The sequence below is a fragment of the Lepidochelys kempii genome, chromosome 4, assembly GCF_965140285.1.
Source record: "Lepidochelys kempii isolate rLepKem1 chromosome 4, rLepKem1.hap1, whole genome shotgun sequence".
Classification (NCBI taxonomy): Eukaryota; Metazoa; Chordata; order Testudines; family Cheloniidae; genus Lepidochelys; species Lepidochelys kempii.
This window is the reverse complement of record NC_136383.1, coordinates 10990237-11278594: the sequence shown is the minus strand read 5'-3', so window position 1 is coordinate 11278594 and position 288358 is coordinate 10990237. Positions and strand designations below refer to the sequence as shown.

The 288358-nt window shown below is 41.3% G+C and overlaps 4 protein-coding genes and 1 long non-coding RNA gene across 12 annotated transcripts in view; 3 read left to right on the top strand and 2 right to left on the bottom strand.

Annotated features, from left to right (window-relative positions):
• Window positions 1-36796: 36796 nt before the first annotated feature.
• Window positions 36797-57493, bottom strand: COX18 (cytochrome c oxidase assembly factor COX18). The gene is made up of 6 exons (XM_073340379.2): window positions 57074-57493; window positions 52615-52715; window positions 51627-51790; window positions 49785-49906; window positions 46473-46580; window positions 36797-44958 (listed from the first exon to the last, which is right to left on the bottom strand). The coding sequence occupies exons 1-6, from the start codon at window positions 57386-57388 to the stop codon at window positions 44785-44787; spliced, it is 984 nt and encodes a 327-aa protein (XP_073196480.2). The 5' UTR covers window positions 57389-57493; the 3' UTR covers window positions 36797-44784.
• An 8274-nt stretch (window positions 57494-65767) lies between these two features.
• ANKRD17 (ankyrin repeat domain 17) lies at window positions 65768-198755 on the bottom strand. Of its 8 annotated transcripts, none has more exons than XM_073340370.2 (34): window positions 198234-198755; window positions 134325-134478; window positions 132392-132548; window positions 127814-127961; window positions 127346-127493; window positions 123690-123923; window positions 120714-120808; window positions 115725-115962; window positions 114965-115156; window positions 114461-114570; window positions 112373-112460; window positions 110815-110942; window positions 110037-110180; window positions 108973-109075; window positions 106652-107407; window positions 98833-98981; window positions 96374-96485; window positions 96000-96145; window positions 95458-95600; window positions 92542-92755; window positions 90954-91129; window positions 90113-90275; window positions 87754-87849; window positions 85370-85486; window positions 84006-84177; window positions 82336-82783; window positions 81184-81339; window positions 80770-80919; window positions 78645-80296; window positions 74253-74450; window positions 72869-73117; window positions 69445-69620; window positions 68930-69094; window positions 65768-66836 (listed from the first exon to the last, which is right to left on the bottom strand). In XM_073340370.2, exons 1-34 carry the CDS (start codon window positions 198738-198740, stop codon window positions 66777-66779), a joined length of 7944 nt encoding a protein of 2647 aa, XP_073196471.2. In that variant the 5' UTR covers window positions 198741-198755; the 3' UTR covers window positions 65768-66776. The 8 variants fall into 8 exon arrangements, with proteins under 8 accessions (XP_073196471.2, XP_073196472.2, XP_073196476.1 ...); XM_073340371.2 differs by having other exon boundaries at window positions 98833-98978; XM_073340375.2 differs by lacking the exon at window positions 198234-198755 and adding an exon at window positions 160803-162228.
• On the top strand, window positions 87545-104231 carry LOC140910130 (uncharacterized). The gene is made up of 4 exons (XR_012158428.1): window positions 87545-88454; window positions 93181-93320; window positions 103831-103953; window positions 104095-104231. It is a non-coding gene; the product is annotated as an uncharacterized LOC140910130 (long non-coding RNA).
• A 54501-nt stretch (window positions 198756-253256) lies between the features above and the next one.
• LOC140909926 (albumin) lies at window positions 253257-272034 on the top strand. Its single transcript, XM_073340016.2, has 15 exons — window positions 253257-253341; window positions 254720-254780; window positions 255736-255868; window positions 256977-257191; window positions 257931-258063; window positions 259483-259580; window positions 261766-261895; window positions 262835-263049; window positions 263389-263521; window positions 265313-265410; window positions 265792-265930; window positions 266584-266807; window positions 268697-268829; window positions 270114-270177; window positions 271954-272034. The coding sequence occupies exons 1-14, from the start codon at window positions 253257-253259 to the stop codon at window positions 270165-270167; spliced, it is 1851 nt and encodes a 616-aa protein (XP_073196117.2). The 3' UTR covers window positions 270168-270177; window positions 271954-272034.
• Window positions 272035-288276: 16242 nt separating this feature from the next.
• The window catches only part of LOC140909925 (alpha-fetoprotein), a 23011-nt gene continuing 22929 nt past the window's right edge, over window positions 288277-288358 (top strand). Inside the window, exon 1 of the mRNA XM_073340015.1 lies at window positions 288277-288358. This exon is cut by the window's right edge and continues 8 nt beyond it. Within this exon, the coding sequence (XP_073196116.1) occupies window positions 288282-288358 (77 nt within the window). The 5' untranslated portion in view covers window positions 288277-288281.

Below are 288358 nucleotides of genomic sequence, written 5' to 3'. Positions count from 1 at the left end.
AGGTGAGCTATTACCAGCTATTACCATTGTTTCATGTTCTCTATGTATATAAATCTCCCCACTGTATTTTCCACTGAATGCATCTGATGAAGTGAGCTGTAGCTTACGAAAGCTTATGCTCAAATAAATTTGTCAATCTATTATAAGTGAAGTAAATCAGTGGTGTACTGGGGGGGGGAAGCATTCCACTGATGTGGATGTAAATGTGTACAAACACTGCTGCTTTGTAAGCATCTGCATGCACATTATTAGCTCTGGTGTACTCATGTACACCTGTCTGCCCTGGAATGCTGTTCTCACTGATGCACGTGTTATTGGAGATGAAGTATATGGGCACACAAGTTTCAGTAACAATAAAATAAACAGGAGTTATACTCATTAACCCAGAAGACATAAATATAATGAACAGAGTCCCCCCAGATTCATTCAGTTATACATACCTGAACAGCAATCCATTCGAGTCACAGCACATGCATCTGTGTGACACCCATAAACAAGTCCCATTACATCTGTCACTAGTCCATTTCACAGATAAGCTGAATCCTAGAAGCAATGACCCCCTTGCCCTGGCGCCAAATATCTTGTCTAGTCTCACATGTGCAGTGTGAAAGGTGCAAATTAATATAGTCTTAGAACACATGAATTTGCTCACTTAAGATGTTGCTTTCAGAGGATCATAAGTAGGGAGAAGGATAGCCTTCACCACACCCTCTTCCTGGAAGGCAACTGTAGCTTTTTCTACTAACACCCAAAAAGGGTAAAATTCTGATCCTATTGAATGTCTACACACAAAAGTCAGTTTAGCTAAGATCACTTTGACAAACCAAGGAATTAACATACTGGACCATTCCAGTGGTAGTCCATGTAGTCAACTGTCCTGTCTATGACAGTGGCCCATAACAAAATGCATCAGTAGAAGCTCAGAGAGACCCCAAAATGGATAGTAATCTGTCCACTGGAGAAATTTCCTTCTAACCCCAAGCATTCAGTGGCTGGCTTATGTTGTAAACCATGAGGGTTAATATGCCTATTTCTCATTCTAATACAACTATGGATGTTTTAAAACAGATAAGTGTCCATGGTTTTTCTGAACGCCACCAAGCTCTTTGCTTCAGTGACATCTTGTAGCAGTGAGTTCCACAGGCTAACTGTCTGTTGTAATAAACAGCATTTCCTTTTATCAGTTTTAGATTTGTAGCCTTTTGATTGTATTGCTAGTCTCTTTATTAGGTGAGCTGTGTAAAAGTATAAAAGTTATTAGCCACAGATCCTGAGACCCTCCAATCTGGCTCCTTATTAATTATTTGAAGGGAGACTAGCTGAATTCAAGGTCCCAGACCTGAACTAGGCTCTGCAGTTCTGCATCCAAAACCACAGGTGGACCCATTTCCAGATCTAATTTGAATCTTTAACAGCATAAAGCTGTTTTTTGCTTCGCTGCCTGGAGAGACTCCCATTTTAGCAATGAGAAAACTGAAATTCAGTGCTTAAATGATTTGCCCACAGTAACACAGGGAATTAAAGGTAGAGCTGAGAGCATGCTGAAGACAGAATGTCCACATGCACTTTTCTACAGCATTCAACGCCACAGTATCACAGTACTTTACAAGCATTAAGGAATTAATATTCAGAATTCCGGTGTTCAATACAAGTATTATCCACATTTTGCTGGTCCTGTGGTGACCCTGGCAGGTTATAGTCTTTCCAACCCTTCAGCAAGGTTGTGAGCCCCCTCTCAGTTCATGCTGGCCCTTTTATCCCAAAAGCCCTGTCTCCTTGGCTTCTGGACCTGTATGAACGAGTATATGCAAACCATCCCAGGAGGAGGTACTTCTCTGGAGCTATTCACAATCCCAGGGACTGCAGTAATCAACCTCCACTGATTTTAGTTCCTATAGGAGTTGCAATACCCCTCCTCCATGGAGTAGAATACGATCCCTAGTCCACAAGGATACATAAAATATTAGTAAGTTTAATAAAATAGGATCCCCAAAGATACCACATGACATTGCAATACAATAGAACTTCAGAGTTACGAATCTGACCAGTCAACCACACACCTCGTTTGGAACCAGAATTACACAATCAGGCAGCAGCAGAGACCAAAAAAAAAAAAAAAAAGGCAAATATAGTACAGTAATGTTAAACATCAACAATAAAGGGAAAGTAGCCATTTTCTTCTGCATAGTAAGGTTTCAAAGCTGTATTAAGTCAATGTTCAGTTGTAAACTTTTGAAAGAACCACCGTAACATTTTGTTCAGAGTTACGAACAACTTCCAACTTCTACTGAATCTGTCATATATGCATGTATGAGTATTTGTGCCATCCTCTTGAAAGCTTTTTGTGCATTTGGAAGTAACCCCTGGAGGAGGCAGAAACAATACCATGTAGCTCAGATGACCAAACACACAGTGTAACTAACCAATTGCGCACAGCGAATGCTTTAAGCAATGGCTACAGCAGAGAGTTCACAATAATCCATAGGCTGAAATGTATTATATAAAACACTCACCATTGTCAATAATCAGTACATTCATTAAATTTCATTAAAATGACAGCCTGTTCATGACCTGAAAAGCTGCTTAGTTTAACAGGCCAGGCCATATACAGTACTGCTGCAAGGGAGCAATCCACTCTGGAGAAACATATTGTAATACATATGGAGGGTACTTCTGTTGATCCTGCTGTCACAATTTTGTAAATGTACCGGCATTAGTGTGAAGGGTCACAACACAGTTACCACTCCTGCCTGAAAAGAATTTCATTTGATCACGTTTGTTTCTGGATGAATGTGGTCTCATTCCCTCTGCACATGAGAATTTCACAGGCAAGAGGCATCATATTCTTGTGGGGGAGGGAGGGGAAGAGGCAACAGGAATGTCAGTGCCCCCTATGGTAAGAGTAATAGTTGTGTGTTTGTCAGCGCTTTAGACTTTGTTACATGGGGAAGTTTTTCAGTATAATTTAAAGTGTGAATTCAAACTAATATAGGTATACAAGTATAACTCTCCCCACTAAACCCCAGTACAGACATATTTATTCTGGGATAAATCTGACTTTTCAGTTTAACTTATGTTCTTTGGGAAGGGGTTTATGCTAAACTGAAGAAAACCCTCACTCATACTGGAATAAGTGTTCACACAGGGGTTTGCTGATATAAATACATCCAGACAAATGGTAAAACTTTCCTGTATAGGCAAGGTCTTAGAATTAATATTCATTCTATAGAGAGTCAAAGTTTAAGGCCAGAAGGGACCATCTACTTTATTGACCTGGTTATCACTTGTGGTTTACCTTAGGTTTCAGCTCATGCAATTCAAGTTTGTAGCATGCATGAAATCTTAACCAGATCTTGTAACCTACTTAAAACGGAAGGCATAGCCAGGTTAACTTGGTTAACAAATTGTGATATAGATGGGACCTTAGTTGTGTGGTAGCAACCCTAACTGACATGTAAGTATAGCAATAAAGATAAGTTCCATATGTCATCCTTGATCCATTCACAGAACTCTCATTGACATCAATGGGAAGTTTCCGCACAAAAATCGATAATATAATGTGGTCAGACATAAGACACCCTAAAATAGACACACACTTTAGAGCTGAATAGACATAACACTGTGTTGTACAGCAGAGAGGAATCCTGCAGGAAACTGTAGAACACTACATAAACTAAAAAAATGGTCCACACTTATTTGCTTTTAAGAAGTTCCCTGAATAGAATTAAAACTCTCAGCAGAAAAAACTTGTAAAAGCAGTGTTAAGGCCAATGGCAGCCTAGACTGGACCCTATCCACATGTGTGATGTGTCTCCATAATTTTTACCAGACAGGACTTGCAGGTGTGGCCTGAGCACAGAGGCAGTTCAAGCAGGGAACACTGTGTACTGTGCATTTCTCTCTCTAGGCAGTCTGGTTATCATTACTTCCGTGCAGGAAGACCTACAGAGCAGAGAATTGCTTCCATGGAATAGTGCATTGCAGCTGAGATGCAAATCAGCACTCCCAAGTCTAATAGTATTGTTTATTAGTTCAAGAACTGTGTTCACTCTGCCATCAACATGTGCAGAGGAAGAGCCACCCCACCCCCGAAGCAATCATAGGATCATTAGCCTTGGTTGCTCGACTCAGTTGAGTTCCACTTGTACCCTCATGAACCCTGACATTGTTCTCCAGATACTATGTTACAGCAATCGTATTGAAGTGATAGCAATGGTTAAAGTAGATGTTCAAGACAGAGTACAGAACATGTCCTTCTCCTGACCTACATACTACAATATGGTTTGCATGATAAAGGAATACTTCATGATAGAGGCCAAAGGGGGGAAAGATTCCTGTAGCCAACTGCTGGCTATATTGAATGGGACTAGATCTACAGTGATGGTTTCTGTGTTTAATTAGCAGTCAACAGCTGCTTCTGCACAAAAAGCCCTCCAAGCTTAAATTAGTCGGACTCATGCAATGTGTAGCAACAAAAAAAGTTTCTGAGGAGAATAGGTGAGGCCAAACATTTGGGAGTATAGTCCCAGAATTTACTTTCTATACTGACTATCAAAACTTTTCCACTAAGAGGGTGGTGAAACACTGGAATGCGTTACCTAGGGAGGTGGTAGAATCTCCTTCCTTAGAGGTTTTTAAGGTCAGGCTTGACAAAGCCCTGGCTGGGATGATTTAACTGGGAATTGGTCCTGCTTCGAGCAGGGGGTTGGACTAGATGACCTTCAGGGATCCCTTCCAACCCTGATATTCTATGATTCTATGATTCTATCCAGTGCATGCCCCAGTTATAGCAATTCAGCATCTTTTAGATGGCAGAAACAATCAGCAAAAGGTACCCAGTGCTGCTACCAACACCATGACCCTCTGCATTTAGCTTGCAAATCACTGTAACAGGAATTATACAAATGCAGGATGATTGCTTCATTTTATAGAGAGATGTTTACAGTAATTAGCCCTGGTCTTTGAAACACTTGTTTTGTCAAGACTGATATATGTTTCTAAGTTGTATCCATTAGTTCCTACAACTCCCAGTGTATATCAATCCATGAATTTTAGAGTTCATGAAATGGCACAAAGTGGACAGCACAGTGGACTATACACAGCCTCTCTCCACTAGTTTTAATCCAATCCACAGCCCAGTGACTTGAAGTTGTTGAAAGCTAATGAGTGCTCACATGATCTCAGAAAGGTAAATAGGGGACAGGTCTCCACCTTAAATTGACCTCTTTGGCAGTTTCAGGTTTCTTAGCGCCTCTGCTGAAATACCAACCCCTTCATCCAAATTTCAGAACCTCAGCAAGAAGGTTTGGTTCAGTGCAGGCCTCACTATAGCCAAAGTTTCAGAGGGCTCAAATCAACCAGCTTGCCCGCTGCTACGAAGGAGCCCTTGCCACCTAGGCCCTGGGGTACATGTGCTGCAGTGGCCATTTCTGAAATGGGTGAATAGGCTCTCATTAAGTGATAGTGGAAATTCTGCTGGAAACAACTCATTGGCCTACATCTCCTATCATATCACCCAGCCTCCTAATGCCAAGATATGGGACACAACTGAAAAATGAGGGATGCACTGTGGGAACGTACATTTCTCTCCCCTAAGCCCTCTACTGTCACATCCTTCTCTCCACCGCCCCTCACACCTTTACCTGCCAGCCTCCTCAGAAACTTGAACAGAAGTGAGGGAAGAGGGTCAACTTGTTGTATCGAAAGTCTAAGCTTCATCATTGCAGCAGAAGAACACAGCAATTACTGTATCCCTGTCCTATGTTTATTGATCTATCCCTAGATATATTGAGCTTTCAGTTTTTTGCCAGATACACCCTGAAGGATCCCTTCCATCAACAGGCCAATCTCCCTGTCTTTATTGTGAGCTGTCTTTTCTCTTTTAGTTTTCTCATGATGGGCTTGCTGACCCACTTTCCCTTTGGGCTCACTACCTATGCCGGCTGCCTTGGAGGACAGGCCTATTCTCCTCACATTCAGCAGAGGCTTCCTTTTCTGTTCATTTCTCACTGCAATGTGAAATGAGTTACTGTGAAGCCTTCAAAATCTGCCTCAGGTCACAAAGAACATCCACAATTCCTATAAACCTTTTTTTTCTTTTTTTTAGGGAATATGAGGCTTACTTATACTGTAACTGAGGTTCTTCGAGTGTCCAGCGTATTCACACTCATGGAATGCTCCAAATGGTGCAGCTTGAACGGTAGAACTCTCTCTAGCAGTAATGTTTGGAACACTCACATACCTCTCCCATCCCTTCCCTCAGGGGATGCTGAACATTTCAGGGTGAAGGTATAAAAGGGGAGTGGTACTTTAGTTGCCTCATTTCCTTCCCCCACAACGCCAAGCCCTTTGATAAGTAGGACTCCAAGATAGTGGCATAGAGTGGGCAGGGAATGTGAATACGCAGAATCCATCTTGAAGAACCACAGTTATAGGTAAGTAACCTTTTCTTTCTTCTTTGAGAGTCTTTGGCCTATTCCCACTCATGGGACAGATTAAAAAGCAGTACTTTGATCCAGGATGGTGGAACTATGGAGTCCTAGTTGAAGGAGCACTGCAGAAATGCCTTGCCAAATCTTGCATCAGATCTAGATTCCAAATCTAATGAGTAATGTTGAGTGAAAACGTGACTTGAACTCCAGGTTGCTTCTGTGTTAGAGGAACACATCTAGAAAAAGCCATAAGGCAGCCTTCAGTCTAGTAGAATGTGTTTTTAATTCCCTGAAGGGACAAGCCCATCTATTTATAAGCTTCATTAATACATAATCTAGCCCATCTTGAGAGCATTTGCACAAAAATAGCTTTACCCTTACTCCTCTTTTCATATGCAATAAACAATTTTGGAGACTGTCTAAATTGTTTAGTCCTGTCTAAATAAAAGGCTAAAGCTTTCCTAACTTCCAGTGTATGTCATTTAGCTGCTCCAACCTGAGCATGAGGTTGGGGAAAGAACACCATTAAAATTATAGATTGGTTTGTATGAAAATCTGAGACCACCTTTGGTAAAAATCTTGGGTGTGCATAAAAAAATTGAAGAGAGAGAGTAAGTGGCAGATCAGCCATCAATCACCTGTAATTCACTTATATGCCTTACTGAACTGCTAGCTATCAAAAACATTAGCCTTTCTTAATAGACAGGTGAAACAAAGTACAGTTTACCAAAAGTTCCCAGGGAGGTTTCACCAATTAAGAGAGCATTATGTTCAAATCACCATGAATGGCACACAGTGTCTTATTAGAGGATACATATTAAGGAGAAAGCAGAAGGAGACTCCACTGGTTGGAAGGCATGAGATGCACTGTCCTGAGATTGGGGGTTCCACGACCACCACTCCCAAGAGAAGGAGGCGGGTGGTGGTGGTCGGGGACTCTCTCCTCCGGGGGACTGAGTCATCTATCTGCCGCCCTGACCGGGAAAACCGAGAAGTCTGCTGCTTGCCAGGGGCTAAGATTCGCGATGTGACGGAGAGACTGCTGGGATTCATCAAGCCCTCGGATCGCTACCCGTTCCTGCTTCTCCACGTGGGCACCAATGATACTGCTAAGAATGACCTTGAGCGGATCACTGCGGACTATGTGGCTCTGGGAAGAAGGATAAAGGAGTTGGAGGCGCAAGTGGTGTTCTCGTCCATCCTCCCTGTGGAAGGAAAAGGCCTGGGTAGGGACTGTCGAATAGTGGAAGTCAACGAATGGCTACGCAGGTGGTGTCGGAGAGAAAGCTTTGGATTCTTTGACCATGGGATGGTGTTCCATGAAGGAGGAGTGCTGGGCAGAGACAGGCTCCACTTTACGAAGAGAGGGAAGAGCATCTTTGCGAGCAGGCTGGCTAACCTAGTGAGGAGGGCTTTAAACTAGGTTCACTGGGGGAAGGAGACCAAAGCCCTGAGGTAAGTGGGAAAGCGGGATACCGGGAGGAAGCACAGGCAGGAATGTCTGTTAGGGGAGGGCTCCTGCCTCATACTGAGAATGAGGGGCGATCAGCAGGTTATCTCAAGTGCTTATATACGAATGCACAAAGCCTTGGAATCAAGCAGGGAGAACTGGAGATCCTGATGTCAAGGAATTATGACGTGATTGGAATAACAGAGACTTGGTGGGATCACTCACATGACTGGAGTACTGTCATGGATGGTTATAAACTGTTCAGGAAGGACAGGCAGGGCAGGAAAGTTGGGGGAGTAGCACTGTATGTAAGGGAGCAGTATGACTGCTCAGAGCTCTGGTACGAAACTGCAGAAAAACTTGAGTGTCTCTGGATTAAGTTTAGAAGTGTGAGCAACAAGAGTGATGTAGTGGTGGGAGTCTGCTATAGACCACCGGACCAGGGGGATGAGGTGGATGAGGCTTTCTTCCGGCAACTCGCAGAAGCTACTAGATCACACACCCTGGTTCTCATGGGTGACTTTAATTTTCCTGATATCTGCTGAGAGAGCAATACAGCGGTGCATAGACAATCCAGGAAGTTTTTGGAAAGTGTAGGGGACAATTTCCAGGCAGTGACCATGAGTTGGTTGAGTTCAGGATCCTGACACAGGGAAGAAAGGTAAGCAGCAGGATACGGACCCTGGACTTCAACTCCCTCAGGGAACGGATGGGTAGGATTCCCTGGGGGACTAACATGAGAGGGAAAGGAGTCCAGGAGAGCTGGCTGTATTTCAAGGAATCCCTGTTGAGGTTACAGGGACAAACCATCCCAATGAGTCGAAAGAATAGTAAATATGGCAGGCGACCAGCTTGGCTTAACGGTGAAATCCTAGCAGATCTTAAACATAAAAAAGAAGCTTACAAGAAATGGAAGGTTGGACATATGACCAGGGAAGAGTATAAAAATATTGCTCGGGCATGTAGGAATGAAATCAGGAGGGCCAAATCGCACCTGGAGCTGCAGCTAGCAAGAGATGTCAAGAGTAACAAGAAGGGTTTCTTCAGGTATGTGGGCAACAAGAAGAAAGCCAAGGAAAGTGTGGGCCCCTTACTGAATGAGGGAGGCAAGCTAGTGACAGAGGATATGGAAAAAGCTAATGTACTCAATGCTTATTTTGCCTCTGTCTTCACTAACAAGGTCAGCTCCCAGACTGCTGCACTGGGCAGCACAGCATGGGGAGTAGATGGCCAGCCCTCTGTGGAGAAAGAGGTGGTTAGGGACTATTTAGAAAAGCTGGATGTGCACAAGTCCATGGGGCCGGACGAGTTGCATCCAAGAATGCTAAAGGAATTGGCGGCTGTGATTGCAGAGCCATTGGCCTTTATCTTTGAAAACTCATGGCGAATGGGGGAAGTCCCAGATGACTGGAAAAAGGCTAATGTAGTGCCAATCTTTAAAAAAGGGAAGAAGGAGGATCCTGGGAACTACAGGTCAGTCAGCCTCACCTCAGTCCCTGGAAAAAATCATGGAGCAGGTCCTCAAAGAATCAATCCTGAAGCACTTACATGAGAGGAAAGTGATCAGGAACAGTCAGATTCACCAAGGGAAGGTCATGCCTGACTAATCTAATCTCCTTCTATGATGAGATTACTGGTTCTGTGGATGAAGGGAAAGCAGTGGATGTATTGTTTCTTGACTTTAGCAAAGCTTTTGATACAGTCTCCCACAGTATTCTTGTCAGCAAGTTAAAGAAGTATGGGCTGGATGAATGCACTATAAGGTGGGTAGAAAGTTGGCTAGATTGTCGGGCTCAACGGGTAGTGATCAATGGCTCCATTTCAAGTTGGCAGCCCATGTCAAGTGGAGTGCCCCAGGGGTCGGTTTTATTCAATATCTTCATAAATTATCTGGAGGATGGTGTGGATTGCACTCTCAGCAAATTTGCGGATGATACTAAACTAGGAGGAGTGGTAGATACGCTGGAGGGCAGGGATAGGATACAGAGGGACCTAGACAAATTGGAGGATTGGGCCAAAAAGAAATCTGATGAGGTTCAATAAGGATAAGTGCAGAGTCCTGCACTTAGGACGGAAGAACCCAATGCACCGCTACAGACTAGGGACTGAATGGCTAGGCAGCAGTTCTGCGGAAAAGGACCTAGGGGTGACAGTGGACGAGAAGCTGGATATGAGTCAGCAGTGTGCCCTTGTTGCCAAGAAGGCCAATGGCATTTTGGGATGTATAAGTAGGGGCATAGCGAGCAGATCGAGGGACGTGATCGTTCCCCTCTATTCGACATTGGTGAGGCCTCATCTGGAGTACTGTGTCCAGTTTTGGGCTCCACACTACAAGAAGGATGTGGATAAATTGGAGAGAGTCCAGCGAAGGGCAACAAAAATGATTAGGGGACTGGAACACATGACTTATGAGAAGAGGCTGAGGGAACTGGGATTGTTTAGTCTGCAGAAGAGAAGAATGAGGGGGGATTTGATAGCTGCTTTCAACTACCTGAGAGGTGGTTCCAGAGAGGATGGTTCTAGACTATTCTCAGTGGTAGAAGAGGACAGGACAAGGAGTAATGGTCTCAAGTTGCAGTGGGGGAGGTTTAGGTTGGATATTAGGAAAAACTTTTTCAGTAGGAGGGTGGTGAAACACTGGAATGCGTTACCTAGGGAGGTGGTAGAATCTCCTTCCTTAGAAGTGTTTAAGGTCAGGCTTGACAAAGCCCTGGCTGGGATGATTTAATCGGGGATTGGTCCTGCTTTGAGCAGCGGGTTGGACTAGATGACCTCCTGAGGTCCCTTCCAACCCTGATATTCTATGATTCTATGCTTCTAAGATCTTTTAGGAACCTTCTGACTGCCTCATGAGTAAAAAATTGTTTTATTATCCATAGGTACATGGTATGCTGATGTGACTGAGAAGTGAACCTTCACCAAAGGTAGTGAAAAACCTGCTCCTTAAAATAATTATATATTAGAATATTTATTGCAGTGGCACTGTACGTGGATCTGTATCATACATGGAAACCCACAGTAAAAAAAAAAAGAAAAAAAAGAGCACAAGTCCTATTGACTTTCAGCGAGACTTATGTTCCTAAATTTCTTAGGGGATTTTGCATATCTTCCCTTTAAAATGAGATCAGAATCAAGCCTCTTTTTTTTTTTTTGTTGCCTGGCAAACAATTATATATATTTTTAAAAGTAGTTATAACACCTGTTTACTGATCAATTATATTTTAGCTATTTAAATGAGTACTTTTATAGTGAGATTCGTGTATCTGAATGGTAACAGAGGGTTAAATGCTAATATTACAGGCAATCAAATTTCTGAAGAGTTCAAATAACTAAACATGTGTAGTCAATTTGAGGACTTATATCAGAAAACAATAACATGGAAAAATTACACTCAACTCATGAGAACTGGAGCATGCAGTTCCCACTTGGAACTCATTAGCATATTTGCTCTATTTGTGAACAGAAATATGAACTGCGTGTCAATTGCTCAAAAAAAGATTCCAAAAGGAAATGCTGACTGCAGACACTCAACTACTGTGTCATGGCACATGTACCACTTCTAACCATTCAATATATCACATTGCATTGTGATTTCGAAGGCAGGAATTCTTAACTTTATTTTAACTTTACTTTAACTCTCCTTTATTTTCTTATAAATATGGTTAAGACCAAGCAAAATAAAACAGTCCCACATGGGAGTGTGTAATGGGGGGCAGTCACCTCTTGAGCACCTGCTGCATGCTGTACTGCAATCCTTTCCCCCATCTTGGCACCCCCTGTAGGTTGTTGAACTTGGTTGATGGGTCTTCAGTGGCTTGGCCCTCCAGCCAGGTAACAGTCAAAAATGAACCGCCTCTGAGGTAGCAAATAGGGTTGTCAACTTTATAATGGCACAAAATTGAATACCCTTGCCCCACCCCCTGCCCTGCCCCTTTTCTGAGGCCCCACTCCCACTCAGTCCACCCCCACTCCATCACTTGCTCCCCCCCTCCCTCCCTTTCACTGGGCTGGAGCAAAGGGTTCGGGTGCGGGTGAGGGTGCAGGCTCTGGGGTAGGGCCAAAAATGAGGGGTTCAGGGTGCGGGAGGGGACTCAGAGCTGGGGCAGAGGGCTGGGGTGCAGGAGTGGGGGTGTGGTGCAGGCTCCAGGAGGGAGTTTGGCTCCGCACGGCTCCCGGAAGTGGCCAGCATGTTCAACTCCTAGGTGGAGGCGCCAGGGGGCTCTGTGTGCTGCCCATGCCTGTGGACACCACCCCCACACCTCCCACTGACTGCAGTTCCCAGCCAATGGGAGCTGTGGAGCCAGCATACAAGGCAGGGGCAGCGTGCAGAGCCTCCCTGGCCCCTGCACCTGGGAGCCGGACATTATGGCTGCTTTCAGGATTCGTACAGAGCCAGAGCCAGAGCAGGCAGGGAGCCTGCCTTAGCCCCACTGTACCTCTGACAAAACTTTTAACAGCCCAGTCAGTGGTACTGACTGGAGCCGCCAGGGTCCCTTTTCGAGTGGGAGTTCCGGTCGAAAACTGGACACCTGGCAACCGTGGTAGCAAAGAGTTCAACAAACCATCTCTCAGCCTTTACCAGGGTTTTTCAGCCCTGCCTCTGGGCTCTTTAAATTCAGCCCTTCACTCTGGCTTCTAAACAAACCTTGTTCCCTTCTCTGGACTTAGACCACTTCTGTGGAGGAACTCAGGCCCATCCAGGGACCCTCAGAAGCCACGTTCTGTTCACTTCCATTAATTCCCTGAGTGTCTTCCCACCTGGCATCTTTATCTTCACCCCCTTAACCTTAGGGTTCAAGTTCTCAGATCCTCTCTCTCCCAGCTTAGCAAATGCAGCCAGTTGCGCTCCTGTGGCCAGAGCAGCACACTCTTTCCCACTCCTCTGTTTCCAACCAGGAACTGACCTGCTAAGGCCCTGCAGCTCCTTTTATCTCAGCCTGATGGGCTCTGATTGGCTGCTTCCCTGCAGCCTCTCTAGGCAGGCTTGGAGGACCCACCTTCACTGCTCCTTTGCTGGGGCAGGGTGTGGTAGGACTGTGGGGCCTCCAGCAGTGGGCCACAAAGGGCTTTGTTATACCCAGTCACAGAATGGCAAAGCAAACATCCTTATTTTTTAGATATTTCATCATCATCTTTGTTGCTGAGCAGGTGCAGTAAGTGTTGTTGGGGCCGCTAGGCACCACAAAGATCAGGACACCATTGTGCTGGGCTCTGGGCTACATACACATAACAAGGCTGTGTCTACACTAAGAAAGAAAAAAGGTGTTAAAAAAATGTATTAATTTAATACATTAACCCATGTTACAATCTTAGCGTAGACAAGACAGTTGTAGCTTTAACATGTTAGCTGTTAAAGAAAAACGCTGGGTGAGAAGAGAGAGTCCTTACCCAGAACAGCTTACAGTTTAAATAGATACGACAAAGTGTGGGAGGGAAAACAGAAGCAAAGAGGTGAAGGTGCCTTACTAAAGGTCACATAGAGGATGGCAGGCCAGGAATAGAACCCAATTCCCAGACCGTCACTGTATCCATCAGGGAATGCATAGTTTCTGCTGGGTTTATGTGTATTGCTAAATATAGGCATTATCAATAGTTTGTGCATAACAATGTCAGTTTTAAATTACAAAAATTACATCCACTGTATACATTTTTACTACATCTGTCTCATGCCTTGAAAGCTGCCCTCATTTCCTGTCCATCATTTTAGAAAGGAGTGCAGATCTGTGCTTGGATACACTTTAAAAAATTGTGTGTGAAATGTAAATATGCAATTTCGTGTTCCTTCAGCCACACACTTCATCCTAACAAATCTGTAGTTTGTCCAGACAGAGCCCCTAGAAAGCTAACATTTCAATAGCATCACTGGAGTACATTCATTTGCTAACGGGGGATGTGTAGGCTGAGGGAGCTATGCACCAAATACAAATACACTTTTAGGCATAACTGCAGGAAGAAAAACTACTCTGATTTACAGTAACTCAATAGCTAGTAATTAATCCTAAGTAATAAATCCCATTAGAGACAAGGGGATTTCAGATACCACAGCGATGAGCACAGTATTAATAGATACAGAAGTGCTAGTTAGATTACTTATCCACTCATTGTTATTTAATGTCCAGTATCTTTAATATCCCTGGTGGATATTATTAGAAAATCTGTTAAAAAAAAAAAAAGCCAGGATCACGATCCTAGCAAAACAATGCAGAGCCATACCTTTCTTTCTTTCTTTCCTTCCTTCTTTCCAAGCCCAGCTCACTGGAGTCAGAAAGAGTTTAGCATACAATCCACTGCAAAATGGGCCATCTTGTTTAAACTTACAACTCAAGAGCTGTTTCAATCCATCTCTAGTGAGATAAAGAGACAGAACAGAGTCAGAGTCTGAAAGTTCCTTAGGTGTGTCCCCCAACCCAAAGAGGATGCATCTGTAACCAGAGTCACAGAGGGTACAGTTGGCCCAAAGGAGGGTCCTTCAAATAGCTGATCCCTCAAAACATTTTTTGTTTTCTTTTGCTGTTGTTTTTCAAATACCAGGGAAGGGATATTTGGCTACGCCCTATATACAGGTTACCTGGGCCTGGGACCACTCAACAGCTGCTCTGAAGAGCACTGTTCTTTGCTCACTCTCCAAGCCATACACATGGCCAAGCTTTTCAGAAATGAGTTGTTTTGGGTGCCTAATTTGACACACCTTAAAGCAACCAGATTTTCAGCAGCCCCATGTTTAGCTCTCTCTGAAAATCAGGCCCCTCCATGGAGTCTCAAGCTGGTTACCCCAAAAAACTGAGGCACCCAAAATCATTAACCCCTTCTGAAGATTTTGGCCAAATCCCTCCCCCTAGCGTTAGAGTAAGTTTTTGTGTACACGTACACTTATTTTTAATTGAAATTAGTCTTTCCACCGTTCTCAGGGTTACCTGAGTCAACCTAAATAGCCGTGCCGGCATTGAAGTATGGTACCACATCTATCCACCTTCAGCAACCCAGCCATCCCCTTTTCTCATAGCAGCAGTATAACAAGGGTGCGCACACGTGCATCTTCAAAATACAGAAAAGAGGGAGTAGAGTGAGAATAGACAAGCTGCTACTTCACTTTCCAGATGGAGCTAGGTGGTGACAACAGCACAAGAAAGCATTGGAAAGGCTAATTTCCATCCAGATTTACCTAGGAAGTGTCACACAGATGGAAGGGAGGTGATCAACGTGCAACTGCATTTCAAAATGTTACCCTGTTAGGCAGGATCAGGATTGGATCAGGCTCTGAACTGAAAGCTGATCTGTTGCATCTCTCTCCCCCGCCCCCAATCGTACTAATAGTCTGTCTCCTGGGTATGCGATCAGCTCCTTCCACTAGGGCAGCAAACTGTCCATTTAATTATCTCCCTTTTATCACACTGACATTTGTTTCCTTTTTCATTAGCCTATGATACAGCCATGGAACAAGCTCAGAAAATACAGAAGGCTTTTAAATGAGCCAAGAGAGCTACTCCTAACAATAATGATAATATTGCCAATAACAACATAAGTGAGCTTCAGCATGAGCTATAAGGTGCTGTGGATCTTTCTACTTTAAAAATTAAATAGCTGAATGCAGAACTCCCCTGCCCCCAACTCCTCCCAATAAATGACAGTTGGCAGGTTGCTTGGCTTACAAAAGGACAAGCATATTTCTGTCTTATCTGTCAAACTGCTTTTCTCTCTCGTGATCCTCTAAGGACAAAATCCTGCAGGGTACAAAATGTAGTGTTGGTTGTTTAAACCAGCCATTTGGGTGTCTTATGGGAGGAATATAAATGCTCTAGACTAGCAGGAAATAAAGTTCATTTAATTACCCACCTGTGCCCTACTGTGCCATATCTATGTGCATCAGATACTAAGCACCCTCAACTCCCATAGACACAGTGCAAATTCAGGACGTTTAGCTCCACGGAAGATCAGTCCCTAAATAGCCAAGGAGACAGGGCTTTGTTCTTTTACATCGGACAGGCTATCAGCTCCGTTTGAGTGCCAGCATGCTTCTTCCTAGATTCTTACAGGTACAGTCATTCCCAGGTCTTAGGAGATCATTGCTGCTGAAAGAAAGAGATATGGGAAATACTGAGTGTCAGCACAGGAACTCAGACACTTATGAGTGGCCACGCCTGAATAACACTAAGGGATATCCAATCATTTGCAGAGATAAATTAAGTAAGATGAGCTGCTTACTGAAGTTTTAAACTTCCAACCAATGTTATTTATTTCCAAGACCTGAGAGAGTGACTTTTGCATTTTTTCCCTCAAGTGTTTGCAGTGATATGCTTCACTTGCTGCACAGCGTTTAGGCCAGAATTTTTCAGAGGTGGATGCTTAAAGTTAGGCACCTAAAGCCATGCTCAGGCACCTAAATAAACAGCTACTGGTACTAACTACTATCAGATACAGGCTACTGGAGCAGATGAACCACTGGTCTTATCCAGTATGGCTACTTTCATGTTTTTGTGATTTTCAGAGGTGCCAAACACCTTCTCACTATAATAAAAATCAGTGGAAGTGGTGAGTATCAGCACCTCTGAAAATCAGGGCACTTCAATGAGACCCTCAACATGAATTTAAGTGCATAGCTTTTGGGCCCTCCATCTAAAAAAAAATCTGATAAATAACTGGCACAAGGATTATATCCCTGTTTCTTTAATTTCAAGTCGCCAGAAAATAATGGTTGAAGAATGTCATAATTTGTGCAGAGCTATTCATCTGAATTAACTTCTTTAATTATACATGCTAAGATAATGGCAATCAAAGCTTATGTTTTAGGTGAGAATTCACCTACACCCTACACTATTGGCAGAAAGTGTCATACATTACCTGCCATTTTCAGCTGTTGGCCTCTTCTGGAAACAGAGGAGAAGATTTATTGAACCAATGGTTGATCCAGCATGGCAAGTCCAATGTTATTGTATTAAAAGCCCAGTAGAGCAGATCCAAAAGAATAACAATTGACTTCCAGTTCCTACCATTGTGTTGGTGGAAAGAGAAAGAGATGGAGGGTGAAATCCTGACCAAATTGAAGTTAATGGCAAAGCTCCTATTGGCTTCAGTGGGGCCAGGATTTCACCCAGAGTCTTTTGGAAGGATGGAGCCAGCCACGGGACACACAAAGACCCATACACTTTGCACAATATGTAGTTGCTGGAACAATGGCTATGAAATTGGCTCAGTCAGGAAGCCTACCACCTTGTCTTCAGATCAGGAAGTGAGAACAGTAGGTAAGAAGCAAAGAGGTAAATAATCTGTTGAAGGGGATCAGAGGCAAAGCGTCCACTGTGATGTCTAGAATGTTCATCAAAGGGACAGATTCTGTGTGACTATCTAGGACTGAAAGACATCATAGAGAGGCTCCTCCAAATGACACTATAGGGTCTGATCTATAGGCAGTGATGTAGTCAGAATCCGTTACAAATCCATAGAGAATCTACAATTATACACAAAGCTAAGGACAATGTAGTGAAAATGCAGTTCTGTTTAACATCCCTTTGCTTGGGAATGCAACTGGGTTTGCAATGTCTTTATGTTTTGTATTATTTGCCACCCTAAGAATAATAATTCATCCCATGGAAACTGCGTGGGGACTATTAGGAAGGCAGAAGGGAATACCACCAGTTAGAATTTGGCCAGGTCACCAGAGTTAATCATCTCTACTTTTGTTAAAAGTACCAGAGAACTTTTAATGGCCGTGAATGATCAGGTCCTTGATGTTTTATCTGACTCAAGACAGCACCAGCCCCGATCGGTGTGTTGGGACTTTGGCTCACCACTGACTCAGGGGAGGTGATCACCTACTGAGTCAGCAACACAGCTTCCTGCAGAACCTGGCTTTGCCATGGAGGTCTCCCATCCAAGAACCGAGCTGTCCCATGTTTGGCATGAATAGCCTGTGACACAATGTGGTAGGTGCACACTCCAAAGCCACAAGAATAGTGTTCTACTTTCAATACCATTCCCTTCTTCCTAAAGACGGGGGGGCTGCTCTGGGAAAACAAATCCCAGAAAGCTCCATGCTATATAGTCTGTGCGCTATATTCTCTTATACTGTTCATGCTCATAAGTCATCTTCCTTTTTACCCTCCCATGGAGTAGCAGGCAAAATCAGGGGAAAGTGACATGCTCCCTGCACCCAGCTGATCCTGGCTGCTGGAACAGTGTCTGTTGACCATTAGCAGACTTTAACAGTGGGGACTGGGTTGGTGCCCAGCACTTAGGGGGAGTTTTAAGCCACCTGTGCCCCACTTTCCTCTAGGCTTCTGCTAAACACAGTTAAGCCACTCTGTGTGTCTGTAAGAGAAGAAATGTCACATTGTATCAATTTAGCAAATTTTCCTATGTAGTCATTTGAATGGTGCATTATCTAGGACATACTATGGAAATCTTATATTTCTGGATGTCTAATCAAATGAATCTAGCACCTGCCTCCAATAATAGGGTATGATGTGGGGAAATGCTAGCATAGAGAGGCTATCATTATCCTATCAGTTTGGGGTTGTTTATGTTATGGAATAAAAGGGACATAGTTACATTTATGCGGACAATCACTAATGCAGGCTAGATCTAAATAAAAACATGAACATCTCAGTGATTGGAGTATAAAAAACAACTCGTCTTTGAAAAAGGCACCACTTTGGGAAAATGGGAATGAGAAAGACTATTCTTAGCCTAGTATTGTAATTAGTGCCTGATTCTGATCTCTTGCTATTTTTACATTGGGGCTAACTTCATTGATTTGCTCCTAATTTACACTGGGTTGAGGATTACCTGCATCAGAACCATTAATTTATTTGTAATCCTGGACTGCAATTTATTTGTGCAATTCCTAGAAATGAGGAAGCCACAGAAGTATTCAAGTACTGGATTTAATAAATGATAAATCAAGCCTTCAGAACATGTATAAGGAGGTGAAAATACAGTTCCTGGCTGGGAGTTAGTGAGCATTTACGTTGGGTAGCAAGAGAAGGGCACAAAAAAACAAAGGGATTTAATGGGTAAAGAACGATGTAGAAAGATGGTTTGATTGCCAATGAAACCCATGGAAGCAAGAGGGAAAAAATGATCCGGATAAATTCATTTGGACTTTGACTCAAGGATGGTTCTTAAATTTGAAAAAGAGTGTGTGATATTTAGGCACTGAGGACCAATTTTTCAAAAGATGCCTCTAAGTTTTGGACTCCTCCATTTTAGGGTTCCCTGAAGTAGAGCCCTGAAAATATCTACTTTATATTCGCAGACCATGTTTGCGGATCATGGATCAGATGCGGATTCAAATTTTGTATCCCTGCAGGGCTCTACTCTAAAGCTGTGGTCTGTGCATGCAGACCGGTCAGCTAGATATCATACTGCTTGATTTGCAAACACAAATGATACTGGCATGCACAAACAAGAGGTCTCAAGCACCCGAAAATATAGGCCTCAATAGTTGGTCTCACAAATTAGAGGCCAGACTTAGTCCACTTCGAAAATTTAGCCTCTAAAAGTTTATTCCTTACCAGCTTCCAATATCAAACTAATTTTTAAGACATTTAGTCCCTGTAATGGCAATATTGTGCCATATCCAGTATTGCAAATAGATATTAAATGCATTTCCAGGAAGTTGGTTCTCAGCTGGAATAAGATATTTTCTTATAGCTTGGATACAAATATCAGAACCATCTATAGATAAGAGAGGGCTCATATCGGAAGCCATAAATATTGTTCAAGTTTCTCTTTCCCCCCACCCCCAGTCTAACAGTCAAAGAACTTACACAGAAGAGAATATTATCTGCCTGCAGTAGCTTGTTTAAATAAATTAGCTGATTGAGATTAGACCACATTGCATTTTTACAGCATAGACCTCTGACTCTCACTTCCTAATGAACGTATATTTCCTGGCTTACATAAATCTGTAATTATGCTCAGTATGATTTCCATCTGTCTAGGTCAATATATAAAACAATTGGCTGAGTCAAAGTGACTCAATTTTAATTTGAATTCTTTTGGGGAATATATATATATTCAAAACTGAATTCCTGCATCTCAGTTTTCTTCCAACCTGGATAATACTAGCTTGAGTCATTCTTTCTGGTTACTTGAATTTTCCATAGGTGCCAAGTATAAGGGCCTCAGTGGCTGGCAACACCCCCCACTTTTCCCTAAACAATAGGCTGAGACTCGCACTCTAAGCTTGCTGCCTCCATTCCTGGCAAGAGTGTAGTAAATGCATAGCATACTGTGAGTGACACAATCAATTCCCATCATAGATGGCTCAGAACACAGACAAGGCTTGGGTGCTTAAGTGACCAGCCATGAGACTCAAAGTAACTTGCTGCGTTTAATGAATAAAAATAGAAATTCTGTTTAGTTACAGATGGAAATTTCTTCAGGTGGTATAAAGTGTATCCCTCTCCCGTACAGTTAATCACAGTGAGTTATTCTGTAAAGTATGTATGGGCAAACCCCACTGTCACAGAATCATAGAGTCTGGCCTAAGTTAGTGGTACAACTCCCCTAGAAATCCACACATTGCCCGTCTAATTGAGGGTAGAGTTGCCCCATATGTGTTGGGGATGGAAAGGACCAACTAGGCCATTTGGTCCATTCCTGCTCGGTTTGTTACCTACAGTACATTTTAAAAGAAGATACTTAATTGAACACCTGCCTGCACTGTGATTTTATTGCTGTAGCCCTTCTCCTTCCTACTGTTTGTCACCTCCACTTATGCTCTGGCTACATTTAGATTATGAACTCTTTAGGGAAAGAGACTCATTTTTCTGCTGGTATTGTAAACTGCACAGCATGTGTTTCTCCACTGTAAAAACAATAAAGGTTACGAAAGGAAACTATCATAATGGGATTTCTATGTGGCTGACTATTCCGCAGGGAAACAGGTGTCACTGTTTGTCAGTGTTTCCTGACTATCGTTACTAGAGCTGGACTCAGGAAGCCATTTGCAGCATACAACAGCAACTTTACTGAACTTTTGAACTAATGAACAATGCTACATATAATTCATGCCAGTATATGACACTCTTCATATTAACCAGCTATCTACATAGACACATGTATACTAATATTTCTTTATATAGCACTTCCATAACACATTTCTTATGCTTAATTTCATTTCATGACTTAAGTCTATCAAATCTATATAGGTTATTATACTGCAGCCATTGGAGTAATATCTGAACACCTAGTTGTACCCTCCTGGAGCACCTAAACAATCCAACAGCTGCAGGAGAGTAAATAAATGACCTACAGCACATAGACATATCTTCTGTTTTTGTTTCAGGTGCTCTGGTCAGCTCTAAGACTGCGGGGGTTGGTGGGGTAGGAATCTAATCAAACCACACCTGCAGCAGCTTGACAGGCATTGTAGAGCAGTCCCCATGCTTCTTTCAGCTGAAGTATTTTCTGTCATAGCAAGCGCTGCAAGTACCAAACACCCTGGCTCCTTTTCTAAAGGCTGCTCTTGGAAGCTGCTTTTACAAACAGTACTAGCTGGAATAGTTTCCAGATTAATTACAAAGCTACAATAGCACAGTCTCCCCTCATACACACCTCCAACACACGTTTTTAACACCATATTTTTTTGTTTTAAGATTCCCCCTGGCAACATGACTAACCATCTGTGCAAAAAGGATTTTGCAAAGAATTTCTTTGAATATAAAAGTTTCAAATCTGGGTTTATAGAGATAGAAACATAAGAAAATCATCAGTGAGACTTAAAAAAATATTATCTAACGATAATACAGGTATTAATCCAAGTATAAATGGAGGAGAAATCCTGGTAGAAATTGGGGGAGGCCTTTTGGCTTGCAAAGCACTTGCTATGGCAATAAGCACAGCAAAAGGCCAAAGTTTTCAGAAACCATAGTTGTATACCGGGGCTAGGTAATTCCTAACCCTATTTAAAGAGCTCCTTGTGGGGCCAGCACTGGCTATAGCTATCCTGAAGTATGGCAGGATGGTTGGCGTGTTCATTTGCAATTTCCAGGGTGTACAGCTATTTCAGAATGGAGCTCACAACTGTTTCATACTGGGGCTATGAATGCAGGAGCTGGTGTGAAAGGTTTGGGCATGCTTGCATGTACAGAGTGTTCATTGGATGATGTTGAGGTTAAGGCATGGAAATAGGGGTCAGAAGACCTCTGCTTACTAACTATACACAAACACACAAATTCTATCTACATAGAGACTGCTGATCTGGCTGGTTTCTGGCAGCTAAAACAAATAATGCAGTAAAAATGGATACCATCTTATTCATATACACTACAAAACTGGAGCCTTAGTCTTTTAAATGGGACAATACATCCCTACTTCACAGGGGAGCTGTGAAGCTTGCTTAAAATCCTTTGATGGGAAATGCTATTAAAAGTGTGAACAGGGGTGTGTCATAAATATAAAGGGAAGGGTAACCACCTTTCTGTATACAGAACTATAAAATCCCTCCTGGTCAGAGGCAAAACCCTTTCACCTGTAAAGGGTTAAGAAGCTAAGATAACCTCGCTGGCACCTGACCAAAATGACCAATGAGGAGACAAGTTACTTTCAAAGCTGTGGGGGGAGGGAAGAGAACAAAGAGTCTGTCTGTCTATGTGATGCTTTTGCTGGGAACAGAACAGGAATGGAGTATTAGAACTTGTTAGTAAGTAATCTAGCTAGAAATGCATTAGATTTCCTTTTGTTTAAATGGCTGGTAAATAAGCTGTGCTGAATGGAATGTATATTCCTGTTTTTGTATCTTTTTGTAACTTAAGGTTTTGCCTAGAGGGATTCTCTATGTTTTGAATCTGATTACCCTGTAAGGTATTTACCATCCTGATTTTACAGAGGTGATTCTTTTACTTTTTCTTTAATTAAAATTCTTCTTTTAAGATCCTGGTTGCTTTTTCATTGTTCTTAAGATCCAAGGGTTTGGGTCTGTGTTCACCTATGCAAATTGGTGAGGATTTTTATCAAGCCTTCCCCAGGAAAGGGGGCATAGGGCTTGTGGGGAAGATGTCTCCAAGTGGGCTCTTTCCCTGTTCTTTGTTTAACACGCTTGGTAGTGGCAGCATAGGGTTCAAGGACAAGGCAAAGTTTGTACCTTGAAGAAGTTTTTAACCTAAGCTGGTAAGAATAAGCTTAGGGGGTCTTTCATGCAGGTTCTCACATCTGTACCCTAGAGTTCAGAGTGGGGAAGGAACCTTGACAAGGTGTGACAGAGAAAGGAACAATGCTCACTCTCTTGGCTTTAATCTCAGGCAAAAATAGTAAACTCTAGGCATTTAAAGCCTCCACCACTCCAACACCACAATGTAAATTCCCCTTCCCTCTTGGATTTGGCATGTTGATGAAAGGATAAGTTACATGCGGTCAGGCCCCCAGAAAGCATCTCTATATATGAGCACTTGGCGGCCACAGGAGACAATGGAGTACCAGCTGAGCTAATAACTGCCTGTAAAATCCCCCAAGCTTGACATCACAATGGCCTCTGGGGAGGTACTAAGGAATTATTTGAGAATGAGATTGGAACCCCAACCAAACCAGTTGCCTTGTCAGTTTATTAAATCAATCTTCATTAAATGCACTCCCATTAACCAGAAGGGACACAAGCCAAACAGCATCTTTGATACACAGACAGACTCTGGCATTAACAAAACCTGAGGTACTAGAAGTGGTGCTGTTCTGCCTGACATTATCTACAAATCGACTGTTTCTGGCTACATCCTTCCCTTTCAAACTAGTGGACGATAAGCTCCCAGCCATATCTTTAGCCCCACACTTGGATTGGTAAATATAGCAACTTCTCTCCTTACCCTACCCCCTTCTTCCAGTCTGTGAAGGGAAGACAGTTTATAGTTGACAGAATACTCTGGCAAGAAAAAGTGAGAGAGGTGGTGGCTGGCCAGCTTCAGGAAAAGAAAAAAAAAAGAGCAAAATGAAAAGCCATTAACTTGGAAAGCCAGGTGCTTCTCACCCCCATAGGTTGTAAATCAGCCAGCTCCTTATACAGCCACACCCTTGACCACAATTCATGCCCCCTTATTCTCTGAGGGACACATCCCTTTTCCCTAAATAAAGGGGCATAAATCGCTCATGTTGGAAGCAAGCCTCACTCACTGTTCTTTAGTGGCTTCATTCTCAGAGACCCCCTTAGAAAAAACAAAGTAAATCATCAAGAAATCACCCTTGTTTTAACCCAAACATTAGTTGCCCGAGGAAGGAACACAGTTTACCTTCTTTGGATCTGAATCCACACTCTCTCAAGTAGAGGGAGTATTTGTGTCTGAGGTTTTGGCTCAGTCCTCTCTCTAGTAAGATTATTGTAACGAATGGACACAAACCTGAGAATGGTAAATTACAAACTAATGATGATGTTATACCACATATTAAAACCTTTCAAAAACATTTTAAAATATGACTAACAGGTCTTTAACGCATAACCACAGACGTTCAGGTCATTGTAATCAAACACTCAGCCACCGCTGGGCAAAACTCTCCTCTCAACTCCAAAAGGCCGTGTAAGGTAGTGAATGGGTAAAATGAAATCAAAGCTCCTCATGGAACCTTCCATAGCTTAGCTCAGCAAGTGGTTCTCTAGAAAGGCTATCACAAGGTAAGATTTCCTCATTACACCCAGAACTTCAAGCACTACGTACTACTTGTATTACAGACCCTTGCTGAGATCAAGACCCCATTGTGCCAGGCACTGTACAGACACAAAAGAGAGTCTCTACTCCCAAGAGCTTAAGTAGACAACACAGACAAAGAGTGGGAGGGAAAACATAGGTGAAATGACTTGCCTAAGGCCACACCACAGATCAGTGGCAGAGCCAGGACTAGAATCCCAGTGTCCTGGATCCCACTCTATTGTCCCAGCCACTGGACCACACTGCCTCTCTAACTATATGACCCTCAGAAGAATCCTTTTTCCTACAAGGGGCACATTCTCAGCATAGATGGAGTAGAAGGACCCTGAATCATAGAATCATAGAATATCAGGGTTGGAAGGGACCTCAGGAGGTCATCTAGTCCAACCCCCTGCTCAAAGCAGGACCGATCCCCAACTAAATCATCCCAGCCAGGGCTTTGTCAAGCCTGATCCTTAAAAACTTCTAAGGAAGGAGATTCCACCACATCCCTAGGTAACGCATTCCAGTGTTTCACCACCCTCCAAGTGAAAAAGTGTCTCCTAATATCCAACCTAAATTTCCCCCACTGCAACTTGAGACCATTACTCCTTGTTCTGTCATCTGCTACCACTGAGAACAGTCTAGAGCCATCCTCTTTGGAACCCCCTTTCAGGTAGTTGAAAGCAGCTATCAAATCCCCCCTCATTCTTCTCTTCCGTAGACTAAACATCCCCAGGTCCCTCAGCCTCTCCTCATAACTCATATCTTCCAGTCCCCTAATCATTTTTGTTGCCCTCCGCTGGACTCTTTCCAATTTTTCCACATCCTTCTTGTAGTGTGGGGCCCAAAACTGGACACAGTACTCCAGATGAGGCCTCACCAGTGTCGAATAGAGGGGAACGATCATGTCCCTCAATCTGCTGGCAATGCCCCTACTTATACATCCCAAAATGCCATTGGCCTTCTTGGCAACAAGGGCACACTGTTGACTCATATCCATCTTCTTGTCCACTGTAACCCCTAGGTCCTTTTCTGCAGAACTGCTGCTGAGCCATTAGGTCCCTAGTCTGTAGCGGTGCATTGGATTCTTCCGTCCTAAGTGCAGGACTCTGCACTTGTCCTTGTTGAACCTCATCAGATTTCTTTTGGCCCAATCCTCCAATTTGTCTAGGTCCCTCTGTATCCTATCCCTACCCTCCAGCGTATCTACCTCTCCTCCCAGTTTAGTGTCATCTGCAAATTTGCTGACGGTGCAATCCACACCATCCTCCAGATTATTTATGAAGATATTGAACAAAACCGGCCCCAGGACCGACCCTTGGGGAATTCCACTTGATACCGGCTGCCAACTAGACATGGAGCCATCGATCACTACCCTTTGAGCCCGACAATCTAGCCAGCTTTCTACCCACCTTATAGTGCATTCATCTAGCCCATACTTCTTTAACTTGCTGGCAAGAATACTGAGGGAGACCGTGTCAAAAGCTTTGCTAAAGTCAAGGAACAACACGTCCACTGCTTTCCCTTCATCCACAGAACCAGTTATCTCGTCCTAGAAGGCAATTAGATTAGTCAGGCATGACTTGCCCTTGGTGAATCCATGCTGACTGTTCCTGATCACTTTCCTCTCATGTAAGTGCTTCAGAATTGATTCCTTGAGGACGTGCTCCATGATTTCTCCAGGGACTGAGGTGAGGCTGACTGGCCTGTAGTTCCCAGGATCCTCCTTCTTCCCTTTTTTAAAGATGGGCACTACATTAGCCTTTTTCCAGAATAACTGTCAGTGATTCCCCCTCAGCTGATTTGTACCGGCAGTGGTGGAATCTGAAGAAAGTCCTGACCAGCTCTCCTTAGCCTAATGAAGTTCTGTGATGTGAAGCCAGGAAGGGAGTGTGAATTAAAGGGAAAGAAGTGGAGCATCGTCTATAAGCAGTCCCAGAAAAGAAAAATCATCCTTTTTAATTCAGAAAGCATTTCTAAGAGGAAAGCAATATGCTGCCACTAACACTGCATACTCCTCACAAAAATAATTGTTTTTGGCTTACCTAATTCACCACCTTCAGGTTAAAAAAAAGTCTTCTCTCCATCACAGCTTTCTTTTGATAAAAAATTATTAATAAAAAGGATTACAGGGGAACAAAACCTACCCCTCCAATAAAATTTGAAAAACGTCCATCAGCTGTGTACACTAGTATAGAAGTGAATTTTGTGTTGAGCCTAAGGAAGTTAGGTGCTCAGCTCTCATTGGGAGTTGAGCCCTCTAGAAATCTCAGCCCAATTTTTATCTTGAATGTTGCCCCCATTCAAAAAAGCCAGGGTTGCTAATCCCTAGTGGACATATGCTCACATAAAAAACCCCACGAGTGCAAGTATCACAATTTTCATTTATGGTGTTAGTCTCAGCAGAGAGGCAGGGGACTGAATGGGCATGGAAACAAAGCTCTGTTCTCTCCCCTCCCCGAGAAGAGGGAGGCATACAGGCAGAGCTATATGTAGAAGTTCAGTCTGGCTGCCCATGCTGAGGGCACTTCAATCCCCAGAACTGTTATTCTAGCACCTTTCACCAATTCTAGAGAAGAATACCCAAGTAAACCTAAAAATCATTACAATGAATCCCAGACTCCTGGCTTTGATAGGCTGCTCTCTCTCAAAATGTCTGTCACCTGATACTGAAGTATAGATTTGTCTATTAATCTTCTTCCCATTAGGGTGTGTGTGGCACCCATCAACATTCTACATTACTTTTCAATCCATCTGGCATCTACATTTACTGCATGTGAGCTCTGGTCTCATAAAACCAAAAATCAAACACATGACACTGCAGCCACTGTAGGATCTCAGCCACGCCATCCAAAACCAAAAACAAAGCGGGTATAGTTTTACTGTTCACTGGTGGATGTAAGAGGTGTCACCTCTGTGAAATGAATGGGATTAGATCACCAGGGAATTGAATTGATTGTCTCTCTTCTGGGGATATTCAGTTTTTCTTACATTTACCTATAGAAAACCCCATGCAATCAGCAACTGGGAAAGGCTCTCCCTAACCAAAAAAAATCAGTTAGGTTAGATAAAGTCTCCCCTGCTGAGCCTCTGGGGAAAGCTGTCAGCTCTTGAGGAGGCAGCTGTTGCAGGCCTGCCAAGCCAACCAGAGAGAAAGGTGAAAAGATGTAAGGGCTGAATGGTGGCAGTTGAGTAACAATCCTCTTTTCACTGCAAATTATCAATATTGTGATGTGTTTCCTGTAACGCTGCCACAAGAATATGCTACTCTGTGCAGTATTCTGGCAGGAAAACGAAGACTCAAGTGGCTGGACCAGTAAACTCCGATACAGATGCTCTATCTCCAAGGCCAAGACCAGTGGATTCTGCTTTCTATCCTGACTTCAACTACTATTAGCACATTACTGTGCATTGACACTATTGGGAGCAGTCATTCTACTTCGCCATAAGCAGAGTTCTTTCAAGCAGGTTCTACTCCACCTCAGAAGGAGAAGTTACTGCTCCTTATTGCTAAAGTTCTTCAGAATAAAAGCGAGACCTCAAACCTTATGAAAAAGGTAATGGAAAATATTTGGTGAGGAAGGGAAGAAGCTTGTAGCACTGGGAGCAAGGTCAAATTTCTCTCAAGCTATGGAAGAGAGACCTATCTGAAATATTATTTGTTTGTATGGGGTTTTGTTTGTTTTTGAAAAAACATTTGGGTTTTTTCGCTCCACAATGTGCTTGATGCACTATAAGATAGAGCTAAAGACTGCTCCAAAGAGCTCACAATCTAACAGATTAAGAAGCAACTAATGTTGTAAAATACGCTGCACCTCCTCCCCTCCCTGCTCAGTGGTTTGAGCATTGGCCTGCTAAACCCAGGGTTGTGAGTTCAATCCTTGAGGGGGCCATTTAGGGAGCTGGGGCAAAAATTGGGGATTGGTCCTGCTTTGAGCATGGGGTTGGACTAGACGACCTCCTGAGGTCCCTTCCAACCTTGATATTCTATGATTCTATGGGGAAAAGCATTATCAAGATAGGAACCTGCCCCCCTCCCTCCTAACAAAGCCTGGATTTATTAACCTTCAGGGCATGCTGCAAGCAACATCATTTTTCCCAGTCACTTTGTAAGGGGGCAGGCTGAGAGATGGAAGGATTTTATTGTCATTGTGCCCGCCGTGTGGGGATTTTGTTCTATGTCTGCAGGGGCACATTTGTATTTGGATATTGGCTGTTGGCATGACATGAACATGCTAAGAGTGCTCAGAACATGGAATGAAGCTCTTGCTTATGTTTTATGGATCTAAGTAAATAAATAAAATAAGAATCTTGCCTGTACTGTACCTGTTCCAAGGAGAAAGAACACTAGACTCTGGGGCTCTCTACTCAGAAAGCTTCACATGTACTAAATGCACTAAGAAATAATAATAATTAAAAATAGAAGGACTATCCCAGCCAGTTTAATAAATGCAATCATGTATAAAGGACTGTCTCAAGAATTAAAATCCCTTCTAGGCATTGTTTGCAGAAAGACAAACTGAAAACAGCTGACTGCCCTGTCTTTCAGGCAAAATGAAGCAGGAAAGCTCCTCAGCTAATTCCTCCATCCTGAATAAGGCACAGGGGACTTCATACAGAATAACTCATCCCCATTGTCACCAGTCTGCTTTCAAATATCACAAAAATGCCTGTTTTTTCAAGAACTTTGCATTCAAAAGCAACAGAGTAAATGACAATTAGAAGGCATTTACTATGAGGATTACCTCTGTTCCTAATCTAAACAATTATATTGGTCCATTATTAGAGGGAAATAGTAGAACTGTCAGTAGTAATGCAGAAAAGATAGATGCATTCATTAAATACGTTATGTATTGCCAGATGATGTAATCATATCATATGATGAAACATTTTCCATTCCAACAACAACTCAGGAGGATGTTCAACAGCCGATACTAAAGGTAGACATTTTAAAATCAGCTGTTTTTTTTTTAACTTGCATCCAGGAATTTTACAAGAACCTGCTGAGGAGCTTTCCGGACTGTTAAGGTTGATTTTCAATAAGTTTTGGAACACTGGGAAATGTACTTAAACTTCTGTAAGGCATCTGTCATGGTACAGATGACATTTGCATTAAGAAACTAGAACAATATAAAAATCAACATGGCACACATTAAACAGATTCAAAACTGGCTAACTGACGAATCTCAAAAATGTCATTGTAAGTGGAGAATCATAATAAAGCAGATCTTTTTCTAGTGGGATCCCTGCAGAATCCATTCTTGCCTCTATACTATTTAACATTTTTACCAAGGACCTGGAAGAAAATAAAATCATTGCCAACAAAGTTTGCAGAGGACACAAAGATTGAGAGTGGTAAATAATGAAGAGGACAGGTCACTGATACAGAGCAATCTGGATCACTTGGGTAAGCTTGGAGCAAGCAAACTGTGTGTTTTAATATGGAAAAATATGAAGTTATACCTCTAGGAACAAAGAATGTAGGCCATACTTGCAGGATAGAGGACTCTATCCCCGCAAAGCAGTGACTCTGAAAAAGTCTTAGAGGTCAAGGTAGATAATCAGCTGGACATGAGATCCCAATACAACACTGTGGCCAAAAGAGCTAATGCAGGTGAATCTTGGGTAGAGATGTTATATTACCTCTGTATTTGGCATGGATACAATGGCTGCTGGAATTCTGTGTCTGGTTCTGGTATCCACAGTTCAGGAAGGATGTTGAAAGATTAGAGAGTATTCAGAGAAGAGCCAACTGAATGATAAAAAGACTGGAAAACATGCCTTAGAGAGATAGACTCAAGGAGCTTCAATCTATTTAGTTTACCAAAGAGAAGGTTACAGGTTAACTTGATCAATCTGTAAGTACCCACATAGGGAATAGAAATTTGGTAAGAGAAACCTGTTCAATCTAAGACAAAGGTATAAACAAGATCCAAAGCACGGAAATTGAAGCTAGACAAATTCAGGCTAAAAATAAGGTGCACATTTTTAACAGTGACTGTAACCATTGGGTTGTGCCAAGGGTTGTACCAAGGGTTGTGGTGGATTCTCTTATGTTTTTCTAAAAGATGTGTTCTTGTTCAAACAGGAATTAAGTCAGGGAATTCCAATGGTCTGTTTTATACCGGAGGTCAGACTAGATTGTCACAATGGTCTCTTCTGGCCTTATAAACTATGATATAAGATGATGCTTTAAGTGGGAGACTGGAGCCATTTGTTCAATTTTTCTTTTTGCCAGCATGAGGGCAGCATCCTGTAGCAGCACTTTACTCGTCAAGCCTTATATTACACCTTTGCAGAGAAAAGTAGCTGAAGACTAGGGTTCATGTTCTCAAATGCAAGGAAGATATTACCTAAGTTACTGGGGGTCTGTCAAGGATTCAATTCTAACAGAGCACCCTGCCTTGGGGCGTTGCAGGGGATGTGTACTCACTCAGGTCGGTCACTGCAGCGGGGCAGAGGGTGCTTTGTAGCATTTTGGCGGTGATGGGTTCTCAGCCTTCTGGCCAAGCCCTTCTGGATACTTCTCCCCATTTCAAAGTTCCGAGGAACAAACAAACAACTCAGTGGCAGCAAGCAAGTATGCAAAAGCAATCAACCATACAGGTAGTCCCAGTTGAGACTCTGGTCTTTCTCCCTTCAGAGGGGCCCTGGATGGGCTGCAGTCCAACTCACAGTCTGTTGGTGCTCCAGGTAAAATTATAGGATACAGCCCATTCTCTTCCCATCCCAACCAGGGCACCACATGGGGCTTGAGTCCCCACAATTCTGGGGAAGTGGGGCAAAAAGGTTGAGCTGGCTGGACCCCACAGCTGACCACCCCTCTGACCAGCAGTCTATCCTCCTTGGGGATAACAGCCTTCTGCTGCTAGCTAATGTAGTTAGTCCTATTACTCAAGCTCTGTGCTGCAATATTTTTACTTTTTCCTTTAAAATAAACCTAGAGAATTTTCATATGCTGTGTATTTATACCTCCCTACTGTATGTTCCACTCCAAGCATCAGATAAAGTGGGTTTTAGCCCACAAAAGCTTATGCCCAAATAAATTTGTTAGTCTCTAAGTATCAGGGGGTATCCGTGTTAGTCTGTATCCCCAAAAACAACAAGGAGTCCAGTAGCACCTTAAAGACTAACAGATTTATTAGGGCACAAGCTTTCATGAGTAAAAAAACACTTTTCTTAAATCTGTTAGTCTTTAAGGTGCCACCGGACTCCTTGTTGTTTTAGTCTCTAAGCTGCCACAAGGACTCCTCGTTGTTTTTCAAGCAATAGCAGTCTGTGCCGCAATATTTTTATTATTTGCCTTTAAAATAAACCTAGGGAATTATATTACATAAACTTTGTTAAAAGAACATTATTCACGTTGCAAAGTTGAGCACTCAGAATTTAGGAAATGACACATTTGCAGTTGTATGGGTAGCCTCAGTTCAGCCCCCTTGTGTTTATGCATTATGACACAATCTTTAACTACATGATCACATACTATTTTTCCCCACAAGCCCTGTCTCATTCAGTGCACAGGATGGAAACGCAATGGGGTAGAATTAAGGTTACACCTGACTATGGTGAGCAACCATAAATCTAGCATTTCCCAACTTTTGAGTGCTTGACTGCAACCTAAATTACACATTAAAAGAAAACTATGCTAAATGAAACTGATGTATTATATAACTCCATAGCTGTACTGTAGAATTACAGTAACTGTATTACTAAGCCTAACACATATTGAGATACATTAGAACTAAATGCAAAAAACAAGGCTAGGATTTTCAAAGTGGCCTAAGGGTATACTTGCCCAACTCCCATTCAAATGCGATGAGAGTTGGGAACCTAACTCCCTCAGGCTCTTTTTGTAAATCTCAGCCTAAAGTAAAATTCATATTCCTCCACTGTATGCATTCTCTGTGGTGTGACTGTCTTCAGATTTTATCTGATTAATTTGCCCCACTAAATGACATTGCACCCCTCTCCCACGTAATCATACCACAATCCTTACCATTATGTATGTGGGCTGTAATACTTTGTTTTAGCTTTGGTTGTTGGGTTTAGCATGTGGGTGCTGGATGGTGCTGGTGGCTCAAGATATACAGAAGTCAGACTAGATGATCTGGTGGGCCCTTCTGGCCACTCTAGAACTCTGTGTAAACCCCACATTGCAGCATTTCAAACCTGGGGTTGAAACATCCCACTTTGGAAGCTAGATTGAGAACAGTAATGCTTGCCCCAGAGCTAGCTTTGTTTTCTTTTAGAAACACACACTGCTAAACTGTCCCCAAAATGTACTCTTTCACCCTTCAGTAAGGAAAGGATTATAGACATTCTCTCAGATATTTTTTATATGGTGCAAATTCCCCACCGGTTTATTCCATCTCTCCTTTTAGAGAATACAGCCTTGTGATCCTTCAAGCTTTACAAATAAAGTAATAAATACAGCTCCGGTGGGAACTAGAAATATTGTATTTATTATTAGAATTAATAGAGATCAAATAAATAGTGAGTCCAACAGCTTCAATAAAAAAACAAACACCATAACAAACCTAGAGTTATCCTCCTCCCTGTTGCTGCAAAGACAGAGAGCTTTGCAAATACAATTAAACAATAAGAGGGACTGTCCAGACACCTGACAATTTCCATTTGGCATCTCTAGCCATGAGGGATGGATCAGCTAGTAAGTTTTCCCATTCTTGTAAAGATCAGCAGTGTTAAACTCGGGCGTTACTTCAAAGGGATACAGCCACGAGGTGGAAAAGCAGTTGAAACTGCAAAGGAGCAGGCTGATTCAGTTCTGAAACAGCACCAAGATGAAAGACAGAAAAGGAAAAAAGGTTTTTGGTCTTGGAGTCTGCCTGACTCACATCTTAGAGCCATGACAGTCGGGCATCTACTCCACATAACCGTAGCACGAGTGCCCTCTTGTGTACAAGGGCTACATACAAAAGTTTGAAGCAGCCTATTTTGCCTGAAATCACTGGCTTGAAATGCCAGGAAACCATCCCAGCAATGTACGGTATCTCAGCTTTGAATTAAAAATATAGGTTCCTCACCAAAGCTCCATGAAAAACAATCAGGAACTCAGTCTGGATGGATTGACAACACATTTCAAATTCAGTGGCTGCTGCCAGCTCTCCCCTCCTGTGCCTTGTAAATGGTGTTATATTATACTGATGTTTGCATCTTGGATGTGATGCTAATGATCTCATTTTCCATGTGATGGTTCAAGCCAATAAGCAGAAGAAAGTTGAAAATGAAAAGAGTTTCATTTAGAGTTTCCTGAACACAGGAACTTTTGTCTTCTCATCAACATGATACAAAACAACATTCTCTGTTGTAAGATACATTTTTGGTCATTTACATCTGACCATCATTTGAATAAAATCAGTGATATCCACACACCAGCAGAATAAGGAGAGAATAGTAAAAACAAAATGCAACTGATTATATTGCTAAGTGCACCTGAAACCTATCTTCCTCAAAGAAGGTAGAGCCAAGAATACCTTACACACTATTTCCTCACTTACAGACAGCCCCCCAACCTAAAGCAAACCCTCTCCAGCAACCACACACCACACAACAAAAACACTAACTCAGGAACCTATCCTTGCAACAAAGCCCGATGCCAACTCTGTCCACATATTTATTCAAGTGACACCATCAAAGGACCTAATCACATTAGCCACGCCATCAGGGGCTCGTTCACCTGCACATGTACCAATGTGATATATGCCATCATGTGCCAGCAATGCCCCTCTGCCATGTACATTGGCCAAACTGGACAGTCTCTATGCAAAAGAATAAATGGACACAAATCTGACATCAGGAATAACATTCAAAAAGTGGTAGAACACTTCAGCCTCTCTGGCCACTCAGTAGAAGATTTAAGGGTGGCAATTTTGCAACAGAAAAGCTTCAAAAGCAGACTCCAGCAAGAAACTGCTGATCTTGAATTAATATGCAAACTAGATACCATTAACTTGAGTTTGAATAGAGACTGGGAGTGGCTGGGTCATTACACATATTGAATCTATTTCCCTAAGTTAAGTATCCTCACACCTTCTTGTCAACTGTCTAAATGGGCCATCTTGATTATCACTACAAAAGTTTTTTTCTCCTGCTGATAATAGCTCATCTTAACTAATTACAGGTTTCAGAGTAACAGCCGTGTTAGTCTGTATTCGCAAAAAGAAAAGGAGTACTTGTGGCACATTAGAGACTAACCAATTTATTTGAGCATGAGCTTTCGATGAAGTGAGCTGTAGCTCACGAAAGCTCATGCTCAAATAAATTGGTTAGTCTCTAAGGTGCCACAAGTACTCCTTTTCTTAACTAATTCGCCTCTCAGTTTGTATGGCAACTTCCACCTTCTCTGTATGTAATATATATATCTTCTTACTATATGTTCCATTCTATGCATCCAATGAAGTGGGCTGTAGCTCACGAAAGCTTATGCTCTAATAAATTTTAGTCTCTAAGGTGCCACAAGTATTCCTGTTCTTTATACACACTATTGTTTGCTATGGCTTCAATATATGTGGCAAGAGTCTTTCTGACTTTATCACCTGAAATCAAATCCTGCTTTCCTTATTCACAGGAGACATTTTCCTCAAAGACATTAAATCAGCTTGCAAAATCAGCTCATAATGTAATATAATTATAGTCTAAGGGATAGGGCACTATCTTGGAAATCAGGAGACCTGGGCTTTATACCCAGTTCTGCCACTGATCCATCTGGCTGGCTTTCAGCAAGTCACTTCCCTCCCTGTGCCTCTGTTCCCCCTCCCGCTCTTTGTCTTGGTTTAGACTGAAAGAAATTACAATCTCTCTTGCTATGTCTATGTACAATGCCTAGCACAATGGATCCCAATAGGTACTACTGTAATACAATAAGTAATACTTTTTGTGTATGTCGTGTAGTTCCTTTTTAATGGAGATGAAGCCTACATGTTCAGCTACAAGTATACCCTGGCCAACGTATAGAGCAACAGAGCCATCTCAAGGAAATGATACTGTAACATACTGCCTGCATGAGTGAGAAATTATGAATTAGAGTGTAAGCCTCTTGGGGCTGGAACCATCTTTTTGTACAGCACCTAGCACAAAGGGGTTCTGGTCCAAGACTAGGACTCCTAGGTGCTACGGTAATACAAATAAAATAAATAAAACATCTCGTAAAATTGTTACTTTTGTTTTGAGAACGGATTACAGACATGAATCCCAGCCCTGCTCCTCATAAAGCAAATAGCAAAACTTCTGTTGGCTTCACTGGGAGTAGGGTCAGGCCTGTATAATAAAGACAGCATCATCTTAAGGAGTCATTTGTGGAATGGAAGGCTGGATGGATGATTTTTCAAAATGTGGGGGGGAGGCATGGGGGGAGTACCAGTTCTATGAATCAGAGAGAAAATATAATGGAATTAAATAGTAGCATACAACAGCTCCAGAAGATGGTGTAGGATATTTTCCTCTTTAAGTGCATGTGTGGGTCTGACACATTAAGTTGACTTGTCTATACATTCTGTTACACTTGTGAAGCGACGTATGTTGCCAGCTACATTACTATATATTTTGACCATCATTTTTAATAGCAAAAACATCCAACAGAGTACGATATTCCAAGCCCAGGACTGTCAGAGGAAAAAACCCTATTAACCTGAAAACTTCAGTTTTGAGCATCCACAACACCACATGTGTACAGCATGTGCATGGGGATAGGTATTCCTGATTGTACACATGTATGGGACATCAGGGGTGCACAAGTCAGGTATGGGTAAAATGGATCATGCACTTGTATGCATGCCTTCCAAATCTGGGCTTTTTGTATTAACTTGAAAATGTCAATTAAAAAAGGAAAAGAACTACTTCTGCTTATCCACCTCCCAACTCTAGCTATAGGACTGATTAGGTCCCATTTAGCTTTATGGAAAAAAAGAACCTGAAAATTTACCTGTGATCACCTATGAGGTAGCAAAAGTCTAGAGCAGTGGTTCTCAACCAGAGGTACACATACCCCTGATTCCCAAACCAGGGAAAGATAGGTATTCCTAAGTCACACGTAGGGCATGATCCGATAGGCATGCTCAAAGACTGCCAACCAGATGGTGTCCCATTTAAAACCCAGCCAGAGCAGTAAAAGAAGAAGATAATGGCACCCACCTTGTAGCTCAGTGGTTAGACCACTTGCCTAGGAGGTGGGAGACTGAGGTTCAATCCATCCTTTCCCGCAGTGGGGAAAAAGGATTTGAAGAGGGGACTCACACCTCTGGGGGATTCTGATACAGTGCTCCCTCCATCTCTCCTGTCAAAGCTGTTCCATTGTGGCTAAATAATGAAAGTCACTGGAGCGGGGGAATAGACCCTGGATCTCCCAGTGCATGTCCTAGCCACTCGAATATGTAGTCATTCTCTCTCTAGCCTGCAGCATGCCTAATTGCTCCAGTAAATCCAACAAAAAATGTTTTGGAGTATCCAAGAACAAAACAACACGCGTTTCAAGCAAAACAGCTTATTTTCACTTTCAAATAATTCCAAACCCAGGCAGAAGGGCAGTTATTGAAGATTATCATGTAAACTCACTGCTGGGCCTAAACCAACTGTTGGGAACAGTAAAGTTACTGAAAACATGAGAAAGTACTGTCTTGCCCTTACAGTATGGCAGCCTGTGCAAAAATACTGTATCTACTACTGAACTAATTAAATGCTGTTCAGGTTTAATGGCAGCTACCAAAAATTCTACTGCAATAAATGCGCCTGTATAACAGTTACAGTCCTTATTTACTGTACAAAGCACTGTTGCTGACTGGCTACAGAATTTCTTTCACAGGCTTGGATAAGTTCTTCAGGAACTCTCCACAGCTCTCAGGGATCATGGAAGTCCTGTTAAGGTGTAAAACAAGCCTCCATTTTCCTCAAGCTCCACCTGAGAGCACACTAACTCCCACAGTTATTCCTGAAAAAGAAGTCAGTTTAGAGCACTCAGGAACCAAAGCAGGAGACCAAATCTCCTGATCTCGGGCTTCTCGGCCTGATGGTAATACAAATAATAAAGAGCCTGATCCAACTCCTATTAAAGTCAATGGTAGTGCTGTCATTTACTGCAACAGAAACAATGTCGGGTCCCAAAAAAGCAAGTGCTGGAATTGTCAACTGCAACGTTGGGAGGCAGTGCTGAAACAAATAGTATTGACTTTCCTCTCTCCCATGGTGCAAAACCATTGTGATCAGAATCCAATGTCTGTTCAACAGAGTGAGGAGGGGAGAAGCTGTAACTTTGTGCCTCACCAATTAAGACTGTTTAGCAAAAGCCAAGATGGGCTGGATATGTGCTAGATAACTGAAGTTACAGAAACTCCTGACAAACATTAAGCAGTCATACTGCCCAGATACAGTAAATTTAAGGAGAAAATAGAATAAATGCTGAACAAGTGGGTCTGCTCCAAAAGCACCAGGTGAAAACAGAAATCTGCCACACAGAAGACTTTTTCATTCCTTAGGATTCCTTCACGTTTGAAAATGACACACAACTGTAGACAGTCCTCCTTAGTTACAGCTTGGGTCAACATTTCAGATAAGGACAAGATGAATCTTAATACACAATTTTATTACAATTTTACATATTTTATTGCAGATTACAATTTTCAGTGCATTTGTATTTGTTAAGTAATGAACAGTTGTACAAGCACTACTTAAAACTTTTAGTATGTACAAAACCTCTGCAATTTTACAAATATACAGCAACCCTTCTCCCCCCACATTGTGTATTTAGAGCTTTCTGAAATGTAGTCGAACATTGAGAATTTACTTTCTCTACGAGAGCAACTGTGAATTTCTGAGGGCCAGATCTGATCACTTTTAACATTGGCAACACTAAATGGACTGCTGACCTGCTACCAAATGTATGGTATCCGTTTCAGATTGGGGAAATTTATGGATCCACAGATAATCACAGCTGCTTATAAATCTTCTCCAGAACGGATTTCTGTTAAATATTATGTGTCTAGATCTCAACAGTGCAAAAACAAATAAAACACACACCACTCCTCTGCAAACTGCCCTTTATATTAATAGTACATATGCTCTACCCAGCTGTTCAGGAAACTAGACCTCTGTCTTTACATAACTGCCATGAAGATGGAGGATAATCTTTTCCCAGAATGATTCCATAAAAGTCACATAAACCTGGCATTGCTCCATATGTTTACCACAGCTGTTCCTGCTGACACTGCAGAACAGGTGAAGACAGTGGCCTGTTTCCCCCCATCTTTGAGGCTTTCACTTACCAGTTGAATATGTTGTATCTTCCTTTCCTCCTGTGGTTTTGAGGAAGGATAGTTTCAACCTTCATGAAAGGCTGCCTCATTTGCATGATGCAGACACAGAAGCAGGTGATGGATGCTAACTGCCACCAAATTTCGCTGCGATGGAAGTCCATTAACACTTTGGATTTGCATGCGGTCCTTAAAAGATCCCCTGATACAGTATTACTTGTTCAGCTGAATGGTAAAAAAAAGTGGGGCCTAACTTCATGGAATCTCTGTGCTGTGACTAAATGTCAAATGACATCTGGGGTTGACGCATGAAGTGGAATGCTATTGCCCCACAGGAGGCATAAAATGACTGATGGTATTATATATAACACACCAAGAGGCCAGCTGGGATAAACAAATGGAGCAACTTGAAGGAATTGCTGTGCGCTTGTATGTCAAAGATGCCCATGGTAAGCCACATCAGGGGAAGCTGAACACAAGAGGAAGACCCAGCGGACAATTAGGATCCTAAGAGCTGGAACTGCCTCTGAAAGTAGGGCTATGAAGGGTTGAATGAATCTGGCCTAACATCAAAAATTCTTATTTTAATTGTGCAAGAAGGGGAATAGGTTTTCAGTTTGAACCTGAACCAGTCAGATTTTGCCCGATGTCATTGCCTTAGTGGAATATTAATTTCAATTTAACATACAAAAATATAAATACTAGGGAAATCTTCTGAACTTATTTCCAATGGACAGAAGTAATATTACTGGACACAAAGGAATTTCCCACTCTTACATTCACCTGTGCAAATACAGCAAGTGCACACACTATTTGAAAGAGAACACAGATAAACAGTGGTGATTTCCATGGTAGTACCCCCAAAATGCAATTCGGGTTCTGAAGCACAGACTTTCCATAATACAGCCAGCAGCATGGTTAGTATTGCTGCTGACCCTGTAATAATATAAAACCATAAACCTATTTTTAGCTCATAGGTGCCACCTAGAGGTAGTACCATGTTTCCTTTTCTCTTGCTCTGAATGTGATAGAATGCATTTAATACTTAACATTCTCTTATGCTTAAATTGATTCCCAGCTTCCCTTGAAACTAATACAAGGGGTATAAGGCTTCTTCTGTGAAACTTTATGCATTTTAACAGAAGGTAGGAAGCAAGGAAAAAGTATATTACAGTTATACTTTGCAGATATATAATGCTCTTCAATTGTAGCTCTCTAAGCATTTTGCAAAGTTGAGTAAGCATTATTTTCATTTGCTTATTCTAAATATTCTTATCCATGTAAATGTCCAATCCCTCTTTGAATTTTGCAAAGTTCTTGGTCTCAATGACATCCTGTGACAATGAGCTCCAGTCTACTCACGGATTGTGAGAGAGCCTATAATCAGTTTTGGATTCTCTTCCTTTGTTTTATTCACACTTAATTATGAATCTCTAGTTTTGTTATCTGACCCTTCCCTAAAAACTCACTCATCTTAGGCCAAGAACTTAGCAGTACCATGAGATCAATTGTACTATGTATGTGAATAAGAGTAAGGGTAGGTCTTGCTCCAATTCTAGTCAATGAAAAATCTCCATTGACTTCAGAGGGAGGAGAAATAAACCCTGTAAGCATCGTTGGACAGACCATTCTATTTCTTCCTTTCTATTTTGTAGAGTGCCAAGACCAATATTTCATTTCTTTTCACTGCCTCGTTTTTCTACCCAACAAGACTTAAGCAAGTTACATTGTAAAGTGGGTTATTAAGATATTTAAAAGTACAATTAAAAAATGGATCAAATCTTAATCCTCAATCCTGCACTTACCTGTGTAATTACATGACTAGTTCTATAATGCTTATACTTAAATAGGTGCGTATTTGCAGGATAGGGATCTCTGACTAATCTAATAGAGGCAGGGAACATCTTTGGGTTTTTGAACTGCACACTGGCCCTAAAGTAGTAAATAAAATGAGAAATGAGTTCAGGATTTAGATTTATATATTAGAATATATAATCCTATGTGATTTTTATAACTGTACCTATATAAAATCCTTAGGATGAGTAAATAACTCAATGTTACATCTTATATTTTTAAAGCTGTGTCACTGAATAAACCATAAACTGGTACCAAAAGTTGCAATCTAGTGACAAAAAGAAAACAACTGGGAGTTCAGATAGTACCTGAGCCAGACTCAATCTGCCCACAGACAAGTCTTATTTTCTTTTTTGTAAGTGTAACTGAAAAATTAGACTAAACTGGACCTTGCTGAAAACTCTAGTGTTGCATTTGAGCATCCCAGGCAAACTGTAGGACTGCATTTTTTCCTTGATTACACTAGTTAGCAATGTTGTGTATGCAGTGCTCAAGTTGCTCTGCATTTCTTTGTTGGAAGGAGTAGTTTTACTAGCTGTGACTGGATCTCTGGAAAAGTAGTGTGTTTTCCACAGGTGTCAGGGAAGGGGAGAAGTACTTATCACATCTTATATTGCATGCCCAGCAAAGTGGGTGTAAGTGATGGACTGTATCCAGTGATTCAGTGCATCTCCATTCACACTGAGAATAGAAATACAGACATAAATGCTACAGCTAGGTTATGTTTCTGGATGTATTGGAAACAGACACACATCTGCTTTTGTGTCATCATTGCCTTGTTTGGCTATATAGTATATCTACCTAGTTCAAGATATTTGAAAAAAAACCAAGGATGTGTTTGAACAATGGGCCACTTCTGTGCTGAGTAGGGTGCTCGAGAGACCCTAAGTGCCTCCCACAAGGTCAGTCTTTCCCATTTGCCTCAAACATGTTTGCATGTTTATTAGCTTTCTTCAACTCAGTAGTAATGTACTACTAAACAGTTTTAGCTCCCTTTAAAAATGATTACAACTGGGGTCTAAACTAGACTATAAAGGCCACAGTGAGACAAATGTACTTACCTCCTTCTGTAAAGGACTTTGAGATCTACTGATAAGCACTAAAAGAGCTAGGCATTATTCCCATACATCTCACCCAGCACTCGTAAGCTTTGCTGCTGAGTGCAAATTTAGACTTACAATTTCAAAAGCATCCACTGATTTCATTGGGCGTCCAACAAGAGTCACTTTGTGGCTATTTTTTCCAAAGGTGCTGAACTCCCACAGTGGCAGCTGAATTCAGTGAGATGCAGTACTTATCACCTCCTGGGGGAAAAAAAAGCAAAAAAAGAACACCCATGCTACATAAGTGCCTCAAAGCTGGACACTTAGCATTAGAAGGCAGTTTAGAAAATTTAGTCTTAACCTTCATGTGCTTAACCTTACATGGATGTTGTGAGGGTTGACTGCTATTTGTACAGTCAGGTGAGAACCCCATTACAAAAATTAACACTGTAACTGGCAATATTCTCAGCAGAGGGCAGGGATTTAATAGACCTGGACACTGAGCGACCCTCATTCTGCCACTGGTGGTACCTCTTCTAAGTCATCAGTAAGAACACAGTAGGGAAACTGCCAATTTAGTGCCTGTCTTGTGAATGAAGGATTTCTGTCTGCAAGGCAGTCAATCTACCACTTTACATGGAAGCACTAAATCCACTTCAATTTAATGATAAAGTAAAACTAGTAAGATATTTCAATGTTTTTGGAGCAAGTACGGGGATATTTTATGCTCTCTACAGAGAATGTATTCTAAATGCACATGGAATGTTTATTTCAATTCTGGTGTGGGGGAGTGGAGATTAATAACTCCAAGATTAACAAATTAAACATTTACATTTTTAAACAAAATATTTGAAAAACCTTCCCCATTTACCTGCCAAATCCTGGATTAACACCATCCACAGCTGTATGTGGCAAGAGGCTTTTCAGCCAGTTGGCGAAGCAACAACTGCACTTCTGTGTTATCTGAGAAACAGCCAAAGCCACCAGAGCGCCCCATTCTCTTCAGTATTGGCTAAGGAGTATCAAACAGTCAGCTTGTTTCTCTTCTCTGTACCTGCCTGGAACCCTACTTACTCCTCTCTCCTCCACCAGGTCCCCCCACTCGTCTCTAACCATGGAGACAGCAGGCATTTCTTCCCTACAGAACTTAGTTTGAGATTCAGTTTGTTAAAGTTTAATGGGCCAAATACAACACTGATCGTAAGAATTCAGCAAATATGAATTTGTCCCAGTGCTATGACAAACACTGAAAACAGGATTACAAGCAATATGCTGCTTCTTGCTCTGGTTTCAGTAGTTGTGAATTTAGTGTCAAAACCAACATTGAATTCAATAAGCGCCATTTCACTGATTTTAATAAGAGATGAATCCAGCCTTTTGTCATTTATAAAACAAGTCCCTCCCTCTATGCTCTGCTCTTGGAGGGGGTAACCATGATCTACACTAAAAGACACAAACAAACTGGAAAGATTAGGGCAAACAAGGAGGTCTGATACAAACAGGGAGAAGGAATGGGAGGGAAAGGTAACAAGCATGGAATCCAAGAGTGGCTTTTTTAAAATGCATCTGGTTAGAAGAACAAAAATCTCATTTTTGGGAGAGGGCTGTGAAACTTCAATGGAAAGGGAGTTTAACTTGAAGGATCCATCAGAACAAAGGCACAACTGCCTGCTGATGTATGATGAAAGCAAATCAAGACAAGAACCCACAAAGGAGAAGGGTGTGAGTGCAGACAGCTGTCAGAAAGACTATGTTATGTATTCTTTCGATGTGTGCAGTGAGTAGCCCCAACATCTTCTACATTTGATACTGTGAATTTAATAAATTATCTGAACTGGCTTCCCATATCTGCATCTTTTTGCATTCAATTAAAATAATCATTTCATTTCAATTTTATGTTGTCATAATTAATTCCTCTCTTTATGGACACTGAACTTAAACATTCCACAGTGTGAACATGACATATAAAACAATGGTTTTTTGGTCTTGCAGAGCCCTGTGACATAGTTCTATACAAAGTGAGATCAGTATCTACGACTACTGCCAGAATAATATGCTTTTTCACATGATGCTTTTTTTTAAAAACACAAAGCAGGATAAGTATAATTATACCCATTTTATACATAGGGAAACTAAAATATGGAGAGATGAAGTGACTTACACAAGGTCATGAGAGCCAAGAACAGAACCCTTGTATCCTGAGTCAAAGTTCTGTACCTGTTCCCCTGGATAGTAGCAGTAAACCTTTCCTCATGCTGTGTAAATCCACAGATTCCTATCTTATTTCAGATTAGTTTGCTGACACTGCAAACGAGTGGGCAATTAATCCACCTTTGTAGTTTCACAAAAACACCATCTCAGTTGTCAGTAGAACTTTCCCATGGGCCAACAGATTGACAACATGTGGTCAACTACTGAATCTGAACCTGAACCAGAACAAGTGTCCGAGAGAAGAGATCTAGCACACCATTACTAAACCAGTGACCCATTCAGTCTTCAAGTAAAGCTACATGTTGCTGTTCACTAGCCTGCAGTTAAGATCAGACTCAGTGTAAATAGCAGAGCTACATCAGCCACAATTTTAACATCCAGCTTCATTCTGTATTACCAAAAAAGGAAAGAAGCTGCTATTAATTGGACACAACTTACAAAAATACCACATGAACTAAAAAAATCCCAACAATTTTGCACTGCACCAAGAAGTTAGTACAATTACCCTTCTTGATGTCAGAGACAACCATTGTTTTATTAGGAAAAATACAATCCCAACAACAGCCTTTCACATTCTAACTGTTTCAAGGAGACACCCAGGGCTTGTCTACACTACTGCTTAAGTTGATGCCACTTACGTCACTCAGGGATGTGAAAAAGCCACCCCCTGAGCGACATAAGTTACATCGACTTAAAGCAGTGTCCACTCTGTGCTATGTTGGCGGGAGACGCTCTCCCGTCAGCAAGGAGTTTCTTCACCAGGTGCGCTACAGCAGTACAGCTGCATCAGTGCCACTGTGCTGATGTAGTGTGGTAGCATACACTTGCCCCTATATTAAATAGGTACATTTCAAAACAATATGACTTCTGAATTACTCAAGTTGCCTGTATAGTGTAGTTCTTCCACCAGTGCAAAATGAATCACTTTTTTAAAAAGTACTTAGCATAAAAGGCAGAGACTATATCCCTATAAGGAGTGTCTGAGTCAGACTTGGTCCTCGGTATGTGGCAGAGTCGACGAAAAGTTGGAGAGCGCAGTAGCAGGTTGTGTGAGAGTCCCATGAAGCTGGAGGATAACCAGTACAAAGCCATGGACTGCAAGGAGAGAGGAACACAGCATTCAGCAACCCAAAAGGCAATAAAAGCACTGCAATTCCAGTAGCTTTTCACAAACTACAATAATTGATTATTTCTTATTAAGAAAGTCAACTCTCCTACATATGCACCCTTAAATAAATAACTGCGGTTAAGCAATGCTTCCATTACAAACCCTATTTTTCAGGGTTTCTGAACTCTACTGTAAAAATGTGATCTATGCTAAAATTTGACAAAACTACAGGACCCACTGTTTTAAATTCATATTTAAACTTTTCTCCTCTTTTAGTCTAAATAGGCTTGATAAGCCCATCTATGTACAAGAATCTCTTAACCCCTTCAAACACACAATTAAACATGCATTTCTTCACATACAAATCTACTCTAAAAACATTTTCAAGATTCTCTCACGGAAAATTCTGCAAATCTAAATTATAGGTTGTTCATATCTAACAGTAAATAAACCTTTTATGCAACGTCATCTGTCTCTAGTTACATGAACATGGTTTGCCTTTCAATTCACAAGGTCAACCCAAATATAGACCAACTCCAGATATTTTCTAAAACTCAACTTTTAAAAAATGATGTTAGCAACAATGAGTTTGTGGGCTCTTTCTTTTTAGTATTTGGCAAAAATACTAGAAAGCAGCTACTTTTAATTTAAAAAAACAACAATCCATATTGAACATGTACCATAGTATAAACACCATGTAAAAATCTCATTTATTCCAGTAAAAGTTTGCATAGTAGGATTTAGATCAACCTACTGTCAATAGGCTATTTAATAGAATAGTTTTTTTGGATTCTAACAGTGTAATCATAAAAATACACATTATATGCAAAATAATTAAAACAAAACCAAATTTTAAAAACCCCATTCCACTGACAGCTTGACCTTGTTTCTTATTTTCTCTATCAACCTCTTTTCTATAGTGATGCCAGTCTTAGTAACTACTTTGTGTCCTCTCTGCCATGCAATGAGCAACACTCAGTTCCAGTATTACTTCCAGGAGACCCAAAAAACACCACATCACATTTGTTTAACATTTGAAGTCAACTGCTTCCATGGGTCTCCCAGCCTATCTTTCTGCTAGGGGATTTCTCATGATGGCCATCTTGTCTTATCTATGTCTGTCTTATAGATTGCAAGCTCCTTGGAGCACGTTACTTGTTACTGTGTCTCATATATTATGAAACATGCAGCGCTTGTAACAACGCACATAACACTTTCGGAAGACCCTAGAGGCTGCATCTAATGTAATGTAAGTGCAAACAGCACCTTTCCCGTATGCAATATTGAACGGTGACCCTTATAGATTACAAATCCTCCACACACTACTACTTGAGTGAAGTCATTGCTATTAAAATGGTATGAAGTGTAATATCAAGTATGGTCCACCATATAGATCATGCACTTGGGCGGCACTTAGAGCACCATGAACCAAGTCTGGCCAACACAGGCACGGACTAATGCAAAGTCTCACATACTACATACGATTATGTTTTGTACTTACTGAAGGTACAGTTGCAGCAATAGGAATCATCAGTATTGACAGGCCTCGAATGAAGTTGGTAGCGTACTTCTGGAACCTGGACAGTTCAAGTTTTCGCAGAGCAAAGATCTGAAAAGGCAAAACCAAAAGAAAACAACATACACACACACCAGAGAAAGATTTTTATTTTTTAATACAAGGGAAGTTAAACATGCACAGTCAATGTTAGAACAGGTTTGTTCCACCCAAATATTCTTTTCACATTCTTTTCAATTATTAGGAGGCTCAAATCAAGTATATTTAAAACGTTCATAAATTCCTTCCTTTAATTTGTTTGGTGCCTTACAGTTAATACTCAATCCTTTCCTGGCAGATTTTATACCAAGACTAAGAGTCATTCACCTAAAACATTTTAAGAGAATAGCTTGTGCACATTGAATAAGCCTCCAGCACCTTTTCCTCAAGCACAGTCCTCTGAGAGATGGCTACTGAGAAGATATGGACCATTATCCCCAACCTGCTTAATGAGTAATTGAACGGAAGCAAAACATGTATAGGCAAACCATGACTTTCATTTTGCAAAACTGTCCTAATCCACATTACTTGGAAAAAATAAAACAGAACAAGAATGAAATCAAGACACATGAAGGCAATGAGGAGGACTGTGATAGATAACAGAGAGAGATTAAATAGTAACTATTTCTGCAGAGATTTGCAAAAGAGCAAGAACATGGGGTATCAAGATTCTTTTACATATTTTATTCTTAATATACATAAGCATTCTCATTCTTATTCCAAAAAATTCAGTATATCAACAAGAATTTATAATGAAGCCTGGTTTAATGTGTAAGCCACTTTTCTTTCCTTTCAATTGTTATTTTATTTTCTGTTTGATCCTGCCTCCTCCCACAATGAAGGAGCATCTTTGGACTCATCAAGAATGCCAAAAAGAGACCACAGACTTGTGTGTGTAGTGCCCCAATATCTATGAACTTCTGTTGTATGTGTAGGACATATTCCTGCTTATGATGTAACAAATTTATAAAAAAAGCTTGAGTTCAAAATTAGTGAAACATTCTTGATTTTACACTTCTTTTAACATATGTCTTCTCAAATACATGTACTATGCAATGTTTACTAGCTTTAATTATGAAAGAGACAAAAGGTTTATCTGTCAAAAATAACTGAAAACTCTTTACTTTCTATTTTTAAAGTGATGAATGGGTTTTTTTTTTTTTTTTACAATACAATGTGAGTTCTCAATGTTGGGACAGCATACTTCTCAGGAGTGGAAGTAAACTTTCTTCACTACTAGATGGGTTTTCAGTCATTAATCAAAGAACCACCAGAATGTATAAATATAGAAACTGCACGATACTTGTTCATTTGGAAAATGGGTTCAAATAGTTAAGTGCTGAGATGCACTGGCTAATCTTGATGACACAGATTCATAGATACTAAGGTCAGAAGGGACCATTATGATTATCTAGTCCGACCTCCTGCACAATGCAGGCCACAGAATCTCACCCACCCACTCCTGCAAAAAACCTCTCACCCATGTCTGAGCTATTGAAGTCCTCAAATCGTGGTTTAAATACTTCAAGGAGCAGAGAATCCTCCAGCAAGTGTCCCGTGCCCCATGCTACAGAGGAAGGCGAAAAACCTCCAGGGCCTCTTCCAATCTGCCCTGGAGGAAAATTCCTTCCCGACCCCAAATATGGCGATCAGCTAAACCCTGAGCATATGGGCAAGATTCACCAGCCAGATACGACAGAAAATTCTTTCCTGGGTAACTCAGATCCCATCCCATCCCAGGCCATTAGGTCTATTTACCATGAACATTTAAAGATCAATTAATTACCAAAATCATGTTATCCCATCATACCATCTCCTCCATAAACTTATCGAGTTTAATCTTAAAGCCAGATAGATCTTTTGCCCCCACTGCTTCCCTTGGAAGGCTATTCCAAAACTTCACTCCTCTGATGGTTAGAAACCTGTGTCTAATTTCAAGTCTAAACTTCCCAATGACCAGTTTATATCCATTTGTTCTTGTGTCCACATTGGTACTGAGTTTAAATAATCCCTCTCCGCTATTTATCCCTCTGATACATTTATAGAGAGCAATCATATCTCCCCTCAACCTTCTTCTGGTTAGGCTAAACAAGCCAAGCTCCTTGAGTCTCCTTTCATAAGACAAGTTTTCCATTCCTCGGATCATCCTAGTAGCCCTTCTCTGTACCTGTTCCAGTTTGAATTCATCCTTCTTAAACATGGGAGACCAGAACTGCAAACAGTATTCCAGGTGAGGTCTCACCAGTGCCTTGTATAACGGTACTAAAACCTCCTTATCTCTACTGGAAATACCTCTCCTGATGCATCCCAAGACCACATTAGCTTTTTTCACGGCCACATCACATTGGTGGCTCATAGTCATCCTATGATCAACCAACACTCCAAGGTCCTTCTCCTCCTCCGTTACTTCTAATTGATGCGTCCCCAGCGTATAACTAAAATTCTTGTTATTAATCCCTAAATGCATAACCTTACACTTCTCACTATTAAATTTCATCCTATTACTATTACTCCAGTTTACAAGGTCGTCCAGATCCTCCTGTATGATATCCCGGTCCTTCTCTAAATTGGCAATACCTCCCAGCTTTGTATCATTCGCAAACTTTATTAGCACACTCCCATTTTTTGTGCCGTGGTCAATATAATAATATCTATAAGAGGTTCCAGTTTCTCCATTCCTTTGCTTTCTTAAAATAACAATAAAGCACTTTTTCTCAATCACTATTTTAAACTTAATAGTTTTAAGTAGTTTGCTTTTATCAAGTTTTCAGCTCATTTAGAATCATACCTACTGTACCCACAATCATCACTTACAATACATGAGAAGTGGAACTACATCACTCTAACAAGGAAAAGAAAGCCACCAGTAATACAGCCCACAGGAATGTATTATTCACACACCAAAACCGTAACCTTTATAAGCTGCAGTGTTAATAAAATGCAGTACGCTAATTAAAGTATTCTCACAGGAATCACTCTGGAGTGAAGAGTAAACTTTTCTGAGGTTAACCTACTTAAAGTCCGTTTCTGAAATGCCACATTAGAATTTATCAGCAATTACAATGTGCAGGACCCATACGACCTCAACCTTGAAACAATTATACAGTTTTTCCCTTCTAGATCATGAATTAAGGTGCATATTTATAATCAGAAGCTGCCATGGTATTTTTACACTTTGTAAGGTAGTCGTGAACCGGTCCTAACTTTATAGAAAGAATTATAATTTTTACAATGGTCCAACATTCACCACCAACATACCTCCACTATCAGCAAATTGAGGAGCCCAAGTGAGACTGGCAAAATCCATGTAGTATCTGGTACAGTAAGGTCTGTAAACCACAGGGTTCCACCTGTTGACAGCTGTTCCTGAACTGCAAGGACTGTTTAAAATACATATATATATATTTAGTATGTCTTGCTCCTTAAAGTCAGTCAAAATTATGCATAATTTTGCTTTTAAATTGGACTTTCAAAGTAAACATTTTTGTTATTCTGTGGCAATCCATTTTTTTGTGTGCACACATGCGTGCCAACTGGCAATTTTATCATCCTTCCTTTCCTTCAGAACCAGGGCAAGGAACTGATGTAATGAAATATATAAATCCCAAGTAGGAAAGCTCCTTCCCCTGCCAGGTAGTAGCATAAACTCACATTCAAGTCTTACTCACAATCAAACATATATACATTTGAAAACTGTACTACTTATAGACTGTGAAATGACTACAAGACAAAATCCACTATATGATATAAAGGAGATATAGAAATCAAAGAATTCCAAACAGTGGATTTGAGAGAATGTTGTATTTATCACTGTCTTAAAAAACTGGTTCTTACAAAGCATCAGTTGGAAATTCACTTTGCAAACACAAATTATTAGTTTCTCTTTATGTATATAATGATTTATTTTAAAAAAACCTTTTAATCCAAAAGATTAAAAAGTGAAGGCAGTCTGCCATCTAACAAGAAAAGGAAATTATTAGTGAGAACTGCAGGCTGATAGGATTTGGGGCAAACAGATGATGAAAAATAACTTGTTCTGAATCTTCTGTCCCTAACCGCAAAAATTTTATAACAATAAAAAAATGTCCTAATAGTAGCTAAACTTTATTGGGCTAAATGACTAGTTATTTATTATAATTATCATATTTAGCAATTTAAACAATGTCATGTGCCAGAGGAACAGAAACATTACAATTATTTTTAAGATCTGCCCACTGAAGTTGAAAAGTCTCTCTCATATGGGGGATGCCATTAAAGATACAATATTCACCAATGCAGGAACTCGCAGTGACCAAAGTACTTTGTTAGACTTGGAATACAAGATATCATGGTATTTTAATCAAACGCAAAAGTGTCAAATGTTAGGTTAATGCTGCATATCATAATCTAGTTTTTAAATGGTCAAAACACCAATACTGCAGACAGCATAAAATAAAATATCATCTTGATGAACGCATTTTATTTTATTTAAAGTTAAGGCTTTATAATGAAAGAAAACCCCACAGTTTAATTTTAAGCATACTGTTGCGTTAGTATCTTTACATACTAAGTATGACTTCTATTACTTTGGCTTGCAAAGCACACAAAATAATTTAGTGCCCAAGGAGCAGACCAAACATGTTTTAGATTGTTCCTAGAGCTCAAATTCCAGCACTGCTGTTAACTGATCATCCCATGCATCCCACTTTGCTCTTTCAGCTCAGAGCTGCACTATAGTGCAGCATAGAAATATCCTTACAGGCACGGCTGGCAAATTAACAGAAAGGTTATTTTGTGGCTATGGATGCACTGAGTTCCTGATCTACCAGAACAATTCGGGGTGCAAAAAGTACAGGAATAGGCCAGTGGTAGGCTTCTGGATTACATGGACCAATGGCATAGCATCTATGACATGCCTATTCAAAAGTCTTACAAATACAGTATTATTTGTATTAGTCACTTAGCTGTGTTTGGGCTATTTTTTCAACAATCTTACATCTCAAACTCAACAACTCAAATTCTTACATTTAAAACCAAATTATGTTTGTAAACATTGTAACTGGAGAAGTGTATTTATCAAAACAGATGTATATTTTCAGTACAACTGTTCACAATGATCACCTTCTGAGTCTGCTGCACCTACGCTGCAGTTACGCAAAGCTATGGAAACAAACACCCACACTGGAATCTGTATCCACATCAACAGACTGGCCTTGAAGGGGTGGCAGTTGTCTCGAACATACAACTCTGAAACAATCCTTCCTAGATTCTTCCTGAAGTGGAACCTGATTGGAAAACAAAACAAAACTCCTTGTAATAGAACTTCTCAAATTCTAAAATAATAAACCATAGGTTGCATATCACACTTAGTTCATTTCAAATATTGCACTGGAATACCAGGTGAATGAAGTCAAACCAGGGAGTTCTTCCTTTATGGCCTAAGACAGCCTTCCAGCTGTTGTCTGCCAATCACCTCCAATCTCACCCTTCAAACCCTTTTCTTTTCTGTGGGCTTCTAATGTTAACCTCTTCACCATCACTGTTTCCTAGCAATACTGTTCGATGTCTTATTCTGTGTGCTGTATTTATCTGATTTAAGACTACAAGCTCCTCAGAGTACAGACCACAGGCCAGATTCTCAGACTGCACTCTGTCCCATTTACATCACTCTGACAGTGCAAAGGAGATGGAGCTACCATACCAGGTCAGCTGGGGATTCCTCTTGCATAAGGGAATCACTGGATGTACTAAAGCTGACACAGCCAGGTCCTGCCATCCCCTCCTAAGAAAGATTTAGAAACCATAGCTATGGGTCAAATCTTGGTCCCACTGAAGTCAACAACTAAACCCAGACTGACTTCAGTGGAAACAGGAATTGGCCTTATAAGTTTTAGACCATTACAGATTCAGTGCTTCAAATGAGCATATTCCCTAAATGTTTATGTAAATAACACAGAAAAGTTTTAAATAAAATAGGAAGTCAGAATCCATTATTTTAGTGTCAGATTTGTAGAGCCTTTTTATATATACATATTGCCATCATCTTTATATATGCCTCTTATGTTCAGCCCAAGTGGATTTGTAAGATACTGTACAATTATTATCTTACCTAGCAACCTTTTCAGACCAACCCAGTTGCTTCCCACGAATTGAAACTTCATAGCGAAGACGCTTAGCTAGGTTTTCTATTTCAGGCTGCAAATTTTCCAGCTAGCTAAAGAAAAGGAAGAAATGATTATACAGCAAAATAAAGGAGTTTCATCTGCAACCAGTCTCTCTACCCCATATCTTCTTGTATGTGTACTGTAAAGTGAAATGCATGCATCTGTGGGTGCTTGTTGCCTGCAAATATGTTGGACTTTTGAGGACCTTGAGTGAGAATGCCAAAGTATTTCTAACAAAAACAAATAATGAAACATAGAATCATAGAATATCAGGGTTGGAAGGGACCCCAGAAGGTCATCTAGTCCAACCCCCTGCTCAAAGCAGGACCAATTCCCAGTTAAATCATCCCAGCCAGGGCTTTGTCAAGCCTGACCTTAAAAACCTCTAAGGAAGGAGATTCTACCACCTCCCTAGGTAACGCATTCCAGTGTTTCACCACCCTCTTAGTGAAAAAGTTTTTCCTAATATCCAATCTAAACCTCCCCCACTGCAACTTGAGACCATTACTCCTCGTTCTGTCATCTGCTACCATTGAGAACAGTCTAGAGCCATCCTCTTTGGAACCCCCTTTCAGGTAGTTGAAAGCAGCTATCAAATCCCCCCTCATTCTTCTCTTCTGCAGGCTAAACAATCCCAGCTCCCTCAGCCTCTCCTCATAACTCATGTGTTCCAGTCCCCTAATCATTTTTGTTGCCCTTCGCTGGACTCTCTCCAATTTATCCACATCCTTCTTGAAGTGTGGGGCCCAAAACTGGACACAGTACTCCAGATGAGGCCTCACCAATGTCGAATAGAGGGGAACGATCACGTCCCTCGATCTGCTCGCTATGCCCCTACTTATACATCCCAAAATGCCATTGGCCTTCTTGGCAACAAGGGCACACTGCTGACTCATATCCAGCTTCTCGTCCACTGTCACCCCTAGGTCCTTTTCCGCAGAACTGCTGCCTAGCCATTCGGTCCCTAGTCTGTAGCTGTGCATTGGGTTCTTCCGTCCTAAGTGCATCAATCAATCTTTCCAGGTGAGATGCAATCAACACTTGTACTTACTTTTTTATTACAATTCATTATAGGTTTTTAGGTATATAAAAGGGTCTGTACACAATTGTTTTTACAAAAAACACTGTGGTGGAACCCCTCACCCATGTTTTGAACAGCCTTATAAGATATGATTATGCAGCCACTGAAGTCAATAGCAAAAATCTCATTTAATTCAATAGGATCAGGCCCGGGATGTGGCACTGAAAATGGAGTATTACATTTTTGCAGTCAATACGCAAAATACGCAGTCAAGATACAAGTATGAAGAAGTACTGGTAAGAGAATTTGTAATATTTGTGACTAAACATGAAATTAATATATTTGTTCTTAGAGAACTCCTGATTGTGAACAAGGCAAAATACACAAATGGTACAGAGAGCTGTATAGGATACAAGGACTATATCACAGTTGGCATGATTCATCTCTACTACTCAATAGCTTTTTAAAAAGTAGAAAAGATGGCCACAACATACCATACTTATTTTGATATAGAGAATCATGTGACAACTAGTTAGCAAGGTCAAAATAGATTGTATGGCTTACTACCATTCAGATGTATTACTACACATCATCTATTTATAAAACCACACTAGAGGATTACCTCCTCTGAATTTGTGGTTGGTATAAAATGAGTCTGCCATACCTGCATTATAACTGGTTCAGTATATACACAGACATGTAGTGCCAATAACTAACACCACCAGTTTAAAGTTACTTTAATTGTCCGAAAAAAAGAGTTATGCCTGAAGTCATTCTGTATGGTGAAATCAAAACTACTATTTTCTGTCCATTTTCTCAAGCCTCACCAGTAGCAAAATGCAAACAGGAAAAAGATTTCCTGGCCTGGATTTCCTGCCACACTTCTGCTCTTACTATTTTGGACTCTCCTGAGAAAGGCACATTAATAGCTGAGTTTTAGTAATACTCCACCCTTATTCAGTGCTTTGAAAATGTAAATTCCCAACTAAATAAGGAGTGTTGCAGCCACAAAGGATGTGCTATTGATATTCACTGCCGAGTTAATTAAAATAAAATAAAAACCTAACCAGAAATCAATGTACCACAAAGGACTGTTAGGCTGAGTCTGTTAAATCTGCAACATTACAAGCAGTATCTACAGAAAATTTTACTGCACTCTTTGCCAGTGATTATACTTATTTCAATTCCACATTAGCTGAACCACTACTGCAGGGGTGGCCAACCTGTGGCTCCGGAGCCACATGTGGCTCTTCAGAGGTTAATATAGGGCTCCTTGAATAGGCACCAACTCTTGGGCTGGAGCTACAGGGGCCAACTTTCCAATGTGCCGGGGGTGCTCATTGCTCAACCCCGGCTCTGCCACAGGCCCTGCCCTCACTCCATCCCTTCCCCTCCCTTGAGCCGGCCATGCCCTCGCTCCTCCCCCCTAAAAAGCCTCCTGCATACCATGAAATAGCTGATCGAGAGGTGCGGGGAGGGAGGGAGAGGTGCTGATCTGCTGGGGCTGCAGGTGGGTGGAGGGGGAGCTGACAGGGGCCTGCTGACATATTACTGTGGCACTTTGACAATGTACATTGGTAAATTCTGGCTCCTTCTCAGGCTCAAGTTGGCCATCCCTGCACTACTGGATGTAACCTTCCAGCAGCTCTGGTTTTGGCACTACTTTTTGCATTCTAAGTGCATTATTACAAAGCAATTGCCTCATATTAAATTGAAACTAATAAAATACTTGGCATTTTCACAATGCTTTTTTATCCTGATTTCCTGAAATACTTTACAAAGGAGGGGAAAGTATTCTCTCACATCTTGTAGACAGGAACACACAGAATAAAAGCAAACTTGATTAAATACAGCCTCTTTACTCAAATAAAACATGGCTGTTGTAATTCTAGGGTTGCAAAGGATTCTGCAACTCTTTAGCAGTGAAGTATTTGACTGCAACCACTACTGCTGACACACTGTCTACTCTCTTTAGTGCAATAAATACCAAAAGGTATATTATCTTGTGATTCAAAAGGCTTCACCTGCAACACTTTACTGTGATTTTGTTAGGTTTCAAACTATAAAATATTTTAACAAGCCAGCACTTGGTTGGTTTGCAGGCCTCTGGGGAACATCAGTGGTGTTGAAAGAGTTGTGTAAATGATTCATATCATCCTAATGGCTTACCAAAAACATATTCAACAGTGGAGACACTTAACTAGGTTTTCATTTTTACACACTAAGAAAATTAAACATAATGAGTTGTGATTCTTCATAGAGTAGTAATTATGTGTAGTACCTGGTTTAAGCCTTTTATAATTGTACATTTTAGTTTTACATGTACACAGCATATCATGCTATAACATATTACATATACATAATAAATGCTATAGAATAAAATGGATTAGACTGTATTGTGTGCAGAATATACATGAGGCAGCATATCTAGTATTTCGAAGCGCTGAACTCTTGTCTACAAAAGGGCATCCACCAAGGCAGCTGAGCTAGAGGTAGCACTGGTGGGAATATTTTGTTAAAATTAATGTGGACACAGCCAGAAAGCACCCATGTGTTAATACTGTCTAGGCTATGTCAGTCTTAACTCTGTTCCTGAGCAGTGGCACAGATCACATTAGATTACAGTGCGACATCACTACTTTAGTTACACTCTCCCAACACATCATGTGACATTGCAACATGGTGGGGTACATGACAGCTGGTCCGCAACAGAGCCACGCAGCTCTGTAGGCACAGGGTACCCGCAGGCATGAGGAAACTCTCAGCAAGTTTCCTTGGCTACACAGGTTGCCAAGCCCCTCACTAGCAAAGGAGGTTATCTTCTGTTTTCCAGCTCGGCACTACGGTAATACGCAGACCCAGGAGGAGGGAGAAGAATCATTCTCCTTAACCTCGGAGGAGAGCACAAGAAGCAATGGGGCTTAAATCGGTTTAGGCTGAAGATTAGGAAAAAGCCCCCGTCAGGGTGGCTAAGCCCTGGAACAAACTGCCGAGGGAGGCTGTGGAATCTCCGTCCCTGGGGCTTTTTCAGAGCCGGTTGGACAAGCACCTGCCAGGGGCGGGCTAGAACAGCAGCGGGACTAGCGGGGGGGGGGGGTAGACACAGAGGGGGGCGGGGGGGTAGACACAGAGGGGGGAGGGGGTGTCGTGAGGGGGCTGACTCGTGCTCAAGCCGCTGCCGCCCCAGGGGCTAGCACCCGTGGGGAGGGTGACAGGCCAGACGAGGGAGCGGCTCGTGTCAGCGGGGTGCGGGAGGGGGAGACTCGTGGGCAGGGCTCACCACCGCCTCCCCCCGCGCCCCCAGGTGCCCGCGCGGGAACAGCGGAAGGTGGGACCGGGGCACCCCACGTCCCGCTCGGCCCCCCGCGGCCCCCCGGACCCACCTTGGCCAGGATGTGGCCCTGGTGCGCGGCCAGCGGCAGGGTGAGGCCGGTGCGCAGGGCGGCGCCGGCGCACACGATGCTGAGCCACCAGGGCAGCCCGGTGCCCGCCTGCAGCGCCACCAGCCCGCTCTCCGCCCAGTGCACGGCGGCCGACTCCGCCAGCGCCTCGTACAAACCGCCCGGGCTCGCGCTGGGCAGGGAGGCGGCAGAGGCGGCAGAGGCGGCGGCGGCGCGCGACCCCCAGCCGGGCGGCAGCAGGAGCCGCTGGCGGAGCGGCCTCGGCAGCTCCCGCCCCACGCGCCGGCAGCACCACATCCCGGCAACGGCCGGGCGCGCGCCAAGAGTCCCCGCGGCCCGTAGGTTGGAGTGGGGCGGGGACCCAGCGCGTCCTCCTCCCGCGCGCGCCTCGAACTCTCCGGCTCTCACCCCGGAAGGCACGCGGCAGTTGTTTCCGGCCGGCCCCCGAGCGGGCGACTGAGGCCGCGGCCTAGAGCGCCCCCTCCCCGCCCGCGCGCGCGCGCGCAGCTGCGGGAGGGCGGGAGAGGCGCCATGTTGGATTAGGGCGGGTTTTGCGCGGAGTCAGACCCCGCTCCGCCTACGCTGGAGACCGTTGGAAGAAGGGGGAGCGGGGGAGGGGGGGGGGCATGGCTTGTGAGGACGTGGGGATGGGACTGGGCAGGGAACGGAGGAGGCCAGGCTTGTGGAGCGGGCCAGCATGGGGGGAAGGGGGCTTTGAAGGTATGTCGGGTCAGGCTGAGGCTGGAGCGCGGGCTGCAGTGTCAGGTGTGGGAACCAAGGTCGCTGAGGCCAGGGGGGAAGCTCTCAGTATTACTGGGATCTGCTCTCCTCGTGGAAAGGTGTCAAGCAGGCCCTGAGGCCGACCCTGTGCTAAGGCATCTGTCCTCCTGGAGCCGGGGTCTGCCTCCCTCCCTTCCCTTGTGAGGTATTTGGGCCTCTTTGCGTTTGTATGATTCACGCACAGGTCGGCTGGAGGGAGTCCCAACATCATCATCGTGCAAAACTGAGGGTGGGAGGGGTGTAGGAGGAGATAGAAAACCTCCTGCTGCAGGCACCACAAGGAATTGTACCCGTGCCTGCTGAGCCAGTCTGCCTTTGGGTTCAGGTGCCCGTTGATGTGGATCGCTCTGAGGGAAATGAGGAACTGTTCTGCTCACCTTGTTATTTCCACGTGTAGTGCCAGACACCTAGTTCCCCCGTGGTTGTTTAAATACCCCTCTATAGGCTTATTGTCTGATTGAACCAGGATGTAGGTCCCTCTTAGGGTCGAGCCTGGAACCCTGGCAGAGCTAACCTGACTGGTCTCAGCTCCCCAGAGGCCCTTGGTATGTGTTATAAGGACGAAAGGATTTGGAAGGCAGAGGAGCATGGCTTTGTGGATGCTGTCGTGGACTGACCACTGTTAAAGGAGTTGAACACCTGTGCTGGAACCCATGCTTGATTTTTCATGTGCTGTATGGAGTCCTATATCTTTCATATGAAAGTTTGAAGACTTCTGATGCATGCTTGTGCCCGTGGAGCGATCCCTATGCACAGCACTAGGAGTCCTTGCAGTTGGAGGCATAGTGCCTCCTGGGGCTCTGGAGCAAGAAAATAAATTCCTGGGTAAAACCAAATAACTTTTCTTGGCACTGATGATGAAGCCTTGCACATGGAGGAGATTCCACATCCAAGATGTAGCCTCGAGCACTGCTGACAGTGATGGAGCTCTGATCAGGATGTTGTCCAGGAAGGGATACAGGTGAGTTCCCTGTGACCTGAGTCTGACTCTTACCATGACCAACATCATTGTAAAAACCCTGGGGGCCAAGGACAGGCCAAATGGGAGTGTTAGGAACTGATACTGTCTCCTGCCGTATGCAAACCTCAGAAGTCTGTGGTGGCATGGTCTGATGGGGATATGGAGATAAGATTCCACTCGATCTACTGAAGTCAAGAAGGCCCCTGGGACAAGGATGACATTGTAGAGACCTTGGTCTCCATCTGTAACTTTGTTTTCTTCATCCACTTGTTGAGCTTTTTGAGGTCAAGAATGGCTCTGATACATCCCTCCATTCCCTCACTGTTGCATAATGAAGATGTAGAACCCACAGAACCTTTCTTCTGAGAGAAGGCATTCTATCACTCCTATAGCCAGAAGAGATATTTCCTCCTGGATTAGATTGGGTTTTATAGGGGTAACTCACTGCTCCCTGAGGCACTTGTGCATGGTCAATGAAAACCATTTCTTTAGGAAATGGGAGATCCTGACCCCTAGCTTTAGCTCTGGATGGAGGCCTATGTGATGTGTGTCAAAGTGGATGGGAAGAGGGCAGACAGGGAGGTTGAGATCCCTCCAGACTTTGTCCACTGTTTTCCCTGGGGAAATCTTTTGTGGTTTTGTTGGTACCTCTCAGGAAGAGGTGCAAAAAGAACACCTGTCCAAAGGCTAGTTTACATCCTTTTCTAGGGGAACTTAATAGGGAAAGGAGAGACTGGATTTTGCCACATTGTCAGCCACCACTTTGTCCATGTTTTCTTCAAAAAGGAGGGAGCCTGTAAACTTGGCTGAGCACAGGACCTGTATAGAGTAAGTATCCATGTTCCAGGGAGTGAACCATATGTGGTGCATGGCTACTGAGCTGGAAGCCATGGCTCAGGCTGAAGCTCTCATTGCATCTATTGAGGTGTCAGTTACAAACGCTGTTGCGAGAGACTCCTTAAAGTGGAGCCAAAGGTAGGGTGATCTCTATCCTTAAGGGCTTTGAGATCTTCCAGCCAGGAAATAGATGCTCTTGGAAAGCAGATAGCTGCCAGGAATGCTCAGAGGTTGGTGGAAGAGGTGTTGAAGCCCTTGTTGAGAGTGGCCTCCATCTTTCTATCCAAGGGTTCCTTAGGATAGAACTCTCCTTGTGGGGGATGCTAGATTGGCATTGACCTTCGGTGTCTCAGCAATAGAGCCCTTTGGGTTTTGAATGTTAAGAAAGGCAGAGGTCACTCTTGTTAATATCCCTGCCCTTACCAGGCTTCTTCCATTCATCCCTGATCACTTTCTCAAAGGAGGAGTGAAGGGGTCAGACAGCCTAAGTGGAGGAGCTTACACCCAGGGGTTCTCAAACTGCGGGTCAGGACCCCTCAGGGGGTCATGAGGTTATTACATGGGAGGTTGTGAGCTGTCAGCCTCCACCCTAAACCCCGCTTTGCCTCCAGCATTTATAATGGTATTAAATATATATATAAATATATATAGAAGTGTTTTTAATTTATAAGAGGGGTCGCACTCAAAGGCTTGCTGTGTGAAAGGGTTCACCACTACAAAGGTTTGAGAACTACTGTTTTAAAACCACACAGCTCACCTTCTTCAGTGGAGGAGGCAGAAAAGGACTCATCTCCTGGGGTGGGTATGCTTTTTCTTTCCCTGTTTAGATTGTTTTAGCATGCTTTGGGAGTGGAGAATCCCTGCTGTGACTTTGGGGAGGTTTTTTGCAGCTTGCCTTCCTTAAGGCCTGGAGCCCTTTCGAGAGGTCTTTCTCAGAATCCTCCCTCCTGGGTCCCATTTCCATAGTAAAGGGGGAAGACTTGTCAGAGCACTCCTGGGTAGGTTGGGAGCTGATTAGAAACCCTGCTTCTTTCCTTAGGGCACTCAGGACCCACTAAGATTTGGGGATGATGTGGCCTTGCAAACCTCCTCTCTTCAGTCTGTAGAGAGGTCCCTTGGGACTTACCTCTAGAGTTGAGTAGTCAGGGTGCTCCTCCCTTTTGGAGCCTCTCTCTTCTTTGCACTGGGATTCGTGGCCTATTTTTCCTCCCATTGGAGTCACAGCTGCATTGGTGGGCAGGGACTTGCCTGAGTTGCAGCCTTGGGTCCCAACGGATTTAGGGACGGAAGGCTGGGCACAACTTGACATCTGCTGAATCTGGAAACGCTGCCTCACATGTAGAGTACCACTTGGATTAACTCCGTGCTTTCTTGGCTGTTCTGCCATGCTGTAAACTAAGGACAGAGGAGCCAGCAGGGAGATGCTGCAGTGGAGGCTCAGGGACGGTTAACCAACCTAGGGAGGAAGAGGAATGCCAAAGAGGGAGAACAGCTCTCACTGACCCAAAAAACTGGGCAGAAAAGTTAAAACAGTGGGAATAAGGGCAGGAGGGAAAAAACATCACTGTCTGCTGCTGCAGAGATGGAGAATCTAGCAGCAAGCAGGATCAGTGGAGGCATGGCCAGACCATGCAGCACCAGAACACTGATCTAGCTACATGCTATAGAGAGGAGAGCAGCCCAGATGTCTAGAAAGGTGGGAAACGCTGGGCTGTATAAAATGGCAGGCAGAAGTAGTCTAGACAGAGGCCAGGCAATTTCCACCTTGCATAGAATATAATGATCAAAACTGTCCTGAGGGGATACCCAGCAATTACAAACACCCTGGCTCTGCGAGCTGCTGCAAGTAAATCTCTCACGCACCCATCCTAGGTATTTCCATACACAGCACTGCAGTATGCAAAAGTTATCAATATCACCTGACCTACTGCCCTGAAATTCAAAGTTAACATTTAAAGCAAATTAAAATCCTTAGCTTATCTGATGAGTGTGCCAAAAAGGTGTATACTGATGTGCCCACTCAATCACGGGGAACTGACCAACTCATTTCACATGCCTCAAATGTTGGACCTGATCCAGCTGTCTTTCAGATCAGTGGAAAGATTACCATTTACTTCAACAGGAGTGGATTGGGCCTATGCTAATGTATTTTAGTGATTACCAAATAGGTCCAGATTTAAACCATTGATTTAGGAATGAAAAGGCTCTGTTCCCCTTTACTAAGCTTTTTACCATTCAGTTGCCCTCTGATTGTGTATATCTTTAATTAGCTGTTGAAGAAAAGGGGAAACCATGTAAAGTAGCTTGCAAATCATGTCATAGATTCCTTAGTTAGGTCTCTATGAGTGCTTACATTGCCTCACCTTGTTCGTTTCCAGTAGTCTTTTTTCATTTGCTTCATTTAATCACCTGGATGTCACAAATGCAATGTAGGTGTCCTACTACAGCTTCGTCAGTCTGGCAAGTAACTGTAAAGATTAAATGTGTTCCTTTTATGTCATCTGTTGTGGGTAACTACGGACCAAGAAATTGCTAAAAATGTTGCAGTTATTACATTTTAATTTGGATGTTGACTCATATGATGCTTGATCCATATGTCAAGGTTTAACTTCACTGCAAAAGTGAGATCTTTCTCTTCATGAGTATTTTATTGGTGATTTAATTCGCTAACCCAGGGGTTCTCAAACTGGGGGCTGGGACCCCTCAGAGGGTTGTGAGGTTATGTGGGGGGTCACAAGCTGTCAGCCTCCACCCCAAACCTCACTTTGCCTCAAGCATTTATAATGGTGTTAAATATACAAAAAAGTGTTTTTAATTCATAAGGGGGGAGTCGCACTCGGAGGCTTGCTATGTGAGAGGGGTCACTAGTACAAAAGTTTGAGAATCACTGCTCTAACCTTACCTGATACGGAGCTGTGCCAAGGTTGATGCTAGATTTCTATAGCAGTATCTGCTGTAATTTTTTTTAATCCCAAAGAATTAGATAACCTCTATAAACTGTTTTTACACAGTGAAATCTTTAAGTCACTCACGAGTGACGACCAGCCACATTATTCAATGGAAAATATTTAAGTATTTCAACCCAAATCATATACTCTTTCTATGGTCTGGTATGGAATAATCCATATAGCGTATTTTTAAGGGAGAAATTTTACTTCCAATGATACTCGAAAAAACAAGTTCTGGTAGCTACTATTGATCCCCTCCCTGGCAATGTAGATCTGTAAGAACAGAAGACCATCATCAGGAACTTAAAACTGAAAATAGTGAATTTAAAAATTGGTATGGCTAATGCACACTGACATCCACTAGCTTTATGCATCACAGAATTCCTGCATCACAGTGAATATACAAGTGCTAGAAGTGTTTTGTTCTTGTATTTTAACTACGTAGAAACAGTCCTGGTTCAAGAACAAGCTATTTTTGTTTGTAGGTCAAAACAAATTACAGATGGTTTCAAGTATTTTGTGATGTGAGATTAAAAGAAAGCTCAGTGATTTTTGGATACACAAAAATAAGTCTAAACTTAACCCAGTGGACTGATTTTGATTTCTCTTTCCTGCCCCCAAATGAAATTTGACTATTACAAGATTTTAGTTTTAGCGAACCTCAGAGGTTTAGCATCTTGCTTCATACATTTATCTTTTAACTTAGTTTCCTTGGCCCTGGATTTATGGAGACAAAATGACTAAGGGTATGTCTACACTGCAGTTAGGCACCCTGGCTGGCCCATGCCAGGCTCTGGCTTGTGGTGCTCAGGCTAAGGGGCTGTTTAATTGCAATGTAAATGTTTGGCTCTGGGACCCCGCAAGGAGGGAGGGTCCCAGAGCTCAGGCTACAGCGCGAACCTGAACGTCTACACCGCAAATAAATAGCCCCTTAGCCCAATTCACCTAGCGCAGGCCAGCTGCTGTTTTTTAATTGCAGGGTAGACATACCCTCAGGGTCATACAACATCTCGCGTGAATTCGGTGTTTAAGGAGATGGCAAGTGTCAAAACCAGTGTAGAATACCATTTGTACACAGTAGGCAGAAATTTTGATATCCATCAAATCAGTTTTGAAATTTATCATTGTTCACGCTATAAAATTATTATCCTTTACAATGAAGGGAGAAGATAGTTTAAACTAAGAGCTAGAATTGCATTTTTATGAAATACCTATTCAGTGCAAAGGCATCTGACAGGTTTGCCTCCATCACAAGACGGTAACTATATTACAGTACTTTATCATTGAGTGACAAACAGATTACACAATATATTGGGATATTTATCATCCTGGGGTTTAAGGGGTGAACTAACTCATGGCTTATATTTCTTGAGTTATGCCATTCCTTAATTAACAGAAAAATGAATAAAGTATTCTGCATATACACACTCCAATAATCTATGCATATGTATTTAAAAAAAAAGATAGGGAAGACCTACCAGGTCTCAAAAGAGTATGTTCCTTTTTTTATTGGTCAAATAAAAGGCATTACATTTGAAATATAAAAAATGTATCTGAAAAATGTTCCTAGTACAGACTTCTAAAAACCCCAGTATTTTATTTAACAAGCCTGATCCCACAAACGAAACATGGGGCATTCCAGCCTATATTCCGGTGTCTACAGTTTTGTTTTCAAGTCAACAAAATACAGATAGCTTTATAAGAAACCACATCCTAAGAAACTCCGTTTTTTTGACCCACAGAATACATTTTGTTGTAATAAATATTGAGCAGTATTTATTCCTCAGAAGGATTATTTCAAAAGAGTAAAAATAATCCCTGTTAGCACTGGAGAAGCATTAATAATAAAATTATAGGAGAGTGGTAAACGTTATATAAAATACCGTAATAGCATTATTCTCCACTCATAGTAAAGTGCTGAAATTGAATTTAAATTGTTTTTTATTAACAGCTGTTCAGTTAAGTATCCATTTTGATCCAACTAATTCTTCATACATTAGATTTCAGAAGGAGGAATCACATACAGCTGGAAAAATGAGTTTACTTAGATTTAGAGCACCACCTTAGGGCATGTATACAGATACTGGTATTCATGAACTTCTGGACGTCTCAAACGTAGCATCTCAGTATTTAAAAGGCTGTATAATAGCTTTGGAAAAATCATTTTTCCTTCTGGCTTTAAGAGAGTAATTATAGTAAGTTATGAAACAGCATTTTAAAAATCCAGTTTTATAGTCAACAAACAAAATTAATCTAATTAATTTGGGATATTCATTCAATTAAGATTTATCTAAAGTTTGTCAGGACTCTAATTCACCATATAAAAGGGTGAATTTGATTGACACTGTACCTTAAAAAGCTTTACCTTTTTACATTCTTCTATTTCAAAAAACAAATGATAGACAATGTTGGATTTGTTCCCACAATATTACAGTTAATTTGTAGATCTAGTTTATAAATGTGGTTATACTGTATATCACACATACACAGTCATTTGTGTTATAAACTGGGATCTTGGGTTAAAATAGCTTTGTGTTTCAAGCTGTCAAAGGCTTGCCTTATAGTACTTCTGAACTTGCTCTACAGCAGGGGTTCTCAAACTGGGGGTCGGGCCCCCCTCAGGGGGTCGCAAGGTTATTACATGGGGGGGGTCGCAAACTGTCAGCTTCCACCCCAAACCCCGCTTTGCCTCCAGCATTTATAATGGTATTAAATATATAAAAAGTGTTTTTAATTTATGGGGGGAGGGGGTTTGCACTCAGAGGCTTGCTATCTGAAAGGGGTCACCAGCACAAAAGTTTGAGAACCACTGCTCTACAGTTTGTTGATGTTCCTTTGCAGAGCATACTGGTGTTTTCACTCCAGGAAACTTTAAAAGCAAAACATGATAAAAGCTATTAAAGATGATCATTTACACAGAAATTTCATTTTGGAATGTTCAAAATTAACTTTGATCAGGCAGACGCACAGTTCAGAATAAAACATCGCCTGCTCTAATTAAACCACTAATTCTTGAAAAATAAGCCTTGGTTTGGAGGCAGTTTCATTAATAAAAAGAAAAGGAGTACTTGTGGCACCTTAGAGACTAACCAATTTATTTGGTTAGTCTCTAAGGTGCCACAAGTACTCCTTTTCTTTTTGCGAATACAGACCAACACGGCTGTTACTCTGAAAAGTTTCATTAATGAATCTCTACTACTAAGTGCCAGTGGGTGTGCTTACTTTTACTCCAACAGCCAAAAACAGTTACAAATTTTTCTTCTCTGATGATTGGGAGGAACTAGATGGATGCACTTAGAATGGTCAGAGAACTAAACATACCTCACTGCATCCACCTATCTGCAAGAGTCATTTGTAACAGACTACTGCAGGATGGCACGTTCACTAATATTCACTGGGGAACTCTACTGGTGTTAGCATGGAGACAGTTCTGGAAATGCCAGAAGGCTATAATCTCAAGAGCTTTTTTTTTTTTTTGAAAACCCTGCATAGAAGAAAATGGAAACTTACTTTTAATATGTATCTGGTTACAAGAGAAAAATAAACAGATGTATGACTTTTCAAAAATCCAAGGTATATAATTGGGGAAACCCACTGATAATTCCCACTTTTATACTGTACTTAAATTACACAAGTAGAAAAGTTATGCTTATTAATAGTTTAATGTATGAAGGAAACATCCAGATTTCTGAATATGAAGGTACATATCTCACATTAATTTAAGTCTACATAAAGTAGAGCCTCTATACTGACATATTGAAATTTACTTTCTGCTTAGCCATTTCTGTTATGTAAACAATTGTACATTTATTTGCCATTCTAAAACTTCAGGATCAAGTTTACATAATTTTGCTAAATTTCTGTGTTTGCTCAGAAGCAGTTTACAGTACTAAAACCAACCAGCCAAAGAACAGTTTCAACAGAAAGTTATGTCCAAAAATAAAAAAAGAAGAGTAAAGGCTAACTAAGTTGAAACATATGATGGTGGGGAATGGGCGGTCACAATGTTCACAGAAAAAGGTCAGTTAGTAAGTTCTTCTGCAAAAGCCTACACACTTCAGTCAAGCACATCAGTAGAATGATTTGGGAGCATATTAAACGGCCATTTGTGTTTTCCTCTGAATAAAAAGCAATCTCCAGGCTAACAAGTTGATCCCACTCAGCCAAGTTGGTTCATATGCACACTGTTCATGTGAGGTGTCCAAGTTCCAGTCCACACCTGAAAAAGAAGGTGGTGTGTTATGAATGATGTATTACAAGGATGCTTTAGAACGGGGTGGCCAACCTGTAGCTCCAGAGCCACATGCGGCTCTTCAGAAGTTAACATGCGGCTCCTTGTGTAGGCACCGACTCCAGGACTGGAGCGACAGGCGCCAACTTTCCAGTGTGCTGGGGGGTGCTCACTGCTCAACCCCTGGCTCTGCCACAGGCCCTGCCCCCACTCCACCCCTTCCTGCCCGCTCCCCTGAGCCTGCCATGCCCTCGCTCCTCCCCCTCCACCACCCAGAGCCTCCTGCACACCACAAAACAGCTAACTGGGAGGTGCGGAGGGGGAGGCACTGATCAGTGGAGCTGGCGGTGGGCAGAAGGTGCTGGGAGAGGGGGGAGTTGATAGGGGGCTGCTGATGTATTACTGTGGCTCTTTGGCAATGTACATTGGTACATTCTGGCTCCTTCTCCAGCTCAGGTTGGCCATCCCTGCTTTAGAACATTTAAGAATTTTAGGCTTAGCTAAGATGTTTACAATACAAATGTATAGTGCCTGCCTTCATTTTTCACTTCTGTAATTGTTGCATCTATTAATAAACTACACCAGGTTATTTTCTTAAATGTGTTTTCCTCTTGTAATACCTAAGAGCTGAGATGTGAAGAGATTATTTTCATCACTTTCACCTTCCTGCCTGTGCTTCTCCCCTTGGTCACACATCCTACCTACACAATACCTTCAGTACTACCTAGAATATTTCCCCTTCAGCAATTTTTCTGTTGCTTTCAATAAAAAAATTAAACTTTCATGCCACAGAACAATGTCTCACTCCACCCTCATATACTATACTGTAACATTTATATTAGCTGTATATCAGGAAATCCAGCCTCCTAGGATCAAGGGGAATAATAACTAAGGCCCAAAACCTGCAACTGGATCTGCTAATGCTATGCCTGCTGAAGTCAGTTCAGTTTCTGCATGCATGCAGGGGATCTTGCAAACAGTCAGTTACAAGGTCAAGGTGTAAAGCACCATGATTTGGGGAATTACAAGGTGTTTCACTTCAGCTTTTGAAAAGGTCAGTGAACTAAAAAATTAATTTTTGTTATTGTTTTTTTCCAATACCTAGTACCACGTTCACTGCTGGAGTATTACATGAATACTACATGTAACAAAGTAAAATCTATTTGGGTATAACTGATATAAATACTTTAACAGAGTTCAATATATAAGCAACCATGTTTTATACAGTTAGGTATATAGTTGGATTTGGCTGGAGGAGGAGAAAAAGCATACAGGGAATCCCTCCCCTTCAACTGCACTCATGCAGTGAACTTCCATAATTCGGCAGAAGAATGAGGCCACTTGTGCAGCCAGCAGTGCTAGAGATCCCAAAAGGGGCAATGGTTAAACTGATGCAGGAAGGGCCAACTCTCTCCCTGGGCACTCCGAGCACTAGTGAAGGCAATATGGCTCAAAAGCATAATGCTCCAGGTCTAGTGCTGTGACAGTCTCACCTCCCACTAAGAAAATCAAACTATATGCAGCGGTGAATAAAAGACACTTCCCAGAAAGGTGACTTATCAGTTCTATCACATCTATATAACTTCTAGTACTTCTATAGTAGCCAACCAGCATTATTTAACACATTTAACAAAAGAGGTAATGTAACACTTGAAACAGTTACTATAAGGGCTTGTCTATATGAGGAAATTAACTCTAATAGGTATTCTGCAATAGCTGCCCATGTGGATACACTTATTCTGGAATAGCTACTATGCTTAAATTCACACCATGCCTTATTCTAGAACAACTTCCCCATGTAGACAAGCCATCGATGGTGGTTTGCTTATTTTTAAAAAGTAAGTGGAATTTATTTTACACTTGTTACATACAAGTGCATTAGGTGCTTCAGTTGTAATTAGCAAGGGTAAATCAGATTTATATTAGAAAAAGCAGAAAGACTGGAAATACACAAGTTTTTATCTTTTGCATTATACACCTGGGGAATTATTTGTTTTTGTATCTGATTATGTTGAAGATAAGTCAGGAATAATAATAATAATAATAATAATAATAATAATTAAAAAAAATCACAGTATTACCGTTTGAGGGCCATTGTTTTCTGTGGAATTTGAAACCATCTTTATCAATGAGTTCCAAGATGGGTCAGCAGCATGAGGTCCATTAAACATAGGACCTCCATTACCATCTGCAATGGGTGCTACAGGAGGAATCATTGCATTCCCATACACAGAGAAAGGCATACCCTTCAGGGGGGAAAAGTTAAGAATCAACATGTATATAAAGACACACACACACATCAAGTAGCAATAGAAATTATCGCTTTACATTTTAGAAATTCCCTACATTTGTATTATTTAAAAGAGTAAGGTTTTAAACATTTTTCCTATCTGCTGTACATTTACTTTTTAGTATCTGATTAGTAGTATATTGCAACTGTTCTGGAGAAAAATAAAGATCAATAATACTCTAACATACACTGCTCAGACTGTTTTGACTGGACAGTACTATAAAATGTCTACTCGTCTTAAGGAACAACATAGAAATACTGAAGTTCCTACACTAAGGTGGATGCCAGAAACATTAGGATTGTTACCCCGACTTTAGGAAAATCCATATATCCTGCAGGAACATGCTGATGGAATGTACCGGAAGGGGTTACAATTCCTGTACTGTCTCGCTCCATCGTTTGATGTGAAAACACTCCTGGATCAGACATTGGCCTGTGGATCATATGACTTCCCATTCCACTGTGACACCAATCTACTTTATCTAGCAAAGAAACAAGTACAACGAATTATTACATTGATATTAATAAACTTGTATGGGCAGCTAAGACTAAAGTCCTCTGCATTAAAGCACTTCCGCAACCAGAACAGTCATTTGCTCTACAGTAACTCTGGTTGTTTGAGATGTGTTATCCACTCAGACTATACTTTTGGGGCATGCATACCAAGAATGGAATCTGTGTGGACAATCACTCGAAGAAATCCCACTTAATGGAGGATGTTGAAAAATTACTTCTAGTCAAGGAATAACTTCCACAATATTTTCTCCTTCATGTTATGGATACTGAAACCTGCCCCTTAGGGCTCTTGTACTGTGGTAAATTGAGGACTGCATGGTCTCTTATAACCTCAGTTTTGACTGATACTACAAATGGGCACTTGTCAAAAGAGATGGTTTTATCAAAAGGTTCCTGAAGCTCACAGGCAAGCAAGAAGATGCATTCCACAAATGGTAACATGAAGAGGCAGGCCACTTGGAAGTTGGTGGTTACCTAGGGACCAGTGATCATGAACTGATTACATTCAGTATGGGAAAACAGAGGACACTCTCAACCAGTTAAAGAGACAGACGGTGTTTCTAAAAGGCTAATTTCCTAAAGCTAAGAAAATTTATGAGCAACATTGATTGGGAAGAAAAACTTAGGAAAATGTTAAGAATTGGCAGGTCTTATAGAACAGTTTATCAGACTGGTTATCAAACCAAAAGTCATGATTACACAATCAAGAAAGAGGACTTTGCCTAAAAAGCCCATCCTTGTTCGGTGGCGAGGTAAAGGCATCAATCAAATTAAAAAGCCATACATTTACAAATGGAAAAGAGGGGAAAGAGTTGATAAATATGATGAAAGGCAGAAAACTAATAAGGGATGCGAAAGACACCAAGGAAAAATCTGCTGCTGGCAGAGCTGAGGACAACAATGAGTTTTTAAAGTGTTTTAGAAACAAAAGAAATCTTAACAAATGGTATAGGACCCAATGCTAGATGAAGATTGTAAAATTGTTAATAATGATACAGAAAAGGCATAAGTGTTCAATAAATATTTCTGTTACAAAGCAGAAGTGTACTCATACCACATAAGAATATGTAACTACTGCCCAGAGAATTAATAACTAAGGAGGATGGTAGAAAACATCTACTAGGGTTAAACTTTTTTTAAACCAGCAGGAGCAGATAATGACATCAATTGTCTGAAAAGAGTTGGCCAAGAAGATCCCAGGCCTGCTGATGCTAATTTTTAATAAATCATGGAATACAGGGGAAATTTCAGAAGACTAGAAAAGAGTGCTAATAATGTGCCAATATTCAAAAAGGGCAAGTGGGATGACTGGATAACTATAAGCTGGCTAATCAGTCCTGGACAAAATAATGGAAAAGCTGAAATGGGAGTGATTTGATAAAGAATTAAAGGGCAGGAATACAATTAATGCCATAAATCTCACAATTCTATGGAAAATGGGTCTTATGAAACTTGATTACATTCTTTGAGGAGACAAGAAGCTTGATTAAGGTCACTGAGTAGATGTAAATACTTTGTCTTTTGTAAGATGTTTGATTTAGTACTGCGTGACATTCTGATTATAAAATTAGTTCTATGCAATATCAATAGAGCACACATTAAATAGATTAAGATCTAGATAAATAACTGATCTCAACAAGTTTTTAAATGGGAATCATCACTGAAGGAGGATGATTTTAGTGCAGGTCCACAGGGATTAGCACTAGGCCCAATACTATTCAACTTTTTCACTAATCATCTAGAAGCAAATATAAAATGATTGCTAATAAAATTTGTGGATGACACAGATAGGCAGAGCAGTAAGTAATGAGAAAGACGGCGGTCATACAGACAGATCTGGATCGTTTGATAAGCTGGGCCCATTCAAACAAAATGCATTTTAAAAACAGCCAAATGAAAAAGTATACATCTAGAAACAAGGAATGAAAGCTCTACCCTACTTACAGAATGGAGGACTGTATCCTGGAAAGTAGTGACTAAAAATGATATAAGGTTCACAATGGACAAGCTACTCAACAGGAGCTTCCAGTACAACACTCTGGCAAAAAGGGCTAATGCGATCCTCAGAGGTATAAACAGGAGAGCAGCGTGTAGGAATAGGGAGGTGGTTTTACCTCTGTATATAGCATTCCAGTGTCGGTCTCAGCAGTGCCACACACAGTTCTGGTGGCCACATTTTAAGAAAGATGTGGAAACATTGGAAAGGGTACAGAAAAGAGCCACAGAAATTATTTGGGGGCTGGAGAAAATGCTTTCTTAATGAGAGGCTTAAGGAGCTCAACCTGTTTAGCACATCAAAAAGAAGACTGAGAGGTGACCCGAATGCAGAGTATATGTGCCTTCACAGCAAGAAAATACCAGCTACTAAAGGGCACTTTAACACCAAAAGGTATAACAGGAACCATTGGCTGGTAGCTGACACCAGACAAATTAAAATGAGAAGTTAAGCACACATTTTGAACAGTGAGGTTGATTAACCACTGGAACTAAACCACCAAGAGAAGATATGCTTTAGCCAAACAAGTTATTTGGTTCAATATAGGGGTAACTGGATTCAGTGCAATGGCCTGTGATATCCAGGTCAGACTAGATGATCCGATGGTCCCGTCTGGTCTTAAACTCTCTGAATCTGAACAGAAAGTATGACAGTTCCTAATATACAGAACAGCAAATTCCATAAAAGAAGCAAAACTGAAAAAAGGTTACGACTGTCTCCAGAGGAGTCCCCTTCCCTTCATCCTCAAGAAACAACTATCCCATGCATTTCCTCACTCAACGTCCTGTATTGCAACAATCTTCCTCATCAAGAGAGAGTTCTGGATGAGAGTCCTTTCAAAGCCCACTAATACTGCTCTCCTAGGCTGGTTGCAGGAGTAATTGTAAAAATTACAGCTAGATTATCTAGTTCATCCGGGGCAGGGTGGAACCTACCTGCTTTGTTATTTATGGCGTTGTGCAATTATAACAGCAACAACATGTCACAAGCAGCAAAGCTTCACAACCAAAGGTTCTCTGCTACCTTTCAGGACACAACTTCAAACTGGACAGAGCAGATATAAGACCCAGCTCTGAGACTTGGAAATGGATGTATAATGAGCAAATGTAAATTCTGAGGAATTCAATTTATACAATGCCTCTCAGTTCTAAAGCATGGTTATTAAGAAAAGCAATATGACTATAGAAAATTGCATGCCTGTTAGACAATACTTCATACCTTGATTGCCACCTATCCCTTCAAAGGACCAGATGCCACTATGCCCCACGGGAGTGGCTAAATTGCTCCCAATAACGGATGGAGTAGAAGTTCCAGTTTGTCTAATACGTGCAGAACGTTCAGTCCCAATTGGAACAGGAACCTTTCTGTCCGGAGACACATTGCTGGGCTTTCCTGACCCCAAGGACACTGCTGAAGGGGTAGGAGATGGTGCTCTAACTCCAGATGACACTGACTGAGCAGTAGATTCTACAGAAAATAATTGAAAAATTACAGAAGTGTGTATGTATATTTAGTATCTTTGCGAGGCCTAGTTTGAGATAACAAAATGAATTTCCACTCATAGTTCTGTTCACATATACCAACACTAACCCATAAAAGAAACCCAAGCTTTTGGAAGTAGATGATTCAGAAGAATCAGCAGGCATATTATGATAATCTGAAGTGTTTTAACCCCAGATCACTGGTTCAAAATACAGCTCAAGCCTTTATCACTTGTTTACTGTTTGGTGGCTTATGTGAAACAATTATTGTAAGTACTTTACTACCGCAGACTCTGTACAATTGATCGTAAAGATACTGTTAAAAAGGTCATTTTCGGCATTATCAATAAAGATTGGCAATTAGAAAGGGTTAGATTCTGGAGCATATCAAATAAATTAATGGGTTCTTTTCAAAACATCTGCATCTCATTTAGCCTGCAAAAGTCCTAATAAGAGGACTTCAGATTTTAATACTGTGTTGCCAATGGCTTAACCTTTAACTTTCTTCCTTAAATATAAAGGAATCAGTTATCTTTAAATTTAAAATTTGTTTTCTATCATAACATATCATGGCTGCGCTACAGCAAAAACTGTAAAAGTCACAATTATAGATGAAGATATCAAAGTTTACAAAACACAGTCTCTCTCCAAATCTATTTAGTGGTTATTTTAAAGGGTTCTAAAAACAATCAATTCATCATAAAAGAAACAATATTTGTTGGTAGGATTAATGAAGACACTACCACATCAGTGACACAGTTCACTTTTGGAAGAGTATTTTCTCAACCAAAAGGGCTAAAACTTGAAAAAATCCTTGAAAAAAATCCCCCAATCTAAAAGGAACCCCACAGAGGATTACTGAGCAGCCCTAATGCATCTATTGAGATCAAACCTTTCATTTAACAGATTTCTTCCTCAATTCATTCTGTAAAATAGAGTTTCAAAATCCATCTTCAAATACATATGGACTTTAACAACAATGAAACAAAAAATCCTAGCAACAAGCTTAGCCAAAAATATCAAGTTGATTAATTAGGAAGCTACATAGACTAGGTAGAATTTGCCAGAATATTCTGCCTTTACAATAATTTCTCACTAGTTTCCTACTCAGTAGAACTCACCATTTGATGCTGATGAACATGGAGGCAATAAACTAAGTGGGGAAAAATGTTGTCTGTTAAAATTAGCAGCTGAAGGTGCTCCGCCCAGGGGTGGCCCAGGTGCATATATCTGACCGCCCGAAAGGTTCGAGGCAAAGTTACCCAAATGTGCAGAAGAAGGTGTTACAGAAGCATATGGTGAATCCATACTGACAATACCTATGAAAGAAACTGGCAGAGGGTTAGTCCTCACTGAAAGATGGTTCTAATTAACATCTGTGTAAGGAGGAGATGAGGACAATGGGAAAACATTTGCATCAAATTAATTTCTTCGTCCATCACAATTATTTGACATTTTGATCAATTAACCAAGTCTTTTTAGCTGTTCTCTTCATTCACACAACTACAAGTAGGAGAGCAACAGAAGTGAGTACTAAAAAACTTGGAAATGGAGTGTGTCAGAGGAGTGAGGAATTAAGTAGTTCTGAAAGGTTTAAAACAACTCTAAAATAAATGAGTGAATGAGAAAATAAGTATGCATCAGTACTGAAGCTGGATACAAATAAGTAGTAAGAAAATAAAAGCCCCCCCCCCCCCCCTAAAAAAATAAAGAACTTTTTGAAGAGGAAAACTGGAAGTAAAATAATGCAGGAAAATTGATTGGAAAATACCAGTTGAAGACAAAATGTGAAAGTAAAGACCTGAAGGGAGTTAGCCAGTAAATGTGATGGTGGGGGAGGGGCATGGAATGGTGGGGGGGTTTTTTGTTTGTTTTTTTAGAAGGACTGTCAGTTTGGAAATCTTTCATATTTCTTGTTCTGAGAGTCTTAATAAAAATATTATATTTAAAGACATAAGTAACATTTAAAAATTATGCTTTACTTTTATGTGGAGGTCTTGAATTTAAATGAATGCAATAATAATTAGACTGTAAATAATCCTATAACTAGATACCAGCATAACAATCTAGCATTTTCCAGATCCACAAATCTTTCAAACTGATATTGTTTGGGACTAGAAAAATGATTTTATAGTAAGTAATGGAGACTCCATCCGGCACCGGGAAGGTAAAGTTGTGATTGTGTTTAAAATTCACAAAGTATTTCTCCACTCCCCTTTTTTTTCCTTTATTAAGAAAATACTTAATATATGTTCTATAATCAGCATGAAGCCATGTCATCAAATTATGGAAACATGGTTCCAGTTATACAATGGAAAACAGTAAACTATCCAAGCTGAGAAAATGTACCAAATAATAAATTTGCAAGAATTTTTGCACATTGGAAATTTTTTTCCAAGTTTTGCAGGATGAAGAAAGTGAAGAATAAAATGTAAGAAAGTTACTATATTTATTAGAGCTGAAATACTTAAGGACTCTTGTCTCTGCCCCAATATGTATCTTATTTTCCCTGTCCTTGTATAGACTAGGCAGCAATGTAGGTCAGACAAAAAGAGGGGTCAGGATTTCAACACTCAACCTGCCAGGGATGGGTAGGAAACTGTCCAGAGAGACAGCTGAAAAGTTTTTATCCATCGTGGCTGTGAATATTACTTTCCTGTGAACTAATGCAGTACTGTCTTCCTGACTCTGCAGACACAAAGCTCCAGTGGCTGCTGCTGCTGCTCATACTGGTTCTTTTCCCAAGCAGTAGTTATGAAACTGACATTGCTTAGTCAGTGTCACTGTTCTGGGAAGCAGTTAAACTGGTCTGAATTATGTGAATTTCACTCAGCTGTTCATGGGAAAGCTATGGACAGCAGTAGAGGCAAGGACTGAAGCTAAAAATTGGAGGCAAGAACTGGAGCAAAGTAGCAGCCACTTGCCCTACCTTGAGAGCAGCCAGGAGGTTGGGTTAGAAGTATCGTAGGTGAAACTCCCTGAGACAGTAGCAAGGAGGCTGAGAAATGGCAAAGACATACCCCTGTACCTCTCAGCATAAGCCCCCAAGCAGGGTTAAAGGTTAGCACCCTGGGAGGAATCCCACCATACATTCTTCAGGAGTTAGGAGGGCTGGACTTCTCATAAGGGTTTGCCCCTGAAACTCTTCGCCTATCTTTTGTAAATTATGTTTGTAATTTTTTTTCAAGCCCTGCTAGCAGAGATTTTAGAACCTTGTAAAAACCACTCCAAACCTACTGTATTCAATGGAGGGGAAAAAGTTACAAAAATAACCCCTGAAGTCCATAAAGGTAGTCTGAACATCGAACAAAGTATAAACATAACAGCTTAGACATTTCATAGTAGGCTTGTGTTTGCAGGTCCATGCTAGTGTAATGGCTTTCCTAAAATCCACACCTGACGTTTATGTCCACTGACATAAGCGCTGGGGCATTTCTTTTTAAGCACTACTCCAACTTGCAACTAATACATTATGATGTATGCACTACACAAAGCTATCGTTACCCGGCCTTTGTGTACTCTGTAGCATGACTGAACCAAATTCCAAGCACCCCCAAATGCTGCTATAATATTAATTTATTATAGCTCTATGAAATATTATAGCTCATGGACCGGCTGTCAGCAGACCTCAGACTCCAATCTGCAGCATGGCTTGGCAAAGCATCGTGCATTTTGGAATAAGGCTATAAAAGTCACTGACCGCGAACAGAGAAGTGGCAAGAAAGGAGTAGTAGTTTTTTGTTGTGTTCTCCAGGAAGCCTATCCCCCTGATCTTCAACTATTGCAACACTGTCCAAGAGACCTGGCTCAGAGCCTCCTTCCCCCACTTCCATGTGTGCCAGCAAGAGGGGAGCTTGTATCACCTTGGTTCCCCACATGCCAGCAGCTATACTATTCTCCACATAGTATGGATAGGCCACTTTACACTTCTCCCCAGTCCCTAGCCACAAGTTGGAGGCTAACTCTGGCTTCCTGAACTCTGCTACTTGACTTCATGGAAAAATGAGGGACTGCGTTCCTCATAATCCAATTAACTCCCTGTTAGAAAAGCTGGTGAATAAGCAGCAACTCCAGCCAGACCCAAAGGGAGACTAACAAAGTTCCAGATGCCTAGCAGCAGCAAAATGGCAAATTCTGTGACAAAAATACTGAATTCCATGGGATCTTGGAAATATGCCCAAGTCCCTGGCATCACTGTCCTGATTGAAATGAACTGGGCAGTCCAAACCCCTTAAGTGCTATTGTCTTAGACCCTCTGCTAACACAAGAAGATATCAATGGTTCACTTTTCTCTAGAGGCACATTTTCAAAGTTATCTTCACAGCTAAGAGAGCTAGGGTTTTTTTTTTTTTTTTTTTTTTAAACACACAAAAGCTGACATTCTGAGCACAACTATTCAGCAAAAAGGTAACTTCCAGTGCTGTGGATTACATGGGACTCTATTGATATAAATGCAGCTCAGCTCTGTCTCACTAAAATACCCCTCGCTATTCAAAAGAAACGGATAATAAGGCCTACATTTTGCCAGATATTTGAAGAAGACCGAACTCTCTAAAATTATTTCAAAATCAACCCAAGTTAACTGGTGCACATGAATAGGTTACAATGTAAAAAATAAACTGCATCTCTCGATTCTCTGATATGAATCAACAGAAACAGATCAAAATTTACAACTGTTCTTCACTTCTTTAGGAAGTCATTGCTATACTTTTCTCTTGAAGGCAAAACGCCACATACAAAATCCACATCCCCTACACACTGGACAGAGTCAAAGTACAAAAAAGCTCGGTGTACTCCATAGCAAGTTGCTGGTCTGAATTCTGTGACAAAACCCTGCATGAGTGCAGCAGACTGGAAATTCTCCTGGAGATTTTTGTTGAATTAATATGAAAATGAATAATAAAATCAGTGAAGTATCCCTTGTTTTATATAGTCTGATTTTAAATTAATTTTTAACTCTGTTCTAAAGTTTCAATATGCTATAGATTTATATATTGGCTATGCAGGACTATACTACAGAAGTTGGCAAGGGATAAAGAGGGAGGTTTTGTCAGATAAGCAGTGACAACTGAGCCTTTTGGTACCTCAGAAGTTGGGGTAGATGGATCATTCTGTTAACGGTTTCAGTGTTGATAATTTTAACATGCTAACATTTTGACTGTTAACAATGGGTTTTACATGCAATACCTCAAATGAGATGAATAGGGCAGTTCGCATCTCTCAGAGATGGTGTCAGGCTGCATGCACACTCATGAAGACGGCAGTACATTAGTTTACATTCAGAAGGTATCTTTGTAAGGGCTAGAAATATAATTTGGGTTAAAAATGCAATCTGATACTTGAAAGCACAGTTCCACTACAAGGGACAGATTCAAGAGCAGATGAATTACAGAATACACAATTCAGTTAGTTTAAAGAACCCTAAAAGAATAGGCAGAAAATATTAAGTGTTCCAAATTGCAGGCATTTAGCTGAGGGACATATTACTGAGTGCACCACAAACACACACTTACCTGAGGGACTTGGAGCTGGCCTTTGTAACGGTGGCCTAAAACCCGGGGCTTTGGAAGTATCAGACTGATGCAAGGGTTCCGAGTTTGGCAAAAACGAAGACTTCCCTGATAGAATGGACTCTGGTGTTGTCTGAGATGAAACTACAGATCCACCCCAGAAGGCATGAGCAGAAGTGGAACTGTTCTCAAACAATGTGCTAAAGGGCCCAAATGGCAAAGACGCACTGAAGTTAGTACCCATAGATTTGTTTGCTGGATGGGCTGAATTTTGAGAAGCAGTTTGTGTACTTAAGGTAGAAGGAAGCTGCACTGAAGAAGGAACACTGTGGGGCCTTTTAATGTGATTTACATTGAGGACTGCAACAGAACAATTCTGCACAGGAGCTGGAGTCTTGTGAGCAGTATTTGCTCCATGGGCAGGTGGTTGGATAGCAGGGGTTTCCATTTTAGCTGGAGGTTGAGTTGATCCCATTGATGTCGGAGGCAAGGGATAGGTCATGGGGGCATTCGTCAAACCTACCACTGGGGCAGATGAGCTTGTTGTTGCTAAGTTTGGAGGCACAACCATTCTAGGATCTGGTGGAGGAACCTGAGGTTGCTGTGGAGGCGGTCTTGCTTCTTGAGAAAGAGATCCTGGAGACTGTTGGTGAGCAGGGTGCACTGAGGAACTCCCAACAGAACTAGCATTCAGCTGTCCACTGCTGGCTGAATTACTTGTTTCCACTGCTGGTGGACTAGCTGCTTCCTGGTCAGAGGAAGATGCCCCTTTATTCGGAGAGGTTGTTACGCAGTCCAAAGGACTGTTTCTAGAAACCGCTACTGGCTGAGCTGGTGGCGAAGGGGATGATGGGGATGAGACAGGGTAGTGTTCCTTGGCAGTAGGGATGGGATATGTGGCATTTGTAGGTGCTGTACTGTTGTTACTTGCTGTGGTTGTGATTGTGGTTGTAGTGGCATTAGATGTTTTCACAACAGTAACAAAAAGCTGCCTTCTGACTGAAGGTGAACTGGGACTGCCATTTGTAGATGAAACAGGCACAGCCGAGGCCGTTGAACTCGTTGTAGCTGTCGGACTAGTAGTTAGAGAACTTGTTGAATTCACCTGAGAACCACTGCTGTTCTGACTGTTATGGCGAGGCACCATGTGAGGTTTAGGTGAGTTAGTAGCTCTTGCAGGGCTCAAAGGCCGAACAGGAAAAGGACCCCAGGTAGACTGAGCTGGTGGAAAAGTACCTCCAAAGTGGGTCATGGGCAACCGAGGTGGACGGATTTGTTGGAAAGTTTGAGCAGCAAGTAAAGCATGTGCAAACTGTGGAGGAGGATATGCTAATGGAAGAGAGACTGGAAAACCAGGCCGCACATTATTCACTGGATTCTTGACAGTTTTGTGTGCGGGTGCTGAAGAAATTGCAGGCACAGTGAGTGCTGTGGCTGTTTGAGATGTTGATTGAACAGCTACAGTGGTCACTTTGATTCCCATTAGTGAACTGTTAACAGCTGTAGTGGCAGCAGTTGTTGACGACCCTATTTTGGAATTTGCTGCAGAACTTTTCAAACGATTCTTTGGAATGAGTTCATCAATTTCCTTATCTGGATCCTTAATAAGAGCATTGATCAACTGTGTTGCTTGTCTTGTTGATTCTGTGCCACCCCTGCAATAAGAGTAAAAAGAAAGGGAGGAAGAGTATAGTTATTCTGATTTAATTTTTACCCTGAACTTTTACACTATGTAGCCCAAATGTATGTTTTGAGGTTGTCAACCACTTTATTATAGATAAATTCACAGTAAGATATTTTATGTTAAAGGAAACTAGACGTTTAGCTTCATATGTAAAGAATGTAAAAGGCTGAAATACCAGTACCCTAAGCAACAAAGGCATTGCATAGTCCACAAAAAATAATTTATCTCTCCCACAACTACAGAACAGAACCAATTTTCCCTATTCTGCATGAAAATCAATTATGCTTCTCAAATGATTTTTTAAAAATTGTTGCTCACTTAGAAATCCTGCAAGAAAAGTGGTCTATTAAACCAAAGACTACGCTTTAAAATTCATTCTTCCCATTCACTTTATAGAAATTATTCTTTTAAAAAGTAGTAAACAATGCCAAATAAAATTTTTACCTGATTGTTATTATTCTGTCCCCTGTCTTGTCTTTCTGTTTGTCGATGTCTATATGTGCTCCAGTGAACTCCCGGATAGCATTGATGTTACAGCCTCCTCTTCCAATGACTCTGGAAATTACTGTTGATGGGACAGAAACTTTTTTTGATCTACACAGAAAAAAAAAGTATTAAGTCAACTGGAGAAGTGTTGGTAGTCTGAAATAAGATGAGCATCAGCAGGAAGCTATTAAGTTTGAGAAAGAGATCCCAAGTTGCTGTTTAAGAGGAGAAATTTATCACTTCTACTCTCAAACTAATACATTCATTTTAACTGCAAGATGGGGAACAATGAAATAAAAATGTTCTGTCAAAAAAGATACATAAAAAGGGGTAACACTACTGGCATGTTTAACTTTGCATATGCACACATACCTTCTTACAACCTCCTTCCATCCTTCTTCTCTCTTCTGACCACGTTTAGGGCTAGCTATGGTTAATTTTCCATTTGGAGAAGAAAGGGGAGAAGGTCCAGATTTTGTGCAAGTGGACAAGGAGTTGCTGGTTACTTCACCGATAACCTCAGACAACCTTTAAAAAAAATAATTCAGTGCTTTTAGATAAATTATTTCTTCAGACTCAGCGTAAGACACAAACCATGTGGCCATTTTTCTTTAGCCTTTGGTCACTAAGCTTGTTAGGAGCTCCAGTATTTTAGAAAATCATAACTTGATAGTTAGCACATATCTGCCCAGATACATAAGTGCATTAAGCACAAGTGATCATTCATTAAAGATAGTTAATATACATATGCAGCAAAATATCTAAACAGTATTTTAGCAGCTAATAGCTAATTTGGTTTTGCTATTTTTTCCCCTTCTGCTGAAAGCTAGGAACAGGTTCATTGCATCTGAGGAAGATGCAGAGAAATAAACTACCTAGAATACTGGAGAAGCAGTATATATATCAATAAAATAGCAGTATGGACTTCATTTTTTCCTCTTATGTGTCTGACAGGATTAGGATTAACCAATCAGTATGAATTTGTGTATGTGGCATTTTGGAATGCACCTAGAAACATAATATTCAAAGTTTCATTTGAACTTCTAAAACCACCAATGTAATATCCACTGGATTAGGTGCCACTTGAACTCAGCAGCAGGGTACCTGAAATCTATGTTAAAATACTCCCCTTTTACTTGCTGGCATTGCTAAAAGACTAGCCACTAGCCATGGTACCTGTTGCCAAAGAACACTTACTATACTAACGATGAACTGACTGAAATGCTTCTGTCTGGGAAAGCGTATATAGCAAGACAACCCACTGGTTAAAGATCTGTGGGTAGGCTTCATGCCTCAGCCTACTGGTTTAATATAATTCATGATCTGAAAAGGTTTGGTCTCCTCACACAATATTTACATTCATATAAATAGAAAAGCAAGGACATTTGTGCTCTTATCTATTTTATTCTTGTACTTTACAAGACTTTAACAAGGCTATGAAAAACAGATCTTGAAAGTCATTTTCAGCAGGAAGTTCCAATTATTTTATACTGGGAGTTATTACGTACGGTCACAATAACTTACTTTATTGATGATTTGCCAGAAATTGCTTTCCTCTCATCCTTTGGAAAAGTGACAAGTACCGATGGCTGTTTCTTGTTGCTCAGCGTGTTAGTGGCTGCTGTGGAAGAATGACTGTCGCTTTTGTGGCTGCTGTTGCTATTGCTGCTTTCGTCACTACAGCTGGAAATCCTCATGTTGTCACTGTCACCACTTTCACTGGTACTGCTGCTCTTCGACTCGCCATTGGCTTTTTCTGGTTGACCATAGGAGATTGGGAGCTGATCATCAAATAGAATCTGAACATTATCTGGGTGAATTTTGTTTTTCCTGCTTTTCCTCTTGGAGCTGGTTGTGGTGATGGTATTGTTCCTTTTCCCATGGGAACCTGCTAACGTGGTCCACGTTGCAGATATACCTATGGTGGTTGTGGTGGTGGCACTAGGAGGCTCCATTAGGACCTCAGGCTCATCTGATTAAGAATCAAAAACATTACTACAGCATGAGGAAATGTCCACTTCCAGGATTTTTATGTCTTTAAAGTCACACTTAGCAGATCAGGCAATTTACTATTAAAGTTTAGTAACGGTCTTGAATGACTCCATGGGATAATCATCAGCCAATAACTGCTAAGACAGTTACATACAAATAATGCAGAAATTGTCACAGTGCCATTATATAAACCAATGGTACGCCTTCGTATTGCATTCAGTTCCAGTAACTCCGTCTCCTAAAGCAGTGATTCTCAAACATTTGTACTGGTGACACCTTTCACATAGAAAGCCTCTGAGTGCACCCCCCCCCACCAATTAAAAATTCTTTTTTATATATTTAACATAATTATAAATGCTGGGGGGTAAAGCGTGGTTTGGGGTGCGGAGTCTGACAGTTCGCGACCCCCCATGTAAGAACCTTGCAACACCCTGAGGGGTCCCGACTCCCAGTTTGAGAACGCCTGTCCTAAAGGGTATCGCAGAAATAAAGGGGGTTCCAAGAGTGCTTACAAAAATGATTAAGGGTATGGAAAAACTCTCACATGAAGAGAAACTGAAAAGACTGGGTTTATTGTTTGCCTTTGAGAGGAGACTAATAGTAGGGAACATGATACAAGCATACAAAATAATTGAAGGTGTAGAGAAGTTACCAATCTGTTTTTCATGATACCAGAACAAGGGGACATTCAGTGAAATCAAAAAGTGGCAAATTCAAAACCGATAAAAGGAAATACCTTCCCATACAACAATTAATTAGCCTTTGGAACTCATTGCTACACGGTATCAGAGCCTAAAGGATTTGATATTATTCAGATAACAAGAATAGGGGGAGAGTTTTAGCAAATATTAAAAACAGAAGAGCTCTGGAAAGGATATAAACTCAAACTTCAGGACAAAGCCAACCACTATGGACTAGGGGCTAGGAGGAAAGTTTCACGGTGGCCAGGTTATCCCGTAGTTGCTTCTGAAGCAGTTGGTTATGGCCACTGTCAGAGACAGCATACCGCCTAGATAGATCACTGGTCTGATCCAGTATAGCAATTCCTATGTTTAGTAAAATTTAAAAGAAATGTTAGATATAGCAAATATGGATGGATTACATGAAACCTTATATCAAAGTACTGATAAAAAAAGCTGTAATAATGGGAGTAAAAAATGATGGGAAAAGATTAAATCTATGGAAAACAGAAATAAGACTACCTTCAGATTTCAGCTTTTCCTTCTCTTGAGCAGCTTGTAGTTCAAAATTCTCTTTATTTTTTGCTTCTATTTCTTCTAGTTTTCTTCTTTGTTCTTCCTTTTTCTTTCTCCGTTTCTCTTTTCTTTTCTCTCTTTTGGCAGCCAAAGCCAGCCTCCTGCTTTCTTCCCTCAGCTGTAAGTCAAGAACATTTTAGCAGCATGAGAATATTGCAAGTTGATAAAGAGGAACCATGCACCTTGTTCGGGAGCAATGTGAATGCTTCAAGACTACTACTTTTTTACGTTACAATTTGTAACTGTGAAAGTCAAACCTCTAATTTAATCAGTTAAATTATGTTTAAACGTCAAAAGGCCAATATTTTCCACTGACCTGCACTATGGATCTCAATTATACATTTAACACTGGTTTCACTTGCTGAACTTCCTTTGCTGCTAATGGAAATTCTGCACATGTAAACAATACATATTGCAGGGGAGAGGAGAATTTTACCCTATATTTAATCTTCAAGCGTACCTACAGAGCATGTGCATATGAAATCACAAGCCAAATCAAGAATGCATGAAACTTACCAAAAATAATGAAGATAAACCATTTTCAATTAGAGTGAGATGGTAAAATATAAGCTTATTAAAAACGCTGCAACTAATGTGGCACTAGAAGCTTAAATTATCTGATTGTATTTTTTTAAAAAATACAGATTTTAGATCAAATATATTTGTGCTAATCTTATCAGGTACAGACTCTTCATTAAGCTCAGTTTGTACAAAATAACTTTCTGCTTCATATTAATCTTTTTGGGAAATGCTTATACCAAGAAACAGTGTCCGTACACAAGCATTATTTTAATGATATTCCTTTTAAACTTGGTATGCAGGAGATAAAGCACATACTCTTTGAGACAAATATTATGTAACAGGTTTTCTGTTTCTGTGTGCCATCTACAAACTACAATTACCTTAAAATCCTATTTTCTTATATTTGCATAGATTATTTTACAGTTTAACAGAAAAAATAATCTATCAGGAATAGCGGGTATGAAGCACTTTCACTGCCAAAGAAAAAGCCGTGAAGTTTTGGCCACCTAAAAGGTGGATTTTGTGGTGGCTAAACATTCAGTGGCTCCCTCTTTGTGGTAAATATTTTATTATGATGATGTTTAAAAAAAGTGAACAGTACAGAGTTTAAGCGAAGAAGTTTCTGGTTATCAGGGAATAACGTACAGCTTATATTTCACACAGCTCTAGTCCAAGAGTGTGAAAGAGAGAGTGTTTTTAATTCAGGCCCAGATCTTGTATAGTTTCTTTTGATGGTAGAGAGGTTTTGGTCACAGAAATGAAACTTATAATGAAAGAGGATTCCTTACCTTCTCTAAATCCAGCTCTTCTAAAAGAATGCTTGCATTTTTGTTTGCTTCAGCAGCCTGTCTATCTTTGGCTTGTACTATTGATTCCATACAAAGGTGGCACTTCTTTAACATCTCCTAAAATGACAAAGTAAATCAATCTTCTGTCTGAAAACATAAAATCCTGTAATATGTATTGTATTGGTAGACAAACTTATGTTTTCCAAATGATACGAGATTTACAGCTTGCTCACTTAGTTGTATAAATCAATCGTTTTTAAAAAGTTTTAAAGAAAAATGTGAAGAATATTGGTGTTTTGTATTGGAGGCATATTGGTACAAAGCATTTTTAAAATATTTAATTATTTAACTATTTTAATTACTGGTCTTTTTACGGCTAACATGCTGTGGAAACTACGGAATCTTTTATTATGAAAGAAGCAGTTTGAGACACAGAACTGCAGCTACACAACTGTCAACAAAGGACAGTTTTGTGGTGATATTTAGAGTACCATTAGAAAAAAGGAATAGTGTTTTATTCTCTCATTTTTTTAAATTTAATGCTTACAAAAGGTGTCTTACAGCCCTGGAGACTAAAAAGCTCTATTTATCCACAGAATAGGTGGAACAAGGTCAGCAAGATTTTCCACACTACTCCACTTATATGCCTCAATTTTGACTTCAATGGACAGCCACATGCTTGAAAGTGTACTTCAGTTTCTACATCTACTCAATTACTGGCTTCCTTGCTGAGTCTATCAGGAATTCTGGTTAGTAAAAATGATAAATGTGGACACATGCCCTCACCTGTAGGACTGTCAGAGAAGCTGAATCAAGACTCTGGAACTATTTCACTCAAGGGATAACTACTAAGTTCATAATGTTCAGGTCTAAATGCAGTACCCATCTCCAGCTTAACTTTCCTTCAGCAAGTCCCTCCATTTCCCCTTCTTTATATATACTATATAAAGTCTAGTATCCCTAATTGGGTGTCAACTGTGCTAGGCACTGTGTAGTCTAACAGAGGACACAGTCCTTGCCCCAGAGAGTTTAAATTCGAAGACTGCTGAACAGGATAAAACAGGCTGATCAAACATAAAGGGGGAAAAGGGATTGGGAAGCTGAAGTAACAATAAAATGATAAAAGAAAGTTGGGAAGGAGAGTAGATGTCACAGCTCTAACCAAATAACCCACCAACATTCTCTCTCTCTCCAAGCTAAGAAGGAAGTCCTTGGGAAGTTCTCAGATACATTGTGATGTGGGCCATATCAATATTTGGATGAATGGCATTAAATGCTTGCAAACTCACAGAACTTTGCCGGTGAGGTGAGGGGATGGGGGGAAGAAGTGCCATGGAGAGTGCTGTCTCCTCACTCATGTCATCCTCCAACACTGCACAGCCTGAACTTCAGGGAGGAGATTTTGCAGGGAGTGTGATGATGGTGCAGGGAATCAGTGATACAGTGGAAACACTCTGTACTACCACCGCTCTACTTTTCTCATGATCTACTTCCTGCTGATGCCTTATTCCTTTTGATACCTGATGCCATTTGCCCATACCAACCTGGACCAGAGATGAACAATGCAAGAGATAGAACTTTCACAGGAGGTGAGAGGCTCAAAAGATATTACCAATCCCCTGAGAAGCAATTACTTAATATTATGGAAATTGGGAGGCCATTTATGAAAGATAAATGGATAGCAATTCAATCCAACAGCAATTCACTTACTCAACAGCAAATGTCAACTTCAGATATTTAGTTCAAGCTCAGAACAGCACTGGATCCCAAAACTACTGAACAGCATAAAAGGGTTGCTTGCTTATAAAGCAGAAATGTATAATATTTTACTGTTTGTTTACAGTTCTTGTTTACTGCATTTAATCAACATCAGGAGAACAATCTTTCAACTATATTTAAGAATGGAAGACTTTAGGAGCTCCACTGGAGTTCTATAAATATAATCAAATGTCACATTGGAAGTGTTAGAATGTTATATTTATTTTTATGGAAAAGACAATAAACAAAGTTGCCTTCGGTAATAATATTTAAAAATTCAGTAGAACTTCACTGATCTGAGCAAGTGTCTGGGAAACTAACTGAAAATTAGTAAGTAATTAGTGGCAAGTTGCATTTACTGCCATTGTCACAACCATTTACTGTAACTTGTACTACTGTTACAGTATTTGGATTTTAAATTTTTACCAAAATAAAACACAGTTTTTCTACTCAAAATTCTATTTATTTTGAAAATCATGCTAAGCTTGCTTTGCCAGTCAAACAGATGTTGATGGTAAATTCTACTCCAACCTTGATTAGTCACAATTAGAACTATTCTTTTAGTAATACTTTTCAGTCTTACCAAAATCTTGCTAAGAGTAGCCACATTGCAACAATTACCTTACCTTGTCAGTAATCGTTGCTATGTATCGCATACATTCTGAATCTGATGGAAACTGGTTTACTTCTTTCACTAGATAGCGCACCACCTTTACATGACCCTGAAAATTTTATTTCAAACATCAGGTTATTTCATACCAAATTAATAGCTCTTTTAACGCACTATACATTTGTCAAACATGGTTGTCTCCGGAATATCTTGTAGTAATCAGTAGCTCTGTTACTGAGGCATCAGGCATCTCCCTTTCAAACTCTCTCAAATATTAATTAATACCCAATTTCTCAAGTCTGGAGATGCTCCACTCCTTTCCTCTCTTACACACATCTTTTTAGTTAAAAAGTTACCTAAATTATTCAGGTATTTTTGGTTCTGGAGTGTTAAATTGAACGTTTTTTCCCTCATTTCAGACACTTCTCACTCTTCTCTCCATGTTCAAGAAGAAAACCCTTGATTTTAAAATGTGTGGGTATTTACTAGTAATTGTGGAGAAGTGGTTTCTTTTGAAAAATGTGTACTAGTTACTTATCTTTGAAAGATGCTATTTGCATCACATGTACTGTAGTCAAGTTTTCATAATTCTAAATCTTATCTTTATACAGTTCAATGTGCTATATCATCAATAGGATGCACAAAGTCAATGGAACAGAACATCGTCAATGGGACAAAAGCATGGAGGCAAAGTCAAGATGCTTATTTTCAAACCAAGTACAATGGTTAATTACAATATTTATCTTGTAACAAACGAATAATGCAATTTTAATCATTTTAACATGATAGAAGTTGTTGATATAGAGTAGCTTAGAGGTTGACTGGTTGCTTACTGACTGATTTAGGGAACAAATCCACTGGTGGTATACATGTTTCTGCAAAGAGAACAGTCTATCCTGGGACTTTCATCACTAGATGCATTTTCTATTACATATCTTGGGGAGAGAGATCTCCTACAATTAAGATCATATGCAAAACAGCCTCAGCAACCCTCCCTTGATTCATGCTGGAACTGAGTACCTTGCATGCAATATTTTGGCTAATGAAGGTCCTGAAAAGTCATCCAAACCAGAGGCTTCATCAATAATCAGGTCATAGATGGTATTAGCCACTAACCTTTCATTTACCAACATCAACTGAAGAGCAGGGTTCATGACACCCTTCTCTACTGAGCAATTCCAGTAAACCTATGCAATACCAACGTAACAGATATTTTATAGTTCAAACTTGGCTTATACCTCACTAATACACTTATACCTCACTATACTCACTGCCAAGCCTTCTCTTGCTCATGAGAGATCCAAGGGATCAAACTTTTGCCTTCACACCTTTTCAACTCCCCAGGTGTCCACATACTCTACTCCTGGCAGTAACCAATCATTTAAAACGCAATTTTGTATACTAATATTTGCAAAGTAATAGGTTACTCATGTCATACTGGGTCCCTGTGATGGGGTGTGCTCCCCATACTGGCCTTATAAAAACTGATTTAGGCCAGGAAGGCCCAATCAGCTAATTTGGCTGAAAATGGGGGAGCTTTAGGCTGGAGACAGCTAATTAGAGACACGCTCACCTGCAAAGGACAAGTGGGGATTCTCCAAAAGGAAATTGGAAGCAGAAGTGGCTGCCTGGAAAGTCTGCAGTCACTCCCTGGGCAAAGGGAGATATGTTTGGGCTGGCGAACCCAAAGAGTGGAAAGGCCAGGAAAGTAGGACAGGGCTCAGAAAAAGGTAGTACAGTCTAGACAGGAACAAACCTTGACTTCTGGTTATAGGGTCCCCAAGCTGGAATCTGCAGTAGACTGCAGGCTCGGGTTTCCCAATCAGCCACTGGGAAAGTGGTACAGGCAATGCATAGGAAGAGATTTTCTCCCCAAAAGAGGAAACCATAATAATGACCTAGCGAGGGGGCTGAATCATGAAAAGGCCACAGCAGCTCCTGGAGTGAGAGGGGGCTGCAGACAAAGAGGGTGTGGAGGGACGGCTTACAACCACAAGGAGAGGCATCAACCTAGTTAGCTATTCTGCAGAACGGTAAGGAGGAGGCGCCATCCTAATGGTGAGTAGAGCACACTGTCATAGTCCCAAACAACCGGATACCTAAGAATGTAACTCTTTCCCATGAATGTTTCTGCAACATGTTGACAAAGTATAAAGTTGCATAGGTGATGCAAATACTTATTTTTGTGGGCTCAAACCAGACCCTAAAAATATTTATGCAAGTTTTTCATTTACTCTTTCAAATATTGTGATAATTAAAGAAGAGATTTAGTAGATCTAATGTACCCATGTTCTGAGTACCATCGTACAGTTAAATTTACCAAGAAATAATATCTGAATAAGGAAGGGAGAAGGAAGAAAAATTCCACAGTCTACCTTTCGAAAGGCTGCCATAAGAGGCGTTATCTTTCTGTTATCAGCAGCATCCACATCTGCTCCAGCTTGTACCAGTAGCTGGACAACATCTAGATGCCCACCATTTGCTGCAAGCCATAGTGGAGTATTCCCCTTCTTATTCCGTACATCAATGTGAGCTCCCCTAAAAAAAGCAAATTGTTTTGACCAAAAATTGAATCATGCTTTGAGAACAAACAATACACAGGATCTATATAATTAGGTCATTACCTATTTCAACCAACCTTTTAGCATTAAAATACTGCATTTTATATATGTTTGCAATGGAGATGTTCCAGTTTTTAAAATTGTTTTTTGACCTTCTGAGTCATTATAATGATATACATATTTACACTACGCATGCCAACAGTCAGTATGGTAACCTGAGAGCATGCCAGAAATCCAGACTCAGGCACTCTCTCTAAACCTTTGTTTATAATTGCAGGTGTATCTCAAGTTGTGGTCAGGCTTATAGGAGGGGCTTGCTGACAGCTGTTTCTATATGCCTTCTACTGGTCTATTCATGAATGTGCATTGGTATCTACCTTGGAAATGGCTGCTAATGGGAGCATATTCACAGTAACAGTGAATATTATAAGATGGAGGGTTCAGAAGATACATCCCTCAACAATGAGGATGCAAGGAAATATTAAGAGCTCTGATCTGAGTCTTAGGTCTAAGCACGGTGAGGAAGAAAATACATATTTGGGTCTAATACAAAGTATACGCTAAAATTACTCAGTGTTACATCCCCTGTGAAATACAGAAAAGTAAGACAATCAGCATTCAAGACCCTTTAACAGCACAGCTTCAAATATGGTACCTGCTAATGAGAAGCTCACAGAACTTGTAGTGCCCTTTGTCTGCTGCTATGGTTAAAGCCGTATCTCTCGATGAGGGTACTGGAGGAGCATTAACATCTGCACCTTTGTCCAGAAGAACTCTGCCTACCTCTGCATATCCACCCGAGGCAGCTTCCATTAACGGTGTGAGACCAGTCTAGGTTGAGTAAGCAGGGGGAAAGAAAGAGTTAGTTATTTTCTTTTTTTCCTGCCCCCCCTCCGCCCCCTTTTTCACTAAAAGCCAGGAGTAGCTTCAGCTTGCAGCAAAAAGTTCTAAGTTCAAACATACGCATTTCCATCATTACCTTCCAAGCCCGCTTATATAAACTGTTACCAACATTTAAAAGGAAAAAATAACATCACCTGCAGCTGGCCAAGAGTGTGGACCATGCACTATGTTATACTCTGGAGACTAAACATGCTTTGGGGGACAAATCCTGGACCGGCGCTTTGCAGCACAAAGAGGTGGAGAAGTCCTTGGCTATCATGTTACTAGGCTTTTTACACTAGCCCAACCAATCTTGTACAGGTTTGGGCATGAGGAGCAGGTAGCAAAGAAGGGATGTTCTGCTGTGGAGCTCATGTAAACAGGTTTTTATATGGGGAGAGAAAACCTCAACTGCAGCAACACCTGTACTGGTGAGTACTGGGTGGGGAGGGAAGGGACATAGTCGGACTCGTCTTGGAGGGGAGAAACCCTATTCTAACAGTTGGTATAGAAGCAGATCCTGCAAGTTTAAACTCTTAACTTATGTTCCATTTAGTGGGCAGAGGGAAAGGAGGCAACTTTTGACCTGATCACACCTATCTTCATTCCTTGGTTGACAGCTCCTTTTCAGTGCTGACTGCCAGGGATGCTATGTGGTAGGTCAACTGATGTAGCTGTCTGGAATATTGACTGTCAGCTGAGAAGCCTTTTCTCTACTGTCATCCTCCACCCCAATGGCTGCCAAATGTGGCAAAGAGAGGAAATGCCAAGTGAAGTCACAAACTCTGTCCCAGGCAGGGGGAGGGATTTGATGGCTGAAAAGTTGCTGCAGTGCCTCGTTTACAGAGTGCACACCTCAGGATTCCATTTCGCCTCCATGGCTGTGGAAGCCAGGCAGAAGGTAGAGAGTCAGGCAACGAACACAGCTTGGGTTAAGATCAGCTTTTAATTTTTAAAAATATGAAGGTCTCAAGAAATTTAACATAAAATGATTAAGTGTAAGATTTATCATCACTCTGATGCTTGTGATTATCTGAAGATTAAATAAAGCTCCAGAAGCTAAACCAAATGTTTTTTCTTTACTGTACACACAATGGGTCTAGGTCTGTGTGTAAATAAACAGTAACCTTAAAACAAAGATATTTCTTTTCTTTTAAATAGCTCTATTAAAACTCAGCCTCTTCCTTGGTGGTTTCAATAGGTGTGCGTGCAATCTATAAGCAGATAGTTACTACATAGGAAATACTTATTTTTCCTCTTTTCTTAACTTCCAAGGGGGAAAAAGTCACGTGAAACATAGAACTACATTCTTAGTATAAATCTGCTTAGCTGAAAGACACATATCTCATCCTGCTCCTTACCTTAGCTCTGTGCTCGACATTAGCTTTTCTGTCAAGCAGTAGGCTAACCACTTCAGTTCTTCCTTGGAAACAGGCCAAAGTCAGGGCAGTATTCCGATTGGTCTCTATCTGGGCATTAATATCAGAACCCATGTCCAACAGTAGCTTAACAGCAGCAGTGTGCCCATTCATAGCTGCCAACATTAAAGGAGAAATGCCCAGTTTGCTACCAGTTCTGGGGGGGAGGGGAAACAAACAAACAGTTTTAATTCTCATCATCATTGAAAAGGGTGATAGCAAAATTAGAATGTGAAAAATGAAAGTTCCCAAACTAGAAGTTATTAAGTTGAAGAAGGCTGATAAAAGCAAGGTCTTCTACAATGTTTGCATTTGTAGGTATTATGTACTCTGCTTTTAGATTATTAGTTGTCTTATGAGGAAATTACTTTTTAGCAAAGCTGAGCATTTTGTTGAGTCATGCAATCTGAAAGATCAGGGTCAAGTACTTTTTCACCATGAAACAAATAACATTTTGAAAAGAAAGCTTAGTTACCGTTGGTAATTCTGAGCTTATTAGTATTAGCAGAAATGCAGCTCAAAATAGAAAAAAAGTGTATCCATACTAAACCTGAAAATTTCCTTTCTCTAATCTCCCTGCAGCACTGGAAGCAGAACCAGCCCTGCTAACTCAAGATGATTATTACAGTAATGTACTGCAGAGCATAACAAACTTTGAAATGTACTGACTGACCCAAAAGCCATATCACACTTCTCAGCATGTTACTGAAAACCTGCCAAAGGTAGGCCATATCTGTTGATCTTATTACTCAGAGAAAAGCAGTTTTCAGGTAAGGATGGATACATTCTCTCATATGAAGGTCCACAGGTTTGTTATACTGATTTTAATCACTGTGTACATCTAGGGAGGGAGAAAGTGATGTTACAACTCCAGAAATCTATTATTAAGGCCATTCTCTACTACCAGAGAGACTAAAATTTGGAGCACCTTTCTCTCAAAAGAGCGAGCATTCAATTTGGAAACCTGTAAGGACATACTAACTGATGACCATGTGGCCCCCTAGGAGATCTCCTCATGAGATACATGATTTATCTGGCCACGAGGCCTCTACCGCTCTTCAGAAAGAGTACTCCGACATTAGTGATAAACACTTTTTGCTTTGAAGACGCCATACAAAAACACCACATTAGTCACCATTGAAATATTCTGTGGTTTTCTGCCCATTTAACATAGGATGCTAACGCATAAAGAGGCCATTTGATTTGCAAGATGGTATACTGTGTTTAATATAAGTCTGGAGCTATCTGAAGGACTATTTTAAACCATATGAAAGGTATAGTACTATGTTTCTAGAGAATGCTGGAATTCTAAAACAGGATAGTGTGGCCACGTGAAGTGCCATGGTCCCTAGACCACTACATTTGAATGTCAATTATGTTTTTGTGTACCTCACATGGGAAATCTCTTCAGGTTAGCAGCATGGAGCGGACCTTTTCCAAATACCTGACCCTTTTCAGCTAATCAGAGAAAGGGGGCTGGATGTCCTGAGGCAACCCATGTCCCAGAGAGACTTTCTGCAGTAGGCCTGATTCCTGACTGCACAAAACACAAAAATATCTATCCACGAAGAAGGAAGTAAAGACCAGGGTAGCTTGGTCTTTCTGAATTTAGTTGCCATGCCATACTCCATGAAGATGAGCAGGAGTACCAGGCACTGAGTTTATATATATTTTGGCCAGCCGGATTCTGCTTGACAGCTCTAATTATTCTGGGGCTGAACTAAGCATCTCTTTGTGGTCATGGTTTCAGTTTCTCCTCTGCAGCAGGAATGTCTGGAGTTGCTTGCCTACAAGGCAGGTCAGTATCATTAACCCCACCTTAGAGGCACAAAAAAGTGAAATGTTGGCAGAGGTCACCCAGCAGCATCAGCACCAGGAATAGAACCCATGGCTCCGGTATCCCAGGCTAACTCATGACTCACATTGACCCCCTTGCCTGCAGCTCTGAAGGCAGAAGGAGAACTGTCTGGGGTCTCCAGAGGCTGGGCCATACAACACTTCCTGCCAGTGAATGGCAGATCTTGTTCCACCCTCCAATGCTACAAGTAGGATGAAGACTCACTGGAACAGAACTGTAGGCCTCAGTATGGGAGAGAAAGTGACTTTATGACACAAAGCATGGGAGCTCGATATTTGAGACTAACTACTATAAATCTTTGTGAAAGAAAAATGGTACTGTTTATATTTTTAAAAATTTCTATTATGAGCAATTTCCCATCCTGCTTTAAAGCTTTGATAATTGTCTCCTTTGCTCAGTGTCCCGGACAAAGTCATGCTATAGCAATATGGCTGCAAACAGAAATAAGGTCAGACATAGCAATGGTACTTACATGCTAAAACTATTAGAAAAACCTTAAAATATAAAATAGCTTTAAAAATAAAACGGTGTACACTTTTGGTACCTGGGCTGGAGAAAGAGAAGGGGGAGGTGGGAGGGGAGAGGAAAATAAGAGAAAGGAGATGCTATGTCTTCGTGAGTGATTGTTTCTTGTTTCAAAAGTATCTATACTCAACTAGCAGACTGATCCAAGTCAGTAGGAGGATTTTCACCATAACCCAGAAAGGAGTGCTATAAGTTTGGTAGCAAAAACATGGAGAGTCGCTTGAAGGAAGGGGGAGAAAGGAATGGGAGTTAAAATGGTCTGGGTCTTCAAAAAGCATACTTGAACTGTTCTGGTCTAAAACTGGGCAAAAACTAAACCAATGACTAGGAAGACTATACATTTCTTTAAATATTGTATCAGGATTAAACGCTCTAGGAATGAGATTTTCTTTCATATAGTCACCAAGTGAACTTTTATTTTAGATTTAACAAGCAACTATAAAAGCAGGGGAGTAGGGATGAAAAAGAGAACTTGCCTAGAATTGATTTCTGCACCAGCACTGAGTAGGATTTTGATGATGTTCACATAGCCACCAGAAGCAGCTAGACTTAGAGGTGTGTAATCAGAAACGTTCCTGTGCTCTTTGTTTGCCCCTCGAGCTAGCAGCAGCTCCACCACCTGCAATGTTACAAAATAAATTACTTTTGATTCTCTCCTTAAAATTGAAAGCCTAACTGGAGAAAATGTTCTAAATGTATGAATACACCAAAAAGATGTGTCTAGAAAAAACAGGTCTCCTTTTTGCAAGCAATCCTTTTTAAAAGAAAGAACTTGAACTCTTCAACACCATGCCCCTAGCCTCAGAAAACAAGATTATGGTTGCAATTACTTCTCCTAAATTTCATGGCAATAAAATTAAAAAATGTTAATAAAATACAAAGTTGGGGCGCTGTGGAAGTCTAGGCATCTTTGTCTCCCACACTAAGGAAAATAAATTTGCTCTTAATCTAAACCATGTAACTTGCAACCTGCTTCTACAGTAAGGGTGCCTTTATACATGGGTAAATTTCACTTCACCTCTTGTCTTCCCCCTGAACAAGCCAAAGACAACGGCGTGTCCTTGGTTCTCTCAGACTGGGCTTCAATATCTGCACCATTGTCCAACAAGATTTCGACAACACCAACATGACCAGCTGTTGCAGCCAAAATAAGCGGAGTAAATCCTGAAACAGAATAAAGAATGTTTGATTATCTCCATCTATTTTAAAATCATTAACAACTTTAGTTATAGCAATAAAAAGAAAGTTGGGTCACCATGAATAAAGTCTAAAATAAATGTAAAAGCATAAGTAATACCAGGTTCTAAGCATATAATTGTTTTGCTGCATTGTAAGATACTGGAGTTCATTCTAAATGGAACCCACATACACCAATATACTGAGATTCCTTACCTTTTTTGTCCCGATGCTCAATATTAGCACCTCTCTCTAGCAGTGTTTGTACTAATTCTTCATGGCCACCAGCACATGCAAGTGTCAATGCTGTGTCATGATTACTCTCCGTCTAAAAGAAAAAAATTACACATTTCAAAATAGCAAAATACATTTTCCTTCATTTTAAAATTCCATGGTCATTACTGCATGAAGATTTAAATGTACCTCCTTTACAAGACAAATCTTTTAAAAGCCCAAGAAATGTTTTCAATAACTCTAAACATTTTTCTTGCGAAACTAACTATAATCTTCCTCAAATTAGATGTTAAGCTTCTAAAGTCAGCTCTTTAAACAGGGCTTTTAATAAGCATCTTCAACAACTGTGATAAATCATATTTTCTGCTGAACTGTTTAATCTTTAAAGGTCATAATGCCAGTCCTGCAATTTACACTCAAAATACAATATGCATTACAAATTGTTGCTGTCTAAGAAATGCATGGATTTGATTTTTAATTTTTACCCCCTATAGCAAATCTACAAATAAAAATTCATTCTCATCCTTATAGCTAGTATTTCTGAAGGAACTACAGCATTAGGCCTTAGCAGCTGGAAAGCCAACAGAGGGAGCACAAATGAATTGGCAGGATTTATTTCTGGAGCAGTGCTAACATTATTGATAAACATAATAGAAAGGTTGGGAAGGGAAACGTGAGGGTTGAAGTAAGTGTTTGACAAACAGAATAAGCATAAAGTTGACAGGCAAGTCGATTTTGATTTCTAGTTAATAAGAGAATGGATTAGCTAGGCCTAGTGCTTGAAAAATTAAAAAACAAATGTTTCAAATTTTGTATTTACGTTTTTGAAATCCAGGCCTATGAAGGTCCCTGTAACTTTTTTTGGTGTGTGGGAGGTTTCCTTGATTTTAAGGCCCAGAAAAAGGATGACTTGAGAGGCTTTAAATTGCCCTCCTCCATTTCCCCCAACCAAGAGTGAAATCTTGGCCCAAATGTCTTTAATTCAGCACAAAAAATTCCTATGTTTCCTTATTAATAGGAAGGTAAGAACTCAAAAAGTTGACACTTCCCAGAAATGTGCCATCCACAACTGTTGACATTTTTAGTTCAGCTTAAAACATTACACTCAACAACTGCAATCCTGGGAGCAAGGAGAGGTGAAGTAAGCTGTGCAGCCAGACTCAAAGTACTGACACATTGTGAAGACTTTCATTTCTTCAAATCAACTACTTTTCACTGAAAAACAAATCCTTTATTGCAATAGTTCTCAAACTCTGGTCCCCAGGAAACATTCTGAGCCCTGCAATGAGGTTAAGTGATCACTCTTACGAGAAAGTCCATCAACTGCTAGAATTACAGAACCACTGCCTTATTAATAATGCCACAGAATGAGCTTACAAATTACCCTAAATTTTGATCACTGGTAAACTAAGTAGGTTATGTGAGCAAGGGCGCAGGATTAAAAGCAGTTCTTTTAAAATTTAAATTTTCCATGCTCCTGCTTTTAAAATTTTCTGATTTTTGTAGAATGCATCCACTGTCTCCAAGTAACCACTTCCAAATTTCCTGTTATTTCTAATTATCTACCATCTTGGTATGATGCACTCATTCATGACGACAACATTACCTGTCAGGCCCATATGGTGGAGTGATGTATGTTTCATCAAATCCTCCCAGTGCCTGGTTAAAGAATTATCAGCTTATTCAACGGTGTATGTGCGCCAAAAAAAAGAAAAGCTGTGGTGTTTGATGCAATCTTTTACTGAGATTGTGACAGACTTTTAGATGGAACACTTTATAAAAGGCAGCAGCCATCCCTCTCTCTCTCTCTTTTTTAATTTCTACTCTGACAGCAAAACCTTCTAAGACATCAGAAAAAAAACAGTTCCTGACTGACATGTAGCAGAACAATGCAGCATAGGGCAGAGAGAACTAAAGTTTGGAACCAAGTTCTGTCTTCTGTTACCCAAGCTAGCAAGTACTGGGAATGCCACAGAGTTAGCACAATGTTAGCAACGGATCCCAATGGTTACAGAGACACTGTTATGTTGATTTGCACTAACCCTGCCAACCTAGGAGCCAGGCTGACAGGTTGTGAAGAGTTATTTTGCCTGCTGACTGGCAGAAAGCTGATGAAAAATATCTTGGGATAAGAGTCAAATATCTGCTAGATAACTGCAAGGATATTTTATCAGAAAATTTATCACTTAGTATCACACAAACAAGAGAAAGTGAAAACTAAATGATCAGTCATCGAACAAAATGCCTCCTTTTTCCCACCTGTTCTGTAGCCCAGATGAGAACACATTGTAATTGTCCTGTTGGATTATGCAGGATTTTATATTCCACGAAATCTAGAATGCAACTAAATATAAATCAGAATTGTTTACTGATTGTGACTCATTCATTATGTAGAAGCAAATACCTTCACCACAATTATGCTGCACTGATTTCAGGCTTACCTGTGCATCAATATCTATGGCAGGGTAGATCGGTAGCATGGCTGAAGGAGAAATTATAGGACTTGGAGCTGGCGTCTGAGGTTGGGAGACAGAAGTTGCAATGCTATGGGTAGGAGTGTTTGACATTGCAGATGCTCTTCCACTCACTGCTGTTAAACAGAATGACTACATTTAGTAAAAGTAAAATTTATTCTTCAGATCTGTAACATCACAATAAGTGAACAATGAAATACCAGAAAAATCTTGAATGTTTCTTTATAAATTATTGTATTTTGAAAATATATCACGTTTAAACCTCTAATTCGTTGGCCTTAAGAACTTGGACAACTTAAAAACTAATTTAAGAAATAGACAGTATGAGAAATGTGTGAATATTAGGTTTGCAGCATTTTCTGAAAGCCACTTTTAGAAAAAAAAAATAGCACTTTTTCTGATCAGACACTTTATTCAAAGAGGTATATGATTAACTGACTCAAAAATTCCATGCCATTAAAAGGAGACTGGAGCACAGTCAGAATAATTAGGTACTTACAGCTATATATTTTGGCTAACTACGGGTCCTCGAGTTCATATTCCAATCACAAGGCACTAATGCAAAATAGCAACAGTGATCGTGTGGAAGCTCCTGATCAGTCAGAATTGACCAAATATAAACAACTATGTTACATGGGGGGAAAAAGATGAACATTTTTATAAAAATCTTTTTGCCAATGGTATAGATTAAAAGGTCTAGCAAAGTAAAAAGAAAACCATCAATAAATACTATTTTTGCTATATCATATCAAAATGGCATTATTAGCATTTTGAATGCAATATTTTCCTAAAGAACCTTTTGCAGTCAAGATCTTCCAGTTTCTGGTAAAGCATCCTTTAAAATAATATGTTCTGTGTATACATTTTTAAAGGAATTAATGGATTTTTCTGTTCTCCTTTTTGATGTTAGTGAGGGTCTTTAGAATCTCACTGATTATATAAGAGAGCTATGAAAAGGAGGATATACAAAGTGCTGTCAAATGCACAAAGTAAAGGATTTGGAAAAAAATTCAAGTATATTTTTCGAATAATCGTAAGTGTTATTTGTAGCTCCCATAATCACAAAATTTAGAGAAATGCATTTTTCAAATTGATAGTGTTCCTTTACTACATACAATGGAGCAGCTATGCAGGAATATATAGTAACCCCTACTCTTAAAGTTTCTAACGTTTTAAAATTTGTTCTTTGAAGTGGGTTTAATAATTAGGAAAAGTGCTTGATCACCAGCCCTGCATACTGAAGTCCTTTATTCAGCAGTAACATTGTGGGCAGCAGTAATGCAACTTTCGCCACAGCATCCCACCAACCTGACTGAGCCTCAGTCCAAAGAGGCCAATGTTTAATCTCTGTACTAACTCAATTCTTGGCCTTCTTGCTGAAACTGCCAACAAGGGAGACAGCAAATGTCAATTATGATAGAAACAAATGGAAGCCACAACTTATTCCATACAGACCCAATGAACAATCTTACCAGATAATAATGACTTCTGTTCACTATCAAACCAACCTTTACTCATGAATTAGAGGTGGAAGTCTGTGCCAATCCCAAAGCCATCCAGTTATTAGTTCTTTAACTTTCACCTAAATAGCTAAAGAATGGCAACGGGCATCTTTAATGAAGAGGAAATCAGTCTCCCATAGTACTTCATTACAAAGTTATCACTGGGTATGGACTCAATTACTGGCACAAGATTTGAACTCAAGATAATTTGGCCCAAAGTTGAGGTGCACCATATGACTGATTTCAAATTAAAGATAATATCAACACGAGTTGTGGTTTCAGGGAATTCTAGTTCAAGGAACATCATATCCAAAGGTTTCAGCCCAAGGTATTCATGTTCACCAGGAGTCTTTAAAAAATAACACACTTAAAAGCAGCTCAGGTTCATTATCCCTGTTATATCAAGATGTTCCGTAAAAAAAGAATAGCTGAGGTTTGATTTAGAACAAAAACCAGGAAATTCAGAGTTAGATCTCTTGCTCCATTCTTTGTTCATTGTATCACAGCACATGTGGGTCAGATACCGAAGTTTTTCTAAAAGCCAGCAAAACAAGAACCCTGAACTCTGAATTTACTGCCTTTTCTGGATTTAAAAAACAGAACTTCTCAAGCAGTGCAAAGTATTTTAATTCCTAAAGTTAAAAGACAGTTTGGAAAAAGGTTTGATTCCCACCATATCAACATTTTATAAATGAACGATCTTTTTTGCCCAGTGGCACTGGGGGGGGGGGGGTACAGCGTAAAGTTACAAGAGACCGAGTACTCAAGCTTGCTGCAAGGTGATGGGAATCAATGAGAAGTGAGTAATCCACACACCAGAACAAGAAAGTTTCCAATGCTGAATGTAATACCATAAAAGTTTTTAAAGGGTGATTAAGAACCATAATTTCCTCTTAAAAAAAAAAAACAGTTCCAAGTTATGAAATCTTCAAAGACATAAGAAGTTAGTATTGTGACCCACTACAAGAAAAAAGGCATGTTAGCTATTACAACTGACACCACCAAGGTTGTTAGGCCTACAAATTGACTGATGTTGAGAATTATTATATTAAATTGTTTTTAATTTAAGCCATGTACCATTTTTCACACTATTGTTGCTGCAGTGAGATTTTTTTTTTTTTTTTTTTTTTTTTTTTAAGAAAAACCAACACCCCTCTTCCCACAAGAAACTTCACGATAGAGTTCATAAATGAACGGTTTATACGCATGCTAACACAGTACACACATCAGTTTACAATTCTTACATTATTATTTTAAATCTGCTGCAGCAATAACTAACTGAGAAAAATATATGGTTCATAGCTGTACAGTACATTTAATAAATGAAGCAAAAGGTAAATGTGTTAAATTTTTAGGTCTAACAATCATGAGGGTGGTACTCTAGGTGCCGGGAAAGCTCCTGATCAGGTTGAAATGGTCATTCAAGTGCATACCCCAAAGGCAACCAACAAAAATCGTTTCATCTAAAGTGTTCTAACAAAGACTAAGAAGCATTCAATAAACTACAATGTCTTCATACTATCTTCCCAGCAGTAACATGAGTACTTGGCCCACTTTAGTAAAGTTAAGAAATATTTTTAAATTAACTATTTTAATGAAGAGTTTTAACAACATCAGGGCACATTCTGTCATCATAAGCAAGCAAAACAAAATGAATTCCCTACCCACACCTCTTCTTTTTTTTAAATTTTCTGACTGTGATGTGGTAAAGTAAAGGAATCTGTTTCACTACTTAGGTGAACATCTACTGTAAGGCCACACACGCTTCTTTCTCCTGTTGAGATGTAGGATTAAATTTTCAAAAGCATTAAATCTGATTTTCAAAAGTTACTTTTCAAAGTTACTTTGAAAGTTAATGAGTTAGGTTCTTAATCACTTTTGAAAGCAGCCCTTGGTGCTCTTGACAATTTTATTTGCCATGAAGACTGAAGGCACTGCAGTATTTCAATTTTTATATTTGATTTTCCTGTGTACTGCCATTAGGAGGTCTACTTAACTAATCTTTACATTGGACTCCTTTTCCAGATCTTAGATTTCCTCTGGACTTAAAGGGATGTTCCTTACAGTTTACATGTTTTCCCCACAAAAACACCAAGTTGTACACTTGTAAAATAAGTACTCCAAATATTGCAGGAGAGAAGTAAAAAAGAAAAAAGTTCACAAGTATAAGTAAGTAGAGTGAAGGTTGTGTAAGATAAAAATCTGTTTTAGAGCAATAGGCTCTTATCAAATAGTTCATTCGGAAGGTAAGCCTGACATTTTAAAAAGGAACACATGCTCATATTTGAGAAATGTCAATGTTTATTTCTTTAAATAGCTAATATAATTATCCCTCTTGACTCAGGGGATAATACTATGCGCTTTTTTAATTTAGCAAGAATGGGGACTCTCTTTGTGTCATAAGAATGATCATATTATTCATTCAGTTTCTTCAAAGTTTTGAAATTTTTTACACTACGCTGAACATTAGCAATTTTTTTAGTGGTGTTCTCTTACTGGGCACACAATGCTATTCTTGTGCAGTGAACGTCCCTTGCAAAGGTTGAGGCATTCTTTCGTGCTGCACTGCTTTAATTTGAGATGTGAGACTAACAGCCAGATTTTCATTTGCTTTATCTCAAATGGATTTTAAAATTGTTTAAGAACTTAATGTGACGAATTTGGTTTTTTGCATTTCAGGTTTTTCCAAATATTCTAGTAGAAGAGTCAAGTTTTCTGAATTTAAGATTAAAAAAAAGATGTTCCTAGAATACATTTTTATGGATCTGTGCACACAATTACATAGGTCACTATATGCCCTGAAATAGTAACTAGAAGGCATGTTGTGACTATGAATTGGCAAATATAATACCACTCCTAAATATTAACAGATCTATCACATGGAGCCTGAGAATCTATAACACGTCAATGTTCCTTATTTTACATTTATATTAGTTCTTTTCAGGGGCTTTTTCATGCAGTTTACCAGCCTAAAAGGTAAAACAGATCACATTACATACATTTCTTTTCCTGCAGGAAGTCCATACCTTTTAGTCAATGGACCAATAAAAAATGTAATTAAGTTGTGTTTACTGTTCCTTTACGCGGCAACTCCCAGAGCACGCCATCAATACACACCAAGAATACAGATATCTGTATATTATATATAATACTGATAGTATAAATTAAAATGCTATGGCAGTAATTTGCTCTTTCCCATGGAAGTATATACTTCCAGGAGCATTTCTAGAAGTTACAACAAATCTCAGGATTTTGACAAACTAGTCCAATCTAGAGTCTGTACTTACTGTGTAGCATTTGTCAAGTCATTTAATGTTTCCTATGACCCAATTTAGCCATTTGTGAACTGTAAATGCAACTTAATGATCTGATACGGATGTTTTGTGAAGCTTACATTTATTGTTTGTAAAGTGTTTTGAAACCCTTGACTGTACAATGTGTTTATTTGCTTCTCTTTTCAAAGGTGTTGAAGGCAACCCTCAATACAGAAAACTGCAAGAAATCTCCCAATAGCAGAAGAGAGCAGAAGTGCAGCAAACATCTCCCAATAGCAGAAGGCAGGGAGAAGGTATAACAAATTAAAGAGGTACTGACTGAAACTGAAATGCTTATTAAAAATATACATTTATAGTATTTACATGCTAATGAATTAATAGATTGCATATATAGCCTTAATACCTAAAATGTGTTTGTTTATAAGTAAACTGAAGTGATTCTTATTCATCAGTATCTGAACTCAAGATTCATCACAACAGCATGAGAGATAATGACATCAACATCTCAAGAGGAAGCAGGGAGGTGTCCTTCCTTGCCTTGTCAAACTCTTGCAGGATGAACAAGAACCCTGACCTCAGGTCCTAGTAGACAAGTAAAAACTAAATTTTCAAATACATTGTGTTTTACATTTGTCATTTTAAAAATTGACTACATATTTTGTTATTTCTAGTCTACTCCTGAGAAATGCTGAAGACCCAACAACTGCCATCAATAGCTATGGGTACCTCTGATTTTTTCCATTGCTACCTTAATTTTAATTTCTCATTCAAAAAGGGGAAATTTTAAATGTCTTTATCAGTTGACATTATAAAAGTAGTTCCATTTTCAGCTGGTTCAAACTTAAGTAATCAAGGTGAAAAACTGGTGACTTTCCATTTGATCAGACGAATGACCCAGACATGGTGAGCCAAATTAATTTCTGGTGTAACTCAAGTGACACCATCCCTGAGTCTTAGTAAGTCAAACATTCCATGGAGAGACACCATGAAATCTATGGGGTACACTGCAAATATGTTCTAGTTTGCTGAGTATTGTATTGAGCCAAATTCATCTCCAGTATTGTGGCAGCTTGAAATCAGACTTTGCAATTTAAATTGTACAGCATTTTTGAAGTTTACCTATTTGCACTACGTGCACTTATTTACATATAAAAATGGGTTCTTTTTACATTAGTGGTTTAGTAATCTGAAATTTAATTTATACAAACTCAGACTAATCCTGAAAACCTTCCACACTTGCAACTCTCAGATTTCATTGTACGTTGCAAACACACAGTTTGTAGAATTGGGACCTAAGAATGTGAAAAATATTTGATTCAGATGTAAATTGTAAATAAATCTAGCCTTTCATAAAGGAAGTGTTCAGATAGTGCGCCCCCAAAACAGAATAATGAATCCTCAATATTTAAATGGTGTTACATGTAATTATATATCATAATATATTTAAAAATGTAAACTAAATTTAAGTTCTATTTAAATTCAGTAGGTGTAATTACTGCTTAAAAGTTGTAACCATTTTACCTGACAGATGCACCAGCTGGTATTAGGTATCCCAGTATATCCAAATAAGGGAAATCTTCACATCTCCATTTTCTCATCAGGACAGAAGGAGAGAAATTGTCTCTTGAATGTTCAGTTTAACTTTTGCCTACTGATATTTTCAAACCTGGATGCCTAAATTAAGCTCCTAAACAGCACACAGATTTTCAAAAGGTGCTGGGCTCCTGTAACTCCTATTGACCTCAGTGGAATTTGAGAGGGCTCCGCCATTCTGACGATCAAGCCACTATTTTGGAGCCTAATTTTAGGCACCCAGGTTTGAACATTTTAGCTTGAATATTTTAAAAAAAAAAAATTCCCCAAATACTGTTTCTTCACTTCCCTACATGATAATGCTACTGTCATTTCTGCAATATGTTGATACAACATAACTTTACTCCTGTAGACTGAGATATCCTAGATTACCGCCACTGACATGCTTCTCAAATGGCATGGCATGCCATGGTAATTAGCACCATGTAATTAATATTTTTCTTAATTTAAGATTAATAGAGCTGTACTTATAATAAAGTTTTAATATATGCTGACCTCCCACAAGGTAATTTAAAAGATTCAAGGGATACACAGGTTTACTGTAATAAAGGAATAGATTGAAAACTAATATTTCACTGACAAGTTGTGTAATTAACAAGGGGAGCAGCAAATGAAATGTAATTAGGATGCAGAACATCCTATAAGGAAATCAGCACTGCTAGCTTTCTATACTTCAGGTTGTATCTAAACCCTATTTTATTCTTAGTGCCCTGTTTAGTCCTCCTTCAAGAAAAATCTAATGTGTATGAAATGTCTTAATACTGGATTATTCTCATAGACAAGTTTTGAAAAATTTAAATTTGTTTGCATAGATAAAGGTAAAGCAATTTTAATCTGTGTATTTCTTAACAATACATATAGGTTTATTTAAAATTTATTCCTACTTATGGCTCAATTCCTAAATAATTTAAGTTTAAATATGGCAGTTCTAATTCTACAATCAAATGCAGAAGGTCTATTTCAGATGGTCTTGCTTGGAGTACACTATTTGATAGAAGACCTATTCCAAATATTAAATCTATTTCTTAACGAACACTGAAGAACAATGTGGTGCTCCACATCTAGAAATGGGCTGTAATATTATCATCGTTTCAACTATGGCCAAAGCAACTATGCAAAATAAGATGGCATTTTGCACATACAGCATACCAACCTGTCAAACGGGCAATGGGTAGCAAAACCTCAAACGGGAGGTCAATCCTTCAAACTAAAAATGTTTACTTAAGACTACTTATACTGAACTATTATTCTAAAGCCCTAAGGACACGGATCAGTATACCAAAATCGTTCATTGTTATGGTAGTTAGAACAAAACCAAACAAAAAAAAGAAAAGAAAAGAAAAAGCAAGTTGATATACCCTCTACTAGCTGTAAGCAAATCATAAATTATACCTGCTCATAACAATATAAACCCACCTGCCATGATGTCATCCAGCGTGTCATTGAGGGTCTGAGCAGGGCTGGCTACCATTAACCCTTGCTGAGTTTCTGTCAGAATTCCTTGCCCCAGCCCTGCCAGCTGTGCTTGGCCCAACACTGGCTGTCCAACTATAACACCTTGCAGTTCTGTAAGATTTGCGATGGTCCCTGGAGGTAGGGAACCTGTTGCCAGAGGCAAAGCTTGTGGCATCGCCAGAGGCTGAATAGGTGCAAAGCCCATCTGCGCAGCAGTTTGCGGAGGATCATCCTTGAGCAAGATGGGGTCCACCTGCTGTAATCGTGCATAGTCCCCCTCTGAAAGTTGTTCTCCAACCCCAACAGGAGTCAGTAGTCCCAGATGCTGGCAAGACTGCTGTTGCTGCTGCTGCTGAAGCTGAATTCTTTGCGCTTTAACCTCTAGATATTGCTTTTTTAGCTGCTGCTGCGTTTTCAGTTGTAACTCTCGCTCTACTTTCTGCAGTTCCTCCAAAATCTTTTGTTTCTTCTGAATTTGTTCCTCTCTCGTTTTGTTCAATTCCTCAATCTTCTCCTTGGTAAGCTGATCAGCATGTGCCAATTCCAAGGACTGCAGTTGAGCATTTTTTTCTATGGCTTCTTTTATCCTCTGCTCAAGCTCTGTTAACTTGCCCTGAGCCTCTTCTACAATGCTCTCTGGAGACTGATTGGTGATGTAACCCTGTACATCCTGGTTGTTTGCTGGCAAATGGCTGCTGGACTTTTGTTTAGAAGCAGCTGTGTGAAAAAGAAACCCCCTCAGAACCAATGGAAGTGCACATGAATGGCATCCTCATTACAGAGCTACTGTTTGGACATTTAATGGCCAACAGTTAGGCACCAAGGTACTGTACCCATAGAAGGTGAAAGTGTACAGTAAGACCCTTATGAAGAAAACCATATCTTGCACGTTAGGATAAATATTAATTCAGAGGTTAGCCTGCAAATTTAACAGTGGATTACTATACATAATGTAGAACAGTTTTGTAAATTATTTTTAAGGTATTTGTTCCAACAATAGTTACATGTCTGTGACAAGAAAATGATTGCCTCAAGATGTGTGGTATGCAAGTGGCATAATTAGATATACAAAAAAGAAAGGGAAGGAGATACTATCCCTAGACCTGTTTTGTGTTTTGAGATGGTATCAAGTCATAAATGCATGGAAAAAGCCAAGAAACCAAGCCAAACTTATTTGATGGGTAGGATTTTTTTTTGAAGAATTAGCTTTGTAAATCTGACTTGGTAGATTTAAAAAGGTGCTAATCTAATTAGGAATATTTAATCCCTTCACACTGGGAGTCCAGCTATATCAGCTTGACATTCAGTACTAGACCCAATATTAAGGCATTAAAATACAAACTAATATGTTCTGATTGGATAGTTATCGTGTTTAGGTGTTCCACACAGAAGACATGAATTTGCGTACGTTCAACCCAACTCCCTAATCAGGAGAGGGAAAGAATTCAGTCTTCACGTAAGAAAGGACAGTGCTCTGTGTAGTCCAACCGATTTATAGTGAACAAGTCCACAGTGATTAAGCCAACACTATACCATCTAAATGTTATAAGGAAAAGTGGTTAATGGTTCAGAATGGAAGGGAAATTAAAACACAGTATTTCTAACTGTGGAAGGACCCATTTTCTTCCAGCAGAACTTAAATTGTAAAGTATTACAAGCATATACACAGTATATATTTTATTATACACACACACACACGACCTACTGGTGGTCCTTGATAGAAAAAATATTCTGGAGATCCTTTATCTATAACATTTTTGCTGCACTTTTACATAATGTTTCAAAAATGGATACCAAATTTATACTGAGTTCAACTACTTTGCAAAGGGGACCCGAGTCACATTTTACAGCACAAAATCAAGAAATTATGCTTTTAAATATAGTCAAATCTGTTACTAGACTACTATCTTAAGGAGATGTAAATTCCAAACCAGCTACAATATTACTGATAACTGTGATCAATGACAATTCTTTCGAAGATTTAACTATTTGATACTGGTTGACAACTGACATTTCACATTAATCTAGCAAAACCACACATTATGTAATATTTTTAGAGAGGCACATTTCTTGAAAAATTCCAATTTAAAGAGAGGTTAGATGGATATTTTGTCTTTAATGTGGGTGAAAACAGTCCTTACAAAAATTAAATTAATTCCCTTGACTGATTCCAGAAACGATTATTGTCTGCAGGAACTTGTCAACTAAAATAAAATTGAAAGCAACCCTAAATCTTCTACCTAGATAGGATGTTTAAAGTAAGCTGCAAAGCTACAACTGACCTTTATTTCTGATGGGAAGGGTTGTGGCGACATTGGCAGGGGGTTTGTCAGGCTCCTGGGGTGGGACGACCATGGGCAGTGCCTGCACTGGTACACGAGGAGCCTAAAACATTGGACACTAATAGATTACATTTCTTTTCGTCCTATATGCTTAATGAGATGTTATACTTCAATAAATATTAACAAATGGTCACTGTTACAAAAGTGGCATGCATAACAAACAGTATTTGATATAACACCTTTTGAAATGTTGAGTTCAGTGCCAATAGTTGTTAACAGTTCCAGACTATTATTCATATGGGTCCTAAGCACTTCACATTCTTAGGCCATGTCTACACTAGCAAGCTTACAGTGGCATAGCCGTACTGATACAGCTGTGCCGCTGTAAAATCACTCATGCAGCCACTCTATGCCAACAGGAGAGAGCTCTCTGTAGACATCATAAAACCACCTAAATGATCAGAAGTAGCTATGTTGGCAGGAGACGCTCTCCCGCCAACATAACACTGTGCACACGAGCACTTATGCCGATTAAAAATATGTCGCTTGGGGTGAGCTTTTTCACACGCCTGAGCGATATAAGTTTTGTTGACATAAGGGGGAGTGCAGACATGGCCTTAGTATAAACAACAAACATTCTAACAATTTCATCATCATGAACATGGTAACCCATAATAAATCTGCAGTGCAAATTTAAGCCACAGTTGGCTGCAAATGAAGGTTAAAAGAGCACTTCTTACTCAAGTGTTTTCGACTGTTGAGATTTTCTTCCTCATTGTTTTTCAGTAAAATTGACAGATCAAGAGGAAAAAGGCAAAGAATTACCCAGTAACGCTACCAAAGGATTTTCAGTTTGCACTTCAAATTGTGGCATCTTTTCAAAAAAGCTCATCTAGTAACCTACAAAATGTGCTAAACCTATGTTTCCAGATATTTTTCATAACTTTAGTGCATATTTTAGTACCTTAACTTTCAGCAAATTAAGTATGAACACACAGAAAAATGAAATAAAATTAAAAATAAAAAAAATAAAAAATAAAATAAAATTTGCTCTTGAATCTTACCCTATTTAAATCATGGGATGGTGGGGTCAGCTGGGTGGCATCAGGTGCAGGAGCAGAAAGCAAGTTATTTGGATAATCCAGCAGGTAGCAAACCACGCTAGTATGACCACCTTTAGCTGCCTCTATCAACATAGTTGAACCATCCTAAAGAGAAAAGTAGCACACTACTTTAGAAAACCATGTGTATGAGAAACTTAAATTATTTTAATTTTACATTTTTACAAGCGTATCTTTAAACACAAAGGCATTAACATTATGAAACTATGAGAATTACATAGCAAGTTCAGTCTAATTTCTTGGTGCAAGAATTCATGACTTCCTGTGGCTAATACACTTAGGGCTTGCCTTCACTACCACGCTAAATCAGAGCCGCTGCACCGATTTATCACATCTGGTGAAGACACACTGCGTCGATGGGAGAGCGCTCTCCCGTTGACATAATTACTCCACCACAATGAGAGGCGGAAGTAGGTTAGCGGGAGAGCATCTAAGTTGATGTAAGTTACATTGCTCAAGGGGGTGGTTTTTCACACCCCTGAGAGATGTAACTAACATCAACTTAGGCGGTAGTGTAGACAAGCCCTTAGTGGCAAGGCTTCTCTTGGATGATAAGGATTTCATTTAGCACTATCCACATTTATAATTTTGAGAGTGATTGCTATAAACTTTCATTACAAGTATGTCAGTTTATTTAGCCAGTCCTTGCATTTATTTGAAACAGTAACCATAAGATTAGTTCAGAAGACAAGGAAAACATACAAATGCTAAAAATACTTACTTTCAGTCGGTGTGTAGGATCAGCTCCATGAGCTAGCAGTAATTCCACAACTGCCAAGTGACCTCCAGCACAGGCCAGCGACAATACTGTATGATCATTGTTAGCTGTGGTCCTATTCACATTTGCTCCTTCAGTGCAGGAGGGGGGAGGAAGAAGGATGGTGGGAGAAGAAATCACTTCACAAAAAGATGAACTGTAACACTTGTCTGTAACCCATTCCCGTTCTGGAATCAATACTTAATTCCACATATATTAGACTAATATGAAACAGCAGCTTTAAAAATAATTAAATGCATAAATCAACTTCAAATGTATTTGATGGCCAGAAATGTTAGGAAAAGACGCACTGACTGTTACATAATATAGTACTGTATTCAGCAAATCTGACAATATGAAGTTATAATTGTTAACACAAAAGTCTCATCAGCTACATAATGGATCAGAAATGTTACTTTTACTAAATAATACAGGGAAGATAGCATAAATATTAACATTCCCAGCCAAGAATGTGAATATGTCTATATTACATGCATGGACCTAATGTGATTGTGTATGTGATGCCGTTATTCAAGATCTGCCAGCAATTTTGTTGTCATAGTGCCTCACTTTATGACTGATTTGCTGCAGAAGCCCTTCCTAGTCACTGGCAAGCAGCGACTAATTCCAGCTGTGCCTTCTCCCATTCACATCGGCGAAGGGATGATAATGGGGCAGGACTAGGGACAGCAGGCCAGTCAGATTCCACACGAGGAGGAGAGGAAAACTTGTAACTGTAGCTGCTTAGGTGATGAAGCGGGGTTAATAAGGAGCAAGAATGACCACACATGCAGTTGCTAAAATTAGACTCCTAAATCAATATTTAGGCACCTGATTTTTAAAAGCTTTGAGCACCCATTAGCTTCCACTATCTTCAATGCAAACAAAACACTAGGGCCTAAAGGGGTCTAATTTTCAGAGTTCCTAAGCCATACCACAACACCCAATGAACTTATTGGGAACTGCAGGTGACCAGCACCTTTTAAGTATCAGGTACCTCACCTTAGGTTACCAAGTTTGGAAGTCCTAGCCTACATAGCCTAGTGGCTTAAATATTCTAACTCAAGGTAGAGTGATTAAAACAACATTAATGTAGTTGGAAGCAAGACGATAATGTCATTGTAAGTCCTATAATCATTCCATGTTTTTATTAGAAACACTGAGTTTTATATACAATGTGTCAATTGTATGGACAATCAGGAGGATCAAATGGATCAAATATCTTCTATTTAATAAAAAAATAGATCGAAACACATGAGCAGCGACTCAGTATCTGTACATTACAACATGCCGTGAAGGCTTTCATGCGCTGCCTGCGGTGCAAGAAGGGGCATGTTTAAGACAAATGATGTCCAGAACCTTAATTCCATTATCTATAAAATTAAGCATAAAAAAAAAGTTATCCTAGTACTAGCACGGCTATTTAAATTACTGGAAATCTACATAGAATCTACATTACATACACAGTGGTCTTCAAGTCAGAATTCTTATAAAAGCAGAAAAGAAAACTTCATGAACTCACCTTTGCTAATCAAGAACTGAACAGTGCAAACGTGACCTGCTCTTGCAGCTTTCATTAAAGGAGTTCTTCCACCTTCTGATTCATGTTCCTAGACAAAATATGAAAACAGGCTTACAAGATTGCAAAAGGGCAAGTTTCTAAAAGGGATCTAAATCCAGCCTGTACTTTTTCAGCTGAAATATTATTACCATCACAAATGACTACATTTTGACGTTTAATAACCCAATAATATCCACAAACTAACCGACTTATCTTGATGACATCTGTAGAACAGGGATAATACCAACCCACCTTTGTAAAGAGCTTTGAGATCCCCGGATGAAAAGTGTAAGTGTGAAGTATTAAAATGTTCAGATTGTAAAGCCCATATTTATGGGCTTTTTTAAAGAAGAGAGTTCCCTTATTAATAAGCTTCAGAGTTAACTTCATTTTATGTGGCATTAATATAATGCTCTACAGGCATTCTCAACAGATGCTGAACATGGACAATGTCTCTGTTTACCTCAATCATCTTTATTCCATTACCTAAATACAGTTTATCATCAGCACCTAGTAATTAAAGCAGGAACAGAATTGACATCTTTAATAGTCGCTATTGAAAGTGGGGTGGGGGGGAAAATCGGGCTTTTCACTTGCAGCATAACAGAAACAGCTATTTTCTGGTATTATCCAGAATGTGGAGTGGATCATTTCTGCATTTTCATTTGAAATGCTTCATATAAATGACACGGCAGCAGTATTTTTCTGCTCAGGCTACTTTTAAGGGGCTGGAACAGCTTTGGAAGCCAGCCAAGGTAAGTCAGACTAACGCAGTGGTCTCCAACCTTTTTATACACAAGATCACTTTTTGAATTTAAGATCAACCCAGGATCAACTCAATCCCACACTCTCCATTCTCTCCTCCTGTCACTCACTCTCCCTCATCCTCACTCACTTTCACCGGGCTGGGGCCGGGGATTGGGTGCAGGCTCTGGGCTGGGGTCGAGGGGTTTACAGTGTGGGAGGGTGCTCCGGGCTGAGCCTGGAGCAGGGGTATGGAGTGCAGAAGTGAAGGGTGCAAACTCTGGGAGGGAGTTTGGGTGCAGGGATCATATGGTCACACTGCACCTAATCTCATAGAATCCACTGGACATTTCATGAGTTTTACTTTTTATTAGTGTCATTTGTGGTTTATAGATACAAAATCATTCAGGGATTGTCACAAATCAGTGTAACATTCTCAACTGTGGAGAGTGCATTGGCTGAGCCTGAGAAAGGGGGTTGGGGTGCAGGAGTGAGGGGTGCAAGCTCGGGCGGGGAGGAGAGTGAGGGGTGTGAGCTCTAGGAGGGAGTTTGGGTGCAGGAGGGGGCTCCAGGCTGGGGCAGAGTGTTGGGGTGTAGAAGGGGGTAAGGGGTGTGGGTTCTGGAACGGAGTTTGGTGCAGGAGGGGACTCCGGGTTGGTGCAGAGGACTGGGGCGAGGGCTCTGGGAGGGAGTCTGGTACAGGGGGTTGGGATGCGGGAGGGGATGTGAGGTGTAGCGTCCGGCCGGGATGCACTTACCACAGGCAGTTCCCGGCCAGCGGTACAGCGGTGCTCAGGCCCCACGCCACTCCTCGGAAGCAGCTGGCTGCTGGCACATCTCCGCGGCCCCTGGGGGCGATAGGGGCAGCAGGTCTCCATGCTTTGGCCAGGAATCCCAGGGGCCACAGAGATGTGCTAGCAGCCAGCCACTTCCAGGAGCAGTGTGGGGCCACGGCAGGCAGGCAGCCTGCTTGAGCCCCGCTGGACTTCTAGTGGCCCAGAGATTGCACTTGACTGGCAGAGGCTCCAGGATCAACCAGTCAATTACGATTGACAGGTTGGTGACCACTGGACTAAAGCATTTTGAGAATTGCTTTTAGATAATGAAATAATCATTTTACATCAAACTGGGGAGAAGAATCACTAATTCCCACAGGGTCAACAAGCTACACAAAACTGCATTTGGATAACATATTTAAAGTAAAATGACAGGGAGAATTTAAAAAAACAAGTTTTCAGCAATTAACATTCAGTGCTCATTATATTTTTTTTATTTCTGATTTAAAACCATCATCTAATTCCTTACCAAATCTGCACCTGCCTGAAGTAAGACATCTGCTACATCAGTATGGCCATTTTCACATGCGTATGTCAGTGCTGTGTCACCTGTGGCTGTTGTTGCGTGCGCATTAGCCCCTGAAAAGCAGCATTAATGAACATGTAAGCTTTAAAACAATCGTCTAAAAATATCCAAGTCTCTACGCTCCTAACGGAACAGATTGTAAACCGCTTTTTTACCATTCAATCAAAAGTTGATTAAAATATTCCTTTAAAGATTTTATCAGCCATACTCCGAAATGAGTCACGAAAGACACAAGTCCCCTCAGAACTGAAGTTTGAGCTACTTATTACTCTCCAGCGGTAAACCTATATCCAAAATATTAAATAGTCTAGAACAGTTACATAAATCACTGCAGAGTTTAACTTCATAACGCTGCTAATGAAGGTTTATCAACATGGGCACAGGTACCCTATTCAAGTAAACAAACCTGTAGAACCCAACTAAGCAGAACAAAAAATGACTCCATACCTGCAGCTAGTAAATATTTAACGAGCTCCAAATGACCCTCTTGAGCAGCTTCCATTAGAGGTGTGGAACATCCAAGCTCTATATCAGCTCCTGCCTTAATAAGAAAATCAGCAACTTCCAGAAAACCTCCACAGCAAGCTAAAGTTAAGGCAGTTTCCTGAGTCTCTTCTGTTTGAGCATTGATGTTTGCTCCTTCCAAAAACAAGAAACAAACCCCCCACCACCAAGATCAAGTTAGTTACTGAAACAAATATTAAAAAGTTAATTTCTTTAATGAAAGACATGTAAAATGTAAAGCTGATTTGACTACTCTGTTTCAAAGAAAACTCCTGAAATTATTTGAGATCCACATAATTACAACTGTCTCTGACTAGCAGGGATTGCTCACGTGATCTCAGTGAGCACTCTTTTTTCTGTAAGATTCCAGAAGCATATTCCCCAAGTGGATCTATGCAGAGGCCAACTTGAAGAACCTAAATTATATATATTGGTTAATCAGTATGTAAAGCTATTCTGTAAAACGCATTTTCAGATTACCAGTTGCTCATTTACTTCTCACTGATTAATCTGAATTTATTTGAGGATTATTTCTTGTTAAAAAGGTCAGGATGTTGCATCTGGAAGAAAGACTATTTGAATAGGAAAAGACTGAAAAAAATAGCACTGTAACTAGTTTTGTAAATTATACATTGATATTCATATTTCTAGATGCCCATATAGTATTTTCAAACCTACTGAGTAGACACACAGTTATAGTTACCTTGACCTAACAATAATGCCACCATCTCTTCATGACCTTCTCTGGCTGCTTCCATTAGTGGTGTATATCCTTCATCATTTACCTCCTCCAAGTTAGCCCCACGTTCAATTAATAATGCTGCCAGCTCTACATGTCCACCACAGGCTGCCAACGTTAATGGAGACTCAAAAGAGTCAGCAGGCATGTTCACTTGAGCACCACTGTCAAGAAGTAACCTAGCAACTTCCACATGGCCATCCTAAGAATGCAAAAAACATAAGATGAACAAAGCACAAATACAGGCAACACAAGTTTTGCCCTGACAACCAGAACTTGGCTTAAAGATCATACTTCAGTTTATGTATACTTCATTCAGACCCAATGCACTTTGTGGTTGGGATTTACAACAGAGTCTATGTACACAAATCCCACTGAATTTCAATGGTCTTCTAACACCCTTTGACATTTTTGAAAATCCAAATAGCTAAAACAGATTAAGTGAGTTAAGATGGGAGCAAGATCAAATCTGAAGTATTTTCAAGCATTCTCAAAGCCTCAAATGTAGACATATTGCTACATTATATAGCCCCCCAAAAGTTAAATGTGTGGTTCACAAATTGGTGAACTTAATACAGCATATGAATGTTTTAAAAAAAACATGTTGACATCTATAGAACTTCACTAAACTACACTAATTCAAACAAAAAAGGTTTTCTTCACCCAACTTTTTAGTAACAATTCAATACAGAAGTGTGGTAATGAGGATTCATTAACTTTGACTTAATTCGCACAGAATTTACTAGTACCTTATGAATTATAAAAAAATTAAATAAAAATAAGAAACAAGTTATCAAGATTCTAATGAAATTCTGATCCCATCATAAAAAAAGTTTACTTTTCTGTCAAAATATTCATCGTATTAGCCAAACAAGCCCCTTCACGGAAAGAAACAGACACTATCATAAATTTCACCATAAAATTACTATAATACAACCTGCTGCACACTGAGTAAAAAAAATTCTTGCTTCTTCCTAAGCTACTGTAAGACATTTTTAGTCATCTTTCCAGTGGATAAAGTTGAACTTGGGTGCTCTTTTTTATATATGTTATATAAAGAAGACATGGAAGTGTGTATTTTATTGTTTAATTTAAAAAATTTAAGATATATGAGGAATATAATGTCTGGTCCTCCCAGGTTTTGCTGAAAGATTTGTTGGGGTCTCAAGATGTATGTCACTAAGCTCTCATCTTAAAGGGGCAGAGGTGTTTTATCCTTAAAAAATTCCCTTTCTCCAAAATGCCAGACATTCATTCATTCATTCAATCAATCTAAAAAAAAATTAGAACAGGGATTAAAAATCACTACTCCTCAGTCACTCAGCTTGCATTATCTTGGCTCTTGTGATGTCATTTCACTAGATATCCACTCAGTCTATCAGGCATGACAGGACCTGAAATTTTAACCAGGTTAAAAAAAAGAAAAAAAAAAGAAAAAAAAAAAAAACACCCACGCAGACATTCCCTTATACATCATATGCAGTAAAACATATCAATTTTTCCCCCCGCCAGCCCCTTAGTTGCTATCTTGATGGTCAAAATAGTAAATACCAAAATGCAGTCTCTGAAGTGATTTTTTTCTCCCTTAAAAGCAGACCATTTGGGACAAGTGTGACATGGATATTTATTCTCAATGACAGAGGAAATTTAGTTCCAGAAGAATGCAGGGAAAAAAAATTCTCAATTTGAGAAGCTGCATCCCTCCTTCTGAGGCCTCTTGGAATTCAGTTCCAAGAGAGGTAAGAATCAGACAGAGGCAAGCAACCACCCACCAACACAAATCCTCAGGCATTTGAGCTAGCCACACATGTCCATTTTTTCAGAAGAAAGCATGAGTGTGGTGGAAATGGGGTGCTAGTTTAAAAAAAAAAAAGCGAAGTGACACCACAGAAACCACCTCTACTTCTATCAGCTGTTCTCCTAAACTCACAGGGGGATATGGTCCATTTTTGTGGCTTACTATATACAGAACTGGAAAGGACTGTATGCCTTCGGAAATCCACTCCTTGTCACTGATGCCCTTTTGGCTTTACCTTTAATTTATAGGCTGGCGTCTTGACAGATATTAGCTGCCTTAGTTACTATAAATCATTCAGGAAAACCATACATAATATACCCATTTCTAAATGTGAAGTAAGACCTTTCAATAAGTGAACCTTTAGCAGGAAGGTTATCAGATTTTTGCTTAGCCAGACAGCATATTTTGTCTTTTTTGTCATATTTTGTAAGTTTCTTGCTATACAATAAACTTATCTAAGGCCTGGTCTACACTGCGGGGGGGTCTATTACTCATTTTATTATTTTTCATTTTTATGTGAAATCACACAGCAAGCATCCATCTAATTGCTCTGGCTTCTCAATATTTAGCATCAGTATCTCAAAAACAAAAATGAACTGCCTACATCCTTCGAGCCTTCTAGAAATTAATTAAAAAATTTTAGCACCCACTCCTCAGTTCAATCACTTGCAAAATCGCTTAAGTAGATATAATACCACCCAGATTTGTAGTCTTTATATTTATTTCAGGAAAGGGAAGACTAAACTAAGACTTCAATAAGGATTAGGGGCATCATTTTACAATCATCTTCAGACAGGTTTATAATGTGAAACAGGTTTATAATGTGAAAGGATTTCTTACATCAAGCACACACATATTATTTACAACACACACACACACACACACACACACCCCTGCCCCCACTTTACATGCTAGTTGCTTTCCAATAGACAAGATCAGTTCCTGTCCAAGGAGTTCACAATCTAAGGATGAACAGAGACTAATCAGGGATGGAAAATACACAATATGTTAAAAAAAAGGGGGGGGGGGGGCGGGGAAGTATTTAAAGTACATTCATACTAGAACTGGGTCTTTGAAAGGGACATAACAGTAGAGAGGAGTAAGGCCCTTGAGAATGAGTTCAGGAAAATTCCCTTTGCAGAAGGGCAGCCTAGAAAAGGCATGGAGATATTTATGTCAGAAACTAACAAAACCATTCAGCACAGGACAGGAGGCTAGTAGGCTGGGGGGGTGCAATGTTAAGAGAGACAAGACTTCATAAGCTGGAATGGCTATATAAAGCTTATTTAGTTATACCAAGTTTTCAAGAAGATAAGAAGCTTGAATTTGATGTAACAGAGGAGGAGCCAGTGGACAAATTCAAAGAGATAAGTAACTAACATCATCAGAATGGGCAAGGAAGTTAAACTTCAGCATCTAGCAAAAGTTAAGCTATACTTTCTCTGCTTTGATTCTGTTCTTCATTTGCATGTGAATAACACAACAAAACTCAAAAAATTTATTGGAAATTTTTTTCAGTTTCTCTGTTTAAGAGGGAATGGAGAGTCATGATACAGCACAAAGAAAAGAAAACTGCTATAATTTCGGGAAAAGGGAGGGGAAAACAGTCACAAGCAATTGTTTCCTTCTTATTATTTAGTAGGAAACCTTGATACAACATTCCAATAACGCCTTCCGTGTACAGAGTTATTATGCGTATCTGCACACACCCATCACTCTAGGGGACTAAATTCCTGCAGCTTACATGTCATTAGACTTGGGATAGGTGAGGTGCATGCTGAATATTACACACTGAATCTTTGGTGTTGCAACAGGATAACTAAATGGAAAGATTCTGAAAAAGACCCAGATTTGCTGGAACTAAACCTGCCTGGATAGCTACTCTAAATTTAATCAAAAGTGAAAGAATTCAAATAAATCCATCAATATCTTACACGGTGAATGGGATAAATAACCAATATTATTATTAATATGAATTATATGCTGACAAACAGCTTTCCTAAACTGTCATGCAAGAGACTCAAAATCTTCAGACTCCAGCATGGACAAAAATGAAGCTTGAGGGATAGAATGATAATCTTCTCTTGGACAGAGGCAGCTGAACAATTAATATTGCGAATTGTATGGGTCACAAGTCAACAAACTAAAACCATAGGAACTGAACAGTAAGTTAGACCAAGCCTGTGTGAGATATGACTTTCATTGCTATCACTTGGATGATAGACGATTGTAGCTCTTGCCAAAAAAATTGACTAAAATGAAATACAGCGTGAAATGGATGATCACCCACATATCATTTCTTTTTTTAATTAAACTAACTTTGAAGGGCTGTAGCCACCTCTAAGATCTCCCCTATCATCATCATTACAGATTTTTAAATGGCTATGAAGTCATGTGATCTAGAGCAACACTTTTTGTAAAAGAAGCTGGAAGAGGAACACATGGGAAATGGAAAGTCTACACATGGCAAGTTTTGTTTTATTTTTTTGAACGAGCTTCCCCGAACTGCAATAGCATGTGCTGAATGCCTCCAGTAACCAGGCAAAGACAAGCATTCAGCCTATAAGTTTAGAAGGTAAAAACATGTACATTTTAAAGTTATCTGCTAAATGCACATTTTAATGTGACCACTGGGAGCATTCATTTGATATTGTTACAGTTTAGGGATTCCTGTGAGAAGATTTGAAGGTTACCTTGAAGTTCAAAGCTCTTCTTTCAAGCCAGAGTGATTGTAGTTAAGATATGAGCTGGTGACTCAAGTGTAGTAAAATACTACTCACTTATTTCAAGACTTCTTTGTGCAGGCCTCAGAAATAACCAAATTCTAAAAATTTTTATTGGAACATGGCCAAACATGTGCTAGCATAGCAGTCAAAAGTGTCACCCAGTACAAAATATGATTCTTGTGAAGCATAAAATGAGTGCTAATTTAGATCATTCTGCTTTAGAGAAGTATTGTCTTAAACCATGTTTTCTTTACCCTCTTTTGAGTATGGGGAGAGATAAAAATAATGAGACACAAAGAATGGGCATATATAATTTAAATTAGATTGTGTACCAAATAGACAAGAGGATCGTTGGTTTGTGGATCTTCTCCAGCAACTGGAGAAACGCTAAATATGCTTCCATGCTACAGCAATGTATTTGTTTCTTACCATACAAGCTTCCATTAAAGCAGTGTGCATTTCATCTGTTTTATGCTCCTGGTCTGCACCTGCCTCCAGAAGAAACCTCACCATTTCTAAATGGCCTAAATTGAAAATACATAATTAATAAAAACCTCAAAACCTGTTCAACAAGTCACATTCTTCTGTTTTGTGTGTGTGTTCATAGACTGAAACACAGCAGAAAGGTTTTAACACATCTAGTTAAACAACGCAGGACTCAGTTACAATACCATAAACAAAGAAAATTACTTTGGAAATCATCACTTCCACCTCCCATATTTTTAGCAAGGGTAAAAATCAGACTTTTACTGCAAACATCATAGCCTACATTATCCAATCACTAAAATAGTGTACAAGTGCACTATTCCGTGTGATATGCTACAAGAATGTTCAATTAATTGCACAAATTTCATATCACTTTATAGGGACTTCAGATACTGTTCAGAAAGAATACTAGACTAACTGGTTTAATCCTAACTTTAATTGTAAGCATGTTGTGAAAGGCTGCTGTCCATTTATTTATGAATACTGTATATGACCGGTGTATAGAAATATTTATTGTATGACTGTATAGGATTAATTCACTGTATGCACAGGTGGATTTAGTTTAATAGCAGGGTCTTAGGAAACCAGCAGAAAGGCAGCACAATGTCTCTAGATGAATAACCTCCTGGTAAATAGGTCAACAAGTTAAGAGAAAATACCTGAGATTATCTGAGCAGATGGCTACTTTCCAGCTCCAGCCGAAGTACACAGCTGTTTTGCCAAGGCTGGGAGCATAAAGTTCAAAGGGACACTAGCAATTAACTCATTCTCCAGAAGGAGGGACACAGTTGTTTGGGCCTGTAGGAAAGGAACAGGCTGACACACATACAGGCCCTCCGGAGGGGGTTTGGAATGGTTGGGCCTTCCTGGTTTCCAGGGGATGGTAATCCATGGGTGACAGATGTGTATAAACCGTTTTCAAAATCCTCTAATGTTTCTGTGTTCCTACTGTTAAAGATTAAACAATATTTTGTTTTAAGAAAGCAGTCTTGTCAATCTATGTACCAGTGACCCCAAAGGGAAGACTTGCAGGGGCTGAGCCCAGTCTGACTTGCTAGGAAATCACAATTGCTATACAATAGGCAGTAGCCCATGACCTTTTATAAGAGTGGGAGAATTGAGGGATTCCGCCCCAGGAGAGGCGAAACAAGAGGCCTAACACCTGAAGAGGGCTCGCTCAGAGACCAGAGAGGGGTCCAAAGGCACAGCTGGGCCTGTACCTGTACCACAATCCATTTTCAACTTTTTAGTCACGGAGTTGAGGGGTGGGGGGGAAAGAATCCTGCAAGCCAAGACAGCAACAAAAAATAGTGATAACAACATTGTCACACTCAGGTTTTCAAGCCTCAGACACGAGATCTGGAAGCAAATTAGAAAGCCAAAAAGAGATCAGAACCTCCAAGAAAGAAAGGAATACAAGACTGAAGGAGCACTTTGAACACAGTCAACTTGAACTCCAAGTTCTTTCCTATGCAAAAGAGTGAGGAGCTGTGTAAGTACAAACTTGCGCGGTTTGCTTTTTACTCTGCTTCCAAAGCTCACAGATCAGGATTCAAAATCCAATCATATTGCTCTGTTATAATTCATTTTCAGAAGACTCCATTACTACTTACTCTTTTCTAAAGACCATCAAAAACCACATCCCAATACCTAGGGTAATAGAACAGTGCAACAGGAACAATCAGAAAAATGTAATCAAGAATATTAGAACAAAATTTATGATCACCCAAATACCTCAGTGCTCAGCTACTATGCTGATGTAGCTACTTAAGTATGTAGACTACAGACCGGACACTAAATGGAAAGCACAGATCCATCATAATAACTATTTGAGTGAAACCTGCCTTAAGTAACCATTTGAGGGACAAATTAGTTCATTTAACAGATGTGGCCTTCTAACAGAAGTAAACAAGACTTGCATTCCATGGGTCTGGGTGGTCTAAGATAGACAGTTGCCTAAAAGGGAGGCAGTGTTCTCTAGTGGATAAGGCACTGGAATGGGACTCAGAAGACCCGAGTTCTCTTCCTGGCTGTGCCACTGGCCTCGACAAGTTACTTCCCCTCTGTGGCTTTATTACCCCTATTTCACAGATGGGGAAACTATACTGACCTGTGTAAAGCACCTTAAAATCTACAAATTAAAAGCACTATACATAAAGGTATTATTCATGCTCTTTTCTACCTGTTTCACTGAATTATAATAAGAAAAGGAGTACTTGTGGCACCTTAGAGACTAACACATTTATTTGAGCAAGCTCACGAAAGCTTATGCTCAAATCAATTTGTTAGTCTCTAAGGTGCCACAAGTACTCCTGCTCTTTTTGTGGATATAGACTAACACGGCTGCTACTCTGAAACCTGAATTATAATAGTGGACTTTGTCTAGAGCAATTATAATAAACTATTACAAAATATTTTGGTTCCCCAATATCATTTTCTCCAAATAAGGGCTTAATCTTCAAGCACTTGTAGAAATGTTTTTCATATTTTGTTCAACAAGCAGCTTATTTTCAGAAGCTAGATACTTTTTTTTGTAGTGCGCAGTAAATAAATCATTCCACTGATTTTTCAGTTCACTGCATTTCTTCATGAAAGTTTGCACTTTTTCTGGTTATTTTACTGACATAACAGGATTTAAAACCTCATGTAAATAAGAGATATAAGATAAGGACCAGATTCCGATACACTTACATTGAATAGCATCTCACTCCATAAGTGGCCCCACTGATTTTAATGCAAGGTACTAAACCAGGGTTAAGGGATCAGACTCTGGTCCTTAATAAATTGCAAAATCTATACCTATCTGTAACATTGTAATTAATATATTTTAATGTTGAATACTAAGGCTTGTTAAGGAAAGTAAGGTGTTTTAGGAAAACTTCTACAAAAAAAGTAAAGGCTTTAATACTGATACTGCACCTTTGTAACAAGCCAATGTAAGTGCACTCTCCTTAAATTCATTGGAATGTGTATTGATTCCTGCTCCGTTTTCTAACAGCACTCTGGCTACTTCCACATGTCCAGCACTTCCTGCTTCCATAAGTGGAGTGTGACCATTTTCATTGTGGTCCTCAATGCTAGCGCCGGATTCCAGAAGTACCTTCACAACATCTACATAGCCCCCAGCACAGGCGTAGGTAAGTGCTGTGTTGCCTAGTACCAGAAGAGAGAAGAAACAAAAACAGAAGTTATTCAGACATTTTGTTCTGGCAACAGGAATTGTTTCTACATCCCACTTACCCCTAGACTCATTTCAATACTTAATATTAAGTCTGATATTTTAAAAATGTTTATAAAATTTTCAGGTTATGGCTCAATAAACAGTACAATTAAAAACAAAACAACTTTTCACACGTACACCAATGCTAACAGACTAAAACCCTGAACTATAAATGGTGTCTAATGACCCGATTTGGGAGGGGGAAATGAAATCACCCCCATTTTTCTCCACGTAAATCTGCAACCTCTGGCATGACTCATCTCCACACTGATAATTTAATGGGAGGTGTGAAGAATGTGTTATTTTCAGTTTCAGTGTAGTGATACTACTCTGCACAAAGGAAAGCTGATGTTAGATCAAGTAAGGAGTGGAGTGAACTGCCTTGGATAAGATGATTTCAAGACTTAATCCCAAAGAGTTAATTTTTAGTACCCAGAGCTGGAATCAGCATATTTTCATTAAATATACTTTCATTCTTTTATGAATCACAGACAACATGAGCATTCCTCCCCCCCGCAACACCCCTTTTTATTTTTATTTTTTTTAAACGGGAATGATACTGCTACTCTACTTTCTGACAGCTATTTGGTAACGAAAAAATTTCCTATTCTTCTAATATTTATTAATAGTTTGTTGAAAGCAACATATTTGTAAAACAACTCATAACCAAGACTTCAGTAGTTAACACTCTACTTCAGGGCTGACAAGGACACTTGCAGTTACCCAAAAGTAGTTTCTCTAAAATACAAAATTAAAAACAAAATTATCGATTTGTGAAGTTATGCAATGAAACAAATTATACATGAATAAAAATCTGGCAAAAGAAACTGCAAAGAGTAGTTAAAAATAAACTTCTCACAATCACCACATGTCCAATTAATCTCTGCCAGAATTCAAGCAAGCAATCATTTGCAACAAAGCAAATAAGTAGTCAATAACAAACTATCCAAATTATGCTCAAAATAGTATAATGTAGTCTATGTCATTGTCTTCATAGATCTGTGCTCACATTTCTTTCATTCTTTCAATGAAATTTCACTTTTGAAACTATTCACTGACTTGGGTTTTAAACACCTATCATTATCTACATACCTTTAGGGAAAAGATTATACAATGTCAAATGGATCAATAGCCACAAAGAACTATGCCTATGCTTTTTCTTTTCTTTTCTTTTTTTTTAACATAGATTGCTCATGCAATTAGAAATATCTAGTGATTTCCAAGCCTCACCAAATGTTAAAATAAAAACAGTTGGTAAGTTAAATGTATAGCAAAGGTATGTCTCCAGATGAACTTCAAATTTCATTATCGGCTTAATACAGCAAACACTTATAATCTAATTTGTATTCATGATAATAAAGCTGTAGTCTCTCAAGTGGCACACAACTGCAGCTGTCCACAGTCTAGATTTATAGGGTGAATCCAGCTCTTATTTAAGTCAAAAGGAGAGCTATCATTTAACTTCAACAAAGCCAGGATTTCACCCATAGCTTCTGCAATGCTCTAAAGGTTTAGGAAGTCACATAACTCATGGTATGGATCCCAAACCCATGAAAACTATCAACATTTCTGCTACTTACAACTCCTTTGGAGATTTTCAAGGTGTGACAGATATGGCAATTTTCTCAAAAGTACCCTTGAAAGACATTATATTAAGTTTACGCATTATTGTGGACTGAGATTGTATGTAACCTTGGGGGTCCGGGGGGAGAGAAGTGACAGATGTGAGACCTGGGAGTTCAAAAAACTATATTGAAAATGTGCCAGACAGGTATGGACTTTTGGGACAATAAGTATAAATGGATTTCCTGGGGAATCCCTAAGGAAGAGGTTAATGCAAATTCCTAAATCCAGGTACGCAAATACCCAGCCTTCTGAAGTTACTCAGACAAGAAGGTAATTGTCTCCTGGTTGCCAGGCACAGGAGGCCAAGATCAAAGGCCTGGGCTATATAAAGAAATGACTAATTTGCCCAGTTTCTGTTCTGGATCTAAGACAAAAGCATTTGTAATCACAGGAAAAAACCAGTTGTGGGTTTTGAAGGACTAAGGCCTATCACAGCCCTATATTGGACGGGGAGTGACCTCTGGTAAGCTTTTTAGCATCCGTGTAGGTTCTTTTATTGTTTCAGTGTTTTCTCTGTAATGCTCTTAACTTAAGAATGAATGTGTTTACTTAGAAGGAGCTGTGTAGTAACTTATAACTGCGGGCAATGCTCTGGTCATAGTCCAGAGAGAGAGCAACAGAGAAAGCAAAGCACAAGTGCTGGCCTTTTTAGGCAAACTGGCTTGCTGGAGATATCTCAGTGTGAGGCAGGGAGCTATGCCATCTTGAAATCTCCGGTCAGGAGAGAGTGAGATGCAACTTTCTGCCCAAGTGAGTTGATGGCTAGGAGCCAGAAGCCTAAAGTGGATGTTCTGGGTGGACCATGGAGGGGGAAAAAAACAGGTGCACTTGCTCTGAAATGGACATGAGGCAAGTGAAAATCATGGTATGTGTTGTTTCATTCAGGATTTTTTGTATTTTTTCAACCGTACTGCCTCACAATTTTAAAGGGGTTTTTTAGCAAAGGTTTTTTGTTTGTTTTTTAAAGATTTCTTATAGGAGGAGACAACTAGTTGTCTTATTAGGACACACTAATGGATTATGAAGTATGTGCGTGTGTATTTTATCTTGACTCTAAAACTTCATGTTCCAAATAGACAACTGGCAAAGAGATATAGGACACCGTTATTTGTTAGGACCACAATTTTGTTTCTCTTCCTTCCCCCCATGCGCATCCTGTCTCTGCCCCCTTCACTTCCTTGATCTTAATGATCTTTTAATCTGTTCTCTCCTTTATATCTTTTTTGCTCTCATTCCCATAGTACCATTCCATCTCTTGGATTGCCAGTTTCCCCTGCTACTGTTCATCACAGAAAGTGCATCCAGACTAGCTGGCAGACAATTATTCACACTGATTGATGGCTAGTGAGCATGTTTGTCAATGAGTCCAGTACATGTTGCAAAGTTTAGAACAATACACACTGTGGTCTATAGTCTATTATTTGGGCAGGAATGAACTTTATCACCACTTGCAAATGAAGATGGAGTAACAGCTACTGCAAAAGTGAAAAAGGCAGATGTAAACTTCAGCGTCTTGTTTGATTAAGACTGGGGATACAGACCATATGTCTGGAGTCAATCTTTTTTATTTCTCCAAGAAATATGAAAGCAACAGGCAAACACAGTGGAGGGGGGAACAAACAACTGCCTCACCAGAAGGACATCAGATGCACAAAGATGCAAAAAAGCTAAGCGTTTCCATGACAGAACACTCTCAGACATTCACTGTTCATTGTGGCACATTTATTACCTGTTGATGACTGTGCATTGACGTCAGCACCATGAGCTAGCAGCAACTTCACAATTTTGACGTGTCCGCCATTAGCAGCAGCCATTAAAGGTGTTATGTCTCCTTTAATACCTCGGTCTTCTACATTAGCATGCATTGCCAGAAGAACCTTCGGCAGAACAGACAATAAGTGTTATTGTAAGATGACAAATGCCCAAATTGTCATAGAGCTTAAAATTGCATTCTATATACAATCCTGTTTTGTGAAATTGTGTCGTGTAAGAGCTTATTTCAAATGCTATATATATTCAAAGTGCCTGTTAGCAATGCAAATTTTTTCTAATGAAGCTGAGTTTTTATCTGTTGAAAATAAGTGAAGAGTGAAGTAACTGAAATTTTACTTGGGCTCTGTACCACGACAAAGGCTGAATAGTGATACACCAGGACAGTACTTTCTACACTGTGTAAAAGAAAGTACTGGAAACCAACCTGTGCAAGCTCATAGTATCCAGCTGAGCAGGCTAAACAAAGGAGACTTTCCCCTTCTTCTGTGTGTTCATTCACACTTCTTCCTTCAATCAGCAACTTTCGCACAGCATTTACATCTCCTTCTGAACAAGCTTCTGCCAAACTGCGGCTAGGAAAGTAAACATCATCTTCAGAAAATGAAATTTTAACTACACTTTAAGCAGTAAAGAAATACCTATGTGAGTAGAGTAAAAGTACTATGTTCTTTTCAAATACAAACCTGACTTGTCATCATGATGCAGTCAACACAAGAAAAGTGTGACAGGAAAAAGGTTTATACTGTATTTCAATATATCATTTGAAAAATTAGAACTCTCATGAGCAGTTAGTGCTTCTGCCACTTTAAGCTCTGGTAAAACAGAATCCAGTACAAACATTTTCAAGCCCATCATGTCACATTTTAGTTTATCAAACTTCCTATATATAAATAGAAACAAGGGAAAATCTAGGTGATGGAACAGCAGCACTGTACAGTCATAGGTCTGACCATTGCCCCTGGTGAACCCTGCCACTGATGTTTCTAATCTGAACCCTTACACATTCATGCAATAAAAATTTAATAACTTACATTGTTTGCTACAAGTTGTCTCTGTTATAATGTTTTCATTTTATGGGAGGTTTACTGTGGACACGGCAGAATAGCTAGCAGCCAGTCTAACTAAAGTTCTTGTTATATCAGGTGAGAGGGAGCCTGACAGAGGACTTTTGGGGGGGAAAGAGGGGCAGGTGGGTGAGGAGTGAAGGGGGAAAGGGAAGTACGGTTGGGTGATAAGCAAGCAGGAAGAAATGTGCAGGAGAGGAACCAGCACACCATGATATGGGATTGCTCACTAAAAGGCTGATTTGGGTGGAAAGAGATGGCCTGCACTGGTATGTTTTGTCTACTCTGCAGTGTCTATCTGGTAACTTATGAGCAGGGATCCTAGAAATCCGCTTGCCATGGAAAAACACAGAATATGAATTTTTATGGAAAATCTTTAGTTTTTACGTTTTTTTAAAAAATGAAATCATACATTAACTACAGTGGAACCTCGTTTATCCAATTTAATTGGGACTGGGGCCAAATCGGATAAGCAAAAATTCAGACAATCCATAGAATGGGCAAAGAGCTTCGGCATCCCAGGGCTGAAGTTCTTTGCCCATTCTCCGGATTATGTGAATTTTTGCATATCCAATCTGGCCCTGGTCCCAGATAGATTGGATAAACAGGGTCCCCCTGTAAAATGTGGCTAGGGAAACTAAAGTTCAGAGTTTCATTTTAAATCACAGAAAAATGCGGATTTTTATGTTTTTTTAAATCAGAGAATTTTGGGTTTTTTTATGATGGGAAACTACGATCCCTGCTGATGAGGTTGTCATCTACCAAACACTGTGGTGATTCATTTAGGCAATATCTATCTGGGTAAATATAAAGTAATATAAAGTAAATATCTGGGCTTTATTCCTGGTATACGCCACATTCAATCAATAAAAGCAGATCTGGACCACAGAGATGTGTCTCCAGGAGCTGACAGAGTTTTCTCCGATTTGGTTGGGCATCTGAATAATTGCTACCACAACAATATGAAAGCTATAGGTAAATACTGGAAGAACCTCAATCGGGAAATTGGAGGGTAAACGACTGACCGGAAAATGCATACAGTATGGCACAGACACATTACTAGCTCTGACACCTGACTGTTTCTTGGAGATGGGGTGGATCTATTGGACAGGGATCACAGGATCTCTCTCTCAAAACATAAAACTGTCAATATTTTGGAACAGAAACCCTGTACGATTTCTCTTGCTGGCCTTGCTACCTTCCAACCCTCAGAAACATGACCAGGAACACCATCCCATTCTAACATAGTTGTCCTTCATTCCAGGCACAACACATGAGTCCAGTTATAGGAGGGGGAGAAATAATGTCAACAGAAATGTCTGTATATCAGGAAGTGAAGACTTCAGGTAGATGTGTTCACTATTGTACCCAGACCCCAGCACTGCAAGCTGGGGACAGGCTGGACAGGGGAACCACACTGAATGGATCAGAGGCATGACTGTGGGGAGGTGCCGATGCAGGGCTGGTGGGGCCCAGCTGATTGTGGGGAGGGGCTGGGTTGGTATGCAAACTGCAGGACATGATATGTATAACTGCCTAAATGACTACTAACTCCTACCAACCACACGTCTCTTCCTTAAAAAAAAACTCAGGAAATTCAATGGCAAAAAAACTACGTTAACGCAGAGTTAAGGTTACTTGGTGATATGATATCACATTCCAGAATGCTGAGTTGAGCAAAACTCAAGCTTCTGAAAAAACAGCAAATGCACAGTTAAGGTTGCCCAGGCAATCTTAACTCTGCCCTCTTTCAGCTGTGTTCCACTATGTTAACACACACAACTTTACTTTACCTATCCCACAGTTGCTGAAACATATAAGCTCTTCACCTCCTTTTAGGACCCATTCTCACCCACAGGATTTCAACACACACTTTCCCCCCATTCCTCTGGAGATGGGGGTAGCCAATGGGAACTATGTGTATACTTTCCCGTGTGGGGAGAGTGTCAGATGGGGGCAGTGACTGAGCCTGCTTGGTCAAGGTGTGTTTGTGATATGAGGAACAGAGTTGAATACTTTGAGGCGTGTTACAGAGCTGTGATTCTGACATAAGGAAATCTGTATTTTGCACCTGTCAATGTGTAAGAGCAAAAGGAAGAGCTGCATGTGTACCTTCAGGATCAAGTGTACCGCAATTTCATTGCAGAATTGTGTAGGTTGTGTCTGCAGCAGGACATACAGCTTTTATCACTGAGGATCTTGTCAGCTGTGAGATGGAATATGAGAGAACTAATGCTCTAATGACGGTTTTGCGAAAATGGACATTTGAGATATCTAGGAAGTACGCATAAGAGAGGTGCAAAAGGCTGCGAAATGGTTCTTAAATTGTACCTTTGAGAGTTTTTCTAAGAAGTTGGCTAAGGGTATGTCTACACTGTAATTAGACACTCGTGGCTGGCCTGTGTCAGCTAACTCGGGCTCACAGGGCTTGGGCTAAAGGACTGTAACGGCAGCATAGCCTGCAAGAGGCCAGGATCCTGGGTCCCTGGAATAAGACCCCAGCCCGAGCATCTACACCACAATAAAACAGCCTCTAAGCCCAAATCTCATGAGCCTGAGTGAGCTGACATGGACCAGCTATGGGTTTTTAACTGCAGTGTAGACACACCCTAGTGTGAGAGAGTGTATGTGAGGACCTGGAAGCTCTGGAATCTCAAGGGCCAATCTATGTGCGTATTGAGACGTTGCTCAAAGCTGCTAGAGCACGGGTTCTCAAACTGGGGGTCGGGACCCCTCATGGCGGTTGCAAGGTTATTTCATGGGGGTTGTGAGCTGTCAGCCTCTACCCCAAACCCCGCTTTGCCTCCAGCATTTATAATGGTATTAAATGGTATTAAATATATTAAAAAGTGTTTTTCATTTATGGAGGCGGGGGGGTTGCACTCAGAGGCTTCCTATGTGAAAGGGGTCACCAGTACAAAAGTTTGAGAACCACTGGGCTAGAGGGAAGGTGACAACTCCCTTTTTGTCCTTTAACAGTGTTAGTTAGAATCTTGTGGGTGAGAATGAATGGATCCTAAAAGGAGGTGAAAAGCTTGTACATTTCAAAACCTGTGGGGTTGGCAGAGTACAGGTAATGTTTGTTAACGGGGCATACTGAGGCACTGCTGAGTTTTTTGCCATTGTATATGTATTACAGTAGCGCCTTGAGGCTGCAACCAACACCATGGCTGCATCATGCTAAAAGATATACAAACACCCCAAAAGCATAGTCCCAACCCTGAAGGGCCTGTATTCTAAATAAAGACGACTAAGTGTGAGACAGGGGTGTAACATATAAGCAGAAGTCTGGGGACAGAGACAGATTAAGAGACCTGTCCAAGGTTCCACAAAAAGTACGGCAGAGCAGAGATCCAAAGTCACTTCCCAAGTCCCACTCCATTGCCCTAACCATAAGACCACAACTTCCTCCCTTAACTTAAAAAGGCCATAGAAGGATCTTGATCTTATTTGTTCCTCAACCCTACTTCACCATTTATATTAACCACTCTTTTTAAAAATAAATAAATAAAAATAAGGAAGTGGGCACTAGAAAAAATATTTAAAATCTTCCACTAGTTTCAGGAGTCATCTCCTGAAGAAATTTGAAGAAGAAAGCACACTACCATAGCAGGCTCAGAGCCTACTAGATTTTGTTTGACATTTGAAATTATGTCTAAGGTAGTGAAGTACGAATTTTCCTTGAATGCGTTAACGCTTTTAGTACTGATGTCAATAAATTCCCAGTACCCCATGCAAAAGCATTTTGCATTTCCCACCTGGAAAGCTCTTAGTGCCAAATGGATTAAATAAAAAGCCCGAAGTATATGCTCAGAATTGACAATCTGAAGCCAGTTCAAGCTCAACAACTATGTCATTGTTGTATAGCGAAAGAAAGGAGACACCAATAAAGAATGTGTTTTAAGTGGCAGGGAAAAAAATGCAAAAGATCTATTTACTTGTCCGTCTGCCCTGCATTTGCTGTGCTTTCCGCTCTCATTCGGGTAAGTGCAGCAGCAGCTTCATCCAACGCACAGCTGACCGAGGAAGTCAGTCTACGAAGCACCTCGGGATCTGCAAATGCTTTACCGTCAGCGGTGGATAATTTACCTATTCCTTTCATTCCAATTTATGAAAAGTGGATACGTACACCGAAAAAGGAAAACAAAAGTAACAAACAAAGTGTAAATTCAGTCCATACAATATGTTAGCAGAAACCATTCCAATACTGATTGCATAGGGAAAATTTCAGGTACACTGGACATTTATGTTTTTTTAAAATGACTTTAGACAATTTGAACAATGATCCTGTAACATAACTGCATTCACGATGACAGCACAAAAGTGACGACTCCCTTAAAAGACCAAACAGTGAGTGATTTTAAGTTACTGAAAACTGTATGCCGTAAATGTTTTTTTTCCAACTGAATTTCAAAACAAGACCTCAGTGGGCAATTTGCACATTCCAAGTTTTAAAACTAAGCATTTCTTTTTAAAAAAAGAAAAGGAGTACTTGTGGCACCTTAGAGACTAACCAATTTATTTGAGCATAAGCTTTCGTGAGCTACAGCTTGAGCTTATGCTCAAAAAAATTGGTTAGTCTCAAGTGCCACAAGTACTCCTTTTCTTTTTGTGAATACAGACTAACACGGCTGTTACTCTGAAACCTGTCATTTCTTTTTAGTATCCTAAACATTTCTTTATAAAACAGGCATTTTTCTTCTGTACCACCTCTGGAAGACAAACAGTTGTACAGGTTTCTATAAAGCTTTCAAGAAAAATTTCAACTCTGATCTGAGACCCAACAATACCAAGTGAATATGAGTGTTCTAATTATTAAAAATAGTACATATGTTTCAGGAAGTGAGAAGCTAAGTTCTGGCAGAACTCCATGAAGCCCTGTGGTTGAGGCTGCTCAGGATTTGTGCTCCATCAGCACTTCTCCCTGGAACACTAGTTTCACACCCTGTCTGGCTAGCCCCACTCACTTTCTAAACGGCACTGAACAGCTCTCTCTCTTCCCAGTGGAGATGAGGTTGCTGACAAATGTATTTGCCTCACTGTTCTAGGGGGGGATTTTCCACCAGTGGGGACCCATTGCCTGGATCCTGACAGCACAATGAATCAACCCCATTAAGAAGTTAAGCTTACCACCACCTTTGCAAGTAGATATGTTAAGCTTTTGGGGATGACTATTTTGTTTGTTAAAGCTTGCAATATAATTTTGGTAAGGAACTCAAACATAAATAAAAATAAAGGAAAAACTGAACTGGAGGCTACTCTATTACAGGAGAGCTACCTTACAGAAAAAAAGAGGCTGATAAATGGTGGGCACTGATTTCTACTTCCTTCACAGGGAAGAGCTAAGAGGGTAGCCATCCTTTCCATTAAAAAATAAAATAAAATAAAGCCCATATAGAAGATATGGTTAAAGACCTAGAAAGGTGGAGTCTTAACCAGGGCAACTACAGAAACAAAAGTAAAACACAAGCTCTATAATTCAGACAGAGTACTTTCACTCACTCTCAGTCTGAAGTGTGGCCTTGCACGTGGGAAATAATTCCGAAATGGGAGGTGGGGAAATTAATTGAGCTTTACTAGCATCATATAAATATATTACAAATAAAATAAGGTGGAGTTCTGTTGTCAGAGAATGATATCAGGACATTTCTTTTTCCTGCACTTTCAAATACTTTTGGAAAGGAATGTATTTTAATTAGTCCCATCCCCCCTGCAAAATAATTTTCACACCACTTAAAGTTCACACTGCATTAATTAAGCCCCAAGACTGTCACACTTACACATGAAGATTAGTACTTATGCAAGCAGACCCATTATGGTCTCAGGAGTAAGGGTTGCAGGACTGAGCCCTTAAAAGACATGAGTACTTACCTGCAGCTTCTAGTAAAGCTTCTAATCTAGCTTGGGTTTCTGGGTCTACTGTCCTCAAGTCAGCACCATCAGCAGTACTAGACAAAAGCAATTTGGAAGCAGTCTCCAACATTGGATTTTCCAAATCATCCTGATCCAAAATGAATGACTCCACCTAGAAAGAAAAAAGAACACATTAGCCTTAATAAAATTCCAATCCTTAATTCTGTAATTTTAAAGTCCATTCATACATTTTTTTTTAAATCAAAAGGTGCAGTGATTGTCTCTTAACAAATAAGATTTTCAGAAGCACTTGTATTGGCATAATTCTGTTCCCTCTGAGGTTACTAGGAGTTTTCCTTCCATGGAAGCAGAATTAAGCCAATCCTGAACACTTCTCAAAATTCTACATAATTATTTCATAAATTAAAAACTGTAAACATTGCTCTACAATTGGTAACCAGCAGATGCCATTTTACATTAAATTGTTTTAGGCTTAAATCTTAATTAGCATTAAAAGTTGTGAACCAAAGTATAAATGCTGGAGAAATTTACATGGAGACAAAAACATCAAGTAACATTTTAGACTAGACTTTACCTCCGCAGAACTACAACTAGCATTAGTCATGAATTCCCACAGAAGCTGGTGTATATTTCTGAGATATATGAAAGCTATATATTTAAAAGACAGAAATGTTCTGTATGCTATACAGTGCAACAAACTAATGGAATAAGGTTAATACCCAGATAAGAATATGTAGTTATTGAAAAAAACAACACCACAAATTCCAAGGTTGTAAGGTTTTCTCCCAGATTTTGCAGTTACACAGAATGGAATATGACTTCTAAAAATGGTCTGGTTTTCAGAGGTACTGAGCACTTCCTTCTATGAGAAGCGTAGGTGTTCAAAACCTCTGGGGAGGAAAAATCAGAAAGGAGAGGTTTACCTCTTTTGACTGCAATGGTAGCCCTTATAATGTAAACCGAACTGTTGTCCAAATGTGCCAGACAATTGTACTAAGTGTGAGTGTCACTATTTATCCCACTGGAGTGAGAACTCTGAAGCCTGATTATGATCACTGGAGGGCCAGCATTACCATTTAATTGCTGGTGGTTCTACTAAATAGAGCACAGCCTATTTAGCATGAGTGGACTACCTGCACAATCCTACTGTTTTATTGATGGGATGCTGAAAGGTTTTGAACAACACTGCTGAACACTCAAAAATCATTATTTTGTATGGAGATTTCTGCTCTTTTCAGTACATATTGTGAACTAAAACAGCTCAATTTCACTAATCAATCCAGGTAAATTGGGTTTTTCCCTCATTAAAGACAGTAATTTTTTGCAACCGTTTTAACAGATTATGGAGGAAACACTTAAGTACAAAGTGAGTACACTTTTCCTCTAAAAGCACTTTAAGTGTTCTGTTAATTTATGTAAAAGACTATTCTGACTTTCAGTCATTGTTTCCCTTTTGTTTGATTATAGGGTCAATGAATACTCTAATGATATTGATATTAGGAAATAGCTTGGATAGATCTCAATTAGATTTCTTTTTTTAATAAGATGCATTACACAGGAGATATCTGCACTCTGAAAGAAGCAACACTACAATCCGGTTTGCACTTGCACTACCTTTTATGATATTTACAGAAGCTGGCCCCCAGACTAGTTTAGGGGTAGTAAAATAGGTTTAGGTTTAAACAAGCATCAGTGAAACAGATTGCCAGATAAGACAGAAAGACAGAAAGTAAGTATTACTGGAGTGCCTAGGAACACTATTCAAGGACTGTTGTGCTGGGTCCTATACAAACATAAAACAAAAAAATCATCCCTAAAAATGTATCTTTATGGCTGCTGATCAAAGTAACTCACTGAATTTAATGTAATGCAGAACTGAAACTAAAAAGGTTGCTACCTTAAGCTTACTCCTATGAAGATGCATATAAATACGTATTTCTCTCATAAGTACTGCCTACTACATTTACCCAAGACAAATGGGGTACAAATATCATCATAGTCTCTGTCCAGACCATGCACGTTATATTTTCAGCCTTTAATGAATGTGTTATGGATTTTTTATTACAAAAGTCAAATGAAACATAATTCTAAAAGCCAAAAACATTCACTGCACTGGAACATCTGGACTATACTTGGATTTGTTGACACAAAAGTGAAAAATACCAGGCTGACTTTAACAGGATGCTGTGTCCCAGTTACCTTTTGCAGAGGAAAGAGCTATTTGGGTAGAAAAGCTTTGAAGTTTTAAATGGTCTGAAATTTAAAAGTTTGACATTAGATGCCTACTCCGCCCACCCCCGCTTTCTGATTAAATCTAGATCATTTCATGAAAGCTATTTTTATGCCCAGCACATAAAAATAGAGGATAGTCTGAGGGTTTAAAAAAAAAAAAAAAAAAACTCTGGCTGCTGCCCTCAAATAGGCTGGAAATAGTCCCTACTGACATTTTTTAAAGACAGGTTACACAGATTTTTTTAAACAAAATAATGAAGTCGACTCTAACAGACAAGTTACAAGCAGGTATGGCATAAACTTAATTAAACTCCGATTTATTAATAACTTGTGTTATACCCTCACATGGTTGCAGGTTTCCATTACCTTTAATTTTCTTTACAAAATATAAAGGCCAAATACTCCAGGAAAGGTGACATATCTTGCACAAATAATTTCACACAGATCTACTGTTCTGTTATAAATCACTCATAAGACATGTATAAATTTCTGTTAGCTTCCTATTTGTTTTCAGGAAGTGAGGCTCCCGCAGCCTGGTCCTCATTTCTACTTCCCAACAACTCCTCCACCGTTGTACTTCCTGCTATAAAGCTACCCATGAGAATGAATGCCCTTTACTCAATGGTGTGTGGTCCAAGAGCTACTTTAACTCCTTTCATTGTAAAAAAACTGAATTGGGAGGGATGCGTGTTATTTAGCGTCTTTATTAATGACCTGGATGTAGGAATATAGGAACAAACTGATCAAGTGTGCAGATGACACAAACCTTGGGCAGGACGGGTTTGCAAAAACTCTGGAGGATACAGCTAAAATTCAGAGGGATCTTGATAAATTGGAGAACTGGGAAATAGACAACAAAATGAAATTCAGCAAAGACAAATGCTGGGTGCTTTGGTCAAATGACCAAATACAGAATGGGGGAATAACAGGCTTGAACTAAAGCATATCTCATAAATGTGTGGATGGAATCCACATAGCTGCTCTGCAAATGTCAAGAAGAGGTATTTCTTGAAGCGATGCCATTGATACCACTTGTGCTCTCTCTCACCCCCAGGAGGGGGAGGAAAATTAGACCGCTTATGGAAGAGTAAGATATAGATCCTCTGAGAGGAAACAGCTTGGCCTCAAACTTTCAGCTATGGCAATAAATCGAGAGATTTTCTGATTGCTTTTGTTCTTTGCAGGTAAAAGGACAGGGCTCGTTGCATAGAGGGAATGAAGTCTCCTCTCTTTTTCAGATACATGTGCTTTTGCAGATGGAGGGGGAACACAAGTAAGTGGATTAACTGGTTCAAGTGAAACTCAAACTGCTCTGGGGTGAACTTTGGATGTAAACACGAGACTTTGTCTCCATATAAAATAGCATAAGGAGGGTCCACCATCAGTGTTACAAGCTCACCCACTCTCCTGGCTGAAATCATTGTGATCAGGAACGCAACCTGCACAGATAGGAGAGACATGGAACATGTAGTTAGTGGTTCGATGGGAGGCTTAGTAAGCACCAGAAGAACAAAGTTTAAATCCCACTGAGGAGTAGGCTTCCTTACTGGTGGAAAGGTTCTGATCAGACTCTTACAGAATCTGGTAATCAGTTAATGAGTGAGAATTAAAATTACCATATGCAGGTGGGTGGTATGCATGGATTGGTGCCAGGTGGATCCATAAAGAGTTGATGGGAAGGCTTGATGTTGTTTCCAGGGAAAGAAGATAGTCCAGAATAAGGCAATACCCACAGCCTCTGGGGATTTAAGTTTCTGTTGTGTCCAGAGAAACACTTCTACTTAGCTGCCTAGAATTTTCTAGTGGAATCTTTTCTGCAATTAGTAAGAAAGCTTTGCAGACTTCAGAGTGCTCCGAAACAAGGATGATGTAGATTTGAAGTAGACCCTCATGGGGGTGGGTTTTTTACAGCACTGGGAGAGCTCCCTTATTTAGTCACCATCTTGCTGGAAGTCTTGAACCAAACTTGCTAGATTAAGTTTTACTTTTAGATGTGTTTTCACTTTTATTTGCTTGTAACCCTTTCTAAACTTTCTCTCTTATACCTGAACTCATTTAAAATCCCATCTTCTTTTGTTAATAAACAATACTCTGTATTGAAAATGGTTGGGCCCAACTATGAATCTGAGAAAGCATCTGAGTGTGTGGTGAATGTCCAAGTGAAAATACATGTCCTTCATACTGAGAGCTGTAAACCACAAACCTTTTTCTAGGGATCGGATTATAAAATGCCAGGGTAACCATGCAAAATTTCTGCTTGTGAATACAGCCGTTGAGATAGTGGAGATTGAGGATGGTCTCCCTCCACTGTTCTTTCTGGATACTAGTAAGTAAGGTGAGTAAAAACCCCTTTCGTTGGTGCTGATCAGGTACCCATTCTATTACTCCTCGCTGCAAGGAGGATTCTACTTCTCATTTGAGAATCTCCTTGTGAGAATGGCCCTGAAAAGGGGTGGTAATGGGGAGGGGAGCAGGTAGGGAAATTTCATCGCATAGCCAGAATGCATGATATTTAGTACCCACTTGTCTGTTTCTGCATTCCTAGTGTGGGAAGGAAAGGGTATGTGGGAATCCGTAAGTGTTAGCATCATTAGTTTGCACTCTCCAACTCCCATCAAAAATATCATTTCAATGGAGGCTGGGATTGGGACGATGATGTTTCTGCAGAAGGTGCAGGGAAAATGAACCTGTTGCCTTTTATGGGTGCCTTACAAGGTCGGTGGTGGTAAAACTTTTGAGCCATCAGTCTAGGCTTGTATGAAGTCATGTGGAACTTTCTCTTCGGGGCAAATCTATATATACCCCCAGGGATCAGAGAGTGATGATGGAGATGCAGATGGAGTGAGATGGAGATGCAGGGGTGACTGCTTCATCTGGAGACAACGAGGACAATCTCACTGGATCCTGCTCATACTCCTTCTCCTTCAATGGGACATGAAGAGGCTCTGGCTGTCTTCTTGGAGAGGAAGAGTGGACTGACCCCCTAGCAGATAGTGTTGCCTCCACAGGTTGGTACGCGTCCCACGGTCCCCAATATGGCCAGGAACATGGGTCACAGGTGGCTGCAGAGATCTCCACGGCACGGGGTACCCACCCACAGTTCCAAGGCAGGTAATGTGATGGAGGTTGGCTCCAAACTGGTCTGGGTCCCCTGTCTGGGAAGGCGTGCCTCAGAGACGACGTCCGTTGGTTGAGTACTTTAGAGTCTCCCAAGAGAGAAAATGCCAATTCTGAATCAAGTGGTGGTATCAATGGTTCTGCTGGAGGGAAACCAAGGCTAGACAATGGACTAGGAGACAGACTTCTTCCTTTAGTTGTATCTCCTGGTGGAGTCAGGGCTCTAGCCCAAGTTAATTCTTCAGTGAAGACATATCCAGAGTGAGTTTTCACTTACACCTTCCTATTACACATTAAGGGTATGTCTACCCTGCAAAAAAAGGTTTATTTCTTAACCCAGGTTAGTTAACTTGGGTAAAAACAACAGTGAAGACAGACGAGTCTTCACTTTTATTTTAAGGTAACTCAATTCGAAGTTAGTGAACCAAAATTAAGAACTCACTTTTTTTTTTTTTTTTTTGGGCAGGATAGATGTACCCTAAATCCCTAGTCTTCCCTGTCCCATAACCTCAATGCACAGCTCCCAAAAACCATCTAACGAATGACTATCATAGAAACAATGTTTTTACAGATGAAATAATAGTATTAATCCCAAAATCAAAGCCCCAAAGGGTTGCAAAACCAGCTAAGCTAGCATCTAGAAATTAAATTAGATAATACTACCCCACTGAGTCTGAAATTATGAATATCCTATTTGAACCTTGAAGTTAGATCATACCTGCTGTCCAAAACTACAGACCACTCAGCATGAAAAAACATGCTAGTAGTTCCTAATCAGCCTTTATACTTGGCCATACTATACCAGTGTCATAAAAAAGTGTAACTACACTGCTCATGCGCTTCTGATGAGTAAATGAATGATCATACAGCATCCCCCATCCTCCTTCCTACTCTTATTACATCATATCTGAAATTAGATAAGAGTTCTTAAGGCAGGGACCAAATCTTTTTTTGCACTCTGAGCACCTCGCATAATTTTAGGTGCTGTAAATTAATATATGGTCATATTTTAATTTTGTTCTTTTCTGGAATGTTTAATACACTCAGTGAGCAATGTTTTTACATTTTGCCTCCACACAGGGTCATGCACAATGACAGTTAATTCCACAACATAAAGTATGGGTGACAAAAATAAAAAACACTGAGCTCAATTAATTTATCACACTTTTTACTGAGGAATTATTTCTAAAGTTAGCAATGACAGTAACACCACTATCAGACTTTCCAATATATATTGCTATTATTCAGCCCCGCCTTCCAAATCCACAGAAGCCTATTATAAATAACTTCTATAATATCTATATAATCAGAACAGTTTCCATAAATAGCTCTGCTCATCAATCCACAGAGCAGCCATGGCACCAGTTTATGCATCTGTCTTGCAATGTTCTCCGTCACAGGAGTGCAATTATAATGCAATCAGCAGGCATAAAGAAAACAAAAAACAAGTCATTCTTATATAAAGCAGAGCACTGAAAATTGTTTTCTTAAACCAGATTCTCTGTCATTTGCATATGTCTCCAAGGCTCAGTGATTGGTTTTGCTAGCACAAATCCTTATATCTATTATTTCGAGACTAGTCAGTTGGTTGTTACTGCACAGCTTTTAAGCAGACGATAATCAGCAGGGTACTGACTCCATTTCGCTGGATGTAGCAATATTTCTGCTTTGTATTACAAAATTTTGTTATGCAATCTGAAAGCTGGGGAACGGGAATGAAAAAGTGCTGATGAAAAAGAACATCAGCAAAATGTTGTAATTTAGAAACCAAAGCAATTTCTCACCTGCACATCACTAGTGAACTTGCTCAACTGTGTCTTATGTTACGTGTTGATGTGTAACACAAATACCATGCAAATTTCCAGCTGTACTTCAAGCAGTGTTTACAATGAAAAAAGTGGCAGACAGATAACAGAAGACTACCATCTCTCTAACAGTCACGCAAAGACTCATTCATATTTTTAAAAATCCTTATATTTTAAAATCTTAAAATCAGTTGTAAAAACAATTTCCCCACCTACCTACCAAGTTAGTGCTGAATTAAAGCCTTTAAGAAGAGAGTATGAAATTAACTGTATTTTCCTTGAGGTGACTCCACAGGAATTTTTGGCCTGAAAGGGACAGTTTATTTAATTAGTGGCAATTGTTTAAAGTGTTGCAAACAGGTCTCTTAGCAGGAATTAAAATGTGATCACTATCGACTTTGGATAGAGTTCTTTCTTTGACAAATCCAAGTAGCTTGAGAGATCAAATGAAGCCTAGTTAACTTACTCATGCTTTACTTTTTACAGCGCCAAGTCCTGGAGAATATGTAAGCCCCTTTGTTTTCAGTCTAAAACTATTTTGACCAGGGGAAAGGAGAAAAAAAAATAAAATCACAAAAAGTACACTCTTCCCCCCCCACCCCCCCCTGATTTTCACCCTACTTTTCTATCATTCAAATATATAAAAAAAAATAAACTTGTTTCATTAAAAAAACACAATACATTGCATGAGCTATATGTATTATGATAATACATTACTCTGTGTATACATCAAAGCTACCTGTTGAAATAAGGCTATGTATTAGTCTAGAACAGGGTTCTCAGACAAATTATTTGATGGCCTCGAGTATGGCCATCAACTCTTGCTGGTGCAGCTCTCACCACTATTTCCTAAAATACTTAATTAGTTTTAGGAAAAACAAATAAATATGCACATATACACATCCAAATCTTTGTAATTTATTTATTGCTAGCTAGTAAGTCTGTTGTGAAAAGTGGTATTAAACATACAAGTATCACTATTCACCGCAGACTTATTCAGCCCTGCCAAGCCTGGGGACAAATTAAACCCTAGAAGGGGGAGAGGCAGCGGCGGGACTGAGCCGAAAGCCACATGACTGGAGCCTGAAGCCCCACGGCCAGAGACTGCCATGCTGCAACCCCAGGGCTGAAGCCCAAAGTCTGAGCCCCACACTCCTGCGAAGATGGGGAACTCACTGGCTGCCTGCTCCTCCAGCGTTGTGCCCCAGGTGTCCCCAGAGGGGGGCAGGGCCCAACTGCTGCTGGCAGCACCAGCAATCAACACCAAGGCGGTGCACCCAGGAGCAAGAGGGAGCGGGAATGGCTTCTCCTTTGCTCCCTCCCCTCCAATCATTGCCCAGGAGGCTGTGACCGCAAGAAAAGCCCCTGGTGGGCCACATGCAGCCACAGTGCTCGCATTTGAAAAATGCTTATCTAGAAGAAACACACAACAAACAAACAGACATGCACACAAGTTCTGTAGTGTGTGCATCTGAACGTACTGATGAATCTCATGCCCACCACATGCACATTTCAAACTGTTAGATAACGGTTTAAAGATTTGACACACTAAAATGGGAACACAAGGACGTATTCAAAAGTTTTAAAAAACAAAAACAGGAGAAAGATGAAGTGGAGTGTATGCTCTGCAAATGGTGTAGCACAATTCTTAAATGTAAATATTTATAGGCTAAGAATTCTAAGTCTACAACAGTAAACTGTTTATTCAAACAAAAAGTTTTATTTGGGGATTAGAGATGTATTGTTTTCTTAAACTCAGAGGTGGTATTGTGTTTTGGGAGTTCTCTTTTAGTTCTGCAGCAAACCACATTGAATTCCATTCATCAAAAGCATTAATCTACTGAATACCTCCCCCCCGGGTCCTTCCGTCTATCAAAATAAACCCCAATATTTACCTAGAAAAAGTATTAATAGTTTTTTGCATAGATTTTCACCTGTTTTTGTAGTAATAAACACTGATAATATTCCTGAGAAAAATTTAATAAAATAAAAACTGAAAACAAAGAATATACCATTTCAGTTTAGAAACAAATAATGGAAGCAATACAGCATTGTCCTTTCAGAAAGTACTCTGTTTTCCAAAGTAGTGTCAAAATTGTTAAACACGGTAATGATTCACATTTCCTAGCAAAAATGAAGAATTTTTCATGTGTGTCTTAAAGTTTTAACTTTGCTCTTAAAGTTCCAGTAGGAAGAAGTTACTTGTCAATCTGTTATCTAGAAAAGACCACAAATGGTATTTATGCTGTATCTAGAAACAAAATTGCAAGTTACTAACTATGATAAACACTAGCTAAGTAACTCATATCTACTGAAACAGTGAAGTCGGCCTCTGAACCACAAAGCTCGTGGCCATTCCTCTTCTCCTCCAGCCACTGGGGACTTATGTCAAAAATAATTTAAACTTTCAGTTCAAAAATGTTTCTAGAACCTTCATCAGGAAGAAAAGCATCCAACAGTGTACATTTATTATTAGTCCCTGATTTCCCCTCAAAGATCATAAGTTATTCACAGCCTGCACTCTACAGTTGGCCAGAGGAGACTTTTAGGACTCATGAAACACACAACTGCAGGATCGTCTTTAAGAGGAAGGAGGAAATGGAACAGCAGGTAAAGGGCAGAACAGTTTGTATGTGTGAGCAGGAGAGGGGATACCCAGGCTGACACCAATGCTAGTTCCTTCCTAGCATATTGCTAATTATGCCCAGAGTTGCACAGGACTGAAAGCATCAGCAGAAGACTACGGAGTTGCACCGGTGTAAACAAAAGCAGAATCTAACCTACAGAATTCATTACAGATGATGTATGAATACGACACAATGAAGTTTAACCTCCAGCTTTTAGGCTGAGTGTGCAGGACTGGAGAGTGACAAAAACTTCTCAGTACATTGAACAGATCTGCTCTGGAAGTCACTGTCAAGAACATAGAACTTCTTACCAGATGTTGCAGGGACTCCAATTTTACCAACAGAGAAAGTAATTGTAAAAGAACAGTATTTTATATTATTGTATCTAGTCAAGGATTCCAATTTATTTTAAAAAGCCTAATTTTGAAGTTGTTCATTAGTAGCACACACTTCTTACAGATGAAATGTATTCATGTACAATCGGAACATTTTTGTACTCTCTTATCTCATAATATAAAAATTTGTCTAAGAATAAAACATGCAAGTTCTGCTTGTGAGAAGTAAAAGCCAAATTTAGGAGGACTTATCCAATGAAATCTTTAATTCAAAAAAGTTCATTTTGAACTATTTATACATCTATTTAACACTGAAAGGTGTATCTCATGGGATTCATGGAAGAAAGTGGATCAAAATACAGCAATGTAATGTGAAAGCTGACAAAATTCTGGAAAAGAATCTCAGGGAAAAATTATCCCATTCAATAACCATTCAAAAGGTAAACATTTCAGTACTCCAGTACCTTATGATTAAATTTCATGGAAATATAGGATGGTTCAAATATATATTTCATAAGTATAAGTTAGTTCTACTTGTCTGCATAATCTCAAGTGAACCTAATTCAAATTCTTCATAATTTGAATAAAAATATAGGTCAATTCTAGGATACCATTAGACATGCTGTGAAACCCTATTTGAAAAATAAATTCCTTACCAAGCCATATAAAGTAAAATCCTGTTATGACAAACATATTGTCTAGTCCTATTTCAGTGGTCCCCAAACTTTTTTCCTATCGTGTTGCGCCGCGCCACGCCCTGCCCCGCCCCCTTACCTGTAATGGAACCTGTGGGTCCCCATTCCTGGGAGCTCAGCTGCAGCTGGAGCGGAGCTGGGGGCAAGGCCAGAGCAGAGCTGGGTCACACTCCCTCCCTGCTCTCTCGGGGGGGCGGCTGGCCCAGGCCTTGCTGTGCCTCCCCCCCAAACATTCCTCCATAGCCCACAGTTTGGGGACCACTGTCCTATTTCATTTTAATATATTTTAGCACAACAAAGCCCATGTTTTATCCCAACTAAAACCTTATCGGTCTCCATGATGGTGCATTATCCCATGATAGCATATATTAATTTAACGGACTACCACTTTAAGTGAAACTTTCACCCTCTATATCCACCTTTTAATTACAAAGGCAAAAAAAAATTTTATCAGGAGACAATAAGTATTTCAAATGTAGTTGTATGCTCATTATTCACGGGACTATACTTCAATTATTTTTTCCCCACGTTTCAGATACCCATCAGGCTGGCAAAAGGGGAAGAAGAATTTCTCTCCACAGAGACGCTTATTTTTTCCATGCCAAAGAGGAATTCCATATCTATACTATCTCAATACAGACAACCTTTTGAAGTTACTAGACCCAGAGTTCTTACCATTCTAATATCAAACTAGTCACATCGGCAAAGAGTTAAGGAATAAAACTATCTGGACTGTTGAATACCAAGATTGAGTGTTCTCTTTAATGATGTTCTGAAATAAGTGTGAACACAACCCAATGCAACAAAGTTGAATTTTTCCCTATAAAGGAGTCATAATGCCTAACTTTGTACATATCCTCTCTCCTTTGTTTTAACTTAGTTTATATATTTTTAGAAATCTACAATAGATTATTATAACTTTAATACAAATGATTATATAAATTTTCAAATGCATCTTCATAACACAAAGCTAATCTTTCATTTAAAAAAATTCCTGATGCAAATATTAAAATGATCATAAAAAATCATTTAAACCTTTGCGACCTTTAGAATTATATAGTACAGGCAGAGCCAAAAACAATTGCTACTTCTTTTGTTAAGTTTATTGTAAAGATACAGGATGATGAATTCTTGTTATGTAAGCTTGATTTTAAAAAAATTATAAAGTTTTCAGGCCAAATTCTTGGCTGGTGGAAACAGGTCCAGCATGCATTTATACCAGCAGAAAATCTGGCCTATTTCAATCTTACAGTTCTTTAAAGGTCAGAGCAGTATAGTTCAATAACATGGGATCCCTTTTTATCCCAGCCCAATCCATTTTTCTTAGCACAGCAGCTGGCACCATACCGGCAACAACACTGCAGAACCATCCACAAAAGTCCTGCAATGCTGACCACTTCATGTACGGTAAGGTAGTATATTTGTTTTCATGTTACTTGGAATTCATGAAAACTGAAAAATAAGTATGATCACAATTCACACCAGCTCTGTTAAAACATGACAGGCTAAATTTTCTTGTTCACACACTTCGAAGATCAGGCAAGTAGGAACTGTGTTGGTATAAAATTCTTAAGTGTGGGTTGGGGTTTTTTTTGCATATTACTAATCTATTTTGTTGATTATATTCAAAAATGCATATTTTTTCTTATTGCTGACAGAGAAGGGGAAAGCAGAAGGGTCAGACTGTGAGGCTGAAGTGGTGTAACACTGCATCAATGGCTGGCACCAATAGTCCTCCTGCTGCAGGGACACCTGCATTATTACTGCAGTGTCACCGTTTCTACTGAATATAAAAAGAAGGTGTTGGTGTGTATGCACACAAATCTCTCCTCTCCATTGAGTACAAGGAAAAAGACACAAACAGCTATACCGATGGTGAAGTTTCAAGGAAAAATAGCTGTATTCTACCAATTATTTCTGCATCTCAAATACACCAGCCATTTAGTCCGATATGCTGCAGCTCTTATTCTGTGAGACAGACAGCAGCACCAATGAAATGAAGCCAAGCTTCTGGCATCAATTTACCAGGATGATCCAAAAAATTCTAAAAGCTTAGTATATCCTGGTGTTCGTATGAGACAATTATGTGCTTGTCCGTACATGACACGTGAAGCTTTCTTGCTGAAGTTAATTTTGCAGTTAAGCAATATTTGTCCAAATAAACAGATAATTAGTAAGACACTCCTTAGGAGGCAGACAGTTCCCCAGCCCCACCTTCCCATTTATGGGAACAAAGAATACAATGAAGGATCCCATATGCCCAACAGAATGATTTTACTCTTAAGAAACTGCTGTACCCTTGCAGGATAATCCCCCCCCCCCCCCCCAACTGCCTCCCATCATCCCTTTGAATGAAAATTTGGACTACGCTCAGCTTTTCGGAAAAGTAAGTTTTATTTAACATGCTTATACTCCAATCATATATTAGTACAGATTTACAAACCTGGTATATGCAATTTAAATCAATGTCATGGGTAGGGCCCTACCAAATTCACTGTCCATTTTGGTCAATTTCATGGTCATATGAAATTTATAATTTTAAAAATCCTGATTTCAGCTATTTAAACGTGAAATTTCAGAGTGTTGTAACCGTAGAGGCATGGGCGGGGGAGGGGGGTTTGCAAGGTTATTGTAGAGTGTGTGTGGTACTCCTACCCTTACTTCTGTGCTGTTTCTGGCGGCGGCCCTGCCTTCAGAGCTGGGCAGCTGGAGAGAGGCGGCTGCTGGCCAGGAGCCCAGCTCTGAAGGCAGAACCACCACCAGCAGCAGCACAGAAGCAAGGGTGGCATGGTATTGCCACCCTTACTTCTGACCTGATGCTGGTGGGGTGCCCGGCCAACAGCTGCCACTCTCCAAACACCCAACTCTGAAGGCAGCACAGAAGTAAGGATGGCAATACCTTCCCTAGAACCACCTTGCGACCCCCCCTGCAACTTCCTTTTAGGTCAGGACTCCCAATTTGAGAAACGCTGGTCTCCCCTGTGAAACCTGTACAGTATATGGTAAAAGCAAACAAAACACCAGATTTCACAGGGGGACACCAGATTTCACAGTCCATGACGCATTTTTCATGGCCAAGAATTTGGTAGGGCCCTAGTTATAGTTAAGTCAGAAAACATCAAATCTGAGAGAGATTTTATAATTATTATAGGGCTTGAAATAGGGCTATATGGTGATTAGGAAACATAGCAAACTGTGTTTGGGCCTTCCAAAGTAACCAGTTTCTGCAGAATTTAAACTTTAGTTTGAGATGGACAATTTGAATATAAGACAATAAATATACAGTACTTCCAGTAACAAAAGAATCTGCTAGTCTGGAGCTTGATTGACAGGTTAACCACACCCACCTAGGCCCTTTTTGCTGCTAACATTCTTAGTTCTGGTGTTCAAACTGCTCTCCCTAAATAAACCCTGGAAGTCATCAAAGTAAATCCGTTACTTGTGTGCCAAGCTGGAGGAGTCAGGCTCTGAGCCCTTAGATTTTGCTGGAAGTTTTCCTCTCTCTGGAAAACTATCCTGGTCCCTTTCCTCCACTCCCTACCCGCAGTCCTTACCTGGACCACAGTCCACAGGATTAACGTTGCAGCCACAATGTTAACATTGATGCAGATGTGCTATGCTACCTGAAAACATCAGGAGACTGCTCAATCTGAGGTCTCTGCTGACCAGGGAGTGAAGTTAAGTGGTTAGACTGAATCTCCTCATGCAGTCTTCAGTACCTGACCAGGCAGCTCTCTACACAGAGTAAAGTCTAGCACAAACATGGGCAAATATAGGGCATATGAGATATGTGGCCAGACTAGTTGAAGGGGATCTACCTAGCACCTGAGAACTTGCTGCCCTCATCCTCCGCACTGGTCACCCAAATCCAGCAACATACTTTGACTCCAGTAACCCTGGCTTCTCAAAACTGTCCTGTCAAACAGCACTCATCTGCTTGGAGATGTATGTTGCTTAACGAGTGTTTGTGTGGTCATATTACAGTCCATGACCAGTTCCTTACAGCTATTATAAGGATTATTCCTGGAGGGAGCCTACACCTGAGACTCCTCTAGCTAACCAGACTCTTCATTCAGATACACTACAGTATCCTGGGAATAAGCCCCTCCTAACAGACACAAATGGCTTTTTGGATTCTTCCCCGTCCCCCCGGGCTTCCCTTCTAGTGAACAACAACAACAACAAAGCTTCCCAAAAGATCTAAAAACTAGAGGCCTCTTCCGCCTCCTCTGCAGAGTGTGAATCTTCTTCCTCGGACTCCTGGAAACTCAGAATTCAAATCTTTTGACACTAGGATTTTGATTACACTTAAGGTTCTGGTTATACAAGAGAGAAAAAGACCTCAGGGCCTGAGACACTTCTGCTAAGGTTCCCCATTAGAAAGAGCACTTAACTCTTTGGAGCAGGTAGTGAGTACCGAACAGCTCAGTAGAAGAAAGAGTCCACTCCGAATGGCTATGTTAAACTGCATAAAATCCCTATAGAAAAGCACAATAGATTTGACTCCATCTTTATACAGTGGACCTACAAGATCTCCTCAGTTACGACCATTATTCCTGTTAAGGCTGTTATTGCTGGGAAAGAGCTCTATTTAAACTTTGGTCCACTGGGGCTTACTTAAAAGGGACTAACACTAATGGTGTTGTGCCTCCCTCATCCTACCTTTCAGCCAAAAACAAAGTTTGTGCGTAACTTTGGGAAAGCGAGTTCAGGGAGGAGAAGGGGGAAAAAAAAAAGCTTTCCAAGCAGCTTCTTTCCCCTACCTCCATCCATGTTTCCCGGTCATTGCCTCTGGCCTTGATCATATACTGCATGGGTGGGTTTAATGGATAAATTCTCAATACAGAAGTCTCTAATCCATAAACAGAACACTCTGCTACGTAGGTAGACCACTGATAAAATGATCAGTCAGTTTAAGGCTGGGTCTTCACACAAACTTGCACTGAAATAATTAAATCAATTTCGTTCACAACTTGTTATTTTGGTACAAGATTGTTCCAGGTGCACACTTATTTCAGGAAGAGCCCAATCACAGTTTAGCTTAACTTGGTTTCCTCTGTCAAAGCCTATACGTTAAGGCCATGTCTACACTATGGGACATTGCTGTAGCTATGCTGACATAAAGCCAGCTGTGTAGACATAGCCTACAATGACAGAAATGGTCCTTCCATTGCTGTAGGAACACTGCCTTCCCGAGCAAAGGTAACCAGATTGACTGAAGCACTCCATCTACCTTTCTGCACCTGCACCAGGAGTTTAGTCACCATAGCTACAGAACTCAGTGATGTGGCTTTTTCACACCCCTGAGTGGGGCAGCCATGTTTATCTAAATGTTAAGTGCAGATCAGGCCTCAGTCTGAAACAATGTTCCCTATTTTGATTAACCCTGTTGTTTTCTAAATTCGCCTCCTGCTACAACCCTCCTTTAAGAGGAATTATCATTCAATCTTTGTAGCTCTTCGAGAAGCCATTTTCTGTTTCACTCCCTCAGGCTTTCCTGTAATGTATTAAGACATTTAACTCCCATAAATGAGAGAATGGGGTTATTTAGAACAATCAGAGGTTGCCTAACTTTCCCTGAGCACTATCCTTCATGCGTAACTACTTTTTATAGAATATTGTTGTTTCCTACTCTTTCTTTGCATTGCTACAGCTAAGAGATGTGCTTGATTATAGTTATGGGAGAACACTGTCACACTGTCTCCACGAAGTTCCTGTCCCTGCATCTTTAGGCAGTGAAAATAGTTGTTTTTACATCAAGATAGTTACTTTGAGTTAGCTACCTCAATGTAATATCCTAGTGAAGACAAGATATTGAAGTTTTAACCTCAGTGTATAAGGTTGACCTCTACGGCTACATGAAGGTTAAAACTAAAGAGCCTTGTCTCCACTAGGATTTTACTTTGAGATTATCTCAGTGTAGAAAAAACACCCTTTTTCAGTAGTGAGGATGTAACCTTAAGAGATCCAGAAGCAGGTTCAGCAAAGTCTGTGACAAGAAAGCTGCTTAACTAAGTAAATTCTCCCCATCCAGAGGTGGAAGATAGGTGCCTTTATTCCTATGGGTAAAAGTTAGTTTTCCCAGGTGAGCCCAAACCTTCAGCTCCTCATTCCTTGGAGGATGGAGGAATGTTCTCTTTGTCCCTTTACTCATCCCACATGTGTTTTTCCCCTCTTAATATGCCTCTTTATTATGGTACAGATACTTCCTCACTCATCTTTTAACTCAGAGCATATTCAGATTTTTATGGGGCAATTTCCAGCAGTACAGCGATCTGGAAAGCTTCCATTCAGAGGGCATAAGCCTTTAAGAGGTTAATGTTTTCTGATTCCAAGTCCCTGATTATACAGAGTTAATATTTTCTGGCTGTCCTATGATATACTGGTATAAGTCAGCTGACCACCCAGTGGCCTAGTCATGTCCACATTCCCCCCTGTCCCTGAAAGTGACTACAGTGTTTGTAACTGACCACAACTCCTCCTTCCAGGACTCATTCATGCTTCTACAGCACTCCTGCAGTCACACTATGAAGTTATTCTGCAGGTTTTGCCCTCCCCAGGTTTTCGGCCCTGATTTAATTGTGTAAATGAAAGAAAGGCTTACAAACTCATACACTATTACTGATACTACGGTAGGGCCTAGAGGCCCCCAACCAAGACTGGAATTCTAATGTGCTAAGTACTCTACACACAGTAAGAGCTCACCTGTGTCCTGAAAGTGCTTACAGTCTAAGGGCTGCTCTATAAAGTTGCACTGCTTTAGCTATATCAGGCTATGTCTACACTAGCACTTTTGTTGGTATACTTTAGCCCGGGGGGGTGAAAAAAAACAACCCCAAAAGTGATATAGGTTACACCGACAGAAGCGCCGGTATGGACAGTGTTATGTTGGTGGGAAAGGCTCTCCTGCCAACATAGTTATCACTGCTCATTTGGGGTGCTTTAATTATGTCGACGGGAGAGCTCTTTCCTGTTGGGATAGAGCGGCTACATGGGAGATACTGAAGTGGTGAAGCTGCATCGGTATAGTCGTGCCGCTTGTAAGCTCTCCAGTGTAGAGATGTTCTCAGTGTAGTTAAAGCAGTACAATCCTCCTAGGGTTGGCAAAGTTACCCTGATAAAGTGTTTTTACCAGTATAGCTTATTCTCATACGGGAAGGAAAAGAGGCTATACTTGTTTTTGTAAATCATACCACTACCAAATAGTTGAAAGTTGTATCTGCACAACAACATAGCACTCTAGCTGTTACCTGAGCGAGACCTTTTCTTCCTTACTTTAACCAAAGGAACACTATAGCATGCCTGGCCACTGGATGACAATTATTTATGCAATTGTCACTTTAATTCGAAATAAAATGAGATACATGCAACGTATCCAGCCTTAGCTTGACTGTGCATTAGGATATAAAGTCCATTTCTACTTCGGTCTCAGCTGACAACCAACTTATTAATGTCATTGTATAGTGCTAAACGCACAGCTCTTCATATGTTCAAAGTGCTTTACAAACATCAGTCAATATATTCTAATATCATTATGTAAACATTGTATCAAATTAAGTTGCTGGGTAAAATGGAAGTTGGAGACAAGAGAGTGCTATTTAAAATGTGAGGATTTCTAAACAACAAAATTTGGAGGATGTTACGACCTGTGTTACATGGGAGGACAGACTAGATCGGGGTGGGCAAACTTTTTGGCCCGAGGGCCACATTGGGGTTGCAAAACTACATGTACAGAGGGCCAGGTAGGAAGGCTGTGCCCCCTATCCGACCCATCCCACTTCCCAGCCCCTGACTACCCCCCTCAGAACCCTCAACCCATCCAACCCCCCCGCTCCTTGTCCCCTGCCCCTAAGCGCCCCCTGGGGCCCCACCCCCTAGCCAACCCCCCCCGCTCCCTGACTGCCTCAACCCCTATCCACACCCCCACCCCCCTCAGAACTCCCACCCCCTAGCCAACCGCCCTCTGTTCCTTGTCCCCTGACTGCCCCCCAGACTCCTATCCCCGCCTGACAGGCCCCCCGGAACCCCACCCCCTTATCCAACCCCCCCTGCTCCCTGTCCCCCGATTGCCCCCCCAGAACCTCTGTCCCATCCAACCGCCCTCTGCTCCCTGACTGCCCCCTGGGACCCCACGCCCCCTCACCATACTTCTCAAAGCAGCAGGAGCACACTGCCCGGCAGGAGCCAGCTGCGCTGCCCGGTAGGAGCAGCGGGCCAGAGCGCTGCCCACACGGAGGCATTACTGCAGGGGAGGGGCCAGGGGCTAGCCTCCCCGGCCAGGATCTCAGTGGCCGAGCAGGACGGTCCCGCAGGCCAGATGCGGCCTGCGGGTCGTAGTTTGACCACCTCTGGACTAGATGATCGCAATGGTCCCTTCTGGCCTTTGAATAAATCCCAGAGATTCTACACAAAACTTAAGAGCCCTATTAACTTCAAATACTGAATAATTTGAGGGCAGGGATTGGTCATGACTATGGCCCACCCCTTCAATCCATACTAGAGTATTTGCCATGATTAGGAAAAGAAACTGTTCTGACATTACATATAGGAACTGCAGAGAAAAAACAAATGCCATCCAAAATCTGAGAGGGACAAGATGTGGAGGGCTGATATCAGGGCTGATATTTAATAGGAAAAAGTTTTTAAAAAGAATAAAACCCAAAGAACTCTAAAAAGAGGTTCTGGAAAAGGATCTGCTCATTTGAGAGTAGAAGAAGGGAAAGGAAGAAAACAAAAGGGAAATAGGATGCTACAAATTGTTAATACAAAAATAAAGTAACCCCAGAAGAGGGCGGGGAAGGACTCCCTAGTTGTTTACTGTCTAAACTAAAACACCCAAAACTATCTAAAACTATTTTTAACTATGTACAGAGGAAGTCTAAAGAAGAGCTCTGAGGACACTGGAGAGTTCCATGTCAGACCACATGGAGGTAAGAAGGAACTGGAGAGGTGGATGGTCCAAACTATCCCTTATAGCCTCAGTTCAAAGCATAAGAAGCGAAAGAGCAAAAGCACAGACCAAACGGACGCTCCTAACAAGAATCTTCGAGTCTCAGGCACATGGAGTGCAGGCCTACCCCATACTGGAATACACACAGGGACCAACACTTGAAGAAGTGGTTTGTGATGGTTCAGCTCAAGCCAACGTTTAAGCAAAACTGAAATAAGCCACCAAAACAGCAGTCCACACAGGAGCTTCCGCTGGCTAAAGCAATTTAGTTAAACCTGTGCAAATCCTGTGTAGACAAGGTCCAAGGCACTTAAATCAAAATAAGAGTGTCTACACATAAAAAGTTGCACTTCACCCAGCTCAATTTAGTTCAGTTGAACCGGTGAACATTTGTGTTTAGAGAAGGCCTAAGCCAGTGACCTGATTTTCAAGAGTGCTGAGAACTTAGCACTACCTATAGTCAATGGAAACTGCTTTTCAAAAACAGGGCTTTTGGTAGGTGCCTACATAGAGATACAAGAGCCAAGCTTCAGGCACCTGTTTTTGAAAATATGAGCAAGTTGCTTAGACTGAAAGTGATTTAGAAAGTCTGAATCCTAGTCAGGAAGAGAACCCAGGTCTCCAAAGCCTCAGACCAGTATCGACCACAAGATCATTCTTCCTATAATGGCTTTCTAAGTGATCTCTTCCTTGCTGCCAGAAAGGACACTGGGCTTGTTGCAGTTTGGGGCTAGTCTATACTAAAAAGGCTTTTCCAGTATTGCTATACCAGCAAAGCTCACTAGCAGAAGGACAATGTATACCAGCAAGAGTTCTTTTGCCTGCATACTTAAACCATCTCCCTGAATGATTTAGCTATATTGGCAAAAGTGTCATTTTGTTAGCATAAAATATGTCTACACAGGGTTTTTTGCTGACATAGCTATGTCAGGTCAGGGGGTAATTTTTTTGTACATTCCTAACAAACTTCACTCTAATGGCAAAAGTTTGTAGTGTAGACCTGGCCTCAGATCTAAGAGACTATATATCCAAGTCTGAGTCAAGGTTGCAGCACATCCACATGTTAGACTAAAATTATAGTTATCCTGCATAAAAGCGTTCTTATAGCTGTGAGGGAAAATAAGTTACCTACTATTTTGCTTCTCTGAAGATATTGCTACCTGAGATTCTCTCTACAAGGTCCTGGCCGCCCAGTTGGGACAGGGCCCCTGTCTTAGCCTGGGAGCACAAGATCCCACTGTAAGAACCCTGAGAGTATGGTACCTTTAAAGAAAAGCATGATACCAAAATATTCACTTCAGAGCAGCATATCCAAATTATTGCAGCTGAAATTTAAATCCCAGTTGGTTACAAGAGCGTCATTCAACCACCGGGGAGGGGAGAGGGGAGAAGAGGAGAGAATGTTCATCTGAAACAACCTTCCCCATAAACAATTTAGAGAAATGAGCAGACAAAAGCACAAAAAAACAAGGAACAGAGACTTCACATACCACAAGCTTCTTTAATCAATATATTCAAGGGGCCTTTCACAATGGAACAAGGCTTGAAATGCATACTAAGATTTAGTTGGTCAGTACTTCATTTACTATCATTACCTATGCAGTTTAGGGCAAAAAGTGCTGCCCTCCCCACTCCCCCAAACAACCAATTCAATGCTGCTATGAGGCCCTTACCCTGACTCTTGACATCAGTTTATTGCCCAAAATAAGTACCACAAAGGCCACTGCAATATCTGATAGAACCTGTTTAAACACAAACTTTCAAGTGCTGATTAGTAATAAGTAGGGCTGTCAAGCGATTAAGAAAATTAATTGTGATTAATCGCACTGTTAAACAATAGAATACCATTTACTTAAATATTTTGGATGCTTTCTACATTTTCAAATATATTGATTTCAATTACAACACAATACAAAGTGTACAGTGCTCACTTTATATTTATTTCTTATTACAAGTATTTGCACTGTAAAAAAAACAAAATAGTATATTTCAATTCACCTAATAAAAGTACTGTAGTGCAATCTCTATCATGAAAGTTGAACTTACAAATGTAGAATTATGTTTTAAAAAACCAACAAACCACAACCTGCATTAAAAAATAAAACAATGTAAAATTTTAGAGCCTGCAAGTCCACACAGTCCTACTTCTTGGGGGGAGGGACAGCTCAGTGGTTTGAGCATTGGCCTGCTAAACACAAGGTTGAGAGCTCAATCCCTGAGGGGGCCATTTACGGCTCTAGGGCAAAAATTGGGGATTGGTTCTGCTTTGAGCAGGGGGTTGGACTAGATGACCTCCTGAGGTCCCTTCCAACCCTGATATTCTAGGATTCTTGTTCAGCCAATCGCTCAGACAAACAAGTTTGTTTACATTTGCAGGAGATAATGCTGCCCGCTTCTTGTTTACAATGTCATCTGAAAGTGATAACAGGCATTCGCAGGGCACAGTTGTAGCCGGCTTCGCAAGATATTTACATGCCAGATGTGCTAAAAATTCATATGTTCCTTCATGCTTCAACCACCATTCCAGAGGACATGTGTCCATACTGATGACTGGTTCTGCTCGATAACCATCCAAAGCAGAGAAGACCAATGCATGTTCATTTTCATTATCTGAGTCAGATGCCACCAACAGAAGGTTCCTTTTCTTTTTTGGTGGTTCAGGTTCTATAGTTTCTGCATTGGAGTGTTACTCTTAAGACTTCTGAAAGCATGTTCCACATCTTGTCTCTCTCAGATTTTGGATGGCATTTCAGATTCTTAAACCTTGGGTCCAGTGCTATCTTTAGAAATCTCACATTGGTATCTTCTTTGCGTTTTGTCAAATCTGCAGTGAAAGTGTTCTTAAAATGAAGAACATGTCCTGGGTCATCATCCAAGGCTGCTATAACATGAAACATATGGCAGAATGTGGGTAAAACCGAGCAGGAGACATACTATTCTCCCCCAAGGAGTCCAGTCACGAATTTAATTAACACACAATTTTTTTTTAACAAGCATCATCAGCATGGAAGCACGTCCTATGGAATGATGTCCAAAGCATAAAGGGGCATATGAATGTTTAGCGTATATCTGGCACGTAAATACCTTGCAAGGCCGGCTACAAATGTGTCATGCAACTGCCTGTTCTCACTTTCTGGTGACATTGTAAATAAGAAGAGGGCAGCATTATCTCCTGTAAATATGAACAAATTTGTCTGTCTGAGTGATTGGCTGAACAAGAAGAAGGACTGAAGTAGTAGGCGCCGAAGTTTTACATTGTTTTGGTTTTGAGTGCAGTTAATGTAACGAACAAAAAAAATTTACTTTGCAAGTTGCACTTTCATGACAGAGATTGCACTACAGCACTTCTATGAGGTGAATTGAAAAATACTATTTCTTTTATCATTTTTACAGTGCAAATATTTGTAATTAAAATAATATACACTTTGAATTACAATACAGAATACGACATATATGAAAATATACAAAAACATCCAAAATATTAAATAAATTTCAACTGGAATTCTATTAGTTAATAGTGAGATTAAAACTGCAATTAATCGCGATTACTTTTTTTGAGTTAATCGCGTGAGTTAACTGCGATTAATCGCCAGCCCTAGTAATAAGTTATGAAAAACAAGCACTAGATTCATGTTTTAAAATATGTCAAATCTGAAAATTCCCATCATCCTTAATAACTAATATTAAGAGTTTGAGAAAGCAGCATATTTATCATGGGACTGAAATTTCACAAAGTATGGATCCTTAGACATTTGACATGTAGGGAAGTCCAAAGTGCAAATTCTGCCCTGAATTATCCCCATGTAACCTCAATGACTTCAATGGGATAGTACTAAGTTTATGTCAGGCAAACTTTCGCCCAAGGACTGTTACGCATCCAAACCTAGTAGGATCTTTTAATTTTTCAACTCTGTATCATATATGAACAAATAAGTACAATTTCAGATTTCTCCTGCGGTAAATGATTCTTTAAAAATAGGAAAGCTTCAACAACAAATTCTTACATAAATCACATTTTATGAGAACAGAGGTAGAAATCAGTTCTCCCCCGGAACTGAAATTCTATACTTTCAAAGATGTAGAGTCTCATACTTGCTTACTAAAGAAAATGATTGTTAAATATAAAAAAATCCAATTTCTCCTAGAACTAAAATGAGTCTTAAAATTTTTTTAGTACCATCTTATAGTTCAAATAAAAATATAAAAGGAAGATTACGCATAGCCAATCTAATTCCTGAATTCATACAGTGAGGTTCATTAATGAGTGAATGATTTTTAGTTTGTTGAACTTGAGTAAAGAATGAGCACCAGAAAAATATTTAAAATTTATAAAAAAGCATTTACTGTAAATGCATTTCATATTGACTTAGCATTTCCAAACTAACTATTACAAACTCAGTATAAAGTTTAAAAGTATCTATACACAGGCAATTCTGGACAAACACAGTAACTTTGAAGTGTTATTATTTAAGCTCACCATAGCTGATAAAAGAAGTCAGTGAGAAACCGGGTCAAAGCATATCAACAGGATTTGTTTCATTAGTAAAAAGAGGGGCACAATGAATTTATGCAAGGTAAACAACTTGATACACTCATCTAAAATGTGTATAATTACAACATTTTACTCTATGGATACAGCACAGTTTTGATTTTTATTTAAATACCTCTCAGTAATCCACTTAATCTTTAATGCATATGGATATATTTTCCTCTTTGGTTCACATGAGGCACATGCACTTAAATATTTAGCTTAATTACAGAGAAGACATAGGGGACATAATGTGTTTGATCAGGCACATTATAGTTCACACATTCATTCTCCCTACCTCTAACAAAGAAAGCAAATGACACATTTAAAGCAAAAATATTTTATACATAATAGGAAAAAGAAGTTAACCACTTTCAATCTATCAGTTGTCCAGGAAATGTATGAGTCCCGATATCTTTCCATTTGAATTTATGATCCATTAAAATTATTATGGAGATGTGTGTATAGTCTGGCAACAAGGGAAATTATAATTTCCAGAACTAGTTTAAACATTGAATCAAATGTTTTCATGAACATAAATTGAAAACCTTTTAAGCCAAAAATGACCACCACCCAAAGGTCCAACTATTTAGAAAATGTACATTATTGATAGAAATCTTGAGTGCACTGAACTTTTGAAAATATACAGAGTAATGATAAAAAGATATTTTAATGCATTTTTGCTTACAAAACTGGAATTACAGAAACAAAAAAGATTAATATGAACTATTATTCCTATTCACTTTCATATTCCACAAATTACCAATGAATATATTGCTTAAAATATCAGGCTTAAACTAAACGTAAAAGCAAATATAGGAGCCGCGTTGCTTTCAGCTAACACATGGGTATTGCTAGCAAGATTTAATTAGTATTTTGGAGATACAGCTAGAAAGGGGAGTTGTCATGTATTTAATGAAACAGAATCTAGTTCTTTATAAAGAAAGTCACATAGAACAAGGCCACAAATATTTTCAAAGGTGGAGAGAGAAAGCAGTAGTAGAAATCAAATTGAAATTGCACACTGAATTCAAGAGTGGATTGAAATAATGAAGTAAAAGAGTCACAGCACAATCAGTTTTCATTCTGTAGAACAGCTAGAAGCTATAAGAATCTTACTGCAATGTCAGCTCCAAGCACACACAAGGGCTCCAGAAAATGCTCATTGATCATGCAGCACTTTATAATGCGCAGGAGGCCTCTCTCCTCCCTCTTTTCCCCAGCCCCTCCCACAGCAGCATTATAGTAATTGAGAATTCTACCAGTACCGCACATGTTAAAGAGAAAATAATCAATCACATACTTGGACTTATTAGCCTACAAAACAGATCTGCAAATCTAACGTATTTAAAAATCTGCAATAACTCAATATCGTATTCTAACATAGACCAATTAAACCAGAAATGGTTATTTCTTCCCTTCATTTTTAGAGTGCATAAAATTCAACTGAAACATTTATGAAATCAGTATTTATCAGTAACAGACAAAAAACAAATATAGTTTCTCTTTAGAGATACACAAAGAAAGAATCAGATTAACAATTCTGATCCTTTAAAACAGTAAAATATCAAAATATATATTTTCATACTCTGACATGGAAATCACCAACATTTAGCATTTCAGGATATTTATAAATATCCTGAATCTCTTTAAAAATGAAAAAAGGACTGTATTTAGCTATTTAACTATTTCAAATAAGGACCAAAGTATATATAGCAATTTAGCAATTCTCATCACTTAATAATTTATACTAGATACAAACAAAACAAGCACCTCCTTTAACCAGCAAAATATAAGCACTTTCAGGCCTTTATGTAAATGAATTGTGTAAGACACAGGATACTAAAGCCTTTGCAAGCTGCTTTGCAGACCCCACCTTTCAATGAGTTAATCTAAAGGTCACAAGCACACAGACGTTTTATGAAGTCTGAGGTTCTTTCTTTTATTCCTCTCTACCATACACCCCCCACTCACAATTTATAATCAAACAAATGACATACTAATTCTCAGCTAATTTAGTAGCCATCCAAGTGCACATCTCACAGAACAAGGACTGTGTGCCTTGCTTAAATGCATAACTTCTCTTCCCTGCCTCCCTCAACTGAGTAATTCGTAAGCATATTCCAGTAGATAGATTTCTTTCTTCTGGCTTTCAATTTCATTGCAATTTGTAAATCAACTCCTACCTCAAGGATGTCTTCTAGAACATATGCTTCCATCTCAGCCTCTGTCTCCACCATGTTTTAATCAAACTGCCATGTTTCTTACTGCACTATGATTAGATCACTGCCAGCAGGAACACTCCTCTGTGTCAGCAAGGGAACAGGAAATGGAATGTTCTATATTACATGCCTGAAAGAGGCTTTGCTGCTTGCAAACCAGGCACCTACCAACTGAGCAGGGGTGACTCAATGAATATGCTGTTTAAAGTCACAGCAGCCCTCTTCTGAAAGTACACTTCAGATAAATAACCTAATCAAAGTAAGCAAGCAAGCCACCTTATTTTACAATGCTATCTTGACGGCATTTATGTTTCAGATGAATTCAACGTTTTTATAGAGGAAATCCAACCCGTCAGCTTTCCTAAATTAACTAAACCTGAGAGGTTGCAGTTCTGTGGTGCAGAAATTTATCTGGAGCAGAAGTTTATAGAGTATATCCTGCATCAGTGCAGCTTACTGAGACATTAATGCCAGGCTCAGGCAATCCCAACATAATCAAATTAGAATGAATCTTAAGTAAAGTATTGAACAAGCAATCGCTCTGATTTGTATTCCATGTATTAGGAGTTTAAAGTTTTCCTACTTTCTGACCTTTGTATGAACACTTCTGAGCAAAAATTCAATAGACTGATTTTCATTCTTGTTTGTGTCTCAACAGAATTTTTAAATTCATTTCCCAAGCATGGCTCAGAATTCAGTATTTTTTTCCTATAGATCAGCTTCTTCTCTCCTTACAAAATTTCCAAGAGATGGGGCTGCTTGCAAGTTTCTCCTGCTAAAAATTCTCTAATCTAAACCTATAAACACTTTATTCTAAAAACTGAATAAAGTTTTCTGTAGTCTCAACACTAGATACAGATCCAGCAGAGGAAATGACCATATAAAAAACCAAAAACCACTATTTCCAGCTGCTAGGTTTTCAGTAGGGTGCTCTCTCTTGGATCTTCCTTTGTGGACTCTATCTTTTGTATCTGTTTCTGGCTACTAGATGTCTATTTAAAACTCCTCTCCCTGCCCAACCCTCTCTGCCTCCTGGAAGAAAAAAATAATTCTTTCCCACACTGACTTCGACAGACTAGAGAACCACTGCACATCCTATAATCTTCTAGCTGCTGCAATGGGGTGGGTGTGGGGGGGGAGGGGGGTTATGCACTCCTATACTCAGCTTTCTGCCTGCTGTGTAGTGGGGAGGAATGTTGAAAATTCCTCCAGCGTTCATTTTTGAATTATCACACCATCAGTGATTTGATTCTTACCAGTTTCACTGCTTCTCATGGAGATCTGGAAAACAGCTCTAGGGCCCTTCAACCACAATACAGCAAGAACTCCATCTCAAAGTATGCATCCGATGAAATGAGCTGTAGCTCATGAAAGCTTATGCTCAAATAAATTGGTTAGTCTCTAAGGTGCCACAAGTACTCCTTTTCTTTTTGTGAATACAGACTAACACGGCTCCTACTCTGAAACCTATATTACTTGAGGAATTTTACTGCTACTCATCAAATAACTTATTCGATGAACACTTGTATTCTCCCAGCTGTTCAGTTAGTTAAACATCCAGCAATTAGATTAACTCTAGCAAAATTTGTCAAATATATTAAATCTTTTCTGCTATTCAAAAAAGAATAGGAATGTCAAATTAAAATACAGTACATAAAACAATACACCTCTGTTTTATTCCTTTAAATCATAGGGGATATGGCTGTCAGACTCTGGGGATGCAGGTATTTTTCACTATAGGGTTTTTGGTAAATAATTCAACCTCTGTTTATGTTTGTCCTCTGGAAGCACTAGGGAAAAGCTATTCTCTATGACAGGTTTCAGAGTAACAGCCGTGTTAGTCTGTGTTCGCAAAAAGAAAAGGAGTACTTGTGGCACCTTAGAGACTAACCAATTTACTTGAGCATGAGCTTTCGTGAGCTACAGCTCACTTCATCGATGAAGTGAGCTGTAGCTCACGAAAGCTCATGCTCAAATAAATTGGTTAGTCTCTAAGGTGCCACAAGTACTCCTTTTCTATTCTCTATGGAATTCTTTCCTGTTGATAATCCTTTTATTGGGTCACAAGCACTTCCTATTAAATGAACTAAACTGCATCATGTGTGTAGAATTGTGACAAGGAGAGAAAGCTCATTATCAGTCCACATAAATTAGAAATTTGGAAGAGGCTGTAAACTGCTGACTTTGCAGTAGTTTATTCAAAATAACCAGATGTCTATGTATCACAGCCCATCCCTCCCTCTGGAGAGCTGTTGTCATCACAATCATTATAGTAAAAATTCTATGATGTAATTGAGGAATACTGAGCTTAAGTCAAGACTTTTGGGACTGTCAGCTGCCTCTGGCATTTAGGTTTCTTTTATGTGTGCATCCTGGAGATTAGATCCAAGACAGTGCCTTAAGTGGAAAGCCAGAGCACCCAACCTGGCATACTACTTTTTTCAAGATTCCAGAATGGGTTTCTGCCTGCGTGGTCTCCTGGACACCTTAAGCAGAACTGATGAACACCTAAACCTCATTCCAAGATGGCCAACAAACAGCTTCCCCTGAAAATCGGACACATGCTATCCCAATACATTGTACAAATTTTCATGAAGTAGAAAAAAGTGAATTATTAGGAAAACCACGGGTAACATTTTCAATTTCACACAGTATTCCCTGTAAAACATACCAGCCCTATATTATCTGTCCTTACAGACCAGGCTTCCTTGAAAAAGAAAAAAAACAAAACAACTCATTTTCCCAAGCAAAGGGGAAGCAAGAGTCTGAAGTCATCCCCTGAAAGATCACTGATAGTAATATCCCTGTAAAAGGAGAAAAACAGGAATTCTGTAAGATAACGTGCAGATCACCTTTAATGCTCTGTAGAATGCAGACTTTACGTAAACATTCCACTGCACATGTCTGTGATGGACAATCTACAAAATTCAAGTGGTGGGGACATGGGGTGTAGATTTTAATGGTTAATTAAAATTTATATTAATACCACAAATACACTAAGTGCAAGGGTTTTGCTAAAGCTGCTCATTTCAAAGTCACCCAGACTGCAACTGTAGTCCATGCCAATATTCTATAGAACAGTATCCTCATTTAAAAAAAAAAAAAGAAAAAAAAACTGACCATATGCCATCTTTCACTTTCTTCCATATAGCCTTACTTTATTACATCATTAAGTAAAATCATCATGAAACATGAAATACACCAAGTTTCATTTTCCACAAACAAGTTTTACTGCAAAATATTGTTTTAGGGCAGCTTTAAACGCACAGTATTTCAGTAGAACTGTAATAAGTCTGTGTGATCACCCTATCAGTTGGTTTAGAATGTTCAAGCATCTTATAAAAGTATGTTTTGCTACAAAGCAACTTGATACAACCCCTTTGTGCAGAACCCAAATACATAAAATTGAATCCCTCTTATAGTATTAGCAATAATTGAATGCTAGTCAAAGTCACTGTCATGCAGTTTGTTAAAATTATGCTATGCAACAAGGACCTTCCTCACCACCTCTTAGCCCTGTCCATCTCTCTCTAGGTAGTCCCTCATTTACTAACATCTTAAAAGGACAAGAACAAGGAGTCAGAGAGGGACAAAGATGCCCACTCGTCCTGCGATGCATGCAAAGGATAAACTGCAATCAGTCAGAAAGCCTCCGTATCTTTCTTGAGGCTACCATAGCCACAGCCACTTTACAAACAACATTTTACACATTAAGTCCCTAAAGCGTAGAGGGCTTGGATCTCTGGTTCTTCAATGTTTTTTGCTTCCCTCCCTTCAAGCCCCTGCAAGCTGCGTCCCTGTATCATCACTTCCTTTTGTGAGCACAGAAGGGAAGACCCAATTCTGATCAAAATCCACATACACCCAAGCACCCTGGACCCAATATCTGTGGCCAGACCCATGTACTTGTGCAGCATACGGCACAGCGGCAACCCAATCCAGCTTTGGACTTCTGGTCGCTGCTATTATAAAAGACTTTGTGACCCTCCATCACAGAAAACTGGAAACTGAGGCTTATTTTGGTAATATTTTTAACTGAACTAAATATGAAAGTTAGTACATAATACACTGTATAGTTTGATAGCTGATTCAATTTGCATTGCTCCAAATGTATATCAATACAAAAACTTGTGGTCTCGTGACAGACAGAAGATTGCATTGTAGACGTCACAGGAAAACCAGGAAGTTTTCACAGCTGCAGCTTTTGGAACCCAGGAAAGCATGGGAGGCTTTAGACATCAGAGAAAGGTTACATCGCCTCTCATTACTCCACGCTTTGTGGATGGGAGAGAAATAAATGTTTTGTGGAAGGGCCACCATAAACATTTCATTGTCCACTAGCTACTCTACTGTTCCGTACCCCATATGTGTCTTGATATTCCATGATGGATAGGCACATTATATTGTTGCTTCTGCTAAAATCTACTGTTTCTAAAATGTTAACACTTAAAACCAGGAAGTGGAATCTGTCAATCCCCATTTTTATTGCTGTAAATAACTGGAATTCTAAACAATTCCAATGATGCTGCATGAACAGGAACAGACCCAGCTATGCTGGCTCTGAAGAACTAACAGGAAGAAAACCTGTAAAACTTATTTTTGCCAGAGAGAAGTAGAAAGGATTCTAAAACACAGATCTGTTGCTTATATAAAAATGGCATCTTCTTAATCACTTATGAGAACTGCACTTTAAATATCAGTAGTCTTCAGAGACACCAAGCTCAGATGAACGAGAGGAGTTAACACTTATCCCATAACAGTAGCAGTAAGAGATCTCCAGATTCAGACAGACTTTTTCACAACAGTTTACACATGGTTCATAAACTCTGATTCTAAAAGGTGGACTTCACAATCTTACGGCTTAGGGCTTTTTCAAACAACATTTTAGAATTTGAAGTAAAATTATTCAATAACTTGTTCAAAGAGTAGACAATGTGGCCACAAACCCATTATCCACAAGGCACTGATCATAATGTTTAAAAAAACAAAAATCCTTTAATTTCTTAGCTTGGAATTGAAATTCTCAACCCCTTAATGTTTCATTACTCTATTTATCACATACTAGATATATAGTTCTCTAATCAGTTTTCCATATATTTGCTAGTTGATTCAATTACTCATAAAAGTTTTAGATTTTAACCAAACTGTTTTCAGTTCCCTTGTTTCTAAGCTACCTCACCACCACCACTTCAGAAGCGTTTTATGTACAGAATGCACCTGGATTCAACAAGTTCCAGTCCCTATTTATTCTTAGAGTATTTCAAGGAAGAATACAGTGTTCCAGTTATTTCAGATCTCTGTCCGTATCCTGCTTCAAAATCGAAAACTATGCTGTAATCTAAAACAAGCAAATATTACTCAGGTTGAAGGAAAGCTTTGGTTTTTAGCTATGTTAGAAATGCATGGTAAAGAAAAACACTGATTTGTAGTTACAGCCAAAAATAATTTCAAAATTTGTATAAAATTCAAACACAAAAAGCCTAAAACTGTAATTAGCCAAAGTCTTGTAGTTTCTTAGTAGCCAACTGCTCATTAAAAGCAGACAATGATTAGCATTCTATTTCCTTGCTTATTAAAGAAAGTCCTGATTCCTCCCCCACCTCTTGATTTGTATGCTAGTCCTTATGCTTGGGAAGAAGCAAGATTCATTATTTTCCATCTTTAAGTGAACTGCAAAGATTTACAAAAATGTAATGGTTTATAGTTTAAGGCCCCAATCTTGCAAGATGATCTACACGGAAATCCCTGGACCCAAGCAAAATCCTACTGACTTCAGATTCGCTTGCAGGATTGGAACTTAATTACATATTATTGATTTAAATCCACATTTATTTATTTATATATATATATATATATATATATATATATATATATATATTTGCACTTTTTTTTAGAAAGTTTTCTCCTTTACTTACCACCTATTTTCAGTACAAAGGTATGAACATGTTAAATAATTTCCAAAAATGTACAGGTTCATTTCAAAATACTCATAGTACACAAATGCCACTTAAAAGGCTATTCAAGAATATTAGAACAGCAATTCACAGGATACATAGTTTTATTTAAACACTAACTAATACAAGTTAAACATAGCTTTAACTAGCAACTAAATTAATTCATAAGTCTATAGAGGAAGAATTCAAACTTGCAACACTAACCACGCCTTAGGCCTTTAGGAAAAAACTGAATTATCCCACAATAGGGATAAACATCATCCACTAGTCACCTATGTTAAAGGAGAAAATAAAATCACTGGTTTCAGAGTAGCATCCTCACTGCATTTGCCACTTTTATGCATCCGATGAAGTGAGCTGTAGCTCACGAAAGCTTATGCTCAAATAAATTGATTAGTCTCTAAGGTGCCACAAGTACTCCTTTTCTTTTTTTAATCATAGAAAATCACTAATTCTTTAATTTTTGTACATCTTGTTTGGCAGAACTGCCTATCCACTTAAATATTTTATGGTGTCCCTGAGCAAAACACTCAAGTTTTGTTCCACACTTCTGTTCCCAAGACAAACAAAAAACAAAACAAAAACCAGTATCAGAACCACGAGAAATGAGTGACTAGTTAAAAAATTGCTTCTACTTTTCACTCATTTAGTTTTTATAAAAACCTTACACAGTCTTTGCCGCTTGCTTTTAATTAAGCATAGAGAAGGAAATAAAGGAACCTTAATTCCACAAAGGTAAACTTGAATACTTTTATTCTTGATTTCTAAGTCCAAATTTAATGGTTATTTTTATAACTAGCCAGTTCTAATATTAGTAGAATGTAAAAGAACTGTTCAATGAGATTTCCTTCTTCAAAACATCTTGATCACTCTTGATAGAAAGTTGCCTTACTGTATTTCCCCTTACCTATGAAGGATAATTTCTACTATTGTATTTATTCAGTTCTCTCATCTGCTGTTATCCACTCTTTAAGAAAAATCAGCCTCTTGCCACTAAGTGGGTCACACCATAAGCTCCATAAAATAAGGAAACTGTGCAAACAAATGCACACAATCTGAATCATACCTATTCTATTCACTTCAAAAAGTCTATATTCATAACATTTCTTAGTGAGACAGGTGAAAGGAGGCGCATTTGGAGAAGGTGGGTCAGGAAGCAAGTTTAGTAGAATGTCTGAACAAAAACTGAAAACACAGGTTAGTATATAGCTGAATGGAAAATTACTGGGCATCAGGAAACTGGACTGGTGGAAGGACGAAACAGTAGTTTGTAATTTTATCTGTTAAGACCATATGGTGAGGCATGAGCATTAAATGCATCTGGTCAACTGTTTCTAAAAAGGTTTAGTTTCTACTTCAGTCTTCCATTATCAGAAGTGCTAGGTTTGTACTTGAAGCAGAGAGATACTGGGGCTCTGAAAAGTAAGCATTTTATTAGCAATTGATCAGACAATTCCCACTCTTATACCACAAAAGCACACTGGACAGCAGATTATGTCATCTATTCATAGCTGATCAAGCAGTACTGGTCAGAAACAGTAACAAGACAGATAAACACATTTTCACATACTGAAGATGTTGTAGAGTGTGATGATTTATGACTTTAAAAAAAAAAAGACCATCTCCTTCTTAGATGCCAACAGTTTATTCTGCTCCATTTTATGGGGGTATCTATATATGCTTTCCAGAATTTAAAAATCATACTTCATTTTAAGATTATTGTATGGAGGAAGGGAAAGAGAACGTATGTTAATTTCAATAAAATGTATAGTTAAAAACAACAGGAGTACTTGTGGCACCTTAGAGACTAAAATTTATTTGAGCATAAGCTTTTGTGGGCTAAAAATGTAAGCCCATCTCTAAATTAATACTATCGTTTTGTTTCTTAAACAACTGCACACCTGATTTTCACTGTCCAAACAGTAGAAATGCCAGTGGAGCGCAGCATGCCTGGTGGTTGGTAGAGGTGGAAGAATATGGTGGGAGCCCACTCAGGTGTCTGACGTAAGTTTTATAGCTGCATTAGCATGAACTTGTGAGTCACCATTTTAGTAGGCAGTACAGAATGCAAACTACTAAGAAGGCAGGACAGTGCTTCATACACCAAAAAAGAAGAAGAAATATGGAATAAGTTTTTAGTATACCTCAAGCATCAAAAGACAACAATTCCCCCAACTGAGGGCAACAAACAATTTGTTTATTTCACATTACTAGTTTAAATGGCCACAAGTTTGTATGATCAAACAGCACTTGTAAAAACATCAGAACAAGTCAAGAGCCAGAATGAAGCCTGCATCTCTTGAAACCCACCCAGTCCCAGGCTTAGTGGCTTTGTACACATGAAGCGATTCTGTGGGAGGGACTTATAAGATTAATTTGGATGGATTTCAAGTTAGTAAACCTAACAACTGTTCATTTGAACATATTTAAAGAAGAACCTAGATTCTTAGTCAAGAGCAAGTTCAGGAAGGAAACTATTTATATTTTATCTCTACCATAAAATGTGCAGACATTAGTCAGAAAATTTCCCTTACCTTTACCAAAGGGTAAATTATGTGCTACAGAATATCATTATTCATATCATACAGAGCCCCCGCAAGCATTACTTGGGTGGAATATGAAATCACCCAGCCCCAAGTGCTGCAAAGCAACTGCCTCCAACCTCAGCAAGACTGGATTCCAGAGTCTCTCCATATTACAGCTGGGACTTTGATACCTCCCAGTCTGCATTTCACCCCACCATTTTATTTTCACCTGGTTATTGTTATTGATGCTAGTAACAATAACTGAGCCAATTTTCCTTTCACCGGTTATTCAGATTTCAATCTGGTACAAACATCACAACAACTGACATTTATCTAAAGTTTGGGTGCCTTTGGGACTTGCACACACAAAAAACCAAGGACACGGGGAAAACTATAAATTTACCAAAACAGCAATTGCTCTCATCTTACCACACAGTAACTTGATCACTAGTCATGTGATCAATACATCTCAATGCCGCCAATGCACTGTCCCAGACAAATCAACTTAACTTTTTAAGCGACCTATGTCTGCTACTTTTAACTTCCTCCTCACTCTCTTATCTATACCCTACTCATAATTTAGTATGTGCTCACAGTCTTGCCCCCTCCTCTTTACTTCACCCCACTCCTCTTATCTGTCTGGAAACAAACTTCTGAATGCTCAGCTAATCATTTATTTTGAAAAGCGCTATGAAAAGGATTGAAATGACCTTCAAAACAGCCTGTTCAGATGGGCTAACTCAAGCATGAAAAATAATAAAACGTAGAAATTAAAATTACCTAGATGTACCCATTTCATTCTAAGCTGTGTATGTACTTTAAATAATCACAAAACTTATGCTGAGATTTTCATTCATGTCATATTCAATATTTACTCTAACAGTATTCCTTAATATACTTTTTCTTGTCCAGTTGTGTGCCCCTTCTTTGACAATACATGAATACGTCTATAAAGGTGTGCTCTCTTACATAAAAACAGTCTTGTCTTTTGAGGAATTTAAAATGGAAGTAATGGGAACCATGTTCTAAACATGGCTCTTGACATGGAAAAATACTTTTCTCCCAAAGTAGACAGGGAGAAAATGTGGCAGAAGATTACCAGGATTTTTTCCTTAGTGAGTATTAACCACACATTCAGAGATCAGTTACAGTTAGCAAAATGCCCTTTATCAACCCTTCACAATTTCTATAGTAAGTATGAGGTACTGTTTCTTTCTTTGGAAGTCAAATACATCTATTGACCTCAGTTGAAAATACAGCTTGAAAATTAACAAGTTAGAACATTCCTTGTCTTCTTGCTAGTTGATATGTTCTATTGGAATGCTTTGGCTGTGGAAAAAATAGCTTTGCAGCAGATAAGAATACAAATCCGACTGTCTTGTTGCCAACCCATTGTTCTGAGAATTCTAGCCAAAGCCAAATATTGAGCTGACTCCTAAGTTTAGTCATAGAATCATAGAATATCAGGGTTGGAAGGGACCTCAGGAGGTCATCTAGTCCAACCCCCTGCTCAAAGCAGGACCAATCCCCGATTAAATCATCCCAGCCAGGGCTTTGTCAAGCCTGACCTTAAACACTTCTAAGGAAGGAGATTCTACCACCTCCCTAGGTAACGCATTCCAGTGTTTCACCACCCTCCTAGTGAAAAAGTTTTTCCTAATATCCAACCTAAACCTTCCCCACTGCAACTTGAGACCATTACTCCTTGTCCTGTCCTCTTCTACCACTGAGAACAGTCTAGAACCATTCTCTTTGGAACCACCTCTCAGGTAGTTGAAAGCAGCTATCAAATCCCCCCTCATTCTTCTCTTCTGCAGACTAAACAATCCCAGTTCCCTCAGCCTCTCCTCATAAGTCATGTGTTCCAGACCCCTAATCATTTTTATTGCCCTTCACTGGACTCTCTCCAATTTTTCCACATCCTTCTTTTAGTGTGGGGCCCAAAACTGGACACAGTACTCCAGATGAGGCCTCACCAGTGTCGAATAGAGGGGAACGATCACGTCCCTCGATCTGCTGGCAATGCCCCTACTTATACATCCCAAAATGCCATTGGCCTTCTTGGCAACAAGGGCACACTGTTGACTCATATCCAGCTTCTCGTCCACTGTCACCCCTAGGTCCTTTTCCGCAGAACTGCTGCCTAGCCATTCGGTCCCTAATCTGTAGCGGTGCTTTGGATTCTTCCGTCCTAAGTGCAGGACCCTGCACTTATCCTCGTTGAACCTCATCAGATTTTTTTTGGCCCAATCCTCCAATTTGTCTAGGTCCCTCTGTATCCTATCCCTACCTGCCACCGTATCTACCACTCCTCCTAGTTTAGTATCATCCGCAAATTTGCTGAAAGTGCAATCCACACCATCCTCCAGATCATTTATGAAGATATTGAACCATATCGGCCCCAGGACCGACCCTTGGGGCACTCCACATGATACCAGCTGCCATCCAGACATGTTGAGTCTAAACTCAATATCTTCCTTCAAAGAGCATCAGATCCAGAATTCCTGTAGTTTTACTCCGCTAAAGAGCGGTTTCTTAAATCCTTAAATAACCAAGTCTACAACATTAAAAAAAACCACACAAAAGAATCCATTATTTTGAGGTATTGTATGATAATTCTAGTGTAGCCAAAAGCCAGAGTACAGCTCTATATCACTACAGAGAAATTGGACTACACATAGAAAAATGTAGAAATGTAAAACTTCTGAAAAAAAATAATAATAAGGCATCTATCCCTAGGTCTGAATTTGCCCTGCTGTATTTGGTACTGTTTTTACTAGGATCCATTGACAAAGCATTTATGCTCATGGCAAAGGAACTCAGTCTGATACCTCTTCCAGGGATTCAAAGGCAAACTGAACATCCTCTTTGCATTTCATTTCAATAGATCCCGCTCTACCTGGGATGGAATACATTTTTACGTCTATGTTTAGTGTACTAGTTCAAATTGAAAATCTTTGGCATTAAATCTTCCCAAGTCTTCTGAATCAGGGACCCGCAACATGAAAGGTGGCCTTACAGTGGTAAAAATGCTTCAGAATTGAATGTTTTACTTTACACTAGGGGTTCACTCACTTCATAGCTTCAGCAGACTGAGGTTATTGCACGCTCCAAGGGCTCCTTGCATTCCACCATTCCCTGTGCCCCACCCTCCCTCCATTCCACAGATTCCATGGAACTCCCCCAATCACCCCCAATGCCAGAGACTGGGCGCGCCCTCCTATTCCCACCTTCCCTCCATGCCAGGAGCTCTGTGACCCCCTTCCATCATACCAGGATGCCCAATACCCCCCCTCCATGACAGGAGCTGTATGCATGCGTGCCCCATTCCTCCTCCTCTCCTCACTCTCCCCACCATTACCCTGTCAGAGATAAGTCATTGAGGATATCAACATGTTAAACTTTATTTGGAAGAGGGGCAGAGATGACATGAAAAGTACTGTTATACTGGAAGCCATCAATGGGCACCATCAACCAATCTAGTCTATAGTCAATTACAGAGGTACTTGAAGCTGTGACTATGCTAAACAGATAACAACTCCATGTTCCTCTTCCCCCCCTTTGTCTTTCTAGTTTTCCTCAAAAATCATATGGGTTCTGGCCACCGATTCCTCGAACATTGCCTGAAAATTCTGAATATATCACAGGCAACCTTTAAAAAGTTATTACGTTACATACAGACAGAAATGCCCGAGTTGCGTGTAAAGCTTTCATAAGCTCAACCAACCTTATGGTTTTACCATACAGTAACACTATAAAGTATATTCTGACATCAACTGCACTACTCAGTATTTTATCTTAATGAAAGTAAAGCAAAGGACAAAAATGAGGGACCACTCCTCTTGCTGAGGGGTTACAAAATTGGCAGTTCCTTTCAGTGCACAAGCAAAATAAACAGAACATAGCCCTGAAGAACTGCCCCAAAGCTACACTTTACAGACAGCCACTGCCCTCAAAGAGTTTTCAAATCTATATAAAATGAATGTACAAATCAAATGTCTCAATATACATGCCCTTAATAAAATTCTACCTTCTTTTTTCTCCATTTTCTATTTACCACAATCAGCTTGCAACAACAACTTCCTTTAGGCAAACCCCAGAGAAATATATGCAAGGTAAAGGCACACACCACATTTAGTGGGGCCAGTGAGGGCTACACTATATACTTACGTCAGATGTCGCTATGGGGTGTGGACCAACACAGCTATACCAACCTAACCCCCAGTGTAGACAGCCTATGTCCACAGGAGGACTCCTCCCACTGCTGTAGCTCCGGCCTCTTGCGGACGTGGATTAACTACATCAGTGGGAGAAACTCCCCCCCACCAGCACAGCGTCATCTTCACTCAACTACAGTGTTTTAAGTGTAGACTTGCCCTTCAGTGATGTTATACCTTCCGAAAAAATATGTAAGGGTGGCTTTTGCTTGCATGAATTTGTGCCCAGGGTGGGGGGGAAAATATGGTATTTAAGGCCAAAAAAATAATCTAATCTACTACAAAAGAATAGTTTATTGTTTCTCCTCAGTGAATGCACCTGCTTTTCCTCTGGTCTCTGAGAACTTCTCCCCTGACTCAGGCTACTTCTGGCATGGGGAAACCGCAGGGTAGGGCTCTATCACAGTAGTTGCCAGAGCCTTTCCCCACTTCTGCCACCACCACCACCAGAGCCTCTCACTGTGGTGAGGAAAGGCTCCATCAGCAAGACACTACACTGTTAAAAACAGCAGTGGAGATGTGATAAGCATTGCCTGGGGCATGTAGAGAGCCATGTACCCTTAAATTCTGGTGGGTCTCTACTCCACTTACCTACGCAGCGCCTTACCATCTATGCCCCAATTTATACACATGCTAGCTGGATGTGTGGTGTCTACAGGCTACACGCCATCGTAAGTGTAGACATACCTTAAGAGCCACCATGATCCAATTAACTGATCAGATTAGAGGCTTCAAATGCTCAAATTCTAATCCAGGCTCTGCCCAGTGGCTGAGCAAATTTGATGTTATTTAACTTCATGCCTCCATTTTCCCCATCTGTAAAAAAATAGCAACCTCACATGGTATTATGAGGAAGTAAATTTATGTTTCTACAGAAGCCTCATTGTGTAAGTGCTTCTAACAAGTATTACTGTGTACTCCACTGTTCTATGGCTAGCAACTTTGTCACCGAAATCACACTCCGCTGCAGATATGTGCTCCGGACTCTGAGGTTTCATTAAAGGAAACATTTTGACCTCATGGTTGTAAAGATATCAAAACGGTAAGCTGAGAGACGTTATGCAGTACTGACTTCCAAAGTTCGTAGACAGCCTGAAATAATTTCCAAAGTACAGCAGAATCTAGGAACTTTACAAAAAAAAGTTAGCTGCAGTTTACCAGAGTACCCGGAGTCTTGATTATTGCACTGAACACCAGGTTAAGATTCTTGAAGTTCAACATACACCCCTTTTTAACACCAGTCTTGGCAATTCCAGTCCCATACCACTCCCCCCCCCCGCCCCCAAATACACACTCTATGAGTAGGAAATCCTCTGATACCTGGGTTTTAAAGAGATGGATTATGTTCAATTTTATTTTCTTTTAATACCAGAGACAGGACCTAAAATTAAAACTTGGAGATCTCCCACTTTTGGTTGATCGTCACACACAAGAAGCAAAGCTCTAGGTTGAGATCGCAGTTCCAATGTTTTCATGCATTCAAAAGGATGTTCTGCAAGAGCTACAAAGCCTATGGCTAGATCACCCACTCACGCTTTGGCTTTTAAGCTCCCTTAAAAAAAAAAAAAATGTAAGACTGTGCAGTGTGGAACTTAATTTCTCTTCTCACTTTTCTTTTACGATTGAAGTAAGCAAAACAGGTATAGCCTAACAGAGGCTATTTGTATTCCAGTAAGGTAGAATTCTGAGGTGTTGAAATAAAAGATACCGGGCCTGTACTACATATTTACTACTTATGATAACAAAAGGCAGACAGAGTTTACTTAACAGCACATATGTAATAAAAGATGTCTCATTTTGTAGACAGGATAGATATTAGAGCACATGCTACTCAGATTACTCAAGTGGATAAGCATTTCAATATTTTTGGAAGGATCATCATACTGTGGGACTGTTTCTTTATTAAGAACAATTCACAATTACCATCAAAGGAAGAGGACCTTTGCTGTAACTTTTAGTAAATTATCTTTATTCAGATTTTAATGTAAAGAGACAGGCTGTTTAAAAACAATACATTCAGATTTAGAGTCAAGTTGCTATACATAATACATGCACATTATCCGTTTTCTTATGTTACAGTATCTTCACACATTGTTGAGTTATTCAAGAACATGCATTACAAACACTATAAAATGCATTTATATACGTTAGCTTTTAAGTAGGCTTGGAGAGATTATATTCTTAAAATATCAGTAAACGTTGATTTTACTGTACACACACAAACTGATTAAAAATATTTCCATCAATAATAATCCATAAAACACAATTTGTGTTTTAACTGTTATAGTTTTAACTTTTTGAATCTCGATTTCTACTGTCATTAAATAAATTATTGTCTGCCCCCCAGAATTTCCTGCAACTTTGAAAATGTAAAGCGATAAAAATAAAAAAATAAAAACTCATAATTTCATGCAACTGTTTAAATTTAATTTGATAAAAAAATTTAAAATCTTAAAAATAAACATGGATATTATTCATCAAAATTATAAAAGCAAAAAAAAAAAGTCATATTCTGCCTTCTGAAACCACTAAAAGTTGCTGAAGAACAGAACTGTTAGGTAACAGGTTTTGTGATCATAAATTAATATAGTGAAACAGTGTCTGCAGAGACAGAATTAAGCTGCGTATTTCCAGAATAAGGAAGGACCTAATGAAAATTACGGAGTACAATAGACATTTCACTCATTTCTGTTAAAGAGCCCACCTCTTGTTTCCAGGTGTTGCCTTGTCTGTGCGAATATACGTTTGCACTTCACAAATGTATAGACACTGAACCCAATGGGTGCAGGTACAATTTCTGTATGTACCAGTATAACTTTAATGAAAGTGCACCCACTGATGCCTGTTTTAGGAGTGCCCCCAAATAATTTTTCACTTGTCAGAAACAATCACATGTAGGAGTAAACTGTTTTGGACATGCACAAATGGAGGCCTGAAAGAGGCCCTTATAAAAATTTACTGCTATCATGCTGAAGAAATTTTTTTATCTAGTTGCTGCTTCAGAAGAATATCTGCACACAGTTATGCCCATCATCACTTTGATTGGTGACTGAAACAGACAGAGGGCATATGTTCATGTATCTGCGGACTATTAAATATAAGTAAAAATGCCTTTAGAACATACTTCAATCCCACTCACTTATTAGTATGCATTATTTGTATTATGATAGTACTTTGAGACCCTAGCCAAGATCAGGGACCTGTGGGGCTAGGCAACATATACATGCACAACAAAAGGGTCCCTGCTCCAAAGCATTTACAGTCCAACTCGAGAGAAAGTTACTATAACTGTTCTCATTTTACATGTGGGGAAGTGAGAAACATTAAGTGACTTGCTCAGGGTCACACACAGAATCTGAAGGACACCTGGAAATTACACCCAGGTTGCTGAAGTCCCAGTCCAGGGCCTTACCCATAAGACCATTCTTTTCATTTGCTTGAAAGAATGAATACTTTTGAGTATCTTATAACTATTCTCCATTGTGATTTCAGTGGAGTGACATGACAGCGACACAGTGAACAGACTTTTCTTCGGGATTGAACACGTTACCACTGATCTAATTTTTCTGCTGCCTCATCCCTTTGCCACTGCACTTCCTTTGCCAACTTTGATTGCATAAGGATGATGTGGTCTTTGTAGTTATGAGACTGAAAAAATGTTATGCCTTTTGAACTGAACAATTTACTTATCCCAATAAACATTTTGATTTAAAATTTTAGAGCTTCTTTATAAATATAAAAAGAAAAGGAGTACTTGTGGCACCTTAGAGACTAACCATCACATACCACACAACAGAACCACTAACCCAGGAACTTATCCTTGCAACAAAGCCCGTTGCCAATTGTGCCCACATATCTATTCAGGGGACACCATCACAGGGCCTAATCACATCAGCCACACTATCAGAGGCTCGTTCACCTGCACATCCACCAATGTGATATATGCCATCATGTGCCAGCAATGCCCCTCTGCCATGTACATTGGTCAAACTGGACAGTCTCTACGTAAAAGAGTAAATGGACACAAATCAGATGTCAAGAATTATAACATTCATAAACCAGTCGGAGAACACTTCAATCTCTCTGGTCACGCAATCACAGACATGAAGGTCGCTATCTTAAAACAAAAAAACTTCAAATCCAGACTCCAGCGAGAAACTGCTGAATTGGAATTCATTTGCAAATTGGATACTATTAATTTAGGCTTAAATAGAGACTGGGAGTGGCTAAGTCATTATGCAAGGTAGCCTGTTTCCTCTTGTTTTTTCCTACCCCCGCCCCCCCCCAGATGTTCTGGTTTAACTTGGATTTAAACTTGAAGAGTGGTCAGTTTGGATCAGCTATTACCAGCAGGAGAGTGAGTTTGTGTGTGTATGGGGGTGGCGGGGGGATGTGAGAAAACCTGGATTTGTGCAGGAAATAGCTCAACTTGATTGTCATGCACATTGTGTAAAGAGTTGTCACTTTGGATGGGCTATCACCAGCAGGAGAGTGAATTTGTGTGTGGGGGGGTGGAGGGTGAGAAAACCTGGATTTGTGCTGGAAATGGCCCACCTGATGATCACTTTAGATAAGCTATTACCAGCAGGACAGTGGGGTGGGAGGAGGTATTGTTTCATATTCTCTGTGTATATATAAAGCCTGCTGCAGTTTCCACGGCATGCATCCGAGGAAGTGAGCTGTAGCTCACGAAAGCTCATGCTCTAATAAACTGGTTGGTCTCTAAGGTGCCACAAGGACTCCTTTTCTTTTTGCGAAGACAGACTAACACGGCTGTTACTCTGAAACCTGTCTTTATAAATATAAGAGACACTTTAAGAAGCTCTAAAGTTCAACAGCTCTGAGAAAAACTTCAGCAGCTCTGTTTCCAATTTACCACCTACCTTTTCAGAACTGTCCCACACACTCCAACATTAGTTCAATAAAAGCAGTAGCTGAACAGTCATTTCTTCCTCATAGTTGTTTTACTAATTATCTTGTACAACTTACATTTTAAAAATGATTACGCTTGTCATCAAGACGACACTTAGCCCGACTCTGTTTCCACTGAACAGTTGGAACAGAGTCAAGCCAACACTGAGCACTTTCAAAAATCCCACCCATAATATTTAAATCTCCTTTAATAAGTTAGAACTTTGTTTAGGTACTTAATGTTTTTTGGCAGCAGAGGGAAAAATCAAGACTGCCAACGGGACTAAAAGGGAAACATTTCAGCTGGCAGGAAAATACTTAAGGACCACCACTGAATTAAACAATATCAGAATACTTAAAAATTTTGAAATTTAATAGTCCTAGAATTCTAATATTCTAAAAGTCAATGGAAAAAACCTGTAGATCTTTTTTCCTTAAACACACTTGTTATATTAGATATCAGCGATTTACTAGGAAGTTCCTACCTATGGTAAAAGCACACATACCACAAGATGTCTAAATAAAACTTCTGTTCCTGTTGAAAATCTGCACAAGTATCTTGTCCAATAACTCTCCCCAAATCCTTCCTTTGACTCAATTAAGAGAACTTTGTCAAGTGTTCTGCAAATAGTGTCGGGGGGAAGGGGGGGTTAATGCAGTCAAACTATGTGAAAAAGGAAAAAATTCTTTTATGTAAAGAATGAATCTCTGCTCTAAACGCAGAGATCCCTCTTCCATAGCCCTGCAAACATCAACTATCAAGGAAATGTATTTATGATACTGATCACGTGTCATGTTATATTCAAAGAGGAAGGAATACAGGATTAATCTATTTTTAACTTCGGGAAAGCTGACTCAGTCTTGAACATTGCATAACAACATATGGGTAATTCATGTTTTGATAGTTTTCTTCAAGCTTACTCTACACATTTTGTCTCTAATGTTTAACTTGAGATTTTAATAGATGTTGGGTTGAACTTGTCAATAGTGCAAATTAAAAGTTCTATTTTTACTTTTAAGTGTGCTCATAAGTGTTTACACAAGGAAACGTTTTTACTCTAGTTTAGAAATTCCAAGTTTCAGATTTGATTTACTGAGTTCATTTTCTGTATTCTATTTGATGTACATTTTGAAACCACTTAACATAAAAATAGATATTAATTTCTGATGTGTACATATGCTTCCTATTACTGGAATTAACTATGATGAATACTAGATAAGGCTTGCACAGTTTAGCCTCTTCTCCTAGATTTGAGGAATTCTGAAGAGGCTGCAGACAGCTACAGATATATAAAAGTTGTTGGACAGTTACTTTGAATTGTGGCCTGGATCTAGTCGTAAAAGATGCAACTACAGTAGATGCATGTTAAGGCCGGTAAAGAAGGTAATTTTATAACAGCATGCAGTGGAAGTCAAATAAGATCACAGAATGTTAGAACCATTAGGAAAGGGATGGAGAATATAATTGAAAATATCAAAGTCACTATATTAAGCCATGGTACATCCACACTTTTGAATACTGAGTATATCTGAACAAAGATATATTAGAATTGGAAAAGATGTAGAGAAGGGGAGCGAAAATTATTAGGGGTATGGAACGGCTTCCAGACAAGGAGAGATTAAAAAGAGGGGGACTGTTCGTCTTCGAAAAGAGATGACTAAGGGGTATATGATAGAGGTCTATAAAAACATGAATGGTGTGAAGAAAGTGAATATGGACGTGTTATTTATCCCTTTACGCAATACAAGAATCAGGAGTCACCCCAGGAAATTAACAGGCAGCAGGTTTAAAACAAACATAAGGAAATACTTCTTCACACAACACAATCTGTGGAATTCAGTGGGATGTCATGAAAGCTGTAAGTATTAACTGGGTTCAAAAAAGAATTAGGTACGTTCATGGAGGAAATGTCCATCAATGGGCCTACTTGCCAAGAAGGTCAGATGCAACCCCATGCTCCAGGTGTCCCCTAAACTTCCAACTACCAGAAGTTTGGACTGGACGACAGGGGATGGATCACTCCAAATTGTTCTGTTTGTTCATATCCTCTGAAGCATCTGACACTGGCACTGTCAGAGACAGAACACTGGGCTAAACAGAGCACTGGTCCGACCCCATATGGTCATTCTTATGTTTGAATAAAATAGATCAGTAACTGACTCCCTGACTCCCTCAGTATCTTAGAAATGCCGACATTTAGACAGAGTACCACCAACAAAACTGAAAGAGACCAAGTAGTAATGAGTGTATTTAGTCCAAATGTCCTCCTACAGAGAAATCTCACCAAATAAAAAGAAAGGAATTGCTATACCACATCAAGCCATAAGTCCAATTTACCAGGTATTCTGTCTCTGACTGTGGCTATTACATGATACTTCAAATAAAGGTGCACAAAAAGAGGGCAATTACTGAACAACCTAGTCATAATGAAATGTGCCTGCCTTAACCTTTGTCAACTAGTGGTTGACTTATGCCTTTGGCCACATTATCATGTCCAGTCCCTTCCCCTTTTTAAATCTAGTCAATGTACTAGATATTCTCAATATCCATATAAATGTCTAATTTTTGTTAATCCTACTTAACTTAATATCGAGCAACAGAATTTCCATCATATTAGTATGCATCATAAAAAATTTCCTGGTTGTTGCCTTTCCAATTTAAATTTGTTATCTTGTTTATATTATGAGAAAAGGTAAATATGAGCACTTTATATACTTTCTCTATACCATTCATTTTATATCTATATTCCCCTTTTCATCTTTTCTCTAAGCAAACAAGTTACAGTCTTTCTAACCTCTTCATAAAGCAGTCTTCCCATGCCTCTAGTCATTTTCATATAGAAGTTAACACCACACAGAAATAATGGTTAAACTGGAGTTCAGGTTGAGAGTGCAGATAAATTGGAGTTATTTAAAAAGTATACACATTACAAAAATAGGAAAGTCAGAATCAAGATGACAGGAACTTTTAAAAAAAAATTAAAGATAGGAAACTGCAGGTTAATGTTAACATTACAAAACCCCCAAACATCTGGAAAAAAATTCACATTTATGATAATCAATATTAACTCATCTCCCGCAGATATGTCATTTCCCTCCTATTCTCCTCTTTTATGGGTGGAGTACAGTACAGAAAAATGATTATATAATTCGTTTTAGACTCACACATTCTAAGACACTAATCACGATGCCTCTTCACATTAAACTTACTTTTCACAAAATTTCATTATCTGGATATAGTGTATCTTCATATACAAACCTCCTATCTGTGTACATGACATCTATAACCATCAGATCAAGTCCCATGAGGTGTTGAGCAAACGCACAGAATTGAGTGTTTATCGAGAAAGGGAAAGGATTTGCTTCAGTATTGTCTCTCTAATCAGGCGTTTGTAAAACAAATTTTTTGTGGACACACCATATGGTTAAGGAGAAGGCATTTTTTATTTTCACCAAGACAAAACTGTCACTGATCTATATCATAATCAGTTTGATTCTCTTCGTGCACCTGTATGTAGGCAGAGTTTGAATAAGCCCTCCCCTGACATCTAGTGATATTCTGGGGGAAAAGACTTCAAGAGCAACTGTGTTTGCATAGGCACACCTACTCTGCCTACGTGCGCAGCATGTTGGGAGTTTCTTTCCCAAAATGATCAACTTTGGCTGCTTTTGGGTTACAATTCACTTCAGCGCTGATCATCAGAGCCCTGGGTGCTTGGGATCCCAGTAATGAGCAAGTATTGTGGGAATCTATGCCTCGCTGATGCAGCTATTCATGGTGTTGGACATCATCAGGTGTTCAAGGGACATCTATTTAGAACATATCAGACATCAGCAATACCAAGAGATGAGTTGGAGTGCCATTGAGAAGCAAAGTCACAAAAGTAGCTGAAATACTTCTCTGACGGATTATATTTACTGAGGGACAATCTATCCTAAATTCTCCATTACTGAGGGACAAGCTACACTCTTTGCTATGTTTCAGAGTAACAGCCGTGTTAGTCTGTATTCGCAAAAAGAAAAGGAGTACTTGTGGCACCTTAGAGACTAACCAATTTATTTGAGCGTGAGCTACAATTGGTTAGTCTCTAAGGTGCCACAAGTACTCCTTTACTCTTTGCTATATTTGCTTCCCACAAGCGACATCTGATAAGACAAGGAGATCATCATAAGTATAGAAAGATATGTCATGCAGAAATCAATAGGCACTACTGGGTGTTCAACAACTTTGAAACTCAGTCTTAGGTGCCTATATACTCTTAGTATAACTTATGAGTGATGTACCCAAATATTTGGATGCTAATATTTTAACCATATTGTTAAATTTATTAAGAATGGTGGGAGCCTAACTTTACCTATGGCCATACATATGCCAAGAGGAGAGCGCTCTCCCATGGGCATAGCACATCTTCACCAGAGGCGCTACAGCGGCGCAGCTGCATCAGCAGCGCTGCTGCATCAGCAGCGCTCTAGTGTAGACTTGCCCTTACACTACGTGGAATCGTGTACTTTTTGATGCACTAGTGCATCGTAGCCAAGACAAAGCTCATCTGAGGCATGTTACAAAGGTCATCATAACCCCAGGAGTGTGCCATCCCTATTTCAATATGGATTATTATACATTTGACTAATGTTTTCTGTAATTTGATCACATCCGTCCTATTTTGACTAATATCACAATAAATTTCTATTAACAAGCTTTTCCTAGGCGTTGGCTGAAGTTTGAGACCTCTCTCAAGAAAAAGACTAATAGTTCATCAGCTACAATGATCTCAAATTAGTGTCTATCTCCTTTCCGGGGTGAGATTTTTTTCCAGCAACACTTAGAGGACCCAATAACAATTGGATCCCCTGCACAAACAGAGGTAGACAAGGTCCCTGCCCAAAGTGTTTACAATCTATATTTTTAAGGTCTTAATTATTCCTTCAAATCTGGAGAATTTTTTTTTAGCTTTGCAAGAGATGTATTTCAGTTTCCAGTCAAAAATACCTTTCCCTTGGATCGTAGATAAGAGTTCAGTTATCAGTCACATGCTTAAGAATATAAAAGTTCCTGCCTCTTCATAAAAAGGAAAAGAAAACCAAACAATAGTCCTTTCATCTCCATCAGAGCTCATCACACCAGGCAGGTTGTACACACTGTAGCATGTGCTGCATAAATTCTTTACTGAGAATGCTATTAATTCATATGGTACCACTAATGCTTGCCCCTGTCTACTGTGGTGATTATTGTTCTATGCTGGATCCCTCTTCTCTCCTCTCCCCCCTGACCCTGTAATCAGGATATTTATCCAAGGAAACCTTCAAAAATTTAGTGAAGTAGAAAAAGGACAGGGGACTATTCTGAGACAGAAGTGATTTAATGTAGTCTAGATCAAATCAGGTAGTACCAATTAGATCAGAATGTACCCAAAATCCCTTTTGCCTGCATGGAGAGAAAATAATATAAAACGCATCCCACTTGGGAAAGTAATAGTGAGTATATTTATTCTCTTCTGCAAGTAGCAATGAATTCTAGCAAAGCCTGTTCTGTGCAGTTAATTGGACCATACCTGAGACATCTGATCTACTGGGAAGGGTAATACATCTGCCAGTAATAATGATTTAAAAGCTTTTAAAACAGGGACTCTGCCACAGAAAACCAGCCAAATCTCCACTCAGATTTCCCAAAACAATTTTAGTGAAAGCTATTCCAATGACCACCTCAATAAGCAAGTACTGAAGTAGCAGCACGAGACTGTTCGACCTTTTAAGGAAGGCTCCTGTTAGAAAACGTTTCTTTTTCTGGTTCTTTTTTTGCTGTTAACAAGACTAAAGGAATCCTACATTTTTTCTGAGATTCCTTTCTCCAGATTTCTTTATTTCCCTGTGGAAAATTCCCATGTGTATTTCCAGCACACATTTCTTACCGCCAGTAAAGATCAGCATGGAAAAAAAAAAAAAAAAAAAAAAACCAACAACCACCAGAGGATCACACAATTCTTGTCACATTCTTTCTACTGAATTCCTTATAGTCAAACTAAAAACAAAAACCTTAACTCTGGCCTCACCTAGATAAATGTATTCCCCATATAAAACGTGTTGTGTAGCGAAAGTGTTATTTGAAGAAGAGGAAGTCCAAGGTAAGAGTTAAGGTTTCTTGGATGTGTGTGTTGTGCGTGCTTGTTTGTAAGGACAAAGTGAGCTTTTTTCGTGGAGCTGCAAAAACGTTTGGGTGTTCTGTTCGATATGTTGAATCTAGTTGCTGTGGATGCTATTGCTGCCTTACCGGGTGATTTCCCTGGTTTGTATTGATTGTAGATGTGTACTTGAACTTTATCTAGCCACACAGCAACTCTTGTCCAAGCTCTCATCACCTCATGTCTGGACTCCTGCAACATCCATCTCTCTTGACTTGACACATGCAATCTTGCCCCACTGTATCTTCTGTAAAGATTATTTTCCTAGCCCATTGTTTTGACCATGTCAACCCTCTCTTTACAGATCTCCACTGGGTGCCTTTTCTTTAATGCATCAAAACATAAGCTACCTGTGTTTACTTTCAAGACAGGTCTACCACCACCTTATTTATCATTTGCTATCAAGCTTTTGATGCTCACCACCTATCGGCCCATGATGCCAGTGTCCCATGCAGCCCCTCACACAAGGGAGGCGCTCCCCATAACCATCTGCAAAGCTACCTCCATATCCACCTTCAAATTCGTCACAACTTTTCTTTGTCACGATGCCTACAAAAACTTAACAGTTAGGTACTGTGTGCAGAGACCACAGACTATCATGATGATGTATCATCTCACTATTTCCTTGTACTCCATCTGTCTGTATCTACCAATTGTCTCCTGTCTTATATTTAGATTATAAATTCTTGGGGCAGGGACCATCTTTTTGTTCTATTTGTACAGCACCTGGAACAACAGAGTCCTGGTAACTGCTTCGGTGCTACAATGATACAAATAAACAACATAACAGCCATACTGGGTCAGACCCATGGTTCATCTAGGCCAGTAGCCTGTCTTCCAATAGCGGCCAGTGCCAGGTGCCCCAGAGGGAATGAACAGAACAGGTAATCATCAAGTGATCCATCCCGTCGCCCATTCCCAGCTTCCGCCAAACAGAGGCTAGGGACATCATCCCTGCCAATAGCCACTGATGGACCTATCCTCCATGAATTTATCTAGTTCTTTTTTTAACCCTGTTATATTCTTGGCTTTCATAACATCCTCTGGCAAACAGTTTCACAGATTGACTGTGCGTTGTATGAAAAAATACTTCCTTTTGTTTGTTTTAAACCTGCTGCCTATTAATTTTATGTGGTTAACCCTATTTCTTGTGTTATGAGGAGTAAACACTTCCTTATTTACTTTCTCCACATCAGTCATTTTATAGACCTCTATCATATCCCCCCTTAGTCATCTCTTTTCCAAGCTAAAAAGTCCCAGTCTTATTAATCTCTCCTCATATAGAAACTGTTCCATACCTCTAATAATTTTTGTTGCCCTTTTCTGAAGCTTTTGCAATTCCAATATAATAATAAAATGGGCAACCTTAACTCTTACACAACTATCTGCCAGGGGGAGAAGGGAGGCAGTTTCCCAAGTTTGGTTTTCCTCACCCTCTTAACGGGAAGGGGTGAAGTAGTGTTGGCAAGAGGTGTATCAGTCTACTGGGGCAAGGAGGAATATCAGTCAGCATAGACATAGAGGAGACAGGGAAAGTAGCAGAGCAGCATGGAGGCTGCTGGGAACCAAGGCAGCACAGTAATGCAAAGTCGTGGATGTGGCAGCAACGTGGGAGGATGATACAGGGACAGACATGTCTGCATAGATGTGAGGGAATGGGTCTGAGGGGTTTTTTTGTTGTTGGTTTTTTTCATAGAGGAGAGTAATGCCAGGGAGGAGCTTCACACAAAGAAAGCATAGGAAATTATCTGGAGCTGGTCCTCCCCAACCACACTTTGTCCCTTCTCAGATTCTCTCCTGAAACACTTATTAGCAATTCATAATTAAATTTCCCACGCTACTATATTAGCATGGTTGTATTCTGTGTGTAGTTCTTTAGTTGCTACATCTGATGAGACAAGTATAGAAAGATATGTCATCCAAAAATCAATAGGCGTTACTGGGTGTTCAACAACTTTGAAACTCAGTCTTAGGTGCCTACAGAGGGCCATAGGAGCCTAACTTTACCCACCATTTTAAAAAAAATCTTTTACCTGCTTAGCTTGGTTATGCCTTTCTCCATAAATTTAGGTTGGATTGTCAAAACTGCCTAACAGGTTTAGCCACACAACTCCCATTAATTTCAATGGGAACTGTATGGCTAAATACACTTAAATAGCTTTGAAATTATCAACCTTAGTTCCTATCCTGGTTATATGAAAAATATTTTCTAAGATTTATGATTATGAGTAAACTAGTGTTATTGTGGTTTGTTCTTCCTTGTTCGCAATAAAGTTTATTAATACTCAGCAGTTTCTTCTTTCATTCCTCCATCTTTCTTTTTTAGGTACCTATTTTATCCATTCATGAAGACTAAGACCTGACTTGAAGATTCTCAGGCCAAGAACTGGATCACAAAGAAGAAAAAAAAGTGCTTTTATGCCCCTCGTAATTTTAACTCCACTAAACATCATCTTCTAGTCCTGCAAAGATTTACATACATGTCTAACTTTAAAAACACAAATAGCCCCATTAAGCTCAATGGATTCAAGTGTCTAAGTAGTCACAGGATCAGGGCCCCAGGCACCAATCCTGCAATGAGCTTTGTTATTCCAGTTCACAGAAGTCACTGCAGAATCAGGGATCTCCACAATGAGTGGATGAGAACACTGAGCTCTTCTTATGCTAATTTACTGGCACATTCTTTACTGGAAGAAAAGGAGTACTTGTGGCACCTTAGAGACTAACCAATTTATTTGAGCATGAGCTTTCGTGAGCTACAGCTCACTTCATCAGATGTTTACCGTGGAAACTGCAGCAGACTTTATATACACACAGAAATCATGAAACAATACCTCCTCCCACCCCACTGTCCTGCTGGTAATAGCTTATCTAAAGTGATCAACAGGTGGGCCATTTCCAGCACAAATCCAGGTTTTCTCACCCTCCACCCCCCCACACAAATTCACTCTCCTGCTGGTGCTAGCCCATCCAAAGTGACAACTCTTTACATAATCAAGTCGGGCTATTTCCTGCATAGATCAAGGTTTTCTCACATCCCCCCCACCCCCATACACACACAAACTCACTCTCCTGCTGGTAATAGCTCATCTAAACTGACCATTCTCCAGGTTTAAATCCAAGTTAAACCAGAACATCTGGGGGGGGGGGGGGGTAGGAAAAAACAAGAGGAAACAGGCTACCTTGCATAATGACTTAGCCACTCCCAGTCTCTATTTAAGCCTAAATTAATAGTATCCAATTTGCAAATGAATTCCAATTCAGCAGTTTCTCGCTGGAGTCTGGATTTGAAGTTTTTTTGTTTTAAGATAGCGACCTTCATGTCTGTGATTGCGTGACCAGAGAGATTGAAGTGTTCTCCGACTGGTTTATGAATGTTATAATTCTTGACATCTGATTTGTGTCCATTTATTCTTTTACGTAGAGACTGTCCAGTTTGACCAATGTACATGGCAGAGGGGCATTGCTGGCACATGATGGCATAGATCACATTGGTGGATGTGCAGGTGAACGAGCCTCTGATAGTGTGGCTGATGTTATTAGGCCCTGTGATGGTGTCCCCTGAATAGATATGTGGGCACAATTGGCAACGGGCTTTGTTGCAAGGATAAGTTCCTGGGTTAGTGGTTCTGTTGTGTGGTATGTGGTTGTTGGTGAGTATTTGCTTCAGGTTGCGGGGCTGTCTGTAGGCAAGGACTGGCCTGTCTCCCAAGACTTGTGAGAGTGTTGGGTCATCCTTTAGGATAGGTTGTAGATCCTTAATAATGCGTTGGAGGGGTTTTAGTTGGGGGCTGAAGGTGACGGCTAGTGGCGTTCTGTTATTTTCTTTGTTAGGCCTGTCCTGTAGCAGGTAACTTCTGGGAACTCTTCTGGAATTCATTTGCAAATTGGATACTATTAATTTAGGCTTAAATAGAGACTGGGAGTGGCTAAGTCATTATGCAAGGTAGCCTGTTTCCTCTTGTTTTTTCCTACCCCCCCCCCCCCAGATGTTCTGGTTTAACTTGGATTTAAACCTGGAGAATGGTCAGTTTAGATGAGCTATTACCAGCAGGAGAGTGAGTTTGTGTGTGTATGGGGGTGGGGGGGATGTGAGAAAACCTTGATCTATGCAGGAAATAGCCCGACTTGATTATGTAAAGAGTTGTCACTTTGGATGGGCTAGCACCAGCAGGAGAGTGAATTTGTGTGGGGGGGTGGAGGGTGAGAAAACCTGGATTTGTGCTGGAAATGGCCCACCTGTTGATCACTTTAGATAAGCTATTACCAGCAGGACAGTGGGGTGGGAGGAGGTATTGTTTCATGATTTCTGTGTGTATATAAAGTCTGCTGCAGTTTCCACGGTAAACATCTGATGAAGTGAGCTGTAGCTCACGAAAGCTCATGCTCAAATAAATTGGTTAGTCTCTAAGGTGCCACAAGTACTCCTTTTCTTTTTGCGAATACAGACTAACACGGCTGTTCCTCTGAAACCATTCTTTACTGGAGCATCTAAGAGAAACTAATTTTGTACTGTGTTGCATGCAATCTTAAGTTTTCACCAAGGCCAAATAAAAATGCGGAAGGAACATTCAAAAGGTTATACAAATACCATTTTTGTAGGCATGCCCTAAAGCACTCCTGTAAAATTAGCATTCCCAGATATAATACTTAATCATTTCTGGAAACCATCTGAGAATCCAGTAACAAACTGACTTAGTTTAAAACCAGAAACCTACATCTTAATATAATGAGATTCCTCGGGGAGGGAAAACTGATCTAACGAGTTAAACTTTCATGAAGCATGATTTGAGATTCAGGAAAGAACTACACTAGAAGTCTTGTTTTATCCAAAGTAAAGGTTCAAAAATGTTTTAAGAATTTGCAAAAAAAACCAAAACCTCTGAGATTAACTGTAAAATGGTTTAAATCTCTAATCCATTCAAGTTTATTTCATTGCAGTACGTGTAATAAAATCAAATGCATACAAATACTTTTGATCTTTATGCACTAAGTCATGTACAGAACAGATAATTATAGGTTTGCTCTGTTTCTTGGCTTTAGTTGTATTACATAGTTTAGCCAAAGCAAAATTGCTGAGACATGAGAAACATATATACACTTCTTTTAATAAACCAAAACATTAACACATTTTATAGAATCTCTACTCAAACACTCTTGGATTGTGAATTCATTCCATGAAGAAATTGGGAATGAAAAAGGACGTTCTTAATTAAACAGGATATTACAATGCCAAATGTAGAACTCTGAATTTCATCTTTTAAAGTAACTTTAATCTGTCTATTTTACTACTTGCTCTTCACACACAAACATCTACATCTATATAGCTTTCTGCTGACAGCCATGCTTCTAAGAAGTCTGGAAGACAAATCTTTGAACTACCATATGGCATGGGACACGGAAAAAGCACTGGCTGTCAAACTCCATCCACCACATGCCAGTTTAAAGAACACGTGGGCAATATTAAGACTGAAGAAAAAACATGTTATAGCTACCAAATGTTTGTAACTAAGTTCACAATCTAATTCAGAACACTGAAGCACTCCCTGGCAGCACATGCCAGAAAAAAAAAATGAAAATTTCAGTTACGCATTTAAAGCTTTACCAGTTGCTTAATTAGCTTTTTGATCATCTGAAAAAAGTTACATAAATTATATAAAAATATTTACACACTTAATTTGAAAACATCTAATTTTTCTTAAAATTTATTTTCATCCACTACTAGATACAGTCTATTTACAGTGCATTTCTTTCTGCTACAAGGACATTCTGACTAGTCACAGTACTGTTGCCTGGATACTCAAGATTTCTTTGATGTATCCGCTGATCCAAGTGCAACTGCAATGTAATTCCAATTTACTGGTCACATATGCAGAAGATTAAATTCCCCTCTAACAAAATTAGTAAATACAACCCCTTAACACAGATTGTGAGACTACAGTAAACAACATCAGAGTGAGCCTATATTAAACATAGCTATTATAGGGAAAATGCTAAATTATTCTAGTCAGTCAGAAAGTGTACTGCTACTGCTCATGACAATTGTAAAAAACTAAGGAATAAATTTTGCCATCAGGCACACATACTGATCTCCCACTAAGTAAATGTGAATTACATATGCACACCTGATGACAGAATTAGGCCATAATAGAAGATAACAGCTCTCTCACATAGAGTCTGTGTGCTGAAAAAAGTTTAAGGATTTACTTCCTAACTGGTGGGTGGAGAAAACAGTGTTTGCCATATCCCTGCAGTCCAGCACCACACTTTTGGCAGTGACCATTAGCTAATGCTTCAAAGACATCACCCTGCACCCCCTTCACAATCCCATGCACCTATCAAGTTGTGAATATTTGAGATTGAGAAGTTAAAAGGAAAAATCCGTTCAACTTCTTCCAAAATTCATGTACAGTACCTATTATTTTACACTGAGTTCTAGTGAGAGAACCTGGATTTGTGCAGGAAATGGCCCACCTTGACTATCGTACACATTGTGAAGAGAGTGGTCACTTTGGATGGGCTATTACCAGCAGGAGAGTGAGTTTGTGTGTGAGGGGGCGGAGGGTGAGAAAACCTGGATTTGTGCTGGAAATGGCCCTACTTGATGATCACTTTAGATAAGCTATTACCAGCAGGACAGTGGGGTGGGAGGAGGTATTGTTTCATGGTCTCTGTGTGTATATAATGTCTGCTGCAGTTTCCACGGTATGCATCCGATGAAGTGAGCTGTAGCTCACGAAAGCTCATGCTCAAATAAATTGGTTAGTCTCTAAGGTGCCACAAGTACTCCTTTTCTTTTTGCGAAGACAGACTAACACGGCTGTTACTCTGAAACCTGTAACAGTATTTAGAGTAATCCAAATGTTTTTGTTTCATTGTGAGACTATTTCTCACTGATTTACCACCTGAGATAATTGCAACCACTTGTTCCAAAATTGCTTCCTGTGAAGGTGACCTATAAAAGGAAAAAAAAATTGGTTTGGTCTTTTCCTTCTTTATATTGAAGATGTATTACATGAGCACCTGGAGGCTCTAACCAGAATCAAGTCCCTACAGTGCCAAGCACAGTACAAATATGTAGCAAGGAACAGTCACTGTCCTTAAGCGTTTATAGTTCATACGTTCTAAGGGAGCACTGATCATCTAGATTGATTTTCTACATAATACAGGCCACAGAACTTCCACAAAATAATTCCTGTTTGAACTTGAGCATCTCTTTTAGAAAAGCATACAATTTTTATTTAGAAATTGCCAGTGAAAGAGAATTCTCCACAACTTTTAATAACTTGTTCTAATAGATACTTACCCTCATTGTTAAAAATATACACTTTATTTCCAGTCTGAATTTAACTAGCTTCAACTTCCAACCTTTGGATCTTTTTATATCGTTGTCTGCCAGACTGAAGAGCCTATTATCTAATTTGTTCTCCATTTAGGTATTTACAGATTGATCAAGTCACTCTAACCAGACAATACAGGGAAAGGGTTGAGGAAAGAGAAATAAAATCTCAGAAATGTAGGGCTGGAAAGGTTGTTAAAAGGTCATCTCATCCACCACCTTCATAACTAGACTATCGCGGACAAGACGTTATCTAACCTTTTCTTAAAAATCTCCAGTGATGGGGATTCCACAAATGTAACTTCCTAGTACACCTATCTCTTGCTTCTGTTATATTGCTATATTCCGTGCCATTTTCTTTCTTTTTTTTTTTGGGGGGTGGGGGGGGGGACCGACCTCTGGACATTCTCTCCTCATGCGGATTGCTTGTTTGCTGCAACCCCCTCCCAAACACTACTTCAGTGTGTCTTTATCTTAGCCTCATTCCACCTCTCCTCCATGCTCCAGCCTCCCTCTTTTCCATATCCTATCTTCCCTCTCCCTTCAGCCTTCTGAGTGTTTTGCTAATCCCTTCCAAAAAAAAAAACCAAACCAAAAATGTATTTTTTTAAATCCCAAACATTAAGAGAGCATAGACCTGATCAGTTGCTTTAACTCACCAAACCATATTCCAATTGTTTAATGTTTAAGAGACCAATGCATACCAGCTAAACTTTACTAGTGATATTTAAAATGACAAGAGTATGGGTCATTTCTGAAGGTGAGGAATTAAGAGGAAAAGGGTTCTACCGTGTGTGCATGTGCACTTTCACACACTTGTCTATTAAGACTTCTCTAAAAACTATTAAAGGCTAATCAAGCTAAGAATATAAGATTTATTCTCATCTAAGTATTTTTCCACAGGGATTAAAAACACCACAGAAGAGCTACATGAAGGAAGCCAAGTATGTAGAGTAAAATGTTAAAAAAAAAAAATCAAGATTTAGTCTGTTAAAGCACTTCACTATTGTTAAAGAAAATTCCCTTACGCGCAAAAGATTCCTACCCAGGAGATACTGAATATTACTTCATATAAAATATGATCCTCCTTTCCCCATAATAAATTCCCACATCCCATGTACCTAAAGAAGCTGATGGACATTTTGGATCGTCAAGCTGTGCACAATTTACCAAGTTATATTATTTCTGTCTGAAATCAGTAAGAGCAGGATTAGACCTTGGCTGTCAGCAAGCATCTTGGATTTCCAAGGGAAAAGCATATTGTAAAGACGGGACAAATCACATGTCCCCAAATGTATCCTAATTAGTTCTTTGAACGTTAAATTCTCCTTATTGGATATCCAAACTTCTATGTCTAGTCTGGGAATTTTTCAGTAATTGTGAACAGGACTAAGTAAATTCATAAGACTATAATGCCAAGGAGCGTCTAGATTCCAAAACTGCTCTTTCTGTGATCAAAATTCCAACTATGCATCCAGCTCTGTTGTTATTCTTCCCCTGCCTCATCGTGATATTATAATAATGTTTTTTTTTTCTCTCTCCATGTCTTGATGCTGGACCTTTATTTAACACGCCATAAGGAAGCCAGCAAACATAGGGATTGGCTTAATATTACAAAGAGATGGAAAAGCAGAGACATGTTTTCAACATTTCTGCTTCTCCTATCCCATCATATATACAATATAAAATGATGTTTACTGGCATGAGAAAGCATCTAGAAGGGGCTAAATGTGGTTTCTCACTTTTTTTTGTCCAAAGTGTTTGCAGTCTGGAAGTTCTATTGGATCAATCACTGCTCCTGGATTCTCAGTTGCCCATAGTGCCTCCTATGGGCTACACCTGGGTGACAGCCACTTTGTTACCTCCAAACTCGTCTACTGCAATGCATTATACTTGGGGCTACTCTTTAAGACCACACAAGACTTCAGCCATGTAAAATGCAACTGCCCAACTGCGTATTTCGATGGGGTGGGGAGGAGACAGTATGGCACTATAAATGCATACCACCTGTGCAGTGCTAGATAGTTGCTAAGTTTGCTACAGTTACTCAAGGCACTCAACTTTAAACTTTGCATGGGCTGGTACTTAGTTCTCCACAAGACTGCTTCACACTATTTCTCTCACTACAGCCGTATAGATCAGCAGGATGCTCGTGGTGCTGGCAGTATTCAACCGAACTTCTTAGCATTCAAATACATTTATATAAAAAGGTTTAGATCCCATAGTGAGATACACTAATACAGTGGTCAAACTTTAAAGGTGCCTCAGTTTTGAAAGATTCTACCAGTTAAAGAGACAATACTCCCTATACTTAAATTAGGAAATGCCAACAGAACCAATAATATCTCAAAGCAATAGAAACAAAGTGTGCCCACTCGATATATCATTTTTAGCATAATGAAGTCTTTAAATGAAAGACACTTGTGTAAGTGTCTGTCAGTTACTGTGGAAATAGATGCAGAATATGTTTCTTTAGCACTAAAGTACCATAGTCATCTTTAAATCTGGCATTACACAATAAAATAGAAAAATTCTAATTTAAAACTACTGTAAAAAACATAACTGATGTTAAGGTAAAACTCAGTCTCTGCTCCTTATAAATACATTAAGCTCATCTTTATAACCAAAACATCTCAAAAGAGGCTTACTTTATCTGTATTTTATTTGCTATTAAGAACTGAGTAGTTTAATTCTGACAGTGAGAAGTTTAGATTTTATAAATGAATTATTGTAAGAATGACGTTTAAAAAGGAGAGAACAAATGTTAAAATTAACAGGTTACAAGACTGAAAAACTACTTAGCAAAATTAGTATGTGTTCATATAAAATACAAGTACAAACTGAGCACTCTAGCTCTTATTTGCCTTTTCCAATAATATGCATACCTGACACTCAACACTGAATGGAAACCAGGTTAAAACAAGGATAAGAGAATATTTTAATACTATGTATAATTGTGACACTAACATAATCAGGCAAGTTTCAGAGTAACAGCCGTGTTAGTCTGTATTCGCAAAAAGAAAAGGAGGACTTAAATTGGTTAGTCTCTAAGGTGCCACAAGTCCTCCTTTTCTTTTTGATAATCAGGCAAGTACATTACCCATGTCCAACCATTTTCTCAAATATCTCACTGAAGAGGGTCATGGTGGCCTCTTTCAAAAGCTAAGAACTAGCTGATTGTCATGGTTATGAAAGATGATTGTGCAGAAAATAGTTTAAGAAATATGTAAAATGCTATTAGATTGCAAAACTGTTAAAAAGTAAGGCCTGTCACCTGAGGTGAGGCAGGGTCTCAGGGCAAATTCAACTGAAGTTGAGAACAAAGGATATCTGTGGAGACAAGCACTGTCTGGACCAGGTGGAAACTTACAAAGACAAACAAACCCCTGGAGAGCTCTCTGAAGAGGGGGCCCCTTGAGCTAAAAGACAGTAGAGTGTAACTGTTTAAGGGCCAAAGAAATGAGCCAGGCGGTTTTTATCCATTACAGAGGAGAAACTGCAGCAGGGGCGTCTCATGAAAGGTGGATCCCCAGCTTTCTACATTGGACAAGGGCTGCAAGGACTCACCACTGTGTGGGAAATACCTTACTAGTCAGGAAAATAACTTACCCTTATATTTGCTTTTATTTGAATCTCTATCTCAAACTCTGTTAAATAAACTTCAGTTTGGTTTTACTATAGCACAAGGGACTTAGATGTGTCTACGAAGAGCACTGAAGGGATGTGAAACCAGTAAACTAGGGTGCACTGTTTGCCTGAGGCAATGGATCAGTGTACACTGCAGGTGCTCAGAAGATAAGGGACTGGGCACTCAAGGGTAACAAAGTGGGGTATGTAAATGGCTAGCCTACAATGGGAAAGAGTGAGGCTTGTGAAGCTCAGAGCAGGGCGCCTATGTTGTCAGCAGTCAGTAGCTGGGGACAAAGAGTTTCTCCTGGTGTGCAGATAGCTCCCTTCCGCTGTAAGCGGGGAGCAGTGATTCATTCTGGATACACTGGGTAACCCCCAAAAGTGTGTCTATGATTAGTTTATGAATTCCACTGCTGCAGGATATTCCTGAGAAAAATAACAAAAGGATACAAGAAGACTACACATTTCAGAAAGCAAAAACATCTGCATTTATACAAAGAAAAAATTTACAAACCTATCCATTTTCATCAGTCTAACCAAATTGATCAAACTGAGGTCAGAAGCTTCTCTTCCATGGAATAGTATAAAAAAGATGATAGTGCAGGTACGCCTTTCCTTGAAGTACTCTGGTATTTTAAGTGAGGTACAATACTGGATTAGATGGGGAAGGAATTTTCTTCCCAGGTCAAATTGGCAGAGACCCTGGGGTTTTATTTTGCCCCCTCTGGGTCACTTGCTGGCTTCAGCTAGAGTAAATGGTGGATTCTCTGTAACATGAACTCTTTAAATCAAGTTTAGAGAACTTCAGTAACTCAATCAGCAGTTATGGCCTATTACAGGAGTGGATGGGTGAGGTTCTGTGGCCTGATAGGTACACGTGGTCAGACTAGATGATCGGGATGGTCCCTTCTGGACAGAAACTCTAGGTCTATAACGCAATTAAACATAGGGTGACCATACGTCACGTTTTGGCCAGGACAGTCTCTTTTTTAAGCCCTGTCCGGGCTGTCCTGACTTTTTGGGGGGCAAAACTTGGCATTTGTCCCATTTGCTCTTGCCAACTACTCATCTTGCCAAATGTTTAGGGAGGGTGGGCTCAGGCTGGCCCCGTGTGGGCGGGCCCTGCTTAGGCCTGGGGGGTGAGAGGCTTGGGCTGGGCCCACTCAGGCCCCGGTGGCTTAGGTCGTGCAGGTGTGGGGGGAGCGGCTTGGGCCAGCCCCACATGGGCCCCGCGAGGCCATAAGCTAACCCCAGCCCCGCACGGGGAGGAAGGGGGGCATGGAGCCTCAGGCTAGCCCCAGGCAGCATCCCCTAGTTAAACATCCATGGCTGGCCCATGTCAGCTAACAGCAGCAGAGACATCTGGGCTTGGGCTGAGACCCCACAAGGGGGGGCTGCTTCACCACAAGCTTTGATGTGCATATGCCATTCTATAGCCCACCAATCTGAATCCCCACTAGCTAGGCTGGTGTTTAATTGCAGTATAAAGACCCTATGAGTCCATAAGATGAACCATCAATATGTTCAAGTATAGACAGCCCCATTGACCACAGTCTCAGTGAGAGATTATGAATCACATAGAACTTATACATTATCAGTTTGTTGTCGGTCTAAAATACTGATCGGACAGCGTTTGAATTAACAAAATTGCTCTGTGTCTTGGTTCTCTCATTCAAAACAATACCAGCACCGTAAGTAAAACGGATAGTCATCTAAAGCAGCGCTACTCAAAGTGGTGTGGTCCGCGGACTGGTGCCGGCCCACGAGCCGTCGGCTGCTGGTCTGCGCGCACATAGGGGGAAAAAAAATTGCCAGTCCCGCACATCAGACAGCTTGAGAAGCACTGGTCTAAAGGCTCCTTAAATACACTGATGATCTGTGCCCCTACTTAAAACTGGCTTCTCTTTCCACTTCAGTCTTAATAGTACACCACATTATACAAAGCTCCTCAAGTCCTTTTCCGGTCAAAAGGTCCTCCCCATGCACAACCTTTCAAAAAGTAGTTGGAGGGGAGCGGAGGTTTGCCCCACACCAACTCACTCGCAGCGACACCCGTGGGACTCGCTCTGCGTGCCGCCGGGTGAGGCAGGCTTGGAGAAGAAAGAGCCCGGAGCGGGGGGAACCCGGCAAAAGCCACTTCGCCCCCTGCCGTTTTCAAAGGGCAAAGGAGCAGGCGCAGCACGGCGCGGCCAGCCCCACGTCCCCCGGGGAGGCTGCAATCACCGCCCCGACCCTCGCGTTGGGGGGGGGGGGCGGCGACACCCGCTTGAGGGAGCGGGTCGTCCCCCCACCCCGCCGCCGCCGACCAGCCGCCGCAACCCGACCCGCGGCGCTTCCCCTCTCTCCGGGGGCAGCGCGGCGCGGTGCTGCCCCCTCCCGCCCGCGCGGAGCCCTGCCCCGGCCAGCGGGCGGCTTACGAAACCGGCTCCCTCGGGCAGCCCGGCCGGCCTCCGAGTCCCGCCGGGGCCCGCCGCTGCCGCCGCCCTGGGCCCGGCTCGCTCCGACCGCCGGCTCCCGGGCCGCGCAGCGTGAGCCGCGAAAGGGCGGGGGGGGGGACACACCGGGCCCGCCCCCCCCCGGCATGGGTCGGTTGAGTTCCCCCCCCCCGACACCTGCCAGCCGAGCCCCCCGCCCCCGTACCTCGGACACCTCCTCCTCCTCCTCTTCCTCCTCCTCCTCCTCCTCCTCGCTGCCGCCGTCGCTGCTCTCGCTGCCCCCGCTGTCGCTGCTGCTGGCCGGGCGGCAGGTCCGGCTGCGCTTGGGCTTCTGCGGCTTCTTGGGCAGCAGCAGGTCGCAGACCCGCACCAGCCCCCGCGCCGCCGCCGCCGCCGCCGCCGGCGAGGACTTGCCGCCGCTCAGCCCCGCGGGGGGACCCGGCCCGGCCGCGGGGCTCCCGGCATCGCCGCCGCCTCCTTCCGCCTTGTCCATGGCTGGGGGCCGCGCTCGGGAGGCGCCCGGGGCTGCTGTCGCCGCTGCCTCGGTCACCTCTAGCGCCGGCGCCGCGCCACTTCTCGCGATACTTGGCGCCGCCGTCACTCGGGCCGGGTGCCGCCGCCGTTGCCTCTCGCTTCCTCGCTCCCTGCCGGGCCCTTCCGCCCGGCTCCTTCTGCGCACGCGCCGCCCGCCGGAAACGCTGCTCCACGTCATGAGGCTCGGCGCCCGCCGCCGCCTAACCTCGGGCGCCTGCTCTCCGGCTCGCGCCGGCCGCTCGCTCTGGACTCGGGGCGGCGCCGTCTCGCGCGTCTCCCCCTCTCCCGCGTAGCCCGGCCGGCGCGAGCCCTTGTCCGTCCTCGGCTCCCGCCTTTTGTGAGGCGGGGCGATTCCTCCCCGGACTCCTGGGTCCCTTGTCCCTCGGCGGGGCGGTCCCAGCGCAAGGCCCCGGCCGTCCCGCAACCCCTACTCCCCCCGCTGAAAGCAGTGCCCGGGGGGGACGTGGAATAAACCCTCCACCGGCTTCCCTTTCTCCTCGTTCGTGGGGCTAAGCACGGCAAGCGAGCTGTGCTCCTGCCCCACGATCCCGCCCTCTGCCCCCATAGTAGCAGGTAGAAGAGGGCTCGGTGCTGTGGTCGCGGCACATGCAGAACCCACAGCACTTCGCTCTGACCCGGCACTTTTCATCTGTAGCTCTCAAAGCGCTTTGCAAAGCTGTATCCCCATTTGACAGGGAAACCGAGGCACAGAGGTGCTGTGACTTGCCCAGGATCACCCACCAGGCCAGGGCCTGTGCTAGGAATAGAACCCAGGGCACCTGAGTGTCATGCCAGTGCCTTATCAACTGGAAAAACCTGCTGCCTACTGGAAAGGTGGTATCTTTGACGGTAACATGCACACCCTGGAGTTCATCAGTGCAGCAAGTGCATGCTAGGCACAGACACAATTTTTCCTACTCATTTTGTTTTCATGTTAATAAACTGGTATACTCTGTGTGTGACAATTCAATGTATTGAACCAAATATTCATCTGGAAAGTGACATGGTGCATGTCTCACACTCCATTCTCATAGCCTCCCTGTGCTTCCTTGCAGCCTGTCCCCAGGTTGTATGTCCTGATGAGGGACAAGAAGAGCAGCCTTCAAAAAAATCACAAATTGGTCCCCAAAAAATCACAATTGGACTAAGAAAATTTAAACAACAAATGTAGGTTTTCTGTAATTATTTTATGGTTTCTGTGCCTTGAAACTACATGTGCTTCATGTTTTCATACTTTCCTCTGCAACCATGAGGGCTACAAATTTACCTCCCCCCTCCCCTCAAGCTGAGATTCTCATGCAGCTGGGAATTTAAGAAAAACACCAAATATTGTGAGACTTGCAATAATACTGCAAGAGTATGCAAACCTGGGCATGGACTGTTAGACATATATTGTATCACTGAACATATCGTAAATACAGTATAATAAAGTCTTGGCTTAATTGAGGCCCCTAGGTGCTACTGCAACATAATAATGTACATTGCTGTCCTTGGGTAGGAACATGGTTCAGTCACCCCTGCAGGACTGATGGGGTAGCAAGTAAAACATGCTCAGGAGTATGAACAGAGGAGCTTTTTCTGTTTTCCAGCCCTATAATAAGCTGGCAAGATTCTGGTCTTGCCCCAAACCAGTTAGCAGGTGTTAGAAAAGGTAGGTTAGCCCCCTGGCAGAGAGAGAGTTAGGGTCCAGCAAAGACACGTTTTAGGATAAACCAAGCTTGAGGAGACAGCTTAGGCCAGAATTTATGTTTTGTTATCTTGAGTCACTTTAGTAATTAAGCTAAAGCCCAGGAAGAGGGTAAGGTTTGACCCTACATAACATATGTGGCTTTTATCTGGAGCAGTGTCAACACTCTGCCAGGCTAGGTATGGAAGTGAAAGTGCTCTGCAAAATTTGAAAGGCCTGATTCACTGTAGTCAAAACCTCTGTTAGAATTTAACATTGCTGTTGGAATCCTAACTTGGCTACACTCCATAACCATAAAATGTGTATTTTATATTAAGAGTAATGTCCTTGTTAACTATCATTTATTCAATATTATATATACTGTATATGTAATGAATATTGGTAAAATGGCAAAGTCAAGCACTTATTAAAAGTTAAGAAATGTCAGACTACAGGTTGCCTGTGCAGCAGTAATTCTGCCCCTTCCTCCATATGTTTTCTGACACATTCTTAAATTACATTATGTGCTATTTTTCCCCACAAAAAATTAACCTTTGTGCTGAGATCAAATTTGGAAAAAAAAATCAGTCCAAATGGTCATTCCCCCTTTCCCACCCCATTCCCTGATAAGTGCCTGATCACAGGCATATACTGAAAGAGCCCTCTCAACTCTATCATTAATATTGTAATGCTACAATAATCATCCAAAAACTGGTGGGAGGGGAAGGAAAGATAATTATTCAGCTTTATTTCTTGTTCTGTGATTTATAATTTGAGCCAGACTTTTGGATCCAATTTTCAGGTGTGAGACTTGAAACCTGAATAATAATCTAAATTATAAGCACCCCTGAGAATGACACAGGTTGTGTAAACCAAAGGGAGTTAAATTGAATATTATAGCCTCATAACTACCAGTTCATTGAATGAGTGAATTCTAATGACAAAAAAGCATAATCAACCCTCCAGGCTAGCTGAGGGTGGATCTATGCGGATAAGGATTCCTACCCTTCTTAAGTGCGTTGAGATGTACAAATTAATAGTGCTACTTACATGAGTTAAGTATTATTTTTATCAACAGATTTCAGAGTAGCAGCTGTGTTAGTCTGTATCCGCAAAAAGAACAGGAGTACTTGTGGCACCTTAGAGACTAACAAATTTATTAGAGCATAAGCTTTCGTGGGCTACAGCCCACTTCATCGGATGCATAGAATGGAACATATAGTACGAATATATATATATATACATACAGAGAAGGTGGAAGTTGCCATACAAACTGTAAGAGGCTAATTAGTTAAGATGAGCTATTATCAGCAGGAGAAAAAAACTTGTGTAGTGATAATCAAGATGGCCCATTTAGACAGTTGACAAGAAGGTGTGAGGATGCTTAACTTAGGGAAATAGATTCAATATGTATAATGACCCAGCCACTCCCAGTCTCTATTCAAACCCAAGTTAATGGTATCTAGTTTGCATATTAATTCAAGCTCAGCAGTTTCTCATTGGAGTCTGTTTTTGAAGCTTTTCTGTCGCAAAATTGCCACGCTTAAATCTTTTACTGAGTGGCCAGAGAGGTTGAAGTGTTCTGCTACTGGTTTTGAATATTAGGATTCCAGATGTCAGATTTGGGTCTATTTATTCTTTTGCGTAGAGACTGTCTGGTTTGGCCAATGTACATGGCAGAGGGGCATTGCTGGCACATGATGGCATATATCACAGTGGTAGATGTGCAGGTGAACGAGCCCCTGATGGCGTGGCTGGTGTGATTAGGTCCTATGATGGTGTCACTTGAATAAATATGTGGACAGAGTGGGCATTGGGCTTTGTTGCAAGGATAGGTTCCTGGGTTAGTGTCTTTGTTGTGTGGTGTGTGGTTGCTGGAGAGTATTTGCTTCAGGTCGGAGGGGGGCGCTGTCTGGAAGCGAGGACTGGTCGGTCTCCCAAGATCTGTAAGATCTAAAACCTCTCCAGTGCATGATCACAGATTTACAATCTATCCTGAAAAACGATCCCTCACTCTCACAGATAAAATTACCCTCAGTCAAAATGTACGCCTTTTGAATGTTTTCAGTCAAATTCTGATATTTGACAAATCATTTTTCAAATGTCCAGTTTAACTGGGTAGTTAGAAAGAAACGCCCCATTGCAGTACTAGTGGCATTGCCAATTTGGCCACTTATATCTTCCTTTCAACCAGTTCTGCTATTCTGATGGTGGTGACCCCCAACCACATTCAGAAAGTTTTTATGAAGAGGCTCTGCTCCCTTCTAATCCTTCACTGTGGAACTGGTTACTGCTACTCCCCTTCTCATTGCAGGCAGTTTATATCACATTCTCCCACTGCTAGTTCCCTCCCATCCAGGTATCAAACCCTGTGATTAAGCCACAATTAAAAAAAAAATCACAATTAATCGCACTGTTAAAGAATAATAGAAAACAATTTATTTAAACATTTTGGATGTTTTCTACATTTTCAAATATATTGATTTCAATTACCACACGGAATACAAAATGTACAGTGCTCACTTTATAATATTTTTATTACAAATATTTGCACAGTAAAAAACAAAAGAAATAGTATTTTTCAATTCACCTAATACAAATAATGTTGTGCAATCTCTTTACCATGAAAGTTGAACTTACAAATGTAGAATTATGTTTACAATGTCACCTGAAAGTAACAGGTGTTTGCATAGCACAGTTGTAGCCGGCGTTGCAAGATATTTATGTGCCAGATGCGCTAAAGATTCATATGTCCCTTCATGCTTCAACCACCATTCCAGAAGACATGTGTCCATGCTGATGATGGGTTCTGCTTGATAACGATCCAAAGCAGTGCAGACCAACACAAATTAATTTTCATCATCTGAGTCAGATGCCACCAGCAGAAGGTTGATTTTCTTTTTTGGTGGTTCGGTTCTGTAGTTTCCTCATGAGAGTGTTGCTCTTTTAAGGCTTCTGAAAGTTCTTAAAGTGAACAACATGTGCTGGGTCATCATCCAAGACTGCTATAACATGAAATATATGGCAGAATGCAAATAACATTCAGTCACAAATTTAGTTAATGCATTTTCTTTTAAACGAACATCATCAGCATGGAATCATGTCCTCTGGAATGGTGGCCGAAGCAGGAAGGGACATACGAATGTTTAGAATATCTGTCACGAAAATACCTTGCAATGCCAGCTACAAAAGTGCCATGCAAATGCCTGTTCTCACTTTCTGGTGACATTGTAAATAAGAAGCGGGCAGCATTATGTCCCGTAAATGTAAACAAACTTGTTTGTCTTAGCGATTGACTGAAGAAGAAGTAGAACTGAGTGGACTTGTAGGCTCTAAAGTTTTACATTGTTTTGTTTTTGAGTGCAGTTATGTAACAACAAAATCTACATTTATAAGTTGCACTTTCACAGTAAAGAGATTGCACTACAGTACTTGTATGAGGTGAATTGAAAAATACTGTTTCTTTTATTATTTTTACAGTGCAAATATTTGTAATCAAAAATAATATAAAGTGAACACTGTACACTTTGTATTCTGTGTTGTAATTGAAATCAATAAATTTGAAAATGTAGAAAAACATCCAAAAATATGTAATACATTTCAATTTGTAATCTATTGTTTAACAGTGCAATTAATCGTGCAATTAATTTTTTTTAATCATAATTAATTTTTTGGAGTTAATTGCGTGAGTTAACTGCAATTAATTGACAGCCCTAATAGGAATGTATAGGCTATAAGGAGATTTCTGGTTAGATTCCTCACTCTTGCAAACTATCTTTTTGCTACAATCAACAAACTATTTAAACGAGATATGAATTTCATTGTGGGTCAATAGTACAAACAAGAGAGGCTTACCAGAGCATATTAATTTGCTTTATTTTTTAGAAGCCAAAAATAAATTCCCAAAGAAAGTGTAATTTTAGTCAGAACAGATTTAATTTCAAATGTTTATACAGAAAGGGTGCATATCAGCCTTTATCTAAGATTAAGAGCTTGGTACTGAAATTCATGTACAATGGTATAATCAAGAGTATTTTTTCTATTTCCAGGGCTTTTTAATGGCTGATGTGACAATAGTGAGTTAACAACAAAATATTATGGGAAAGGTAATAGCTAACCAATATATTCCATTTTGTGAGGGTCTGAGGCTGACTAACTATATGTATTTGTTTTTGTTACTAACATCCTGCTGCAGCAAATGTTTAGATAACACATAGGATGTTTATTTCTCTGTTATGTGGCTTTTGTTTCAGCTTTTGCTGTTTTTCAGTTTATTTGGTGTTCAGCCAAATGCTGTGATGATATATTTAGCACACACAAGTATTAATACCACCTTCACCTGATACTTGTGCTCAGCTAACACTTTAAAGGAAATATCCGTATTTTCTGGTGTGCACACTAATTCCCCAACCCTGCAAAAATTTACACAGATGCTTTGACTTTAAACACATGAGTAACCCCATACTTCAGTGGGACTACTCGTGTGCTTAAAGTTAATCCTCTGCAGGATCAGGCTCTAAAACACCATAGATCAGAGTCTGGCCTCAGTCCCATGCATGCACCATGAGTATTATCTTCACTGGAAAGCACACTTTAGCCCACGGTATTTGGATGCATCAGACATTGTCTTCAAGCAGTTAAGTGGGTGCACCTCTGAGGTGTATCCAGTTTTAATATTTATGGGAGCACAAGGGATAGTTCAAATTCATTTTCAAACCTTTGAGGGAATATAGCAGGTTTACATTTTGCATGGGTGTAACCAGGAGCAGACTTTGACCCCATGTGTGTAGATACAAGCAGAGAAGTCAATCAACCAGTCAGTTAGCAGTTAAATGCAATTATCAGTTAGTCAATGAAGATCCGCCATAATTCCCTCCCCGCACAAAAATCCAAATATGCATTTTAAAAATACAGAGGGGCAGCTAGCTCCTCAGCTGGTGTATACTGATGTAACTCAATTGATTTCAACCACACTGATTTGTACCAGCCAAGGATCTGCCCTAGAGCATGTGAGAAAAGTGTCAGATTAGAACCCATCCCATTTTTTTCTTTGAATTAAAATAATATTTTTTTAAAAAAACCATGCATCTCTTTCCTACCAGCCTATTGTGGGAGATACATACATGCCTCCTATACCTCCTCCCTCATGCCAACTAACTTTTCATCACTTTATATAGTGAAATGAGTTGATGCATTGTAAAGCGCAGATACCTCAGTAGGCACTGAGAAGTATGGATATACCAGAGTTATTCATGAAATTATTTTATAGAACAAGACATTCCAGTCTCAGTAGTCATGTATTAAGACAGGCTCCTGTGCTATAAATGAGCCAAAGTGCTTGATGGCTTGATGGATTGGGGTTGAGAGGATCTGATTGTTACAGCTACTGTATCTACTGAGATGTACTTGCTGCTAATCGTTCCTGATACGGTGAAGCACTAAGATGTTCCTTCAGCTGGATAAATGTATCAAAAGGTGTGGTTATCTGAACCTGCCTGGTGCACAGATTTCTCCATGTCATAGATAAAAGTGTTGGCAGAAAATTGATGTGAAATGGGCTAAAGTTAATTAAAACTGGACCACCATGAAGCATCTCAGAGATACGAAGAAAGGGGCTGTTTAGCCATCTAGTGACAAATGCTAGTTATCATGGGGACATAGTTCATAGAAATAAGAGATGGAAAAGATCCATTATATTTCCCCATCATCTCCATGAAGGATTGTTCCCAGAAGGATATTTACAAGTGCTTTGTGCAATCTTCATTTAAATGTCCCAAATGACATATTAAAAGAGTGCTCAAAAAGATCACTTTGATGCTCCACTCTCTAGGACTCTCAATGAGCTTTTGATTCCGAGGTGGGATGAAACAGGCATGCAAAGAATCTTGTGTCCCTAAAACATTGCAATAAAGGTGTGCATCTATGTCTAATTTTCACCTAGAGAAAGCAGAAAAGCTAGATGATATTGAATCTCTGATGTGCACCTGACGGTATTCCCCAAGATCTCTCATTCACCCATTCATTAACAGATGGGACGTTCAAACTTACAGTATCAGTCATTGCTTAACAGTACTTGTCATACTGATTGACAGACTATTGGAGACACCATGTGATCTCACTGCACCTATGCCAAGACAGATCACTGGGGAAAATAATGGTGGTAAAGAAACTCGTTTACATATCCATGAACCCAAGAAGACAATGGAAAAGCAAACAGTGCTGAAAAACCTCCAGTTCATCCACAATTAAAAAATCCACAATGCATCCACACAAGGAATGATAGCGGAACCCCAAATCCCTTAAAACATCTATCTATTTATGTGTCAAGGGCTGTCGGTTTAGGCTATGTTGTCTGTAGACGACACCCAGCTGTATATCTCCATTACAGAAAATTCCACTTGAGCATTGCTACAGATGACCCTAAATCTACAGGAAATTGAGGCTTGGATGAGAGCTAATTGGCAGAAACTCAATTAGCACAAAACAGAGAATGTTCCTTGTGGCTTACTGAAAACTGTGTTGAAATTACAAGCTCATTTTAAGTTAGAAGGGGTTTCCTGGTCCTGTTTGCAGGGGGAGAGGAAGCCCTCTGGAGGGAAGTGTGGGATTGGGGTCTTGTACAGCCAAGCAGCAGCATAGACAGAGGTGGATCGAGTTGTGCCTCTGTCCTTAGGGAACAGCCTGCTGTGTCTCTTTCTGTTTTTGGTGCTGGTGTGTTAGGGTTCTGGATTCTAAGAAATAGAGTAGTATTACATTGCAGCCTTCCAGAAAGAGAATTTCAAATTATCTAACTTCTCTCTGAGTGTGCTATGAACATGAATAGACTTGAATAACTGACTAGTATTCTATCAGCACCACGGACTGAAAGACAGTAGCTATTATTTGAGTATTAAGCTTAGCAAGGTAAGTGTGACTAATTGTTTTTGCCTTTTTGCTATCCTTATCCAGGCCTTTATGAATTTAAGATTAGATTACCATAATACATTCTATGTGGGACCATTCAGAAACTGAAACTAGTCCAGAATCTTATTTAACATTTTTGTTAATGACCTTGGAATAAAAGGTGGGAGTGAACTAATAAAATTTGCGGATGACACAAAATTGGGAGATATTGCCAATATGGAGGAGGACCGGTGATGGGACTTTGGGCCTGGATGTGCTTTACTTATGTCGCAGTAAGTCTGAATTTACTCTGGATTTACACCATAGTAATTGCAAATAGAATTTGGCCAAAAATAAGGCATAGTTCCACTGGACTTCTGTCTTCTTCATTATAGAACACTGCTTCATTCATTGTGAATAATCCAACTTTCTGACCCATTACCTACCGTTTTTTATATGATTAATTTGCTTTTAAGAAAATTAATACTAAGGCCATTCCTGTTCTCTTTTTCTAGAATTAATAGATTTTAGGATACAGCTTCTTTTACAAAATTAACGTTAATCTTTTTTGTCATTCCTATTTGGTACAGTAGATGGTGCTACAAGGTGATAAACTATCCTCAACTAAAACAAATCAGATGGACAGCTATGAAAAATTGTTATTCTTACCAGTCCATATGAGGATGAGAACCTAGTTCTTGATTCTGTGACATAAACATGCCTATCATTTCTGTTCATTTTTATAGCTCCTTTTTATTACATTATAAGGCATCTATTAGCAGTAGAGTATTTAAAAAGCATCTTACTCCTCTCCCCGCCCCAAGAGCTAAACCTAGGTTAGGGTCCTGCTCAGTAATGGAGAAATCTGAAGTTTGTCCATATAAAAATGAACCATGTCTAACAAAAATAGTATAAAACCTATTTCTAAGAATAAAGCTAAATACATTTAAAATAACCCCAAATTAACAAACAAAACCTCAGAGACTCTCTTTCTTCTCTGAATCTTACCTCCATCTCATCACACTTTCATTTCTGATTTTTGAGTGTTTATACAGCATATCTCTCATTTACTTTCTGTGGTCCTGCCTCACAGTATTCATTGTTCCCAAAGACGCATTAATTGGCACCCTTGTTAGCAGTCTTAGTGGTAAGGAGAGAGAGAAAATGGCCATCTAGTCTCTCCCTCTCAACATTAGGAGCTTTACTGTTGGCTTTGTCTATAGACTTGTCTACACAAAATTTGTACTGTTTAAACTACACCAGTATAGTTAAATGGTACCATGTAGTTATACCAATATAAGCTCTCTCCCGTCAGCTTAGAGCATCTTCATTAAAGTGTTACAGCGGCAGAGCTGCATCGGTGCAGTTGTGCCGATGCAGCATTTTAAGTGTAGACCTGCCCTAACCTGAAAAAAGCCATTCTTATTCTGGAATAAAAGTGTCCACACAGGGTCTTAGGCCTGGTCTACACTGGGGGGGATCAACCTAAGATATGCAACTTCAGCTACGAGAATAGCGTAGCTGAAGTCGACGTATCTTAGGTTGACTTATCTCGCATCCTCGCAGAGCGGGGTTGACGGCCGCTGCTCCCCCGTTGACTCCGCTTCCGCCTCTCACCACGGTGGAGTACAGGAGTCGACAGCAGAGCGATCGGGGATCGATTTATCGCGTCTACACTAGACACGATAAATTGATCCCTGATAGATCGATCACTACCCGCCGATCCATACCCTTAGCTAGCCATACCTTTAGCCAGCTATAATTGTGAGCTCCATCAGTGGAATTATACTGATATAACTAGAAAATTCTCCTGTGTAGACAAGCCCTTAGTCTAAATAAAGGCATTGATTAAAATGGGAGTAGAGTTAGGCCAGCACTGACTGCTTTCGAAAATATCATCTATACGCATCACTGTTTTACCTTAGGAAGTGAATTGAAAGTGGCAGTTGGGTCACAGATTGCTGCTGAAAGGGCAGTGAGTCTCTGTGGGAGAGGAGGCAGCATAAGGAGGCCAGATACTTCAGGAAACCTCTTTGAAAACAGAAAAATTGGTTGGAAAAAAATGAATCGATAAATATATTTCACATAGCAGAGAGAAGGCGTGCAATCTGGCAAGCATTCCATAGACTTCAAACAAGGCTAAGATTTTACCCAAGGCATTTGTATCATTTCCCCAACTCTTCTTCATCTTGGAACTATTTTTCACAGTTGGAAAGAATACTTTGAATGAATGCACCCAACATATTTTATTGGCATTTAAAAATATTAAAAGAGAAAGTAATTCTCCAATAGCACTAAGCCATGCTATGGTGTGCATTAGTAGGCATTTAGGAAGAAGAATGGCACTAGCTGGGGACTTGGGAGATGGAGTTTCAAGTCATTGCTCCACTACAGGGTTCCTGTGTGACCTTGGGCAAGTCACTTAGTCCTCCATCTGTAAAATGGGGATATTAGCACCTCCCTGTACCACCAGGGTGTTACAAATATAAGTACATTAAGTACAGATACTATAGTAAGAGGGGCCTGTGGCAGGGCTAGTACCGCATTGGCCCCTTAAGTCAAGGGGGGGGAGGGATGTAACACAGCCTCTCTACACCTAAGTCCATGTTTTAAACCTCTCTGTAGTTAGCACAGTGTGGCCCAATAGCCAGAGTCCATCTACTTCCCCTCCCCTAGTGGGGTAATGCGGCCCAGTGGCCGGAGTCAATGTCACAGCCCCTGGGCGCAGGGCAGTGAGGCCCAATGGCCAGTATCTGGGGAGAAGGAAGGAGCAGCCACCAGGGGGCATGACAGCCCAGGTAGGGAGGCACGGGTCCACCTGACTCCACTGGGCCTCCACTGGACAGTGGCGGAGTGGTCTGCCACTGGGTCAGCGGCAACTCCCACCGAAACACGCTGACCTCACTCGGGTGGGAGGTACCACTCATGCACCCTCCCTGGGTCACTTCCTACCACGTTTCCAGGCATTGTAGTCCATTAAGCATCAGGGTTGCCGGGCTCCTTAGCACGGGTGATTCCCTGCGACTCTGTCCGCCGCAGCCCTCCAGTCTGGCTCTCAGGGTCTCTAGTTCCCACAGTCAAAGGCTGTGATGGCTCTTTGGCTGCAGCCTCCGCCGAAGATCCTTCCCCTTCCCCTTCCCCTTCCCCTTCCCTTCCAGTGGTCAGCCCCAACTGAGCAGCTCTGCAGGCTTTTATACTTGATTTCCAGGTGGATCATGCCCTGCAGAGCCTCAGGGGCGGGGCTTCTTCTGCTAGGAGGGAAGGATTAATCCCCACCATACCAGTGCAGGGCCAATCTGCCCTGTCACAGGACCATATAAGTAACTAAGACAGATAGATTTGGGGCACTCCCCAGGTGGCTGAAAGCAGTCAACCTTCTACTTCACAATGCACGTGAGATATGCACCAAGGTCCAAACACTACAGACTGCTTAAGAATGTGCTTAACTTTAAGCTCCATTTACTTCAAAGGGATTTAAGCATGCACTTAAAATCTTCAGTGAATAGCAATACCCTCCTGAATTGGGGCTTTATTCATCTAGCAATGCACATGCTGTGAGGGGAAAATGTGACCCACATGGCTATAACTAAACAGCACACATTTCATTTGTGTCATCAGCCAACTTTTTTGGTACAATTTACAAGAGGAGAAATGTATTTATAGATGACTAAGTGCTGTTAGCCCTGGTCTGCACTAGGACTTTAGGTCGAATTTAGCAGCGTTAAATCAATGTAAACCTGCACCCGTCCACACGATGAAGCCCTTTATTTCGACTTAAAGGGCTCTTAAAATCGATTTCCTTACTCCACCCCTGACAAGTGGATTAGTGCTTAAATCGGCCTTGCCGGGTCGAATTTGGGGTACTGTGGACACAATTCGATGGTATTGGCCTCCGGGAGCTATCCCAGAGTGCTCCATTTTGACTGCTCTGGACAGCACTCTCAACTCAGATGCACTGGCCAGGTAGACAGGAAAAGAACCGCAAACTTTTGAATCTCATTTCCTGTTTGGCCAGCGTGGCAAGCTGCAGGTGACCATGCAGAGCTCATCAGCAGAAGTGACCATGCAGAGCGCATCAGCAGAGGTGACCATGATGGAGTCCCAGAATCGCAAAAGAGCTCCAGCATGGACTAAACGGGAGGTATGGGATCTGATCGCTGTATGGGGAGAGGAATCCATGCTATCAGAATTCCGTTCCAGTTTTCCAAATGCCAAAACCTTTGTCAAAATCTCCCAGGGCAGGAGAAGGACAGAGGCCATAACAGGGACCCGAAGCAGTGCGACGTGAAACTTAAGGAGCTGAGGCAAGCCTACCAGTAAACCAGAGAGGCGAATGGCCGCTCCGGGTCAGAGCCCCAAACATGCCGCTTCTATGATGAGCTGCATGCCATTTTAGGGGGTTCAGCCACCACTACCCCAGCTGTGTTGTTTGATTCCTTCAATGGAGATGGAGACAACATGGAAGTAGGTTTTGGGGACGAAGAAGATGATGATGAGGAGGAGGTTGTAGATAGCTCACAGCAAGCAAGCGGAGAAACCGGTTTTCCCGACAGCCAGGAACAGTTTCTCACCCTGGACCTGGAGCCAGTACCCCCCGAACCCACCCAAGGCTGCCTCCTGGACCCAGCAGGCGGAGAAGGGACCTCCAGTGAGTGTACCTTTTAAAATACTATACATGGTTTAAAAGCAAGCATGTGAAAGGATTAATTTGCCCTGGCATTCGCGGCTCTCCTGGATGTACTCCCAAAGCCTTTGCAAAAGGTTTCTGGGGAGGGCAGCCTTATTGCGTCCTTCATGGTAGGACACATTACCACTCCAGGCCAGTAACACGTACTCAGGAATCATTGTACAACAAAGCATTGCAGTGTATGTTTGCTGGCGTTCAAACAACATCCGTTCTTTATCTCTGTGTTATCCTCAGGAGAGTGAGATATCATTCATGGTCACTGGTTGAAATAGGGTGCTTTTCTTCAGGGGACACTCAGAGGTGCCCGTTCCTGCTGGGCTGTTTGCCTGTGGCTGAACAGAAATGTTCCCCGCTGTTAGCCACGGGGAGGGGGGAGGGTTGAGGGGGTAGCCACGCGGTGGGGGGAGGAAAAATGCGACCTTGTAACGAAAGCACATGTGCTATGTATGTAATGTTAACAGCAAGGTTTACCCTGAAAGAGTGTAGCCACTGTTTTATAAAATGTGTCTTTTTAAATACCGCTGTCCCTTTTTTTTCCTCCACCAGCTGCATGTGTTTCAATGATCACAGGATCTTCTCCTTCCCAGAGGCTAGTGAAGATTAGAAAGAAAAAAAAAACGCACTCGTGATCAAATGTTCTCTGAGCTCATGCTGTCCTCCCACACTGACAGAGCGCAGACGAATGCGTGGAGGCAAATAATGTCAGAGTGCAGGAAAGCACAAAATGACCGGGAGGAGAGGTGGTGGGCTGAAGAGAGTAAGTGGCGGGCTGAAGACAGGGCTGAAGCTCAAATGTGGCGGCAGCGTGATGAGAGGAGGCAGGATTCAACGCTGAGGCTGCTGGAGGACCAAACCAGTATGCTCCAGTGTATGGCTGAGCTGCAGCAAAGGCAGCTGGAGCACAGACTGCCACTACAGTCCCCAAGGGGAGGGGGGTTTCATCAAGGAGAAACAAACAGAACTTTCACACCGTAGCCTGGCCAGTCATGAAACTGGTTTTCAAAGCTTCTCTGATGCGTACCGCGCCCTCCTGTGCTCTTCTAACCATCCTGGTATCTGGCTGCGCGTAACCAGCAGCCAGGCGATTTGCCTCAACCTCCCACCCCGCCATAAACGTCTCGCCCTTACTCTCGCAGATATTGTGGAGCACACAGCAAGCAGTAATAACAGTGGGAATATTGGTTTCGTTGAGGTCTAAGCGAGTCAGTAAACTGCGCCAGCGCGCCTTTAAACATCCAAATGCCCATTCTACCACCATTCTGCGCTTGCTCAGCCTGTAGTTGAACAGCTCCTGACTACTGTCCAGGCTGCCTGCGTACGGCTTCATGAGCCATGGCATTAAGGGGTAGGCTGCGTCCCCAAGGATAACTATAGGCATTTCAACATCCCCAACAGTTATTTTCTGGTCTGGGAATAAAGTCCCTTCCTGCAGCTTTTGAATCAGACCAGAGTTCCTGAAGATGCGAACGTCATGTACCTTTCCCGGCCATCCCACGTTGATGTTGCTGAAACGTCCCTTGTGATCCACCAGAGCTTGCAGCACTATTGAAAATTACCCCTTGCAGTTTATGTACTCGCCGGCTTGGTGCACCGGTGCCAAGATAGGGATATGGGTTCCATCTATGGTCCCACCACAGTTAGGGAATCCCATTGCAGCAAAGCCATCCACTATGACCTGCACATTTCCCAGGGTCACTACCCTTGATATCAGCAGATCTTTGATTGCGTGGGCTACTTGCATCACAGCAGCCCCCACAGTAGATTTGCCCACTCCAAATTGATTCCCGACTGACCGGTAGCTGTCTGGCGTTGCAAGCTTCCAGAGGGCTATCGCCACTCGCTTCTCAACTGTGAGAGCTGCTCTGATCTTGGTATTCATGCGCTTCAGGGCAGGGGAAAGCAAGTCACAAAGTTCCATGAAAGTGCCCTTACGCATGCGAAAGTTTCTCAGCCTTTGGGAATTGTCCCAGACCTGCAACACTATGCGGTCCCACCAGTCTGTGCTTGTTTCCCGAGCCCAGAATCGGCGTTCCACAGCATGAACCTGCCCCATTAGCACCATGATGTATGCATTGGCAGGGCCCATGCTTTCAGAGAAATCTGTGTCCATGTCCTGATCACTCACGTGACTGCGCTGATGTCGCCTCCTTGCCTGGTATCGCTCTGCCAGGTTCTGGTGCTGCATATACTACTGGATAATGCGTGTGGTGTTTAATGTGTTCCTAATTGCCAAAGTGAGCTGAGCGGCCTCCATGCTTGCCTTGGTATGGCGTCCGCACAGAAAAAAGGCGCAGAACGATAGTCTGCCGTTGCTCTGGTGCAGGGAGGGGCGACTGATGACACGGCTTACAGGGTTGGCTTACAGGGAATTAAAATCAACAAAGGGGGTGTCTTTACATCAAGGAGTATTTCAGGCAGGACTTCACGGAGGGTTCCAATAAGAAATGGTGCACCTAAGTTATTGTTCTTATTGGAACAAGCAGGTTGGTCTGGCCTCTGATTGATACATGGCTAGATTTACCTCGCTGCACCTTCTCTGTGAGTGACTGCAGTGTGACCTAGAGGAATGAGTCCCCTAGACGGGGGGGGGGGGGGGGGAAATGAGTACAAAACAAATCTGGTCTATTTCTTGTTTTGATCCACTCCATCTATCTTTTACATCTTTGGCTGGCAGCAGACGGTGCAGAAGGACTGCAAGCCATCCACATCTCATGGCTGCTCGGCAGAAGATGGTGCAGTAGGACTGCTAGCCATCCTCATCTCTTGCCTGCCTGGCAGAAGATGGTACAGTAGGACTGCTAGCCATCCGTATCGCCTGCCTGCTCACCATAAGATGGTTCAATAGGACTGACTGCAGGACTAAAGAGAATGACCTGGTCAAGTCACTCCAAATTTAGTCCTTGCGCCCATGTCTGCCCTGGCGCTCCCAGCCGATGTGGCCAGGAGCACCTCGGACATGATGATGACGTACTGTACCGTCTGTACCATCTGTACAGCCGTACTGTACCGTCTGCTGCCACAAGGCAAGGGGTTGCTGCTACTGTGTAGCAATGCCGTACCGCGTCTGCCAGCACCCAGGAGACATAGGGTGACGGTTACCTGAGCGGGCTCCATGCTTGCCGTGGTATGGTGTCTGCAGGGGTAACTCAGGAAAAAAGGCGCGAAATGATTGTCTGCCCTTGCTTTCACGGAGGGAGGGAGGGAATGGGGCCCTGTCGATATGTACCCAGAACCACCCGCGACAATGTTTTAGCCCCATCAGGCATTGGGATCTCAACCCAGAATTCTAATGGGCAGCGGAGACTGCGGGAACTGTGGGATAGCTACCCACAGTGCAATGCTCTGGAAGTTGACTCTAGCCTCGGTACTGTGGAAGCACTCCGCCGAGTTAATGCACTTAATGCACTTAGAGCATTTTCTGTGGGGACACACACACTCGAATATATAAAACCGATTTCTAAAAAACCGACTTCTATAAATTTGACCTAATTTCGTAGTGTAGACATGGCCTTAGAAAGTAATCATTTGAAAAGAACACAGTGAATCAATAGGTTTCAGAGCAGCAGCCGTCTTAGTCTGTATCCGCAAAAAGAACAGGAGTACTTGTGGCACCTTAGAGACCAACAAATTTATCAGAGCGTAGCTGTAGCTCACGAGAGTTTATGCTCTAATAAATTTGCTAGTCTCTAAGGTGCCACAAGTACTCCTGTTCTTTTAGTGAATCAGTAGTCACATTTACTTGTGGAGGTTTTGATGAGTAAACTGTGTTGCAAGGTAAAATTGTATAATTTATTTTAAATCTGTACTTTTGTGATATCCAAGCTCAGCATTAAAAACCTGGTTGCTTCTCTATTTACTTAGTTGGGTACTTTGCAATTACATTTAAGAGACAATTTTTGACGTTCGCTAACAAATTTTAAAATAGTATGCCAGAAACCAAGCATGCATTTAGATACCAGTTCAGCAAAGTATTAAAGCATGTGCTTAGCTTCAGGTTTGTGCTAAAGTCCATCCCTATTCAGCGAAGTACATAAGCCTCCGTTTAACTTGTATGGGATTTCAGCACATGTATAAGCATTTTGCTGAATAGAAATGTATTTAGTATATGCTTTAATGCTACAGTGTTTTGCTGGACCTTAGTTCCAAATCCTACATACAGTTCAAGTAATGAGGCTAGGAACTGGGGAAAACCCTCTAGGATGTTTGGAACATGGAGCTTTGTGTTTGTTAACATCTTACTGCACTTTACAAATATTGAAGGCTAAATATTATTCTAAATAACACAAATCTATTACATTACACTGAAAATACACTAAAAATATTTGAAGTGTTAAATTTTTTTTTAAGTGCAATAGCAAAGCCAAACAAATCATACACTGGTAACACACAAATTTATACAATTAAGTCAGACTTGCTTTTTGCTATTAGTCTAAGCTCCAGTGCTCTCTGCTGTCTCCCTAAAGCCATCTATGTTTATTAGTGTATTTTTGAAAGATTGTCAAGTGTATATCGGGGCAACTTATAAGGGAAGTACATAGGAGAGAAAGGGTGCTCTGGATCCAAGGAGTCTATGGAACACTTTCTCCTATTCTGGTCCTTTAACTTCAGTATCTGGAATTTGCTGGCCAGAAAGTTAAGAATGTTACTGTTCTGTGGCCAGACCTACGTACAATTGAAGTTTGGATTTTTTCCAGACTCTGGACAACTGTGCATCCCCATCTAGAAGGAAAGAATGAGTATTGCCAAGAATTCTCTTGGCGGCACTCAATAATCAATGTACTATTTTCAGGAACAGTGATAGAGAGCGTTTTGTTTTGGGGATTTTGGCTCTTGACTGTTCTGAGACTAACTTTTGGGTATGGTTTTGAGTTTTTATTCTAATAAACATGAATACAGAGAAACAGACAGATATTCCATCAAAAACGATGCTGTAAATTAGTTGCAGTTTAACCCCTTTCAGTACAGGCTTTTACATTTTCTCCTTTACAATTCCCACAACCTGTCTGCGCTGAGAAATCTCTCTATTTGACTGGTTGCTGCTCTGCGACCCTGTTAGGACAGTGCTCAGTCCCTACCCAACACTGCCCATGTGCAAGGGAACCCTGCATTAAATTATACTCTGCACTGAGAACATTGACAGAGTGCCTACTAAAGCTGAAAGCCAGCTCTTGATCTGACTCATAATACAGGGTTGATACTGGCATTTGTCTGTTCATAGCATAACCTTTGTTAATGACAGAGAAAGACATTATGTAGCTTTTTCTTCGTGTTGCTAGGGAACTGAGGCTCTGACCTAATTTGTCACTGAGTATTTTATTCATAGATTATAAAGCCAGAAGGGACCCTTGTGGTAATCTAGTCTGATTTCCTGTATAACAGGCCAGAGAGTGTCCCTAAAATAATCCTGTTTGGACTAGAGCATATCTTTTAGAACAACCATCCAATCTATATTTAAAAGTTTCCAGTGATGGAGAATCCATGACAGCCCTTGGTTAATTATGCTCATTGTTGAGAATCTGTGCCTTATTTTTGAGTCTGAATTTGTCTAGTTTCAACTTCCAGTCATTGGATCTTGTTATACCTTTGGATTAGAAAACTCTTTTTTATCAGATTTTGGTTCTCTGTGTATGTACTTATACACCATAATCAAGTCATCCCTTGTTAACATGGTAATGAAATGCCAAAATCTCAGATCAGGTGAGTGCAGAGGCATAATCAAGTTGACACTTTTATTTACTAATAATTTTGGCCACTAGATGGCAACTTTGGCAATGAAATGCTTTGGCATTACTAGCAATGCATTCCGAAAAAGCCTAGTATCATAGAGGGGTCTGAACCACAACCCCTTGTCTGAAAACGCCACATCTTGGAGGGAGGAAGTATTAGGAACACAAGTCTAGACCTGGATCCCAACTTTACAGCTGAATCCTCCATTTCTCTCCTTCCTAATAAGCCAAACCAGAACTTCAGACCCAAAACACCCCTCACAGTTTCTAGGAGGAGAGGTCATTCAGTCCAAAATCCTGAATCCAAATACCCCCATTAGAGAGGGGGCGATCTCCCATTTGTATACTAAGAGAAGGTCTCACTGGCCCAACTGCTTAATTGTGAGTGTCATTAGACAGCTGAAATCTCAAAAGCCCAAATTCAAAAATATGGCTGGGGGAAGAAAAAGTTTTATACACTTAACATTAACAAAAGTGTAGCGGCAAGAAGCTACAGGTTTTCCTCATACACACTGCTCAGAAATGTATGAAAATGGTAACCCCTGAAATCACTTTACTGCACCTGTAGTGGAAGATTTAGGAAGTTTTGAATGGGGCTATAACAGCAAACTTACAGGAAGCTCAGTGAAAGACCTTCTCTACAGTAGGAAATTTAACTCCTCTTGACGCTGGGAGTCAAATATGGCTCCTACTTTTCAAGCAGTGATGAAACCAGCTGGAGTTACTTGAGTTCAATACAGTGAAACATGTCAGATGCCCTGAATTGTATTAATTACAAAAATACTGAAATCAGTGTCTCCCTAAAGCTCAGTTAGGACCAGACCCTGACATCCTTACTTATGTTGAGTAGTACTTTACTCCACAAACAGTCCCAGCTGGGTTGCTTGTGGAAGAGGAGTCTCCTTAACAGGAGTAAGGGGATCACAATCTGGCCCTCTATTGAGAAACACAAGTTACAGATGCAGTTAGTCAAAATGCCTGATGCTCAAGAGAGCATGGGACCAGATAGCCCAGAGGAGGTGCAGTAACATGTGGTGCGTTGTAACTTTTTTGCCACTTTTCTGCCTCCCAGAGAAAGCCCAAACCTATGTTAAAAAGAACATTAAAGTTGCACAGCCAAGCACTGAAAAGTTAGGAAATATCAGAATTATGATCACTTGCACAACATTAATTCGACCCTTCTGTGTGCACGCAAAATGAAACAGTCTTTAATGACACAGTTGCTTAGGCTCCTCAACTCATACTGAAGGCACCTACAGTCCCAGTTCTGCAGAGCATGTTAGCAGATGCTTAACTTTGAGCATATGTGTAATCCCATAGCCTGGGCCGTCCCTGGGGGGGAGCAGGGCCTGGGACAAATCAGCCATAGGCATGGGAACTAGTGGTGCGGGGGGCTGCAGCACACCCGGGCTCCCCACTGCCAGCCCCACACCCGGGGTCCTGGCTGCTGGCCTGCGCACCCAGGGCTCTGCTACAGCCCTGACCCCAGGGTCCTGGCTACTGCCCCCGCACAACTGAATCTCGGGCACCGGCCAATCGCACTGGCCTGGGGGCCCCCCCACAGCACAGGGCCCTGAGCAGTGACCCCGATCCGCCGTACCCAAGGGATGACTCTGCCCATAGACACCTCTTTTTAAATGAGTTCTGATATTAATTTTTTGCTTTGGTTATTGTACATGATGGGTTAATCAATTAACTGGGCACAGGTAAGCACCCAAGTAGGAATCTGTGACAATATAGAAATAGGTGCTTGATAGCTGTGGGCACAAACCAAGGCATGTGCTTTTTTAAAAATAAAATATTGCAGTTTTTCTTGTTTGTTTGCTCATTTACAGCTGGTTCTTCACCTGACTCTTGACCTGAGTTACAGGTTAATATAGGATTTTCCTTCATCAGTAGCAAATAAAACGGGAGTTCTTCAGAGCTGCAGAGTTTCTGAGTGCAGTGATCATTGGATCACGGAATCAGAGTTATAAAAAGACCTAAATCCTCGTCTAGCTTTCAAAAAGTTACTGAGCAATTGTGCATCTAAACTGAAGCTACCTTGACTGAGTATGTCATCAGATATTTGCATGCACAAATAGTCATTTATCTGAGTGGCAATTTGCACGTGTAAATACCTAATCTGTATATGTACGGATGGTAATTACAGGTCTGGCTTTTTGAAAATCAGGCCCCTTCTAGGTAATAATCTAATCCATTATCCCTTCCCTAGCCAATGCAGAATTGGTCCCAACAGTGCTTTGCAGATTCCAATTTTAAATAGTTTATGCATGAAATTATCTGGCTTACACTTTGCAAAAGAAGGTGCCACTGGTGCTTAATGAGTAAATCGACCAACTAAGGAAAACGTCACACTGTCCTGGGGTGTATTTACTGCGGGCTGATTGTAAAGTACTTTGTGTCTGTGGACTCTCCCAATCCAGTACAGAATGAGGTAAATATATTTTATCTTGAGGAGACCATTAGTCATAAATACATTTTAATCAGAGGCTAATGTAATTTTCTGACTGGGGAAAATAATATTGATCTCATAAAATCCAGTGCCTAGCTTCATTTTAAGGCCTAAACACTGCATTAAATGATCCATTCAAGACTGCACGTTTAAAGACTCCCACTCGTTCAGGTTAATGAATTTTAATGGTAAATTCCATCATACAATCACTGTACATGTCTCATTTAAATTATCTACTTTATCTTTTCATGCATATCAAGTACATATTTTTAGATTAATAGCAGGAGGATAGGAACTTTATATATGCAAAAATCAATAGAGTGGAATATTTTTATTTAAAAACACAGATTCAGCAGTAAGAATTAATATGTATTTTAATAAAGTACATCTGGTGCTACTTATCAAGCTGAAACTGACTAAAGGAGTCAATCTGAAAACACTTTGGCTCATTGAAGACCACTCAGATTTTCGGTGATCATCCTCAGAAACTTTAGTGTTCCCCTTAAAAGAAAAAAAGGAGAGATGGGAGGTGGGGGAAAACAAACAAAAAAATCCCCACAAAAACAAAATTTTAATTCCATTCTAATTAGATTTTTTTTTATTTTGAATAATTTCCTTGATAAATGGAAACATTTAAAAGGATATGAAAATTTTCCACAAATTTGAGAAGGCATCTTCTCTATCAAAACACACACCACTACTCCCTCTTTGATGAAAATTTGGCTAGCCTTATTCATAGATTCCAAGGCCAGATGGGACAATTGTGATCATCCAGTCAGACCTCCTGTACAGCACAGGCTATAGAACCTCCCCAAAATGATTCCTAGAGCATGTGTCAGCCAATCAGGATGAGGGCAGTCTGGCCTAGTGGCCAGAGTGGGCAGCAGGTCTAGTGGCCAGATTCAGAGCTGCAGTCAGTTGCCAGGGGTCAAAAACAGAGGTCATGAACTGGAAATCAGACCTGGGGGTGAATCTGGAGTCCATAGTCAGGAGCCAGAGGCAAGGCTGGGTGCAACGTAGGATCAGCAGGAACAAGGCAACACGGGACCAGGAACAAGGCAACACGGGACCAACATTGCAATAAGCATTAGTGTTGAGAAGCCAGCAAGATGCTGCTGGCTTAAGAGCCAGCCTGATGGCCTTGGCAGCCAATCAGGTTGTGTGGCTAACAGCAGCTGTACTGACGAAGCTGCCTGAAGACTAGCTCTGCAGCAGGCCCTGATTCCTGACAGCAGATCTTTTAGAAAGATGTCCAATCTTGATCTAAAAATTGCCAGTGATGGAGAATCCACCATGACCCCTTGGTAAATTGTTCCAATAGTTAGTTCCCCTCACTGTTAAAAATGTATCCCTTATTTCCAGCCTGAATTTGTCTACGTTCAATTTCCAGCCATTGATCATGCCATACCTTTCTCTGCTAGATTGAAGGGCCCATTATTAAAAATTTGTTCTCCATGTAGGTACTTATAAAACTGTGATCAAGTCACCCCTGAACCTTCTCTTTATCAAGTTAGACTCAAGGAGCTTAATCTATTTAACCTGCCTTGCAGTGATTTCTGATCCTTTAATCATTCTTGTGGCTTTTCTCTGAATCCTCTCCAGTTTAACAACATCCTTCTTGAATTGTGGGCACATGCTATTCCAGCAGCAGTCTCCCCAGTGCCAACTATAGAGATAAAATAACCTCTCTACTCCTACTTGAGATTCCCATTTATATATCCAGGGATCACATTGGCCCAGTAAAGTTTTTTGTTGGTATGATGCATTGCAAATAGCTTCATGAGTTCAGCTCTGAACAATTACATTGTGGATGATAGAGCAGAATGCTAACGTCACAGTGAAAAAAGTGAGTCTCAAAAACTGCACTTTGGCTATATTTAGAATCATAGAATATCAGGGTTGGAAGGGACCCCAGAAGGTCATCTAGTCCAACCCCCTGCTCGAAGCAGGACCAATTCCCAGTTAAATCATCCCAGCCAGGGCTTTGTCAAGCCTGACCTTAAAAACCTCTAAGGAAGGAGATTCTACCACCTCCCTAGGTAACGCATTCCAGTGTTTCACCACCCTCCTAGTGAAAAAGTTTTTCCTAATATCCAATCTAAACCTCCCCCACTGCAACTTGAGACCATTACTCCTCGTTCTGTCATCTGCTACCATTGAGAACAGTCTAGAGCCATCTTCTTTGGAACCCCCTTTCAGGAAGTTGAAAGCAGCTATCAAATCCCCCCTCATTCTTCTCTTCTGCAGACTAAACAATCCCAGCTCCCTCAGCCTCTCCTCATAAGTCATGTGTTCTAGACCCTTAATCATTTTTGTTGCCCTTCGCTGGACTCTCTCCAATTTATCCATATCCTTCTTGTAGTTTGGGGCCCAAAACTGGACACAGTACTCCAGATGAGGCCTCACCAATGCCGAATAGAGGGGAACGATCACGTCCCTCGATCTGCTCGCTATGCCCCTACTTATACATCCCAAAATGCCATGGCCTTCTTGGCAACAAGGGCACACTGCTGACTCATATCCAGCTTCTCATCCACTGTCACCCCTAGGTACTTTTCCGCAGAACTGCTGCCTAGCCATTCGGCCCCTAGTCAGTAGCGGTGCATTGGATTCTTCCGTCCTAAGTGCAGGACCCTGCACTTATCTTTATTGAACCTCATCAGATTTCTTTTGGCCCAATCCTCCAATTTTTTCATGGTATTTTCATTGGACAATTACCTACATGGTTTTTTGTGACCCGCTCAACTAACACATTAGTACACAATGCACCTCAGCTCAAAGCACATTTTTTGAGAGTTCTTTTAAAGTAAAATATGAAAATTAAAAATTAAAGTCACTGATTATTATTAGTACTAGCAGGACAGTAGCACCCAGAGGCTCCAACTAAAAATCAGACACTCATTGAGCCAGGGGACACTTCCTGCCGTGAGAGCACACAATCTTAATAGACAAGACAGGCAAAGGGTGGGGTAAGACACGGAGAGGTGAAGTGACTTGCCCAATGTTACACAACACATCAATGGCAGAGCCAGGAATTGAGCCTAGTTCATCTGAGGCCCAGCCCAGTGACCTATCCAGTAGAGAAGGCCTCTTCCCTATTTTGTCCCAGCACTTCCTCCTTTGCCCGTATGGTCTGACAGATAGGTTGTGGGGACTGTTTCAGTAGCTTCTGCCTTCCTTCTCCCAGTGGGTGTTGAAGGGAAATGGTGGCTTCTCCCATCCCTCCCTGGTGGGAATTTGGAGAAGGAAAGTTCTATGTTGTTGCAGAGTTAGGGCCTGAGTGTTGATGAATTTTTTAGACATGGGACCCATGGCTGAAAATACTACCGGGGCACTACTCTGTTATAACGCCCTGCCCCAATGTAATGAAATATATAGAAGAGGCCCAAGAGTCGTGTATGCCAGAACAGCCAACTACTGAATGGGAGCAGCCTGTGGGAATGCTGTCTCTGTCCAGAAGTAAAAACCTTTCCTTGCCTTTAGTAGCTATGACTGTGAGTTTCTTTGTACCAAACTGCAAAAATTTTTCTGCCTTATGTTAGCATAAAATTTCTCTGTGCAGAAGAGCTATTCTAACAGGAGATGGCACCCTTGTCCTGGCTGAGTCTAGTGCTGTGAATCCCTTTTGACTAACACAAGGAGGCATGCTCTGAACCTATGCTAGCACCCAGTACTGAATGCTGTAAACTGCTTTCTGCAGGAAATGTTGCCAGTTCCCCTGTGAGGGTTCTGGTACCTGCAAGCACCTGTAAGGATTGGTGCTTTGATGCTGGTTTTAAAATAATCTCATATAGCTTGGAAAGGAACTATATCAGGATTAGAGTTGGGTGACCTATGCACAGACAACTGTGGATTTGATGAATTTAGCCTCCCGCTCTGTTTGCAATTTTATCTACAAACAGACAAATTCAAATGAATTTCAGAGTAGCAGCCGTGTTAGTCTGTTTTCGCAAAAAAGAAAAGGAGTACTTGTGGCACCTTAGAGACTAACCAATTTATTTGAGCATAAACTTTCATGAGCTACAGCTCACTTCATCAGATGCATTCAGCCATAGCTGTAGCTCACGAAAGCTTATGCTCAAATAAATTTGTTAGTCTCTAAGGTGCCACAAGTACTCCTTTTCTTCATATGAATTTGTTTCTTATTTGCAGACCATTGGTTTGTGAACATCGCTCGACCTAGGGAACGCTTGCGAACTGCTTGCTTTCAGTATTTGCGAGACATAAGTTTGTCCAGTCTGACTGATCACATAAGCCAAATGGCACCATTTCTGCTTCCTGAATGAATGACTGCCAAACCACAAAGAGCTTCCAGCTGACTTTGTGAACGCTCCTGGCACAAATCCAGACTAAACTTCACTACACTTCCCCTTTCCCCAGACGTTTCGGAGAACAAAAATGTATTCAGTTGAACATTTGCAGTCGGGTCCTGATTGTGCAGTCCTTACTCCCCTGGATTTTAGCAGGCAATCATGTGTAAGTAAGTGTTCCCCATTGAAAGGGACGGCAGCACACTGGGCTCAGAATGAGCAAAAGGGGTGTTAATGCCATCAGACTAAATCTGCATGCTTTCATTTGGATTGCTACTTTTGCCCACCTCTAAGAATGATTATGGGTCAGTTGTGCCCCAGTGTGGAGAACAGCAAGCAAAGTGGTGTGAGGGCTGAACTGAAGGGCTCGGCAGTTTTTCTCCATGCTCCCCCAAGCTGACAGCAGGCCATTTGCGTGAACACCACAGTTTGGGGCTCTATTGAAGTGTTGGGTTGTAATAATTCTAACCGCAGCTTTTTCCTGACAGAAACACCAGCCATGCTTCCTGCTGAACATGTTGACGGTTTGGAATCGGCTCACCTTAGAGAGAAGTGAGGCAATACTATGTGACTTATGTGACCTGCCTCATGTGAAAACTGCAACTGTCGCCATCCTTGCACTGAAAAGTTTGCACAAAGGTTAGGGTATTTCTCATGCTGTCGCTTGGACAGCGTAGAGGCCATCGAACATGTCATGATGTTCCGTCCTGAGCCAAGTCTGGTGCGTTATGAGATAGTATGCCTGTGAAGGACATCTGTCTGATGCTATCCAGCTTCCAGGAGGTCTTTTCCAACCTGCTTCTGCTGGGTCAAAATTGAAGAGGATTCTTACAGAGAAGTTAAATTTTTGCACACAAAAAAAAACTTCATCATCATTATTTTGCAAGTTCAAATAATTTCACAAGATTACTGCAATTTTGCTGAAGTTCTGTAAATTTAAAGTCACTTAGTGGGCAACATTTTCAAAAGTGACTTAGGAGCCTCTCTATTCGAAAATCAATAGGACTTAGGAACCTAAGTCACCTACATAAGTTTGAAAATTCTACCCTTTGTGAATACAGTCCTTCCCAAAATCCCTCTCCTTTTTCATGAAGAATATTTTGCCCAGCAGATTACCCATAACCAAGATGAAATTCTTCAGACATCCAAACTAACAAGACCGCAAACACCAATTCACATGCTTAACTTTATCAATGGGACTACCCACGTGCATATAGTTAAATGTGTGTCTGTAAGTGTTTGCGTGATCAAGGACTATCCTGGCATGGCTCCTCATTGAAACCAGACATGTGTAAGGGCTCATCTGTGTGGATCCAATTGCAGAACCAGAGTTTACATGTAGAATTGACCTGGATGATTCTGTAATCTAGAGTGTCTTATTCCTTATATAAAAGGCCTGATTTTCATCCAGCCTCGTCCCTGTCTCCCTTTTTGACCCAACAAGTTTGTAGGTAATCTGCAGGTGCAACTGAGGTAATGCAGGGGTGGGATTTTCCAAATCGCTCAGTTTTAGCCTAACTGCTTCCACTGAAGTCAGTGGGTTTACCACTGACTCCAGCGGGAACAGAGTGAGGCTAGCACTGATCCCACCCTAGGTATTTTACTACCTGCTTTTGCCCATATGTAGGTAGATTAAATGATATAATTTGTGCCCACAGTTGCTTGTACCTGCAAATGGTGGATTGCAGGGGAGGGGAGAAGAGAAGAGGGGGAAAGGTTTTAAAAATCTACCCCTTTATGAATCTCCAACTTCTCTCCTTCTGAGTGGGTCATTGTCCTTAATTATTTACAGTCAGGGTTCAATAAATATATGGAAGGAGTTGGCTCTCTGATCCTTTCCCTTGACAAGGTGAAGGAAGTAGACAGACTATGAACACCCTTTTGCAGACAGCATGAGCCAAATAAAATTATTTTTGAGAAAGAAGCAAAAAAATAAAAATAACCCAACAGTAAGTCCAGTCAGTGAATGCACTATAACTTTGAAAGTTGCCCCAGTAAGGTTTTTTTTTTAGCAAATGCTGAATCTTCTGTGCTGTTGAGTCTAATGACCAACTTGCTAGTTATTTTCCATTTGTGGGTGGCAGGACACTGTTCAACAGCCTAAGTCCATATCAGTGCGGTTTGTGTTTGTGACCAGGAGGTACAATAACTAAGTTTTCAAAACAAAAATGTCAGTTCAAAGTTTCCTGGGTAACACCATGGAAACTGATAAAAATATGTCTCATCAGCAAAGTAGCAAAGGTTACCAGCCAAGAGCTTCCACATCTGTTGTTCTAAGCCTAAGGTATGGCAACTATGGATCCCCTTTCAGTGGGTTATTTGTGTGTTGAGGTCTTCGTTGAAGGAAGCATCAGCCCTGAATTGCCGTAAAGGTACTGCTTTATGTCAGAAATGGGCAGAGTGGCAGATTAGGGGAACAAAATATTAGTTTTACATATGACCCATAAAGCCACATTTTGAAAAGGAACCTCTCTCGGCAGACAGTTTGCAAAAGCTCACATGCCCATAAAAATGATGGACGCTGCGGACCTGATTCACTGATGCATTACCCCTGATTGCACCACCCCTGATTGCTTTTTTACCCCAACTTCTAAGAGGAAGGATGCAAAGGGCATGAGACATAATTCTGCTCTGTGCGAGAGACCTACCCTTTCTGGTGCCCTTGTGCAGACCCCACTCGCACCAGGACTGGAACACAACAGCTCTGAGCTCCTGCCAGAGCACTAGGCAAGTCCCTGCAGCATCAAGGCCTAGCAATCCTTTCAGCTGTGTTTGAGGCCATGGTTGGAATGTTGTTGCAAGTTCTTTGCCCTTTCAGATCTAGCTACACATGTCCAAACCAACAAGCGCTGTGGGGCCAAACCCCTCCCCACTCCAAAAAAACCAACTCCTCTGCAGCTGAGAGTGTCAGAGCCCAGGTCAACTGACTTGGGCTTCTGCTTCGGGGCGAAAAGCAGTAGTGTAGACATTCCCACTCAGAATGGAGCCAGGGCTATGAGACCTCATTTACTGGAGAAAGCCACATCCAGGGCTAAGCCGCCCTGGACAGATACAGAACTGGGGCTGTCCGGATCTAAACCGGACCAATGGTGTCCCTGCTCGTATGTGCATACATAACTCATGGACGCCAATAGGGCTTGTGTGTGCACCAGAGGCCTCTATTTGTCTATTGTTTTCATACTTCGAATACTAAGGAGCAGCTCAGTCCTGTGCAGGCAAAAGGAAAATTAACCATACTAAAAGACTAAGTCCTTCAAAAGCAATTAGCCAAGTCTTTGACTATGAGGTGCTTACAAATCCTATACAATAACAGGACACCCCCACTGATCCTGACCAATGGGGGCTTATTCGGAGGCAAGAGGGAGATGTAGCACATGTGACTTGCATCTGCTCTGACTAGTCATGTGTGAAAATGGACATGAGCCTGTCTCTGCTTGCTGCAGAGGCAAGAAGAGATGCCAGTGTTGCCAACTCTTCTGATTTTATCACCAGCCTGGCAATAAATGGCATTTTTCCTAAAGCCCCCTACTTCTGAAGTCATGTGATTGTGTGAGAATCTCAGCTGACTTTTTTTTAAGTTTGTCACCCTAAGATCATAGAGAAGAGCTTGAAAAAGTGACACACATGCATCCTAACGGCTTAGAAATAATTTAAAAAAATTCAAAAATAATCTCATGATATTTAAAGTAATGTATTATTTTTTTGAGGCCTGACTCACAGGTTTTAAATGCTTGGGGTTGACAATGCTGAAACACTCACAGATAATGCCGGCTTTATTGTTCTTTTGATCTAAAGTAAAGGATATTCTGACGAGAGATAAGTGTGTGTGTCATTTGTACATGGAAAAATACAGTGGCAAAGGCAGCTGGAAAGTGAAGAGCCCTACGCCCTCTCTGCATTAGGGTGCAGAGTCAACCTGGTATTTGGGCACCTCAAAAGGCAGATAGATACCTAGAGGGATTTACAAAAGCACATAAATGAGTTTGGCACCTAACTCCCATTGCAATTTAACTCCTGATGGGAAGTGGTGCGCTAATCCCTTAGGCACAGTGGAAGGATCCAGCCATAGCATATACTGTAGCTCTCCTAGACAGAGAACTACACATTTTTAATTACAGGAACTTTTAACAAGCATTAAGGTCAAAAGGCTGACAATACTGCCTGACAGCTCTCCTGAGCAAATGGCCCTGTTGTAGCACATTACTTAATACATATCAGCACGTCCTAGCCACTATAGCAATCAAAGGAACTACCCTATTCACATTTTTGTTTTCTATTCAAATGAACATTTTCTGCTCATTCTAGCACATTCTATAGCGAAGTCTCCATCTAGTCGCAAATAAAAGATGCATACCTACTGTTTGTCAATGTCTGACTTTTTTTTTTTTTTAAACATGTAAGCCAAACATTAGAAAAAAATCAAACTGATAAGTACAGCAAACAATCTGCCAGGAAAAAACAAGCCAAACAAAAAAGACTGGTCGCTGGTCATAGTTCTAAAAACCTAATCACTTACTCGGCGATTTACTGAGGGTTAGAGCCAAAATGAAAAGACATTTGGGATTCAAAGCAAAATACATATGCAAAAGTGCATTCATCATTCTATGCACAATGTGCATTCGTCACTCTGTGCATTCATCATTCTGACCATGGTTTGTGCACTTTTACGTGTCCATTTTTGGCAGAGAGTTGGGGGCGCTAACCTTTCAAAACTTGGCTCTTAATGTAGATTTGAATTTGCACCTCAATGTTGAAGAATTAATCTTCATAGATTTTTTTTAAAAATCATATTGTGACTTTTCTTTTTTGGTGTAGCAATTGGATGAGTGAATCAGTGCTCTATGTTCAACTCGATGGCATCTCTCAGTTTGTCGATTTGTCTGGCTGGCTGTAATGCGATAACTTTAGAATGCCATTTTGGGTCAATTCAGTTTCAGGGAGTGTTCTAGCTTCCAATAAGCAGAACCCTACTGATTCTGGTGAGAGTCAGAAAACTGAGGGAGGAAATGGGGCAAACATGGTGCCCCTATCATCTGATTAGCGGATGAACCAGCTTCAGCCACCTCTGTTATTGTCTTTAGATCAATTCTTGCATAACACACCCCATCGCAGCTCTGCCTATCATCCCAAGAGTTTAAAAATGTTGACACCCTAATGACTTATCTCCCAGAAAGAAATAAGAATGGTGACGTCAAGTGGGAGGAAGAGGGAACACATGGAGTAGGGTGACCAGATGTCCCATTTTTATAGGGACAGTCCCGTTTTGGGGGAGTTTTTCTTTTATAGGTGCCTATTATCACCTCCTCCCCACCCCCTGTCCTGTGTTTTCACAGTTGCTATCTGGTCACCCTACACATGGAGCCCTTGACATGGAGGAGAAGGGGGGGGAATGGTATGGAAGATGGGGATACAGAGCCCCTGCTATGGTGGGGAAGAAGAGGGATGGGGGAATGGAGGAACACAGAACCCCTGGCATGTGGTGGACGGAGAATGAGGGGCCCTGCTGAAGGGCAGGGGCAGGGGAGAAATAGGAGACACAGAATCCTTGGTGTGAGGGATGAGATAGAGGATTGCAGGGAGTCTTTGCAATAGAGGGGGATGGGAGGCAGGACTGGAAGAAAGCCCTTGATGTGTGCAGTGCACTCATCCTACAGAAGCAATGAAATGTGTGACTTCTCCTCCCGGTTTATATAAAGTCTGTAAAATAATCCACTTTTTACAAACAAAATTTACCTAATCCTCTATTGGAAGATATCAACAACATTCAGTTATTCCCAGATAAAAGCCTTATGCCTTGTTCACCATACAACATTTACTTTTCAACCAAGCTGAGAAAAGAGAAGACCAAGGGCCAGATCCTCTACAGGCATAAAGAAGGGCAGATTCATTTACTTCAAATGGTGGCCTACCTCCCTTCACTGTAATGGAGCAACATCGATTTACATCAGCTAAGGATCCAGCCTTCATTTTATTGCTACTTCATTTTGTTGCTCATTTGATTGACTGCATGAGCAAAGTAACGGGAATGTTATCAATGACTTTGGTTTCACCATCAGCCTGAAGAAAACTGAAGAACCCTAACAGCCTGTGTCAGGGGTGTGCATATCTATGCAAATATTAAGATCAACAATGCTCCTCTCTAGTCCGTGAAGGAGTTTTGCTACCGAGGGAGCATGGTGTCACACAATGCCACAATTCATGATGAGATTACCCATCACACAGCTAAGGCCAACTCTGCATTTGGAATGCTGTCTCAACATCTAGGAAGCAATGGGGTGTGAAACGAAAAGACTCTCATGCAGTGATGCTCACAATGCTTCTTTATGGTTGAGACACATGGACAGTATGACACGGACAACCACTTTATCACTTCCATAGGAGCTGTCTTCGGTGCGTTTCAGGGTCAAATGGTAGGACAAGATTCCCAATATCAAAAACCTTAATCAATATCAGATGTTTGCCATGCTCATAAAAACTCAGCTGCCTTGGTTTGGACATCTCATTCATATGATCGACTTGAAATAATCAGATCTCTTCAAAGTGTTCCAAGTTGGGCACCTGAAAATCATCTGGATTTTTCTTTTGTTTTATTTTATTTTTCATGCAGAAATGTTAAGTACATTAAAATACAGATACAGACTAACATGGCTGCTACTCTGAAACCTATTAAAATATGGGCAATTCCCCCACTTCCCACCCCCCATATCCCAAATCCCTTTCCACTCCCCATATTAAAGGCCAGATTATGTCCAAGTGTGGGACAAGGGTACAAGAAGCTTTCCTTTCCATGGATCCTGTGCAGAGGTCAGCCATAATCAGGATACAGGTCAAAGGTGTGGCCATGACCTTTCTTCTCTCTGATTTGTTGCAGCTAGCCTCGCAGCCCTGGTGCAGTCAGGAATGCATGTTGCATTCTGTTAAGGGTGGTGGAATGGAATCCTGGCTGAGGCAGCAGGGAAAGAGTAGCGGTTCTCAAACTTTATTGCACCGTGTCCCTGTTTGACAAAAATTACTACACAACCCCAGGAGGGGGAACCAAAGCCTGAGCCCCACCACCCCGGGTGGGCAAAGCCAAAGCTCAACCTCCACCACTCCAGGCGGAAGGGCAAAGCCAAAGCCCAAGGGTTTCAGACCCAGGCAGGGGGCCTGTAGCCTGAGCCCCGCCACCCAAGGCTGAAGCCCGAGTCCTGCTGCCCAGGGCTGAAGCCCTCAGGCTTTGGCTTCAACCAGAGGCAGATTTACAATGAAACACACAGTGCCCTGGCCCGGGGGCCCCCACAACTACAGGGGGCCCAGGGCCAGGCAGCCCAGCACCGTCCAGCACCCCCTGCGGGGGGGACCGCTGCGAGGGCAGAAGCTGTGGGGGAGAGCAGGGAGGGGGCCGTCTAAGAGCCAGGCTGGAGGCGCAGCGTGCGGTGTGCTCTCCCAGCCGGTGAGCCGGGCTCCCGCTGGCTCCCAGGGCTCCTGCTGCAGGCTGGCGCTGGTGGCCCCTTGTGTCACAGCAGGCAGCCAGGTGAGGGGACAGCTGGGGGGGCGCTGTAGGGGAGGCAGGCTTGCTCCCCTGGTGCGGCGTCCATCCGCGCCTGTCCTGCTGCCCTGCTCCTCTGGACGCCGGGCAGCACAGGTGCAGTCCCTCGTGCGCCCTACTGCCGGCGGCCCCTGGAAAAAGGCCAGGGCAAGGGAGTGGCAGGCCAGGGGGGGCCTCAGCTCTCACGTGCTGCTGCCACCACAGCTCCCTTTGGCAGTGAGCAGGAGCAGCGGCGGGGCAGCCAGCCAGGTAAGGCAGCCCAGCGGTGCGACTGGGACTGCCCCAGCCCTGAGCTCCCTCCCCCACCCCCTATACAGCCCTCCCAGCCCCCTGCCCTGACTCCTGCACCCCCCCCCACAACTCCAGCCCTGACTCCTGCACCCCCCCATGAACCCCCAGCCCCCTGACCACCCTGACTCCTGCAGCCCCCTCCCCACACACACCCAGCCCAACTCTGCACCCCAACCCTCTGCTCCAGCCCTGAGCCTCCTCCCGCACCCTAACTCCTGGCCAGACCCCGCACCCCAACCCCCAGCCTGCTCCTGCACCCGAACTCCCTCCCAGACCCCACACCCCAACCCTGAACACGCTTCCGCACCCTAAATCCTGGCCAGACCCCGCACCCCAATGCTTTTTTATGTTTTTTTTATAAAGCGCTCTTATCTAAAGCACTTTACAATAGTTAACTAACGGTATAAACAATATTTGGAAAGATCATTAAGTAGTCTGCCTCGACCCTTAGCAATTTTCAAGTGGTCTGTGGAAAAAAAAGTTAGACTACCAAACCAATCAAGGTACCTCACTTTATTTTCATTTACTTCCTATTACTTATAATATAGGAGGAGGATGAAGGAAAAAAGAATGAAAAATGGGGGCAGGAGGGAGATAAGAGAGAATGTTCTTTTTTTTGGCAGGGTCCCCAGGGGGGCCCCACAAAATGAAGCTGAGCACAGGGCCCCACTAACTCTAAGTCTGCCACTGGCTTCAACCCCAGGTGGTAGGGCTCTGGCTTCAGCCCCAGGCCCCAGCAAGTCTAACACCAGCCCTGGTGACCCCATTAAAACGGGGTTGCAACCCACTTTGGGGTCCCAACCCACTGTTTGACAATCCCTGCAATAGGGGGCTGAGGCTACAGCATGACCCATGCACACCTGCATGGGGTACGTGACTCGTGGCGTAAAATAGCCCATGGTATGACGCAGAACCTAGCCATATGCGTGCAGGAGTTGGTCATTGGATCCCTCTGAAACATCGGCCTTGTATGATGTTTGCGGTGTATTTGTACAACACCTAGCACAATGAGGGGTCCTAGATCCAAAGGTAATACATAACAACAAATCCTTTGCCTGTATTCTTAATAGCAAGAGAAACAATATTTCTTTCCTGGGGAAAACCTTTTCAAAATATACGTCTTTTCTGAATCAAATATACTCCGTATCATTAGGCCTGATCAGGAATTACGACATTTTGAGGCCCTAAACTATGTCAACTGCTGTCTCCGACCTCACATTTAATCGGTAGTGAGATTCTTTATTTCAATACGTTATTAAGGGACGGTCAGAATTTTACCAGTAGCAGCTGGCCAACAAAACGCTGCCTTAGGAGACAGATAGCAGACTTACTCGTAGAAATACTAATTTTACAAATGCAATTATCGTTTTTTTCCCCCTCAGCCCTGGCCTCCCGCCTGTCAGTAATGAACAATTAGTGAAGGGTAAGGGTATTTGTGTAGCCAGATGTGTATACTTGTCATAGTATCATAGTGTCATGTTGAATGAAAATGTCTATATTTAGAGAGGTTTCAGAGTAGCAGCCGTGTTAGTCTGCATGCGCAAAAAGAAAAGGAGGACTTGTGGCACCTTAGAGACTAACAAATTTATTTGAGCATAATGGACACAAATCAGACGTCAAGAATTTTAACATTCAAAAACCAGTCGGAGAACACTTCAATCTCTCTGGTCACTCGATTACAGACCTAAAAGTTGCAATTCTTCAACAAAACAACTTCAAAAACAGACTCCAACAAGAGACTGCTGAATTGGAATTAATTTGCAAACTGGATACAATTAACTTTGGCTTGAATAAAGACTGGGAGTGGATGGGTCATTACACAAAGTAAAACTATTTCCCCATGTTTATTAGAGATGCAAAGGTGAATAATCAGCCCCAGGAGATGCTAAGAACTGAGTCATCTATGGAAGCATGCAGAGTATTCTCAAATGCTTCCAGTCATGCACATCTAGGGGTTCACCAGTTTAGAAGCAAATCTGAGTGCAGAAGCATCCATTTTAAGGTGCAATTGTCATTTTCATGCATGCAAAGCAAGGATACTTTTGTTGGAAATTTACCTCCAGATGTTTAGAACAGTATGGAAATGTAGGAAATTAATGGGTTTGGGATAACCTTTAATATCTTTAAAGTAAATATGAACACTGGAACCCAAATCTCTTTTTCAGCAGTTACAAGAAATGTTGGCGCGAAGTACAGGACAGACAACAGATGATATCTGGAAGTAAACATGGACCCTGCAGGTAGAAAAGTACATATTTACTCAAGGAGAAAAGCAGTATTCTTGCTAACACTGCACAATACTGTAAGGGAAAATTCCAAACCAATTTCATGATGCAGCAGGTAGCAGTTTTGGTTTTTTTTCTGGATTTTTTTTTTTTTTTGTATTGCATTTCAATGTAGCAAACAGATGTTAATCACCTACGGTTTTGAAGACCTGCTTAAAATTCTACAGCCATATACATCCCTCAAAGTGCTACCTTAGGGTCTGATTCTTCACTCCTTTGCACCTTTTTCAATCACTTTCACTTTTTAACTCTTCCAATATGGCAGCATTTTACCCTCACTTTGCATGCATGTGTAGCCACAGTTTAAGCCATGGGGCTAAATGGGGACGTATATGATGACACAAAGTGCAAGGCACAGGAGAAGTAGGCCCCTCATTTTTAAACTAACGATGCTTTGCATTTCAGTGGTGCTTTCCATCAGGGACTCAAAAATTATTGAGCCAGATTCTCCATCACCCTGCATAGTAATTTACATAGTGCAGAATAGGAGTAAAGCTCTACCAAATCAGAATAGGGTATTAGGCAATCAGGATCATTATCTGTTTTCCCTATGTAGAAACAGGCTCAGAGCAGAACAAGAGTTGAGTTCTTCCTGAGTGGGTTTGTGCCGCCTCCATTCCTATTGGCTTCAGTGGGAGGGACAGCATATGGCCCATCTCTGGAAGCCCTCAGCACTTTACAGGATTGAATCTTACGGAACACATCCAAGGATAGAACCCATCGATCACCAAGATCTATACTCTAAGCACAAGCCAGTTTTCTTTTCACCCTATCTCCCCAGAAGTCTTCAGTGCTGTGTCGCTTTTGTATAAAAGCCTGCCTGTTTTCCTGCTCGATTTGAAATACTGCTGCTCTGCCAGCTCACATTCCTCACTCTCCATAACAAGCAGCAGATGTCAATTATTTTTTCCAAAAAAGTCTCTAGGAGTCTCTCCTCAGGTTGAGAGCGGACACAGTCTATGGATATATCTTGTATTTGCCTTGGGAAGATAGAGCCCTCAAATACCCTCTGTCAATAGAGGCCTTTAGATGGGGGTTGAGGTCATTCAGGACCTGACAGGAAGTGGTCATCACCTTGCAAGGCTGGGCACGTAGAGAAAGTTCCCTTCCGTGCCAAACACTTGCAACAGCGGAAGACATTTGTTTGGCAGATTTGAAGTAGCTTGACTGATAAGAGGAAATAGAACTATAATCCTAGTGGGAATGTGACAGGACCAGTCACAAGGGGTGGAAACACTCTGCTTTGCCTTCACTCTGCTCCCTATGGGAATCTCAATGGGATTACTGTTGATTTCAGTGGAAGCAGAGTGAGGCCAACACTGAGAGCTTTTGAAAAGCCCACCCAATGAGTTGCCTTTTTCAGTGTTCATTCACTATCTCTTTTCCTCTTTTTAGTTTTTAAGTGTTATTTAATCTTTATACTTTTGGAGCTGACATTGATAACCCCGTCCACGTTAGCTAACCTGTTGGATTCTTCCCCATGTAGTAAGATGTGCATTGCACTTATATATTCTGTATGGATCTGTCATTGATCAATGGTTCTCCATCTCCACTGAAGGTAGGAGAAGAAGTAATGGGCTTACCGTGTAGCATGGGAGATTTTGGTGAGATATTAGGAAAACCTTTCCAACTGTGAGGATAGTTAAGCACTGGAATAGACTTCCAAGGATAGTCATGGAATCCCGATCGCTGGAGATTTTTAAGAACAGATTAGACAAACACCTGTTAGGAACTCAGGGAATGGCCTAAGTTTACCTGGTCCTGCCTCAGAGTAAGGTGTGGAACTAAATGATCTCTAAGGGTATGGCTACACTATGAAATTAGGTCAAATTTATAGAAGTCGAATTTTTAGAAAGCGATTTTATACAGTTGATTGAGTGTGTCCCCACTTAAAACCATTAAGACCATTAAGTTGGCGGAGTGCGTCCACAGTACCAAGGCTAGCATCGACTTCCGGGGTGTTGCACTGTGGGTAGATATCCCACAGTTCCTGCAGTCTCCGCCGCCCATTGGAATTCTGGGTTGAGATCCCAATGCCTGATGGGGCAAAAAACATTGCCGCGGATGGTTCTGGGTATATATCGTCAGGCAACCATTCCCTCCCTCCCTCTGTGAAAGCAATGGCAGACAATCATTGCGTGCCTTTTTTCATGGGTTACCCGTGCAGATGCCATACCACAGCAAGCATGGAGCCCTCTCAGCTCACCATCACCGTATGTCTCCTGGGTGCTGGCAGACCTGGGACTGCATTGCTACACAGCAGCAGCTCATTGCCTTGTGGCAGCAGATAGTACAGTATGACTAGTAGCCATCCTCGTTGTCTCCTGGGTGCTCTTGGCCGGCCTTGGTCAGGTTGGTCAGGGCACCGGGGCAGACATGGGTGCTCCCTGGCAGACCTCGGTAAGGTCTGTTGGGGGCGCCTGGTTGGACATGGGTGCTCCTGGCAGACCTCGGTAAAGTCTGTCAGGGGTGCCTGCACATAAATGGGAGTTACTCAGGTCATTCTCTTCTTCAAGTTTTGTCTAATGGAGATTCAGTCCTGCTTGGAATATTGGCAGAGGGATAGCTCAGTAGTTTGAGCATTGGCCTGCTAAACCCAAGGTTGTGAGTTCAATCCTTGAGGGGGCCATCCTACCTCAGGCTGCTCTCCCAGCCATCAGCACCATCTGCTTCCAGCTTACCCCTCCCTCCCTCTGTGAAAGCAATGGCCGACAATCGTTTTGCACCTTTTTCTGTGCGGGCACCATATTGCTGTCAGCATTGTCATCCTTCCACTGCCGCTCTGCTCTCCTGCTCATGCCATATCATGGCAAGCATAGAGCCCACTCAGATCACCGCGGCAGTTGTGACTGTTCTAAACACCATGTGCATTATCATGCAGTATATGCAGAACCAGAACCTACAAAAGCAGGCGAGTAGGCAATGGCAGCGCGGTGAGGAGAGTGATGAGGACATGGACACAGACTTCTTTCAAAGTACAGGCCCCGGCAATTTGGCCATCCTGGTGGCAATGGGGCAGGCTCATGCTGTGGAATGCTGATTCTGGGACTGGGAAACAATCACAGACTGGTGGGACCGCATAGTGTTGCGGGTCTGGGACGATTCCCAAAGGCTGAGAAACTTTCGTATGCATAAGGGCACTTTCATGGAACTTTGTGACTTGCTTTCCCCTGCCCTGAAGCACAAGAATACCAAGATGAGAGCAGCCCTCACAGTTGAGAAGTGAGTGGCGATAGCCCTCTGGAAGCTTGCAACACCAGACAGCTACTGGTCAGTTGGGAATCAATTTGCAGTGGGCAAATCTACGGTGGGGGCTGCTGTGATGGAAGTAGCTAATGCAATCACTGAGCTGCTGCTATCAAGGGTAGTGACCCTGGGAAATATGCAGGTCATAGTGGATGGCTTTGCTGCAATGGGATTCCCTAACTGTGATGGGGTGATAGACTGAACGCATATCCCTATTTTGGGACCAGACCACCAAGGCAGCCAGTACATAAACCGAAAGGGGTACTTTTCAATGGTGCTGCAAGCTCTGGTGGATCACAAGGGACGTTTCACCAACATCAACGTGGGATGGCTGGGAAAGGTACATGACACTCGCATCTTCAGGAACTCTGGTCTGTTTCAAAAGCTGCAGGAAGGGACTTTATTCCCAGACCAGAAAATAACAGTTGGGGATGTTGAAATGCCTATAGTTGTCCTTGGGGACCCAGCCTACCCCGTAATGCCATGGCTCATGAAGCCATACACAGGCACCCTGGACAGTAGTCAGGAGCTGTTCAACTATAGGCTGAGTAAGTGCAGAATGGTGGTAGAATGTGCATTTGGATGTTTAAAAGTGTGCTGGAGCAGTTTACTGACTCTGTTAGACCGCAGCAAAACCAATATTCCCATTGTTATTACTGCTTGCTATGTGCTCCACAATATCTGTGAGAGTAAGGGGGAGACGTTTATGGTGGGGTGGGAGGTTGAGGCAAATCACCTGGCTGCTGATTACGTGCAGCCAGACACCAGGGTGGTTAGAAGAGCACAGGAGGGTGCGCTGTGCATCAGAGAAGCTTTGAAAACCAGTTTCATGACTGGCCAGGCTACGGTGTGAAAGTTCTGTTTGTTTCTTGATGAAAACCCACCCCCTTGGTTCACTCTACTTCCCCGTAAGCCAACCGCCCTCCCCTCCCCCCTTTGATCACCGCTTGCAGAGGCAATAAAGTCATTGATGTTTCAAATTCATGCATTCTTTATTAATTCGTCACACAAATGGGGGGGGGATAACTTCCAAGGTAGCCTAGGAGGGGTAGGGGAGGAGGGAAGCACCGGTTTGGGTGCGGGAGGAGGGGAAAATGGAAGGACAAGGCCACACTGCACTTCAAAACTTAATGCCAGCTTTCTGTTGCTTGGGCAGTCCTCTGGGGTGGAGTCGTTGGGTGCCCAGAGGCCCCCCCACCGTGTTCTTGGGCATCTGGGTGAGGAGGCTATGGAACTTGGGGAGGAGGGCAGTTGGTTACACAGGGGCTGCAATGGCGGTCTGTACTCCTGCTGCCTTTCCTGCACCTCAACCATACGCCGGAGCACATCAGTTTCATCCTCCAATAGCCTCAGCATTGCATCCTGCCTCCTCTCATCACACTGACGCCACCTCTCCTCTCGCTCATCCCTCCTCTCCTCTCGCTCATTTTGTGCTTTCCTGGTCTCCCTCAATGCACTGTGCTGGGCTCTTTCAGTGCTGGAGGCCTGCATGAGCTCAGAACATTTCATCGCGAGTGCGTTTTTTTTGGCTTCTAATCTTTGATAGCCTCTGGGATGGAGATGATAGGGGGAGCGTTGAAAAATTTGCAGCTGCGGAAGGGAAAAAAAGGGAGATTGTTCTCTAAAATGTCTTTTTTTTTTAAAAACTAATGGGTAGACTCTTTCATGGTGAACCAAGCTGTAAACATTACATAGCATGTGTGCTTTCTTTACAAGGTCGCATTTGCCTCTTGGGTTTTTTGGTAGGCTTGCCTAAGCTCCTTAAGTTTCACTCGGCACTGCTGCGGGTCCCTGTGATAGCCTCTGTCCTTCATGCCCGTGGAGATTTTCAAATATTTTGGCATTTCGTCTTTTGGAACAGAGTTCTGATAGCATGGATTCATCTCCGCATACAGCGATCAGATCCAGTACCTCCTGTTCGGTCCATGCTGGAGCTCTTTTGCGATTCTGGGACTCCAAGGTCACCTGTGCTGAAGAGATCTGCATGGTCACCTGTGCTGATGAACTCACCACACTGGCCAAACAGGAAATGAAATTCAAAAGTTCACGGGGCTTTTCCTGTCTACCTAGCCAGTGCATCTGAGTTGAGAGTGCTGTCCAGAGCGGTCACAATGGAGCACTCTGGGATAGCGCCCGGAGGCCAATACCGTTGAATTGGGTCCACACTACCCCAAATTCGACCTAACAAGGTTGATCTCAGTGCTAATCCACTCGTCAGGGATGAATACAGAAACCATTTTAAGAGCCCTTAAAGTCGGAAAAAATGGCTTTGTAGTGTGGACGGGTGCAGGGCTAAGCCGAACTAACGCTGCTAAATCCGACCTAAACTCGTAGTGTAGACCAGGGCTAAGTCCCTTCCAGCCCTACATGTCTATGCCCTGGTCTACACTAGGACTTTAGGTTGAATTTAGCAGCGTTAAATCGATGTAAACCTGCACCGGTCCACACAATGAAGCCCTTTATTTCGACTTAAAGGGCTCTTAAAATCAATTTCCTTACTCCACCCCTGACAAGTGGATTAGCGCTTAAATCGACGTTGCCGGTTTGAATTTGGGGTACTGTGGCCACAATTCGATGGTATTGGCCTCCGGGAGCTATCCCAGAGTGCTCCATTCTGACCGCTCTGGACAGCACTCTCAACTCAGATGCACTGGCCAGGTAGACAGGAAAAGAACCGCAAACTTTTGAATCTCATTTCCTGTTTGGCCAGCGTGGCAAGCTGCAGGTGACCATGCAGAGCTCATCAGCACAGGTGACCATGATGGAGTCCCAGAATCGCAAAAGAGCTCCAGCATGGACTGAACGGGAGGTACGGGATCTGATCGCTGTTTGGGGAGAGGAATCCGTGCTATCAGAACTCCGTTCCAGTTTTCGAAATGCCAAAACTTTTGTCAAAATCTCCCAGGGCATGAAGGACAGAGGCCATAACAGGGACCCGAAGCAGTGCCACGTGAAACTGAAGGAGCTGAGGCAAGCCTACCAGAAAAACAGAGAGGCGAACAGCCGCTCTGGGTCAGAGCCCCAAACATGCCGCTTCTATGATGAGCTGCATGCCATTTTAGGGGGTTCAGCCACCACTACCCCAGCCGTGTTGTTTGACTCCTTCAATGGAGATGGAGGCAATATGGAAGCAGGTTTTGGGGACGAAGAAGATGATGATGATGAGGAGGTTGTAGATAGCTCACAGCAAGCAAGCGGAGAAACCGGTTTTCCCGACAGCCAGGAACTGTTTCTCACCCTAGACCTGGAGCCAGTACCCCCCGAACCCACCCAAGGCTGCCTCCTGGACCCAGCAGGCGGAGAAGGGACCTCTGGTGAGTGTACCTTTTAAAATACTATACATGGTTTAAAAGCAAGCATGTGAAAGGATTACTTTGCCCTGGCATTTGCAGTTCTCCTAGATGTAGTCCTAAAGCCTTTGCAAAAGGTTTCTGGGGAGGGCAGCCTTATTGCGTCCTTCATGGTAGGACACTTTACCACTCCAGGCCAGTAACACGTACTTGGGAATCATTGTACAACAAAGCATTGCAGTGTATGTTTGCTGGCATTCAAACAACATCCGTTCTTTATCTCTCTGTGTTATCCTCAGGAGAGTGAGATATAATTCATGGTCACCTGGTTGAAATAGAGTGCTTTTCTTCAGGGGACACTCAGAGGAGCCCATTCCTGCTGGGCTGTTTGCCTGTGGCTAAACAGAAATGTTCCCCGCTGTTAGCCAGAGGGAGGGGGGAAGGTTGAGGGGGTAGCCACGCGGTGGGGGGAGGCAAAATGCGACCTTGTAACGAAAGCACATGTGCTATGTATGTAATGTTAACAGCAAGGTTTACCCTGAAAGAGTGTAGCCACTGTTTTATAAAATGTGTCTTTAAATACCGCTGTCCCTTTTTTTTTCTCCACCAGCTGCATGTGTTTCAATGATCACAGGATCTTCTCCTTCCCAAAGGCTAGTGAAGCTTAGAAAGAAAAAAAAAACGCACTCGCGATGAAATGTTCTCCGAGCTCATGCTGTCCTCCCACACTGACAGAGCACAGACGAATGCGTGGAGGCAAATAATGTCAGAGTGCAGGAAAGCACAAAATGACAGGGAGGAGAGGTGGCGGGCTGAAGAGAGTAAGTGGTGGGCTGAAGAGAGGGCTGAAGCTCAAATGTAGCGGCAGCATGATGAGAGGAGGCAGGATTCAATGCTGAGGCTGCTGCAGGACCAAACCAGTATGCTCCAGTGTATGGTTGAGCTGCAGCAAAGGCAGCTTGAGCACAGACTGCCACTGCAGCCCCTCTGTAACCAACCGCCCTCCTCCCCAAGTTCCATAGCCTCCACACCCAGACGCCCAAGAACGCGGTGGGGGGGCCTCCGGCCAACCAGCCACTCCACCACAGAGGATTGCCCCCAAAAAAGAAGGCTGTAATTCAATAAATTTTAAAGTTGTAAACTTTTAAAGTGCTGTGTGGCATTTTCCTTCCCTCCTCCACCACCCCTCCTGGGCTACCTTGGTAGTCATCCCCCTATTTGTGTGATGAATGAATAAAGAATGCATGAATGTGAAGCAACAATGACTTTATTGCCTCTGCAAGCGGTGATTAAAGGGAGGAGGGGCGGGTGGTTAGCTTACAGGGAAGTAGAGTGAACCAAGGGGCAGGGGGTTTCATCAAGGAAAAACAAACAGAACTTTCACAGCGTAGCCTGGCCAGTCATGAAACTGGTTTTCAAAGCTTCTCTGATGCATACCGCGCCCTCCTGTGCTCTTCTAACCACCCTGGTGTCTGGCTGCACGTAACCAGCAGCCAGGCGATTTGCCTCAACCTCCCACCCCGCCATAAACGTCTCCCCCTTACTCTCACAGATATTGTGGAGCACACAGCAAGCAGTAATAACAGTGGGAATATTGGTTTCGCTGAGGTCTAAGCGAGTCAGTAAACTGCGCCAGCGCACCTTTAAACGTCCAAATGCACATTCTACCACCATTCTGCACTTGCTCAGCCTGTAGTTGAACAGCTCCTGACTACTCTCCAGGCTGCCTCTGTATGGTTTCATGAGCCATGGCATTAAGGGGTAGGCTGGGTCCCCAAGGATACATATAGGCATTTCAACATCCCCAACAGTTATTTTCTGGTCTGGGAATAAAGTCCCTTCCTGCAGCTTTTGAAACAGACCAGAGTTCCGGAAGATGCGAGCATCATGCACCTTTCCCGGCCATCCCACGTTGATGTTGGTGAAACGTCCCTTGTGATCCACCAGAGCTTGCAGCACTATTGAAAAGTACCCCTTGCGGTTTATGTACTCGGCGGCTTGGTGCTCCGGTGCCAAGACAGGGATATGGGTTCCGTCTATAGCCCCACCACAGTTAGGGAATCCCATTGCAGCAAAGCCATCCACTATGACCTGCACATTTCCCAGGGTCACTACCCTTGATATCAGCAGATCTTTGATTGCGTGGGCTACTTGCATCACAGCAGCCCCCACAGTAGATTTGCCCACTCCAAATTGATTCCCAACTGATCGGTAGCTGTCTGGCGTTGCAAGCTTCCACAGGGCTATCGCCACTCGCTTCTCAACTGTGAGGGCTGCTCTCATCTTGGTATTCATGCACCTGAGGGCAGGGGAAAGCAAGTCACAAAGTTCCAAGAAAGCGCTCTTACGCATGCGAAAGTTTCGCAGCCACTGGGAATCGTCCCAGACCTGCAACACTATGCAGTCCCACCAGTCTGTGCTTGTTTCCCGAGCCCAGAATCGGCGTTCCACAGCATGAACCTGCCCCATTAGCACCATGATGCATGCATTGGCAGGGCCCATGCTTTCAGAGAAATCTGTGTCCATGTCCTGATCACTCACGTGACTGCGCTGACGTCGCCTCCTCGCCCGGTATCACTTTGCCAGGTTCTGGTGCTGCATATACTGCTGGATAATGCGTGTGGTGTTTAATGTGCTCCTAATTGCCAAAGTGAGCTGAGCGGCCTCCATGCTTGCCTTGGTATGGTGTCCGCACAGAAAAAAGACGCGGAACGATTGTCTGCCGTTGCTCTGATGGAGGGAGGAGCGACTGACGACACGGCTTACAGGGTTGGCTTCAGGGAGCTAAAATCAACAAAGGGGGTGTCTTTACATCAAGGAGTATTTCAGGCAGGACTTCACGGAGGGTTCCAATAAGAAATGGTGCACCTAAGTTATCGTTCTTATTGGAACAAGGAGGTTAGCCTGGCCTCTGATTGATACATGGCTAGATTTACCTCGCTGCACCTTCTCTGTGAGTGACTGCAGTGTGACCTAGAGGAATGAGTCCCCTAGACAGGGGAGGAGGCAAATGAGTACGAAACAAATCTGGTCTATTTCTTGTTTTGACCCACTCCATCTATCTTTTACATCTTTGGCTGGCAGCAGACGGTGCAGAAGGACTGCATGCCATCCACATCTCATGGCTGCTAGGCAGAAGATGGTACAGTACGACTGCTAGCCATCCTCATCTCTTGCCTGCCTGGCAGAAGATGGTACAGTACGACTGCTAGCAGTCCGTATCGCCTGCCCGCTCACCATAAGACGGTTCAATAGGACTGACTGCAGGACTAAAGAGAATGACCTGGTCAAGTCACTCCAAATTTAGTCCCTGCGCCCATGTCTGCCCACGCGCTCCCAGCCAACGTGGCCAGGTGCACCTCGGACACGACGAGGACGACTACCAGTCGTATTGCACTGTCTGCTGCCAGAAGGCAATGGGTTGCTGCTACTGTGTAGCAAAGCCGTACCGCGTCTGCCAGCACCCAGGAGACATAGGGTGACGGTTACCTGAGCGGGCTTCATGCTTGCCGTGGTATGGCATCTGCACAGGTAACTCAGGAAAAAAGGCGCGAAACGATTGTCTGCCCTTGCTTTCACGGAGGGAGGGAGGGAACGGGGGCCTGACGATATGTACCCAGAACCACCCGCGACAATGTTTTAGCCCCATCAGGCATTGGGATATCAACCCAGAATTCCAATGGGCAGCGAAGACTGCGGGAACTGTGAGATAGCTACCCACAGTGCAACGCTCCGGAAGTCGACTCTAGCCTCGGTACTGTGGAAGCGCTCCGCCAAGTTAATGCACTTAGAGCATTTTCTGTGGGGACACACACACTCGAATATATAAAACTGATTTCTAAAAAACCGACTTCTATAAATTCAACCTTATTCCGTAGTGTAGACATACCCTATGATTATTGTTTTAGCACCTAGGCCCCTAATGTAGTCAATGGCAGAACTCCCAGTGAATTTAGTAAGCCAGGATTTCACCCTTCGAGTCTAAGACAAGTACTACAGAGTTAAAAATGAATTAATATCTAATTCCTTAATATTTGGGCATTCCAAAGCTAACATGTTAGCAAAAATAGCCTCTGTTGGTGCAACGGATTGTTCTTGACAAAAAGGAGCTGTCAGGCAGATCTGATAATAGGATGAAGGGTCTGATCTAGCAATCAAAACTACACTTTTCCTCACTGAGAGTTTTGCTTAAGTAAAGGTCTGAGCTGAAAAGGTCAGATTCTTTGCCCTGGATCAGCACAGAGTGGCTGGAATCTTGTTAAGAACTGTCCCCATTTCTAACATGGTGAAGTGCTTGTATAATTCTGAGAGTCTTCTTTTCTTCCACTACCTTTAAAAGGCTTGTCTACATAGGAACACTCAGGAAAATTAATCTGAATTAAATAAAGGCATGAATTTAAAGTGGATTACTCAAACTGTGTTGAATCCCTGTGTGGACACCTTTTGGAAATGGGCTAAGCTAAACCAAATGAAGGCCAATTTAATTCTAAATAACAGTATCCACACAAGGATTTAAGGGTTTAACTAATCCAATTTGAAAATTAATTTGGATTAATTGTCCCCATGTAGACAAGCCCTGAGACGTGTCTGGCTCCAGTTCAATTTCCAAAGTAGAGCACCCTTTAAAATGTTCTGATTCCATATGTCCTCACCAAGAAAGGTCTTGGCTGCAAAGCTGTTGGTGCAATTTAGGTTTTTCACAGGACAAACTCCCTTGCACTCCTCCCCGCCCTCAAAAAGCAAGACAGTGGTTGGGAAGGGGAAGCTGTCAATAAGATACATTAAGGGCAGCTTCCTGATATGCTAGATTTAGTACAAATACTAGCATCTCCTTCTAGGCTTACGAAAAGTTACTGACTACAGACACTTAGGGTATGTCTACATGGCAGTTAAATACCCCCGGCGGGCTTACGTCAGCTGACTCAGGCTCGTGGGGCTCAGGCTATGGGGTGGTTTAATTGTGCCGTAGATGTTCAGGCTTGGGCTAGAGCCCGGGTGTCACATCTGGGTTGTGGGCAGCCAGACCAAGTAGTAGGAGCCAGAGTCCACAGTCACAAGACAGAAAGAGCCAGGAATCAGCTTGGTCAGGATACCAGGAGGTCAGAAGCAGGAATGAAACTGGAGATCATGAATCAGATGCCAGGAGCCATGCTGGGTCACGGTGCTAGGAAATCAAGCCAGGGAAGTACAAGGAACAAAATCCAGAACGGGGTAGCCCAGTTGTTCTGGCAGCTCCCTGTTCCTGCTGCTATATTAAGTAGGTTCACCAGGCCAATCAACTGCTCTGGGACTCTGCCACTAGGAGCGCAGGGACAGAGCCTACATCTGGGGCTGGGCCTCATGGGTCCCAGGGAAACAAGCATCAGCAGGCTGCCAGATGGACGGTTGGAGTGTGGCTGCATCTATAAATCCTGCAGACCCTGGTTTGAGACCCATGGGTCATGACACTGGGCTCTAGGATGCTCCAGCCCAAGCCAGAACGACTGCACTGCAGTTAAACAGCCCCTTAGCCCAAGCCAGCTGACATGGGCCAGCCAAGGGTGTTAATTGCAACGTAGACATATGCTGAGAGACCTGGTTAGAGCTTAAGCTCTGGTCATGTGTTCAGGTTGTATGCATTGATTCAAATCCAGCCACTAGGAGGGAAGAAGTCTGCCATCCCTGCTCTAATGTCCGGCTGCCTGTTGTCAGACAACATTTACACTGAAGGATTCATGGCTAGTGTAGATGGTAGCAATAGAAAGCTAAGACAATCTTTGCCCAAGACTTTGGAAGCACGGTGGATCTGGAAATCTGTTTCTTTTGGAGTCTCTCTGGAAAGGAATATTAGCCATACCAACTCTGCAATTTTTTAACTAGCATTTTCCTTTTCAAAGACTTACAAAAATCCTTAACTTTTTACCCTGAATGACATGGGTTTCTCGTGTTTTTTTTATTTCTATGTTTTACAATCAGCTACTGACATATCCTCTCAACCTTAAATTTGACTTAGTTTTTTATTTTTTGTCTGTGTTAGGCTTATTGTTCTCTATTCTGTAAAACACTTAAACACATGTTTAACTTTGAGCACTGAGTAGCACTGACATCATAGTGTCCTTTCACTGAAGCATGAATATCAACTTTAACCAAGCAGAAAGTCCCATTGACTTCAAGTGGGTCACTCAATGTTTAACATTAAGTATGTGCTTAAGTGATTTGCCGGGTTGAGGCCCCATTCATAGGGTTACCAGGTGTTTGGTTTTCGACTGGAATGCCCAATTGAAAAGGGACTCTGGCGGCTCCAGTCAGCACCACTGACCAGGCTGTTAAAAGTCCAGTCCGCTGTGCTGTGGGGATAAGGCATGCTTCCTGCCTGCCGTGGCTCAGTGTGGCTCCCGGAAGCAGCGGCATGTCCCCCCTTCCAGCTTCTACATGTAGCGGCAGCCAGGGGCTCTGCATGCTGCTCCTGCCCCAAGCATCAGTTCCACACTCCCATTAGCCAGGAACCGCGGCCAATGGGAGCAGTGCCTGAGGACGGGGCAGCGCACAGAGCTGCCTGGTCATGCCTCGGCATAGGAGCCGGAGGGGGGACATACCTCAAGCAGCTCCTGGAAGTAGTGGTAAGCGCCGCCTGGAGCCTGCGCCCCTGACCCCCTCCAATGCCCCATCCCTCTCCTGCCCTCCAAATGCCTCGGTTCTCGCTCAGAGCCCCCTCCTGCACCCCAAATCCTGCATCCCCAGCCCCACTACAGAGCCCACACCCCCTCACCCAGAGCCCTCACCCCCTCTCACACACCCCCATACCCCAACTGCCTGCCCCAGCCTGGAGCCCCCTCCTACACTGCAAACCCCTCATCCCTGGCACTACCCCAGAGTCTGCACCCCCAGCCGGAGCCCTCACCCCCTCTCACACTCCAACCTCCTGAGCCAGCCTGGCGAAAATGAGTGAGTAAGGGTGGGAAGAGTGAGCAACAGATGGAAGGGGGGAATGGAGTGAGCAGGGGCGGGGCCTTGGAGAAGGGGCAGAGCCGGGGCAAGGGTGTTTGTTTTTGTGCGAATAGAAAATTGGCAACCCTACCTATTCAGGAAATTCCTATCAATATGTAAGGGACACATTCATAACCCCATGAACTCAAGGATGACTTGGGAACATGAGCCATTAGTTTATGTCTTTTGCTGAGTAAGTATATATTTTTATGGTCTGGTTCTTAAAAGGGCCAGAGAATAGCCTGTGGAGCCTGTTTCCTCTAGGTCATGGGTTATATAGAACCCAAATCACTGTTGTTGTCGTCATTGTTATTGACTTTGGGGGCGGGAGAGCACCAACTCTATGGCTGGCACTTTAGGAAAAGAATAGACTGAAACCTACCAGCGTGATAGCTGCCTTCTTGGCAGACACACCAGAGACTGCACCAGAGACCATCAGAGGTAAGACCCTAAGCTGCTGTAGTTTGAACTAAAGAGCCAAGGCTCTAGAGCTGGGGACTGTAATAACATGCAACCTCCGTAGACGGGCACAGAGCAGGAAGTGTAACACATGCCACTGAGAGGGTCACACCAGCTCAAATACAAACTATCCAGACAGCCATAGTTCATGGTGCGCGAGTGGGAACTGGAAGTAGGGTAAGAGTCAAGTGTATTTTGAGGAGGAATTCGAAGGCAAAGAGTTTGCTTGGTGCATGGAACCATCTGCATGAGGGGCATAGTGAAGGCATGGAAATCACAGTGGGAGACCGATACAAAGGGATGGGGGCTAGGGCTGAATATTGTGAGCTAGAAAGAAAGAAGGATAAAGAGAGCAAGGGATAGACTGTGCAGGATCATGAAAGTCAGCATGAGAGAAAAAAAATCAGGGGAAACCAGCAACCATACAGTGTTTGAAGATGGATTGATATGGTCAAAGTGACAAGAGAAGAAGATGCTTTTGGCATGAAGGATGGATTGGAGGGGAATGCAGAGGAAAGGCAGGTCAAAGAACAGAACAACGCAGCTAGTTCAAGTAACTCCCCAGCAACAACTGTTACACTATTCATGGTAAATGACTTTTAACAGTTAAAATTAGTTTTAAAGTTTTACACTTACAAGCAGGAACATTCCCCAAACCAGAAAATTTTAAGCAAATATTGAAAAAAACATAAGAAAAGAGGAATATAGGAAGTACCACGTCAGAGCAGACCCAAGGTATATATTGTCTAGTGTCCTGTCTTGGACAATGGCCAGAACCATGTGTGTCAGAGAAAGTTACAAGAGACTTAATAGCAGACAATTATGGTATTACCAGCCCATATGGGAAGTTTCTTCCTAACCATGTCCGAGAGAACAAATTTCAGTGGAGTAAGGCAGGGGATAGTAACAACTGCACAAGATCCCAGAAGGAATTAGAGGAATGCAAGTCAAATCAGAGGGAGAAGACCTCATTCTCAAGGCAAAGGGAAGAAAAGTAGTGGGGACAGTAGTTGAAAAGTCAAGGGTTTTAATAGCCAAAGGGATATCATATTATGTTCGAAGGCTAACAGAAATTACTCCAGTGTGTCATGGAATGCTCCACTCACCACTGTGCAGGCACCTCCTCTGGGACACGCTGGGGATTAGCTCTTGAAGTCATCATCCCCATCAACGGTTTGCATGCTGTCACTCCAACTCTGGTCTGCAGCTTCTCTAGCTCTGTGGGTCCTGACCCACAGCATCCTCTTCATGACTTAGCCCTCTGGCTAGGTCACTTAGTGTTCCCCCTTCTGGGGTGCAGTCCACCAATAGTCCTAGGCAGTCTGCCATTCACTGCCCCAATGCCACTCCCTCAGTGGCTGGTAGGGGAACCCAGACCTGCCCTCCACTCTGAGTTCCAGTCCAGGGACCCTCAGCTCAGCAGTTCTGGGCTTTACTCTTCCAGCCCTCACTACTCCTTCCCTGGACTACTTCCTACCAACTCCTAGTTCCACTCCTTTCTCTGGGTGTACCAGCTCCAAGACTGCTCTTCCCAGAGAGTGACAGCTTCCTACTGCCTTTCCCATCTGCCTAGTTTGTAACCTACTACCTTCTGTGCCAGCCTCCTGGATTTTGTAGAAACCCCATCTGTTCCTTCACAGGTGAGCTTCCCTCTAATTAGCTGCCTCCAGCCTAACGCTCACCTGTTTGTTGTCTGATTAGGCTCACCTGGAGCAATTCAGTTCTTGCAGGACCAGTAGGGGGAGCACTCCCCACCACACAGTGAGAGAAGTGAGTTTCAGGGTCAGAGAGTAAGAGAAGCTGAGAAGAGGACTGAGAGGAGTCAGGGGGTATTAAAGTTTGCAGGAGCAAGGTGTGGAGTAAGCCCTTTGCTACTCCTGTAACAGTTAATTGAAATTTGACAAAAAATGGCCACCTAGCCTTCTAAACAGCACCATCACCACTGCCAGTTTGTCACAGGTTTTTACTTGAAGGTGCCATTGAATAATTAGGTTCTGACCAGTGCCTGAATGTTTTTTGTTAGCACTGGGGAGCAACTCTGTTCTGGTCCAGCTCCACCCAGCATTTCATAATAAAAAGGCAAGCATTCTTATTTCACCCGCTGGGTCTCCTCCCAGCTGTTGGAGGACTAAGTCTTGTTGGTTCCACCAGTACCAGGGCCTGAGTGGTTCACTAGGCAGTGCCTGGAGACCTAAACTTGCTGCCCCTATTTCCCAGGTGATGTTCCCACTCCATGTGGGTGTGTCAGGGTGGTGATGCCGCCAGCAGGGGGCAGAAAAGCCCTGGTACATCCCATCATAGGAGGGACTTGGATAGTGGGGGTAGATTAAGGGGTTAAAAACTCCCAGCAGGAGGGATAGCTCAGAGTCCCATTTTGGGATGAGAGAGGAAAGCATACAGACTGGGATTGAGGCTGGAGAAGATGTATTGATAGGCTGATCATATTCATTAGAATTACACAGAGCTTGTAGCTTGGCTGTTTTAGCTCCTACCTTTTCTGTACAAATGGGCATTTAGCACAGTCATCATGTTAATCCTGAAGAGAAAGCACTAAATTTATCCGTGACTAGGTTTGGCAGAATCACTTTTTTTATATAATGACAGGTTTCAGAGTAGCAGCCGCGTTAGTCTGTATTCGCAAAAAGAACAGGAGGACTTGTGGCACCTTAGAGACGAACCAATTTATTTGAGCATAAGTTTTCTGTGAGCTACAGCTCACTTCACTGAATGCATCCGATGAAGTGAGCTGTAGCTCACGAAAGCTCATGCTCAAATAAATTGGTTCGTCTCTAAGATGCCACAAGTCCTCCTTTTCTTTTTTTATATAATTTCAATGTTTATTTTTCAGCATTTTATTTTTATTGATTTAAATGTTCACAGTTGCAGGAGACTTTGGGGGCGGGAGGTGTCAGACAATAGGGGGTGTCAGTCAATCATTATTTAATGACAGTTGTCTTAAAAAGTTATATCTTCATAATTGTTAAAAGACAAATTGTCAAAATATACAAAGTAAACAGCCTTAATAAATCAAACTCTAATAAGTTTTCAAGGAGAATTTTTCTTCCTTTGCCTATCTGAAAGTTTAAATAATTATTGAGGGACATATTTTGTCAGCTGTGTCTGTACAGTGAAGTCGACGTTTATCAACATTTACTGAACAAAATCTAATTCTTTCAAGCCTATCCATGATGTGTGCTACTCTCCTACTTTTTCTACTTTGCATATGCTTAAGGCTGTTTCCACCAGTGCCTTATTTCATTCCTCCCAGCCAAAATCAAAGGGTTGCCCACTCTAGGTCAGACTACCACTTCACTGGAGGAAAGTTAAAGGGTGATTAACAAAGAGGTTGAGAGGTCCAGTAGAAAGTCAGTTATGTAATCGGGCTATGAATGGTTGCATTATTCATTGTGGATAATATTTGTTATGAGGTCATCCCCTTTCTCCATTCATAAACTGATCCCTATTTTAAAATAACTATGGGCCAAATCCTCAGCTGGTGCAAATCACTGCATTCCCCACCGTGGAGCTTTGCTAATTTACACCATCTGACAGTCTAGCTCTCTTATTCAAAAATACTCACTGAATAGTTTGGACAAATATTTTTCAGCCTATGCGTCAGTCAGTCATAAAACTCTTTGCAAACCAATCACTGTTCATCATTCCTATTGCATGGTTGGGCCCCAAATCTCTCTGACTAGTGGAATGACATTTTTTAAAATGGGAGAATTGTGAATAAGAAATAAAGCACTCCTGGGATGAATCATTTTTTGATGTGTGTTAAAACTAGTGACTTGCAAACATTTTCACAACTCTCTGCCAGTTGTTCAGATCATCAGGAATAACTCAAACCCATGAAATGTAGAACTCAAACTCATGTCAAAACTGCACAACTCACATCTTTTACTATTTGACCAGCTTTCCTCGTGGATGTTACCTCAGGTCATCTCCCAGAAGTTGTGGGCTGCTATTTGGTCCTACACAATGGGGAAGGGTCAATCCCATCTTCTAGACAACAGAGATACATTGTCTGAAATGGGGCTCTTTCTCCCTTGGGACATGTACATTCTAAGGTTCAGTGTCATCTTTGTTTCCATAAGTGTCCTGGAATCTGAACACAAGCACAGGATATGTCATTCCACATCTTTAGTTTTTGTTTTTCTGAGAATTCTGGGGCCAATTAAATGTGGAATCAATGTATCAATCAATCAATGTGTCACATCAACTTGTGATATTTTTCTTTAGCCAAATAGAGAATCAGATTCACCAGCAGATCTGACTTCTTTCTGCTACTCTAATCATGCAAAGCAACCATAAATACATCTTAAGTGTCCAGTGTATGTCTGCCATTGGAGCAGTGCAAAGCATCTGTGCTTCCTGATGAGTCTGGTATCTCATCTTTTATAAAAAAAAATAATTTCAAAATAGTTTATTAGATAGCTGCAATTACAGATTAATTCCTGAACTTAATATTCCTAGCTAGCCAAACCATTATCTGTACACCATTAGTCCAGATCACTTTTGTATAAATATTTGCTACGAATATGCATGTTTATGGGATTAGGCTAAATGATACATTAATAAGATCCCTTGAATCCCTTTTATGTCATTTGAGAAGGTAATTTACACAAATCTTTTTCTGTCTGGGTGTTGGAAAGCTAATGAATTTACCAGGTCTTCAAAACAAAAAGTTCCAGGTAACAAACTTCATAAGCAAATAATTTTATCAAATTCATTTTTGGCAAGGATATTTCCCATTTTGTAATCTTCAGGCCAAATGGATAGTGTCTAGTGTATGGTTAATCTTTTACAGACACCGCCTGAGAAGAGTATATTAATCAATGCTCTTTCCATCAGTCTTTCTACCATTCCTGAATAATTCATCCCCAAAAAATAAGCTGCAACCATGAAGTGGCTAGCATTTATTTCTTTTACTTTACTCTTCAGTTTTGGTATATCCAGAGATCTGAAAAGATCTGCTAGAGATGCAGGTAAGAAAGATCTATATTAGCTACTTGCTTTCATGTTGTCTTTGCAAACCTTGTATTTTATAATTGTTTTGGTGACTGGTTGAAGTTAATTTTGCCATTTCATAACTGAACTTTAAAGGCATGATCCAAAGTCAATGGAAATTAATGAAACAATTACCACTTATTTCAGGAGGCTTAGAATCACACCCCAAAAAGGAATGTAGAAATCCCATAATCTTAGGTAGGCCTGAAGCAATATCCTTCCAGATAACACCTGTAGTAATTACGTTTTATCTAGTGAAAGTCTCTCTTTTACTTTCAGTTAGCGTAATTGTTCTTCACTGCTTCAAAAAAATCACCGAGTAGTGTTATTAGGGCAGAATGGCTGCCAAGTTCCACCCCAGAGGTGTATGAAGTACAGTGGTAGATGAATAATTGCTTTATGCACACACCTTGCAAAGAGCCTTGGAATGAACAATGCTGTATAATCATAAGCTACATTCACTGCAGATAGGCCAAACTGAAATCTTTTATATGACATTTCCACTCACTGAGGACAATAGTGATTTGCATACAGTGGAACAAGAATCCAACCCAACCTGGCTTTAATTTTGAGTTTGCAAAATAAAAACTCTTCCAACAGATCCCCAAACCAAAATGTATCGTCCTCATCTCATCTCCAGTTTGAATAGTACAATGGTTGTCATTGAAAGTCCACACTTGCCAATAGTTATAGGCCTGGTCTACACCAGAAAATTAGGTTGGCATAACTATGTCTCTCAGGGGTGTGAAAAATCCACATCCCTGAGTGGCAGAGTTATTCCAGTCTAAGTCGCTGTGTAGACAGTGCTAGGTCAATGGAAAAATTCTTCTGTTGACTGAGCTATCACCTCTTGGGGAGGTGGATTATCTATGCAAATGAGAGAACCCAGCCTGTCGGCACAGGTAGTGTCTATACTGAAGTGTAGACATACTCATGGTAGTTATTTCCTATACTTGAAATAGGAACATACTTATGCAGTTAAACACTAAATCAGAAAAATGCCAATGGTGGGAATATTTTACTTAGGATAGATTAGCACATGTAAGAGGCCAGGGTAGCCAATGGCAAGTGGAATAGGTGGGCCAGATGAGATGAGATTAGAGAGAGGGAGAATACAGGGTTAGCAGAAATGCAGGTTAGCAAGTGGTGGGATTTCTAAAGTGCTCAGCATTGGCCTTTCTCCGATCCCACTGAAATCAGTGGGAAAATTGCCAGAGTTCAAGAGTTAGGTTAATGGTGAACATGTTTGAAAATCCCACCCCAAATGCCCAGAATATATTCACTATAGGGGCACGATTCTATACATAGCTAATGTAAAAAATGATCCTCATTGTTCTCTTTTCTTTTTCCACTCAGAACACAAGAGTGAGATTGTCCACCGTTTCAACGATTTAAAAGAAGATACTTTTAAAGGAGCGTAAGTGACCATTCGAGTTATGTTCTGTAGTGATAATCATCCTCATCATTTTACATTTTTAGTTGGCCAAAAAACCCCATCAAGATGAATCAATAGAATACACGAGACATATAAACAAAGAATGTGACAGAAATTTTAGCCTTCTAAATGTCCAGTTAGATAATATATGGATAAAACTTGCTTGCTGAAGCAGTCACAATCCTACATTTGGTTGATGCTCAGGGGTGAGCGACAGTATCATTGTCTGGCCTTGTGGCAACCCAATACATTGCTCCTTGCAAGATTTAGTCAGAGTCCCTCAGTGACCCGCTAGGGCCTAAGAGTAGTGTGGTAGTGTGATTCCCTCTGGATGACTGAAGGAGTCACATTTATAGATCAAACGGATGTTTATTTGAGAAAAGTCAGCTTGACCTATGTGGTTTTTAGGCATGATGGAGATAACAGAAGATCTCATTATTCAACAATGACAATAATAATAAACTTATAGCACCTACAGGTGTGCTGGGTACAAGTTCCAGGAAACACACAGAAGAAAAGTCCATGGTCTGAGGCACTTATAGTCTATGTCATGGTCTTGCTAGAGAAGTGTTAAGATAAACCATATACTAGGAAGAGGAATGGACAAGGAAGGATACTGATTGTGGAAATATGATTATGTGGTTTCTCAGTTTAGGCATCTGTTTGACATTTGAATGCACAGTTTTTGCTCTCAGCCATTTGCACGATAGTGCATACAAGTTTGTGTACACTGGTACTGAGGCCCCTGGAACATCTGGCCCTCACTAATTTTGTTGAGCCTACAGCAAACTTCTTGCCTGCCTCTTTCACTCAGTGGTTCTCTGTCTGGTTACCAAAGATACCAGCAAAGTCTCTGAATCCAGAAGAAGACTAGCACTTCAGGGAAGTTTTTTTCTCCCCTTTATCTACATCTTTACAAATATGCTTTGTGTTTCAGTGCCCTGATCACATTTGCCCAGTATCTCTACAAGTGCCCTTATGAAGAGATAGCTAAACAGGTGAAGGATGTCATGGATCTTGCACACAAGTGTGTTGCCAATGAGCAGGACCCGGAGTGTTTGAAACCAGTGGTAGGCAAAGAGTCCATTGTTATTGTGATTCTTCTCTGTTTACACTGCAAATACAGCATTATGATAAAGCACTCAGTAGCAATCTTTAATACTGAACCAAAATCACTTATTGGTATTTCATCACAAAACTTTAAGACTCTCAGGTTTTGATACTGCTAGCGAGCTACTCTCCATTGTATATATATTCTGAAACATGGTGCTTGATTCTCTTACATTTTGAGAGTGGGATTTCCAAAAGCATCTAAATGACTTACAAGCCTATGTTCCATTCATTTTCAATGGGATGCGGGGTCTTAAGTCTTTGCTCAGATTTTCAAAGATGCTTAGGTGTCTAAAATGCATATAGGTATTTAGCTTACTTAGGCATTTTAGAAAATCCCAGTTGTAGGCACCTAAGCATCTATGCATCTTCAGGTACCTAAATAACTTTGAAAATCTAGCCCTTAGGCACTTTTGAAAATGTTTAGCCTGAGTGCATTAAATTTCCACAGATGCTTGCCCAGTCAAGTCAATCACAATTTGAAAACACCTGAATTCTGAATGCTTTGAAATTTGGAACCAGACCTGAAATTTGCAACTTGGGCTCAGCCACATTAACATATGCTCATAGGCAGCACTATAGTTAATGTGCCAGTTTGGAACTGTATTCTAGCTCATTCTAACTGGTAATTCAACTAACAGGAATCCTATGGCTTCATCTCAAAGGCTGCCCAAATTAATATTTAACTATAGGAATAACAATTGCTTCCCAAATTCACCCACATATGCTCATTGACTTCAGTGAGGCTACCTGCATAAGGTGATCAGGATTTGTTCTAGAGCCTACTAAGTCAAACCTCCAGTGAATCCATCCCAATAATAAAGCATTAAAATGGTAAATTAAAGTAATATAAATATAGGACCAGATTTTCAGGTGATCTCAATTGGCAAAACTCTAATTAAGTCAATGGAGCTGTGTCAATGTACACCAGGTGAGATTCTGGCTCATGAATTCTAATTCTTTTCAGATTAGATGTATTTTATAAAAATCTAGATGACTGAAAATTTACATCAGACATTCCATGAACAACCTTAACTCTGACCCTAGTCAATGTATTTTCCCCTATAGCCTACTATTGTCCTGGATGAAATCTGCAAAATAGAGATGCTTGGTCAAGCATATGGCGAAATGGCCAACTGCTGTAGCAAAGCTGACCCCGAAAGAAATCAGTGTTTCCTGTCATTCAAACATTCTTCTCCAGGGTTCCTTCCTCCATATCAAAGACCTGAGCCTGAAGTAATGTGCAAGACATTCCAAGAAAACAAAGAGTCGTTTATGGCACAGTAAGAACATTGATTTTATATTATATATTTTTAGTTGTGGAGAAAAGCAGTGTTCACCATGCTGCCTGTGCTATCCTGCCACACAGGAGCACATTTTAGAAAAACTGCCTCTGTGTATGTGCGGAAACCGCTGCACACACACATTGTGAACACTCGACTAGGTCACTTATGCAGTTTTTAGAATATACAGCTGGTCAAAATTAGAAATTTTAATGAAAATTTTCACTGAATGTAGTTGCTAGACTGGATTGAATTTTTTCATTTGAGAATTTTCTTTGAAATCTTGCTTTTTGGCAAACCTTTCCCCCCTTCATTTCTGGTTTTTGGATTTCTCTTCCACCCCCCCTCCCCTTGTTCCTTTTCTCATTTTGTTACTGAAGAGAGACAGGGAAATGTTAAAAAGAGAGAGAAAAAAGCTGCAGTCTGCTCTCCCCAAAAACCTCTTTAAAAGGGATTTTTTTGTTTATTTCCCTTTAAAAAAAATCAGGGAATTTTGCAAGTTTTGCTCCCCCAAATAAATAAACGAATAAAGAATGTTAACAAAAATCTGAGCAGCTGAAAATGTAAGGAGTTCACACAAAAATCTGCAATACAGCTGAGAACTGGGCATGTATCATTGGTAGTTACCAGAGCTAGAACTGGTTTGTTTTAGTATAGAATTGTTTAATAAAAGCTTTCTATAGACTAGAGGCTATTTGTTGCTGGTTGTAACACACATTGTTTTGCATTTTCTTTTCAGTCACATTTATGAGGTCTCAAGACGGCACCCATTTCTTTATGCCCCCACAATCCTTGCTCTGGCTGTTGACGTTGAGCATGCAATTGAACACTGTTGCAAAGAGGCCACCATTAGCATTTGCTTGGATGGAAAGGTATTCAGATTTTCAGTGTGAAAAACCAAATATTGCTAACTATTAAAAAGTTTCCTTCTGCTCTTAACTGTACTTCTGTTTATTGAACAATTTTAACCTTAAGGGGACACAAACAAATCTTGTTTAATAACATTTTTCAAATAATTTTGTTCTGTCAATTTTTTTACAATAATCTCTAGGAATTTTGAAATTAAAATCTGCCTCTCTCCCCCCTCGTATCTGTATACACTAATCTGTTTTTTTTAAAGCAATGCACACAAATGACAGATTACTGGCATTGAATGTAGTGGTGTGTGAAAATGGCAGGGGAAATATTGATAAAAATTAGATGAAAATAGTTATAGTTATGTTCCAGGTCATCTAATTGCCTGGAAAGTTTGCTTTTTGTGAAATTTTCATAAAGTGGGTGGCTTCATGCAGCAAAATGTGTGTGTGTGTGTGGTGGGGGGCGGGGGGAAGGAAATCACATTTTTGCATGTTTGTGTGTGAAAACTGATCTTCGTCTGAATAAATACTACCTGACCTCTCACAGAAAACTATCTGCTCATGAACGAATCAGTATGTTACAGACAGAGGGTTGAAAAATTTCACATTTTGAAATTTCATGATACGAGTATATATTTTTACCATCAAAAATTTTGCAAGATTTTTATCCCTTTCCCAACCCATTCTGTCAATCCGTGATCATTATTGCTCAGCTGTACTAAATATTGGCAATATACATTCCTTAGGAAAAAAATCACATGCTTATTGCCTGGGTCTAGACTGTGATGGAGCAGCATGCAGTACAGGAGAGCAAGGGGGAGTAAGACACACCTTAGGTCCAGGCATGCAGGGGTAAGCAGTCACTGTACTTCCTGCCCTGAGCAGATAGGACATGAAACATTAACAGCTTTGGTTCTGCTTTCTTTTCAACTGCATGCACTCTCATGATTTGGTACCAGTATGGATCTGTAGCAGAGTATCTCCCTTGACATACAGTTTATGGGGAAGTTACGATCTAGCCATTAACCTACTTTTAGAATGCTATGGGCTAAATTCTGCCTTTACTAATACTCAGACACAGTGATTATTCACTCCCAGTTATTTCAATGTGGTGGGTCAGGTAGGTGGCACAGAGAGTAGCATACAGTCCTACGAGCATAGGGCTGTGTAGTCCCATTCAAATCAACTGAGCTATTTGCAGAGCAAGGTGCTTCTTACACAGGAGGCGAGTAGTAGAATTTGGGTGCACAATACACCCACACACAAAATAAAGGGCTGGAGCTAAGGATTGCCTAATGAACTCTAGGTTTGCTTGGACTTTTAGTTAATCAGGAAAGAGCCCTTTGTGTTTCTAAACTGGCGCTGCCAGCCTTTTCTTTTCTAATCCATGAAATGTGATCATTTCGTTTAACAATGTGCTTGTTATTACTCTAGCTTTCTTTGATAAAGGAAAGAGTCCTACTTCTGAGCAAGAAGTACACCTACACCTGTGGAATCCTGAAGAAGTTCGGAGAAAGAACTTTCCAGGCAAAGTAAGTCTCTGACCCCTACTTTAGAATAAAAATCGAGTGGTTGTTATAAGACCTGAAGACACATCAGAGAAAAGCATCAAAAACAAATCAGTAACTTGTTTGCATGTGCTGAGTTTGATGCTCCTCTTTCTAATACATGTGGAGGTGCTTTTTGCAGAAGGAACAACTAGCTCTGACAGCCATTCTGAAATCCAGTGTAAAGATTAGGCCAGGAAAGCGTTTTCCCAGTTATGGGCCAATTCCTACTGTGCTTCTGCTAAGCTCCCATTGATTTCAATGTCTAATAGAATTGTGGGTTAGTTTTAGTATATTGACACACACTAAGGAAGAATGATATTTTTTACGTTAATGGTGAATGTTAGTGAAAGGCTAGCCACATGGGCTAAAGGCAGATTTAACCATCTCTAGAATTCATTTTGCCAAACTGTTCGCTCAGCTATGGAGTTGCATAGGATGGTGTCACTTACCTCAGAATCAGAGACTCTGATGTTCTTAATCTACCTTTCTTCAAATTTATATATATATATATATATATATATATATAGCTTGGAGATTTTGGTGATGGGCACTTTTGTAAATGACAAAAATCAATCAATCCGGACAGGGACGGCACCAACCTCTTTTGGGGGAGGGTGTGTGGATGGCTGAGGTGGGCTAGACTGGAAATTGGAGGGGCTGCACCTCCCCTTGAGGCCCTGCCCCTCTCCGTCATCCAATCCCCTGCTCCTCCTTAGGTAAATGGTAGCTCTACCTCCCCCCGCCAGAGGCCCTGCCCAGGTTGGAGGCCAGAAGCTGGAGCTGGGCAGTACTGGGGGCTATAGCTCCACAACCCCCCTCCTCTGCTAGTCCCTGAATCCGGAGCCTGTTCCAGAAGACAGAAGGGAGCCCCGTCCCCAGCAGAATTGTAGTTCAGTTTCAGATTTATAGATTTTAAGGTCAGTAGAGGGTCCGTCTAATGATCTAGTCTAACTTTCCGCATAACAGAAGAGACAGATTACACCCAGTGATTCCTGCAAGTAGCCCAGTACCTTGAAGTTGAACTAGTGCATTTGTTTTAGAAGAGCCACACACACGGAACCAATTTAAAGACTCCCAGTGATGAAATATTTCCCTTAACCCTGCGTAATTTAAAGCAGGGTGGATACAATTCAGTGATTAAAAAATAAGTTGTATTTCATTTAAATTAAATACAAGTTTTTAAAAATAATCCTATTTAAAATTAAATTTGAAATTATGGCATCTTATGTTAAAGCCTAAATGTATTACAATCTATTAAAACATTTAGATTAAATAAAATATATATGAAACAGTACATGGCTGCTGCCAAGATTTTAAGAAAGTCAAGCCACTCACCTGGTAGTAGTTACTATATAAGACCCTGGAACCAGTTTGTTGAAAAACTTAATTAAGAAATTACAGCAGAATCCTCTTCTATGGGTGCAGTGAGAATATTGTTTTCAGTTCAGTTCACTGACTAGTCATTTAAAGTTAAGAAGCCAATGGGAGTTAAAAAACAAAAACAAACAAACAGCAGAAAAGCTTGTTTTCCTCTTCCAATCTATGAACAGAAATGAGGTGTGAGAGAATGAGATATACTAGTTCTAAAATCATTAGTTTTATTTAACTAAAAAACAAGGTAAAATGCTGTTTTTGTGTATTTAACTGAATTTGAATTTGCACCCAAATAGAGCTTGACACAAATCACAAGTACAAAGTTAATCAGCTTCTTGTAAATAAGAAATGCATCATTCACCATTTGTTAACAATCAAAAATGTGAAAATTAAGTTTCTGATTAAATGTACATTTAGCTATATAATTGCTTAAATAAATGTGTATAGATAAAGTGTGTCCTCCTAGTCAGTCAGAAGATGACCAAGTTTAGTGTAAATGCTATATTTGGTTACAAATCAACATGTTTTAATGATTACCAGCCAATGAGACTTTCTTTAGGGGTAGAGTGGAAACCCTAAAAAAGTACAAATACAAAACAAAATGAAAATCACTGATTTAATTCAAGCTCTTCTGTTTGCTGATTTAAGTCATGATTAAAATAAATGATTTAAAATTGCTTTATTTAAACCAATCCATCATGATTTAGAGTAACCTAAATTGTAATGACTTGCAAGTTTCATTTTCAATACAGAGCTTTAAATCAGACATTTTTCTGATTTTTCCCCTTTTTAGTACTCTTGCTTTAATTAGCCAAAAATTTCCTAAGGCTTCATTTTCAGAGATTTCCAAAATTGTAAAGGATATCGTACATGTCCATGTGGAGTGTTGTGCTGGTGACATGATCGAATGTACAGATGACAGGGTAAGTTACATTGCTTTTGCTTCATATTGACATATTTGAAAAAATCAGAACACTGCCTGTTCCCTTACAATGATACACCTATACACTCTTCGCTGGTTGGCACCTTAAAAAGTCAAAGCTGGATCCTCAGCTAGTGTAAATTGGGCCAATTTACACCAACTCTGGATCTGTTACATTAAAAGAACAGTAAGGTTGCAAAGTCAAACATTCAAAAAAGTTAGGAAATGCCAGGAATAAATTTGCCTGTGCCACCTTAATTTGGCCTGCTTGTGTATATGTATTATAATACAGTCTTTAATTATGTGACACTTACTATACTATTTTTTCCATGTTAATATTTTTTAAACATAGTTTGTCATGTTGGACTGGAACTTTTCCATTCACCACAAAGACCTCTGCCACTTGAATTTATGGAGTAACTGATGGTAGTAGTAGTAGATCATTAATCAGTTTGGGGGATGGGACACTTTGCCAGTGGGTTTCATTGATAGTTGCTGACAGCGGAGAAACAGGGAGACTCAGAGATCTCGGGTTCTATTCTGGGTACTGGAGAGGCATGTGCTCTAGTGGGCACAAACTCTCCTGACTGTTCACCCCCTCTAGCTTTCTAATGACAAAGGAAGGGACATCACCACCCCATGCTGGCCCAGGGTTGCCATGGCTCCAACCATGTTTCAGCAGACAGCAGTGTCTACAGCTGGAACTCCATTAGCTCTGGCTGCTCTTCACTAGGCAGAAAGCAGCCTAATGGAGTTTCTGGTGTAGCCTCCTGAAAAAACTGTTTCCCCTCTCTAGTGAGTCTCCCATTTCCTTAACAAATTGGCAAGCTCAGCTCTGACTTTGGCCTCAAAACTGGAAAAAGAAAAGCAACTGGGAAACTAAAAATAAGTAGTTGCTTATAAAGGCCTTTTAACTGACACAGTATCATTCCTTTTGCAGGCAGAGGTTGTGAACTATATCTGCTCTAAACAAGACCTCTTCTCCAGTAAAATAAAAGATTGTTGTGAGAAGCCAGTGGTGGAACGAAGTGAGTGTGTTGTTAGGGCACAGTTTGATGACACACCTGAAGGCTTGCCCTTGCTAGCTAAGAAGTACATAGAAGACAAGGAGGTGTGCAAACCCTTTACTGCAGGGCAAGATGTCTTCATGGCAGAGTACGTATAGCAAATGTCACATGTTCTTGTGTCTAGCCTTAGCTCATTACGTTTGTATGTACGCAGAGGGACTGATAGGCCAGAAGTAGATTTATTTGAAATGACTAAAATATAAAGGGCCAGATGTCCTGCTGGTGACGTCTCTGAACTGTCATTTTACACCACCTGAGGATCTGTCCTGCAGAGTATTGTAATCAAGTATATAATGGAGAGATTCCTTTGTCTGGTTCTTTGAGTGGCTGACCTATCGCTTATGGCATCTTGAAATTCTATCCATTTTCTATCCAGTAGAGGCTACTACATTCTTAAACTCTAATGTTGGCAGTTTTCATGTTCCAGATTTCTTTATGAATATTCGAGAAGGCATCCTGAGTTCTCTAGTCAGATGCTGTTGCGGATTGCTAAGGGCTACGAATCCATCCTGAAAGAGTGCTGCAAAAAAGAGAGTGCTTCTGAATGTTACAGTCACGCAGTAAGTTCTACTGTTCAATCACATATAACAGGAAAACATTAGAATGTTTTGGTGATGAACTCTCATGAGTTGATCGTGACCGATAGGATTCTGATGGTTAGGGATTTACTGGGGATTAATAAAGGGGATTAGTTGGGATTTGCATAGATGACATAGCATTTCTGTGTTTGTCATTCATGACAAAGACCTATGGTTTTCTGGAATGAATGAATGAAGAATTAGAGTAACTCCATAAAGCACCCCGAGCCCATGTAAAATGACTGAGATCGTTAAGTTCTAATGGACATGTATGCCCCTCAAAAAAGCAACCTCATAGAGACATCTTATATGTTAACTTCTGCAGAGGGGCTAAAGATTCAGTGAACACGGAGAATGGATAGTTCTGTGATTCCAGAAACGGTCCCTCAAATTGAGGGTTAAGGCATGTTAGTAGAACAACATATGTCGCCTTTAATTTTGTTGTTCTCTTTTTAATCCATTGAACGATCTCCAAAGTTAAAAGCCCTGTAACTTTTACTAACACTAAATTGGTTTAATAAAAAGATACAAAAATAAAACAAAACTCCAGACATCTTGTATGTAGTAAGTCAAAGCGTTTCCTCCCCTCCCACCCCCGTCAATGGATGGATTTGAATCCACTTTCAAAACCCTATGCTAACCTAATAGGACTAATGGCAGCAATGGCAGTGGCCCCAGTGGGGATCAGGGACACATTGTACTAGGCCTTGTACAAATGTATATAAACAGTCTCTCTCCCAAAGAGTTTACCATTCAGTGAGACATTCTAACTAGACAGAATGGAAGTGGATTTGTTAGAAGGTGACAACTTGCATAAGCTCTTTTTACAGTGCTACTGGAGTCAATTGCTGGAAGATGAAGCTATACAAATTTAAAACTGAAAATAAGTTGCAAATTTTTGCAGTGAGAATAATTAGCTATTGGAAGAATTTACATCCTTGGGTAATAGATTGCTAATTACTTGGAGACTTTTAAACAAGATTGGATGTCTTTCTAAAATATACTCTAGTTCAACCACAAGTTATTATACTCAGTGCAGGAATTACTGGGTGAAATTCTATACTTGTGATAGGCAGGACATCAAAATAAATGGTTATACTATTCTCTTTGATCCTTAAAATCTATGGCGCTATGATTTTGCAAACCTGGACAAAACTGCACTAAAACTAAAGTGGTGCACAAACACTTTTTTCCATTTGAAACCCACCTATTTGCTTCTATAGCATTTGTGAACCTTCTGTTCACTTTTCACAGATGTCTGTGTGAGCAAAAATATTTTCACAAGAACGTTCATAGACAGAGGAAATACGATGTATACTGTCTAAATGAACATTCACATTAGGAGTGAATAATTCTGAATAATGAACAAGTTCCTACAAGTCAAAGGTCATTCTCAAGAGGAAGGATGATAGAGTGGTTAGGGCAGTAGTCTGTGACTCAGGATATAACATTCAGTTCCCTAGTCTGCCACAGACTTGGTGCATGCCCTTGGGCAAGTCACTTAGGCTGCCTGTGACTCAGGTCCCCATCTGTATATTGAGAATATTTTCCTACCACGCAGATGTGTTGTGAGGACAAATACAGTAATGATTGCAAGGGTCTCAGACACACTGGTGATGAGGGCCATAGGTGTACCTCAGAAATTATACAATATTTATGAATAGAAAGGGCCTAAATGGGATAGATAGGAGTTCCTTTGTGAGTTGGGTGTACGCTCTAATGAGAGCCTTAGATAAATAACCTGCCTCTAATAATGATTATATTTACTTGCAGGAAGAGAAACTCAGGAGTCACATCCAGGAGACTCAGGAAATAATAAAAACTAACTGTGATCTCCTTGCGAGCTTGGGAGAACATGACTTCCAAAAAGTGTATGTTTCTTTGTTTTGGAGTGGTTTCATGTTTATATAGTGAATGTTCGGGATTTTATAAAGGTGAAATTCTCCAGACCCAAATGAATAAGACAAGGGTACAATTTAACCATTAGCGTTTGTTCAGCTGGCAGTGCAGACGATGCCATTATTCCAATTAAGAAGAAGAGTATTTAGAAGTTATGGTATGAACAGGAATGTAGGCTTTCATAGTGTATGTAATAGTAGACTCATTGCTGCTTCTGTTACAACGGCTAAGAATGCAAAAAATTAGTTCAGCTTTGGACCGATATATTTGTATTTCATTGAACAGCCCTATCGAGGTGCTTTATTTAAAAATTTTCTTCATAGTTGAACAGGCTAGAATATTTTTTATTTCAGTATCCTTGGCCGCTACACCAGGAAAATGCCTCAAGTGTCACCTGAAACATTGATTGAAATCTCAAAGAAAATGGCAGCCGCTGGTAGCAAGTGCTGTCAGCAACCTGAAGCTAGACACATACCTTGTTTAGAAGAACATGTGAGTACGTTTCTTTCTTTACTGTAGCTTTCTTTTTTATGTGTTTTCTGTGTACTGCACATTTACAACTCTAGGTATTCTGCCCAAATGCAGAGAGAGCAGCAATATTGTTCTCGAAGGTTCAACATCCTGTTAAGGAGGAAGTACAAAGTACGCTCTCTCATGGAGACATTGGCCAATATCTTTTTTTTTAAATAGAAGCCTAAAGTTAGGCTTCCAAATGCATAGGTGGAAATCTGCCCCATTTGCAATGGAGATGATCTCCCCAAATGCTGGTTACCATGTGAAATAGGTTTTATCTGAAAGCAGTTTAAAGATTTAGGCATTTCTGAACAAGGATCTAGATCTGGCAGTGGGCTCATCTTGCTAGGAAATGATGCCACTTGTGAAACTAGCAAAGAGCACCCAATGGGAGAGACCATGATTTAGAAAGGGCAACTTTTGTCTAGAACAATCACTTGTCTAAGTCTGAAAAGTTCCAGAATGACTGAATGTTTTCATTCTGTTTTCATGGGAGCTCTGCTTAACAAGAAGTGAAAGCTGCCAGCACCCCTGCCTATACTATTGCAACATTAGGAACATGCATTGCTTTTATTAGCATTAAAGCTAAGAGTGCTGTGAACCTTGTTTTATTGCTCTTCCTCTTTGTTCAGCTGAGCGTGGTGATTCAGGATATGTGCATGAGACAGGAGGCTACACCTATAAATGAAAAAGTCACACACTGCTGTGATGACTCATATGCTGACAGGAGACCATGTTTCACCAAGATGGGAGCTGATGAAAGCTACAAGCCCCCTCAATTCACCCCTGAACTGTTCACCTTCCATGAAGATTTGTGCACTGCTCCTGCTGAAACACAGCATATAAAACAGCTAACGTAAGATGTCTGTCTGCTAATTCACAGCAGATTTTAGGATTAAGCTCTGATAGAGAAGGAGAGTCACAGTTTAACATAATTTTCCATATGCAGTGTAGTTGTAGCCATGTTGGTCCCAGGATATTAGAGAGACAAGGTGGGTGAGGTAGTATCTTTTATTGGACCAACTTCTATTAGTGAGAGAAACCAGCTTTTGGGCCACACAGAGCTCTTCTTCAGGTGTGGGAAAGGTACTCCCAGAGTCACAGCAAAACGTAAGGTGGGTGAAACCAGACAATCACTACGCTCTCAAAATGAACTTGCACAGGAAAATGATAAAACACAAAAAACACACTATCACCTGTGGGTGAACACTTTTCACAAAGCGATCACTCCTTATCTGACCCTTCAGTCCTCAGCCTCAAAGGAAACCTGCACAACACCTTCATAAGACGAGCCTGGGAGCTTCAATTCATTACTCTGCTAGACACTAAAAATTATGGACTGAACAGAGACACTGGATTTATGGCTGATTACAACAATCTGTAACCCGCTAACCCCCTCTTTTTGTCCTATGATTGCTAAGTGTTAATGGGCCACTCTACCTTGAGTGGTCCCTTGCACATATTGTAACTGCTCATTTCTAAACAATCTGTTCCACCATGCATTTTGTATGATGCTGGGAGTACCTTTCCCAGTCCTAAAGAAGAGCTCTGTGTGGCTCGAAAGCTTGTCTCTCACCAACAGAAGTTGGTCCAATAAAAGATATTACCTCGCCCACACCTTGTCTCTAAAATTTTCCATACACAGTGTGGAATCATTTGCTACAATAGCACTATGGTAGTCTTACCAGCGATTTGTCAACACATCATCATTTACTAATGTGATGAATTTTATACCTAGCCAGGGCTTTGCAGCTACTATTTTCACAATTGTAGGCATTCAGTGGGCCAAATTCTCAGTTGGTGTAAGTCAACTGACTATACCAGTATACCCCACCTGAGGATCTGACCCATTGCACTGAAACTTTGAGCAATTATTTCCAATAGTCCAGTTAATTCACTTCACGGTCAACTCATGTAGCTTAAAGAAAAGGAGTACTTGTGGCACCTTAGAGACTAACCAATTTATCTGAGCATCCGATGAAGTGAGCTGTAGCTCACGAAAGCTTATGCTCAAATAAATTGGTTAGTCTCTAAAGTGCCACGAGTACTCCTTTTCTTTTTGCGAATACAGACTAACACAGCTGCTACTCTGAAACCTGTCATATAGCTTAGTTTTTTTGTTTTTTAAAGAGGAAGAATTTTCTATGCTTTAGGATCCAGCAGCATGTGAGAACGATTTTAGGCAGTGATAACATCAATAAGAGGACATGGTTATTCAGCATGAGCCAATACATAGCTGTGCAATGCTAAGTAAGGTGTTATTTTCTCTGAATACTAAAAAGGGTCTATGTTGGCCAGTTTCACATAGTTATCCTAGCAGAGTTAGGCCTTAAAGAGGGACTTTGATGGTGGCTTTTTGCCAATCTGTGCAAGAAGTCTATTCCAGACATAGGGGCAATGTTGCAAAAGGGATGAAGGTGGTTGTGGGAGCAGTGGACAAACAGTGTCATGAGGCTGGAGTTGTAGGTGGAGTGGCAGAAGCAGGGCTGGTGGTTATTTAAAGTTTCCTCTGCATAGTTTTATTATATTCCGCACTTAGGCTTGATCCAAAGTCCATTGGAATCAATGGAAAAACTCCCTTAAACTTCACTGAACATCAGCTCAGGCCCATATGGAGAATATTGTAAAGCCACAACAGGCCCTGGATCTGCACAGGAATCAGGGAAATGTGATATTACAAATTGGTAACTCAAGTCACAATAACTAGTATTAATTTTACTTTGCTGTATTTTGTGTTTGTTTCAGATTGCTTGTCAACCTCATTAAACTAAAGACCACTGTAACAGATGAACAGCTAAAGAAAATCTTAACAGATTTTACTGGCATGGTACAAAAGTGCTGCAAAGCAGAACAACACGAGGCATGCTTTGGGGTAGAGGTATCTCACTATTTTCATGTATTGAGGGTATATTCTTGATTAAAGGCACGCATGGAAAATGTCAATATATACATTTTAATCAAATGTTCAGCAACCTAGAATGGCTCTGTGTGTGAAGAAGCAATAATTTTGCCTAGATGATATACTCTACAGCAATATATATACATACGTGTGTGTGTGTGTGTATGCATGCATAGAGAATTTATTTAATCTAAAAGATATGTTTAAATCTGCTTGAGCTTGCATCCAACATTTTCCCTTTGTGCTAAAGATTCTTCTAGGATTTCCAAAATAGGAGCTTTAAGGATTACAAATAAAAACTGCATCTGTATAATTGCAGAGAGGTCTGAATAATAACATGGAAAGAGGAAGAGCTGGGCAAATTATGTTCTGTGGATATTCATTCCAACTTTTAAACAAGTTTCCTTTGACTAAGCCCTCCAACTCCTTTTGATTTTTGCTTTTGCTGAATATTCAGGCAGACAATCACAGAGACTGTTAATTTTAAGCAAATATTGGAGAACAGTATCAGAAAGCAATTTCTGCAAGTTCTAAGCTTTATGCTTATCCAGTCAGGAGACAGAAGTGTGCAACGTGACTTGTGTCCAGTCAAAACAGTTCAAATTTCAAAATTCAAAAATAAAATATTTGGGAAAAGCTACCTGCGAGCGACCTACTAAGAATTATTCACAGAAATTGGAAAAATAATTTAAGACTCACAGACAACTCAGAGAAAGTATTAAAATTTGTCAAATATTCTTATTTTAAATTACTCAGTTGGCTCTCATGACACATACCCTCCCTTTAAAATGGTCCCCCATCCAATTTTAGTAATGATTTATCCTTTAATGCTACTTCCATTATCATCCATATATTGAATATGTTCATATGAGCGTATAACTGAAATATAGAATTGGGGTATTTTAGACTAATTACGTATTTTATTTTTTTCTCATTACTCAGATACCACATAGGTGGGTACATTAAAAATGCAAGGACATAATACAGGCAGATAGGATATTAATCTTTTGGAAATAAATTTCTATATAAACGTGTTATCACTTTGAGTTTGCAGAATAAAGTATGAACTCTTGCAGCAAGCCTCTCCCAGGCAAACTGCCACAGGTCTTCCAGTCCTTCAGGACAAGGACCATTATAATTATCTCGTCAAACCTCCTGTGTAACACAGGCTGTAGAATTTAGCTTATAGAAGCTCCCTGCTCAAATACTATGCAATTTCCTTTCTTTGATTCTCTCTTGTAAATATTTGTAATCTTTTTCCAGGATCCAAAACTGATAGCTGAAATTAAAGCCATTTTAGGAATTGTCGGAGTCTAAAGCATTTCAGGTAACAGCAACAATATATATCTATTGGGATCTCTGTGCATTTAACTGCTCAGAACAAATATGCTCATAATTTAATGTCAGATATCTCCCTTGTTGTTATTTGTGTTACCATGGTGCCTAGGAGGCCTACTAATTGACCAGTATCCCATTGTTCTAGGGTTCTGTACAAACACAGAACAAAAAGATGGTCCTGGCCCCTTATGTATGTGGTTTTTGCTCTTACAGAGAATGTGCCAAAATTTTCTTCCCAAATTCAGAAGGGGTTTCCTAATTACTCCTTTATCATCACTGAACATCTCACTAACTTTGGCGAGCCCAATCCGAAGAATAATCAACATTCTGCTGAAATTCTAGGGTTCTTAATCTAAATGATACATGCTGACAAAGAACCCTTCATAGTAATTTTCATACATTTCACCTTTTAGACCAGGGCAAAGATCAGGCTGGGATTTTCAAAGGAACCTAAGGAGATGGGTGCCTAACTCCCTTAGGCTCTTTTGAAAAACCCAAACTATGAACTGTAAATCTCATTCATGATTTTGACTTGTATTTGGACCTCTAAATCATCCCAGATAGGTTAGTTGCGATAGCCATACAACCATCATCAAGACTGCATATTGATCAAAGCAAGAGAGAATGGATGGTTTTGGATGGGTTTGGGGGTTAAGGCACTGAACTGGGATTTAGGAATTGGAAATCCAGTTTTTATTCCTAAATTGAGGGCAGGTCACAGTCTCTCCTTACCTTAGTTCTTCACCTGCAAAATGGGAGAAGTTTTTACAGTACCTCACTGGGATGTTAGAAGGATAAATTAATATTTGTAAGGTGTTCAGATATTACGGCAACATGATCCATAGAGTTGTAGAAACATGGTAGACCTGTCCAACTGCATATATAGTTACAGTATGATTCTCTACTGATCCCTTTACAAGATGGCTAAATGTGGGTTGTAGCTTAACCCTGTTCCATGACTGGAGATAGAACACAAATACAACTTGTGTGGACGTGATCAAGGCTCTAACTGAGTTGGGGAGCTCTGTGCTTTAACTTGGTCTTCTGGCACAGATGTAGCTGTGCTCAGGACATTCCTATGCTGAGCTGACAATGGAAGTCTGACTTACAACACTGAGAAGCATTATGGTCCCAATCCTACAAGGAGTTACTCACATGCTTAACTTTGTGATGTGAGCAGTCCCAAATGATTTCATAGGGCAAGATCCTGCTCACATTCAAGTTAATGGAAAACTCTGATTGACTTGAATAGTACAGAATCAAGCACCTAGTGTGTGAAGTTAAGCATGTGAATAATTTGGAGTACAGAGGCTCTGATCCTGCGATCTTAAACTGTATTTTTTTTAAAAAAACCAAAACAAAAAAACCAAGCAGATGATGTGAACAGAACTCTTAACTACCACACATGTACTTTCACAAATGGATTGTGTCACCTTTGGTTATCAGACAGACAGAATTATTGTGTGCAGTGTTGTTGTAGCCGTGTTGGTCCAGGATATTAGAGAGACAAGGTGGGTGAGGAAATATCTTTTATTGGACCAACTTCTTTGGGGAGAGAGGCAAGCTTTTGAGCTTACATAGCTCTTCAGATTTGGGAAAAGAAGAAGAGCTCTATCTAAGCTCAAAAGCTTGTCTCTCTCACCAACAGAACTTGGTCCAATAAAATATTACCTCACCCACCCTGTCTGTCATATACAATTATTGGTGGTTTAGATGTACATTTTAGTTTTACCGAGTCATCCTTTTTGTTTCTCCTTCTACCCAGGTCACCAATGGAGAAAGGTGAAATTCATCTGTGCAACTTCTCCTGTACTTTGCTTCCTGCCCCCACAACACTTACATGTGGTTTAGAATGCTGTTTAAAAAAATACTGAATGTTTTATGAACCACAGATTCTTCAGAAACTTCTCAGCTGTTAACAATAAGTACAAGTTGTAAACAAGTCCTCATTGTCTTAGTCTCTTGATTAATTTTGTGATACAAAAAGTTTGCAACACCCTATAGTCAAATGGTTTCATATTGTAACACTTACATACTAGAGATGGATCCCCCTTGTCCCTTCTTTTCCATCTCTTGTAAAATTTTAGTGTAACAATCATTATAATGAATGATTGTAATATTACTTTGGGCCAGATATTGAGACCCTTACCCTGGTCAGTAACACTAACTGAACTGTTCTATTGACTAAAGAGGCTATATGTAGAATATCAGGAGTTTCAGGTCAGGAGGGACCACCAGATGATTCTAGTCTAACCATTCTAGTCTAGTTAACATGAATAAAGCTATCAGAATCTGGCCTTTTACAAAACAAACATTTTACATCAGTAAAGATGGCTCCTAATATTCCTAAACTTGGGGAAAATTTGGATAAAGATCTGGATTTGCAGCTCATATATTTCTCTCTTAAACACAGCCACAGACAGCAAATGTGGTTTTAAGTTCAGAGATGCCTCATTCAAAACATACACCATAATCAGTGCTCTTGCACTGCACAGAGGTCACAAAACTCTGTTTGACTGAAAACCATTGAAGTGTTACATTGTTCTAGTAAATAGCTGTGGGTTAGTACATTTACTAGAACACCTCTAGTACATATTAATACTGTCCCATGTTTTCCCATCTGGTTCAGGCTGATGTCTCTTTTGGAGACCCTCAGCTCTGACATGTAATATGGGCAATACTACCTGCCTGTAAAACTGACCCTGACTGAAGTTCAGAAGCCCTGGTTCTTCACCTGATTAGACTGCAGAGGACATGCCCAGGAGAGCAGTGAGATGTTCAGTCAGATGGTATTCGGAGACAAAGGCAGAACTGGTTGAAAATGTAAAAAGCCGATTCATGAATGAAAGCCTTGAGTCCAGGTCACTATTATTCATGGCTTCATGTGATTCTGTATTTAAGACTATGTATACAACCACAAGGTAGTCACGAAAAAGTGTTGCTGAATCCTGAAAGTTCCATGAGTTTGAGCACAAATCATTATTCATCCAAAGGTTTGTACCAGAAGTAAATTATTCACTCTTTGCTGGTCACAGTTTGTTGCTCCGAGTTTAAGAAGTTTCAGCAGATGAATTCACGCTGCAAACAGTTAAGGGTCTAAGTGAACAGTTAGCTGACCACCCTTAGGTTGACAGTTGTTGATTTAGACTACTATTCGGTGCATGCCAAATATGTTCACAAAAGTCAGGATCCATTCATGAATGAAGAAGGATGTGGATAAATTGGAGAGAGTCCAGCGAAGGGCAACAAAAATGATTAGGGGTCTAGAACACATGACTTATGAGGAGAGGCTGAGGGAGCTGGGATTGTTTAGCCTGCAGAAGAGAAGAATGAGGGGGGATTTGATAGCTGCTTTCAACTACCTGAAAGGGGGTTCCAAAGAGGATGGCTCTAGACTGTTCTCAATGGTAGCAGATGACAGAACGAGGAGTAATGGTCTCAAGTTGCAGTGGGGGAGGTTTAGATTGGATATTAGGAAAAACTTTTTCACTAGGAGGGTGGTGAAACACTGGACTGCGTTACCTAGGGAGGTGGTAGAATCTCCTTCCTTAGAGGTTTTTAAGGTCAGGCTTGACAAAGCCCTGGCTGGGATGATTTAACTGGGAATTGGTCCTGCTTCGAGCAGGGGGTTGGACTAGATGACCTTCTGGGGTCCCTTCCAACCCTGATATTCTATGATTCTATGATTCTATGAATGAGCCACAAACGGAAAGGAAAGCTACATTCACAGTGGATATTATTTTTAGAGGTAATCCTGCCAGCTCCACACAAGGGAATTATTCAGATCTGGATGATCTTCAGTGTGGAACTATAAGGGCTAATATGTGTGGTACAGGGGGCAGGGGAGTGGGGTCAAATAGCAGTATCACAAAAACAGGCAGAGAGGACAGAAGGATGGAAGATTCTCATTTCTACATGTATGCGCCCATACATTTCCCTGTGCGGTGGCCCAGAATGCCCAAAGAGGGCTTTACATCACAGCAAATGAGACTGGCTTGAAGACGGGCAGCACTTGCATTAGCTATTACTAGTGTGTATGCATTTATGAGCTACTTGTCACTAACAAATAGATGCTGTTTTACAAAGATCTACAGAATGATACAATACCACAACACCTGCTGAAATTCTGCTGCTGTGCTGTAGCCCTTCGAGGTGTGTTATCAATTCTTGAGCCCTATTGATTTTAATTTGTGTGGAGCATTTCCCCAAAACCTCTCTGAGGTAGGGTCCCCATGATGAACCGTCTGCTTGTTCTTCAAATTTTCTCAGTGTTCACCAGCTCGTGATCATTCTGTCCCTTGCACCCTTTGCTGTGGGTCTCACAGTGACCATGTACTTATCCAATTGCCTAGACTATGACTTTTCTTTTGTTCTGCCCTCTCTCGGGTCAGAAAACAGGAGCACATACCAGATCTGGTTGAGCTGGGCTTGGCACAGAACCAAACGCGGGACAAGGTGGTTTTATGTGGCCCCTGGGTTGGCTGAGTGGACTATCTGCTTCTGTAAACTGCATTGCATTGAAGTTCCTGTTCCAAAAGCTCTAGTCATTTCCTCCAAATGTCACTGTGGCCAACGCTTGTGATGTGTGGTGGGGTTCGAGCACCAGCTCGGGCAGGCAAATGGTTTCATGAAAACCTCAGCTTTTATTTAAAACAAAACAAAACAAAAAACCCACAAAGCTTCTAGCCCTCATGATTGCAAACGTAACCTGAAACCATGGCATGAGAGCACCCTGAAGGTTCGAAACCCAGGATGCAATTAACCCCTCCCCCCACCAAATATTAAGCCAGTTTCATGATTTTTGAGAGCTAGGCCTATGATTTTTGAATGCTTGGGTTAGCAGTAATGCATACAGCAGGGCTAGTGCAAGGTAATGGAGGTTTCAGTCAGTTCTGCTGCTGCATAACAATTCATTTCAGCACTCTTGGTGGTACATAAATCTGCCTGAAAGCCACCTTTTGTCAAGACTAACAGAGAAAAGCATGTCCCCAAAATTAGACCTAGGCTAAAGAAATAAGAACTCCTTGATCTGAAGTGTCTCAAGCTTGGGCTCTGGTGAATTAAAGAGCACTTTTAAAGGCCTTCAACTGAGAGAAAACAGGTTGCTCAGGATAGTATTTCACACTAGGAACCATCAGCAAGAGCCTCCCAGCTCCTCTTCTCTGCATGGCAACATAGGGTAAGAAGCAAGCTCTCAAATAGCCAGGTCTCAGGTTACTTATAGCCTTAAAGGAAATCACCAACAACTTGGATTGCATCTGGAAGTAAACAGCAAGCCAGTACGGAGAAGAAAGAACAGGTGTTACCCGTTCACTGCAGTTCACTTTGCTCAGAAGCATGCAGCTACATTCAGTAACAGAATGGGGGAGATTCTCAGCTGGCTGAGCTCCATTAACTTCAGTGTGTGCTCAACAAACCACAGCACATGGTTAGTATTGCCTAGACTAGAGGATGAGGAGCACGCAGCAGCATCAAATCAGAGCATTCACACAGTATTTAAAGCAGCACATGGTTATGGAGCAAGAATTTAGCAGGGGGTACATAGTTGGTACTGTCATAAAAAGGGAAGCAGGCATTGCCCCAGGAAGGCAGAGAGAACTCACTCAGAAGAAACATGGGATTTCTGCATGTTTTAAACATTGACCATGGTTCCTATTTACTCGAAGGCAGCTTTGCACTTCTCTGGCAGTGTAAATGGTCTCGCAGTGAGTGTAAAAGTAATCTACACCCATTTTAAGGCTTCTTTTTTTGCTACCAGAATGGTATAAAGGGGGCCTCAGTGTAAATGGGAACCAGGAGCATTCTTTTCATTATGGGCAATGAGCACAGAGGAGTCAGCTTTGGCAGCAAAGCTGGTCCAGCTCCAGCACTATTATTAACAACATGAGAAACCAGCTCAGTCCCCGAATGCTCAGGCCTCTAGAGACATCTAAAACACATAAGGTACTGACCTCGGCTAAACCAAAACAAGCCTCACTTAAACTGAAGTAACAGCATCCTCACAGGGGCTGACTGGTGTGACTTTCTCATGGAGATGAGGCCAAAGCCTCAGTGGAGTGTATTTAGCCGTTTCTTTCAGCAGCCACCACGTTGCTGACAAAACGCAGAGCCTTCATACACTGCAGTCTATGTATGGGTGACAAGATTTTGCACAGCACTTAGTGAGGAATTAAAATGGGAGACAATGGGATTGCACTGGTATTACTGAGGATGTAATTTAGCTTGCAGGATCTTTACTAATGTTTGGTTCACCACATATACGCAGAGAGTTAGAAACAAAACAAATTCTCTTTGTGAAAGCTTGCAACGAAACGCTGCTTTGTTTGTAAGGGTTCAGAACCCTGACACACACAGCAACCAAATACAGACAGAGGCATAGCAGGCTACTATCTAAAGGCTGGTCTATACTTAAAGCAGTGCAGCCGTGACGGCCCTGCTACACCAAAAGGAGAGCTTCTCCCATCGGCGTAGTTAATCCTCCGCTGCAAGAGTCAGTAGCTATGTCAACAGGAGAAGCTGTCCCATCAACATAGCGCTGTCTACACCAGGGGTTAGGTCAGCATAACTGCATCACTCAGTTTGCAGTGTAGACCTGGCTTCTGGCAAAGAGGCACACCTCAACTCACCTTGCCCCAGGCTAGCTCTTTTGCAGAAGACACAGATTGCACACTTCCCTTAGGGAAGTCCCCTAGCCTGCACGCAGGACAAGGGTAAGTCCTTAAAGCTTGAAATGATAGCTTGTAATATTAACACAGTTTTCAAACACCCCACAATTAATAGTAACTGTAAGAGACTCACCATCCTGGAGAGCCCCCTCAAGGCACAGTGTGGCATTGCAGCCACTCTGCCTCAGCTTCCCCACCATGTTGTTTGGTCTACTCCCACTGTAGAGTCGGCTTAGGGTTGACAACTTTCCAATTTTTCAAAACTGGACACTACAGGCACCTCTGTTGCTCCCCCCGACACGTCAGTCGCCCTCTCCACACCCCGGGACAAATCTGCCACCTGCAGAGCCAGGCTGGGAGAAGCTGATGTGGAGCCTGCTGGCCTAACTGGGGCATGGCAGGGCGGAAGTGCGGCTGTCCCCGGAGCAAGGGGCCATCAGGATCCCGGGAGACTGAGAAGGCAGGACAGGCAGTCATGGGTGGCAAGCCTGGCCGCTGGCTCCGTGCCTCAAATGCCACGCGCTGTCAGGATCCCTCTCCTCTGCGGCGCTGGTACCTAACTCTTCAGCGGAGCTGGGAGCCAGTTCCTCAGATTAAGCTTCTGCCCATCCACTGAGCTCCTCCTGCAGCAGTTGCTCTTCCTGCCCTCCGGGCAATGGAGGCCGATTGCGGTTACCCTGGTAACCAGACTGCACAGGTCCCCTTTCGACCGGACTTTCCAGTCAAAAACCAGACACGTGGCAACCCTAGGCTTGACCCTCCAACCAACTTACTTTAAAGCCTTCAGTCCGTTCCAGGGTAACAGAGTCCCTTACTCCAAGTCCAGAAACAATATCAAAACAAGAGAGTCTTCAGCCCCACCAGGCTCAGGCTTCAGCCTCCTTCCTTACAGGCAGGGTCCCAGCAGCAATGGCCTGCCAGCTCTTGGGTTCCAATCAACCCAACCATCTAGGCCAGGTCTAGCTTCCTACCAAGGGCTCTGGCAGGCTATAGCCCGCAGCCACTTCCTATCCTGAGCCCAGCTTCCTGTCCCACACGGAGGAGCCTGCCCACTCTCCTCCTGAGCCAGCCTGAATGCTGGGCTTTCCTCCTCTTAGGCCAGCTCCCCCCTATGGTGGTAATCCTTAGGGCTTTCTTGCCTCAGGGCTAGACAGAGAAGACTTCCCCCCCTCACCCAGTCCACCCTCTCCAGGGGATTCTGGCCACCTTCTCCCGCAGCTTCCTCTTCCTCCTTTTGAGTCGCACACCTGCCCAGCTGTGGTAGGATAGAGCTAAATGAACAGGGCTGACTGGCCCCAGGCCCTCGAAGCAGCAGGCCACCCTGTTACAATGCTGATTCATGAGCGGGTAAGAGCCCAGCTTGAGTTTGCAGGGCTCACAGCTTGGGAAAAACCACAACTGACATCCTTTACTTGGGAACCTGAGCAAATCTGTTCTGGAGACACAGATGATAAACCTTGACCCCTGTGAGGTCATTTTATAATCCCCCTTTGGAGTAGATACACCGTCTCCCTCTTTTGCTGTTCCCCTTTGAACCAGCACTGCAGGGAGGTGCAGACAAAATCCCTGAGTTTCTGTGGCAGAGCTGCTGTCTCAACACCCCGCCCCCCCCTTAGCTGGTTGTGGCACTGCAGCACCCTTGCCTCAGTTTCCTACCACGATCACGTGGCCAGCTCCAGCCACAAGAGCACCCTGGCCCTCTGTCCAGATCACTGCAGAGCCCTGCCCCTTCTAGGGCCACAGTGTCTTTTACCGGAGTGCAAAAGAAACACATACAAACCCAAACCTTTGGACTGGCTAGGCTCAGCTGGCCGCCACCTCATCACAGGCGTGCCTCTAGTGCTCTAGACTGTCTTCTGACAGGCTTCTGTACCTCAGTCAACAAACCCCGCTCCTCACGCAGGGGCTCCATTCAGGGTTCCAGCTAACCCCCAGAGAAGCCTATCTGCTTTTCTCTCCATCTCAGCTTTCTTTCAGGCTGCTTCCCGGAGAGCAAAAACTCTCCATCTTCTGTTCTCTGGGTCTCCCTCACCCAGCTCTTTATGGGGGCAGGGGAAAGAGGAGCACCCCTACAGGTGGGCTTTATTTCTAATTCGACCAGGCTAGGTGCACCCTAGCTGATTTAATGGGCCTCTGGGCCCATATTCGCCATTGCACAGTGTGCGTTGGATATGCAACCCATCAAGGCCTATCTCCCTGCTCCTCACCCCTTCTCTTGTAAACAACCGCATGATTTACACAGGAGCCATTTCACATTGTTAGTGCAATAATAAAGCGTTTGGCTATGTGAAGTATTCACAACTCTGCGCAGGACAGCAGTTTGTACTCTTTGCCAGTGCTAGGAAGAGTGGGAGGAGGGCACACTGCTGGCTAAATGTTGACTCTGAGTTCAAACTCAGCCACTGATTGGCTGAAATTTCCTCGGAAGACATAGGGAGAGGCCTGTAACCTCTAGCCCTTCGTCCACACGTGTGCACCGGCCAAAATGCATAAGGTCTGCAATGTCATTTTAACGTTTAGTTGCCTGAATAAAGGCTGATATTTGGGACATGAGGAAAATGCATGTCAGTTTTACTACCCTTTGAGGGGTGCTATCAGCTTGAAATCTAGTCAGTTTTTAAAAAAATGTAACCCTGTCCTGGATCCCCCTCACCAATTTTGGTGTTTTATAGTAACAATTTCCTGTTTGTTTTTTAAAAAATGCTCTCTCCAGTTGCTGTATGAATGACTGACACAAACAGGGCAACGTGCCTAGAGACTGATCCTACAGGGGAAACAGTGATGCTGACGATATACAAAGTACTATCAGATGCACAAAGTCAGCACCCTGATTCAATAGAGGACAATATTTTTCCCCCTAATCCCATTCATCTAGTGCTTACTTTGGCTTCAAGGCCTTATTCTTGCTTTCAAGAGCCTGCCAAACTCTGACTCTCCCTATTTATCTGCCCGTGTCTCTTTCTGCATCACTTCTTATCCACTCTGCTCCATCAATGCCAGTCTTGATGTGCTGTTTGTTCACTTCTCCCGCAACCAGCTCTACGCCTACTTACTTCCATGTGGCCACGCTTCCGGTGCTGGGCCGCAAATAGAATCACTCAGAAATTTTTGAACAGAATGATTTTCCATCAGAAAATGCTGATTTGTGGCTAGTGAATTACTTTGTCTAAATGTGTTGATTTGGGGGGGGGGGGAAAGGAAACAAACAAACAAACCCCAAAGCATTTTCATAAGGTGAAAATGTTCTATTTTGAAATTTTTGGAATGGAATATTTTAATTTTTTTTGTTTCAAAGTGATTGTTTAGGAATGTATAGTACGCATTTTAACTGTAAAAATGGAAATAAAATGTTTCAATTTTATTAAAACCAAAGATTTAGATTGACCTCCCCCAATTTAATTGATGTTTTAATTTTGTTTTGTGGGAAATTTCAATGTTTTTGTTTTCACTAAGGTTTGGAATGGATTTTTTTTTTCTTCAAATCTTGGAATTTCCTGTGAAGTAGAAATTTTGTTTTCTGACCAGGTCTATCAACAGGGTGAATATTATTCCCTCCTCTGTCTGAGGCCTGGTCGACACTTAAAACTTAGGTTGCTATAGCTATGCACTCAGGGGTGCTAAAAAAATCCACACTCCCCTGACCACTGTAGCTATGCCAACCTAATCTCCAGTGGATACGCAGATAGGTAGATGAAACACTATTGCTGTTCACCCAGCTACCATTGCTCTGGGAGGTGGAGTTCCTACAAGGACAGAACAACCCTTTCCGTCTCTGCAGTCTGTGTTTATGTTACAGGGTTATATATGGTATGCTGCTATAGCTCTGTGGTGTAGTCATACCCTTAGGCTCCAATTCAATAAAGCACTTATGTATGTGCTTAAGTCCCTACCTATCCTGCAAAACTCTTAAACAAACATGTACTTAAGTACCACTGACTTTAAGAGAACTTAAGTGCATGCCTAAATTTAACCATGTATGTTTTGTTGAACTGAGGCCTAAATTAACGGATTTATTATTTTATTCTGCTTTAAGTAGGAATAGTTTAATTCACTCATTTTCTTAGGAGAGGTATCTCTCAAGTAGCACAGACAAAATATTCATATGAAAAGGTTTTGTTGAAATAGGCTCAGTTTTGGGGTTGCAAAACAGAAGAGACTTTTAATAAAATTCAGATTTGTTTGATGAGTGTGTGTGTGTGTGTTTTCATTAAGATGCTTGAAAAGATTATGTGGCAGATTTTCCCATTGCTTTTTTCAAAGCTTGAGCTGGGTTGGTTGAGGCTGATTGGTCACCTAAGACACATGGTATTTATTATGTACATGCACATGTCTCTGTGTATAGAATGTATTATAAACGTGCATGTGACTGTCCGTCTATTGTTTTAACGATGGCTGTCAGGGAGTGTGTCTTCATGTGAAGTTTAAAATGTGCTACCTTGAGCTAGACATGGATTTAACAGGCCAGTCTGCAAAAGGCTTGCAGGCTCCTTGAAGTTTTGGGAAAAGTGAAATGATGGGGACTAAAAAAACCCCAACCCCGCCAAATAAACGACATAAAATGAAGTATTGAAAAAAATGTGAGAAGTTTCATGCAAATTGCATCATCAGTTTCATTGAACTCTATATTTCCTTTCCAAGCTGTCCCCTGACCTCACAAGCCTAACATTGTGAGCACTGATGCTGTTCAAGAGCTGTTGATTTCCCCAGGAAGTCCACTCCCTGTCCTACCCATCTCTTGCAATGTGTTATTTCCAAAACACTCCAGAATTTGTAATTCACTTTCCATTCAAGCAATTAAAAAGGTGTTGCATTAGCACTAATCAGTAATCATTTTTGCAGTAAGCTCGTGTTGTTTAAGGGCCATTTCACAAGTTCTCAGGACATTGCAGTTAACACATTTGACAAAGTAAGTATTTAAAAGCCAGATCCTCATGTGGCATGAATTGGTATACCAGGGGTGGCCAACCTGAGCCTGAGAGGGAGCCAGAATTTACCAATGTACATTGCCAAAGAGCCATAATAATACGTCAGCAGCCCCCCATTAGCTCTTTCTGCTCCCAGTGCCTCCCACCCACTGGCAGCCCCGCCGATCAATGCCCCCCTCACCTCCCGAACAGCTATTTTGAGGCATACAGGAGGCTCTGGGGGAGAGGGGGAGGAGCGAGGGCACTGCAGACTCAGGGGAGGGGGCGGGAAGAGGTGGAGTGGGGGTAGGGCCTGTGGCAGAGCCAGGGGTTGAGCAGTGAGCGCCCCCCGGCACATTGGAAAGTTGGCACCTGTAGCTCCAGCCCCGGAGTCGATGCCTATACAAGGAGCCCATATTAATCTCTGAAGAGCTGCATAGAGCCACAGGTTGGCCACCCCTGTGGTATACTTTCACTGAAGTCAACAGTGCTATGCCGATTTACACCAACTGAAGATCTGTCCCCAACAGTTTAAAGTGTCAGTTAAACTGTCTGACGTACTTCCAAGCTCACTGTGTGACATGACGTATTCCTTTATTCCAGACAGTACAGACAAGGACTGTAGGTATGTTCCTCCGCCCCCCACTGAAAGAGAGCATTGACTGTGGATAGGCAGATTCCCATTCAGACAGCATGAAGCAGCTTAAAAAATGCCTGAGCCATACAGGACTTTTCCTTACTGCCGCCTAGGAGGAAAAGGAGAGCAGAGGAGTTTAATTGACGTCTTGTAAAGCAGACAGCAAACCAGGTGGTTTAACAGCATTCATTTCTCGAATACTTATAATGACAACATCCTACACAAATTGCATTCACAGTGACTCCCCGAGAGTCTGAATTATGGACTTAGACTTTCTACAGCAGGTTCTCACCTCATTTACTCATTAGATGCTGCAGGATCGTGCAGGTCTTGCTCCAACAAAATAATCATTGACCCTTTACTTTCATGGATTATTGGAATAGTAATAACAATACTTAGTTTACATATAGTTTTTCATCCTCAAATTACTTTACAAGGAAGGGTAATTATCATTACCTCTCTTTTATAGCTGGGAAACTGATAGAGAGGTCAAAGTCATACAGCAGATTAATACTACAGCAAGGAACAGAACCCAGGTCTTCTAACTCCCAGGTGAGGACCTTAGCCACTGGCACCATCAGCCTGGAACATGACAGTTTAATTGCAGAGATTCATTCGTTTCCTTAATTCTCTTGCTCATGGAGAACAGAGTGCACACTTTGGATCATCTGTTTCCAGAGAGCCTGGTCTCCCGTCAATGTTGCAGCCTGCTCTTTTTAAGGCTGAGGCATGAGAGGTCAGGGGTCATGACATCCCTCCAGCATGTGCGAGGCTGTCCACGAGGTCTACTCCATCCAGCTTTTGTTAGATAAATGCACAAAGGTAGTGGGCTGGTATGGTCTCCAGCATACCGAGCACATGGACAAGCCACCTGAGCCAATATGAAGTCACTTGGGAAGACATTGGCAGCTGGTTGGTCCAATGCCTGACATCCTCATTCATTACATCATGACACCACCATATGCCTTCAATACATCATTGCTATTTCATGTCAAAAGCATCCAGCAGGTGCATTTGTGCCTCTGTGGAGCCACACAGCACAGACGCCATTGCTGCTTGGTAGATACATGTCATAGTCCAAGTTGACTTGTGGCATTAATACAACAGAGGCTTCAAAGAGTGAGCATAACATGCATAGCAGTGCTGATTAAATGTTTCATAGAATTGTAGGTCTGGAAGGGACCTCAAGAAGTCTTCTAGTCCAGTCAACTGCACTTGAGGCAGGACTAAGTATTAGCCAGACCATCCCTGATGGGTGTTTGTTTAGATAATACTTAGTGTCACCTTACTTCATGGCAGCAAGACAATCTTCTTGTTTGGTGACATTGGAGCCAAGATACTCAAATGAGTTGACAAATTCAACTTCTTGCCCATTGACTGTGATGGGTGGGGGTTGAGGTCCATCAGCCACAAAAATAGCTGTGATGGGATATATAAACAGAGTTTATTTTACATTACCTAGATGGGGCTTATTCCGTGTTACTATCATTGCTACCAAAGTCTTATAGGGATGGACGCTTCAAAATTGCTACCGAAGTCTTATAGGGATGGACTCTACAAGCAACTGAGCACTCCTTAGAGGAGTGAGGCACTTCCTACTCTGACTTCAGCCCTGATTCAGGAAAGTACTTCAGTGAATGCTTAAAGTCAAGCATGTACTTAAGTCCCATGCAAGTCAATGGGACTTAAGTATTTGTTTTAAGTTAAGCATGTGCTTAAGGGCTGTATTGCCTACAGATGCTTTTCTGAATCAGGCCTTCAGTGGGGGCTGAGGAGTGCTCAGCATCTTGAAGAATGCAATCTGTATTGCTTCAGGAAATTCCACAGTGCTAAAAAGACATTGTGGGAGGAGGGGAGTTGAAAGTGGCTTGATGTATAACACAGGAGAACTAATTCCCCCTCCTGCCTGCCTCTTGGTTTTAATTTAGTGATCTGTTAGAAAATTGTGATGTCTGGTAACAGCGGTAGAGAGGGCAGAACCAAGATCAATTATGCTGCTTAGACAAAGGATGAGAAATAAGAGATCATCATAAGCAGCTCTTTACACATGGCAAATGGGGTTTAAGCTTATAGCTCTTGAATAAAAATAGTGACCATTTTAATTATGTAAGTGTGACACATTTGAACACCTTTCATCCACAGACCCAAGCATGTGTACTGTGTGGGATATTGCTCCCTGACTTACTCAAACTGCTTTCCCAAAGATTTCAGATGTCCTTGAAACCATGCAGCTGAACTAGGTTACTGAAACATTTTGGTTAAACTTGTTTGTTCTGTGTGCAGGGTTCATTTCACCCGTCTGTGAAATACAATCACCTCGCTGCTTTGAAAGCAGCTGTCTTTAAACAGTACAGAGCAATGCTGCACTAGGGTGTAAGAAAGTGAAATATACCTTCTCCTAACTACAGAAAGAGTAACTAATTACTCAAACCCAGGTTGTCAAAATTAACCCCCCTTACACTTGCAAAGAGGGCCATGGGATTTTTGTAGCACACGGAGTTCTGTTTTCTGGTCAGTGCACTTTTAAATGCCAGAAAGTTTGCATGCTGGCCTCCCATGAGGCAGGGATGTAAGGGATCCAAGAGGACTACAGAGTCAGCAACATACTCAGCTCTCTTTCTGATGGAGATTTATATTGGTTCTTTCTTTGTAGTTTCCTGTAACCATAAATATAAGACATCTACACCAAGAGCGTGTGCTTTATATATGGGGAGCATTACACCCAGGACCTGAGTTATACATCTCAGGCCTGATTCTACCGCCTTGCACCTGTGTAGTCATCTGTGTCAGTGCAAAGCGGGCATAAACCCTGCCCATGGCAGAAGGGAGGGGAGAGTTCTGGGCTGGGGGCATTTTGCACAGGTATAAATGACAATACAATCTGCAGGGCAGTGGAAAACTGGGTCTCTCACCTGAAAGAGATCACCGTCAGAGCCAAGGTCCCTTGCACGTCATGCTCCAGCACTGGTTCAGGAGCAATGCAGAGGAAAGAGTGCTACTCACTAAATCACATCAATCACCCAGGTAATACACATTCCTCTAGAGGGATTTTCCTGTTTGTACAGCAAGGGAGGCAACTTTGGGAGAAGAGAGGGGTGTAAACCCCAGACAGACTCATTTTATTAGTCAGAGGCAAGATAGGACTTACTCTGTCTTCTCCTTTACTTGGAAGGTATCCATCGGTCGGATCCGCCCTTAGGAGTGTTCTTCAGCACAGGTGCTTCTATGGTTGACAAGTTTAACAGGCATCTATATCATGCACTGTTCTGTACAACTTCATTAGTGCTCATCTAAACCATTTAAACACCTCACCTGAAAGGAACTTAAAAGGAGTGTCTCGTGCCCCACTCCCGACACTGGAATTAGTGCTTGGGGAAGGTGCCCAACTGAGAGTCCTGGAGCCAAATCCTGGCAGGAGCATAAGCAGCATTAAAGTGCGTGTGACAGGCTGATTGACAGCCTTCCTCAGCCCTTCCATGCATCCTTGCCTAATAAGAACAGGAACAATCTACCCAGTGTACGAGTCCCCTGCTCACTGTCTGGTGGCTGTCCAGCTACCCTTCACCTCTGGTGTTCTCCTGGTTGCCTCAGATCTGGGCTGGGGGAACTCATGCTGTGTGCAGGAATCCCCAGGATGGACCGGCTTGGTTCATAATCTGTCTATGGATCCTAGGGAGCAAACACAAGAGAGAAAGAAACCATCAGTGTGATGAGGAAATGACAATGAAAGCTACAAAACAGGCCGAGGAGTGGCTGGGACTGAAGGGGAATGGTGTAGGCTAGTCTGCTATCTCATCACAAGAAGCAGTTTGAAGGTGTTGTTCATAGGACCGGATGCACAGATCCTCAGCCAGGGTACAACCAAATGAAAACAACCACTGGACTAATGCACTGAAATTAGCATTCTAGTGCCTTCTCGGGGCTGGGTGTAACATGCGTGAAATCACACTGCATCCCAAGAGCTGGGAATTCAGAGAAGGCAAGACATGGCCTGCCATCCGTGACTATTTCTTCTGGATGAGAAAACTGTTCTCTGACCTGCTGCTGTGGGTCTGACAAAAGACTGAATTTGAACAAATGTAGAATAGTCCTTGGCTTCCAAACCGATGTGTCCCTTTCCCCCCCTCACACTGAGCTATCTATTCTTTTCAAGGCCCACTGGGTAATGCTGTGCTTCTCTGAGTTGGATCTTCCTAGTCTTGCATGATTCGCCCTTGTGTTACAGTTCCTCTGCGTTAACAGAGATGCCCCCAGTGATTTCCGTATGTTTCCTGTGCATGCTTCCACTGGTTATCCTCACCTGGCCTGTGCTTCCCCTGTCATGTGTGTGCTCAGAGGGCCCAGTGCTCTTAAGATGTATATTTTAAACTGGTTCCCTTTTTTGCCATGGGATTTTTCTATTTGCCGCTTCTTGCGCCATCCTTCCACTGTTTCTTATGGGGTGATTTCCATTTTGAGTAACTGAGGCTGATGCAGCAGTTCGTACCCCCTCTTGTAGAGTTACGTCAGGCATTAATGTAGCATTTCTGAAAGTTCTTTGTTTAAAATCCCCACTACCATGTGGTCTCCTATGCATTCTTCCTGACAGATACCAAAAACCACAGTGCTCTGGTTGGTCATAAAGGGGCCCTTACAATGGCTTCCAGGTTTTCTGCAGATCTCTTTGGGTAAAAAAAATACACCTATTTGTTCATTCCAAAAATGAGTGCAATGAAATGATCAATCATTTTAAGTTAGCCTCCTTCCTGAGTAAAGAACAATGGTTTATAAATACTTTCAGCTCAAGTTACTTCACCTCTGTGCATGAAGCTTCTTTGCGCTTCAGCATCTATTGACGTTCCCCTCCTCGTTAGCCATTCTGTGGGCTTCTCAGATGGAAAGGTTTGGGGAGGGCTGGATTTTGGTGTGTTCCCCTCTTCTTTTTTATATTGGTTCAGTATCAGTCAGCTTCCGATATCATGTCTGATTTCTCGTAGCATGGAACAAGAAATTTCATTAGAAGAATTGAAAACAATCCTGAAAGCTACGCTATCTCTGCTTCTTACAACTTTGCTTTTTCGATGCAGAGCTACTACTCCAGCCCTTCCTATCTGGTTTCTTGTTATAATTTCAAAACTACATTATGTGTCTCCTAATCCTTTATTAATGGTGACCACTGTAGCATGAATAAATGAAACAGACGTCACTAAAATAAAAGGATTTTTTGTGAGTGTGTATTTCCCCTCCATTCTGCAGCCTTCAGATCAGGTTTGTTTCAAGTTCTGGGAGAAGGTTAGAGACTTTTTTTCAAGTTTTTGAATATGTTCTAGTGTGAATGGATAATTCTGGAGATCGAGTATCTTACATGGTACCTTACGCCAAATTTTCCACCACTGTGGCACTGTAGCTGGGGTAAGAGCTTGCTCAGCAATCTAGAAAGCAAGAGTCACAAGTCTACTTCTGAACTCGGGGTCTTTCACTTGACAGGGCACCACCTATGCACTGCTAGCAGAACAGTTCACCTTTGAACATATACAGACTCTTCCACCCCCACCAGCATATCGGCTACAGGATAAAGAGCACAGTAATGAAAAAACATAGTTTGTTTAAACATCTTGTTTGTAGTGTGATAAGGTAATTTACAAAAGTCTATTTGTCTAAATTCTGAAAGATTAATGAATTTACAAGGCCTTTTTGTGACAAGATGCCCAGTTAACAAACATAATAAGCAAATAATTTTATCTATTTAATTATTAGCAGGAATATTCCAAAAGTTTCATGTCATATACGACAGCAAAAGGGTTTTTTCATTAACCAGACATTACCTGAGAAGAGTATAAAAGAAACACCTCTCTCCTCTGTCTGTCTACCTTTCACCTACATTCCAGCCCCCCTCAAATCTGACACCATGAAGTGGGGAACATTCATTTCTTTTATTTTCTTGTTAAGCTTTACCGAATCAAAAACCCTGCCCAGAAGATATCG

Bases quoted from the DNA above. Each gene is read 5' to 3' on its own strand.
- COX18 (XM_073340379.2), bottom strand. From the start codon at position 57,388: ATGTGGTGCTGCCGGCGCGTGGGGCGGGAGCTGCCGAGGCCGCTCCGC. The intron at 52,716-57,073 runs GTGGGTCCGGGG...TTCTTTAGCTAG, and splicing joins AGGGCCACATCCTGGCCAAG to CTGGAAAATTTGCAGCCTGA. The intron at 46,581-49,784 runs GTATGTTGGTGG...TTGCCTTTTCAG, and splicing joins TCAATTTGCTGATAGTGGAG to ATCTTTGCTCTGCGAAAACT.
- ANKRD17 (XM_073340370.2), bottom strand. From the start codon at position 198,740: ATGACGTGGAGCAGCGTTTCCGGCGGGCGGCGCGTGCGCAGAAGGAGC. The intron at 127,962-132,391 runs GTAAATAGATCT...TTACTTTCCTAG, and splicing joins AATGCAGGGCAGACGGACAA to CCGCAGTTTGGCAGAAGCTT. The intron at 110,181-110,814 runs GTAAGTATTTTT...TTTTCTCTTTAG, and splicing joins ATCCTACACACCGACTGAAA to GATGGTTCAACTATGTTGAT.
- LOC140909926 (XM_073340016.2), top strand. From the start codon at position 253,257: ATGAAGTGGCTAGCATTTATTTCTTTTACTTTACTCTTCAGTTTTGGT. The intron at 253,342-254,719 runs GTAAGAAAGATC...TTTTCCACTCAG, and splicing joins AAGATCTGCTAGAGATGCAG to AACACAAGAGTGAGATTGTC. The intron at 265,931-266,583 runs GTGAGTACGTTT...CTCTTTGTTCAG, and splicing joins TACCTTGTTTAGAAGAACAT to CTGAGCGTGGTGATTCAGGA.